This window comes from Cercospora beticola, chromosome 9 (genome assembly GCF_033473495.1).
Source record: "Cercospora beticola chromosome 9, complete sequence".
Classification (NCBI taxonomy): domain Eukaryota; kingdom Fungi; phylum Ascomycota; class Dothideomycetes; order Mycosphaerellales; family Mycosphaerellaceae; genus Cercospora; species Cercospora beticola.
The window spans coordinates 1-241,540 of record NC_088943.1 but is presented as its reverse complement, the minus strand read 5'-3'; the positions used below and the strand labels follow the sequence as shown (position 1 = coordinate 241,540).

The following is a 241,540-nucleotide window of genomic DNA, read 5'->3' as shown; positions in this document are numbered from 1 at the left end:
GAAGATTTACTCCTTGTGCTCTTGATGCAATGGATCCCAATCCGACCAATGCATTATGCGTCTTCTATTGATGCTCGTCCACAATTCTATCGTCATGATAGAGCATAGTCCACGATCCTTAGCAACCTGAATATTTGTCACGATGGCAGATGTGTCCCAGGGTTCTAGAACTTCATCCAGCTCGTCCGAACGCTCCTGAGACTAGCGCAGCGCAATTCAATATCGATTACCCGATATTCCTCCAAGCAACCCATATAAGCATCGTCTCTCATTTCCTGTCTCCGCTTCCCGCCTCAGCGTCTACTGTCCACATCCCAAAAGCATCTCTCCATCCTCCACATAAGCGTCCAAGTGACTTCACTCCTAGGTCTTTACTACATTCCTCTAACAATGCGCCTCTTCACTCTGCTCCTCCTGACTGCTACCACCATCGTCGCCCAAGACCTGCCAGCGAAACCTTGCCACAATACAGTAAGTAAAACTTGTGAACTTCACCCTCCGAACTGCCCAGACTGACCTCTCTCTTTCTCGCAAAAGCAAGCAAAATGCGATGCAATCTGCAAAGTCCCGTGTAAATCGACCGGATATCTACAATGGTGTTGCTTAGAATGAAGACGAGAAATTTATGATCGCAAGAAGTCTGGTGGGGGCGAAGGTTCCAGATCCTGTGGGAGCGGTTCGGCGGATACGAAAGGCTTTAGATTTGCAAAAGGACGGTGTTATCGCCAGTTCGTGCTAGCGGCTATTTCGCGAAACAAGGCTTATTTGATGTCGTGCCATTTCATGCGGACACGAAAACAGCCTTATATAGAATAAGGCCTATTCTATAAAATAAGGCCTTTTCTATACTACGCGCGATACGGAAGTAAAAGAAGCTAATAATATACCTAAGCGACGTAGAGATATATACGGAAGTATAGATAGTATTATATTCGGCTTTATAGTTCGTCGAGGCTTTCTAGAACTTTAGACCTATACGATATTACTTTAAACTTAGATAGATAGTATTATCGTTATTAATAGTATATATTATTCTTAGGACGATATAGAGTAGAGTCTAATTTTCGCAAAGTATATAGCTATACTATATAGGTATAGAGTAAGCGCTAAATAGTTACTAGCTAGAAGGCAATAATTATACGAATACTAAAATAGAGCTTAAAATATAAATAAAGCTTTATTCGTAGATACTAAATATAATATAAAATAAGGCCTATTTAATAGCGCTAACGATACGAATAAGGCCTTATCTATAGAATAGAGCCTAGTATAAACTAGCGTAAACAATAGTAGCTTAAGCTTCTAATCGTATTAACCGAGCTTTTTATAAAACTTATTTTTTATAAAATTATTTTTTATATTTTTCTATATATCGACCTTATTTACGCGTATCGTCGGGCCTCTATATATTTCTTATAAGCTCTAAATACTATCGTAAGCTATAGTCTCTCGATCTATAAAGTTTATATTCCGAGAGAAGCTATATAGTATTCGAATTTCGAAGAAATACTTCAATCGAGTACGACTTTCTCTCGTCGTAAAGTCGACTAAGTTACTACTAAGAAATTAAGAGTCTAATTAAAATTAAGTAAAGCCTAATTAAATTTTAACTAACGATCTAAATCTACTAGATTTTCGAAATTCTACTCGTAGAATATTCTATAGAATATTACTACGAATTTCTATAGAATATTACTACGAATTTCTAAGAATCTTTCCTAAAACCTATTACTCTCCTACTTTCTTAAAGATTATCGCTATTATTAATCTAGTATATTATATATAGTAAATAGTCGCTATAATTCTTCTTATAATATATATAGTTATTAAATTATATTCTAGTAGGTACTCGTCGGATAGATATAATATAGTAGAAGTAGAGATAATAAGTAGGAACTAACCGAGTTAATTATATTAGTTAGTTATAGGTTATATCTTACTCCTAAAATAGGTATTAGCTAGGTTATATAACCTAGTATTATATAACCTATATTACCTAACTCTAATCTCTAAAGTATCTCTTAGAATATCTAACTAGACTATACTTTCTAATACTCCTACTTAGGCTAGATAGTCTTCTGCCTATATTCCTATATTTAAATCTATCTCTAAATTATAATAAGTTATTAGGTACTATAGTTATATAGTTAGAGCTATATACCTAATCTATCTTAGTTTAACTCCTTAGCCTAGTATTATATATTCCGTAGTAACGTTATTACTAGAGTATATACCTTTTGTTTCTCCTCTAGGCTTTTCTCTTTTAGACTATATATAGATTCCTAGATCCTAATTACTTATTATATATAGCAAGCTACTTCTCCTATAGTATAACTCCTAGGCTTAGTTTTATATATCCCGTAATATCTCTAATACTATAGAGTATATCTTTTATTAATTATTCTAAGGTCTAGAGTTTAATCTATAGTTAGAGTATAAATCTTTTGCCTTTCTCTATATAAGCTAGAGTTATCTTATAAACTCCTAAAACTATAGCCTATTCTTTAGTTTAGTTAGGCTATTAGCAACTATCTCTTTTATTAGAATATATTCTACTATAACCTTCCTCTACTACTAGAGATATCTAATATAGTTATATATAATATTAATATATTTAGATCTCTTATAGGTATATATATCCTTAATAAGAGTTAAAGCTACCTAATTGTCTCCTATAATTTATACTAGCTTTAGTTCTCTTACTATATTAGGATATACTTTTATAGTTAGTTAGAATAAGTATTCTCCTACTAACTCTATATAGTCTATCTCTCTTAAGAGTACTACTAGGAACTAAGATTACTTTATATATATATTTATAGCTATATACTTAGCTTCTATTATTAATATTATAATAGACTTTTGCTTTCTGCTTATTTAAGAAACTAGAGCTCTATAAAGGAAGAAGATACTCCTAAGGATTAAGACTCTATCTACTTTGTCTATTATATAGTTAGAGTCTAAATATTCTATTAGGCTTCCTCTATTTCTTCTAAATATTAGTCCTAAGTCTTAGAATAACCTTAGGTATCTTACTAGTTTCTTTAGAGCTTATATATACCTCTTAGTTAAGTCTAAGATATATAAGCTTAACCTTCTAAGAGAGAAAGCAATATCTAGTCTTATTATAACTATAGGCTATATCTAGGTACTAGTTTAGCTTTAGTACTCTATCTTATTCCCTCTCTTATTATATAAGTCTATTAGTTTTAGGCTATTATAGCTATCTATTAGTAAGAGAGTTAGGTTAGCTATCTTCTTAGTTATTCCTAGCTTTATAAGGTTCTTCTAGATAAAGTATTTTTAATTAAGCTTTAAAGTTCTAGCTTATCTATCTCTTATTAACTTTATTCTAAGGATTTTCTCTAGTTCTCTAAGATCTTTAATCTTAAATACCTTGCCTAGCTATTCCTTAAACTAAAGTATATCTTCTAGCTTTAGTACTATAATTAGAATATTATCTATATAGGTTAGGATTAGAATATTCCTTTCCTAGTAGATAAGAAAGTATAGGTCTACTTCTAATTATATAAACCTAATCTATTTTAACTTTAAGATATAGAGTTTGTTCTAGTCTCTTACTACTTACTTTAGTCTATATAAGCTTCTTAGGATTTATAGGACTATATTAGGTAGAATCTTAACTCCTAGTAGTAGAATTATAAAGATTTCTTCTTAAAGTTTGCTCTTAGTAAATATATTATTTATATCTACTTAGTAGAGTTCTAGATCCTTCTTATAAACTATAGCTATAAATACTCTTAAGGTATTATACCTAACTATTAGTATAAAGGTCTCTTAGAAATTAACTCTAAACTTCTAAAAGAAACCTCTTATAACTAGTCTTACCTTAAACTTTTTAATAGCTCTACTAATTAATCTCTTTATATTAAATACCTACTTAGATATAATAAAGTTTGCTCCTTTAGGTAGAATAACCTTTACCTAGATATTATTACTTCTTAATATAGTTAGTTCCTTTTAGACTATATCCTCCTATATATATCTCTATTTAGGATCCTAAATTGCCTCTTTATAGAACTTTAGAATAGGTACTTCTTATTTCTATATAGAGACTTAAGGAGTAATTGCTATAAATATAGACTCCTAAACTTCTAATAGAGCTTCCTAAATCTACTCCTATTCTTAGCCTTAGACTTAGCTTAGGAATATCTTATAATACTTAGTACTAGGCTCCTCCTTCTATCTATATTCTCTCTATCTCTTCTAAAGTACTTATCTTATTACTATACTATAAGCTTTTAGCTCTAGGCCTAGTTCTTTATCTAAAATAGATCTTCTTCTCTTTTAGCTATAGGTTTAGTTTTAGTTCCTCTTCTAATCTCTATTTCCTTATAGGTTCTACTATATAATATTTAATCCTTTTACTTTAGAATATAGTCTTCTACTAGTACTAGGACTAGCTTATCTATTAACTTCCTAGCTTAGCTTAGGTAGTTTAGTAGTTCTTCTTTTCTTCTACTAGAGTTATAGTTCTCTAGAGTTTTCTTCTTCTAGATTCTCTATTCTCTAGTACTCCTTCTTATTCTTTAGTAGAGGTAGTAACTATATAAAGAGTATTTAGCTAGGACCTATAGGTTTAGTTACTATAGCTATAAGTATAGTAGCTATAGAAGGTATAACTACTATTAGCTTCTTTAGAGGTCTACTAACTAGGTTTCTAATAGGTATACTACTTACTTAATTAAGCTTAGGAATATTTAGCTCTATATCTCCTCCTTTCTTATACTTAAACTAAGTAGTAGTATTATAGGCTTTAATAGCTCTTATATTAGGCTCCTAGAAGAGCTATATTTTAGTAGTATTAGGAATATACCTAATAAATATAGTATCTTTGCCTCTATTTATATTATAACTATAAGAACGGGTATATAGATAGAGAGACGAGTAGTTATACGAGATATCTAAGAGAGGCGCGGAGGCGCGAGAGACTAAATACTAGAAATAAGAGCGCTAAGTACTAAGAAGTAAATAGATATCTTAGGTATTAAGTAAACGGGTTACGTTTCGTAATAGTACTTCCTCTTCGAAAGAAGGAGCTCCTACGACGTTTAGAATAGTATACGGCGTAGTCGTAACGTACGTCTATCTATAGTTTATAATAGTAAATATATTAGTATCTATAGAGACGATACTACCGAAGCGTATAGTAACTAAGCTAAGGTTATTATATATACTACCGAGCCTAACCTATATCGTACGTATAGTAGTAACCTTCGTAGTATTACGTAGAGGCTCTTAAAGTAGTATAGACCTATAAAGCAGTTTACTAGGCTACCTTAATATTATTACTAGAGACTTATTATATTAATTTATAGTACTCGGCTTATTAGAGGGACTATATTAGATTATTAGTGCCGCTAGGCTAGTTTCTATCGGACTATTAAGTAATATAGGTAGTCGCGGTTTATTAGGATATCTATTATAAAAAGCCGATACTAACTCCTTACTACTAGGGAGGATCTAACTCTATTTTATCTAAGACGACGTACTATCTATCTATAGTACCTTATAGTTAAGCGTATACTAACGAACTTTCGCGTCGAGTACTTCTTAAACTTCCTATTTCTCTAAACTATCGCTATTACATTCGATAATAACCGGGTATATAGGTAGAGCCTACTATTCTACTATTCCTCTATAAGTAGACTATAATAGGCTTATATAGAACATATTATATATCCTTATTCCTTATATAAGTTTAAGCTCGTATATCTAGTATCTAATCTCCTTAACTACTTTAAATAGGCTAAGCTACTTCGAGTTAAGCTTCTTGCTTAGTTATTTAGTCTTTATATATCGCGTATCGAGCTAGACTTTATCGCCTAGGCAATACTAAAAAGATAGCGATCGGTACGCGTTCGAGTATTCGGTCGTTCGCTATTAAGAGAACTAATAAGTAGCTCGAAGTTCTTCTAAGTCTACTTAGAGGAAGTCGTTAATTATAGTAAGAGTATTAGCGAACTCGTTAGTATTATTAAGCTAAGGCACTTATTATACTATAACCTATAGATAGGGAGCTACTACTATAGTTATATTTAGATACCTACTAGTATTAGTAAAGAAAGGAGTTATACCTATACTTACGTTTACGTAGTTATTTAATACGAACTCGGCGTTAGGTAACTAGTCGACCTAGTCGTCCTACTAGTAGTTAACGTATACGCGAAGGTACTACTCGAGTATCTAGTTAGTACGCTTAGATTAGCTATTAGTCTTAGAATAGAAGATAGTAGAGATATTCTATATAATACTAAGCTATATATAGAGGTAGCGGAAGAACGCGCTAACCTACTATATACTACGGTCCGAAACGATAACCTTAGGTACTCTATATAGTAAAAATACGTAGCGATAGAATAGCTAAGCGGAATAGTCGCTATCTAAGCTATTAGTTAGGATAAAATAGACCTATTTTAAGAGTATATCGGTTACTATTATAATATACTAATAGGTAACCTTATTAATACGGCTTTTAGACTTTAGTAATTCTACGATAAAATCTACTAAAACTTGCTTCTAAACGTCTAGAGGTATATATATTATAGATAGTATTCCTTAGTAGAGGAGTCTCGAAGAGTTACTATATTTATAGGTATAATAACTTCTAAGAAAGGTAGCTATATCTCTTACTATAGTCGGCTAATAGTAATACTATTTCTATAGAAGTTTAAAGGTATAGTAGATACCTTAATAACCGGCCGTAGGACTATTATAATATAGTTTAACTATATATATTCTTAGATTCTTATAGTCGGAGATATATAGGTTGCTACCTATATATAACTTTTCCTATCTTAGATCGTATATTCTAATACTATAATCTTCTATTATTTAATCTATTAGTTAGAGGCGCTAGAGTTTAGGTTACTTCGGAGTTAATTAAGGTATTTCTTAATAGCGTTCGAATTATAAGCTTCCTATAAGAGATTAGACGTAGTAGTCGTTTCTCCTCCGTCTAGAGATAGTATAGTAATTCCTATATCTTCTATTCCTACTACTAAGTAGTCGTCGTCCTTAGCGACTAGGTAATTATCGTTATCGTCGTTCTCTTTAACTACTAGACTATCTATAAGCGGAGTTTCTAGAGGTAGACTATTGCCTAGTATAGGTTCGTTAACTTCGTCGGTCTCTACTTAGGCCTACGCTCGTATACGAGCAGCAAGATCTTCGTAGTCGTTATAGTCCTAGGTAATCGTAATAGCGAACGCTATAACTATATCTTTATTTTCTTCTACTTTCTTAATAATATTAAGATTGCCTAGCTTAAGTACAGTCTAAAACTAGTATTATAGCCTAGAGTCGTTAACGCTCTCTAGCAAATTCTAAGAACGCTATATTAAACTATTAGGCTTCTCGCCTTATTTCCCGAGTCGGTATATAATCTTAAAGTTAAACTATAAAAGGAATTTAGCCTATTACGCTTATCGGCGGTTTAGCTATTTCGTAGTTATAAACTATTCTAGATTCTTATAATCTAAGAGTACTTTAATATAGTCGATACCTATTAATTCCGGCTACTATTCTTTAAACGTCTTAATTACTACTAAGAGCTCCTTATTATAGATATCGTAATTATACTCTTCCGGAGTTATCTTCTTAGAGAAGTAAGCGACTAGTCGAAGAATACTATTAGAGTAGAGTTGCGATAATATACTCGTAGTAATATAATCGGAGGCGTCTATTTCGACCTAAGTTAGAAGGCTTAGAATAAAGTATAATAGAATTAGTATAGAGGCGAACTTAGCTTTTAGTCTATTAAACGTAGTAGCGTAGGTATCTATCTATATCTATAACGCTTCTTTCCTAGTTAACTCTATAAAGTATTTAATAGTACCTATAAAGTTATAGATAAATCTCTAGTAGAAACCTATAAATCCTAGGAATACTAGGATATCTTTAGCGTTCTTTAGTTATTCCTAGTTTAGAATAGCTTCTACTTTAGCTAGGTCTATCTCGATCCCTTCGGTAGTAATAATTAACCCGAGGAACTTAACGCGATATACGTAGAATTCGTATTTATTAATATCGATAGGCAGACCTATATCGCTTAGAGCCTAAAGTACCTTAGATTTATATTACTTATATAATTCCTTATCCTTAGAGTAGATAAGGATATTATCGAGATATACGACGACGAATTCGTCTAGGAACTTCCTTAAGATACTATTTAGATATCGCTAGAAAGTACTAGAGCTATTATATAGGCCGAATAGTAGGACCTTATACTAGTATAGACTATATCGTATAATAAATACTATTATCTATTTATCTCCTTTCTTTATACGGATATTATTAAATACTATAATAATATCGAGCTTAGTAAACTAATATACCTTTGCTAATCGGTCTAGTATCTCGCGGATTAATAGTATCGAGTACCTATCTTTAATCGTTAGAGCGTTAAGAGCTCTATAGTTAACGTATACTCTTAGTTCTCTACCTAGCTTATAGACGATTAGTAGAGGCGACGAAGTACTAGATAATAATTCTTTAATTATTCCTTTAGCTAGCTTATTATTAATATATTTCTTTATAACTACGAGCTATTCTAGGCTTATCGCGTAAGCCTTCTTATACGGCGAGTTAGAACTCTCTTATAATTAAATAGCGTAGTTAGAAGGTCTATATTCTAGTATCTTAAAGTCCTCTTTATAGTAGAAGATATATACGAACTAGTAATACGTAGGTAATAGCTTATCCTTCGGATTAGTTTTGCTACTATTATTTATAAATTTCTCTATATCGTCGGAGTTTATAGTTCTTAACTCCTCTAGTAGTACTACTATTATTACTAAGAGGTATTCTTCTCTCTCTCGAAACTCGTATAGCTATATTATAAAGATATCTTCGTTAGTAGGTACGCGCTTTACTATCTTAAGAAAGGCCTACGCACTAACTTGCTTAATATTACTTATAGATATACTAGAGACGTTAGGCGAGTTATATAGCTTCCTATCTTTAATAAGGAGTTTATAGACTATACCTCCTTAGTTATAGTTAAGGTAATAGTTTAGCGAGTTAAAGGCTATCGTATCCTCGCCGAACTTTAGTTCTAAGTTATAATTACGGAACTATATTATACCTAGGACTATATTATAGGTTCTAAGTTCTATAATATAGTAGTATTCTTCGTCTATATAGATACCGATAGTTAGACTAAGGCGAGCTATATATATTATTATCTTAATATAGCCGTTAGCAAGGCGGAGTCGCTTTAGAGCCTATAGAGCGAATATATCTTTAATTTTATACGCTTTAATAAAAGAGAGTAAGACGAATAAGGATAAAGTACTAGTATTAAGAAGAGTCTTTACTTTTAGTTTCGTTATACTTATTACTATAGCGTTACTAATATAGCTAGTAAGTGTTAGAAAGTATAGTCTAGTTAGATATTCTAAGAGACACTTTAGGGATTAGAGTTAGGTAACATAGGTTATATAATACTAGGTTATATAACCTAGCTAATGCCTATCTTAGGAGTAAGATATAACCTATAACTAACTAATATAATTAACTTAGTTAGTTCCTACTTATTGTCTCTACTTCTACTATATTATACCTATCCGACGAGTGCCTACGAGAATACAATTCGACAAGTTATAAGCCCGAGTTTATAGAGAGGCTCTAAGTAGTAAGAGTTAGCCTTCTTATCCTTAAAGTAATACGTATTACTTCTTATAGGACCTATAGTATTAATTAGATAGAGAAGCAGGAAAAGAGTATAAGGGAGACTAGAGGTATATCCTATCTATACTGCCTAGAAGCTTTAGAAGATCCTAGTTATAAGCTAGAAGTCCCTAAAGAGTAGGTAAGACAGAGAAAAGTCTAGTAAGGTATACTCTACTTTAAAAGAGAGGTATACTAAAGGAGTATAAAGAGGAAAGGATTAGCCTTAGACTATAGTACCTAAGTAGATAAGACTAGGCCTAAGTACTAAGTACTACTAATACCTTAGAACTAGCTAGTAGTACTCTTCTAAGAAGGTAGATCTTTTAGAGGTTCTCTACCTAAGAACCTAACTAACTCCTATAGAAGAGAAGAGTCCTTAGATACCTTAGCTAAGAGAGAAGAGTCTTAGTAACTAGGGAAGGCAGAAATCTAGAAGCTGCTAATTAGATTAAAAGAGCTTATATTTCTAGAGTTTAGATTTATTTATTTAATTTTGTAGAAATAGATTTAATAAGTAAATTAGATAGGAGGAGAATACTAATCCTAATAAGGGAGAACTAGAGACTATAGTTTAAGCTATAGAAGAATATACTTAGAGAAAAAGAAATCTTCTAGACAATCTTAGACTTAAAGGGATTATTAGTACCTACTCTAGCTAAATCTAAAGCATCTAAGGCTTTATTAAGTAAAGGGAAAGGCACTACATTTTTAGAGTTTAGCCTAAAATAGCAGAAGGACAATATAAAGGCAATCTATATTCTAATAGAAAGTCTTTATATAGATAACTAAGATAAGGTAATAGATAAGATAAGAGTATATAATATCTAGATAAAGCTATATAGGAAATATAGCAAAGTCTAATAGGTATATATAATAGCTATTATCTAAGAATTTATAACCTTTAAGATAGAACTAGGGGATATAATTAGGAAATTATAGGTCTACTTTAGCAACCTTAGGAGGAGGATTATAGAGATTAACTAGAGGGAGTTATACTATAAGACTCCTAATATAAGGATTAAGCATCTACTCTTTATACTCCTAGCTAAGTATAAAAGTATAAGGCAGACTATCTAAGCTTAGAAGAACTTAGACCCTAAAGAAATCCTCTAACTCCTTAAAGCAGAGGAGTTAATATAGTATAGGCACTAGTCCTAAGAAATAGCAATATTTGCTAAGAGAAGAGAGACCTAAAGCATAAAGCTAAAATATTACCTATATAACTAGGAATATTTTAGAGGTATTGCTAAGTATCTATATCTTAATAAAGCTAAGAGAACTATTAACTTAAAATAGGCTAGTAGAGTAGAGAAGAGAAGAATACTATCTAGAGAGAGTATATTTAGAAGAAGATCTTTACTAAATAAAGAAGTATTAAAAGAAATAGTAAAGAAACTTAACTTAAAAGTCTAATCTCTTAAGAAGAGATAAACTTTAAGGAAGTTTTCTAAGAAAGTATATACTATCTAAGAAGATATAGAGCCTTCTATAGTATCTAAAGTATCTTAATTTCTATTAGAGAATAATAATATTAATAAAGTTATATACTTAACTATAGAAGTAAAAGGCAAGTATATACTATTAAGATAGCTACTTAACTCCTATACTTTATTATATATAACTAACTAAGAATTACTTTTTAGAGAACTAAAACCTCTTTAGAGGAAAAAGTAGATTAAGGTTAGAGGTAGCTATCTAATAGCTATATATATAGGAGATATAGTAATAGGTAGGAGAAGAGGAAAGCAGATTATTCTTAAAAATGTTCTTTTTATACCTAGTCTAGGAGTAAATCTTGTTTCTTAGAGCTAATTTAGCTAGTAGTATAGTGTTTAACTACTAAAATTTATACTTGTTTTATTATCTAGGAAACTAGTTATCTAGACAAAACTATTAGAAGGAGTACTATTTATTAAGGAGATTAATAATATATTATAGGAGCTTGCAATATTATACGTTAATTAAAAATAAGAGAATAAAGCCTATACCTTTAAAGCCTAAGAAAAGACCTAAGAATAGTAGGAGCTTTAGTATAGGAGACTTATATATTTTAGAGAGAGTCTTCTTAGAAACCTATATAAGGTATCTAACTTAAAGGCTTAGATTCCTATTCTAAAGGAATACTAACTTTATAGAGTATATTCCTTAGCAAAGATAAAGAAATATAGAGAGAAAGAAACTAAAAGGAAACCCTAAAGGTTGTCTCTAGTTTCTATTAATATCTATAGTCCTTTGCCTGTTTTAAGATTAGGATATAAATAGTAGCTTAAGATTGTTAATAACTTCTTAAGAAAGAAATAGACTTTCCTAATAAAGTCTAGAGAAGATATACTAAGTATTCTTAGAGACTAGAAAGTAAAAGCTAAGCTATAATTAGGAAATCCCCTCTAGATTATAAGGAGTAATAGAGCAAGAGAGCTTCTTGCTATACTAAAGCAGTAGGAGAAGGAATATAGAATTTCCTTCTATATAACTAAAGCATATAACTCTATCTAGAATAGAGTAGTTAAGAGGTTAATCTAAACCTCTAAAGACTATATAAGTATAAGGAGTAGAATATAGCAATATATTAAGCGCCTCTAGACTCCCCGTCTAGAGATATTAAGAATAATTCTTGCCTTCTTAGTTTATATACGTTCTGCGTGCTTTTGTCCTACGCTAAGTATAAGCGGTACTAGCCGTTATACCTTAACGCCTAACAAGCTACGCCTCTCGAGCTATATACTACTAGCTCTTATAACTATCTCCTCCCTCTAATAGAGCTGCCTTAGCTCGGAGAGGAGACTATATATCTCCGTCGTCTTAGTATAGTATCCGGTGCGTTCGTACTACTTCTTACGTACGTAAATATTAAGTCGAGCCTTAGTTCGTAGCTAGTTGCTATATAGCAACCCTCCGTAGCAACGGGCTTATTAATAGTATATACTATCGGCGCTCGCGCTATAAGGCGCCGGTATACTATAAATTCGTCGTATGCCCTTCGCGTGTTTTCTCTATTAACTATCTATATTTAGCAAGCTCTGCGTATCCGACTCGTACTATATACTTAACTATCTAGTACTTCCCTCGTACGCGACCCGTAAGCAATATACCTCCTAGGAGAGCTGCCGCTACTCCCGCTACCCCGGCCGCTAACCGCGACCCTTATATAGTAGAAGACCTGCCGAAGGCAGAGGATAACGACTGCTAGCGCTGCCTCCTATACCTCGTAGATCGTAAGTCGCGCGGTTCGTATACGTATCGTATACTTCGAGTCTACTAACTTCTTATACCTAGCCGTCGAGCTGCGCTATAATAGCGATATAAAGCTCGGCTAGTAGCTAAACTATATTCGCTACGCTAGGTCTAACTACAAGTATATCCGTATTACTAATACCGACCTTATAAAGCAGGCGTAGCGCGCGCGCTACTACCGCCGCCTGCTACGTACGAGCACGCGCGCCGTACGCTGCTAGTAGCTCCGCCGACGCCTCGATAACGTAGGCGAGGCTATCGCCGCTATCCTTAAGCGCCTATAGAGCAACTCGGGCAAGTCCGCCGGTATCTTCTCTACGCCGAAGAAGGCTAGCGAGGCGCTAGCTACTAGTATGCCCTCCGCTAACGAGCTCGTAGCGACGAGTATAGGCCTCGCTATCTAGCGCGGTATATTCGAGCTAGAGTAGAAGGTATATCTTATGTCCTACTAGTCGCTTACTTATACCGTACGGTACTAATTCGTATAATAGAAGCTCCGCCTACTTAGCGCCTCTAGCGAGGCTCTAGACCTTGCCGTCGCCTCCGCCTACTCCGGCTAGTCTACTTAGGACGAGGGAGAGCTCTCCGAGCTCGAGGTAGATAATAAGAAGGAGGGTAAGGAGGAGGATAATAATATAGACTTAGGCGTAGGCGGCGAGTAGCCTACGGGCCTCGCGCTCCTCTTCTACTAGGCTCTCGCGGCACTCTTACGTCTCGCCGGCTCTAGGCTATATACTTCTATTGCGCGCAGTATACGCTATACCTATAAGTACTATAAATAAATGCCTTCTCTCCTCTCGTAACGTCTTAGTTTTCTAAATTCTCGTATCTTAGCGATACTTATATCTTAGCGAGGCTTAGCGTTTAGAATTCTTAGAATTCTCTGCTATTCTACTAACTACTAGTATTACTATTTCTTCCGCGGTTTCGCCTTATATACGGGCTGCTTAGTTTCGCGTTACGCCTCGAATACGTTAAGTGCCTCGCAATCCCCGATATATTCTACCGGCTCCTAGGTATCGTATTCCTCTAGCTATCCGCGCTATCGAACTAGGTACTTCCTTACGCCTTTCTCTACGCGGCTTTCTAGTATCCTCTCGACTTCCTATTCGCCTTACTTATCTACGAGTAATAGGCTAGTATTCTGTATATCGCCGCCTCGCTAGAGTTCTAAGAGAGATACGTAGAAGATATTATAAATCCGCGAGCCGGTTAGTAGAGCTAGGCGGTACGCCTACTTTCCGACTACGTTAATAACCTTAAATAGTCTAGCGAATTTATCCGCTAGCTTCTTCGATAGTACCTTTAAGCGGAGGTTCTTTATAGATAATAGGACTAAGTCGCTAACCTTAAATTCTATCGGCTAGTACTTCTAATTAAAGTACTTAGCCTAAGATTCGCTTGCTTATTACTAGCGCTTAGTTAGCTCTTCGTAGTTCCGCTTTAACCTCTCTATAGTATCCTTCGCTACCGGTATCTCTCTCCGAAGAAGCGCGTCCCGAGCTTCGCCTACGTCCCTCTTGCGCGTTTCTATAGAAAGGTCTAGATTAAACCTATATACTACTCGAAATAGCGACATCTTAAGCGTAGCATTCGCGCTATTATTATACGCGAATTCCGCTAACGATAGGATAGACGCCTAGTCGTTCTATCGCTCGCTATAATAGATACGTAGGTACTACTTAAGCGTCTAGTTTGCGCGCTCGGTTTAACCGTTAGTCTATAGGTAGAATATAGTACTTAGCCTACGTTTAATATATATCTCGTAGCAGAAGTCTAACTAGAACTAGCTAGTAAAGACTAAGCCTCTATCGCTTACGATACTAGCTAGTACGCTATATAGTCGTATTACCTTGTTAAGTAGGATGTCCGTAAGCTCTACGCTAGTATAGCGCTTTATCGTTCGGACGAAAGTTACTATCTTTAAGTAACGATCTACGATTACGAGGATCGCGTCGAAGATACGGCCGTTCTACTTACTAGGTAGAAGATCTATAATAAAGTCTATAGATAAATCCTTCTAAGGACAGTTAGGTAATAGGAGCGTAGCTATCTCGCTATAGGGGCGATAGCGCCTCGCTTTTGCCTTCTAATAGCTACTATACTGCTCGACGTACTACCTTACGTCGTTACTAACCTCTAGCTACTAGTACTTCCGCTTAACTAACTCTACCGTCTTATCCTTACTAAAATAGCCCGCTAGAACATCGTCGTAGTATATACGGATTACCTACGTCCGTAATACTAGGTCGTTCGGCAGGTATAGGGCCTCTCTCCGGTATATATAGCCGTCCTTAACGGTATATTTCTCGCTCGCTACGCCTTCGCATTCGGCCTACTTATATAGTACTTTTGCTTTCGGATCGAGCTATACTAATATAGCGGTATACCTAACAATTATGTCCGAGACGTTAGCGTACGGCTGCTCTTACGTAGCAATAGCGCTAGCGACTCGTAAGGGCAGAGCAAAGCTAAACAGACGAACCGAACGGTTAGCCGCCGCCGTAATATACCTACTATTAGGCAACGCTACCCCGCCGCTCTTAGCCGCCGCTATAACTACCTTTAGGGTATCTAACTAAGCCTAGCAAGTAGCTTTTATACGGGCAACAACTAGGCCGCTTACGGGTATAGTGCTCTATACCTAGAGTTTCTGCTATAGTAATAGTAGGAGGTTGCTTATCTCCTTCGCCTCTTATACGTAGTCGCTACGTCTAGATAGCGCATCGGCTAGGTTAAGCTTACTAGCTCGATAGCTAATAGTAAAATTAAAGGAGGCGAGGAATGTCGCCTACCTTACTTATCTACCCGTTAGCTACTTAACGCCTATAAACCCCTTAAGGTTAGCGTAATTAACAAGTACCTTAACCTTATACGTAGCGCCTTCGAGGTATAGTCGCTACGCCTTAAATGCCTTAACTACCGCGAGTAGTTCCTTATTATAAACCTCGTAGTTATATTTAGCGTTAATTATCTTCTATAAGAAGAAGGTAATTAGATGCTATTCCGCTTCGAATAGTTAGCTTAGGATACCGGCTACTACGAAGTCGGAAGCGTCGGTTTCGACTCGTAGGCGTAGCGTAGAGTTAAAGTGTCTTAGTAGCGGTATAGTCTAAAATCGATTCTTTAGCTTATAGAACGCCTACTCCTTAGCTACTTCCTACTTAATTAGCCCTAGCTTCTTTCTATCCTTTGTACCCTTTAATAGCGCTATTAAAGGTACTATAACTCTCGAATATCCGAAGATAAATCGATAGTAGAAGTTCGCAAATCTAAGGAAGGATTATGCCTCTATTAGCGTAGTTAGAGTTAGCTACGAGGCGATTACGGCTACCCTACTTAGGTCTATCGCTACGCTACCGGTAGTTACTACGAATCTAAGGAAGTCGACCTTTTTCTAGAAGAACTTATACTTAGAACGCTATACGTAGAGTCTAAACTTGCGGAGCCTCTTAAGTATAGCGTATACGTCTCGTACGTATTCCTCGCGTATCCTACTATAGATTAGGATGTCGTCTAGGTATACTATATAGCTTATATCGACTAGCTCTGCTAGCGTACGGTTAATATATACTTAGAACGTCGCTAGTGCGTTCGTTAAGCCGAAGGGTATTACCTTATACTAGAAATAGCCGTAGCGCGTACGGAACGTAGTCTTCTAGCGGTTACTTAGCTTAATCCGAATGCAGTAGTACGTATCGGCTAAGTCTAAGGACGTAAACTATACGGCTCCTATAAGCCTGTCTAGCGTCTTACTAATTAGAGATAGTAGATACCGGTTCTTAATAGTAATCTCGTTTAGCCTACGGTAGTCGATATATAACTATAGCTTGCTATTCTTCTTTAGTACGAATAGGATAGGCGCACCTGCCTCGCTATCGGAACGCTCGATCTAATCGTACTCGAGTCCTATCTTTAGGTACTCCTTAAGCTTATCTAATTCTCGCCCTAACTAGTAATATAGTAGGCAGAATAGTAGTATAGTTCTAGGCCGTAGGTTAATCGTATACTCTGCGCTATTAACTAGCTTGCTTCTTATTTCCTCTATCGGATTAAGAATATCGTTAAAACGATAGAACTCCTTAGAGATAGGCTTAACCTTATCGCCTATCTTACTTAGGCTTACCGTAAACACTACTAGTGCCTTCTAAAGATCCTTAAAGAACTTATAGGCTTCTCGGACTTCGAACTTACTAAAACGATCGTTACTATATAGCTATTTATCTATAGCGCTACTAGCTAGTACGCGCTAAGTACGTCGCTATAGACGGCCTAAGATTACGTTAGGAGTTAGTATATTATATATATAGAAGATACTATCTATAGATCGCTCCTTACTACTAGAGTCTGCGATCCGTATACGTATATAGTACGCACCGTAATAGTGCTCTAATTTACCTATAAAGGTAGTAACCGGCGGCAGGGCCGCATTCGGCCTTATTAGTAGGTTATACTATAGTATAAAGGCCCTTAATATTATATTAATATCTATAGTATCGTCGAGAAGGAAAGCAGCCGGCTTACTACCTAACTACGTTTCGACTTCTCCTTCTATACGCGTCGCTAGCACGCTCTAAACCGGCAGAGGGTTATCGCTATCTAGTTTAGCGCCGGTAACTCGCGCGTTATCTCCGGCGCCTTAGCTTTTTTCGCTCTAAACCGCTCCTTTACTACGATTACTCTACGAATAGCTAGCTTATTACCGTCTTTCCTAGAGTTCGGGCAGTTAGGACTAATATAGCTAACCTCGTTATATACGAAGCACGTAGGTTGCTAACTCTTACCCTTGCCTTTGCCTCTGCGTTTACCCTTCGGCTTGCCGCTATAAGTGTCGCGTTAGCCGCTAGTCGAACCGGAGGCTCCTTTATAAGGAGCGTCGCTATCGGTACGCTTGCGCTTAGCCTGCTTGTTCTCGGTATTACTACGATACGGCTTACAAGGCATAGCCTTCTTAGCTTACTCGAGGCGCCTTGCTAGAGCGATAAGGTCGGTACGCTTATTAGGGACGATATAGTTCTTAATAATGTCCTTGCGTAGCGATAGCTTTAGTTTTATAAGGAACTAGCGTACTAGCTACGCCTTAGTATAGTTACCTAACTAAGACTCTAGGTTACTAAGGTCTATTACGAACTATCGCACGCTCTAGCTCTTACTCTAGCGTATGTTCTTATATTCTATAGTTACGAGAAGTATATAGTTCGCTTAATCTCCGACGATATTATATAGGAATTAATAGAACCGAGACTAGGTATATCCTATAGGTAGAACGCCTAGGTATTTATTATACTACGCCTCTTGCGCTTCGCCTACGAGGTATATAATACCCGTAATTACCTTCTAGTAATCTGTCGGAAACCTCTTCGGTATAGCTATAAAGTTTACCTCGAGAGCACGGATAAATTCGCGTGCCTCCTTTATAGTCTTACTCTTAAAGAGCTTAGGCGCACGTAGCTTAATAGACTCGTATAAGCTATGCTCGTCGCTTTCGGAACGTACGCCGCTCGTATAACTTGCGGACGCGTCGCCTTACTAAGGTGTCGGCTGTCCGAGGCCTAGCGCTATCGCGCTTAGCCGTACTAGTAATTTAATTATCTATACCTCTCTTAGTAAGCGTTCGTTCTTAGCCTTAAGGGTATAGATCTCTAGCTATTCGCGTAACGCGTTATTTTTAGCTTAGAGGCGCCTGCGTATTATATACGCGTTACTAGCGTCGTTAGTATTATCTATATTCTCGTCCTATTCCTCTTTAGCTTATACTATTCCGGATTCTAATATCTCTTCGATATAGCCTAATAGCTATCTGTCGTTCGGTACGTCGTCGTCGCGATTAGTCCGCTAGGCGGATACGTTTCGCGTAAGTATAATAGGCCTTAATAGATCGCTACTCTCGATAAGGAAGAAGAATTATAATTATAAGGAGTAGAATATAGCAATATATTAAGCGCCTCTAGACTCCCTATCTAGAGATATTAAGAATAATTCTTGCCTTCTTAGTTTATATACGTTCTGCGTACTTTTGTCCTACGCTAAGTATAAGCGGCACTAGCTGTTATGCCTTAACGCCTAACAAGCTACGCCTCTCGAGCTATATACCGCTAGCTCTTATAATAAGAGCAATACTAGAAGATGCCTATATGCCTATTAAATTCTAGCTAGAAGCCTTAGCAGCCTATATAGTTATTAGAAATTCTCTTCCTAATAGCCTAGAAATTAATAGATTTAAGGTATTACCTAAGGAAGCCTTTTTAGGCATTTAACTCTTAGTATTATACTTTAGAGTTTAGAGTTGCAAAGCAGTAGTCTATATAGATCCTAAGTCCTAGCTAGTAGAGATAAGATTAGACAAACTAATAAATAGAAGCAAAGATACCGTATTTATTAGGTATATTCCTAATACTACTAAAATATAGCTCTTCTAGGAGCCTAATATAAGGGCTATTAAAGCCTATAATACTACTACTTAGTTAAAGTATAAGAAAGAAGAAGATATAGAGCTAAATATTCCTAAGCTTAATTAAGTAAGTAGTATACCTATTAGAAACCTAGTTAGTAGACCTCTAAAGAAGCTAATAGTAGTTATACTTTCTATAGCTACTATACCTATAGCTATAGTAACTAAACCTATAGGTCCTAGCTAAACACTCTTTATATAGTTACTACCTCTACTAAAGGATAAGGAGAAGTACTAGAGGATAGAGGATCTAGAAGAAGAAAACTCTAGGGAACTATAACTCTAGTAGGAGAAAAGTAGAACTACTAAACTACCTAAGCTAAGCTAGGAAGTTAATAGACAAGCTAGTCCTAGCACTAGTAGAAGACTATATTCTAAAGCAAGAGGATTAAATATTATATAGTAGGACCTATAAGGAAATAGGGATTAGGAGGGGAACTAAGACTAAACCTATAGCTAAAAGAGAAGGAGATCTGTCTTAGATAAAGGACTAGGCCTAGAGCTAAAAGCTTATAGTATAGTAATAAGATAGGTACTTTAGAAGAGATAGAGAGAATATAGATAGGAGGAGGAGCCTAGTACTAAGCATTATAAAGCATTCCTAAGCTAAGTCTAAGGCTAAGAATAGGAGTAGATTTAGGAAGCCCTATTAGAGGTTTAGGAGTCTATATTTATAGCAATTGCTCCTTAAGTCTCTATATAGAGACAAGAGGTGCCTATTCTAAAGTCCTATAAAGAGGCAATTTAGGATCCTAAATAGAGATATATATAGGAGGATATAGTCTAAAAGGAACTAACTATATTAAGAAGCAATAATACCTAGATAAAGGTTATCCTACCTAAAAGAGCAAACCTTATTATATCTAAGTAGGTATTTAATATAAAGAGATTAATTAGTAGAGCTATTAAGAAGTTTAAGGCAAGACTAGTTATAAGAGGTTTCTCTTAGAAGTTTAGAGTTAATTTCTAGGAGACCTTTATACTAATAGTTAGGTATAATACCTTAAAGGTATTTATAGCTATAGTTTATAAGAAGGATCTAGAACTCTACTAAGTAGATATAAACAATATATTTACTAAGAGCAAACTTTAAGAAGAAATCTTTATAATTCTACTACTAGGAGTTAAGATTCTACCTAATATAGTCCTATAAATCCTAAGAAGCTTATATAGACTAAAGCAAGTAGCAAGAGACTAGAACAAACTCTATATCTTAAAGTTGAAATAGATTAGGTTTATATAATTAGAAGTAGACCTATACCTTCTTATCTACTAGGAAAGGAACATTCTAATCCTAACCTATATAGATAATATTCTAATTATAGTACTAAAGCTAGAAGATATACTTTAGTTTAAGGAATAGCTAGGCAAGGTATTTAAGATTAAAGATCTTAGAGAACTAGAGAAAATCCTTAGGATAAGGTTAATAAGAGATAGACAAGCTAGAACTCTAAAGCTTAATTAAGAATACTTTATCTAGGAGAACCTTATAAAGCTAGGAATAACTAAAGAGATAGCTAACCTAACTCTCTTACTAATAGATAGTTATAATAGCCTAAAACTAATAGGCTTATATAATAAGAGAGGGAATAAGATAGAGTACTAAAGCTAAACTAGTACCTAGATATAGCCTATAGTTATAATAAGACTAGATATTGCTTTCTCTCTTAGAAGGTTAAGCTTATATATCTTAGACCTAACTAAGAGGCATATATAAGCTCTAAAGAAACTAGCAAGGTACCTAAGGTTATCCTAAGACTTAGGACTAATATTTAGAAGAAATAGAGGAAGCCTAATAGGATATTTAGACTCTAACTATATAATAGACAAAGCAGATAGAGTCTTAATCCTTAGGAGCATCTTCTTCCTTTATAGAGCTCTAGTTTCTTAGATAAGCAGGAAGCAAAAGTCTATTATAATATTAATAATAGAAGCTAAGTATATAGCTATAAATATATATATAAAGCAATCTTAGTTCCTAGTAGCACTCTTAAGGGAGATAGACTATATAGAGTTAGTAGGAGAATACCTATTCTAACTAACTATAAAAGCATATCCTAATATAGTAAGAGAACTAAGGCTAGTACAAATTATAGGAGACAATTAGGCAGCTTTAACTCTTATTAAGGATATATATACCTATAAGAGATCTAAATATATTAATATTATATATAACTATATTAGATATCTCTAGTAGCAGAGGAAGGTTATAGTAGAATATATTCTAACAAAAGAGATAGTTACTAATAGCCTAACTAAACTAAAGAATAGGCTATAGTTTTAGGAGTTTATAAGACAACTCTAGCTTATATAGGGAAAGGCAAAAGATTTATACTCTAACTATAGATTAAACTCTAGACCTTAGGATAATTAACAAAAGATATATACCGCAATATTAGAGATATTATAGTAAATATAAAACTAAGCCTAGGAATTATACTATAGGAGAAGTAGCTTGCTATATATAATAAGTAATTAGGATCTAGGAATCTATATATAGTCTAAAAGGAAAAGCCTAGTAGAGAAGCAAAAACGAAGCTATCCCTCTTATAGTATATACTAGAAGAAGGATTCGTAGATACTAAGCTAAGGAGTTAAACTAAGATAGATTAGGTACATAGCTCTAACTATATAACTATAGCACCTAATAACTTATTATAATTTAGGGATAGATTTAAATATAGGAATATAGGCAGAAGACTATCTAGCCTAAGTAGGAGTATTAGAAAGTGCAGTCTAGTTAGATATTCTAAGAGACACTTTAGGGATTAGAGTTAGGTAATATAGGTTATATAATACTAGGTTATATAACCTAGCTAATACCTATCTTAGGAGTAAGATGCAACCTATAACTAACTAATATAATTAACTCGGTTAGTTCCTACTTATTGTCTCTACTTCTACTATATTATACCTATCCGACAAGTGCCTACGAGAATACAATTCGATAGTAAGTACTATATAGTTACTATACTTTAGGTCCTCGAGAGTATAGAGGTATTTATTATAGATATTTTCCTTATTCGTATATTCTTTATTTATTAAGTTTAGAGCCTTAGATACGCGACTTAGTTCTAAGGCTACCTATTTCCCTATTCTAGCGTAGTAGTAATTATAAGAGGTAGGTTATTAGGTAGTAGTTAAGCCTATTAACTTATTATACTAAGCTAAGTAGCTTAACTACTATTATATAGGAAATTAGCTATTAGAGTATTTCGATTAATAGAGCTAAATAGGAACTTACTCTTCGATTTCTCGAAGATATAATCTTAGAAGTATATATACTATAGGTCGTAGTAGCGAGTATAGAGGTTACTTATAGCGACCTAGGTACGGATAGCTTTATCGAGTTTATAGAGGCCCTTATACTTTATAGGTATAATATAAGTAGCTTCCTCGATAGTTATAGTAGCGAGGTTACTATAGTTATATCGGTTCTAATCGCCGCGATTCGAGTTCAAATTCTAACCGGCGTAGTTATAGTTCTAGTTCCTATTATTAGTATAGCCGTTACTACTCTAGTTCTAACTATTCTTATTATTACTACTATATTAATCTTTATATTAGCCGGTAATCGTATAGCTAGCTTCCTAAGTATCCTACTTATAACGAGCTCTACGAACGAACTCCTTATATAGAGTATCGATAAAGTCTTCGAGTACCTTACAATATTATATAGTAAGTATATTCTATAGCTCGAGAGAAGTATAGTTAAGGACGCTAGTACGGGCGCTTAATCCTAGGTATTTTAGGTAGAAGTCGCTAAAGAGCTAGTTAGAGGCCTATATTAGAGACTTAAGTTCGACCTAGGCTTTAAACTAATCGTTTATATCGGCGTAGGCGCTATCGAGGCCTTACTATAGATCTTTAGTTAACTACTAGGCAATCGGGTTAAGTAGGTTAATATACTAGTTAACGTAGTTCTAAGGCTAGCCTTTAGTATAGCTCTTAACGTACGAGGTAATCTCTCGGAAAGGAGTTTAAAAGCGGAAGCTAGTAGCTAATTTTGCTATTATATCGCTACGCTAGATCTTATAGGTAGAGCCGTCTTTAATAGTATTACCGAAGTTAGTACGACTTTTAAACTTATTAGGATCCTTCTACTTCTTATCGACTTTAGAGTAGAAGTAAATAGAATATTACGAGTAAGTAGTAGAGGTAGCCGATACGCGAGGTACTACGAACTAACCTATTAGTACCTATATACTAGTACCTACTATATACTAATTTATATTATAGTACGCTCCTATAGTAGAGCCGGCGTATCGTAAGTATAGTACTACGTTGCCTTTCTTATTATAACCTAGTTAAGCTATAGGTATTATAGTCGTCTAAGTTTAACGAAGTAAGTTAAGTTATATATTAGTAGTAGAGAGCTATCCTTAGATCTTACTAATCTCGCCTTCTATTTAGTTAAGATCTTTATTAAGCTATATAATACGCGAGTTTAGCTTATTACGAACCTTATCTTTTTCGAGGTTAGCCGTATCGACTTACTATATTATCTTTATAAGTTCCTCGTTAATAGCTTCTTTATTAAGATAGTTAGTATAGACGTTATTATTCTATTTATCCTCTAGCCTTATAAGTTTATTACGAAGCTCCTTAATTTCTGCTTATACTTTCTCGAGATTACTTTCGATACTAGTAGTATACTTAGTCTTCTTACTTAAGCGCTTCTCGGCTTTCTCGATCTCCTTATATAAGCTATTATACTCGTAACGTAAAGCTTTATTAGCTTTAAAGTTCTGCTCGACTATAAGCTAGAAGAGCTTAGGTCTCTTCTTAACGGCTTCCTTAAACTCCTTAGAGCTATAGATATAAAGCTATTAGTCGTCGAAGTCCGTAGTACTAGTATCTTAATTAATATTATCTAACTTAGAAGGAAGTAACGCGAGGTTAATATAGCCTCTAAAGTCGACGATTACGCTATCGTTTTAGGTATATAGGATATTAATCGAGATAAGAGTATTAGCTATTGCCTTTTTAATTAGTTAAGAGGGTAGGTTATCGTATAGCTTAGATAAACTACCTAATAAAGCTTCTAAGATCGAGGCTTTTTGCTTTAGAGATATAGAGATAAACTCCGGCGCCTTCTTTAGAAGCTCGAAGTCGGTAGAGAAGCCTATAGTACGATCGTACTTATATAGTAAGTCGTAGATCGCGTTATTAGAGCTATAGATCGATCTCGGTAGTATATAATACTAACTAAGAAGGCCTATACTAAACGTACTCGGAGGTACTTATAGTATAAAGTGCGCTTCTATACCTAGCGTTAGTAGCTAATTCGTACCGAGATAGTTCTTAGAGAGAGTTATAAACGACTCGAGATTAGCGGCTATAAGTAGTATAGTAGTAACTTTAGGTAGTAGCTATAGCTCCGACTAGGTTCGGCCTTCGGTATACGTCTACGAGTATTACTATAATATACGCTCGTAGCGCTCGCGCTCGCGAGTCTCTTATTCCTACTTACTAGTATCTATTACGTCTTAGGCGTTTTAGACGCGCTAGAGTTTTAATAGGACTTAGTCGGTAATATTATAGTTACTTATAGTAGAATAGAAGAGTAGAGAGGAAAGCGACTATTATTACTTACTATTACGCGTATAGCGTAAATAAACCTTAAGATAATAGATAGCTTCTAGTCGTACCTAGATAGTATATATACTTAGCTCTTATATAGAAAGTAGTATTAGGTAAACTCGAGTGCCTTCTAGTACTAGAGGAACTCGAGTGCCCTTTATTATACTTTTAGTTAGAAATACGCCCTTTGTCGCGCGTATTATTAAGAGCTAATACGCTTATACTACGTATTAAGACTAGTACGACTAACTATTATAACTATAAGAATAGGTATATAGATAGAGAGATAAGTAGTTATACGAGATATCTAAGAGAGGCGTAGAGGCGCGAGAGACTAAATACTAGAAACGAGGGCGCTAAGCGCTAAGAAGTAAATAGATATATTAGGTATTAAGTAAATAGGTTACGTTTTATAATAATTTATTAGTTTATCTAATCTTATCTCTACTAGCTAGAACTTAGGATCTATATAGACTACTACTTTATAACTCTAAACTCTAAAGTATAATACTAAGAGTTAAATACCTAAAAAGGCTTCCTTAGGTAATACTTTAAATCTATTAATTTCTAGGCTATTAGGAAGGGAATTTCTAATAACTATATAGGCTACTAAGGCTTCTAGCTAGAATTTAATAGGTATATAGGCATCTTCTAGTATTACTTTTATATAGTCTTTAGAGGTTTAGATTAACCTCTTAACTACTCTATTCTAGATAGAGTTATATACTTTAGTTATATAGAAGGAAATTCTATATTCCTTCTTCTATTACTTTAGTATAGTAAGAAGCTCTCTTGCTCTATTACTTCTTATAATCTAGAGAGGGTTTCCTAATTATAGCTTAGCTTTTACTTTCTAGTCTTTAAGGATACTTAGTATATCTTCTCTAGACTTTATTAGAAAAGTCTATTTCTTTCTTAAGAAGTTATTAATAATCTTAAGCTACTATTTATATCCTAATCTTAAGATAAGTAAAGAACTATAGATATTAATAGAAACTAGAGACAATCTTTAGAGTTTCCTTTTAGTTTCTTTCCCTCTATATTTCTTTATCTTTACTAAGGAATATACTTTATAAAGTTAGTATTTCTTTAGAATAGGAATCTAAGCCTTTAAGTTAGATACTTTATATAAGTTTCTAAGAAGACTCTCTCTAAAATATATAAGTCTTCTATACTAAAGCTCTTACTATTCTTAGGTCTTTTCTTAGGCTTTAAAAGTATAGGCTTTATTCTTTTATTTTTAATTAAAGTATAATATTATAAGCTCCTATAATATATTATTAATCTTCTTAATAAATAGTACTCCTCCTAATAGTTTTATCTAGATAACTAGTTTCCTAGATAATAAAATAAGTATAAATTTTAGTAGTTAAATACTATACTACTAGCTAAATTAGTTCTAAGAAACAAGATTTACTCCTAGACTAGATATAAAGAGAATATTCTTAAGAATAATCTATTTTCCTCTTTTCCTATTTATTACTATATTTCCTATATATATAGCTATTAGATAGCTACTCCTAACCTTAATCTACTTTTTCCTCTAAAGAGGTTTTAGTTCTCTAAAAAGTAATTCTTAGTTAGTTATATATAATAAAGTATAGGAGTTAAGTAGCTATCTTAATAGTATATACTTGCCTTTTACTTCTATAGTTAAGTATATAACTTTATTAATATTATTATTCTCTAATAGAAATTAAGATACTTTAGATACTATAGAAGGCTCTATATCTTCTTAGATAGTATATACTTTCTTAGAAAACTTCCTTAAAGTTTATCTCTTCTTAAGAGATTAGACTTTTAAGTTAAGTTTCTTTACTATTTCTTTTAATACTTCTTTATTTAGTAAAGATCTTCTTCTAAATATACTCTCTCTAGATAGTATTCTTCTCTTCTCTACTCTACTAGCCTATTTTAAGTTAATAGTTCTCTTAGCTTTATTAAGATATAGATACTTAGTAATACTTCTAAAATACTTCTTCTTATAGAGATAGTATTTTAGCTTTATACTTTAGATCTCTTTTCTTTTAGTAAATATTACTATTTCTTATAACTAGTATCTATACTATATTAACTCCTCTACTTTAAGAAGTTAGAGGATTTCTTTAAAGTCTAAGTCCTTCTAAGCTTAGATAGTCTGCCTTATACTCTTATACTTAGCTAGGAGTATAAAGAGTAGATACTTAATCCTTATATTAGAAGTCTTATAGTATAACTCCCTCTAGTTAATCTCTATAATCCTCTTTCTAAAATTACTAAAGTAGACCTATAATTTCCTAATTATATCCTCTAGTTCTATTTTAAAAGTTATAAATTCTTAGATAATAGCTATTATATATACCTATTAGACTTTACTATATTTCCTATATAGCTTTATCTAGATATTATATACTCTTATCTTATCTATTACCTTATCTTAGTTATCTATATAAAGACTTTCTATTAGAATATAGATTGCCTTTATATTATCCTTCTACTATTTTAGGCTAAACTCTAAAAATATAGTACCTTTCTTTTTATTTAATAAAGCTTTAGATACTTTAGATTTAGCTAAAGTAGATACTAATAATCTCTTTAAGTCTAAGATTATCTCGAAGATTTCTTTTCTTCTAAGTATATTCTTTTATAGCTTAAACTATAGTCTCTAGTTCTCTCTTATTAGAATTAGTATTCTCCTTCTATCTAATTTACTTATTAAATCTATTTCTATAAAATTAAATAAATAAATCTAAACTCTAGAAATATAAGCTCTTTTAATCTAATTAGTAGCTTCTAGATTTCTGCCTTCTCTAGTTACTAAGACTCTTCTCTTTTAGCTAAGATATCTAAGGACTCTTCTTTCTTATAGGAGTTAGTTAGGTTCTTAGATAGAGAATCTCTAAAAGATCTACTTTCTTAGAAGAGTACTACTAGCTAGTTCTAAGGTATTAGTAGTACTTAGTACTTAGGCCTAGTCTTATCTACTTAGGTACTATAGTCTAAGGCTAATCCTTTCCTCTTTATACTCCTTTAGTATACTTCTCTTTTAAAGTAGAGTATACTTTACTAGACTTTTCTCTATTTTACTTACTCTTTAGAGACTTCTAGCTTATAACTAGGATCTTCTAAAGCTTTAAGATAGTATAGATAGAATATACCTCTAGTTTCTCTTATACTCTTTTCCTACTTCTCTATCTAGTTAATACTATAAGTCCTATAAGAGGTAATACGTATTACTTTAAGGATAAGAAAGCTAACTCTTTCTACTTAGAGCCTCTCTATAAACCTAAGCTTATAACCTATTAAATTATATTCTAGTAGGCACTCGTCGGATAGGTATAATATAGTAGAAGTAGAGATAATAAGTAGGAACTAACCGAGTTAATTATATTAGTTAGTTATAGGTTATATCTTACTCCTAAGATAGATATTAGCTAGGTTATATAACCTAGTATTATATAACCTATATTACCTAACTCTAATCTCTAAAGTATCTCTTAGAATATCTAACTAGACTATACTTTCTAATAATAGTAGCTATATAGTAAGTATACTACGATCCTTTTCCTATAGCTATCTTTTACTATATATTTAAACTAGTCCTTAGAATATAAAGTAGTATTATAGATTTCGTTCTTATACTTATTAAATACCTATAGATTCGTCTTCTTAGAAATAAATAATAGACTATCTCTCTATTAAATCTAGGTATTACTATAGGTATAGCTATAGTAGCGCCTAGCTATATTATATTAGTATAGATCTATTATATATAGGTACTATAAGCGCTTTACTTTTAGGCTACTCTTTAAGAGTTTCCTCTATATTAGTAACGTATTATATAAGCCTAGTTATATTACTAGTATAGGTATTCGAGAACTAGACCTTTACTTTTAAAATAGAGAAGAGTATTAAAGTAGTAAGTATAAGAGTATAGAGCTTAATAAGCTTCATTTTTAGCGTTCGGTAAAGTTCGAGTAGTAGGACTTTTACGAATAATAAGAAGACGCGAACGGCATCGTAATACTTATACGCGCCTCAAAAAAAAAAGCTCTTAACATTTAGCATACGTCTCGGCAGGCTTGACTTCGTAGCGGAGTTCGAGGCCGCATATAACTCGACTCGCATCTGGTCCTCCTATCGTTAGACCTTTCTGCCGACCAAATTGTACTGCCTGAGTTGGAAGTCTAGTGAAGCATATTACTACAGGGGCTGATCTGATCCATTCCTGACTCTGCCAGTCACTCTCAGTCAAGCAATACTGGTGCTGGAATACGAACGGTGCGAAGCGACAACCCTCGTCGAAATCCGAATTCAGCTTTTGCCAAGTGTGCAGGCGTACCACGGTACTGGTCCTTTGGAGCTGAACTATACGCGGCCAGCTAGGCGATGTCCATGGAACGGGCACTGGGATCTGTTCCTCTGATTTCTTTCCTAGAAAGACGAAGGCGATGACTTGTGCTGTATGTTGCTCTTGTGGCGAGGCCGCGACAAAGGGCTAAACATCTCTAGCTTAGCTATCCGTAGCTATAGACTAAGCCGGCCAGCAATACGGTGCGCAAGAATGCTCGGTACAGCGATCAGCAACGAGCTCGAAGAGTCGAGGACGAAGCGCAAGAAGAGGAGAGAGCTCGGTCGCACCAATAAAAGGTCCAGATTCGCAACCTACGATGTCAAAGCTATCATACAAAATCATCAAAACTTCATCAACTCATCGTCGCATCTCATCACACATTACCTCTCCCATCATCGCAACTCCTCAAACATCTCACCTCAAACACCCTCAATCAACTTCGGCTTCCCCGGACTGCTGCCAATGGCAGTCATAGTCGCCCCAGATACAATACAATCATAAGTTCTCCTCATCTCCCCAACCTTCTTCGTCACAAGCGTGCCACCCATAGTGCCACGTCTACAGTAGCGACGATAAGGCACCGAGATGCCCCAAGCTCCAGTTGAGAGGCCTTCTTGGCCAAAACCCCACGTAGGGTGGGAGACGGCGGCGCCAGAGACCACGGTGCTCTGAAGTGGACAATCGAAGCTGGTGTCGCCGTTCTTGGCGGTGCGTGTCGTCGCTGGGACGAGGAGGCTTCCGTCGCATTGGCAATAAGTGCTGCTCGAGCCCAGGCCTAGGACTTCGCAGGAGACGGGTTTGGGAGGCGCGGTGGTCTTGGGAGCGGCGGTTGATGAAGGTCGCTTTGAAGTTGTGCTTGGAGCGAAGCTGAACTTGGAACTGGTACTCACAGTCCTGCTCGAAGTGATGGTGCTTGAGAATGTCGACGAAGTGGAGTTTCCCGAAGAGGAGGATGTGCTCCGAGTCGATCTGGTTGAGGTTTCATTCGAGGAAGTCGGCTCATTAGTGTAGGTCCACGCAGTTGCTGCACTGTCGTACGGTACCGTGGTGAAGGGGGAAAGCGGTGGAGCAGCAGCAGTTGCAGCAGTGTTCCATGTCGACACGGGAGGAACAGAACAAGCGCCGTCGCGACGAGACTTTGTGTCCCCAGGTGAGAGGCCATCCTTGTCCCAGGACTCTATGAGATGTGGATAGGGCACATCTGCCCAAACTTTGTATCCTGCAAAGTCGCGATCACACTGTTCGTTGGCCTCGATCATCTTTGGATCCCACTGGATCAGGATCTTTCCATATTCGCGCGTTGCAAAGAGGGCCCATCGACGCTCCTTGGTCATAGGCGATACAACTCTGGCTTGCTGCACGGTACTCCAGAGTTTCGAAGCTCGAAGCGCAACATAGCCTTCCAGAAGGATGTTGGCATTGGGCCAGGTCGCCCTGAGACTACTGATCATCCGCTGCCACTTGCTCGTGTGCCTGTGATCGAGTTCTGCCGGCCAAACTCCTGATTGAAGCTGTTCCAGAGTGCTTGGAAAATCTCGAGGCCCGAGAATCAAGATCTGAACTCCGTTGTCAGGATCCAGTATCCCACCAGGATTCTTGTAGTCATTGAGGCCGACGTAAGTCGCGTCACGGCCGGTCCACATCTACTCTGCTGTCAGTAATAAACATAGGGCAAGTAGAGCGCCGACACCGTCATACCTGTTCCAAGATTTCCTTCTGAAAGAGTTCCTCGTTTTCAAAGTTCTTGTCCTCCCAGAAATGCGAGATCCAAAATCCCTTTCGAGATATTACAATCAGGGAGGTGCAGCCAAACATGTTTTCCAAGACGAAGTTGAAAGCTGGCTTATCCTCGAATGACACGACTCGAGAGCTTGAAAGTCCTCGCATGCCGTGACCGTCGCCCAGATCACCGCCGTCAAGCTGGAGCGACATTGTCGCAAGGCGACACTCCGCGGTCATGAAGTTCGCGTACGATAAGTAGTCTTGCGGCGTCTTGGCTCGGCTGATCCACAGCTGGCGGAGATGCAGAGAGTGGAGCTGATTTGAGAGCCAGGAGACGACAGAAGAGAAGGCTCGCGCGATAATTGCACTTCGAGACGGGCCGGTTATGAGTACGCAAGATTTGGCACAACTCTCCCAGCGACAGAGGTCCAGCTCTGGCTTCTTGGTGCAGGCGGAGGTCTTGTTGCCTGCCTTGCTGAAGTATCTGGAAGTCTTGTTGCCGGGTTTGTTGGAGTACAAAGCCATCGTGTCCGAGTTGTCAGAGTCACTACCCATGTCGCTGTCGGACTCATAGACTTGAAAGTCCAGTGGAGTCCAAACCTTCTCGGCGTATGGCTTGCCGTGGTAGGTAGGGTTCTTGTAGCTGTCGACCTGGTCATGTTGTCAGTACCTATCATGGAGCAAGGCCAAGCATGCACGGCATGGAAAGACTTACCCAAAGCCGATAACCAACCTTGTACTTCTTGCACTCATTGCCATCCTCATCTGTCATCGGTGTGTCTTCGTCCTGGTCGCTGTTGTCTTCTTCGGCTATAGGATTGTACTCGAGATAGTAATGGCCACTCGAAGTCGTCTCCCATAGGTTTTTCAGATCGTCCTTTGAGGCTATACCGATGGCCCAATTTGTTTGTTCATCCGACATGGCGGGTCGTAGGCGGTAATATGCATGCACATCGGGCTCAACGCCAAAGCGACGATTCATCAAGCTCTTCAGCTCCTCGACCTGGAAAAATGTTAGCTCTCCGCAAAGACACTATGATCAGTAGACCCTGTCACCGCATAGACGTACCCGTTCAGGATATTGATAAACCCCATCGCCCCACCATTCTTGCGGAGCGCCACGGCGGCGAGGCGAATCGTCGGGCGTGAAGATGAAAATCTTGAAGTCATCATCGGCTCTGGTAGCGGGATCGAAAATCGAACCAGGTTTAGAAAGGTCGTTGAGTCCCTGAAGATATCTGCCATCGCCGTAAAAGATGGCCGGATCAAGGTCGGTCCAAAAGTCTTCAAGCGTCATCGTGGGCAGCTCAAATATGTGAGACATCCAGGCACCTCGCTTTGACACGATTATGATGCTGGTACATCCATACAAGCCTTGCACGGCGATGTCAACGTACTCGTCGTTGAATGGAACCCAGTCAGCAGAAGAAACTCCATATGGTGCCACTCGCTCGCCATTCTCTGCAGCAGCGTGTCTCGCACGAAGCCAAAAGCGGACATCCTCGCGAGTGGGCTTACTCGGGTCAAGAGGAGGCCACTTCCAGCGCTTGTGGACGGACCTCGCAGGCATAGGCTTGCCATCAATGCCGTTCAGGGTCATCCCATTGCTGACGCGATGACGCACCCTGACCGCAGCTCTATTCCAACTGTTCCCCATGGCTTTATCAAAGTCGGCGAACTCACCCCAAGCGCGCTTCTGGTTTTTGGGCGCCTCGGATAATTGACGCTTCTTGCTCTTGGGCGCCTCGGACGCTGGACATTCGCCAGAGCATGCACCATCAGCGTCACAGAAGGACGATTCCCAAGACGGCGTAGGGGTTGCGGACTTGGTTGTAGTCGTCGCAGTCCCAGTCACTGTACAGCCGCTGAAAGCTGACATCGAGGTTGAACAGCTGAATGATGTTCGAGTGCCAGAGGTCGTTGGTACGCATGTCACAGCCGTATTGGTCACCATGCTGGCTGTGCAGGACGACTCGCTCCGTGATTCAGAGCTCGACTGAGCCTCGCTTGTTGGCTTCGCCGTACTGTTTGGATCGTTCGTTGGCTTGGGATTGGGTGGAGGATTCTTGCCATCGTCAGGGTCGTCGGGGTCCTCCTTAACAGTCTTGGGACTGCCGCAATCTCCCCATATGCGAATGCCAAAGATCCTGAAGCAATCGACCCTAAAAACCGGCAGCTTGGGAAATTGTATGTGGAAGTCGATGTTGATGTTCCGCGGAATGGGCCACAAGTTCCAGATGATGACTCCTCCACCGCATTTCTTGCACCAAATTACCGGCACCACAGTGTGCTTTCCTCCCTTGATGGTCGTGTACCATTGATTCGATGACAGAGATGGCACAATTTCTGTGGTAACGCTAGCTGGAGGCTCTGTGATGGTGCCAGTGGCAGAAGCAACAGGAGGGAATGTGGTTGTGCCGGTGTAGGTGAACATGGTGCCATTCCACCAGAAGAATCTGTCATCTGATGTGCTGGACGTTGTCGAAGTAGATAAACCTGGCGGAAGCGTAATGGGAGACGGTCCAGTAGGCGGCAGGGTGATCCCAGGTGGGCGAATCGTCAATGCGGTGGTGGACGCGGGGACGGGTGAAGGCAGAGTGAGGCCGGACGAAGGCAGGCTGAGTCCAGGAGGGGACAGGCTGAATCCGGGCGGAGGGGCGCTGGAGCCGGGTAGAGACAGACTTAAGCCAGGCGGAGGGGCGCTGGAGCCGGGCGAGGGCAGGCTGAATGGAGGCAGGAGGCTGATGCCGGAAGATGTGGTCGTCCTGCTGAGCGTGAAATTCGGAATGCCAGAGGATGTCTCTGCCGATGGTGCGACAGCAGAGGAGCTGAATGTGGAGGCACTAGTACCGCCGGCTGTTGACTGAGACGGAATCACTGTGGAAGCACTTGAAGACGACTCCGACCGAGTGGGCCTGGATGGAACGCTGGTCAGAGATCCGCGGCTGGAAACACTGGCACCGGCGGCTGAGCTGGCGGATGGCAATCCTGTGAAGGATGACTGAGATGAGGTCACTGTGTCTCTGCTCAATGTGGCGGAAGAACCGATAGGCGGAGCGATTGAGGGCGGCCCGGATTGGCTATTCGTCGCGGAAGGAACACGAGATGAATCGGTGAGTGAACCACGAGACGTGAATGTAGGTCCGCCCGAGGTGCCGGACAGACCAGTGGAGAGCGCGCTTCCAGATGAAGTGAAGGAACCAGTACCGCCCGCAGTCCCGCCTGTTGACGGAGCAGTGGCAACAGATCCAGGGGAAGAAGAGGCCGTGACTCCGCCAGAAGCACTCGGCAATTGACTGGTGCTGTCGCTAGCTGGCAGCTCAGATGTAGAGGAGCTGCGAGAGCTGCCCTTCGACGGCGTGAGCGCCGGAGTACTCGAAGACGGCTGAGTGGAGGGTGACTGAGATGGAATCACTGTGTCTCTGCCCGAGGTTGCGGAAGAAGCGATGATTGTGTTGCTTCCAGGCAGCGGAGTAGCGGCAGAAGTGCTGGAAATAGCGGTATTGCTGATGCTGCTAGGCGCGATGGAGGAGGATGTGAGAGGGGTCCCGTCTACGGTCGAGTGAAGTGAAGCAGTCGAGTGAAGTGAAGTAGTCGAGGACGCGCTGTATGTAGCGGTCTTGCCTGTGGAGCCTGGGCTGTAAGAAGCGACGGACGACGAAGTGCGAAGAAAGCTGGATTGCGGTGATATGATCGACGGAGCGGAGGGAGTAGTGGAAGTCGAAGTTGTCCAGGATGCGCTGGATGTCAACGAAATGCGGATGCTGCTGGCTGTGCCAAGCGCAACGAGCGAAGAAGTGGTGCACGAAGTGGTGGTTGGGATCCATGAGTGGAAAGGAGCGGAAGATGTAGGCGACGTGAGAGTCGAAGTGAGTGTAGTGCTGCACGAGGTGGAGCTCGTCGTGGGGTGCCACAACAGGCCCGTCATGTTGGCCCAGAGCATGGCCATGATGGCGGTGTGGCGGTAGTTGAGGGTGGTATGTTGGGAAGAGAAATCAAGTTGAGCAGGAAGAAGGGCAGGGAAGACATAGTGGTCTTGCCCATATGCAAGCATGTGAGACGCTAATGCGGAGTTGAATGGCTCTTTCAGATGTTCTCCATGTGAACTGGCGGAAAGTGGAATGCTTCATGTGAGAAGGATGGTCTGAAGTCCACATGCAACCGCCTCTGCGCCATATTGTCCTGTGAATCATAGCTACCACTGATGTGAGGGCGCTGACAATTGGTACATAGCAGCATGAGAATAGTCAATTCGGGCGGGGAGGATGATGGTAGCTGGAGCAGGAATGCTTCATGGAGGAAGTTGGACCCTGGGCAAGGCATAGTCTGCAGAAACTCACGATTAATCCAACAACGAACACCTCCGCGCCACCTTGCTGCATCTCACTCTCTTCGTCTCGTGTACATGATCGCTCTCTTCCTGACTTGTTTCTCCTTGGAATCGGCCCACGGTCATTGACACGGACGGTCACGCCGCATGGAATGGCCGACAAACAACATCAGCAGTCGACCTACTGAACCGCGTGTCTTGCTTGCCCGATCTCCACCACGTACAGGCCATCCTCTCTCTTCGCGCTTCGAAGTTCTAGTACCATCAGTTACCAGACCGCTCCGATCGCATGCATCTCAGCCCTCAAAATCCTGCACGCGAGTCCAGATTCCGCAGCATCTCAGGCGAATGCACATCAACACCCTTTCTCCACCGGGGACGGAACTGAACAAAGCCCCTGTCAACCAGCCAATTCTATCCGAGCCAACGCCTGCGACTGACCGTACAGGAGAAGAGATGGACTTGGCGACTTGTGTGAAAAGAGGGAATCATGATCGACAGGACCCATGGCGGATGGGAGCACGGCACAAGTACGAACCTAGGCTCGAGTAACGCGGAGTGTAAGAACAGGCAGGCAGAGATGGCAGAAGGTCAAAAGATGTGGTGCTTGAAGAGAAAGAGGTGGTATGAGTGAACACACAAAGGAGCTTGATAAATTCTCTATTCTGTAGAACAGGTTGATTGTTGGATCCTCGAGCTCCTGTGTGCTGACGTCGAGATCCCACATATTTGTTTGTAAGAGCGCGGGATGAATCGAAGGCAGCGATCGCGATCGTTGTCCGGCCTTGTTTGATACGAGCTGGAGACGGAACAAAGGCAATGGTTTGCCTGTACAAATCGAGCAAAAGAATACACATCTTGTTCAGTAGACATACTACCCATCGCAGAGTCGCACCACACCCACCGAGCTTTGTTGAACACCTTTCGATATCGAGTTCACTTGTCGCTACTGGGATTCCCTATCCTATACGATTTGCGCTCCAATTTTACATTTAGCCACACCGAGCGACATGCCGCAATGCAATTGTAGTTTCACATCAATAGACAGTGACAGTACACTGATCGGCATCCGCCCCAGCATATCTACTTCTAGGCAGTGTCAAACAAGGTCGATATTTCATCCACGCTTCGATTAGCGCGAGTCAGCATTAGATCGATTCCGCGTTGTTTGTCCGCCATCGAGTACTATCCAGATGGAGATCTATCTGATCTTGACCATAGATGTTCTCCTCCTGGGCTGTCCAAGTTCGTCGCTTTATCTTCCACCGCTGCCGCCGACGCCAAGCTTTTCTTCTGCGTACGGCAGTTCGACGACAAACATCAACGCATGCGCTTTTCGCTCGCACACACAGAACAGCACTCGTATTCAGACTCTGCGCCGAAGACACTTAACACTCGCTATATCGTGCTTCTCAATCACCATCAAATTACACAAGCACACGCATATCAGAATGTCCGCCAACAACTCGAACAACGCCACCTCGAGCAACGCCAGCCCAGAATCGCAGCCAACCCCAACTCCATTGGCCGCACCTCCCACAGACCACTCCCAGTTCTCGCCCCAAAGCAACGGCACCTCATCAACAGACGACTTCGCCGCTGAACCATTCGCTGGCTTGGAAGACCCCTTTGCCAGCGATGAAGGCGGAGCTGGAACATTACTACCGAGTGGCTTTGCTTATCAACCCCCACCAAACCCAGCAGTGCCAACTCCGCAGCAAGAGGAGAACTCTGAGGCAATGCGGGCGTTTGTTCAGGAGATGATTGAGACGAGAACGGAAACGAAGGAGTGGGATGAGAGGGTGGAGATTGAGCGGGGGCAGGGAGTTCGCGCGAGGCCGGGGAGTGCGGCGAGGGAGAGGCTCAGAGCGAGAGCGGAGAGACGGAGGGAGAGGATGGGGATTACGGAGCAAGGGGCTGGTGGAAGAGAAATGGAGAGGGTGGATGAGGCGATGGAGGTGGAGAAACAGGGGGAGGAGGTGGTGAGAGAGCCCAAACGGAAGAAGATTAGGCTCAGCGAGGATGTAGTGGTGGATGGCGAGGGGAAAAATCGATGAGTAGAACGTCCCAAAAGCAAAAAAGCAGAGAAGTAGCGGGCCGAAGCAGGGCAAGGGATTCTTCACAGTGTATTCGCCAGACAGTGCAACAGCTGGCCGTTCGAATTGGAGGGAGTGAGCTTCCCGGCGAAGCAAATGCTAGACAGCAGGCGCTGTCAGCATTACTGCTACCGATTGATGAGGTGTATCACAGCGACAGAAAAGGTGTTGAGTCCGAAAACTTTTGCGCTGATTCGGTCGCCGGTTTGACGTTCGAGAGTCTGAGCCTTTGCCAGATGGGCAGCAGCACGCAGCTCGATACGATTTCTCCTGTTACTAAACACTCAATTGAGGCATCGGACCTATCCAACGGACGAGGTCGACGCAAGGCGTCGTACAAGAGATGTTCAGCTGATAATAAGTCAGCGAAGAACTGAAACATTCATCTACCATAGCCTTGCCTAGAAATCTCAACATGACAAGTCTTACGACCTAGCTGCTGGACTTCCAGAAGAGCATCTCACGTCGGCATTCATGTTGGAAGCACTCGAATGCTATTACTGGCCAAATTGATATGGCTTAGGCCATGCGGAGCGATGGAGAGCGAAAGGCCGGTGAGAAGAGCATACAGCATATCATCAATGGCATTCCCGTCGTCTCTTCATACAACGCTTCGTACAACGCTCCCAAATATAACCTTGACCGGCCACTCATCACGTCCATTGCCTCCGAACTACTAATCCTCCTCCTCATTTTCCTCTCTGTCTACTTTTTCCTCTATCCATCTACGAAGCAGTACCCGTAACAATCGGACATCCAAAAGCCGCCGCAGGCGAGAAGCTCGCATTCGTGAACACAGGGTTCAAAGTGTCCCTCATCCAGTTCAATCTCGCAGGTGGCAGATCCGCCTCGCCTCCACCACCAAGCGCAGATGGGATGTTCTCAGTGGCCAACTGGTACAGCAGACATGAGACACCCTCTGGTGAGCCTGGAAGAGTGCCGTTGCTGAAGAAAGGACCGTTGGAGCCGATGCCGACGAAGGTGTTCTATGAAAGAGAATCAGTAAGGGGCAATTGGGCGAGTCGAGGCGTGGAGATGTGGATGGAAACGTACAGGCTTGCCAGTGTTACCACCAAAAGCGACTGGGTTCAAGAAGTACTGGGCTCCAATCTCACGGGCAACATCTGGGATGGTGTAAGGTGTGACACGGGAAAACCATTTCTCGGGAAGCTTTTCTTGGAGGAAGAAAGAGTCCATAGTGGCTTGGTCTGGAGTTCCGAGGTTGCCGCGGTTGGGGAAGAGTTCGTAGAGGAAAGACGAGGCGCCGAAGAGGAGGAGGGACTTGGGGCCGACTGGGGTAAGAGCAGGTCAGTATTGTAGACAGGACTTCAAATTAGAAGGGTCAAATGACATACAGTAGAAGTTTCCATTCTCGTTCAAAGACTGCTGATATCTCTGGAATCGGTATCGACCGATGTTCTCGCGGTTGTGCAGACCGCCAGTTGTTCGGGACATCATGTTGTAGAGAGTTCGGTTGAAGCGGAAGTTGTCTCCGTTGGCTGTGTAGAAGTCGTTCCTGGTCAAGGACGTATCACCCTCGAACTTGTTGTGAGTGTTGAGACCTGGTTCAGGACCAAAGCCTGGTGTCGCTGTGCGAGAAGTGGCGTCGCAGCCGAGCGACAGCTTGCGAGTGATCGGGTCGCCGTCAAGGCCGACACCCAACACAGCGAGCAGGACTGCCAAGTCGTAGCCGACACCGTAGACGTTTTGTTGAGCGTCGGTGAGTTCGGAGAAGGTTGTGATGCCGTCGCGGGACACTGTAAGGTGTGTCAGTAATTGCGGACAACGCATATCAATTGTCGTAAGAACGCACGGAAGCCGTGGTTGGCAGCGGTGTTCACTGTTGCGTGTCGTTAGCATAAGTTGAATGATTGGTGCGACGCGAGATTATAGCTTACGGCCTGGGCAAGGTCCACGAATATCAAGAGGTCCTGGAGCCTGGTATGCGTGTGCAGTGTCGCCCTGATATGATCATCAGCATTGTTTCAATCTTGAGCGTCATACTGTAACATCATACCGGTGCTGGAACTTGGTTGAAGACACAAGCTTGGAAGCCTGGTGCACCATTTTGAGCACCGCAGTATGGGAACTTGATGTTGAACGGGACTGCTCCTCGGTGGTCTGGGTTGTTGGGGCAGACTGTAGAGCCTGGTGTTTGACGAGCAGAGAGGATAGCATCACGGGCAGTCATCTCTTCGGCATCGATGCCAACAGATCTGGCGACCCATGGGAAAGCAGCGGCCTGGCCGGCCAAAGCGACAACTGCACCAATGCGGAGAGACATGGTGGATGCTGAAGGGGTTTGAAGAGGTTGACGAACGAAAGTCGGCACAAGAGGTGTCGTTCACGTTCCTCAAATATGTCGACCAGTGTGCCTACCCCAGTTCCTGCTTACACCGCGGCGTTTTACAGCTGCGGCAGGATGCAATGGCTGGCGGCAATCTCCAGGTCTTCGCATGAAGCTTATTGTGTCTTTTCTGCTGCTTAACACATTTTAGGTAGGTCGATCGTACCCTTCCAGAACCTGATTCGTCAACGACTGGAACTCCCAGCATGACTTTTCGTGGGCGCGGGACAACCAGGATCGAGAACGTGGTAGCTCATGGAGGATGCCGCGTGACTGATTTCGACTTCGCAGTTTCATTGGCCTTGCTTCGCTCAATGCAGGAATTTGAGGAGTCGACGTGGCGTCTGGGGACTTCTGGTGACGATGTAGGCGTCGTCTACCTGTCCTCCAAGTGCCACTGACATGTTGCCGCAGGGAAAAGACTTGCTATGGCATTATGCTACGTTTCAACATGCGTGCTGGGATTGTCTTTCCTTTCGCCGGGCGTATCTCCTCGGAATGAGGCCCGTAGCGCAATGTGCGTAAGCAAGATCTGCTGTAGACTAGAGTTTGGTGGTCTGATCTGGAGACAACAAGCCGAGGAATAGAACAAGAAGTATTGAGGAAGCGCTCACAGTGCAGCTTGATCTACAGCATTAGCACGAAAGCTTGTTCTTGGTGCGGATCTTTGGTTCCAGCCACGTGAAGTCTGCAAGCCGCATCCCGCTCGTGGCGCTTGCTGGTTCGAAGCATGGCAAACGATGGACTCCAATCGGCGAGAATCGATAGTGTCCCTCGCCAAGCAGAAATCGGGGAGTGACTTCCTCATCATGCATGAATAGAGGGAATATGCGATTCAGCTTCGATGCGTCCCCAATGCGATGAGAATGGTGGGGACAGCTCAAGCTAGACTTTTGACAGAAGTGGTTGCCTACTGCGCAGAGGTTGCCGAATGTGGTAAGACAAATCCATCTTGGCCAATTGCAAATCAGCAATTAGCAATGAGGCCTCGGTATCCCTACTTGCCCTACCATAGAGAAGTAAAGTTTGTTCTTACTTCATGCCCATGGTGGTCGTTCCTCCAAGACTGGCGCATTGTGTTTCGAGGGAAGTCTGCGTGCAGGCATGCATTTGTCGTCAAGATCAGCGCAGACGCTGACAAGCCAGCACAGCAAGATCAACCCCAGGAGAAAGAGCAGCATGCTGCATAGAGCGACGCAAGGCAGCGATTCTCAAAGTTTCATTGCTGGAATGCTAGGTCGAATTCCAGTGTGAAAGTTATCGCTCCAAGTTGCCTACGTTCTGCCTTCCAACAGGCTGTGGACTAGAATTTTCTTCTGCGCGAAGTCTCTTGCTCCAGGAACCGTCTCCATAGGTCCTGCAGTAGCCTCTGCCTTGCAGTAGGCCCGCTGGTCGTGGAAGCTCGGTGCCGCGGTAGGCCTTCGAGACTCAGCTTCTTGACTAGTCGCTGTATTCAGTTTTGGACAAGATCAGCATGATTGCGAGCTTCAGAAGGACCTGGACCAGCTTTCCTCATCTCATGTTGGGATTGGGGTCAAGTGGCAGCCGCTTCATTGCTTGTAATCGCTCAGTCCTGCTTCTCGGCTTCGTGTTGGGAATTGATCCTGATCTTGTGATGTCCATTGCCTGCGCTGAGCAGCATCGGACTCACTGCAGGAAGTCTTGTATCCTTCTGGACCGATTCCATCATCTGACCACAACAATGTATTCCAAGCATTCCTCTCTCGTTCTCGATCAAGCGCTGTGCGAGAATCAGCCAGCTTAGTCAACGAACAAAGCGGTCGGCGGGAGTAGTCGCATTGTCCTCCTGGCTGCTTCTTTGTAACCGCTCGGCAGGAGCAAACACTGTCATGGGTATTTGGTGCGCTCCCCGCATACCCTTTCAATGTTATTCAGCCAATAATCAATGTATCATCCCCTGCTGAACATACATATATCCGCATACAATATATCTTGCATATTCTCACTGTCCTTCGGCCCTAGCAGCCACGGCCAAAGCCACGCCAGAGAACCTCGCCGCTTTCTTCAAGAGGTACCGTGCTGAGCAAGCAGTCGAGAATGCGAGGTGAGCAGAGATTGAGTGCCCCGCTGAAGCCGAGTTTTGCTTCAAGTACAGGAAAGTGGAGAGCGAAGAGTGGCCGCTTAAGCCCTGCGGCGGTTGCAAGCTGGCCAAGTACTGCAGTGAGTTTCGCCGTTTGGGAAGGGACGCGTTTCAGGAGCCGTCCGGCTGACTGTAAATGCAGACAAAGTGTGTCAATCGGAGGACTGGAACATGCACAAGACGCTTTGCAAGATTTTTGGTGGCCAGCAGTGAGCGCGAAGGACCACGACCGTTCTGTCAGACGAGTCTTCGGCGTCACAGGGGCTGTACGACACCGATTCCTCCTCCCCTGCGGCAAGGACAAGGTGGAAAGCCTGCCAGTCAAAGTCTGTCTCACTCCGCTCTTTCAGCACCTATGGCCTCCTCCTAGCATCGCGCTCGGGTCTTGACGGCCTTGCCTCGCTCACTAACAACCAATTCTTGCAAGCCGTCGTTGTCGTGTCTGGGCTGGCTTCTTGTAACTCGTCGAGGGGGTTGAGCAATGGACGAACCAGCAAGCTCGGGCTTCCCTGGCGTTGCTCAACGTCTGAACGTGAGACGATGGATTGGCGCTCGAGGTCTGGTCCATAGACATGATGGTTGACCGTACGGATCTTGAGAGGCTCGATTGTTGCGGTCAGCGGCGATCTGTATGTGCACAGCAGGCTGAGCGCCGTCATCGATAGCTCGAAGTCGTTGTGGTGGTTTGGACGTCGATTGACGGCGTCGGCGGTCAAAGGACCGTTGACAAGTGAAAGTTGAAGCATTGTTTGCTCCGCCGCACAAAGCCTTTGTCTGCGAATTTCCTCCCGCCGACAGCCCCAAGACAACAACATCAATCGCGCCGACTCTCGCGTTCTTCAGTACATACAGCCGCCGCTTCGAGTGCCTCTGCATCCATCAAACCATCCAACCCACCTGATATCAACAAGCACAATGGAGGCGACCAAAATGCCCATTATCCCACTTCCATCGATTGCCCGCAGCCCAGCAAAGCGCGGATCTCGCACATATCATCCCCTCCGCAAACTCAAGCACGAGCAGGAAGACCGCGCCACCAGCACGCTACTCGGCACCTTCTCCGCCCACTCAACGATCCTCGGAGTCATCGAGTTCATCGAAACGATCCTCCACCACCACCAACGCCTGGGCACAGACCTCACCACCCAGCAACGAATCCAAAGCGGCATCGCAAGACTGAAGCTCGGCGCAACGTTTGTCATCCCCAGCAGGAAAGGCCCTCCCCGGCTGAGAATCGGCAGCTGGGCCCAGGGGTTGCTCCCAGGCAGGATGGTTCAAGCTCTCATGTTTACGGGGAAAACGTTCTTCGTGATGAGTGGTGGGAGGTTGAATTGGAAGATAGTGGAGCACGCTTGTATGTTGATGAGGATCGACTATGATCCGAATCAGAGGGGGGTGTTCTATTGCGTGACGGAGCACTGCGTGGCGCATGATGCGGTGTTTGAGATGACTCTGGAGTGGAACGAGAGGATGGAGGGAACTGATGCGGTGATCGAGGAGGTCAGTGATGATGAAACGGAGGAGTGAGTGGATGTGTTTGGGAGGAGGATTGGTATGTTAGAGGATGGATGACACCCCGGGTGGCATTTCGGCCGGTACTTTGGCTTTTTCATGATGCATATGAGCGTTTCTCTTTCTTTCGCTCCAGCTCTGAGGTCCTTCATGGACCTTTGTACATCATCGTGGAATGAAGAGCGGTTCTGAGGCAGTGCATCACAAATAACGCTGTGATCGAACTCTCGAATCCAAAGTCGTCGTTGTCCCGAATGCCTCTGCTTGGCTTAACCGCTCCAAGGTATTAAGACAACTGATCAGATTAGTGATGCTATAGACCTGGGTCCAGAGCTCGCTGTGGTACTCGCTGCGAGTGTGAGTCATTCAGTTCCAATTTGCCGCTCTTTATCGAAATTTGGCCCAATGTAAGCATACTTCCTAGCTTTTGTAAACTCCATCCAAGCCTGCCTCTTTTTATCGCAACTGTTCTATAGTACTGCGCAGGACTGAGCAGCCAAGGAAGACATAAGCTTGACTTTGGAGCATTTTGTAATATTTGATGCCGTAGTAGACCTCCCGACTCCAGACATACTCAACGCGCGAGAGTCTCCGCCCAACGTGGGTGCTCCAAGGACTCCATGCAAAATATGGTGCTGGACATGATTAAGTATCTCTTCCAGAGCGAATCTCGATCATCGCAGCGTGTCAAAGTGGTTTCGATCCAAGCCAGTGTTATGATTGGAACTTCTGTCAATAGCAAGTTGTTCCGAGGCACTAGGAATGATGCAGTACCTAGCAGCCCAAAGTTATGGCTTCGGAGGCGACTGCCAACTCCTTCGAAGGCAAATTCTTCGACACCTGGCAGACAGCGGTGTCATCACACAGCAAAACTTTGAGGACCTGCCCAACAAAGGCTTCAACCTGTTCTGTTGGTCGTCCCATCTATGACCCTGGCTGAGCGCGGTGGTGACAAGGGTGACGAGGAAGAACCGAGCAAGCAGCATCGCTTAGTATCATGCCGCAAATTAACAGTGCCAGAATCTGTAGCTTGTACGGTGCTTTGTCGCTTGTCGTTTCAAACGGAACGAGAGAGTCTGAGCTGCCTTATATCAAGTAGGCCTGTCACGGGCTCGTTCTGTCAGTGTCGAGACAGCCGATCCCGATGATATAAACTTTCTTAGTCGACCTAGACCGATGCTGCAGCTTCAGTATCCATTGCTCGGTATGCTGCCACCGAAGCACCTGACCGTCGCCACGAAGCAAAGCTCTTGAAGGAGGAATCGTCAGAGCTGTAGACGAAGAAGAAGGGCGAATAGATGAACAGTCGGCGGAACGATTGATCTGACGACGACTTCACCACTGCCCGCCCGCCGGCGCGCCGTAGTGACTGTATAGTAGCGTTGAAAGCCGTCACCCGTTAAACATATGGCGCGCCAGAGTGAAATCGGTTGTGTTCGCTCCAAAAGTCTTCAATGATGCGAAATCACAGCATACCGATGCCCAAGAGCGTCCAGCATGCTGAGCTCGCGGAACGATGTGGCTGGTTTCTCCTGTCCCCAAAATCCTTCTCTTGTGCGAAAATTACCTGTCTGGAGCTTCGTGGCCTTGGAATCGTTGAATTTGGCGGAGAGGCGAATGCGATTCCAGTTTGACTCCCGGCGTCCACGACAGAATTTCATGGTCAGGGGGACATTCGTTGCCGCTAAGGTCTTTCCATCGTTGAAAGCAATGAAGCCTGGCGACTTTCTTCCATAGCAGCTTACCATTCGTTTTATTGCTGATGTTGACGGCCATGAGTTCGGAAGCATCATTGTGCGCTGAGATCCGGCCATTGCAACGACCGTCGCGATGCTGAATGTGAAGTAAGCGACCATTGAGGGGAGCGCGCTCCTATCTGCGCACTGCGTAGGACGAGCGTGCGTCTCTGCTCATCGATGCGCGTCGGGGGCCCCAGATCTGGCGATCAGCATGCATTCGATCGCATCGATTTTCAGAGACAAGTGGAGGATCTGAAGTGCGAGTCTGCAAATGCCAGCGCCAAGCCATATCGTCTGCCGGACAGGGATAGTTCTGGCTTCACTTTTGTGTTGACAGCTCTGCCTCGCTCGCCAGTTCTCTGCTCGTCCACCCTTTGCCCTGCCCCTGCCCTCGCACCTACCGACGCGAACGAAACCAGACGACACGAATCCGCAGAGATGGCAGCGGCAAAGACGACAGAAGAACTCGTGACCGAGATCCTCGCCGCGCACGCAGCAGCAGGTTGGCCGGCTCCCACACCACCACCACCACCACCACCGACATCTCTGCTGCCGCCGCCTCCTCGGAGGCAACAAATCTTCACAGACGGCTCGTGGGGAAAGCAGAGCACGTTCGGCGGCTGCGCTTTCGTCGCCTTTGTGCGGCAAAGCAACCGATGGCAAGGGATGGCGTTCACCCTCGTAAGTCCATTTCCGTTGCTCACTGACTAACCTCTCAATGTCTCCATTCTTCAAACATAAATCAAAGCCACTGACGCTCCATAAAAGGGCAGAATACCAGATAGCCTGACCGCAGAAATCGCCGGCATCTCCTTCGCCCTGAGCTGGGCAATCGCGAACAAAGACCTCCCTTGCGACGAGTGGATGATCCGCACCGACTGCAAGAAAGCCATCGATGTCATTGGCGAACAACTCCGAGCCGACAGGGAGGGGGAAGACCTGGTTCGCTGCGGCGACGACCTATTGGAAGCAATCGTGTGGAAGGCGAGAACACTGCGAAAGATGGGAAAATCTGTGCGAATGACGTGGATCCCGGGCCACACAGTCGAAGATGATAGCGAAGCCGAAGGCAACCGGATTGCGGACGATTGGGCGTTGAAAATGTCGCTTTTGTCGGAGAAGAGAAATCTTGGGCTCGGACAGCACCAGGAGGAGTTTTGGGAGTATTCGGAGCATTGACCACTTTTTTTCCTGGGCTGCCGTTTCTGTTAATTCTTCTTCTGAACGAAACAACCATTGCAGGGCTTACATATCGACCCAACTGGCCAGTCATGCCGCTTCGAACGCTTCGAAACCACTCTTGATGTCCTCTTCGCCAGCTGCCCTCCGTATAAATCTCGCAGTCTCTGCCGGCAGACTTAGAAAAGGGGAATGGCCAGCCTCCGCCACTTCAACAGAGCCAATCTGGCAGCCCGCAGCCTTTAAACCCTTCACCGTACCCTCTTGCGCCGCCCAGGGAACAGCATTATCCTTGCTGCACATCAAATAACTCACAGGTACACCCTTCAGCCCAGCCACCTGATCAGGCATCTTGCTCGTCAGCACGCCATACGACTGCGGCTTGAGACGCCAGACAGCCTTGAGTGCTTCATTGATCTCGAGATCATTGTACAAGATATGGATAGCACCAGGCCCGGCAAAAGGAAGAGTTGTATCGTTCTCGACATGATATTGCGGCGGAAGCTTGCCAGCCATGGCATCGAGCATTGTGAGTCCAGGTGAGAGCAGAAAGCCAGAAATGATTACAACGCCTGCAACGCCGTTGCTCTGGCCTGAAGCTTTGCGCGCTGGCACGCTGAGTTCGGAAAGAGCTGCGGTCCCGGGGATTGAGCCATAAGAGTGAGTGACGATAAGTACGTCGGTCGTACTGTGAGTATCCAGTTCGGCGAGGACAGCTTTGCGGACGGCTTGTAGGTCATCGGAGATATCAAGAAGGCGGCCATCGATAACTGGATTGAGAGTATTGGCTGGCAGTTCCACGCCTACACAGCGATACCCTGCAGTCTCCAGCTCAACGCGGACTTTATTGAAATGCTCGGGTACATGCTAACTCTGTCAGCTCCCATTCTGCCATCCTTCTCTCTTGATACTGATGAGCTTACCCAGGCACCTGGTACAACGACGATGGTAGGCTTCGACATGTCTCGATAATCGAAGGATCTGTAGTATCAATGAGACAGAAACCAGCAGTGGGCAGGCTTGACCTTTTGATGCTGGATTTGTAAGATATAAATTGTGAATCCTGCAGGATCTCTCAGCCGCAGAGATGGTTTCAATACTTACCGAACGGTCTAGCACTAAGCGGCGCTTCATCGAAGCTGGACCGAAAGGCGTGATCAGAAGTTTGAAGCCCTCAGACACCAAATGTTGCTGATGTTACACGATACAGCATGCTTCACTGCCTGGAAGCTGCGTACGCTTAACGCAAGCTGGAAAGCGCTGGATAATCTCCATGCCAGGAGATATAGCCACCGATTCATCACAGCTTTTCCATGCGAGAGGCATTTGTTCCGCTGATAAGTGCTTTGGACCGAATGGCCATTGCGGCCAGCATGGGAGGAATTCCAAGTACGACAGCAGCAGGAAAGGAGTACGCCGTACTGCTTTTCCGGATGGTGGGTCGCTTTTACGGCCCAGCATCAAAGGCGTGGGATGCGTCTAACAGCATAGCAAGGAGGCTGTGATGGTAGCTTGTCAAGGAGAAAGGAGTGGAAGGTGAAAGGTGAAGTGGAAGAAAGAGCATGGATGTGTCACAGCAGACCGGCTTCCCTAATTCGGACTGCCGCCGGGCGCAATCTCCTCCAAGTTTTTTGTCTGGCTTTCCAACTCCAACATCACTTCTCTTTCAATGCTGTGGAACAATGATACCTCGAATCAACAGCTCTCATTTCGCTCATAGTGTGCCGGAACCTGCAATCTCTTCACTGGAACGATGACCCGGCGACGATCTGGACTGGTTTGAAAGACTTGCAGATGGAATGCCCCAATGTTCAACACAATCTCAACGTGAATGATGGGATACCATGAATCAGATCTCGCACATTATTCATGCAGATGCTTACTACAGGCTCTGTTGGTTCCAGCATGAAGCCAAAGCAAGAAGTGCACTAGTGCTGCCAGGACAGCACGCTCCACGCCATCATGAGTAGAAGCATCATGAACGGTGAGTCCGGCCGCGGGACAAGGACTGGTGCCAATATCGGAAAATGAACACCTCTTGTTGAGCATCAGACAGCGATATGTTTGTGGCAAAGTGTACTTTGTTGTGTCTATGTCCACAGAGCGAGCAAGATCCAACAATTAGCCGCATACCTTTCTTCATACGTTCCGTCGGCGCTGAACTCCATTCATGAGACCGCTTCTTACGGCATCGGACGAACAGTGGGAGCTCCGACGAGCAGGCTGGTTCGCTTCGATGTACGTTGCCACTGCCATGCCGTACATTCGGTTATCCTGTGGCCCCGGGCTCGTGGCAATCTTGACAGCATCACTCTTCGTGGAAGCCGGCAGGTGGCAGCTGTGGCAATTGCGCAGGTCCGAGACACAATAGTCAATATTGCTCGGCAGTTCTTGATCAGAGCTGGATGCAACAATATGCACAAACCCGTACATTCTGGATCGTCTAGCGCTTCTCCGATGACCTGGAGTGCCTTATTGCACTGAACCGACGACAACGACGACACTAATGCGTCCATTGGTCACCTTAATGGTGCTTTCAATTTAACGAGGGCGAGCTCAATGACCCGCAGCAGGCTAATGAGTGCAGAATGGAGATGAAGCCATTCGGCAAAGAGAAGCTCAGCGTTCCATTCCTGCTCCCAACCCGTGTATGCGCAAGTTCGACATTGTCCATTCGTCCTGCCGAAGGGTCTCCGCATTTCAGCCTATGCAAGCGCATTGCGACACTTTACCGAATAGACGAGTTCCCCAGACAAATCCAGACTGATGCTCTCCAAGCCGGATGAATGCAGCAACGGTGCAGCTGTAGCGCCGATCATGCGCATTTTATCCGGGACACAACACATGACAGCCGCTACAGCAGGTACCCGATTGGACCTGCGACCTTCCCGTTTGGGAGGGCATTTTGGCTTCTCCTCACAGAATCGCACTTGGCCTTCGACCACACCACGTGTGGATCGACCGCGGCTAAAGTTGGGGGCGCAAGCGAATGGAGGACACATCTACCATGATGTATACTGGGCGGAGAGTTTATATTGACCTCGACTGCTCTCCGAGATGGATCTCAGCTACAGCCCAACCAGTGTTCAGACTTCTTCCACGCAATGCATATTCAAGAATCTTTCGTGGCCGCTCTGACCTTGGCAGGAACAGCTTCGGCGGCGCCCAAGCCGTACGTATGACTAGTTCTATTGTACTACTCACTGCTAACACTGCCTCAGAAGCAAGAAAGGACTATGGACTGCTATGCGAAGCCGTGGCCGAGAATGGATCGGCACAGCTCTGACCCTCCGTGGCGATGCCGCTGAAGAAGCAGTCGTTGGCAACCCTGCCGACTTCAACAGCATCACACCCGAAAATGCTCAGAAGTGGGAATCGATCGAGCCTTCCCGCAACAACTTCACTTTTGCGGACGCAGATCGCCATGTTGAGTGGGCAATGTCGAGAGGGTACAAGGTCCACTGCCACAATCTCGTCTGGCACAGCCAATTGCCCGCCTGGGTCTCCGAGGGTGGCTTTGACAACGCTACTTTGATCTCCATCATGGAGAACCACATCAACAAGCTGGCTGGCAGATACCGAGGGAAGTGTGCGCAGTGGGATGTCGTCAATGAAGGTAAGCAAGTTCCAAACCTTGCTAATATCGAGCTGATAGCTGACGGCTTTTGGTGACCAGCCCTCAACGAAGACGGCACCTACCGCGAATCCGTTTTCTACAACACCATCGGCGAAGCCTACCTCCCCATGGCCTTCCGCATGGCCCGCAAAGCCGACCCTCACGCCGAACTCTATTACAACGACTACAACCTCGAATACAACAATGCTAAAACCCTCGGTGCTCAACGTATCGTCAAGCTCATCCAATCTTACGGCGTCAAGATCGATGGTGTCGGACTGCAAGCCCACTTGACTGCCGAACCTACTCCTTCTGCTCCTACCGGAACTACACCTAGCCAAGATGTTCTGGAGACTGTTCTGAGAGGTTACACCAAATTGGGCGTTGATGTCGCTTACACTGAGATCGATGTGCGATATTCTACTCCTGGAAACGCTACTAGTGTGGCAAATCAGAAGAAGGCTTATGAAAGGATTGCCGCGAGCTGTTTGGCTGTGAAGAGGTGTGCGGGGATGACTGTCTGGGTGAGTACTTCCCTGCAACATTTCTGTCTTTGAGAAATTGATTGTGCTGACTTTGTTGTGCTATAGGGTGTCAGCGACAAGTACTCTTGGATTCCTGGCGTCTTCCCTGGCGAGGGAGAAGCTAATCTTTGGGATGAGAACTTCCAGAAGAAGCCGGCTTATGATGGGTTCTTGAAGGGTATTCAGACTGGTGGGAAGAAGTAGGGACGCCGTTGGAAGACCTCCTGCTCGGACTTGAGTATTCGATTCCGCAGATCATATACGCAACTACGAAATGACACGGAACGCTTGTGCAAAGCTCGGCCATAGAGCCGGTCCAGTCATTGTCTTCATTGTCTTCGATGCCTGTGTTGATCAACACACTGTACTAACTGCCAGCTGATATCTAAGCCCGATCACACTAATACAAGGAACAAATTGACCGCGGACAGCAGCTCACAGAAAGCAGAAGTCGAAATCACAGCAGAAGTGTGAAAATGTGTGCTCAGTAAGTCTGTTCTCGAACGTTCAAGACAACCTTACTGACTCGTGGGATGAGCAGTCGACAGCAAACTTGCATCGTCTGGCATTGTGCAAACATCTGACCACTGCATGCTATAAAGCGTCGTCTTTGTACATCATACGCGGTGGAATCACGCATGTCTCGATCAGACTATGCTGTCTTTGATGGGCCTGAGACACAGCAATCAAGATGTCCTATGAAAACTTCTCCTTCGCGCTTACCTGCAGATGTTCTATGCATGGTCTAACAATCTATACTTCTGGTCTTCGGGAACTTATACATCATCGTCTTTTCCACTCGCATAACGATACCAAGACTCATTTCTTCTTCAGGACTTCCTGGACGGGCCGTGGATATTGAAGCAGGACCGAGTGAATCGTCGGTAGCCGGCACGTCTCGTTCACTTGTTGGTCACAGCGTTTCGAGATCTAAAGCCCAGCGGCGGCTGCCCTTCTTCAACATGTACACACCACCAGCGACTCCACCACTTTCGACTTCAGCACTTCCGACTCAACGACTATTAGCTCCGCTTCCACCAAAGCCGCCGCTCACATACGCTCAAGTCATTGCTTCATCAACCAGCCACGCCGACAACACAGACGAAATGGCTGCTTTCAACCGAATCGACGCTCTCCTCAACGGCCTCCACTTCACGGACGCGGACGTTCTCGTACAGTTCGGCGAAGCACCTACAGAGCACGCACATGTACACAGCAGCCTGCTCGCAGCTGAGTGCCCAAACTTCGATGTCCTCGGCGCACCAATAAGCTTCGAAGGCATTCGAGTCTTCGCCGTAGCGTTCAAATACGGCACTTGCACACTCGAGCCACTGACGACCTGGAGCGTACTCAGCACAGACGCAATGTGCCACCGCTTTCACGACTCGAGTCTCGCACCAGAAGGCTGGTCGGATGCTCGAGACGACAGTACTTTCAAGGGTCAAACCGCGCGCAATCAGAATTTGTACGCCAAGCGGCAGTATATTACCATCCTGAAGATACTGTACAAGATCCCGGTCTCGCTCGACGACCTCGAGCCATATGCTTCGAGGGATACTCCTGTCGCTCGGCTACACTCTATTAGCACATCAGCTATGGAGACCTGCGCGCGCGCTGAAGCTCTTGGCTGCTTAGAAAAGGTCGCCGATGTACTGATTGGCCTGCTACTCGAGTCTCCTCTTCTTGGCCAGTGTGTCGCCCAAACGCCAGTGAAGTTCATCAAGCTGGCACAGAAAGTCCGATCGAAGAAGCTTTATTTCATCGCCACGCGATATATTGCTCCTGACGCGAAGCTGACGAGGAACTGGTTCGATGAATCGACATATTACGATATCAACAATGCAGACCTGAACACTGCATTGACTGGTATATTTGGCAAAGAGTCTGCTGCGGCGAAGAAGTTGCTGGAGTCTCTGCTGGATATACAACTCTGCCGGCAACACATGTCGAACCACATCGAACCACACCTGCGGCAGTACTCTGGCCCATGTTTCGAGTGTATGGCTCGAACACACTTTGCAGAATGGCTGGCAGAGAGCCTTGACCAACACTCCAGCAATGTCTCCGCCGACCACAGCGGCCAGACAACGCTGGGTGCCCCCACTTTCGAGGCCACACTGAGGCAAGTCCTGCGGTTCGCTGCCACAGCAATGCCCTTCCAGATCTTCGGAGTAACGAGCAATGCACACAAGATGCTCGCTGGTGAACTGGGGCTTCGTGATGATCAGCGTGTCGAGAAAGGCGTCAAGCATTATCTCGACCTATGCATCAAGGAGGCTGCCACTGCGATCGAGCAAGCCTTTGCGTCGTCGAAAACGGAGTTGACGGAGGTCAATTTCCCTGCTCTTGGAGGTGCATCTTCAAAAGCACCTCTACGAACTCAGCCACTGGCCTCCGTCGCCTCAATTGTTGCGAAGCCCATCGCGAAGCAGCCACCGGATCACAACGCCGATGCTACATCGTCGAGCTACGCCCATCAGCAAAGCGACACCACGGCATCCGCTGGCGGTACTTCTGGCCCTACCACATCCTCGCAGCCGACCACAGCACCACCGCAGCCTCCCGTCCTACCAGGTCAGCAGGCGAGAAACATAAGCCCTGCAGCTAGCGACTTGCCACCACCTCTCCACTCCGATCAGCGAAAGGACGAAGTCAAGTGGCGATCTCTACAAGTAGCCCTTGCGGAGGATTCAGACCGCACGGACTACTTGGACGAAGGACGCCTGCCGCAGAGTCTCTTGGATGAGTTCGACGAGCCTAGCGACGAGAGGTGGAACAATGGACCACAACATTATCACCGATGTTGTGGAGCCAAGAAGGCTGCGGATGAGGCTGTTGGTGCACATAAGTGCAGGAAGGTCGACGTGAAGGCGTCTTATCACTGGGGCCTCGGGGGCAATGGAGGTAATGGAGGCATCTGGTAGAATGGCGACGAGGGATTGAGGTAGCTGGCGGTATTTGAGTGAGTGGCTAGATAGTCAACGGATGGAGATGAATCATATGCGGCAGGCTTTGCTGAATTTCAGGAAGAGATCAAGAAATTGGGCATGATCAAGTACGCACGAGTGCGAGGTATGCTCTACATCAAAAGTTATGTCTGACAGTGGCTGACAGCTGCCCTTGTAGATATCATTGGGCCCAATGAGCTCTTCGTGGAACAATCATCAACTCTTCCTCAGCGCTTCCATGACTATCCACCAGAAGAAACAGAGAAGCGAGCATTGATGATGAAGCAGGCCATGCACCAGGCTCTGAGAGTTGAGTGCGGAGCCGATGCCAGCGTAGACCGGATCACACAATACCAAAACCTTGCGGGTCTTGGCTCACACGATCTCTCCGCCATGCGAGAGATTTTGGGTGAGCCAGTTGGTGTCTCTGGAATAGCGCTTGGAAACGACTTCTGGAATGTACTCTTTGGCTACCATGGGTTTACAACGTCCTACGAATCAGGGTTTCACAACATCCCAATCTTTGACGCACATATAGAAGTTTGCGGAGCCGATAAGCTTGTGCGGATGAGTTGGGACACTCCATTCATTCGTGGGCTTCCTGTCACTATCACGACAAAAGAAAATGTCAACGGCGGCTTAGTAGAGACAAATGTCCGCAAGACATTCGAGGACCCCTTCATTCTCGAGCTCGATGAGCTGTATATGATGGTCACGGAGGATAAGGCTCCTAAGACATCTGCGGAAGATGCTGCAAAGGACATCGAACTTTGGCAGATGATCATTCGCGCTGCCGCAAGAGATCATCCGAGCTGATGAAAACTTGGGCAATTCACAAAATACAAAACAAGTGATCGAATATATGGGGCTGACAGTAGCATTTGCCAAAGTCCTTCATCCTTCGGATGGCCATGCCGCTCTACGAACACCAACCATAAGACGGCCGGACTTAGGGCCGCCCACGTAACCCTCCATATGCTCAATTCCATTGTCATCTACCACGAATGTCTCGAAGTTTGAGTATATCAGCAACAGTACATACTTCATCACTGTGATAATTATTAGCATAGAAGTCTCCAAGATACAAAGAATACACTAACCAAGCTGCGCAAAGTGGCTTCCGAGACACATTCGCCCGCCTGAACTGAACGCCCAGAACCATCTCATCTTTTGGTCTGGAACGTTCGGGTCGAGCTTTTCCAGCCACCGCTCAGGATACCAGGCCAAAGGCTCAGGGAAGACTTCGTGATTGAGATGCAGAAACCGAGCGTATGACTGCGCTCTGCAGCCTCCGGGTATGTTGTCATACTCCCCAAGTGTGCTCGTCTTGCCGAACGGTGTCACACGGGCTTGTCCACCTGCTACGATGGGTTGGACTCGCATTGTTTCCATCATGATGGCATGCAGCAATGGTAGCCGATCAATCTCGTTGGCTGTTGGAAGTGGAGTCGCGGAGCTGACATGCACGTTGTTTCCTAGTAGTCGACATTCATGCCGGAGTCTGTCTTGCGTTCCCGTGTTTCGGGACAGTTCCCAAATGGCATAGGTCAATGTGATGGAGAGAGTCTCGTCCGAGGCGTGAATTTGATCGCCCACTTCTGCCGCAATTTCCAGTTGCTGCGGTGAGCACGAGATTGTTCCACTATCGCGAAGCCTAGAAGATGCTCTCAGGGATGGCAGGGTGCTTATGCCTTCCTTATCTAAGGATCTCTTGAACTGTTGATATACTGTTGGGACATCCTCTGCTGTGGCCGTTGCATGAGCGTCGACTAACGCAGCTTCAGCACGATGGCACATCTGGATGCAAAACACATGTAAGGCTTCCAGGCTCTGGTATCGCTCCTTGGAAAGAATACCGACTCGTTCCAGGAAGTCGACTGTCCTTGGAAACTCGTGTAACCAGAACATCATTGGGTAAGGTCTGCCAGTATGGATCCTCTCAATGCATTTCGAGTGCTCTGTACTGTTGTTCAAGAAGTTTGTGGCGTTTCCTACGCCAAATGTGTATCCAAGCACCATATCCAATGCCAACGCGGAAAGAATCTTCATTGTATCAAATGCCTTCTCCTCCCGAGCACAAGCGGTGATCAAGGTGAGAAATCGTTGTCGGACGACTCGGTCGATAAGGGCTACCACTGCTGGCGATGAGTGCAGATAGGACTTCGAATACACATGAGTGATCCTTTTCTTCCGAATCGTGTGAGAGAAAGCATCGAGGCTCGAGGATAGATTCTGCCGTCCGCAATCTTCATATACGCGGTAAAAGTCGTGCCTGTCAAAGTTCCTCCCATAGACTGTTTTGACGCCATCCTCAATGCAATTGATCGACAGTTCGTTCGGTCCTAGACGTACAACTCCGCCATGTTTGTTGTGGGCAGCGAAAACGATTGCATTCTCACAGTCCCAATATCGTACCCATAGCATGTATAGCCCTGAGATCTTGGCCAGAGGGTGTACTGCCGGTATTCGTGCAAGTGGGCTGAGTAACAGCGGATATAAGAGAAACTTGTAAAGTGCCACGAAGCTTACGACTGACAGAATGAGTCCTGTCAGAGCCATCTCGTGTCGAAGGTGAGGTAATGTCCCGCAACAATGCAATAAATTTGTTCAAATCGATCCTGAGCCTGGAATCTCCAACATACACTGTTCGCACTGCCCTAGGGTGGCGGTCAACTCGAACAGATCTCATCACAGAGCTACGACAACAGTGCGGTACTGGTGGCTCCCGCTGATCGAGGCCGAATGACTGCGCATCTACCATTCTATCGTTCTCGTGAACGCTGACAGGTCGATAAAGCTCGATCAGTGCTCTTGCGTGCAGAAGTTGGAACTCTAGGCACGCCTAACAACGCACGCTATCGTGCCATCATTCTCGCTCGCTTAAGTGCGTGCAGCGCTAAACTCTTCTTCTTGTGACAATGTGGGACACGCACGTGTTTCCAGTCTCGCATCGTGCGGAGTAGAAGCTTAGAATGGAGAATGTATTTGCCATGTTGTCGACCTCGGATGTTTCCGGGCGGAGACCCAACGGAGTTCCGGTAGGATTCATTAGCTGTAAATCTCACACTGACGACGAACAATTGGAAAGTACCCTGGTAAGTGCATCGTAGCATCGGGCCCTTTCCTACACACCGCCATCTCCGCCATCATGAGCTGCACTGTCGTGTTCAAGGATGCCCAAGATCTGTTGCGAGCATTTGCGGTACCACACGGGCAATCGAAGCTCCATGGTCTCTGCGGGTGTAAGACTGCGGACTCGAAATCTGCCCAAAAGCCTGGCATTCATGCAGAATGGTGCAGATTTTGATGATGGTCGGTTGGCATTTTTGAGACGTCCGATTCCACACACAGCGAAGTGGCCATGCTTAGACCATCATGAAGCTGTTCATGAAACAAGAGGAGGCTATTGAACCAGAATCTGCTTGCGAGGAGTTGAGGTCGGTTGGAAAGTACAAGATTCGAAGAACCGCAGCTCCAGTACCGAAAGTCGCCATTCACTCAGGTTCCGCTTACGCCAGGATTGTGCACGCACTTGTTTGCTTCAGCTGGCTTGTGCACTACGGTCTTCGACTCTACGATCCTCTTCGAGCTGATGCAGATCTACATTCACGCGGAGAATGGGTTACCTGGCTTTTCTTGGCATGCGAGGCGATTATGGCCGGTCCAGAATTATTCCAGGTCATCGAGCTCAGTCTTTCCATACTACCGGGCAGTCGAGATGCTCCGAGAGCACAGTACCGTCTGGATGGCACAGATGCGCCTCTCGTACATGTCTTCATCACGTATGCTATGGCTTGTCAAATCAAAGCTGGCTCGTGCCTGCTGACGACTGAATAGCACCTGCGGCGAGAGTCCTGCGACTGTGATGAGTACGCTGGCAGGCGCAGTCGCACAAGATTATCCTGCGAAATGCTATAGGGTCTTCGTGCTGGATGATGCTAATGATCCCAAGCTCAAGCTGGAAGTGGAAAATTTCAACAGAAGCATATCCAACAAGCTCAGCGCGCAACCCGTCGTCTATTTGGCCCGACAGAAGGATTTGGCTACACGTCACTATCACAAGGCGGGCAACCTCGACTTCGGCATCAGAACAAGTAAGGAGGATTATGGCGGCTCTGAATTCATTGCAGGACTCGATGTCGACATGATCGTGGAGTCTGACTGGCTTTCACGGGTGGTCCCTCACCTCATACTATCTGCCGATCTAGCCGTCGTGAGCCCTCCACAATCTTTCTACAACGTACCAGACAAGGACATCCTCGCCCAGGACGCGAGTGTCCTGCAACAAGTCTTGGAGCCAGCACGAGACCGCATTGGATGCAGTATGTGCCACGGTTCAGGTTACGTGATGCGGCGTGCAGCATTGGAGAGCATTGGGGGCTGGCCACTCGTCAATATCGGAGAGGACATCCTATGCTCATATCTACTCAATCAGGCGGGCTGGCAGACGGCGTTCATCGAGGACGAGCTACAATTTGGTGTCACTTGTGAGTCGTTTCATGCCTATGTTTCGCAGCGGATGCGCTGGGTAAGAAATTCTCTTATGTATCTACATGGTTCTACCTGCTTACAACGCCGCAGACCGCGGGCAACCTGCTTAGCGCCCATCGCTTCTACTTCTTTTTGCCACACTTCACACACTCGCAGATCACTGTGGTCCAGAGGCTCCACGGAATTATGCAGTCCATCAAGACATATGCCTGGATTGCACTCATCGTGCCTATGGTCGCTCTGCCGCTTGGACTACCGCTCGCGAGGCCTCCCCTCGTGCCCAGGTCGAACATGTCACACAATATGCTGAGATTACTGAAATTTTCATACTTGGCGATGTGGCTCACGACAAAGGCCTGGAAACGCTTGAACTTCGGCCACGTCGGTGTGAGAAACATCTTCAATCTCTCCAACAATCGTTTGTGGATAACGCCATACATTGTCTGTGCCTATTGTCAATCGCTATGGTGCAACCTAGAGGAGATCGATTTTACAATTTCTGGTACTTTTCAATCGCCTCTGAACGAACGATCTGAGGAGAAGCGCCGAAGCCTATGGAAGAGGATGTCAGACCCGCTGATAATGCTGCACACGCTGTATTGGGTTTTTGCTGCTGTTGCCTTAATCACCCAACTCATCGCCATCGTATATCCGGCCGCGTATGGGCAGTCGCAGAACAGCTGTTACCTCACAGGGCTTATAATCCGCTTGTTCGAGATTGTGGTGGCTACTTGGGTGCCTGTCCAATGCTGGGTAAGGTATTCAGTACACAGCATTATCCTATCTAATTACTGACTCGAATATCGCAGACTTCTTCACGACGCTCTTGGTGGGTGGTTGCGTTTGCGTTCCATCTGAGACCGACCGAAAGAATGGTCTTGCAGCATTCGTCGAGAAGTCGCAAGCCAATTGGGCGTTATTGACTCCTGCCGTGGCCGAATTGTTGGATCCCGCGACTGTTCCGAGTCTCAAATATGTCACGTTGGGAGGAGATGCGATCAAGGAATCGACGTTGCGCAAGTGGCGGAAGTCGTCACGAGTCGGGATCAATTATGGATCTGCCGAAGTCGATGTCACTCACGCTCGAGACGTCTCTGATGAGACTGATATTCTGAACGTAGGACATCGCCTGCCGAGCTGCTTGGCCTGCATTGTAGACCCAGACGATCCAGCAGTCATTTTACCTGTAGGGGCTGTGGGAGACCTGGTTATCTCCGGGCCTACAATGGCCAGAGGATATCTCAACGCCCCTGTAAAGACGGCAGAAGTGTTTTTGCCGGTGCCTCAAGCATGGATCTCGCAGGGGTTGATCGAGAAACCTCACACACCATGGACTTCGCGTGCATACCGGATGGGTGATCTTTTCCGCCAGATGTCAGATGGTTCCCTGCAATTCGTCGGGCGAAAAGACTTTCAGGTCAAAGTCAATGGTGAGTATCAGCTTCACACAGGCTCTATTGATTGTTGATCTGATTTCTTGCGATAGGTCAGAAGGTTGAACTGGGAGATATCGAAAGCCAACTTTCCCGGCATCCCGATGTCAGCCACTGTGCTGTCATCTACCCTGCTGACGGGCCATATGCGAACCGACTGGTCGCTATCACACAATCAACGTGTGCGACCTCTCTGGCGAGTCGACATGCTCGTGCTGCCAACAAGACCGCCTTGACTTTGAGTTTGCCGGCTGTCACGGAGTACTTGCAGAATCTCATACCATCTTTCATGCTCCCAAGTGTATTGATCGTGGTTGAGACTATGCCATTCACGCCCACCATGAAAATCGATCGGACCCGTCTCAAAAAATGCCTTTCCGATAATGAAGTCTCAGCAGGCTCGGTGCCGGGCTTCATGCACGTCTCTACTGCTCTCAGTGGCACACGCCTTTTGCCATCCGAGAAGTCAGCCATGAAGGTGTCGAATTTGATTGCAGACATCATCTCTGCAGCAGGGTCGACGATTTGGAAATCCATCAGTGGGCATGATAATCGCTTGACTGACATCGGAATCAACTCAGCGCAAACTATGAGGCTTGTTGCTTTGATCCGGAAGCAGTTCGGTTGTAAGATCCTGTTCGAGACCCTCAGCCAACCTGGCATGACGGTAAGGCAGCTCGCAGTGCTTCTCGAAATCGAAAAGCAAGATTTGATTACAGATATGGCTGGCAATGATGTCGATACGAAGATTGAATTTCTAAAAGTACGAGTCGCAAGGCATACTGAAACAGTGCTGAACCCCAGTGTGGTCCAACCAACTCGTCCGCGGCATGTGTTCCTGACCGGAGCGACTGGATATCTGGGCGTACAGATCCTGTGCCAGCTTTTGTCATCGAGCAGCATTGCATCCATGACAGTACTAGTGCGGACTTCTAGACGAGAGCTGGCGCTGGAGCGGGTTCGTTTGGCCTTGACTGCTGCACATGCAGAATCATCTCATCAAATAAAGCTTAATACTTGGCCCGGAGACTTATCAAAGCCTAGACTGGGACTTTCCGATGCCGACTGGATGAGACTATCTGGAGAAGGCGACAAGATTGATGCTGGCGGCCCTCGCATTGACACAATCATCCATTGTGGTGCTGTCGTGAACTGGACGAAAAGCTACAGCGACCTCGAAGCACCCAACGTGCACTCCACTGAGGAGCTGCTGAAGCTGGTCAGAACGTGTCACCACTTGGAGCGATTTGTGTTTGTATCGGGAGGTCGATATCCCAACCCTGCACAAGACGCCGAGAAAGACCTCGAAGCCTTGTATACCGACGCCGCCAAAGACAACGGTTATGCCCAGACAAAATTTGTAGCAGAACGACTAGTGCACAACGTCCGATCCGCGCTTCCGGACAAGTCGATCAGCGTCGTCTGTCCTGCATACTTGATCGGTGGCCGGCAGCATGGTCTCGCGAATCAAGATGATTACCTGTGGCGGATTGTGTGGGCCACTGCACGAATCGGTGCATTCAACGCCGACGAACGTGACCAGTGGCTTTTTGTCGCGCAATCTGATGCTGTTGCTGAGCGGATTGTCGTCTTGACTTTACTCGACTTCAATTCTTCTTCAAGCACGACTTTGAACGTCCTGGATGGATTGAGCGTCGGTAAATTCTGGAGTATTGTCTCTGAAGTGCTTGCAATCCCGCTCATGGAGGAGACTGGAGATGTGTGGCTCCAAAAGGTGAAGTTCGACATGGAGGATACGAGCGACCACTTGCTTTGGCCGCTTGCAGACTCCCTGGAGTCTGGACGCGGATTGCTCACAAGGCGACGATGCCGCGCCAAGGACGTTGGTGCAGAGTCCGATTCGAAGGATGTCGAGGCGGCTGTTCGGGCGAACGTTGAATACCTGCACAAGGCAGGTTTCTTTACTGGTGTGAAGCCTGAGTAGAAAACAATAATGCCGAGGACCTATTGTTGCTGGCCGCCGTTTGCCATCACCAGTGACTCCCAGATTAGTGTACAAGTCCCTGAGCATCATTAAAGTCCTGGGCCACGGGAATGTGGCTGCATAGAACTTAGCAGGAGGACGCGTGGCAATCGGATGGGGGTGTTCGCAACACTTTCCATCCGTTCCGGATCCAGAGACCGACAGCGACAAAAATTAAACGTTCGATCTCGCTCTGCCGAGCAATAACGACCGATGTTTATCAGACCAGGCTTGTATCCTCAAAACCCTCTCTGTACAGACCTCGAGACAACTCGTCCACTTCCGCCGCTGGGTTGTGTTGTCAGCCCACGCATGGGCGCGACTCCCACTCCAGTGGTGACGATCTGCTTTCGTGCGAGTAAAGTCTTCATGCACGCAGTTGTGTAACTCTCCGTAAAAGCGTAGCAGTCGTCATCCGTTCGATTCTTCGCCCCGGTCAAACATCCTCCTGCTCCATTCTCGCCTGCCCGCTACTTTGAAACGCCAATCCTCCCCTGCCTGAACAGCGTGCAGCACGAGATTCTTTGTCGCCGAGATTTAATCGTTGCTTGAAGTAAGTCACCCCTTCGCGCACTTCTGCCCGGGAGAAGCTGCCTTGCCATCTCGTGAAGATGATAATAAATAGCAGCAAGAGTCCGAATGCATACATGAAGCCCAGTCCCGTCCCAGATCGATGCACCAACAGGAAGTCTTTGGGATCGCTTCCCGAAGTGCAATGCACAGCAAAAGCATCATCGAAGGTCAGGAATTCTTGGACGCAGGAGCTGAATTGAACTTGGGTCAGATGCGTGTGGCAGTAATGAAAACAGCCTATGGAAGTTTTCGCTTCTTTCAACTGGGCACTCTCAGCACAGCATTGCTCCAGTCCGTTGACTGCGTGTCGTTGAACATCGCTGACGCCGCAGAGTAGTCTCATGTCGATGAAAGGATCGGGATAATTGTCGCCGTCGATGTCGTGACCTTGGGACCAAGCCGAACGTGCGACCTCGATGCGGTGCTGTCAAGAAGTCAATGTCAACGATCGCAGTGGTCAAGCATTGTGGAAAAGCCTTGAAGCCGGAAACAAGCATTGTAATTGAGATCTGAAGAAGTCGTGGCGTATGTATTCATCACCTTGGCGCTATACAATAGGGTGGCGTCGACGCTAGTGAAGTCCGACTCGTCAGCAGTGGCTTCCTATCACGGAAAGGCTTCGGCTGACGCGTAATATCCGCCGTCGGCGAATACACGTCCAAATTACCGTCGCTCGTTGTTCAATCAAGCGGTCGATCTATCAAAATCAGTACAGCGAGAAGCAGCGACTCATGGGGTGATGTTGTTGCATGCAAAATGGGAGCTCACTAGTGTCGTAAAGATGCTTCATTTCAAAGTTTCGTAAGATATCGTACCAGCCGATAGTCTCCAAATGCGTACAGATGTCGTATCTTCGTCAGACCATTCTCGAAGCGGCGCGGTTTACTCAAGGCTCTCGGGAGTAACCCTATCCGCTCTGAGATCCATCCCAGTTGCTGAACAAGTTCTTAAATGAGTCCCAGAATCCTGGCTCAGGCATGGCGTCACGCTTGCCGCTGCGAGATCCGTCCCAGTTGCTGAAAAAGTTCTTAATCGTATCCCAGAAAGGTTCAGGCGCAGCGTCACGCTTTCCGCTTCGCGAGCCATCCCAGTTGCTGAAGAGGTTCTTGATTGTGTCCCAGAAAGGGTCAGCCTCGGCCTCACGGGTGATCAGATTGCCATCCTCATCAGTGGAGACACCTAGACTGGCAGGCTGCTAGGGCGTAAGTTCTTGATCACAATACTGAGCCTGCGTAGCTTCAATGCTCACTTACCAGGTTGATAAGGCGCAGAGCATCGGCATAAGCTTCCGCATCAGCGTCGCGCTTGTTCACTTCCTACAGAGGTTTTAGTCTTCGGGCGAGCAAGCAAATGCATCAATTTGCCGGTCACCCACCGAATCAAAATAGGATTTGAAGAACTCATAGTTCGCTTTGGCCTCCGGGTCAAGAGCGTCTACCACCTTGAAGACGTCAGCTTTGCAGATCGAAAAGTAATGCGAGTGATCAATTGTGCTCACCACTGGTCCATCGCTCTCTCCACGCGAGTTCAAAGACTTGGAGAATGACTGGGCGCTGAGGTCCAGGAGACTTGCTCCAATTGGTGCGGCCGAAGCCGTGGTTCCCAGAAGGGTCACTGCTGCAGTGAAGACGACATTGTAAAGCATTTTGAGAGACCTGCTCCCGTGATGAATGGAATTGAAATATGAAAACAGACGGGGAAAAGTAAAGCTTGCAAATCCAGATCTGCAGGATTGTGGGGGATGCGCGAGGGTCTTTGATAAAGGCTGCATTGCTGCATCTCGGCGAATGCGCCTAGTCGTATAGCCCTAGAGCTAAGGGTGGCTATCACAACTGCCAAGAGCTGGTGAGTGAGCTTACTCCAGTCCGACCTGTCAATAGCATGCATTCATGAGATCGGTCTCGCGTGACGTATATACAGCGCCCTATTCTAGCCCTCGTCGAAAGTCTACGCACGAATTTCAAGGCTGAACCAGGAGAACCTTGACGTCAAATCGCCGAGCAGGCAGCGGTGGCAGCGGTCCGGTATGCCGCCAGCCGAGCAGCTGTTGTGCTGTGCTCGCAACAATGGGGACTTCCTCATTCAACGATACTGGAGCAGGGCCGTCTGCGCTTCAGGTTCATCTTCAAAAGAACCGATTCGGTCGTGCAAGGGATGTCATCGGCGTCTACCGGGACTGCGGCGCTCTGTTGTTCGGCGCATACGAGGGCTCGGGATATTCAGCGCAAGGCGGGGCTGGTCACAGTGCCGGAACATCTCCCGCAGAATCCTTATAAGGTCTCCAATTGCGATATGAGCTCGCTGTGACAGGAATGTAAAGAAGTTTCTGGGCGTGGTCAGCGCTGGTTGATGTCGATGAAGTTGTGCATCTGCATCTTCGTCTCGATCTCAGACTGCAGCGGGCGGAGAACGGGCCGTGCCCGCGCGAGCCGTTCCGTGCTTGCTCCAACCTCCGCTCCCAGCTCCGACTCTGCTGCTCCTGTCCTCTTCCCACTCCGCTCCGCTCTCTACCAAGTATTCACTCCCGGAATACACGATGTCCTCTGATCTTGCCCAGTGCAGGCCACAGCCGCCTCTCAGCGAGACCTCCCGTTGAAGCCGATCTTCAGACACGCACGCAACAGAGCGCAGATGAAGCTACATTGACGTCCTGAAAAAAAGGCACGATCACATACAGCAAGCAAGCATTCAAGCGCGTCTTGACAACTGCTAATGAATATGCTACGGTGCTGTAGCGGCCCGCGGGCGGTTCTCAACGACGCATCAGTGAAAAGAACATGAAGTCAGCATTCCACGACGTGAATTCATCAAATCTGAGTCTACACCGCATAGCTCGCAAAATCCGGCAGCCAGGATCATTGGCGCGGTTGCTCTCGCTCCTATCATTTCCCCAGCTCTGTTTTGACGAATCTGCTGGCATTCTTTGGAAAGCCCTTCACTCGCTATCGCCACGCTCCCTGATCTTCTTCGCCATGATGAAGTAGTGTGGCTCAGTCTGGCACCCCGTCTCTGGAGGCGGAACGAAGACATCCGTCGTGGTGTACAGGACCTCGAAACCTGCGTCAACAAGCAACTTCTCCCATCCTGCTCTCGTGAACATGTCGATCGTGATGGGCTTTCCCATAAACTCGAATGGCATCTTTCGAGCACAAGCACCATCCTCATCATACTGAACTTCGAGCTTCTCTGGGTGGACATCCTCTGCGGCGCCAGTGCCGATTGCCAGAATTCCGCCTAGTGGAAGCCAGCAGTTCCAGCGGGTTGCCATCAACTCGACATCCTGTCTGCGGAGAAGGAACAGCGAGAGCATGTTGAAGACAGCATCAAATTTGATGTCCTTGGGCTGGTAGGTGAGCATATCGGCAACTTCAAAGGTACCGGTCGGAACTGCTTTCGAGGCGAGCTCGACCATGACTTCCGAGAGGTCGATTCCGGTGATCTTGTGTCCAGCTTCTGCTGCGGTCGTTGCCACTGGTTTTCCGGTACCGCATCCGACATCAAGGATGTGCGAGTTGGGTTTCAGGTGCTCCAAGACCTTTTGTGTGAACTTCAGAAGACCTTGGTCGTGGCCGAAGGCGGCTTCGTATTGCTCGCCGATGCTGGAGAATAGGTCTGCGTTCTGTGTCTGCGCCATGTTCATTCGAAACTGCGGAAATTGGCCACGAAGAAGCTCGGTGTTTGCTGCAGCGGTTGTCAGTCGCGAGGAATGACCTTTCAAATACTGCAGAGGCACCAACGTAGTGAATGGACCCACTTGCATTGGCCGAATGTGCATGAGCGAATGAATGGATCAGCTGAATGCTGGACGGCTCTGTACCAGTATTCACAAAAGGCCGGCGGAATCCGAGAATCCGGCCCACTCTCCGCAACTTGGAGCTACGGCGAAGAGCAAGCAAGGCGATCTCCAGCCGCATTGCAATATGTGCTAGCCTGGAGCGAGGAATTTGCGTCGTGCTCAGAATCGACGTACTTTCACAACCTCCATTGTACAGCATACGTCGTGCTTGATTTCCTGCTCGTAGCAGCCTCGCGATTTATACCAGCATGCGGAACTATTACTTCAAACTCTGGCCTCAAGCTTCGACTTCAAAGCCCATTCCACGCATCTCATCGAATCTCAAAAATTGCGGTAAACTCGTCCATCGGCAACACTATGGTACGATCAACTCTTGTTCACGTCCTCAGTCTTCTGCAGCGATTGCTCCAGCAGCTCCCTGGCTTTGACAGCATCGACAGCCACATCATAATCCCAGAGCCAGTCGAAACGCCTCTCGTACTCGTCAAGCCACTCCTGCAACGCTTGTCGCTCTAGCTTTTCGTCCACAAAATCGAGAAATCTGCGTCCATTGTCTTTCGAGAGTCTCTGGACCTCTGAGAAACGAGGTTTACGAGCTTGTTCCGTCGCAGTAAGTGCTTCGTGCAGTGGTTCTGCGGACACTGGACCCCATCGTAAAGTAGGGCTTGCAAGCGTCTCCGCCAAGACATATGCATCCTCGATTGCTTGGCTGGCTCCAGCCCCGAGATGTGGAAGCATGCTGTGCGCTGCGTCGCCCATGAGGATCACCAGATTGTCCACAAAACTATCGGGCTGAGCGGAGTGCTGGTGTAAAGCCCAGACTGAGGGATCGGTGAGTTCCATCGCATCTAAGATCTTCTGCACGCCTGGGCCGAAACCTTGAAAGTCTCGCCTTAATTGTTCTCTCTGGCTCGGAATTATCCACTCGGTATGAGGCCATTCTTCGCCTGAGCCGCACTTGTCCATGAAAGCAACACAGTTGACTTGTGTTCCCCCGGACACTGGGTAATTGATTAGGAATTTCTTTGGCCCGAGACGGATCGTGGAGTGTGTGACTGGCACGCCAAAAGCCTCGATGTATCTGTCCATGGAAATTACGGCTCGATAGGCGAGGCACTCGCTGTAAATGGGTTTGCTCAGAGGACTCTGCGCGCCAAACATGCAAGTTCGCACGCTCGAGTGGATCCCGTCCATCGCCACCAGCAGGTTGGCCGACGCTGCTGTGCCATCGGCAAATTTCAGCTCCACACGACCATCTTTGTGCTCGTAACTTGTCAGTCGTTTGTTGAATTGCGCACATCCTGCTTCCGAATCTTTCGCCAGCATGGTCATCAACTCATTCCTATGCACGGTTCTGGCCCCTGTGCGAGACCTTACAACTTGGTGAATCACCTCGCTGTCCTCGTGTCGATGCCGCGAGACTCCATAACGCAGCTCGTTCCGGACTGATAGGCTTGCTGGAGCTGCATCGTTGTTTCCAACCAAGGCATGAAACTTCTCAGCCAACGACGGTTCGCAGAGCTGGAGAGCCCGGACGGCGTGAGCGGCCATGACTATTCCGGCTCCAATCTCACTGAATTCAGCACGAGATTCATAGATCGTGAAGGGGATATTGCGATGCTGTAAGGCGAGACCGAGACAGATACCGCCTAGCCCGCCTCCGACGATGGCTACGTGGAATTCTGCTGTCGTACTCATGTTTGCTGTTTACTGGGAGTGATCGATGTTGACGTGGCGGAGGTCCTTTGGGTCCTGCCCAGTGGCCGTGATTCTGCGGCGTTCTATATTCGATCTACGGATGGATTTGATGGGAATACCATGCGAGCAGTACTGCTCCACCCACACCCTGCTTAGTAAACTCGGATCGACGGACTTAAGCGCTCCTGTTGTTCAGTCGTTCTCACGGAGCCGTGGAGAACGCTCAGTGCCTCACGACAATAGGCGACATGGTCTGGACTATCGTTGCTGCCATGGCAGTCGCCAATCCTGGCATTTGTCTGCGTTGATCTTGCACATTCCGGTCAACGCAATGCTCAGCTAGGCTATCAATTGAACGCTTTCAACAAGAAATCGCGGCCTCATTCCGTCACCACTGCTTTCGTGCATGCGAATCCCTGTCGTGTCCTGGGTGCTGGCATTCCCGCGAACTTTGAGTTCTGGAACTACGTCTTCTCGCTCGGGGTCTTGGTAATGGGAGGAAGACCATAACTCCGCTTCCCCTCGTCAGGCTTCTCGAGCTCTGCGAACAAACATGGCTAAATGCATATAGTGTCAGCTCTGTCAACTTTTCCCCCTTCGTTACAGCGGCAAACTGGTCAACGTCTGCTCTACGGTCGTGCTGCAGAGCTGCTTCCACAGGGGAGTATAGGTCGTTCATAGCTATTCGCTTGGTTTGGCAGACTGATTGCAGCTCAGGACATCTGATATCGGCTGATCCGACGAGCACTCGTTGCGACGGAACGCGCACTGGGAGCTCGAATCCGGCCGTTTTGTTGGCTTCTGGTAGCGCGATGAGCCGCTCTGATAACAGTCTCTACTGCGTTGATTCCGGAGAGCTCCAATGTCTACGGACTCTTTCAGAGGTGGCCGACTGCCGTTCTTGTGATGATCGTGCACAGCACCTTACCAAAGTCTGCAGGCCCGGACCTCCACTTCCCGTGCTTCGTCGACCAAGCCTGCCAGCCTGCTTGTTTGCCGTCTCACTAATCTTTTCTTGAGAGACCGGATGCGCCGGGTTCTCGCAGCTTACACCATGCTCGGCAATCAACGGTCGCTGGTTGTCAATGCCAAGCATGATCTGGTTGAATGAAGGAGCCTCGTCTGCCAGTGAACGTATACTATCATCTGGGCCATAGAGACAGATCAATCCATCGGCCGAGCATCGAAGTCCTGTTCACACGCCCGACCAACATGTATACGAGGCACGCGACCGCTGACCAGGTGTCGTGGTAAACCGGATACCAATTTAGGTATCTGCCAAGATCGCCAACTACTTGGCTTCTGACCAACGTTGACTTCCTCCTATATAGCGATTACTGAATCTCATGTAGCAGACCCTGTCTCCGATGGACCCCATGGAACCAAGCACGATCTGTCTTTACCATCTGACGCTACTTGCTTAGCCCCAGCTCAATGCCTCGAGGCGGACGCTCAGAAAGCCGTAGTGCTGGCTGGGCAGCGAGTACGGTCTTCTGGACCTCGGCCTTACTGATCTTATACTGGCGTCTCCTCGCATTCGTGCACGACATCCAAAAGGTCTACGGGGATTGCAGCGTCTCGGGAAACACTATACTCGCCGAAGCAGTGTGTCGAAATGATCTTGGAAGCAGGCCTCCAAATGAATATAATGTCGTGCACGCACGCGATACGGCTGCCAGATTTCCCAATACAGCAAGATCAACATGCGACCTGGAGCGGTGACTCAAAGCCTGCTGGCCTTGGCAGCATTATGCAGTGCGCAAAACATCACATTTCCCTACCAGAATGCCTCGCTGAGCATCGATGACCGCCTGGACGACCTGGTCTCTCGCATGACACTGGCAGAGAAAGCAGGGCAGCTGTTCCACCCATACATCAACTATGGCCCAAATGGCACTCTTGAGCCACTGCCGCGAGAACAACAGTCGATGGGCGGGAACGACACTCGCACGAAGGTTGGCGAGATGTATCTATCACATTTCATTCTCGGCGACGACATTTCCGATGTGACAGTGGCGGTCAATTGGCACAATGCAATTCAGGAGCTTGCACGCAACAGCACTCGGCTCGGAATCCCCATTACGGTGTCTAGTGATCCTCGAAACCTCTACAGCGAGACCGTGGGCGGCGGAGTGGTGAACAAACTCTCGCAGTGGCCCAACAGTCTTGGGCTGGCCGCGTTGAGGAGCCCAGCACTTGCTCAAAAGTTCGCGGAGGTGGTGCGGGAAGAGTACAAGGCCCTTGGTTTCAGGACTACACTCTCTCCACAAATTGACCTGGCTACGGAGTATCGATGGGCCCGTATCCCAGGCACATTTGGTGAAGATGCCAATCTGACGTCCGACTATGTCGTGGCGACACTACGTGGCTTCCATGGAGAGGAGTTCGGTGTAGATTCAGTGAACACCATGAGCAAGCACTTCCCCGGCGCAGGTCCAGCGGAGAACGGAGAGGACGGCCATTTTGAGTATGGAAAGAATCAGTGAGTTATCTGACCTGCTTTGACAGCAAAGATTGTTCCACCTTTGCATCTCGCTGACAATTCACGTAGGACATACCCAGGAAACAACTTCGACGCACATCTGGTTCCGTTCAAGGCTGCTATTGCTGCTGGCGAGCGCCAGATCATGCCAGTGAGTCATCCAATGAGCTTTGACAAAGCTCGTAGCTCTCCTCAGCCTGAACTATCAACGCTCAGTATGCTGACTCTCGCAGTACTACACTCGACCCATCGGAACAGAATACGAAGAAGTCGCATTTGCCTACAACAAAGGCATCATTACTGATCTCCTGAAAACCGAGCTTGGCTTCACCGGAATCGTGTGTTCCGACTGGGGCATCGTGACCGACACCGAGATCGCTGGACAAACCATTCCTGCCCAAGCATGGGGCCTGGAAAGCCTTGGCGAACTCGAGCGTGTGGCACGTATCTTGAACGCCGGCGTGGACCAGCTTGGTGGCGAGGAGCGACCTGAGCTTATCATTCAGCTCGTCGAAGAGGGTAACATCACAGAAGAGCGTGTCGAACAGAGCGCCCGCCGCCTTCTGCGCGAGAAATTTGTTCTTGGACTTTTCGATAATCCATTCGTTACTGTTGAGCGCGCCAACGAGATTGTCGGCAACGACGAATATGTTCAGCTTGGTCTCGCTGCTCAGCGAGCCTCGCTTACGCTTCTCACCAACGAAGATGAGATTCTGCCACTCAAGGACGAGTGGGCTGGCAAGAAGGTCTACATCGAGGGTTTCCCTGAGGTCTATCTTGAAGGCCGCGGGCTTGAAGTCGTCGAAGACGTCAACGACGCTGACCTGGCCATCCTCCGCCTCATCGCCCCCAGCGAACCACGCGAAGGCGGTTGCTCCCAGCTCTACGCTGCTGGCTCACTGGAATTCAATGCTACAGAACAAGCTCGACAGGCGGCAATCTACGAAGCTGTGCCAACAATTGTGGATATCACTCTCGAACGCCCAGCGGCAATTCCAGAGATCATCGAACAAGCTGCAGCTGTGCTTGGAAGCTACGGATCTGGACCCCAGGCCCTGCTTGATGTGCTCTTCGGCGTCAATGGTGCTGAACCGAGAGGACGCCTGCCATTCGATTTGCCTCGAAGCACGGAGGCAGTCGATGAGAGTGCAGAAGACGTGCCATTCGATACACGCAATCCTGTGTTCACGTTTGGACACGGATTGACGTATGGAAGTGCGATCGATGATGTTTGGACGTACGGCGTGGCATAGAAAAAAAGCCGAGGCGAGGACGAAATCATGCCATTTAGAATTGCGACTCAATCCGCAAGGGCAGCTTGAAAAATTCTCGATAAGACTCAATTTGTCGCTTACCACAACGAGACAAAAGCGGCGTCAAACGCAAGAATGAAACAGTGTTCACATTCTCATCCTCGTCCCCACCCATCCCAACCCCACTCTCCTTCCCATTCTCCCCTCACTGTGGGAACTTCCAATCCTTCTGACTCATCCACTCCTGATTCTGCTCCGCCGCATCACTCGCCGTCTCCGTAAACCCTTTCCCTTTGCCTTTCTCCTCATCCGCATCTCCTAACCCAAAGTCAACATCGTCAATAGAAGCGGGGAATTTCGCGTCGGTGGCGTATTGGATTCGCTGTTCAACACAGAAGACGTCAGTCAGTGGAAGACAAATGAAACGAAAGAAGACATTTTGGGATGCGTGGGGGTGTGGATTCTTCTTACCCAAGTCTGACATCCTCCCTTTCCAAACAATCCCACTTTCTTATGCGCAGCACACATATCATAGAACTGTCCTCGGCAGATGTGCATGGGGACCCATTGGGGTGGGTTGCAGGCGAAGAGTTTCATTGTTCCTACAAATTGTCAACCTCTTCACATTCACAACACCTCTTTCTATTACTCTGTTTTTCTTGGGATTTCTCGAAGCTACGCTTCTACGCGTCTCTTCCCTCGAAGCTTCGCTTCTCGGATCGGGAATCACATACCATCAATCCAGATCCTACTATCCTTTGGTCCCACTTTCCCTGTTTGTGTATAGTACTCTGGTACGACCATGTTTGTTTTTCCCCCGCAGAAGTCTTGGATGAGTTTGAAGATTTTGGGATGTGAGTGTTCGCAGTCGGAGCGGGCGTCTGCTGATACAAGGGCAGCTGTGCCCAGAAGGAATATGAGTGGGGCCGTGAGGAGTTTCATGATGGGTGGCTTTGATTTGTTGGGTGTTGTGGAGGATGGGCGTGGTGATGGTGTAGAGAAGCTTGGAAAAGAGGTTTCATGATCAAGAGTTGCTGTGGTGGAGGGAAGGATTCGTGTATTCTTTGTTTTCCATTTCGATCGTCGAAGCTGTAGTCATCAACAGGTTCGTATTGTACCTACCCCAGTCTCGTGGTAAAGAACAAAGAAAAGCTGGGGAACAAGATCGGTGGCAGTCAGTTCATCAGGACAAAGACGCATCTTCTTGGCACGTTATGGGTCCTTGCGATACGAGACAAGAAGCTCTCACTACATTACCTGTAAATGGTGGACATGAGCAGAGTTCATTCAGGATCGCAACGATTCGCATGTATAGTGATGAGCCTTGGCAGATTCATTATCCACTTCCCGTTGATGATCGCTGTAGATTCGATTGTTCGACGAGATTTCTCTATGTTTTCGACCACAATATTGCTGTATGGTACTGTTTATGATGAGACAATTGCAAGTGAGATGTAGTGAGAATAAAAGTCAATTTGTGAAAAAAGATTGTTTAATGCGAAACTATTTCCGTCATATGCAACGATCGCTGAGATGCTCAGAACTAGCCTACCGAACACCGGCCACCAACTTGCTCCCGTGCGCTCTCCTCCGAAGTCTATCGTACAGGTGAAGGCGAAGACGGCGGAGTGGGATCCGCCTCGTCATCGGTCTCCCAGCCATCCGTCGGCGAACAAGGCGAAGTCAGCGTCGGAGCAGACACTCGCTCCTCCACTCTGAGTAGAAGAGGTCGGGGCACCCAAGCACCGTTATTGTGTTGGCCGGTTCGGACCAGGATGATCTGAGCCCGTCGAGTACGGGCCTGTTGTTCCAGCTGTGTAATTCTCTTTGGTCGAGAATTTGGTGGAATGGCAATTGTGGAACCGTGATAGCCGGCAAAGGCGCTGTAAGGCACCAAGACGCTTGCGATGGCTAATCTCATCAGCTTGCGGACACACTTCTCCCGGTTCAGAGTCGTGCTGAAGTTGATCATATCCGTGCACAGTTGTCGACGGACTTCTTTCTCCTCGCTGGTTCGCTCGTGCGGGTCCTCGGCGAGGTGCTTGACCGCTCCTGCAATCCATGCGAAGATACCGAAGCCAGCATTTCTGTGGCTGTCTACAGTCCGACCTTCGTATTGAGGATTGGCGAGTTTGCGCACTCGCTCAGGATCTCGCAAGGATTGTGCGTGTCGTACGACGCGAATATCGAAGCCCGCGCGGATGATCTCCAGTCGGCGGAGAAAAGGGACATCTGTCGGCTCAACGAACTTGGCGTAGCCCTTGGGTTGTAGGACTTCGCCTCCCACAGCAGGCTGTGGCTCATACCCGTAGCGGCTAAAGCTCTGCCGGTGCATTTCGTTAACCTGGCCATCAGCACTGGATTCCCATTTGGCGAGAGCACGACCTTGCGGCGTGTCTTTCCATGAAGGATAGGTACCAGCCTCTGCCTCGATGAGGTTCCAAGTGTGTTCCTCCCATTTGCTGCCATGGATGTCGTACGTGAGCAGTACTCGAGAGTAATGCAGCCGAGCGAGACGGCGGATGCTGTCGACGAGGAAATCGGGATACTTGAAGACGCCAATACCCCAGCAGAGGATCGCCCACTCGAGAACAATTGCGGAGTTGACGCTTGAGCCTTCGTACTGCGATGCAACGCTGGTGTGAGTGGCGGTCTTGAACCTTTCGAAGTTCACGTAGCCTTCGGGGTCATCTCTCTTCCAGATCGCCTGTCCCTCTTTGAAGTCCCTTGTTTCGCGCTTGATGAGCTCTTGGTTCATGGCAAGGTTCGCTTCGAGATCTGCCCGCTCATCGAGAATCTTGTCCAGCCGCTCCAGGCGTTCTCTTTGGTAACTCAAGATTTCTTCTTCACGTCTGGCCTCCTCTCGTGCCAGGATGTCTCGTTGAGCGACCTGGAAAATCGCGTCGAAACCATCAGTCGGAAGACGTGCGTGCTGTGCTACGTGGATCGTAGTGTCAATAAGCTCTTGAGACTCGTCCGCGACGTCTTCTAGGTCGTCGGCTTCTTGCAGTCTCTCAAAGGCCGCGACGAGGCTTGTGATGCGCCAGTTACCATACATGGTGTGTGCCATGTACGTTGCCGGACCCATTCGTGCAACAGGGATTGAATGTTCTGCCGCTTCTCTCTCGTCGTCGCTTTCATCGCACAGCTCATCGCATTCCGCGCTGGAATCAGAGTCAGCATCACTATCATCAAGATCCTCGTCGCCGAAATATCGTCGGCCGTGCATGCGAACAACCTCAACGGGGTCGGGGTCGCACTCACTCCGCTCAGCGCCTTCACGTCTCATACGTGCGAGCGCTTCTGCACCACTTATGTTCGGATCCGCGCCGAGTGCCCAGTAGTCATCGCCTTCGAATTCGCCCTGTACCTCGTCGATGGATCTCAGGGCTCGTTTACGATCGGCAAGCTCTCCGCGGATGGTCTGGTTCGCTGGTCTTGCCGCATCGTATTCGCGCCAGAAGCTTGCATTGGAGTGCTCGGCCGGGTCGTCCTGTCTGTATGGGTGTGATGTGGCCATTGTTATTTTGATTTTCTTACTTGTTGGTCTTGGATCTTAGTTTTGGAGTTCGAAGTCTGTCCTGCAGATTCGAAGTGTTGAATTTCGAGTTGGAAGGTAAGCAGCAAATGTGTAAACTGTTGGGTTCGTGAGTTTTGAGAACTGTAGTGAGGCCCGACAGAGAACCATACTTGTACATTTTCACAAGAGGCATCTTCCAACAATGGCGCTGTCCAGGATGAAAGAAATCTCAACGCCATTGTCAGTGCACCAAAAATCGATCAAAGAAGTTTTCTGGCGACAATGCTATTACCAGAAGGTCGCGGTCTTTGTGCAAGACAGTGCCTTTGTCGACCCGAGGCCGGGAATGCGCATTGATGGCCATGAAGCAGGATATCTTGGCAGGTCTTCTCTACGATAGCCATGCCACAGCAGAAGCACAACAATGATATTGATATGAGTATAGTATCCTGAGGATGTGTATAGTGGGTAGAGAAAATAGCAGTAGCCTGGTATCAAGATCAGTGAAGAACTCAGGAAAGGAGGAGAGAAGTTGAGGAGGCGAATGCTTTTGCAAAGAGCCTGCCCCTTTCGCGTAGCTCATCAAGCAAGCCCAGACATTGGAATTGAATGTCTGCCACTTCCGAGACAGTGGAGAGATGCTGGCTGGATACTGCTCCTTCGCTTGCCCAACTTCAAAGCGAGGTTTGAAGTTGCTTGTGTTCTCAGTGCTGGAGAGATTGTCGCCGCAAGTGTGTGCAGCTGTTGCTGAGGAGCGTGATCTGGGCGGCCGCATTTGGCGAAGCGTATGCGTAGAACAGAGCTTCTTCCGCGGACTGCGTCGGACCAAGACATGAGCGTTAGATGCTGCACTTTCCACTTTTTCCGTGCGAATTCTACGCTCGCAGCAGATGTGACACAGCTCGTGCGTCTCCTCACCATTCATCTCATCCCATACGGTACTATCACCTTCGATGCGGCCTGAGGAAGCGGATTCAATGGCACAAAGTCCTGCATCAGCGCATCGGCCACGCGGCGCTGACATAATTCTCGCCAGTGTCCTCAGCCAAGCCTTCCTGCACTCCAGCACGCGCAAGCCCGGTCTGACAGCATCGTGACACTGCAGATGTACAGCCAATCAGGCAGATTGGATGGAAGAAGTGCAGAGTTGGTCGGCGCTGGAAGTCCAAACAGTCAAGCAATGGCCAAGCTTCGCCTCTCTGGGGAGTACGCAAGTGCCAGCCTGATGAGGATCGCGATTCTGCAGAGTTGCAGCTGTGACTGCAGAGAGGCCGCGCAACGGGTTCTTGGAGATGCGGTGTGATCACGATGGGGGTCGGAGCGGTGCTATCTTCTCATTGGACGATGAACATCCCGTATGAGGCATCTCGAAGGACTGAGAAGCTGTGAAAGCCATCAGTATCAGTATCATAGACACGTAGCAGTGGATTCGTGGCACTTCGCCAGATCGTGCTCCAGGCGTGGTCGGATGACCTTAGAGGTTCGTGCTGGGGCGCCGTTTCAGAATGGGTCAAGAGCTGCAACGGAGTGTTCGGGAGTGCTCGCCTCCCCGCAAGATGGCGGTGGAAGTCCGAGATGTTGTCAACGACAATGGGAGGCTGTTGGAAAGTCTCCTCGGCGACCGGGTGAGAAAGTCATGGGACGGATAACAGTCTTTGTTCATGCCACTGTCTGGTATGAGGAACAACCTTCACAATATGCATCACTACAACTCCATAAAAGATAACTCAGGAATGGCTCCCATTGACATTGCTATCGGAATCCGATCGCAGAACCTCTCCTCTCCGACCTCATTGCTGGTCCACCGTTTCGGCATATCACGTGCCCCGTCTTGGCACCGGCTCTCCGCCCTCGATTTCCAGCATCCGGGGCGTTGCTGCAGTGGAACCGACTTCAGCTCTCTCCTCTTCCACCACCAACCAACAATTCAGCCTCGCGTCGATCCTCCGCAAATAACGACATGCGCTGGTCGCTGACGGCGGTCATTGTTTGCGCGTCTGCCGGCATGACGCGTATTTTCCGAAACCATGTGAGCAGCAGTAACAACAACAGTAACGCAGGAGGATGCGCGTAGGTCTGTCGTCGTCAACCGCCAACGTCTCCCAGCCTTTTTCTTCACGATCACCGCAGGGATGCTGACATGCTGTGCCATTCTTGGACACAGCTGGGTATATGAAGCTTGACACTTCTCCATTTCCTTGTCTCTTTTGTTTCTTATCTCTCACATCCACACCTCAGCCGGATCTTAACCACAGCAACAACCAAAAGCCTCGCCAGGATGAAACAAACAAGCACCGCCGCTCTCCTCTCCACTCTCTCCACCCTCGCCCTCGCTTCTCCCCAAGGCTTCGGCGGCCGCGGCGCAAACGGCGAAGACGGCTATGGTGCATGGGGTCAATGGGCCAGCGAAAACAGCGTCACAGGTTACCCCACCAACAGCGCCGAATGGGCTAGCTGGGCCAGTTCCAAAGGTCTCCCGACCGAGACATCTGCCTGGTCCTCTTGGGCTTCCGCTCACGCTGGCTACGGCGGAGGAGGCAAATGGGGTGGAGGCGCAGGGCCTTGGCCAACTTCCGCTTACTCGGATTTCGCGTCTTGGACTTCCACTGCGAGTTTGACTGCTGCCCCCACGGACACCGCTGAGTGGGATAGTATTACTTCTGCGCATCCTCTTCCGAGCGATCTTTCGAGTGCGGGCGATTGGTGGAAGAGTAATGGTTTTGTGGGAGGTCAAGCTTGGCCTGATGCGTGGACTACCAATGATGGAGGTGAAGGGTTCTGGAATGGTCCTGTAGGCTGGCACGGGCCTGGTAACGCTGGGGGCTATGGACCTTTTGGACCAGGTCGCGGGAGTGGTGGTTGGGGAAACGGGCCTTGGGCTTCGAGTGGGTCGTGGACGAAAGGTCCTTGGACGCAGTGGTGGGGAACTGATGCTTGTCCCGCGAGTACTTGGTCTGGTGAGTCTTACATTCTGCTTGTCCCCCTTCACATCTGAAGAAAACGTATACTAACCTTGACATCACAGGCTGGACCGACGGCCCTTGGGGCTCCTCCGCACCTTGGACAACCTGGTCAGGCTGCACAGCCGAAACGACCGCCACAGCAACCACAACTGTCACCACAACCGACAGCGCAGGAAGCAGCATCACTTCCCTCAGCACATCTTTCGGCATCCGTGTCGCTGAAGCCACCGGCGTTGCTGTCACGACCGACTCTGATGGCAACACTGTCACCCCGACAAACACCGACTCTGGCGCTATGCCCACTGGTCTCGGACTCATGGGCTCTGCGGCTGGTGTCGTTGGTGTCGCTGCTGCTGCTATCTTGTTGTAAGGATGATGATGGTTGGCTCGATGATGAATGGAAATGAGAATGCGAACAGAGTTATGAATGCGTTGGGAATAGAGGTGCGTGTATCTTGTATGGCATGGAAGACCGCGATACCCTTGGATTTTGAACGGCATGGCATTGGACCACAATCATTATACATAGCTATGAATATAAGCGAGCAAGCCTGACGAAATTATACCAACCATGTCACGAAGACATTCCTTTTGTTTTGCTCAACGAGACTTCTAAGAGCCACTTTGGTTGGATTTGAGCACGACTCCGACTTTCAACAAATAGATTTTGAAGCAGAATCAAGCGGTCTCGCTCTTCATGCCTTTATATGTTACAACCCAATGTAGCAGCAACCTTTCCTCCGTCCAACTTCAGAAATATCACAAAAGGTGCGGGTATATCACACAATGCGATAGTACGTCTCAGGCGCAGCTTGTTCTGAGTCGAGATGAGACGATACTACAACTTGAAGGGGTCATCGTACTGGGCATCATTCTTCATCTTCTCGATCAGTCTTGGGATTTGGGTGTCGTTGTTGGCTGTACGGCGATGGAGGGAATTCTGGGATCTGAATGTCGAGTGGGGATGAATGGTTGGTGGGATTAGAGCTATATGAAGGACTGAGAGGTGACTCTGATCTTTAGTAGCGGTTTTGGATTCTGCTGGGTTGTGCGGAATGGCTCAGCAATTGCTAGGGATAATGGAGCAACAAGTAGTCTCTAGCAGATCTCGAAAGAAGGCCACCGTGCAATGCATTCGACATGTGAGACAACCGCGCAAGTAGACTATGAATTTCATTCCCATTGAAGCTGATCTCGATGCATTGACCAGAAATGATTTTCAGCATGTTCCTGGCACAGATATGGGAACTCTTTCCAGGTACGTCTTGTGTTCTCCTTGTAGCTCTCTATGAGCTAGTGGGCCCGTGCAAAAAAAAAAAGAAAACCAAGTAAGCGTTCGACTTTTCCAATTGCGTCGCAAATCTTCTCACGTACGTCTGCGAGCTCAGGTCTGCGAGCTCAGGTCGACTCAGAAGTTGATCTCCGCGAGAGGAATGACCAATATCTCCTGTTGAGTACTTGACCGGGAAGTTGTTGACAATCACACTGTTGTGTTCATTGTAGTCCAAAACAGTGCCGAGCGGTCTGCATGGACGACGCTTCCGCCCAGAATCTGACGAAAGTTTGGCGTCTGTATAACTTATAGCACGGAAGGACTGTATGAGGCAGAGCTGTATCTAGGACACAGACATAGCTCTAAGTCTCAGCATTGATTTCGAGACCTTGCTTGGGTATATTCGACGGCTCTGTAGACTCTGGGGTGATGAAGCAGCAAGCAGTCTCTGACTATTATCATGTCCACGAGATCTCGACGTCTGTATATCGACTGGCGCAGAGCCACTCGTACGAGTCAGAGGTATACATTGGATGCAGGTATAGCTATGATTCTCAGCGTGGATTCGAAAACTCTTCTGGGATACATTCGACGGCTCTGTGTAGTGCCGTCCAATGGAGGTATGTTTCGCTCTCGGCTGGGTATAGGGGTCGCGGATTCCGGACGTCTGCACCTCGGGTTGCACGGAACCATTTTTGTCAGTCAGAGGTATCGAAAAGATTCAAACATAGCTCTGATTTTCAACATCATTTTCGAAAACGTGCTGGCTTTTACACGATGGCTCAGCAAGCTCTTGTCGAACAGAGAGACGTTCACTCTCCACTGGCTGTCAAAGTCGCAAGTTTCAGGCGTGTGTAGCCAGAGTTGCATAGATCGTTGATCAGAATCGGAGGCACAAGAGCTGGTGTAGCATCGCTCCGATTTTCGACATCGATTTGGAGACTATGCTGGGGCCCATTTGATGGCTCTGTAAGGCCTTGTCCGACAGAGGGACGCTTGCTCTCTGCCAGGTGTGGAGATCGTGAGACTCGGAGGTATTTTACCAGAGTTGCATGGATCGTTGGTCGAAATTGGAGACATCAGAGCTGGCGTGGCGTCGCTCTGCCGGAAGATCCTGCATGAGAATTTATTCGTGGCGATTTCGAATGGCACTGCAAGTTGAGAGATATTAGAGAGACGGTGAGCAGGTCGCATGCTTCTGTTGCACGCATCGATTTGTAATTTTGGCGTGGCGAGACACGGGGGCATGATATCCGTAGAGGTATTTGAAACACAATTCATTAACATTATCATTCTGTCAATCTACAATGCATAAAATCAAACCCATACCCCTCCTCACTCCCTCTGGCCCCTCTCTTTCCCCAGAGACAAAAACACCTCAATCCCACCCCCAAGCAAACCTCCCCATCACCGTAGTCCGAAACCACTCAGTCAACCCATCCTTCACCACAACCCTATACTTCCCACTCCTCTCATAAACCCCCATCAAAATTTCCTCCACCCTCTCCACTTCCAACCCTTTCCAACATTTACTCATCCCCTCGTCATCAAATTTCCCCGGCGCCAACAACAAAACCCCCAAGAAACGATATCGCTCTTCAAGGGCATGGTTCGTCACCAAAAGTCGGAAACCGCGAAGAACGTACTGCAGGAGACCCATTCTCTCAAAAGCATCGTAGATCCATACACTCTCAATGTGCATGAGATCTTGAGCCATCGAGAGGCCCAACTCGTTGTTCACCTCCGGTTTTATGAGGCCGGAGGGAAGGAAGAGAGTTTGGAGAAGGCGAGCACATTCCCCTCGAGTGTCTTCACTCCTCTTGATTTTTGCATGATCGAGATGAAGTAATTCATCCCAACTCTCCGAAGCCAACAGTCTCCAAGCTTCGATTTCTCCGCAAGGCACCTCAGCTCCTTCTCCCTCGAGAAAGAATTTCGCGACGTACTGGAGACGGCAGGAGGGAGAGGTCGCAGTATCTCTGAAGATCTTCAAGCGGCAGATCAGGAGACGAGGTTGACGCGTGTTGGCATCGGGACCGACTCTGGCGCGGAGACGGACTTCCTCTTCTGCGAGAGGAGTCCTTTCTTCTTCTCCTGATTTCTGTGTGGCATCGGGAGATCCCACGCGAGGCTGAGCGCTATCTATGCGCTTTGAACGGCGGACGGAAGCGGAGCGACCAGGACGGCGACGCGAAACAGGACGAGAGACTTCTTCTCCTCCGACCTCTTTATCAGAGTCTTCCGGAACGGCCCATCTACTCCTTTCCTCCTTCGTGGGCTTAGAGTCCGGCTCGGGCTTGGAAGAATAGCAGGAACAGCGAGGTGTGGTTTGAGCACTACGACGCTTGGCGAGGGAGCGAGGAAAAGTCTTCTTCTCTTCTTTCTCTCCCGAAATTTCACTTGCGGCCCTTTTCTTTGATGGGCGGAGATTTGGTGCCGCTGAGGGCGGAGGAACGGCAGAAGCAGCGGCGTGTTCTCTGCTTGCCTTTTTGGCGAGGCGGAGAGATTGGCCGTACATCTTGAAAGCGTTTCTCGAACAAGGAGGCTTGGGTATACTATGCTGTCTGAAGCCTTTGGCAGCGTAATGTGTGGTCGTCTTTTGTGAGAAGGAGCGAAAAGTAGTTGGCTGTTCGTGAGTCTCTGATTCGCGTTCGCTAGTCTGAACGAATGTGATGGGATATGACGAGGGGGCAGTGTAGTACATATAGTTGGAAAGACGCATCAAGGACTGACTTCGTTCGTGGGACGCTCGAATACTCGTACCAATTTCGTGACTCTGAACATGATGTTTCATTGGAGACATCGCGGGTACCCTCGCTGAAATTCTGGTAGAGATTAATTCTGGGGAGAGGATATAGGGTGAGGCCACCGTGATACTTTTCTAAGGACGGGTGGTCTGAGCTTTGGGGAGTGTGTCTGGAAAACGCGGAGATGCTGTCTCTGCCGATGGAGCCTCTCTATTTCATGATATAGTAGCGCAGCTAACAGGAGCGGCTGCGTGTAGAATGCATGCTGGACAGTTGTGGCAGAGTGGCGACCTGCCGAGACACGGGCTTTCTGCTCCTGGTTCAAACTTTCGTGGCCTCAATTTTCGATGGAGAGAGGATGTCGTTCCATCACTTCTCGATCTGCAAAGCCATCGAGAGAAATCCAGCGTGATTTGAATTCCGATGCTTGGAATCAGAGTCATATCGGAATTGTAGGCATAGCTCTGGTTTAGACAATCGTTCGTTGCTATCGTATTGTGGCACGCTCGCCTTTCATGATCTTGAGTCCATATGGAAAGAGATTTCGTGCGACAGTTCGACCTTCGACATCTCGATCAAGGGTGACATCGGTACTGTGGTGCTTGATCTGAGAATTCGAACCGAAGTCATCTGGTGGCACACTCTTGTAGCTCGAGTTTCTGGAATTTCTTCGATTCTGCTTGACCCAGTCACGCCAGCTTCGTGAGACGTGCGTATCTGTATACTCTGGTCTTGAGCATGCTCCGATGCCGTCCGCACGGATAGGAGGCCTCTTATCCTCGTGAACGAAGAATCGGCGCGCTCCGTCGGAACCTTGCTGCTCGTCTTCGTTCTTCCTGTCGTGCCAACAGGTGGACATGCAACATGGCCAATGCGATGGCAAAGAGGATGATTCCGAGTGTCATGGTGAGTTGAGCGAAGAGCGAACGTTGCCAGAGCTGCGATATGTTGATCCTGAGCTCGATATGTGCAGTCATCGGAGGTAGCAGAGTGCTTAGGATTGTGCTGTATCGAACAAAGAATGTTTAGACCACGCTCGAACAGGAATGTCTTTGTTAAGCTCAAGGATGAACTTGGCTCAGCTACGATTATAGGCCATGATGGACCTCATGAGAAGATGGGAAAATCAATACATTGAGAATTGAAGGTAGTCATGATTCATTTGATTGAACGCATATTTGCTGGCAGACGCTGCAACACAGAGTTCTTTCTGCGAGATTACGCTGATGCCTTATCGCGACACCAAATCAATCGTTCAAGCGCCATTTTCAATGCCGAGACTTCTCGAGGAAGTCCGGCTGCTCAGTCCACTAAGCTCCATCGTCTGTCGCTAAGCCGCGTAGGTGGTAGTCCCAGACTGTTTCCAACGCCATCTTACAAGCCCCCATCGAGTTTCAGCACCTCAGAAACAAACCTTGATCTTCGAGAGAACCGCATCGACATAGGAGCAAGCCTGACAGCCCATGATTCGGCAGCCCTCATGGCTGGAGCAGAGCTGACCCAAGCACCACAATCCCGGCTTCATGTTGAGGTCGACCTTAGTCTGGAACCTCGGGTCGACAGTCTGGTCTTCGCCGATGTTGATGGACTTAGCGAAAGCGAAGTGCTTCTGCTCGACAGAGGTAGCGTCGATCTTCTTGGTCTTGATCAGATCCTCAAGCTTGGCGTCGAGCTCTGGCATTGCGTGATCTGGGCCGCCGAAGACTGCTGGCTTGAGGTTGACGGGTGGGTTAAGGAGGACGTCGTGCTCAGTAGCGTCCACGGTGTTGCCATCAATGTTCTCGAATATACGCTCTAGCTCGTTGCGGTAGGGTTCCCAGACTGGAGGGCGGATTTCGAGCAGGGAGCGGATCTGAGCGTTGGAGAAAGGGATGGCGTGGAGGACAGTGCCGTTGGGGGCGTAGAAGCGGAATACGCCATCGTCGGCGAGATGGGCGAAGCCATCGCCTGGGACTTGCACGTTTCGAATGAGAGCGGTGAAGTCTGGGTATGGGTCGCTGATGTCCACAGCCGAGGGAGTGACTTGTGGCTTGCCGATGCTCGACAGGCTCGAGACAGCGACGGCCAACTCAGTCGACGGAGAAGTGGAAGTCGACTGCGCAGAAGTTAGCTCGACGCCATCAGGAACGGTCTGTGACTCATGGTATACCTGAGGGGCTGCAAAAGCCGAGAATGCGAAAGCGCCGACGATGAGCGCGGAGAACTGCATGATGTATTGTGCGCGGGTTGTTGCTGTGCTGTGTTTGCGGCTGTGGCGGTGTTTGGTTGTAGAGGGAGCGGTAACAGCTGTGTTGGTGCTGGAACGGGGGTGGTGTAGGGAGGGAACAAAATCTCGAGAGGCAGTAGCGAAAAGCTGTTTATGAGTCTTGCATCACACAATCTGGCCCGTGCATTCACCGCTGCAAGTGAACGCCAAGCAACGCATGTGACAAACGGTGAACGTCAGCAGCACGACGGGACGCCGGCAAAGGCAAAACTTATTCTCCGAGACTGCGCCTCTGATACATTGTCGGATCGTTGAGGGCTGGCATATTTCTTCAAAATCTGTCATCATATCGCTGAAAGGAAGCACCGTGCGGCTCATGAACTAATCAGGTGGATATCATCGCCCGCTTTTCTCTCCAGTGAACAGAGACCAGTGACGCGAGCGTGGCTGTCTTCGAAACATCCTCTTCGAGCGACGGCGACCCTGAGCTACGCAGCTCACACCCAAGTTCGTGAAGGGCCGATCGATTCTTTCTCCTCAGCTTTGATGTTCACTCTGCACTCTTTGTTCGGATCCACAACAATATCCATTGTCTCTCGACGATAAAGACGGCCCAGCGAGGAACAAATATCGACAATTCCTTGCTCACAAGAACATTCGATTCTACCTGACACGACGCAGTAACCCGATCCAATCTCATCCCAGCAAGAGCGTTCGACTGCCTGGTCCATCATCGCAACAATGTCTCATAACTCGAACATGACAGTACGCCTATCGATCCAGCTCGTCTTGGCGCAGGCCGTCAAAGGAGGGAGATGCAGCGAAGATGCACGAGGCCATGTTCACCGTCTGCTCAAAGAAGCCGCAATCGTACGCTGCAAGTGTTGCCCATTAGGTGCCGTGACATATCAAGTTCCCATCAACGATCTCCGCAGCCACGACTATGACGAAATCGAGTCTGACAAGTGGACCGTCTACTATGATCACAATGCCACTCCAACAGCAGAAGAAGCAGATTCTCTCGACGTCAATGAAGCTCATGTTTCTCTTCGCGGAGTCAAACTTGTCAGTCCTCTGTTTGATCTGAGCGCGGAGAACTCGAGCGAAATTCTTCCAAATCGTGCCCACGACATTGACATGAATACCGAGATTGGAGCTGTACTCCAGCTTTTGCAGGATTCCCAAAAGACCATCTCTGACGGCAGCGATGGCAAGGCGCCGTCTTCTTTCCTATACGCTTCGCCGAATTGTCGCATGACTGTTTCGATCGATTCTACTGACTCGTTTGCAGCGCACACGTACGATCGAGTTGAGCTGTTCATGAATTGCTGTGAGCGGCAGTACGATGTCTTGACTGCCTGCCCAAGTCTGACGAACGTTATGGACATCTTTTCTGTCGAGGCACTCTCGTCCGACGGAGAAGAGAGCGTTGAAGATGGCGATGACACCGAAGAAGAGTTTGGTCGCCATCCTTTTGACTCGGCCATCGACTTTGCGCAGCTGCCTTCTACACTCGACTCCGCTCAGGTCACAGCATGGATCGATGTCGTTGTCAACACCGTAGGTCGTTGCGAGGAGGCTGTCGCGTCCTACTTTGACTGGCAACTCAGCCCTGACGGCGACTTCAGCGCACCAGAGTTCTCTTCAATGCTCATGCTTCGCCATCTCGGGTGCAAGGAAACCACCGTTGACCACTTCCAGTCTCGTCTAGCCGCTCGGCCTATTGAGCTGGATGAAGCCGTAGCTTCGGCGATGAATGCGATCTTCAACGACAACCCTCTTGGAACTCTTGCTCTGCATGTGGTCAAGACCACTGCAGCTGACACAGATCCAGACACCGTCCGCTATCGAATCAAGATGAAGCTGCTCAGTGGAGGGTACGGTATGCATCCACGAGAGTATACAAGAAAGGCTCTGGTGGCGGTTGGCGCAGAAGGAGTACAAGACCATGAGGAATTCGCATGAGTGGCCAATGTACAGTAGACATAGTGTTCTGGCGTGGATCGTGAGCTTGAGTACATTGCCGGAGAGTTGAACAGGTGGGCAAGGACTCGCTTACTCTTGAAGACTGCAACGACCCTCAATAGACAAAGCAAAAGTATCGACTCTCTGAATTACAGCAAGTCAGCTCTACAACTTCTTGCTCGTAATTTCAATTCATACCTTGGTCTTCATTGCAATGTTAATGTTTACAAATCTATGATGTTTCAAAATTATTGATCAAGATGTGACAGTCTGCCCGAAAGCCCATAGAGGTAGGAATGATGAGGTCGCGGCTGCGTTGAGCGAATAAGAGTCGCTCTGAGCGAGAAGATACTCTTGAGTGCACGACTGGGTGAGTCTACTTCTGCCATCATGTTCTACGAGACGACAGATGCCTAGGCCACTGCGTATTGCGATGGTTCTGCGATAGGATTATGTTTAGAGACATATCTGAGACACGGCCGCCTCAGATGATATGCATCGAGATTTCGGGCTTTCTACGCAGAGACGAGTACTTGTCTGCTCGAGAACTTGACTGCACATACTTTAGCACTATCGCTAGCAGTCGGAAATTTGGATGCTTTCGCAACGATGATTCCCGCAATCATGGAGGCAGTGATGCAATCAGATGGTCCCGGATCGGGATAGCGATCGTGGAGGCAGTATCACCAATTATAATGTTGTGATAACTCGAATGCACCAAGTACATACCAGTAGAGCTTCATGAGCATCCTATCCTCCATACAAAGTCCCCGTGTCAACACGATCAGATGTATGCTAATGCACATGATGAGGAATGCCCGCGCACTCCTTGTTGCACGCCGCCTTACAAACCATTTCCAAAACAGTTCCGAATCTGAAGTCCACCTCGACATACACCTATCGGACATCTCGAAGCACATATACCTCATGGAACTATGTCGTTTCGCAAATCCACATCTTGCATGGGACTACCTTTTGGTCTCTTGACTCCATTCGAAAAGTCACATCTCAACTCCGCCTCATAATAAGCTGCCAGCGCGAACCACATATAGTTCTCTGGGCTTAGAAACGCCAAATGATGCTCGGCTTTCTCCAGGGCTGGCGCTGCCACATCATAGAGGGATAGATACATCGCAGACAGGCAGTCGTTGACGAGATGTCTAGGCGATGTTTCCCAGGCGCTTCTGCGTGCCGGAAAGCTACAGTACATCAGTTTCCACGACCAACTTTGACTTCTCAGTGAGTCCGACTTACTTTGGATTGCGCAGGGGCCGGTTTCTCGCTGCTCGACGCACTAATCGTAGCGTCCAGGTGGGATAGAGACCTCGTACAATTTTGCGATACAGTGACAGCGCATTGATACCATACTGCGATAGATGAGCTCCCTCGGGCAGTCTTGGCGGGAATGGCCCTTCACGGAGATCTGTGGGAAATTGAGTGAAGCTTGACGGGCAGAGAATCGTGATCGCAACTTGTCGGTTCCATTCTGGTCTGCCAGGGATCTGCTGAGCGCCCACGGTGTACGATCTCTGTCCAGTCTTCCCGCCACAGAGGTCTTCGGACTCGGTTACGCGTGTGACTCCAGATCCGGAGCGCTTCATGATCGGTGAGTTTGAAGTGCGGAAGGTCGGAAAAGGTGCTGAGCCATCGGGCTTCGGTAGGAACTGGTGCTTTGGGATGCGCACGTATCCAGAGTTGTAGCCGATCCGAGTCCAACCTGCCCAGAACCACCAGTAATCTCCTGCGCACGATCAGTCTACGTTGATGAGCGAGTAGACTGCGGGAAAGTTTACCCATGCCACTGTTGCCTCTGCTTCTCTCATATTGGCGCAAAGTTATGTATCGGCCGTCGGAGCCTCTTCGAAGAACTCCGTTCTCATCGATAGCGATGTCGTCGAGGTCGACATACCAGAGCCACTCGGGCGCGCCGCACACAATAGCAGGTTTGATGTTCTCTGGTTTTGACATCTTCCGCTGGACATTTATGTATGTTCCTGCAACGTTTCAGTATTTCATGCCTGACCACGAGCTCGCAAGAGTGTCATTCACCGTAAGATTGATGCAACACTTCTTCAATTGCCTCGTCTACTGCCTTGTTGTTCGTTTCCCTTATGTCATTGCCCAGGAAGGCACGCATGAGTGAGACTGCTGTCTCAGCCTGCTCCAGACGATCAATGGCTTCCTCGTTCATCAACCAGATCCTGCCCCACTGTGTGACAAGCTCGCCTTCAGCACGATTGCCAGGGCGCGGGGTGAACCATCGGTCGCAGACGTTCTCTCGGTACACCAGATGTGAGCTATGCGCAATGTCAAAGATTTCGTCAATCCTGTGAAGCGGCCCGGTAGGCGATGTCGGGGCGCCACTACTGGTCGATGTGCTGCTAGCTGCTGAGACTGTGGAAGCGTGAGCTGTCAGCATCGCGGCCAACAAGCCCAAGCGCGAGAGAAACATGTTGATGGAGTGCAAGAGGGTAAATGGTATGAGCTCAATTCCGTCCGCTGCGCAATTGCATACGATCTTGAAAAATCGAGGCAGCACGCGAGCTTTAAGCATCCCCAGAGAAAGTCATACTCTACTCATGAGCACAAGGTAGTGATCATCAGTCCGACGTCTACGTGGGAACTTCTCTGTCAGGCGCCCTGTAACCAATCCATTGGCAAGAATCTGTCAGATGTGGCGATGTTAGCAGGTACTGCAAGAGGCCATGCTGGCTCGCTCAATGACCATTGCCCTCAAGGCCCTTATCGGTACGGTAAACTTGATCATGCTCAAAGGTCAGCCTCCTGTTTCCGAATATATGGCAGAATCTCAGCTGCCGGGCTTGGTCATGTGTTGGAATGTGGTCCCAGAAAGGGTCTGGAACACACTATCTTGAATCGATCATAGCGGAGCGTATCCGGCTGGGAGGAGTAGGTCAAAGATTTGCCGAGAGAGGACCGCATCCCGGCGGGAAGGACCGCGGGACAGACGTATTTACGTCGAACGCTATGGACAGAGGAGCCGCCGTCAGATTAAAGAGGGCTCGCTTTCTGGCTGTTCTATTAAGAGGCCTTGACCGAAGGCTGTCGAGCATTGCGTTGGCGCTTTTCTTTGCTACTGGATGATCCGCAGACGAGAAGGTATTGTTTCTCGCAGTACGGAGACTCATAGTAGCAGGCGTTCTATTTCGAAATAGCGATCCCCCCAGACGCTGAAAAGATTTCGTGTCTCTCACGATCTCGAGGTTATCTTGCTAGCGGGTTCTTGAATCCACTCTCGTGATAATCGTGCACGCAGGGATTCGGCTTTCTTATGAAGGATGTAAGCTCCGACGTGTAGAACGAGATAGGGTGTCCATGTCTCAAATGTCAAGTTAAGCCGCAAACAGGTTGTCTGCATGACTGACAAGGTGAAGGGAAAGCCTCGGGAGATGACGGCAGGAACGGAAGTGAAGATCGACAAAGATGCCAAGTCGGATCAACTATTTCGCCGGGCTTCCGAAGATATTCTTTACCGACACCATATGTTGGAGCCACACTTCTGCTTTACGCCAAAGAAAAGTCTTATCAGACCAAGAAGTCCACTACCACATCTAGACACCCGCGGACAAGAACAGTCTTACCCGCCTGCATGGGATTCTTGAGAGCCCTCCTGCAAGCGCCGCCGAGTTCTCGCCACTCTCTCCCGAAGCCAGCACACGTTGACATATTTTCCATACTGAATTAAAGCTGGCCTGTCCAAGTAATCGCATCTTGCGACTACTAATCGCTTGACCCGTGACTTCTCTACCATGATCTCGATTGATTCTCTTCCGACTGAGATAGTTGAGTCGATCCTGCGCCTTTTGCCGACAAAAGATCTTCTACTATCACAAAGGACGTGCAGGTTATGGCAGGAAGTTGTCAAGAGCAGCGAAATGCTGCAGCAAGCACTCTTTGTCAAGCCAGAGAAGGCATGCACAGTAGCACGCTACGTGAACATCTGCCGGGATAGACGATCTGACCAAGAAACGTACAGCCTCGTCCCGGCAACTGAGGCAGATGTCAGTGGACGTTATGCTCGGACAGGCTCAGACAATACGTGTTGGTATCAGGAATCGAGGATGCTCGTAGGACGTTTCAATCCGCTTGCAATCACAAGACTTCATGACCCTAGGTACTTCATCGCTGACACCCCTGCTGTCTACTGGAATCTCGCATGTGGCAGGACCCCAATCATTTTGATATCTCTTCCCCGTCCTTAGGAACTGGAAGCGTTCGCTGTCTGGCGGAAAATGTTGCTCACACAACCTCCGGCATCTGGAGTAGAATATGGTTGGAAATTCCAGGTGCCAAAGCAAGGCTGTGTACGCACTGATGACGATCATTATGTCGAGTCTTCTCCATTAATGAAGTACGGTGTAGTGGAGAACAAGGCAGGAGTGACTATGGGAGAACTTCTGGACAGGATCCAGGTTCTCGAAGAAGAGACTCAAGGACGCTTTGAGTACTCACTCGACAGTAAAACTGTAGTCGTCGGTGTTATAGACTTGACAGCGAATGAGAAACTTGGGTTGCGGAGCAGTACAGGCAAGAATGGTCATATTCCTGCCGATGAGCTTGACATTGATTCATTGTGATCTGCTCGACAGCACAAATTACCACAGTCCCGACTTCAGCACCACACAGCATTGGTCCTTGATTCCCGGCTCTGCCATTCACGGACACGAACACGCAAGCCCAAAGGTCCTAACATCACATGCGCATGGTGCGTATCACAAGGAGCATGGACTTATCGGCATCACAGTTCGCGAGGCTTGCTTGATCTCAACAAAGGTTCCGTGAGGGCATCCCGCACATGTACCGTGGTACGTGTGCTTACCTGACTGGAGCTTATTTTGACTATGGAACTGTCTCTCTTCCAACGCTCTGCACTCTTCGTGCCTAGGAGCCGACTCCGCTATGTGAGAGCCACCGAAGCTGGCCCTCGACCCGATCAGTCGTTGCTATCAACACACTTGGACATGGCCGCAACAGAATCTGTCTGACTCAACAGCAGTGGCGCAGCAGCGCACTCTTAACAGGAGGAGTGAATGAGAGTGGTGTAAAGCGGCTTCAAAACTCACCGAAGAAAATGTCTCTCTCTGAACTTTTAAATGCGATAACAGTCGTCAAGAGCTGCGAATACTTTTGAGCTTTCCATCTACATTTCCCGATTTTACGCCATCCTATTGAACTTTCATGACCTGAGCAGCGCAAATTCGCCAGCTACACTCATCGCCCAAGATGAAGTTCACGAGACTCTACACCTTCATCCTCGCCATCTTGGCCGCCCAATCGTCAGCAATAAAGCCAAAGGTCAGCGTTTGGTCCTCCGATAGCGAAAAAGGGAATGCCACCCAACTAGTACAATGCGTCGCCGATATCGAGAAATTACTGCATGCGCATCCAACCGGTAAGGCTCCCACGACGCGAACCTCGATGAAACCTCTTCTAACCTTTTCCCAAAGTGACCCGCAACTACGGCTACCGCTGCGGCAATTCCTGGTTCCAGTACGGAAGTGATCGAGGCTTCAAACCAGGAAAGACGCATTATCTCATGTTCCAAAAATGTAAGCTTCACCTTGATTATGCTGCCTACGCTGGGAAAGATTGGTTCCTCTGCAAAGTCAAGGTCGGAGGTTGGGGTGATAGGATTGTAGCGTATTCGCCACTGGGCTTCTACGCTTGTGACGATGGCGGTCCGCTTGATCATTCTCCGTGCAGGAAGATGGCTGGCGAGTGTCGAGGACGTCCGAGTGATGATCTATCGTGCCAGAAGTCGCCTGGCGAGTGGCAGTGAAGGTATGCGAGAGGCAGAGGAAAGGAAAGAGCCCTTCGATATTTCGTAGCGAGATGCTGTCGCAAGAAGCACGCATCATCGAGATGGTTGTTATCGAGTGCAACGATTGTCTAAAGCTGTCTCGTATGCCGGTCGATCTAATCAGTTCTTGTAAAAGCTATGATGGAACAATTCTCGGCTTAGACTCCCGAGACTCAGTACACTCTACGGGGATTCTGATAGAGCAGAGACACGATTAGAAGCTCAAGGAATTCACCCTATCTTCCGCATTCGCTTCATATATGCTTTGCGAATTCCAGGTATCCTGCTCTTCTCATCAGTGCGGACCCCAGCCACACGGACGACGACGAGTATAGCATGTATCGGTTAGCGAAGTAGAAATGATGAGGAGGCTGGGGTGGTGGCTTTGGGGTGGGTCATCCGCGCTTATTCCGTGCCTGTCCTTGCTCAGGTTGTCGCACGCGATCTCTACCTTGCTCTTGCCCGGAATAATTATGCTATGCAGCTGAAAATCCTACGCCAGGTAACGTCCTTCCATGCGTGCCGAGACGCACGGTGCGCGGAGACACTTGCGTCCGGATGGATGCACACCTCGACAAGTTGTCATGCCGTGAAACTGAAACAGTGAATTCGAGACAGGGTAAGGTACAGCGACCACTCGGCAAGGCCATGAATGCAGAGAGGCTACACGTGCAGAGCAAACAGGGACGACACAAATGCTATTGACAGTGTCCTTCCAGGCAAGTACACATTGCGGCTGTAAACCGTTGTCGCACGAGGACGAAGCTTTTGGCGACGTCAACACAATGCTAATGCGAGATACCGTGTCATGAACTTATCGCAGCCAACCACAAGAAGCCAAGTGGCCAGATGCAGAGCAGATTGATGAAACCATATGCTTTCAGCCAGGTTCAGACGCGAGCCGCTGCTGCAGCGCCGCTCGCATACGTTTTGCGGAGGTGTTCGAGATGTCCTTGGGAAGGCTGTGGAGGCTGTCAGTCGAAGTTGCACATGCACTCAACACCGAGCTTTGACATCGTTGGCTATATAGCCATGTGGGCGCTCTATCAGAGCGTAATGCAAAACAGCTCCATGGATCCTAACGCAAATCCTGATCGCCCTCACGAACACGTTGATCGGGCCTGTCATGGGCTCCGAGGACTTGCCGAGATAGTGACTCGGCAAGGAGAACGCCTTCAAGCGCTAGAGACCGATGGGCATAGGAGAGGACTGCCAGGGCCAACCGGGCCACCCGGACCACGAGGGGACCAAGGACCAAGAGGAGAGGAGGGAGCTGCTGGTGCAAGAGGGCCTGCGGGAGATCCGGGGCGCGATGGACGGGATGGACGAGATGGACGAGATGGCGAAATGGGCTTGCGTGGAGATCCGGGGCGCGACGGTCGCGACGGTCGCGACGGAGAAGATGGGAGAGATGGCGAGCGAGGTCGAGATGGCATGCATGGTTTGAATGGAGTGCAGGGTCCTCAAGGCCTCCAGGGCCCTGAAGGTCGGCGAGGGGAACAAGGTCCACCCGGGCCGCAAGGCCCGCCCGGGGAGCCGTGTCCGCCGCTAACCATCACGTCGCGTCGTTGGCTGGAATTCTTCGCGTGCCAGCGAAGACTCCGACACACCTGCTGCTGAGCAAATATGAAGTAGAATTGGATGCTGGAACTCATGTCATACGACGGACCGAGAGACCAAAGTCGGCGAAAGAAGACGCCTGGTCTGGGGCCGAGAATGGATCCTTCGCACGCTTCTGATCTCTCCTCGACAACCAGCTCAGCTACTCCTTCGATCTGCTCCAGCCAATGCAATGTTAGCCAAATTGCAGTCAGTGATACGTAGGAGCCATATTCAGAGCAGTGAGTGACGTGCGCATTCTCGAAGCACTTCAACTGTTCATTCCCGGTGCTCTCCCCAGTCGTACACACAGGGACTATATCAGACCAGCTCTTTTGATGCTGGAACATAAAAGTGGATGAAGTATTCAAGTAGCTTCTCCGCACGAAAGCTAATGACGCCTTGCTTCAGGAATCCGAGCCCCGACGTCAAAAGCTGCAGGGGCTCCTAGCATTGCTGAGCTCAATGAGGACTTCCTAAGTTGCTCCACTGCCTTGCCACGTTCAGATACTCTTGCTTTTCCCCATCGTGCGTAGGTATTTTGCAGACGAGATGCCGTCTATCGAAGTTTGTGTGGAGATCGCGATGGATCATAGGATTCGAGCCCAGTTCATTGCTGTTGCGCCTCCCGTCGGTGCGGCTACGCTCAACGAGACCTCCGAACGTTATAGCTTCCACGATATCATGTCTTACGTCGCGAAGAACGTCAGAAGCCTGCCACCGGACGAACAGAATGTCACAACCGGACGAACAGAATGTCACAAGAAGACTCGCTGGGCCGTTTGGCGTCACCATTGCTCTCGATAGATCAATGAGGAACTTAGCAGTTGAAAACGGTGCTTCATGGTCGTGTACATTTCTTGGCACACGCAGCACAGTAGTTAATGAGAGCAAGATGGTCTTGGTAGCAGACCAGGAGACAGTTGATGGTCGGCTTCCCGCAGTGTGACTGACATGGCTGTAGCACACTGACCTTGTATGTGAGATTTGCTGGTTCCTACCCCGCAAGCTTTAAGATGTGGTCATTCGCGACCGAGATATGAAGCGACGGGCCTTCAGGCAAGACAATCCCAAAGTAAGAACACATCGCACTCTCTCGATGTGAGCATCGATTAGGATCAGATTTTCCGTCTTAGCCACGACTGGGCCACATCCTCGCTACCCAGCAGGCGTTGCTGGCCGCCTCGTTTACATCACCATCTCCTATTCTCACCAGTCTCGGCCCGTTCCGCGCTCGCGAAGACGTTCTTCAAGCTTTGTCGTCACAGCTCGGGATAGCGACGTTCGGCGATGATGCCGACCGCCTATACAACGATGCGTAGGACGAAATCTCGGGACCGCTATCGTTGCGAACACCGGTTTCATCGGCCGCGTAAGTATAGTAAATGTAGGAGCGCGACTACCCTCGCCTCTACCGGGGGGCGCAATACCCTCTTTCCGCTCTACCGCGGAAGGCATTCTAGTCTATATAGCTCTATTATAGAGTACCGGCTGTCTCTATACTAATTAAAGAAATTATTAAGACGTACGTAAGATCGCTCTAATAAGAAGGTTAAGATTAACTAATAGTATAAAGCTAGATAAGTATTATTATAAGTAGATAATCTAATAGGCGAGTAGTATATTTAATAATAAGGTATATAAATACTATACTCGACGTACTATATACTAAAGTATATATATCTATAAGAGTCTATAAAGTAGAATTTAAAATTTAAAATTTAGTATAAGAATAATATAAGACTACTAGAAAGTAAAATTAGCTATTAATATCTATTTAAGTATATTAGTATTATAGATATATACTATCTAGTAATAGTTTATAGTAAAGAGTACTTAGTAATAGAAGATCTAAGATATAAGTAATTTAAGCTAAAATAGTTAGTAGATACTACTCTATAATATAAGATATAGTAACTATAATATTAATTAAGAAATAAACTATTAGAGAAATAAGAATCTATATATAAAATTTATAAGTAAATACTAAAAATAGACGACTATCTTAAATACTACTATATATTAAGTTACTCTCTAAATAGCTATTTATAGATATATCTAAATAAACTAATAGTATAAATAGTACTTCTAATTAGCTAGTAGTATAGATAGTACTAGAGATCTCTTTATTTAAGAAATATAAAAAATAATATAAAACTTTTTAGCTAGTTAGAGGCTAAGAAATATCTTTTAATTCTTTAGTACTATATAGCTTTAATATTAAGGCTTATCTACTATTCTTTAATAAACTCTATATAGTTAGTAAAGCTAAGCTATTTAATAAAGGCTTTAAACTTAATCTTATCGAGTATTTTAGTAAAGCTATCTATTTTTTAATAAAGTATAGAAATCTATTTAACTTTAATCTAACTATTCTTAATAGCCTCTTAGATAAAGTAGTAACGAATATTAATATACTTAGTATAAGTATTAGACTTACTATTAGTACTAATACTAATAGCTAGCTTATTATTTTTATATAATATAATAGGCTCTATAGGCTTCTAGTACTTAAAATTATAGAGTAAGTAAGTAATTACTATAGCTTCTTTAGCTACCTATAATATTACTATATATTCTATTTCTATAAATAATATAGTAATAATAGACTACTTACTAGACTTCTAGATAAATAGTATATTTACTAGAAAGAAAATATAGATCCTATTAGAAAGTATAGTCTAGTTAGATATTCTAAGAGATACTTTAGAGATTAGGATTAGGTAATATAGGTTATATAATACTAGGTTATATAACCTAGCTAATATCTATCTTAGAAGTAAGATATAACTTATAACTAATAAATATAATTAACTCGGTTAGTTCCTACTTATTACCTCTACTTCTACTATATATTATACCTATAATATAAGCCTATCCGACGCTCTCGTCTAATAGGTTATAAGCCTAGGTTTATAGAGAGACTCTAAGTAGAAAGAGTTAGCTTTCTTATTCTTAAAGTAATATCTATTATCTCTTATAGAACCTATAGTATTAACTAGATAGAGAAGTAGGAAAAGAGTATAAGAGAGACTAGAGGTATGTTCTATCTATACTACTTAGAAGCTTTAGAAGATCCTAGTTATAAACTAGAAGTTCCTAGAAAGTAAGTAAAATAGAGAAAAGCCTAGTAAAGTATACTCTACTTTAAAAAAGAGATATAATAAAGAAGTATAAAGAGAAAAGAATTAGCCTTAGACTATAGTATCTAAAAGGATAAGACTAGGTCTAAGTACTAAGTACTACTAATATCTTAGAACTAGCTAGTAGTATTCTTCTAAGAAAGTAGATCTTTTAGAGGTTCTCTATCTAAGAACCTAACTAACTTCTTTAAAAGAAAAGAGTTCTTAGATACTTTAGCTAAGAGAGAAGAGTTTTAGTAACTAGAGAAAGCAGAAATCTAGAAGCTACTAATTAGACTAAAAGAGCTTATATTTTCTAGAGTTAGATTTATTTATTTAATTTTATAGAAATAGATTTAGAGAGTAGATATAAAGTAAAGAGAAGAGCTATACTAGTCTTAATAAGAGAAAGCTAGGAGCTATAGTTTAGCCTAATAGAGTTATATCTTATTAGTAAGGACTTATATTAGATTATTACTAAAGAAAAGATACTAATTATAGAAAATAGAATACTAAGTTTATTAAAGTTATTATTACTATTCCCTACTCTTAAGAAGTTAGAGTTTAGCCTAAGATAGATAAAAGTAAATATAGAGGCATATTAAATTATATTCTTATAGGCGCTCGTCGAATAGATATAATATAGTAGAAGTAGAAATAATAAGTAGGAACTAACCGAGTTAATTATATTAGTTAGTTATAGGTTATATCTTACTCCTAAGATAGGTATTAGCTAGGTTATATAATCTAGTATTATATAACCTATATTACCTAATTCTAATCTCTAAAGTATCTCTTAGAATATCTAACTAGACTATACTTTCTAATACTCCTACTTAGGCTAGATAGTCTTCTACCTATATTCCTATATTTAAATCTATCTCTAAATTATAATAAGTTATTAGGTGCTATAGTTATATAGTTAGAGCTATATACCTAATCTATCTTAGTTTAACTCCTTAGCCTAGTATCTACGAATCCTTCTTCTAGTATATACTATAAGGGAGATAGCTTCGTTTTTACTTCTCTACTAGGCTTTTCCTTTTAGACTATATATAGATTCCTAGATCCTAATTACTTATTATATATAGTAAGCTACTTCTCCTATAGTACAACTCCTAGGCTTAGTTTTATATTTACTATAATATCTCTAATATTATAGTATATATCTTTTATTAATTATTCTAAGGTCTAGAGTTTAGTCTATAGTTAGGGTATAAATCTTTTGCCTTTCCCTATATAAGCTAGAGTTATCTTATAAACTCCTAAAACTATAGCCTATTCTTTAGTTTAGTTAGGCTATTAGCAACTATCTCTTTTATTAGAATATATTCTACTATAACCTTCCTCTACTACTAGAGATATCTAATATAGTTATATATAATATTAATATATTTAGATCTCTTATAGGTATATATATTCTTAATAAGAGTTAAAGCTACCTAATTGTCTCCTATAATTTGTACTAGCCTTAGTTCTCTTACTATATTAGGATATACTTTTATAGTTAGTTAGAACAGGCACTCTCCTACTAACTCTATATAGTCTATCTCTTTTAAGAGTACTACTAGGAACTAAGATTACTTTATATATATATTTATAGCTATATACTTAGCTTCTATTATTAATATTATAACAGACTTTTGCTTCCTACTTATCTAAGAAACTAGAGCTCTATAAAGGAAGAAGATACTCCTAAGGATTAAGACTCTGTCTGCTTTGTCTATTATATAGTTAGAGTCTAAATATCCTATTAGGCTTCCTCTATTTCTTCTAAATATTAGTTCTAAGTCTTAGGATAACCTTAGGTACCTTGCTAGTTTCTTTAGAGCTTATATATGCCTCTTAGTTAGGTCTAAGATATATAAGCTTAACCTTCTAAGAGAGAAAGCAATATCTAGTCTTATTATAACTATAGGCTATATCTAGGTACTAGTTTAGCTTTAGTACTCTATCTTATTCCCTCTCTTATTATATAAGCCTATTAGTTTTAGGCTATTATAACTATCTATTAGTAAGAGAGTTAGGTTAGCTATCTCCTTAGTTATTCCTAGCTTTATAAGGTTCTTCTAGATAAAGTGTTCTTAATTAAGCTTTAGAGTTCTAGCTTATCTATTTCTTATTAACCTTATCCTAAGGATTTTCTCTAGTTCTCTAAGATCTTTAATCTTAAATACTTTGCCTAGCTATTCCTTAAACTAAAGTATATCTTCTAGCTTTAGTACTATAATTAGAATATTATCTATATAGGTTAGGATTAGAATATTCCTTTCCTAGTAGATAAAAAGATATAGGTCTACTTCTAATTATATAAACCTAATCTGTTTTAACTTTAAGATATAGAGTTTATTCTAGTCTCTTACTGCTTGCTTTAGTCTATATAAGCTTCTTAGGATTTATAGGACTATATTAGGTAGAATCTTAACTCCTAGTAGTAGAATTATAAAGATTTCTTCTTAAAGTTTGCTCTTAGTAAATATATTGTTTATATCTACTTAGTAGAGTTCTAGATCCTTCTTATAAACTATAGCTATAAATACCCTTAAGGTATTATACCTAACTATTAGTATAAAGGTCTCCTAGAAATTAACTCTAAACTTCTAAGAGAAACCTCTTATAACTAGTCTTACTTTGAACTTCTTAATAGCTCTACTAATTAATCTCTTTATATTAAATACCTACTTAGATATAATAAGGTTTGCTTCTTTAGGTAGGATAACCTTTATCTAAGTATTGTTGCTTCTTAATATAGTTAGTTCCTTTTAGACTATATCCTCCTATATATATCCCTATTTAGGATCCTAAATTGCCTCTTTATAGGACTTTAGAATAGGCACCTCTTGTCTCTATATAGAGACTTAAGGAGCAATTGCTATAAATATAGACTCCTAAACCTCTAATAGAGCTTCCTAAATCTACTCCTATTCTTAGCTTTAGACTTAGCTTAGGAATGCCTTATAATACTTAGTACTAGGCTCCTCCTTCTATCTATATTCTCTCTATCTCTTCTAAAGTACCTATTTTATTACTATACTATAAGCTTTTAGCTCTAGGCCTAGTTCTTTATCTAAGACAGATCTCCTTCTCTTTTAGCTATAGGTTTAGTCTTAGTTCCTCTTCTAATCTCTGTTTCCTTATAGGTCCTACTATATAATATTTAATCCTCTTGCTTTAGAATATAGTCTCCTACTAGTACTAGGACTAGCTTATCTATTAACTTCCTAGCTTAGCTTAGGTAGTTTAGTAGTTCTACTTTTCTCCTACTAGAGTTATAGTTCCCTAGAGTTTTCTTCTTCTAGATCCTCTATCTTCTAGTACTCCTCCTTATCCTTTAGTAGAGGTAGTAACTATATAAAGAGTATTTAGCTAGGACCTATAGGTTTAGTTGCTATAGCTATAAGTATAGTAGCTATAGAAGATACAACTGCTATTAGCTTCTTTAGAGGTCTGCTAACTAGGTTTCTAATAGGTATACTACTTACTTAATTAAGCTTAGGAATATTTAGCTCTATATCTCCTCCTTTCTTATACTTAAACTAAGTAGTAGTATTATAGGCTTTAATAGCTCTTATATTAGGCTTCTAGAAGAGCTATATTTTAGTAGTATTAGGAATATATCTAATAAACATAGTATCTTTGCCTCTATTTATTAGTTTGTCTAATCTTATCCCTACTAGCTAGGACTTAGGATCTATATAGACTACTGCTTTATAACCCTAAACTCTAAAGTATAATACTAAGGGTTAAATGCCTAAAAAGGCTTCCTTAGGTAATACCTTAAATCTATTAATTTCTAGGCTATTAGGAAGGGAATTTCTAATAACTATATAGACTGCTAAGGCTTCTAGCTAGAATTTAATAGGTATATAGGCATCTGCTAGTATTGCTCTTATATAGTCTTTAAAGGTTTAGATTAACCTCTTAACTACTCTATTCTAGATAGAGTTATATACTTTAGTTATATAGAAGGAAATTCTATATTCCTTCTCCTACTACTTTAGTATAGTAAGAAGCTCTCTTACTCTATTACTCCTTATAATCTAGAGGGGATTTCCTAATTATAGCTTAGCTTTTACCTTCTAGTCTCTAAGGATACTTAGTATATCTTCTCTAGACTTTATTAGGAAAGTCTATTTCTTTCTTAAGAAGTTATTAATAATCTTAAGCTACTATTTATATCCTAATCTTAAGATAGGCAAAGAACTATAGATATTAATAGAAACTAGAGATAACTTTTAGGGTTTCCTCTTAGTTTCTTTCTCTCTATATTTCTTTATCTTTACTAAGGAATATACTCTATAAGGTTAGTATTCCTTTAGAATAGGAATCTAAGCCTTTAAGTTAGATACCTTATATAGGTTTCTAAGAAGACTCTCTCTAAAATATATAAGTCTCCTATACTAAAGCTCCTACTATTCTTAGGTCTTTTCTTAGGCTTTAAAGGTATAGGCTTTATTCTTTTGTTTTTAATTAAAGCATAATATTGCAAGCTCCTATAATGTATTATTAATCTCCTTAATAAATAGTACTCCTCCTAATAGTTTTATCTAGATAACTAGTTTCCTAAATAATAAAATAAGTATAAATTTTAGCAGTTAAATACTATACTACTAGCTAAATTAGCTCTAAGAAACAAGATTTACTCCTAGACTAGATATAAAGAGAATATTCTTAAGAATAATCTATTTTTCTCTTCTTCTATCTATTACTATATTTTCTATATATATAGCTATTAGATAGCTATCTCTAACCTTAATCTACTTTTTCCTCTAAAAAGACTTTAGTTCTCTAAAAAGTAATTCTTAGTTAGTTATATATAATAAATTATAGGAGTTAAGTAGCTATCTTAATAGTATATACTTACTTTTTACTTCTATAGTTAAGTATATAACTTTATTAATATTATTATCCTCTAATAGAGATTAAGATACTTTAGATACTATAGAAGGCTCTATATCTTCTTAGATAGTATATACTTTCTTAGAAAACTTCCTTAAAGTTTATCTCTTCTTAAGAGATTAGACTTTTAAGTTAAGTTTCTTTACTATTTCTTTTAATACTTCTTTATTTAGTAAAGATCTCCTTTTAAATATATTCTCTCTAGATAGTATTCTTCTCTTCTCTACTCTACTAGCCTATTTTAAGTTAATAGTTCTCTTAGCTTTATTAAAATATAGATACTTAGTAATATCTCTAAAATACTCCTTCTTATAGAAGTAGTATTTTAGCTTTATACTTTAGATTCCTCTTCTTTTAGTAAATATTACTATTTCTTATAACTAGTATTTATACTATATTAACTCCTCTACTTTAAGAAGTTAGAGGATTTCTTTAGAGTCTAAGTTCTTCTAAGCTTAGATAGTCTACCTTATACTTTTATACTTAGCTAGAAGTATAAAGAGTAGATACTTAATCTTTATATTAGAAGTCTTATAGTATAACTCTCTCTAGTTAATCTCTATAATCCTCCTTCTAAGATTACTAAGATAGACCTATAATTTCCTAATTATATCCTCTAGTTCTATTTTAAAAGTTATAAATTCTTAGATAATAGCTATTATATATATCTATTAGACTTTACTATATTTTATATATAGCTTTATTTAGATATTATATACTCTTATTTTATCTATTACTTTATCTTAGTTATCTATATAAAGACTTTCTATTAGAATATAGATTGCCTTTATATTATTCTTCTACTATTTTAAGCTAAACTCTAAAAATATAGTACCTTTCCTTTTACTTAATAAAGCTTTAGATACTTTAGCTTTAGCTAGAATAGATACTAATAATCTCTTTAAGTCTAAGATTATCTAGAAGATTTCTTTTCCTCTAAGTATATTCTCCTATAGCTTAAACTATAGTCTCTAGTTCTCTTTTATTAGAATTAGTATTCTTCTTCTATTTAATTTACTTATTAAATCTATTTCTATAAAATTAAATAAACAAATCTAAACTCTAGAAATATAAGCTCTTTTAATCTAATTAGTAGCTTCTAGATTTCTACTTTCTCTAGTTACTAAGACTCTTCTCTCTTAGCTAAAGTATCTAAGAACTCTTCTCTTTTATAGAAGTTAGTTAGGTTCTTAGATAGAGAACTTCTAAAAGATCTACTTTCTTAGAAGAGTACTACTAGCTAGTTCTAAAGTATTAGTAGTACTTAGTACTTAGGCCTAGTCTTATTTACTTAGGTACTAGAATCTAAAGCTAATTCTTTCCTCTTTATACTCTTTTAGTATATCTCTTTTTTAAAGTAGAGTATACTTTACTAGACTTTTCTCTATCTTATCTACTCTTTAGAGACTTCTAGCTTATAACTAGGATCTTCTAAAGCTTTAAAGTAGTATAGATAGGATATATCTCTAGTTTCTCTTATACTCTTTTTCTACTTCTCTATCTAGTTAATACTATAGGTCCTATAAGAGGTAATACGTATTACTTTAAGAATAAGAAGGCTAACTCTTACTACTTAGAGCCTCTCTATAAACTCGAGCTTATAATCTATTAAATTATATTCTTATAGGTACTCGTCGGATAGGTATAATATAGTAGAAGTAGAGGTAATAAGTAGGAACTAACCGAGTTAATTATATTAGTTAGTTATAAGTTATATCTTACTTCTAAAATAGGTATTAGCTAGGTTATATAACCTAGTATTATATAATCTATATTATCTAATCCTAATCTCTAAAGTATCTCTTAGAATATCTAACTAGACTATACTTTCTAATAGTACTTAACTTAATTAAATCGCCTCTAATATACTAAATAAAATAAACTTCTTAAGTAGCTAAATCTAGTAATAGAAAAAAAAAGATCTTAAGGCTAGAGTTAATTAGATACTTAACGAGAATAAATATAGTAGGATTAAGTAGATACTAAGCGAGAACGATTATACTAATAATAGATAAGTACTAAACTTAATAAATAAAAACGCTCTAGAATATAGTCTAATACTAACCTTTATACTAAGTAGTAGTATAGTTCGTTATATATAGGCTCTATATACTAGCTTAGCTCTTAATTAAACTAATACTAATACTATAGATAAGAACGACTTTATAGATATATAGTAAAATATAGAGAAAGAGTTTAAGAAGAGTAGTAGTAAAAGTAGAGATAATAACGTAGAGATAGATAGTAGCGATAACTAGAGTTCCTAGCTAATAAGAATAGAGAGAAAGTTAGTAGATTATAGCTATAATTATAGCTAAGTTAGCTATAAATAATATAGTTTAAAAGATATTTAATAGTAATATAAGTTTAATTTTACGAGTTTAATTTTAGTACTACGTTACTACTACTACCTCTACGTAATATTTACTACTAATCGGAAGCGTTACTAGATAGTAATAGCTAATAAGAGTACGTAAAATAGATTAGCGTTCTCTTTATACTATCTAATAAGTAACTTATAGGATATATTATTACTAGCGCTAGCTCGTTAATACTATAGCTATCTACTAGCTTCTTAGTATATATATCTTAGATAATATAAATAGTACGATTCTTCTTATTATAAATAATATATATACTAAGATAGTAATAAAAGTTACTAAGTTTATATATCTTAAACTTATTCTTTAGCTATACTACTATCTTATTAATCTCGCTATAAATAGATATAATAATTAGATTATTATCTATATAGATAATAATCTAGTACTACTTAGTTATATAGTAGAAAATATAGATATTACTATTAATAGAGCTAAAGCTATAGGCTTTAAGCGCTTTATATAGTTCTTAATACTATAATAATAGTAACTACTTAAGACTATATAGAGCTTTATTTAAGAAGTATACTATACCTACTTACTTATAGCTATATAGTAACTCGATATAAATTTTTAAGTCTTTAATAGCTATATTAAGAAACGCTATAATAATATTATACTACTTATATTTAATACTATAATAAGCGAGTATTATATATAGTAGTTATAATAACGATAGCTTAACTATAGTAGTATACGTCTTATTATAATTAAAATTTACTTTCTAAGTAAATCTATAAATAATCTATTAAGCCTTATATTATAATAACTTACTATTAGTATTAAACTTATACTAATAGACCTAATAGCTCTTAATAATATTTATACTATTCTCTACTTTAACTACTATCTATATATTATTCTTAGTTAAAGCTTCTAGTTCTTCGAGTTTAGCTTTTAACTATATAGAGGCTTCTAGTAATAGTATTACTAGCTTATAGCTCTTTAGCTTAGATAGTAGAGTACTAGCTTATAGTTCTTAGACTAAAATAGTAAATATATACTAAGTCGTTTATAGTAACGACTTAATAGTATAACTAGAATTAGCTATAAGCTTATTAATTATAAACTTCGTATATTAATTATATAGATAGCTCGGTATCTTATATATATAGCTAGTATAATAAGGTAGTAGCTATTTAATAGATACTATTTTAGTATCTTAAAACTTATCTTCTAATAACTCTATAGTAGCTACTAGTACTAGTACTAGTATAGATAGTTAAGGCCGTAGTAGATTATTAATAAGTAGTAGTAGATTACGAAGTATACTTAGTACTCTCTTATTAACCTACTTATTAGTTTTATATTCTAGTAGATCGATTACGTAAATAATATACTAATTAATATAGTATAGTAGTTCGATATTCTTATTCTTAAAGTTATAGTATACTATAAATAACTCCTTAAATAGAATTATAGTATTAGAGTTAGTATTAGAGTTAGAGTTAGTATTAGAGTCTAACGAATCGTCGTTAATTTAAGCTTTACTAGTAAGGTCGTTATTAATAAACTTTATATTCTTAGATATATAAACCTTATATTTAGTAGTAATATAGATCTTATATATATTCTTACTATAGTTACTAACTAAATAGCTAACTTTACTATACTACTAGAACTTCTTACTATAAGTAATACTATAGTTATAGAAAATAGTAGTATAGCTATAAGCTTTTAAATAAGCTAACGTTAGCTTAGTTTAAGGCTTCTAAGCCTACTTTATATATACCTAATATAGTAACTTATCTTTTAGTACTTAACTAGATAGAATATTAAGAAAGTAAGTAGCTATCTTTATAGTATATTTCTATATAGCTAGAGATAGTTTACTTTATACTATTAACTTCTAAGCTAACTAATAAATAATATAGTTTAATATCTTAGCCTTACTATTCTATATTAAGCTATAACGTACTATAACTTAAAGAACTATACTTTTAGTCTAAGCGAATTCCTTAAGCTTATTACTATTATATTTACTATTTCTATTAAAGTAGAAGATTTAAATCTTCTTTTTATTTTATATAAGTCTAGTAGTATAATACTTCTTAATATAGAACTTCGTAGTACTCTTATATTAAGCTACTATAAACGTACGTTTAAGTATAGCTAAGTCTATTAATAATATAAAGTACTTAGCTTATCTAAACGATATAGTACGAACTATAATAATATCTACTACTATAATAGTATTTAGCTTAGTAGAACGTATTATTTATATATAATTAAATAGTTTATATACTATTACTATATAGTAGATAAGATACTTATATAGATAATACTTTAATTCTTTACTATATTCTAGCTAAATATTATTTTAAGAAGCTAGTTACTCTATAGTATAGCTAGAGGTATAGCTAAAGCGATTATACTAGATAATTACTATTACTTTAACTAATAGTAGAACCTTTAAGTTTACTAAAGTAACTTCTATTACTATAATAGTTAGTAATAATCTAGTTCTAAGTCTAAGATATAGTAAACTATAGTTACTATAAAGATACGTAATAATACGACGACTATTACTATTTAGCGTCTATAATATCTAATTATAGTTATAGTAATAAACTTTCTTCTAATAAAGTATTTCTATAGAAATAAAGTTAGCTATTAAACTAGATATAAATAAGATATTAGTTAAGTACTTCTTACTAGTATTATAGAAATCTAACTTAATAATACTATAATAAGTAGCTATTAATACTCCTTTACTATAGATAATAGTAATATAGTAAGAATAAGAGTCTACTATATTATCGAGGTTATTAGTTATATAACTAGTAGTACTACTATCTATAATCTACTTATATAACTATATAGTATATATAGCTACTTATATAGCTACTAAAATAGTAATATTAAATATCTTAGTAATATTACTATTTAGTATTATATATTAGTTAAACTTAGTAGTATAGTTAGCCTACTAGCTACTATCTTCTAACTATTAACTATTATTTTAAGACTAAGAACTTTAATTACCTTAATTAGTATAGCTTAGAAATAGTAGGTAACTAGAACGCTTATACTCGTTACTAGACTTATTCTAGTAATTAGCTTCTTTATATATAGTTCTACTATAATATAGATATATTAGATAAGTTTATTATAATAATTACTACTAATTTTATCTACTACTATAGCTTTATTTATTTCTATAGCTATAGCTATTACTATAGCTACGACTTCTATTCTAACTATTTTAATTTAAGTTCGAACTATTACTACTATTCGAACTAGAGTTACTATTATTACTAGTACTAGAGTTAGAGTTAGAGTTAGAGTTATTAGAGTTAGCTCTATAGACTAAAGTATACTAATATTTATCTTTATTACTATATATAAAATCTTTATTAAGAATCTCTATAGTTAATATATTAAGTATTAGAGTATTTTACTTATTATTAGAGATTCTTCTAAACTATTCTTATTTATTATTAACTTATTATAGAAACTCGAGTTCTATCTAGAAAATAAAAATAAAAGTAGTATTTATATCTAAGATTTTTAGTTTAGTTTTATTAAGTATATAGAACTTAGCTTTAAAGTTTTCTATAAACTTCTAAATATTAGAGCGAGATAGATAAGCTAGATAGTAAAACTTTAAGAAAGTAGTATATTCTTTACTAATAGTACTTAATCTATATATAGATTATAGGTATATCTAGAGTATAGTAGTAGTCTTATATTCTAGTATATTCTACTAAACTAACTTATAGAGATTATTAATAATAAATAAGTATACTCTAGTATTACTAGTAGTATAATCGATTTAGTACTATTAGAATATAGCTATAGACTTATTAGAGTTCTTTATAGATACTATTTCTATAGTAATAGAGCTATTATCTATAATATAGAATAGAACGCTATAACTATAAAAGCTTATTTTTATTAGTATTAACTATATTAGCTAGTTAGCTTTACTTTTTAACTTCTTTAAAAGATTAGTAGTAGCTATAACTATTTAATAGATAGCTATTATATTAAAATAATAACTCGCGTCGGCCTCTATAGCTCGCTATTATTAATAAACTTAATATCTTTATAGTAATATCTATTTCTATAGTAGTATAGTAATAATATATTATAATTACTATAAATTAGTATAGTAGATATTACTAGTTAGGTTAACGCGCTATATAGTATAATAGCTTATAACTATATAAAATATAGTAACTATAATATTAATTAAGAAACGAACTATTAAAGGAACGAGATTCTATATATAAGATATATAAGTAAATACTAAGAATAGACGACTATCTTAAATACTACTATATATTAAGTCTATAACTCTCTAAGTTATATAGCAGATACTACTTATATTAACTTTACTTAGTTTATTAGTTTTTACTATTTCTATAGTATATAACCGGCTAAACTATAAGTAGATATTTCGAAGTAAAACGAATTTAAGAGTTAGAGACTAAGCTTTGCGCTTTACTAATATAAATATATATCCTCCTACTAATATAAAGTCCTTCTTCTACTTAAAGAGTATATCTTTTATATATAATATATAAAGAAATTACTATATATTATAGTTTAATAGAACTCGTATACTATATAACTATATCGTAGATAGGAAATAGATAATATTTTAAGGAGGAATATATACTTTATAAAGTTCTAGTACTAGCTACTAAGTTATAGTCTCTTATTAAAAGAAAGTAAGTAGATTTAAAAGTTCTATCTCTTAAAGTTATATAAAACCTAAGTAAGATACTCTACTAGTAACTTTTAATACTATAGCTTTAAGTATAACTAATAGCTACTAAGTCTACGTTTAGCTATAGAACTTTAATAAATAGTATTAGAAATTAAATAGAAGGATAGAAAATAATTAAGTCTACTACTAATAATATATATAGGCCTCGTACTCTACTTTACTAATAAGAATAAATAATAATTCGTCGACTAGGTTATTAGTATTCGTAGCGAGTAGAATTTCGTCCTTCCTAATATTAGCTAGTTAAATTCTATATAAGTAACTTTCTCTAAAAGTATCTTCTATTTTTATACTAGCTTCTCTAAACTTATATTACTATAATTTTACTCTAATAGGAAAGCTCGAAAAGCTAGCAAATATATAAATATATTAGAAAGTATAGTCTAGTTAGATATTCTAAGAGATACTTTAGGGATTAGAGTTAGGTAATATAGGTTATATAATACTAGGTTATATAACCTAGCTAATACCTATCTTAGGAGTAAGATGCAACCTATAACTAACTAATATAATTAACTCGGTTAGTTCCTACTTATTATCTCTACTTCTACTATATTATACCTATCCGACGAGTACCTATAAGAATATAATTCGACAAGTTATAAGCCCGGGTTTATAGAGAGGCCCTAAGTAGTAAGAGTTAGCCTTCTTATTCTTAAAGTAATACGTGTTACCTCTTATAGGACCTATAGTATTAATTAGGTAGAGAAGCAGGAAAAGAGTATAAAGGAGACTAGAAGCATATCCTATCTATACTACCTAGAAGCTTTAGAAGATCCTAGTTATAAGCTAGAAGTCCCTAAAAGGTAGGTAAGATAGAGAAAAGCCTAGTAAGGCATACTCTACTTTAAAAGAGAAGTATACTAAAGAAGTATAAAGAGGAAAGGATTAGCCTTAGACTATAGTACCTAAGTAGATAAGACTAGGCCTAAATACTAAGTACTACTAATACTTTAGAACTAGCTAGTAGTGCTCTTCTAAGAAGGTAGATCTTTTAGAGGTTCTCTACCTAAGAACCTAACTAACTCCTATAGAAGAGAAGAGTCCTTAGATACTTTAGCTAAGAGAGAAGAGTTTTAGTAACTAAGGAAGGCAGAAACCTAGAAGCTACTAATTAGATTAAAAGAGCTTATATTTCTAGAGTTTAGATTTGTTTATTTAATTTTGTAGAAATAGATTTAATAAGTAAATTAGATAGAAGGAGAACACTAATCCTAATAAGAGAGAACTAGAGACTATAGTTTAAGCTATAGGAGAATATACTTAGAGGAAAAGAAATCTTCTAGATAATCTTAGACTTAAAGGGATTATTAGTACCTACTCTAGCTAAATCTAAAGTATCTAAGGCTTTATTAAGCAAAGGGAAAAGTACTACATTTTTAGAGTTTAGCCTAAAATAGCAGAAGGATAATATAAAGGCAATCTATATCCTAATAGATAGTCTTTATATAGATAACTAAGATAAGGTAATAGATAAGATAAGAGTATATAATATCTAGATAAAGCTATATAGGAAATATAGCAAAGTCTAATAGGCATATATAATAGCTATTATCTAAGAATTTATAACCTTTAAGATAGAACTAGAGGATATAATTAGGAAATTATAAGTCTACTTTAGCAATCTTAGAAGAAGGATTGTAGAGATTAACTAGAGGGAGTTATACTATAAGACTCCTAATATAAGGATTAAGTATCTGCTCTTTATACTTCTAGCTAAGTATAAAAGTATAAGGTAGACTATCTAAGCTTAGAAGAACTTAGACTCTAAAGAAATCCTCTAACTCCTTAAAGTAGAGGAGTTAATATAGTATAGGCACTAGTCCTAAGAAATAGTAATATTTACTAAAGAAAGAGGAACCTAAAGTATAAAGCTAAAATATTACCTATATAACTAGGAACATTTTAGAGGTATTACTAAGTATCTATACCTTAATAAAGCTAAGAGAACTATTAACTTAAGATAGGCTAATAGAGTAGAGAAGAGAAGAATACTACCTAGGGAGAGTATCTTTAGAAGGAGATCTTTACTAGATAGAGAAGTATTAAAAGAAATAGTAAAGAAACTTAACCTAAAAGTCTAATCCCTTAAGAAAAGATAAAGCTTAAGGAAGTTTTCTAAGAAGGTATATACTACCTAAGAAGATATAGAACCTTCTATAGTATCTAAAGTATCTTAATCCCTATTAGAGGATAATAATATTAATAAAGTTATATACTTAACTATAGAAGCAAAAGGCAAGTATATACTATTAAGATAGCTACTTAACTCCTATACTTTATTATATATAACTAACTAAGAATTACTTTTTAGAGAACTAAAACCTCTTTAGAGGAAAAAGTAGATTAAGGTTAGAGGTAGCTATCTAATAGCTATATATATAGGAGATATAGTAATAGGTAGGAGAAGAGGAAAGCAGATTATTCTTAAAAATGTTCTCTTTATACCTAGTCTAGGAGTAAATCTTGTTTCTTAGAGCTAATTTAGCTAGTAGTATAGTATTTAACTACTAAAATTTATACTTATTTTATTATCTAGGAAACTAGTTATCTAGATAAAACTATTAGGAGGAGTACTATTTATTAAGGAGATTAATAATGCATTATAGGAGCTTGCAATATTATACTTTAATTAAAAATAAAAGAATAAAGCCTATACCTTTAAAGCCTAAGAAAAGACCTAAGAATAGTAGGAGCTTTAGTATAGGAGACTTATATATTTTAGAGAGAGTCTTCTTAGAAACCTATATAAGGTATCTAACTTAAAGGCTTAGATTCCTATTCTAAAGGAATACTAACCTTATAGAGTATATTCCTTAGTAAAGATAAAGAAATATAGAGAGAAAGAAACTAAGAGGAAACCCTAAAAGTTATCTCTAGTTTCTATTAATATCTATAGTTCTTTGCCTATCTTAAGATTAGGATATAAATAGTAGCTTAAGATTATTAATAACTTCTTAAGAAAGAAATAGACTTTCCTAATAAAGTCTAGAGAAGATATACTAAGTATCCTTAGAGACTAGAAGGTAAAAGCTAAGCTATAATTAGGAAATCCCCTCTAGATTATAAGGAGTAATAGAGTAAGAGAGCTTCTTACTATACTAAAGTAGTAGGAGAAGGAATATAGAATTTCCTTCTATATAACTAAAGTATATAACTCTATCTAGAATAGAGTAGTTAAGAGGTTAATCTAAACCTTTAAAGACTATATAAGAGCAATACTAGCAGATGCCTATATACCTATTAAATTCTAGCTAGAAGCCTTAGCAGTCTATATAGTTATTAGAAATTCCCTTCCTAATAGCCTAGAAATTAATAGATTTAAGGTATTACCTAAGGAAGCCTTTTTAGGCATTTAACCCTTAGTATTATACTTTAGAGTTTAGGGTTATAAAGCAGTAGTCTATATAGATCCTAAGTCCTAGCTAGTAGGGATAAGATTAGACAAACTAATAAATAGAGGCAAAGATACTATGTTTATTAGATATATTCCTAATACTACTAAAATATAGCTCTTCTAGAAGCCTAATATAAGAGCTATTAAAGCCTATAATACTACTACTTAGTTTAAGTATAAGAAAGGAGGAGATATAGAGCTAAATATTCCTAAGCTTAATTAAGTAAGCAGTATACCTATTAGAAACCTAGTTAGCAGACCTCTAAAGAAGCTAATAGCAGTTGTATCTTCTATAGCTACTATACTTATAGCTATAGCAACTAAACCTATAGGTCCTAGCTAAATACTCTTTATATAGTTGCTACCTCTACTAAAGGATAAGGAGGAGTACTAGAAGATAGAGGATCTAGAAGAAGAAAACTCTAGGGAACTATAACTCTAGTAGGAGAAAAGTAGAACTACTAAACTACCTAAGCTAAGCTAGGAAGTTAATAGATAAGCTAGTCCTAGTACTAGTAGGAGACTATATTCTAAAGTAAGAGGATTAAATATTATATAGTAGGACCTATAAGGAAACAGAGATTAGAAGAGGAACTAAGACTAAACCTATAGCTAAAAGAGAAGGAGATCTGTCTTAGATAAAGAACTAGGCCTAGAGCTAAAAGCTTATAGTATAGTAATAAAATAGGTACTTTAGAAGAGATAGAGAGAATATAGATAGAAGGAGGAGCCTAGTACTAAGTATTATAAGGCATTCCTAAGCTAAGTCTAAAGCTAAGAATAGGAGTAGATTTAGGAAGCTCTATTAGAGGTTTAGGAGTCTATATTTATAGCAATTGCTCCTTAAGTCTCTATATAGAGACAAGAGGTGCCTATTCTAAAGTCCTATAAAGAGGCAATTTAGGATCCTAAATAGGGATATATATAGGAGGATATAGTCTAAAAGGAACTAACTATATTAAGAAGCAACAATACTTAGATAAAGGTTATCCTACCTAAAGAAGCAAACCTTATTATATCTAAGTAGGTATTTAATATAAAGAGATTAATTAGTAGAGCTATTAAGAAGTTTAAAGTAAGACTAGTTATAAGAGGTTTCTCTTAGAAGTTTAGAGTTAATTTCTAGGAGACCTTTATACTAATAGTTAGGTATAATACCTTAAGGGTATTTATAGCTATAGTTTATAAGAAGGATCTAGAACTCTACTAAGTAGATATAAACAATATATTTACTAAGAGCAAACTTTAAGAAGAAATCTTTATAATTCTACTACTAGGAGTTAAGATTCTACCTAATATAGTCCTATAAATCCTAAGAAGCTTATATAGACTAAAGCAAGCAGCAAGAGACTAGAATAAACTCTATATCTTAAAGTTAAAACAGATTAGGTTTATATAATTAGAAGTAGACCTATATCTTTTTATCTACTAGGAAAGGAATATTCTAATCCTAACCTATATAGATAATATTCTAATTATAGTACTAAAGCTAGAAGATATACTTTAGTTTAAGGAACAGCTAGGCAAAGTATTTAAGATTAAAGATCTTAGAGAACTAGAGAAAATCCTTAGGATAAGGTTAATAAGAGATAGATAAGCTAGAACTCTAAAGCTTAATTAAGAACACTTTATCTAGAAGAACCTTATAAAGCTAGGAATAACTAAGGAGATAGCTAACCTAACTCTCTTACTAATAGATAGTTATAATAGCCTAAAACTAATAGGCTTATATAATAAGAGAGGGAATAAGACAGAGTACTAAAGCTAAACTAGTACCTAGATATAGCCTATAGTTATAATAAGACTAGATATTGCTTTCTCTCTTAGAAGGTTAAGCTTATATATCTTAGACCTAACTAAGAGGCATATATAAGCTCTAAAGAAACTAGCAAGGTACCTAAGGTTATCCTAAGACTTAGAACTAATATTTAGAAGAAATAGAGGAAGCCTAATAGGATATTTAGACTCTAACTATATAATAGACAAAGCAGACAGAGTCTTAATCCTTAGGAGTATCTTCTTCCTTTATAGAGCTCTAGTTTCTTAGATAAGTAGGAAGCAAAAGTCTGTTATAATATTAATAATAGAAGCTAAGTATATAGCTATAAATATATATATAAAGCAATCTTAGTTCCTAGTAGTACTCTTAAAAGAGATAGACTATATAGAGTTAGTAGGAGAGTGCCTATTCTAACTAACTATAAAAGTATATCCTAATATAGTAAGAGAACTAAGGCTAGTATAAATTATAGGAGACAATTAGGTAGCTTTAACTCTTATTAAGAATATATATACCTATAAGAGATCTAAATATATTAATATTATATATAACTATATTAGATATCTCTAGTAGTAGAGGAAGGTTATAGTAGAATATATTCTAATAAAAGAGATAGTTGCTAATAGCCTAACTAAACTAAAGAATAGGCTATAGTTTTAGGAGTTTATAAGATAACTCTAGCTTATATAGGGAAAGGCAAAAGATTTATACCCTAACTATAGACTAAACTCTAGACCTTAGAATAATTAACAAAAGATATATACTATAATATTAGAGATATTATAGTAAATATAAAACTAAGCCTAGGAGTTATACTATAGGAGAAGTAGCTTGCTATATATAATAAGTAATTAGGATCTAGGAATCTATATATAGTCTAAAAGGAAAAGCCTAGTAGAGAAGTAAAAACGAAGCTATCTCCCTTATAGTATATACTAGAAGAAGGATTCGTAGATACTAGGCTAAGGAGTTAAACTAAGATAGATTAGGTATATAGCTCTAACTATATAACTATAGCACCTAATAACTTATTATAATTTAGAGATAGATTTAAATATAGGAATATAGGCAGAAGACTATCTAGCCTAAGTAGGAGTATTAGAAAGTATAGTCTAGTTAGATATTCTAAGAGACACTTTAGGGATTAGAGTTAGGTAATATAGGTTATATAATACTAGGTTATATAACCTAGCTAATACCTATCTTAGGAGTAAGATACAACCTATAACTAACTAATATAATTAACTCGGTTAGTTCCTACTTATTATCTCTACTTCTACTATATTATACCTATCCGACGAGTGCCTACGAGAATATAATTCGACAAAATATTTTATATTTATTAAAACGTAGACCTTTCTATAAGAATTTCGATCGGAGTTTCCTTAACTAGTTAGTTTAATAGTTTCTCGGTTTTAGATCCTTCTACTATAGACGAATAAACTTACTAGTAGGCCTAATAGATAAAATATCTATTATTAGTAGAGGTAACTACTAGACTAGTAACTTATAATAGTAGTAAAGAGAGCGTTTAATCTTCTAGTTCTATACTACTATAATACTAACTTAAAGAGTTTATTCTTATAGTAATTATAGATATAGACTACAAAGTAAACCGAAACGAATTAAAGTTAATTACGCTCTATAGTAGTAATAGGCGATATAGAAGCTTCTTCTCTTTAGATTTAAAATACTTTCTACTTATATCTACTAAGAGCTATAATAGCGCTAAGTATAAGCGTTTAGCTATTTCTAAGCTATAGTTTTCTAAATTAGAGATTATCTATTATAGAAATACTTAGTAATATACTCTACTATAGTAGAAACGACTATAAGCTTAAATAAATAAATCGTAGAGAAAGTATACTTCTTTCGAAGATTCTAGTATTCTAGATATTAATATAGGTATCTCTAATTCGTAATATACTAAGAATTAAATTTCTATATAAATAAATTACCGAGATTAAATAAGAGATTTTATAGATAGCTTATATATAGAAAAAGGGAGCTATATTCTGCCTATAAATTAAGAAGAAAAGCGCTTAGTATAAGTAGATAGATATCGAGTAATACGCTAATAGTTCGTAACTTTCTATACTTCTTTAACTTCTCTTATATCGAGCTAGGCTATAGATAGACCTAGAGTATAAAAGTAGTCTAGTAATTACGATCTATCTATAGTTAAAAGAAAGGCCTAGCGGATAATATATTATATATTACTAATAACCTCTTCGAAGCTCTTTATTTCTAGTACGTTAAAAGCTACCTCGAAACTAGTAATCTCGTTATTTAGCTCTTCGATATCGGACGTTATATATTACTATATATACTTCGTACTACTCTTGCTAAATAAATTGCGAAGCTTAGTATATAATATATGCCGAATAGAATTCAAGTGCCGAGGGAGCTAAAACCGGGCAGACCCTAATCGTCCTAGGATTCGGTTACAATTAAGCCGACAGATTAAATCAAAAAGCGCTGTCTAATAGCTTTGTCGCGATAGACCTTCGTTATCTTGTAAGCTTTACTAAAGGCCTGCGGAACGTAAGCTAAAGCCATACCTCTCGTCGCGCGTTTTGTAAGCAATTCCATTATTCCATTAAAGCTTCTTCGAACAGCTGGGCATATGCCTTCATTCGCCGCCAGCTTCACTTTCAGCGCAGTTTCACCTACCCTCTGCTCGACGACTGCAGCAGTAACATAACCCACTTAAGGCTGAGATGCCGCGATGAATGCGAAATCATCTGCGAGGCTTCTCTCTAACTCAAACGGGATGGGGTAATTCTCTTCGACATCGGAAGTGGAAGTCTCGGTGTATGATACACGGCCAGCAACATGATGTTTCCTGTACAAAAATTGGATTTGCTGCTCCATACGCTTGCGATCGACGTCCTTCCAAATTGATCTACTTCTGGGTGCAGTATCGGGTTCGTGACGTCCGTTCTCGGTGGTCTTCATAGTCGTGCACAGAAGTACCATGTCAGACCAGCTTCTCTGATCTGGTACACGGCCAAATTATAGCGATTTCATGTATGTCATTGTGGGTTACATCACGCCACGATGCGCACGTTTAAGATTGACTGGGGCTACCGCGCTAACATCCTATGTGCATCCATGGCTTAGACGGGACAACTCTAAAGGTGGTGTGCGGCATACCTAGCGTCATGCACCTGGCACAGCCGTCACGTTGCCAAGGATATTATGTGTACTCCTCATATGCTCGTGGAAGCATTCCCGCACCAGTACGCAGTGTGAAGAGGCGAATGGAGATTATTGGTGGCTACGGAACTCCATTTACGATGCCATGCACACTCGAACGACACCGAAAATAGCCAATTTCAAACCCTGGCATCCGAACACCACAGACAAAAGATACCATCAATTAGAGGGTAGACACGAGCCGATATCTAGCACCCATAACTCACACAGAATGCGGGACAAGATTGTAACTGGAAGCCGCAATCTAAGTATTCGAAGCAGTCCAATTAGCACCGCAAGCGTGGATCGGTCCATGGTCAACAGCGCGGTATAAGATCGAACGTTGATTGATATATCCTGAAGTATCTTCGGCGAGAATCTAGACGACAGCTCACTGGAAAGTCTGGTTCAGAGGCACGGTTTCGGCAGCACCGCGAAGACCCAGCTGCAACGCAATCACAACTTCCCCAACCCAGTCGGCCATGTCAGTCTCATGCGCCCGCGGGATGCACGATTCCAACAGGCCGGGGGCGGAATGATATCCACCAACATGCAGATTTGATGCCCTGCCTGCAGTACAGGCGTGGTTCAGCTTCCCATGTACATATTAAATGAAAGATCACTGGCTTCTAGTCAGCCAAGTGGTTGTGGCAAGCCGTCGGTCGAACCTCGTATGCATAATTTCGGAGCGTCTTGCGAACCACGGGCCAACCTAGGCGCTTCGCTCTTGCCATGCGTCGCCCGCCCGATGCGAAGTGTTTCTTCGGTTGGAAGCCCACCTTGCACCACAGCTCTATATACGACACGCATATGCGACATGCTTGTGTTTGATACGCAGAAGTAGTCCGACACCCGATCACCTTGCTACTACTGCATCGGCAGCGAAGCGAGCGCTCGGATCAGCGACCAATCTCTATGCACCACGTAACACCGATGTGGATGTCCTGCATGCGGACGATGGTAGACCTTCGGGAGCTCGCATCATCACCAGGCATCAACTTTTGTGTATCTAGTGAAGAGAGACTGCTGGAAGAAGTGTGAGTCGCTGTCAGTCATAGTTGCAAGAATCATTACACTGTAGCGGACGGTGCACCTGCAGGAATCTATTTTCCGAGTCGTAGGTCGGCTATAACGAACCCGACAATCGATGAGTTGATCTAGAGGTAACGATGGTGCTTCGCAGGGCGCTGACAGTGAGCTGCAAGTGCAAGGATCAAGTGAGCTCGATATTCTGTCGCCCGACCCTGAGTTTCGTGGTGGGCTGCGGTCCAGCTGTCACCGTCGCCTACTGTGCGTGTTGGCAATTCACAGCCATTCAACTCATTTGCAATATCCAGCATTGTTGCGAGTCAATATGGCAATCGACTTGAGAAGCAATACGAACAATCAGAAGCAGTGGGTACATGAAACCTGGGAGGTTTCAGTACATCGCTAAGCTCGACAGGTTCTAACGGGAATTCCGCACTGTTGAAGTTGGAGCTGGAGACGAGACCCAGCGGTGGACGATATATGAAAAGCTTCTTTTGAAAGACTCAGCCGTTTTCCAGGGCTGCAACAAAAAAAAGGGCCACTCGCGAGGACGGAATGATCGCGAAGCCTGAAGATGACCTGGACGTCTTTGAGATCTATGTACAATGGCTCTATGGAAGTAGACTCCTTATGTAAGCCCACGGTGTGGATCCCAAAAACCCGATAGAGCTGTGACTCCTGGTCAAGAGCTTCATTCTTGGCGAGAAGCTTGAAGACAGAGTCTAGAAACCCGCGACTATCGACAGCTTGATTGCATGCGTAAACGACTATGACCAAGATAGCACAGTATACTTCCCAGCTAGTCATGCAGATCGCGCCTAAGAAGCTACCCCTGAGAGCTCGCCACTCAGAGCCTTCATAGTGGATATGTTTGTTGATCATGGCCATCCTGCTTGGGTCGGATCGAATGCGAACAACGATTTTCTGGGAGATAGTGCGAGGCAATTCCTTGACATTCGAGGTCGGCCAGCTGCGTTGTCACCAATAGCTCTTCTTACCGCAACATTGTACCACTACGAGGAAGAACCGACAGAGAAAAGTTGAGGTTAATAAAGGGAGCCTTCGGAAGTCTTCCACCATGTAAAAATGAGCTCTTTTTTCTACCGGGGCAGACTCTTGCTCCTAGGTACAGCCAAGGCACCGTGGTCGAATCCGATGTGGGAATTAATAAAATCTATCGAATACACGATTTGAGCAGTTCACTGGCACGAAAAGACGAACAACACCCGGGAGGGACGATCAAGCCGTGGGTTTGTGGATGTTGTAGCTTAGCGTATTTACATAGTGCCTGCGCGCAGCAGCTGGAGCGACAAAGCCCACTTGCAGTGGTCGAGTTGTTCTCTATGAATGGAGCGCTGAGTACTGTGAAAAGCGGAGCATACACGCTATTGCACGAGTACCATACCAGGTATAGCGTAGTCGCAGGTCGAGTACTCAAATTTTTCGTTCCATCGGTTGTAGTCCACAATGTGCTCCAACACATGCTATGTGTTTAATTGCTTCGATTGGGAATCAAGCGAAACGCTGCACTACAGCTCAGCACCCGGTCGCTCGAGAGTTCTGTTTACAGTAGCTGAAGAGCTTGCATGGCTATGGCACATGAAAGACGATGTTTATGACTCCGGTGGACGATGGGAAGAAGCTGCAATGGACAAGTGAAGCATGATGCCAGCTGATGAGTAGACATTTTAGAGTAGAAATCAAGAGCTAGGGACAGGAGGTGAGGACGACTGGGCTTGAACCAAATCAACGGAAGATTGGGCATGGCTTTACAGTAAACACAGACCAGGAGACAGACCTCAAAGTACAGGAATATGTTGAGCTGCATGCAAGAAATACCCTTTGCAAAGACAAACTTCCAACTACATCAGCTATACGATACTGCAAGCACTTTTGCCTCTCATTTTCAGACTCTGCGTCGGAGTCATGCAACAAAATATCTGCAAATGGGTATGAGCTCACAAATGAAGTGTCGATCCGCGCAAAGTGTTGAATAGCTGCCGTTCCCTGGTCGGCGTATCAAGGTCCAAGCAGGAAGATCATGACCTACAAGGATGGCGAGAATGCGCCAAAGGAATGATAGTGTCAGAGGCCAAAGAAGCTTTTCCGCGTGAGCATCCTCATGGTCCATCACCTTGTGAGTCCAGTTCTGGTTCGATGTGTTTGCTTGCGGCCTCAAGTTCTGGTACCAAGTTTTATACCTTGGGTAGATTTACTGAGGACAAGCGCCAAGCATCAGGAGCTATTTTCCTCGAGGCAAGTATAAGTACTACTCGATTGCCCACCTTTTCCCATTATATCAAAAAGTGCTTTTGCTCGACCTTCACAACTCGGACCACTTAATATCACCAGCTCAATACACCTACCGCCAAAATGAAGCTCATAAAGCTCTTCGCTATCATGCTCGCCATTCTGGCTCCGCTATCGTCCGCCTGGACAGTGAACGTCTGGTCCTCGGACACCCACACCGCTAACGGAACAGAACTTACGCTATGTATCCGCAGAATGCAAGCCACTTTGGAGAAGCACCCCAACTGTAAGTCACCACTTCCAAGCACACGTTAGAGTTCTGTGCTAATACGTCTTTGTAGCTACCGCCCACGAGGGCTACCGCTGCGGCGATTTCTGGATCCAATGGGGAGAAGCCCTAGGTTACGTCCACGAAAAGACGAACCTGTGGCTGTTCAACCAGTGCAAAGACCAGATTTTCGATGCTGCTCTGCATTCCAAGGACTGGGTCAAGTGCGAGGTCACAGGTGGCTTCAACAAGAGAATGATGGCTTACTCGCCGCACGGAAAGCGCGCTTGCTACAAGAAGGACCTGAATGACCATTCCCCGTGCAAGGAGCGCAAGAAAAAGACCAAGAATCCCGAGAAGACCATCGCAACCACCGCCGTCGAAACCATCACAGCCACAATCGTCCAACCAACCACTTCCTACAGGGAAGAAGTGACGACTACTCAGAAACCTATCGTCAGCACCGGCATCAAAGAGAGCGTCATCACCATGACCACCAAGGTTCCATTCACCACTACGATGTAAACCACGAAGCAGCGAACGAGCGAGGAAGTGACAAGTGCTTGGAAAGAATGCAATGAAGAACAGAGAAGCGAGAGAGCAACAAGGGCTTGGAAGGACTCTCAGGGATTCGCTATGATCGTTCTTGAGGTGAAAGGCTCTTCCAGCTCAGATAGTATCGTACCTGGAGCACAGAAAAGAGATACTTTTGAATCACGAAAGTCTTGAAACAACGCTCAGAACAACGAAAATCATTAATCAACTTGTTCATTTCTCATGGATTCGGTACATAAGGACCACAATGCGCCCACGTTCCATCAGCGTATGGATAACATCCGTTCCCAGGATTAGCGCACGGGTAATTCTGTATTCCAGCAACGTCAGCACCACGCGAGTATAACATAAGCCTTCCATCAGGTCGTTCAATTTTGAAGGACAGAAGACAGAATATCAATCTTTGGACCTTTCTTACGTACCCAAGAGCATTGATTCCTTTTGTCACCCTGCTTCCAGTTGTCCGGAATACAAGCGCCGTTGTCACCGGTGCGATCATCGTTGATACAGTTCTGTCAATTTACAGGTCAGCATGCGTGCAATGCAATACAGCCGGCTGCAACTGCATTGTGCTTGGCGTACCCAGTTCTGTCCCCGTGCGAACGACGAGAACAACGTCACAAGAATGGTAGTGGAGAGCTTCATGTTGATGTAGTATAATGGAGTTTCGATAATGTTGAGTCAAAAGTGGGTGGTGAATACAAAAGATATTCCTGCACGTGCACTATTTATGGTGTTCCACCGTACATATGTACTTCCACGCCCTAGCCTCAAGTCGGCCGCAGAGTTCACAATACGTAAAGCATTCTCAGACCGACAGTCCCCATACGCCGTCTAGGTCTAGAACTATCTAGTATGGCAAGCGCCGAGAGACTAGGCATCGATAACCCCGGCATCAGGGCTATGTCTCACTCTCCCTTCGTATCCCTGAGGTCCGCTTCCCGTGTCGACAGTCTCTTTTCCTTCACAACGTATATCCAGACAATGTGTTGGATGCGCCATAATACAAGCGGGCGTCTGCGGACCTCCCTTACTTTGAGCTTCAAGTGCAGTACGAGTTTACTGCACTACCAAGTCATCTGAATTCGACGATACATGGGACCAAACTCTCGGGAATAGAGCATCAGGCCGGAGTTCTGAGCCGAGCACGTTTAGCCTATTCCTCGGTCGCCTACCTTTTCCGAACTTAGATCTCTAGCACTAATTAGCGGCAGAACCCCTTTTAGTCAATCGCGTATGCCTCTAAAAAGGTAACTCGAATAGTTGAAGGCTAGGCAAGAAGGGAAGTCGACTGAGGACCAAGGAACTTATATTTCATGCACCAGCGTAGCTATAGTCTATCATTACATGACAAGCAAAAAAATAAAACCTCAAAGAATGCAGCACCAAATCCTCCCAAGACGAAGCAGAATGAGGTCCCCTTCCATCCAAGTAAACTCGTGTTTTCATCAACTCCTTTTCTTCATGCGTGTGTGCGTCCGTTTCCATTCCAGCCTTCCGTGTCATCGATCATCGAGACCAAGCTAAATTGACCTCGTCCGTGATGTCGTATCGTGTCACTGGTGTTCGATCGTTTAAGCAGTTGGGGCGGTGCAGATGAGTCCCTGGCCGAGCTGGAGTGCGATGTCAGTCTGAAGGGCTCAAATCAATCTGTGGAGTAGACGCTTACGAGAGGGACGGCACAGCAGCGGGCGCGCTGGCCAAGTGCGGCGCACTGAGCGATGAAGTTGTCACGGGACGTGATTGTCTCCTCGACTGTTGATATGTTAGTCTTTGTTGCAGTTTCATAGCGGCTGGGGTAGAATACCAGGAGCGCAATCCAAGTCGGCCACGCCGAGAACGTCGGTGGAGCAGCACTGGGGAGTGTCGGAGAGGCCAGTGCATGCGTCGAATGGAGTGACAACGGCATCGTCGTCCCCACCGTTGTTGCCATCGTCGCCTCCAATAATGTCATCATCACCGCCAATGGCACCGTCGTCGTTTCCAACGGTATCGTCATCGTTGTTGGTGATGTCGTCGTCGCCGCCGATAGCAATGTTGTTGCCGTTGCCTGAGAACTGTCAGATCATCCATGCACATGGGCACACGAGCATGCCGAAACGAACCATTGCCAGAGTTGTTGCCAGAGTTACCGTTTCCGCTGCCAGAGTTGCCATTGCCATCACCGGAGTTTCCGTTGCCGTTGCCGTTGTAGATGTTGGGGCCCTGGCCCTGTGGGTAGTAGCCACCATAGGCCTCGAATTGGCGAGCTGCGAGGCCAGTGTTGGATTCAGCCTCTGCCTCGCGCTTGAGGGCAACAGGAGTAGCGATGGCCATAGAGGCGACAGCAAGGAGGAAGAACTGCATTTTGGTTGAGTTGTGAGGGTGATGTTTGGTACAAGTGTGATTGTGACGAGTGTGAAGCGGTAAGCGGAAGGAGTGTTGTGAAGACTGTGCTGGTGCTGATGAGAATGAATTCGTGGGCAATGACCGCAGTATATATGCCTTCCGTTGCACAGGGGCAATGTATTGGCGTTCCTATTGTGAGCTCGTACTTGCTTCGCAGCTGGATGATTGTGCATAGCTCGCAGTCCCGTCTCCCGTGCCGGCAAGACGGGTCCATCATTGATTGCATCGATCAGCCACAACGCAGGCTTTGGAAAACGTTCGTCTCTTGCGGTTCAACAAGCGAAAGGATGCGTGGCAGTCGTGTGGCGTCTGTAGAGTCTCAGCCATGACAACGTTTCTGCAAGTTTGGCAACGGGATCATGGTGCCACAATTCAGGAGTCGGCGGCTCGAGCATCTGCACAGTAGCGTGAGCGTTCGGGCAGAGTGCAGCTATCCACACCGGATGTCTTTGATCGTCGACGACATGATCAGCCCTCGTATGTGCCGGACTCGCTGTCATGGCGGCACGCGGAAGTCACGAGCCGAAGCCGCGGAGGGTCTACAGCTTGCTTGGCGAACAGCTTCCATGGACTGCAAGTGACGATCCCACTGATAATAGCACCCACAGATTCGTTGCTGGTGATACTTCTCCTGTGCACCTGGGCAAGCCATGGATCTCCTCTCGCTAGCCAAGGAGTTGCGCGTGCCAGTTCGCGATGAGACATCCTCACCAGGTGATGGCGGCGATCTCCTACCGTTCGAGACGTCAACAGCGGAGCAGTGTCAAAGCGCAGCACGTGAATGCAGTACGATCTTGGCTCATCGGAGTTTTTCGCCACTGTAGAAGAAATCGTGCGTGGTAGGAGGCAAGCAATCACATGGAGCCAACGATTGCCCCAACGTCTGTCTCTGCACGAAATTGACCTGCCATGTGAGCCTCGCATGTCAGCGTCCAGAACAAAAGATGACCGCACGCGTTACATCTCGAAGGTCACGAGGCTGGTCCAGTATCACGTGTTCTGGACAGGCTCGGCCAAGCAAAACGCGTCTGCGGCTTCGCAAGGCAGCGAAGATGCCCTGGCACGGCGGGAGCCCCTCCGGTTCCCTCAGTGATGTCGAAAAGGGCCAAGTCTTGCCCATGATATCCATCGACCCGGCTGGTGCGCGGTGTAGTAGTCTGGAAGCGGCATGCATCGCGCGAACTCGCTGTCTTCTGTTCCGACTGTGCCTCAGACGGGACTGCGAAGCCGGTCTGTCATCTCAAGGCGGAGCACTTCAACCTCGCGAAGTGCCTCGTTCCGGCGGAGATTTGCAGTGTTGTGAGACATGGCGACGTGGTAGCGGATCGCGTGGCTTGGAGGAGATGCGTGGTACGCGGTATCTGGGTGCTGTTGGCACGAGGGAAGAGGAGAGAAGTCGAGAGCGGAGGAGGAAGTCGGGAAGGTGGGTCTCGGAAGCGCGTAGCCGACGAGCCGGGCATTGCGATCTTCCTCTTCTTCAACCCGCAAAGCCGCGCTGTCTTTGCATTCCTCCATCGACTTCAACTCACATGGTCTTTTGTGCCATCGACTCCAACGGGCGTCTGACAGCGACCTGCCATGCTACGTCGCTGCGAAGCGTTAAGTCCAGCACCGGTTGTGAAATCGCTTGATATCTCCAGCTCCCACCGCGACATTGCCAGCCTCGCACGAGTTCGATTCGACAAGGCGAAAGTAGCACCGATGCTGTCGCGACAACTTGCAAGCACATCGCACAAGATGGAGGGAAGGCGTTCAGCGCTCTCTGGCTGCGTCAACAACCCTGGACATGCGGGCTGCCACGACAGGACAACATTCGATGCACTGTTGTGACGGAGAGTGTTAGCTGGCGCATGAGAAGATGGCACGTTGAAATAAGCTCTTGCGAATCCTGGAGTCTATACATGGGCAGCACTGTACCAAGCCGGAGATGGAATGTCCATGACCTAAACCGTGCGTGATTGGTGAGCTGTGGAACTAACTCATCCTCGACATTCGTGGTTGCAGTTGATTGTGATAGTGGAGCGTTCGTCCCTCACTGTGTGGTAACTTCACTCGGTGCGTATCGGCACGGACCGTGAATTGAAATCTACGTGACAGCGACAGCTGGATTTTTTTGTTTCTTTTTGCACGGAACTACCACTCAGTCCTTCCCCCTCTCTGCTTTCACGAAGCAACATCGAGAACAGCACACTGCCAGATATTCTGCTGGTCCGTCTACGGTAACGGGTAACGATGAAATTCTCTATATTATTGGTCGCAGCCACGCTGTCTGTGAATGGCCGAGCCATGGCTGGTGAGTCTCCTCCCGCGGGTGAGAATCCAACGAAGCAGACAATAAGCATTCCCTGCGTCCGATCGAGACGGCACCTAACACAGTAGCAGCCTGGGGACATCAACCGGATCTGCCAGGTGGCAAAGTGGCTCTCAAGCCAAGGCACCATCACAGCACGTTCAAGCAGCTGATCGATCACAAGAATCCAGATCTGGGCACCTTTGACCAGCTCTACTTTTACGATACGACACACTGGAAGGGTCCCGGGTCGCCAGTAGTCTTCTACACGCCGGGCGAGACCAATGCAACGAATAGATGGCTAACCTCCTTTCAGATGACGGGCCACCTGGCGGAGCGCATTGGGGCAGCCACGATTGTGCTTGAACACCGCTATTGGGGCAACAGCAGTCCCTTCACGGATCTGAGCACTGCGAATTTAACATATCTCACGCTGGAGAACAGCATCAAAGACGTCACTCACTTCGCTCGCGAAGTACAATTGCCATTTGCTCCGAAAGGCGGGAGCAATGCTCAAGACGTGCCGTGGGTAATGATGGGCGGCAGTTATGCCGGTGTACTCACGGCAGCTGTTGCACGAGTCGACCCAGGAACTTTCTGGGCATACCTTGCTTCGAGCGCGCCTGTGCAGGCCATCTCAGACTACTGGGCCTACTATCTGCCCATACAGCAAGGCATGCCTCAGAACTGCAGCAAGGATGTATCACTCGTCATCGAACATATGGACGGCATCCTGACGCACGGCTCCAAGGAAGAGCAGCGTGCTCTCAAATCTCGTTTCGGCATGCAGGACGTTGAGCACAACGACGATTTCATGGCTGCCCTAGCTTTGGCCCCATGGTCTTGGCAAGGCAACCAGTTCGGCGATGATACAGGCTTTTGGAAGTGGTGTGATTACATCGAGAATGCTGTCAATGCGAAAAAACGGAAGATCACCATCCCGGGTCCAGAAGGTGTGGGTCTCGAAAAAGCTCTCAATGGCTACGCCGCCTGGTGGAAAGACGTCAAACTTCCTGACTTCTGCTCATCGACGTACAAATATGCCGAATTCAACACCACCAACAACACACGGTGCTACGACACATACAATGCTTCCTCTCCTCTCTTTACTGACACTTCGCCGGCGAATCAGGTCAACCGTCAGTGGATCTGGATGACCTGCAACGAGCCTTTCGGCTACTGGCACAACGGAAGCCCTCCAGGTCGACCTACTTTAGTGTCACGTCTTTTGACAACAGACTACGCCTTGCGGCAATGCGGTCTCATGTTCCCCCCAGGCCCCAATGGAGAGACATATGGCCTCGCAGCAGGCCGCACAGAAGCGGATGTCAATGCATACACGGGTGGCTGGAGCAATATCAATACGAGCCGCCTGATCTTTGTCAACGGCGAATTCGATCCCTGGCGTGAGGCAAGTGTCTCGGCAGACGCTGAAGTCCTGCCTGGAGGACCATTACAGAGTACTCCACAAGTGCCTGTCGAGATTGTCCCGGGTGGCTTCCATTGCAGTGATATGAGTATTTGGAATGGTATCGAAAATAAGCGCGTGAGGAGAGTCCAGAAGAGGATTGTCAAGCAGTTGGAGGTTTGGGTGAAAGAGTGGCCGAAGAAGAGGAAAGATTATCGTGGCTGATCGGACATGGGAGTATATCACTAAATGCTGGCTGCCAGCAGCCTGGGCGAAACGCAAGTTCGATTTTGGAAAAGTGCGCAGGTCCCTGCTGACCAGCTTGCAGTCGGTCAAGGATGGTGGTGAAGTTATTTGGGCGAGACCTCCCATGCTGACTTTGGCACAGGGAACGACATTGGCGAATCTATGGTCTGCGACAGTCCTGTTTCTTGGCACGTTCTCGAAATTTTCTGAGTTCGTGCGTCGCGACTTTGGATTGGAACATTCCCAGCTCAATGAGACTCGGTTTACCCAAGATTCGAGATCGTACAGCTCAGGAGAGTCAGCGCTCAGGAAAATCCACAATTTTGTTCAATGTCTTTAGCAAGCTTGCAGGCACTCTGATAAGATACAAAATCGTTTTTCAAGTGCTGGAGACATTCGAGGGCAATTTCCGAAAGCGTGTCGAGTGAACACAGTCAAAAATTCGCGATAAGCCTGCTCATTGCACGTGTTGGATAATCCAGAGAGTGAGGGGATGCTTTGCCTTTGACAGCAGCGCTCTAATGTTGGACTTCATGTCACTTCCATCGTACGAGAGGTAGATCCGAAGCACGCATGCGACCCGGAGTACTACCATTCTCCACGCGATTGCATGCTTCTCTGCTGCTCAGCTCAAACATGAACACAGTTGTGCCACCTGAATCGGACTGGGATGCGACCACCTTCTCCTGACGATGGGACCGGTCGTTCCTCCGCACAGCGCAAAGCATCTCCACAGCGCAGTCCATAATCTCCAGAACCGCTCGGAATGAGACACAACAGGAACCAAGTTTCTTGGACGACATTCTTCCCCGTTCGCATGGCACAGCCCGCGGGCAGCAGCAAGTGTTTGCAATCACACAGACACGGAAGTCGCGCTGTGCAACCAACTCTGCGACGAAAGAGTAGGACAATGTCCTTGTCTAGACAACTCTTCGTCTCCCACGGTATCTGCGTCGTCATCAGCGCTGTTAAAACAGCAGTGAGAATAGAAGTGAAGGCAACGCGCATGTGGGCTTTAGCGCGACGCTAAAGTGAACCGTGCATGAGAACAAACACTCGCTTGGCTCGTTCAATTCTTCTCGCTCGAGCATGCGGAAATTCCGTTTCTTCGACAACAACAAACCTGCACCTCTTTTCGTTCCGCCTCCGTCGCCGGCTGCGTCGTCTATCCACCCACCCACATCGGGTTCGCAAGCGATACTCGAGGGCAACACCAAGATCATGGAGAAGAAGAAGTTGGGCTCGCTGGTTGCGCGCTGTGTTCAGGTATGTGGCATCGACAGCCTTCTTTCTCCGCGGCCAGTCGCGGTTCTCAGCTCGTTCGTTCGACTTTGGATTCAAGTCGGCGCCAGCGCGCCTGCTGAGACAGCGATACTAATGCGATCGCAGTTCTTCTCCGCGGCCATCGTTCTCGGCCTCTCCATCTCCATCTACAAGCACCTGAAGCACTTCCTGGGCTTGTGTCACGACTATTACGCCAAACGCGACTGCGGCAAAGCGATCGATCCATGGACGCCAGTACACGCTTTCTCTGCTTGCGTTGGGGTAGTCGGGCTGCTGAGTGCTGCGATCGGCATCATTGCCACGGTCACATCGCTCGGAGAAAAGAAGATCGTGGCCTTGGTGACCACCATCCTCGACGTGCTCGCTGCTCTCTTCTTCTTGGCTGGTGGAGTGGTAAGTGAACAACACGTATCATTGTGGAGGACATCTCTGACCAAATGACTAGACCTCTGCCGTCAAATACGCCGGCGACGTGATCCCATGCGACTCGCCACCCAAGGAGCATATCTTGACCTTACCACCATGTTCTCGCGCCAGAGCCGCCACGGCCTTCCTCTTCATTGGGCTACTGGCTACGCTCGTCGCCTCGGCCCTCGCTTTCTTCAGTGGTCGAGCCAGCGGCAAGCGCTCTACTTCTGGCCCAGTCGGACATGAGCTGTAAGGGAGTGACTCCAATGTCAGCGATATCTCAGAGGTGGCGCATGGAACTACGCGGGAGGAATTGTCTTCTCGTGGTGCTTGGAGAAACGAATTATGCGCATTGGTGGGTTCTCGGATTCTTGGGATTGCTTTTGCGTCCGATTGAGAGGCAAGGAGATGCTTGAGGTGGGTCGATGATCGGGCAGTAGCAGTATACTTGATCTGCAAGAGATACACGATGCAGGCACAGCCGCAAAGCTTTTAGACTGTCTAATATATTGCCCGCAAACCATGCCCCGTCCCTCTTCACTCGTGCAGGCATCCGAGCGCGTCCGCGTCGCTTCAGATGGTCACGTGGATCACGATATTTCAGAGGAATATTCGAGGTCCGATGCACAAGAGTCATTGACATGCCGGCGATGCGATTTCCGTAGACAATGCAGAAGTGAACGAAGAAGGGAGGAAGTGACGCATGCGAAAATGACCCCACATCGGAACATCATCGCGCCGGTGCCTGACAGCTTGATTGCAGCCGACGAACTCCAAACACATCCTCCAACCAGACATCCACATCAACTGCACTTCCAACATGGCGCGCAAAGGCAGTGCTCCGGCGAGCGAGCCTGTCGCTGTGGAGATGGGCAATCTGCCTCCGCCGACCTTCGATCTCGAGAACTGGGCCAACAACTACGAAGGTGTGCCACCTGCTGCATTGCAAGACCACATCCACTGACATGCGTGATATAGGCACGCTGCTCGCCTTCCGCCTCGCACATATCGCAATTCGATGTCCCTCGCTCTCGCACCAAGCCCTCACCATGGCCCTCGCCAAAGCTAAAGCCGGCCGAGACGTCCAACTCTACAATCGCCTGACCGAGCTCGCTGGTAACCTTGGCCTGTCAGATCTGGCTGGCGTGGATGTGGATTGGGCATCGCAAAAGGACGAGGAGAATCGACGGGAGCAGAGTCGTTTGGAGAGTGAGCTGAGGGGGTATAAGAATAACCTGATCCGCGAAAGCATTCGCATGGGTCAAGAAGATCTGGCCACACACCTGCTTGAGACCGGAGGGCCGATCCCAGATCCCTCAAATCCGCAGTCAGTGAGCACTTCCGGTTACAATGCGGCGTTTCAGGCATTTGGAAAGATGCGCGACTACTGCACCATGCCCACGCACATGAACAGCATGTACCTGCGATTGATCTACACATCGGTGCTGCAAGCAGTGCAGGCGCAGCTGAACGGCGGCTTGGCCAATACACAATTTGGAGGGCTTCTCGCCAACGCAACGCGGCTAAGGAATAGCGGGAGCAAGGAAGAAGAGATGAAGCAGGTAATACCGATCTACCACGTTGGCACGGGCATCGCACACTTAGGGCACAGTGAGTACTATCAGGCTGCAGCGGCGTTTCTGCAGACGCCCTTCGACTTCCACAACTCAGGAGTGGTACTGGGCCAGAACTTCGAGCGCACCGTGGCCAATGCCAATGATGTTGCGATTTACGGTGGGCTGTGCGCCCTGGCGACCATGACCCGCGATGAGCTTATGGAGCGCGTGCTGGGAGGGCCGTTTCGAGCTTTCCTCGAACTGGAGCCGCACATGCGCAAGGCCATCACACTGTACACGACAGCCAAGTACCAAGCGTGCATCGAGACACTGCGACGATACTACAGTGATTGGAGTATGGACATCTTCCTCGGCGCGAAAGCGAGCAACTACCCTGGCTCGCACGTCGACCAGCTGTTCGCCCACATCCGCGAGTGCAGCATCACTGCATACTTTTCGCCCTTCTCCGAGGTCAGCCTCGCCGCGCTGGCCAACACCTTTCCCCCCATTTCCAATGCACCGAACGCTATGGAGCTCGAAATCCTGGGCATGATCCAGAGCGGAAGGCTCGATGCAAGGCTGGATGTCGTCAACGGTATCCTGATCGCTCCTCGAACGGAGATCCGTGCCGCTACGCACCATGAAGCGAAGAAGACCGCGGAAGAGGTGGAGCGAACACTGCTGTTGCGGCTGCACAAGGTCAACATGGCTCTGGCGGGCTTGGAAATACCAAAGGCTAAGGGTGGATGGTCAGAGTATCGAGGAGGTGGCTTCTAGCCAGCCACATGCTCTGGGCATGGATATGGGTTGTTTGAGTGTGCTTTTGCTTCCATAAGACATAGCGAGGCGTTCGGAGGGTGGGCAATACCGGCAGTGGAGCAGATGAGCTAGACGCTGCGGACCTCTAGATGATATGCGATTACGCGCTCAACGTATGAATAATGAGTGAACGAAGGTCAAACGAGCATCGTCTCTTGGGAGCGCATATAATTCTCGTCGTACCGTGATGCTTCTGTCGCGCTGCATCCACATCTGCTGGAAACGCGAACATCACGCGTCGGGTCGATCAGCCGTACATCCCGGTCAGGCTGAACTTCCACACGCATCTGGATGCGACTTTCGTTGGGACCCCTTCCTCTTCGATTGGCGTAAGCTGCATCATCAGGCAGCCACAATGGAGGAAGCTGGGCAAGATAACAAGACTACAATCGCAGTCGCAGCTCGGACTTCTGATGCCTCGCTTGAACCTCTGACAGCTGCAGCTGCAGTCAGCACAAACTTCACTTTTACTTGCAATGTCCAAGCAACGGTGATATCTACGGCAACGGAAACATCTTCTCAGCTGGAGTCCGCGACCTGTACGACATCAGAAGTGACTGGACCCGATGAGGGCAATGTTCCAGTCGAGCCAGCTACCATCAACCGCCGGCTGAAAATTTGGACTCCGCCTCGCCTGTTGAGCCTGCCAAAGAAGTAACTCCGCCACAACCATGCGGCCAGGAACCCCAGACCGCTGCGGAGCCAGAAGCATCAAAGGCGGCTGCGCCGCCCAGTGAAGACACTGGTCCAAATGAAGTCGACGCGGCGTTGCCGCTGAGGGTACAAGCTGAACCGGAGATCACTGAGCAGGAGCCAGCCACGACAGTCCTCGAGCAGGACGAAGCAGGAGGCTCTCCCAAAATTTGCGATGAAGTAAGCGACTCGGATGTCCCAAATCTGCGAACCGTACAAGAAGCTGCTGAGTACTGGTTCGAGAGCTCCGTATTCGAAGAATATTTCCAAGCACTTCGATTCCGTGTGGGCAAAGGGATACGGGAAAGCGAATTCTGGATTCACACGTCCGTGCTGCGTGAGCGAGCCGATGCCTTTTACGACAAACTGATCGACGAGAACTTGCTGCACAACATTTCCGACGAGGATCAGCGGCAAGAGGCCATCTTGACATCATGTGCGAAGTCCACGTTCCGCCTCTTTGCAAGCTGGCTGTACACGGGCCAAATTATTGCTCTGCCGCTTTCGTGTCGCGATCATCCAGAAGATTTCGAACCAGAAAATATGCGGCGCATGGTAGCGGGCTCGAAGATCTCTGTCGATCAGGTTCACGACATTGACTTGGTGCGACTCTACAAGTTTGCTTGTGACGAGAAAATCCAAGATGTTGCCAACTTAGTTGTGACCACGCTATTCGTGCAGAACGACCAGAACGGCAAAACAGCGTCCAGAGGGGCCATATCTTTCTTGGTGGACAACGTTTCCCGTGGAGATCCGATACATATGCAAATCGTATATGAGTGTTGTCGTCGCATGACTTCCCGCAATGTGGTTGCAAGCCTCGGCGACTTTCCCAGAGAGTATGGGCAGAATGTTCTCAAAGAGATTCTCAAGCAGCGAGAGAAGCCCGAAGGACCAAAGCTTTCAAAGAACCAGCAAAAGAAAGAGCACAGGCGGCAGGTGTGCGAAGCGCACGCCCATCGCACCATGGCAGAAGCTACAGCGTGTCAGAAAGAACTTGTTGATCGGACAGGGCGAAAGATCTTGAACAGCTCGACTCAGTAAGTCTCGCTTCAGCGAGAAGCCACGGAACCAACTGACAATCGCAGTGACCTGTACGGAGGTGTACTCACCGTTACAGTGGGCCCCGAAAGATTACTTTTCACTGTGCACAAAGGCTTGGTCTGCAAACACTCGGATTATTTCGCAGGCGCCTTTCCTATCTCCTGGTCTGTCTTTAAGGAAGCGCAGGAGAGCAAGGTCGACTTACACGAAGAAACCGTTCGAGACTTCTCGTTGTTCATGAACTGGCTGTATGAACAAAAGCTCTGCCTTCCTCGCGCTGGTGACTACAGCGATCTTGATGATTACCAGGATGAGATAGAATTCATTCTCGAGACAGTCTCGCCGAAGGAAAATGCGCCAGCAAGCGCCAGCAAGGACAGCGTCGCCGATGCTTTGAATACTGTGCAAAATCAAGACGCCAAACCGGCCCTTGACTCGCCATCCGAAGCAGGATCCGAGGCGTCTGATGACGAAGACAGTGATGATGACGACGAGGAGTTCGGCGGAGGCCTTGCTCTTCATCCCCGCCAACAGTCGATGCTAGTGGATCTGTTCGCTTTCGCGGACCGCAGAGGCGTCGAGAAACTACGAAACGATATCATGACGCTTCTGGCCAGGACACGCGAAGACGGTTGGCGTCTCTTATCCTTGCATCACGAGCTGGTCGACAAAATCTACAGCTCACTGCCGTCCAGCTCCGCAATGTGTGGCTTTGTGGTTGATGAGGCCGTCTGGTGTTGGTCTACAAACCCGATGGACACAGATGCGCTCGAATCGTACCCCAAGGAGTTCTACGCTGCATTTATCAAGGCTGTGCTCAAGCACGATAGGGACATCACATGTTTGAACACACCATGGCGTACCAATCTCTGCAAATACCACAACCACAAGACCGAGTTCGACAAGGTGAACTGTCGGGAGGCGCTCCAAACGTGGTATACGGCTTTAGAGGTAAGAAGCCAAGATGAGTACATTGCCAAATACGGCGCCTTCGCCAAGAAGTACTTCGAACGGGGATGATCAACGATATCCTCAGCTTCCGAGCAATTGCCAACGAACATCTCTTTCTTTCCCGAGACGTCAATGTCGACACTACTCTCAATCAGAGCTGGGACTGCCGGTACAACTTCTTCCCAAACAGCCGAAGCCTCTGCCGATGAGCTCGACATTTGCAAGATGAAGCTGCAATGACCACTCTGCGAGAACTTCTCGTCGACATATTGACTGCCGCTTGACTGGAACATAATCGCGCACTCTCGCGTTTCTCTTGATCCGAATGTCCGTTCGTGGTGGAGCTGTACATCATTCTTTCACGCGCTGCATTGCTAGCAGCTCGATCGTCGTCGTTGCGATGCCGTGGTGAGCCGGTAAGTGTGATGTCGGAACGCGCGGTCGTACGAAACCGAGCAGCGTATTCGCGAGCATCAATCCTCATACATCAGCATAAAATTCACAGCTGTCACATGCGCTGAGGTCCAGAAATTGCCACTAGCGCACGCGGTCTACAGGTCGTCCGAGGCAGGTTCTACTTTGGAGCTCTTCCGAGGGGCCAGCTTCACAGCCACTGCGGAGAGTGTACGCTGGACGCTTCTGGGCCGGAGAGTACCGGTCTTCGAGACTTCGGAAGTCGCACTTTGAGGTTTCTCCAGTCTGTTCTCAGACACAGTTGTTCTCGAAGCGCAACAACCCACGTCTTGGGCCGAGTTGGTTGTGCTTGTTGGCTTCTTATCGTCCCAGCCAGGCGGGCCGTGTACCAAATCAGACCAGCAACAGCGGTCGCAAAGTCAATTGAGCTCCCATGTCCGATGCATCATCCTTCATCAAACACTGCGACACGCTGTCACCGAGTGGAATTGATTGCACTCGTATATGCCAGCAGGGCGACGCTGCAGTCTACCCTGTCGCTGCATAACTTGAACCACGGAATAGCGACGTTCATCACGCTTTGTTCTGTTTGCAAGGGATGGCATTGGCGTACGAAAGATCCAATCATAACGGCACAGCGAGCATTCCTCGCTCCGGAAGCACAACCAATGATCGCTGGCGCATGATGAGGGGAGTCCCGAAGCAGCTGGCACCAGACCCAATCGATCGGCGTTAGTGAAAGCCTGCTGGGCGGCGATGAGTCTTCTTTGAGCAACAAAGCATCCGCTCGCTCGCGTGATTCGCTGCAGGTCAGGTGTGGAAACGAACGCACTGGCCGAGGCCTGGCTTGACCCTGCACGGTCTCGCTTTAAGCTTTGAGGTTCGTGGGGACTCCAGCGTCGCCAAGCAGCCACTTTTCTGGAGATGCTGCGGCGGCGATGCGACGCGAGCACCGAGGCATCGATCTGGTGTACCTTTGTTTGCTCTATATGATGGCCAGATCATCTCCGCGCCCGGTTGTACTTCTTTGAAGGTCGTTGCCGCAAGCTCTGCCCTTTCTTTGCACCACCTGGATACCGCGACCATGGCGACGTACGACAAACACGCGGAAGCCGGCCACGGCACTGCGGCCAGCAGCAATGGCTCTCAAGACATGGTGGAGGACCTCAACAACAAGTTGGGATATGGCGAGGAGCGCGATGCACACAACCGTGCGGATATCCGCGAAGAGGACAATCCCAATGTCTACCCTCACGTAGGTAACACCCGCGCGTCGTGCGACCGGGAAGAAAGTTGAGCGACAGCTGACCACGCGACCAGATGTGCTGGCAGCTCTTCGTGGCGTTGACTGCCATGTCCTTCCTCTGGGTCGGCTCACAAATTCCTCTCTATCTCTATGGATCCGTCCTGCCTGACATCTACGCCGAAATTGGAGGTGCCGATGGCAAATACCTATGGATGGTCATCGGATACCTGATTCCCAACTCTGCGCTCTGCCCCTTCGTCGGTGCGCTTTCTGATCTCTTCGGTCGTCGCTGGGTCGCAGCATTCGGCCAAGTATGTCTCCTCATCGGTCCCATCATCGTCTCTACCGCACACGACATGAACGTGGCCATTGGCGGTATGGTCATCTGCGGTCTCGGCGCTGGATTCAACGAGCTGATCGCGCTCGCTGGTACTGCTGAGTTGGTCCCTGTCGCCAAGCGTGGAATGTACGTCGGACTGGTCGTCTTCACGATTCTGCCATTCTGTCCTTCACCACTCTGGGCACAGCTTATTACGCAAGCTGCTGGCAACTGGCGATTCGTTGGTATTCTCGTCGGTGTCTGGAATTTCATCGGCCTGATCTTGGTCGTTTTCTTCTACAAGGATCCCGTTCGTCTGGAGGCTGCTCGTCCGGCCAAGGAGATTCTCCGCGAGATCGACTACATCGGTGGTCTTCTCAGCACATTCGGTGTCACTCTGTTCATGATGGGTCTGCAATGGGGTGCTCGTCAGGTGAGTCGAAAATGCATTTCGCGAGGCCGAAGGTGGCAGGCATTGACTTTTTCATAGTACGAGTGGGGCTCTGCTCACGTCCTCGTGCCCTTCATTCTCGGTATCCTCATCATCATCGGCTTCTTCGTGTGGGAAATTAAGCTGGCTCCATACCCTATGGTCCCCGCTGGTGTGTTCAAGAAAGACAAGCGCACCATGATCGCCGCTCTCCTCATCACATTCTTCAGCGGTGGCAACTTCTTCGTGGTCTTGCTCTTCTGGCCCACCCAGGTCTACAACATGTACGGCAATGACCCTCTGCAAATCGGTATCAGGACACTGCCCATTGGTTTCGGTATCATTTTCGGATCCGTGCTCAGCTTGGTCTTGTTCGGTGTCGCCAAAGGACGCACTACTGCACTCATGATCTTCTGGACCGCCCTCATGACGGCTTTCACCGGAGCCATGTCGATTGCCACCACCTCCAACTTGAACCCCACAATCTACGCAATTCTCACACTCTCTGCCATCGGTATCGGTGCGGTCATCATTCCCATCTCGATTATCGCGCAGGTCGTCGCTCCCGTCGAGTACATTGGTGTCGTTACCGCCGTCACCCTCTCGATCCGTTACATTGGTGGTGCCATCGGTTTCACCGCATACTACAACGCCTTCTTCCACAAGTTCGAGACTGAGTACGTTCTACCAGCCGGCTTCAACGTCGCCGTCGCAGGCATCACATCCGATTACCCAACGCTGTTCCGACTCCTCACATTGGGCGCCCAAGCACAATATGCCGACCTTCGCGCATACATTGAGCAGAGCCCTCTTGTCTTCCGCAAGGACGTGGCATACGATATCATTATCGAGAACTTGCAAGAAGCTTTTGCGCTCGCATACCGATGGCCATATTGGATCAGTATTGCATTTGGTGTCATTTCTCTCATTTGCGCGTGCTTCATGCGCGATATTCGACACTACATGTAGAGAGAGCGAAATGGAAAAGAATTTAGGAGGAGGAAATTTGTACAGATGTTAATCATGACGAGGAATGATGATGACGACGGTTTTTGAAGTGGAGATGGGCAAACGGTCCAGAGGTGGATCTGACAAAGATATCCAAGGCTATCGATCTGGAAAGAGAATTCATCTCATGGACATATTTCTAGTATATTGCATATGCAGCATCATGGCGAATGCATTTTTATGAAACTGAACACAACATTTCAACGTCCACATATTCTCCAAGTCCGCAGACCTTGAAGGCACCTCGATCAGATTGACATGTTGAGGTGTCGTCTACAATCAAGTCACTCATCAAAACGACAAGGCACCCAAGCAACAACGCCAGACGCCAGACACGATAAGCTTAAGTGTGCATTGTAGGGAATAGGTGTTGGCTCACTAATCACAAACCTTGGAGGCTAGGAGAGATCTTGTTGTGGAGCATGGGAATTATACTAATCGTGAGATATCCCAGCAGTACGACTGACCTCACCTCATGGATTCAGGCTCGATGGAAGATAGCACGATGGAGGACATTGTGACTTGTTGAGACAGTCTTTGGGGTTTGCTCCGCTCTGTGAATGTTGCTGGCCTACAGTATTGTGGGAGATTTGAAGAGCTCCGGGCCCGCGGATCTTTCGTACGACCCGTTCGTACCCGATGCCATGCTCTTGGTTGTATGGGGGAGGTAAACAGAACATGTTGTGAAACGTGTGCGACGCCGCTGTTTAAGGTCATGAGCTAGCGTGAAGCCGATTTAGGCGAATGGGATGAAAGTGCCGAGACTTGTGATGTTTGAGGAAGGAGCGAGGTTCTTTCCTTCTCGGTCGACACTGAACACTTCTTCCAAGTGCATCTCGACAACAACATATTCATCTTGCTGAACAGATCTTTTTGGACGACTCCATCGCATCGGCATTACGTGAAGGCCTGCATCATGATATCGGAAACCAGAGCAGGATGAAGATGGCCGGATGCACGCGCGGCACTTTTTCAGCAATGACAGAATGGCAACTCCGAACACGCACTTCACGAACTTGTACGAGGACACAGTGCTTGTGAAGAGAGACCGGGGATCGTACGTGGCCTACGAGCACATCTATCAGCGGCAGTTGCATGTGGGTCGGTAAGTGGTCGAACTCGTCATGTCGATCTTCCTTTCAGGGCAGAGAAATTGCGATTCCGGATCTCATCAAGATATGTTTGTGCAATCAGCGCGCATCGACATTGTCAGTGGGAAAAGCAAGGTAATACATCATTGAACGCGCACAGCGGATCTTGTGTACCCGAGCACGCTGGACACACGACTCGTGGGGCTCACAAATAGCGAACGGCGACCAGCAAACGGCATGCAGAATTGCGAATCTAAGCTCCGATTTGTTTCAGATGCCGCCGACTGCATCCTTATACTTCAATCATCTTTGACGTGCAGAGCAGAGAAATGGAATCTCGAGACACTGGCCCTGTCTCAGCAGCCGCATATACACACAGCACCGCCATGTGGTGCTTTGTGCATCGTGGCAAGCTTTTGCGGTCTGGCACATTTGACAGTTGCGAGAGGCCCAAAACGCCAGCAGCTCGACTTCATCGCCTTTGGTGCATATTTTGAATTGACAACGTCGCAATTTGGCCAGCAAAGCCGGCGTCCAGGCTCTGCGAGTCGCGGTGCCAATTGGAATGATGACCTGCAGTTGAGCGCCGAGTCGTCGAGACAGTCCGCCAGATGCATGATCGAGCGATTCCGCACGTGCGAAGCTTTTGCCCTGCACGAAAAGCCGTCCACGGCATTGCTCCCGGAGATGGCTCCACCTGTGCGCGCCCCGCGGTGATGAGATTATCGGCGGGCGCAGAAGCAGCGGCAGCAGCGGACTCCGCCGCGCGTGGTATGCCCAGGTTTCGGGATCAGCAGCACGCAACCTCACGTCGTCGTCGGGCTGCGTATGGCCTGGGATGAGCTCGCAGGAGGTCGTCGCAGAATCTGCAGCTCTCGGCCACCCGAGGCCGTCGCTTCGGTTGCCTCGCGACTTCGCGTGCACACCTCGTCGCATGGCTGCACGCCGGACGCGCGACGGCTGTGACGTTCTGTCGAGAAGTCGAGAACTTCTGGGCCACCCGTTCTGGCGCTGCACCGAAAACTCTACTCGCCACGATGTGCCACAAGCGACGACGTGTGACACGGGAGTGCGCGTGCTGCCAGCGCTCCACTCTGTTCTCGTTGTGCCCGTTGCACGACATGCACCGCTGCCCGTTTGAGACGAACGTGCAACGCGATCACGGAGGCGTAGGGCGGTGACTTTTCCTCCTTCTGCTCCCCATTTGCCGGGTGGCTCTTCTCTCTGTCACACAGCTCTCCCACCATCTTTTCCTTTCTGTATCCTTCTCCGACCCATATGTCGCTGGTGGCAGACATGAGCTCACACGACCGAGGGAGGGCGAATAGTGCCATTCGAGATGTATCTCCGGTGGGCGCATCTCGCTTCGAGAAACCATACAATCCTCCTCCAGAGGTCAGGACAGTGAAGACCAACCACACATCGGCTGCCAGTCCCACGACGCCCAACAGTGCTGGCACCAATTACAGCAGCTTCAGCAAGTTCTCGAGGCACACCGCTGCCGATTCTGTCTTCTCAAACCAGACGATGGAGACCACGGCAACATCAGCGCCCTCGATCGTGTCGGGGGACGCAGGCTCAACAACGAGAGACAAGCAACTGGATGTTGTCTCTCCCGACGATTGGTTCGCTCGATTTCACTCCGATGACGATATTGGTGCAGCGGTCTCAGACGAATGTCCCGATCGAGCGACCCTCGCAGCAGTTCACGATATTCCGATATACAATGCGGAGGGGAAAGGCATGCCCTTCGGCTCGCTCTACGATCCCGCGACAGCTACACATCAACGACAGTTGATCATTTTCGTGCGGCATTTCTACTGTGGAGCTTGTCAAGCATACCTCCAAGCTCTCACAGAATCGATCAGCATGCGAGAATACTTCTCGATCCCAATCCCCACATCAATCATTGTAATCGGATGCGGCAAACCTGATTTGATTGCGCACTACAAAAAGTTCACGAACTGTCCCTTCCCGATGTTCGCGGACCCTTCGAGAATGCTCTTCAGAAAGCTAGGAATGAATATCAGTTTCAATATCGGAAGCTCGCGACCCGAGTACATGCAAGATATCAGCCCTGTCGCGTGGGCGAACGGACAAGTCAAGCAGATCAAACAAAGCTTGGGCGATCCTGAGGGTATTCGGAAGAGGGATGTGATTCGAGGCGGGAATCCCTTCCAGATTGGAGGCGAGTTTTTGTTTGAAGATGGACAAGCGATTTGGTGTCATCGGATGAAGAATTACAGAAATCATGCCGAAGTCAAGGTTTTGAGGAAGTTGTTGGAGCTGGATGAGTGACAATCAACGAGGGCTTCTTCGATTTCGGATGGAGGAGCAAATGATGATCGTGAAGAGCAGGAGCAGGAGGCTGGGTATAGCAGGGTTGCATCGCTGATTGAGGGCTATGGGAGTGCGCCTCCGTCCTCTCGCGGCTCTGATACTGGGTCGACGGAGACTGTGATGCCAGATCGGACAGAAAACCCTGGATGAAGCAGGATCACGTTCCACGCATAGTGAAGCACTAAGATCTGGCCCAAATCAGATCTTGCCCGCCGGTTGGACTGTACGATGTGGCATGACGGCCCCGCAAAGATCTGGCGGATGCATATCCACGCCCGTTGAAAGCAAACAATTTGCAAACAGCACCCCCTAGACAGAGCCTCAGCGCCCACTTCGAGCCATCTTGGGCTCAGGATTGAGGGACAGCATCGTGCGCTGGAGCTCCGCCTGACATACAAGTCTGGCGTACTTAGGTGCAGAACACTTCGCCATGCCATTGGAATACTGAGGAGCAATCTGGGAGACCGAATATTCAAGAAGCTGTCACATTGAACGTGAGCCTATATCGACCTGGCAGTCGAGCGAACTTGATGAGACGGCAGTTGGGAGTGGGACGAGACGGCCACACGGGACAAACGGAGGTCTAGAGTGATAGAACACAGAAAGCAGAAGACAGCAGCTTTGAGATATTGGGGATCAACAGTGTTGTGCACACATACCCAGCAGTATAGCATATTGCACACCGATCTGGATTATCCGCGACCATAGTGCCTTGAAGAATCCATCCATTTCGTTTGGCCGTCGGCGCCATCAGAACTCCGATCATGCTCTTGGTCAATCGTGCTGGTGTCTTGTGCTGCTCATCGACGATATAATCCTTTTAATTCTGCGAGGACACGGAGGAGAAATGCAACGCTACCTGAATCTAACGCTATGAATAATCGTGAAAGATTGCGAATCAGACCGGTCAAGGAAGGGCGGCTGATCACCCATCTTCCGGCCCTGCAAAAGGAAAGCAAGGGGTAGAACCAGACCTCTACTTGACTTCGTGTTCGTGATACAATGGCTCTACAACCGGATGACTTCCACAACCGATTCGAAGAGAGCAACCCGAACGGTACAAGCAGACTTGTCTACGATAGCCTGTTACTGGAGTAGCTGGAATGTGGTTGGCCGAGGCTCAAACTGGTTTTTGGGCCTGACGCCTTACCAGCCGCACACACTCTCGATTCGACGGGTCCGAGAAGAAAATGGGAACTCCTCACGCTTTTCTTGGTTACGTGCTCTCATGGCTGCGAGTTCCTGCCTTCCTCGCCTCTCGCGCACGTGCCTTACAGGTGCCCCGTGCACGTCCCATGCTTGAAGTTCCGTGCGCTCACGTTGTCGCTCAAGCGAGACCTGTCATGGCCTCCGGCCGTGGTTCAGCTTCGGGCAATACTCAACATCCAATGGCCTGCGCCTTTGCTACAGATCGTCACATCTCCTTTCTGTACTTTATTCCTCAGTCGAGCCATATGCAGACGTGCACTCTATCATCGCCATCGTTCTATCGAAAAAATCATCGCTAGACAGTCTCTCTAGGAGCTGCACTATCCTTTCATGACCCTGTGATCTGGCATAATCCAGCGCAGTCTGCCCCTTATGATCTGCTGCTTTGATGTCGGCGTTGCTCCTTGTTAAGAGAAGCTGCACCACCTTGTCGTGGCTTGAACTCGCAGCAGAGATCAATGCGGTTCGGCCGGCATGGTCGGCCGCGTCGACCTCGGCCTTGCCTTTCCCTAGTAGCAATTGCACTACGTGTTCGTGACCCCTCGATGCAGCGCAATGTAATGGAGTCTCGCCGTTGTTGTTCGCTGCATTAACATTGACGTTGCCAGTCTCAAGTAGGAGCCGCACGACCTTATCGTGACCCCAATATATAGCTAGGTAGAATGAAGTCTCGGCATTTTTGTCCGCTGCATTAACATCGACTTTGCCTGTCTCTATGAGGAGCTGTACTACTTTGTCGTGACCAAAACGTGCGGCCCAGTAGAACGGAGTCCGGCCATCTTTGGTCGCTGCATTAACGTCGACTTCGCCTGTATCTAGCAGGAGCTGCACTACCTTGTCGAGACCCCTAAGTGAAGCCCGGTACAATGGAGTCAGGCCATCTTTGTCTGTTGAATTGACAGCGCCTGTCTCTAGGAGTGGCCCCACAATCTCATCGTAGCTATTGTGTGCAGCCCACGACAGTATAGCGTCGTACCATTTATTCTGTTCATCAGAAGCGGCTTTGCTGATGTCTAGGAGCAGCTGCACTATCTTGTCATAACCATTCCGCGCAGCCCACGACAGTAGATCGTAATACCATTCCTTCTCTTCGTCGATGGCGGCTTTGCCAGTGTCCAGCAGAAGCTGCTTGACCTTGTCGTGGCCGTGATAAACGGCCCAGTGGAGCAGAACCTGACAGAATGTCGCTTCTTCGTCAACCTCGAAACCTTCTGCCTCTAGTAAGGCTTTCACAATGTCATCATGGCCAGCCACCATCGCTACAAACAGTGCAGTACGCCCGTCCCGATTGCGGGCGTTCCAATCGAGGTTCATCGAAAGGATGGGCTGGAGGCAGTCCTCCGTTCCATTCTCTGCAATAAAGTGAAGTACATGCTGCCTTCTTGAAGGACACATTGCGTTCACGTTGCATATGTTGACAAGTTCCTCAATGATTGAAGCGAAGCCCTTTTTGGCTGCAACGTGTATGGCTAGCATTTGGCCATGTTGCGCAAGAGGGCTGTCGAAAACTTCTTTAGGCAGACGGCGGCGATGTTTTCGGACAACTTACATAAGTGGCACGTGGTTGTTTGCTACCGCATACGCGAACATTTGTGAAAGGTGTGAGTTTGACGTCCGAGCGGCAGCTTTCCAAGGATGAATGCCATAAAAATCATTGCGTTCGATGGAAATCTCCTCGAAAAATTCTGCTGCCGTGTGTAAGTCGCTCTTTTGGTTTTCTTTGGCAAGCCATGGGAAATTTGCTGTAGCTGATGCGAGATTGGTGTTGCAGACCAACCAGTTTTCAATGGAGTAACGTAGAAAATTGGTGGTAGAAACCCTGGTTTTGTTACGTCCGGGAACGGGCAAAAACGCTGTCATCTCTGCTGATTTCGAGCGAACTCCGATCAGGATCTTCTGGACCCATGCAACAGACTGTAGTACCTTAGGCTGAGGTACGACAAGCCTGGTCGGCGGTGGTCTCGAACCCAGTTCTCGGGAAGTTCTTTGCTTGATGTGAGACAAACAAAGTGATCCTAACGCAGTCCGGAATGTATTCTCGCTCCACTGGCCAGTCTCGACACATAGTGGCCACGATTCCTGGTGACTTGCTTTGGCCGCCAGCGAACGGAAGCGCTCAGAGAATATGAAGTCCCGCACTGTTGAGTGTACAGGTATAACGAGATGCTCGTCGGACTGTGCATTTGGTATGGCGCTTGTGTCCAGGGTAATTAGACCGGCCCCTGATTTTAGCAGCACATCTGCGAAGGGAATCTCGTCGGTGTCCACGTGACCGGTTTCTAAATCCATAGCTATCAGTTCTCCAAGAGCACCAATGCTCAAGGGATTGGGCGCAGCGCAAGTCCAGAGAAACAGATTGGCCTTGATGGGACGCGCGGTGCCTCGCCTGTTTTCCAGACAGAGCGAGTATACAGCTTGAAGATCAGGCGGAATTTCATCGACGGCTTTCCTCACCTGGGCAGGGGTCTCACAGTCTTCCAAGATGATGTTCAGGACTAAATGGATCCAGAGGAACCTGAGCTTGTCAGAAATGCTGCGTATCTTCTTGCAGCATATGGACTCACATCCCGTTAGCTTTCTGATGTAGCGTCACCTTGACTTCATCCCTCAACGACTCGTCGTACAGTACTTGGCCAGCACTGGATTTGCTGGCGATCCGCTCGTTAATATATGTGTCAATGTCGAATTGGTTGTGCAGGTGATCAATTCGGATTCGGTGGAAACCCTTGAAGCGAGGTGAAATATTCGCCTGGTCCTCACTAGTGATCAAGATCCTTGGCTGGACAAGTTTTAGAAGCCTCTCCAGCCAATGCCAGGGCTGCTTCACCTCCGCTGCTCTGCATTCATCAATGCCATCGATCACCAGAGTGATTTGCTGGAGTATTTGACAAAGTGGGACGACAAGATCTTCGAAGACTTGTGCGATGTGAGGTCTGGAAATGTCGTTGCCATATGCCGTTTCGAGAGCTGAAAGGATATCCCGGGAACTCGGCACGTCAATACCAATCAGGGTAGCGATGAGTTGCTTCGTCAGACTCTCGAAGAACGAAAGAGCCGTGTCGTCGTGGCTGTTGAAGAAGAACATTAACACAGCGGAAGATTCGCCGGATTTGAGGTTGGCATGACACTCGTCGATGACGGTAGTCCTATCAAAGTCAGCTGACAACCAAAGGGCGCGTACAATGCATCAGAGGGATTGGACGCACACAAGAGTACTCTTGCCCGAGCCGACTGTGCACCTGAATCAGCATTCTGCCAAATGGCTGGTCATTGCCCGCTCACACCTTTACCCGAGAGCCACAGACGATGTTTCGCGGGATCTTCGGACAGCCAGGATTGAAAGTCTTCATGCTCGACTAACCACCTGGTTGTATTGTCAGCTTTCCTCCCCGATAGCCGCTGATATGTGGCGATCGGATCATCGTTGGATATCCTTTTGTAGATCTTCTCGAATCTGACAGGACTGGAGTCTATACACAAGGCAAATCAGCACTCGATCGATGAAGTTATAAGTGCCACGTGACTGCCGGATGATGAGACCTTACCTGGTACTGTGAGGCTCTGAGAATGGCCGTACGAGCGTGAGATCCACTTTCGTAGAATGATAGAGTTCTCTTCCGAGAATGGTTTATGGTGTCGATGCCTCAGGGATAGTAGAGCCCACTGGTTATCCTCACTCTGTGCTAGGAACACGCGATCAAATCAGCAGTGGCTCTGATTACAGATCGTTTCTGCAAAACAACAGGACGCCCAGAGAAGTACTCGACAGAGTCGTCATTCGCTACGAAAACTGCCTCCTGGACCACGACAACACCGATATTGCTTTCTTTCCGCGAGGCGAGAATCAAGTACCGTGTTCAGGATTCTACTTGAACATACCTCCACCAAAATTGTATGTACCGCCCGATCCGGTGAACTGAAAGCCAGATCCGGAATTGACATTCTTGTCACCATGGAGAGTACCGATATTGTCGCCGTTGACATTGTGCATGTGGGTGGTCGTAGTTTCTGGGCATAATTCTTCCACGAGAGACTTGATGTCTTCAAGCAGAGCAGCGTTGTTGACGATCTTTCTCTGAGCCAGAAAGGTCAGATAGTCCGAGATTTCTTTCAGCAGCGCTTCGGCGGTCTTGCCCTTGCCGCTGAGTACTGTCTTTGCGCCTTTCCACAGCCGTTCTGATCTGCCCGAGTCAGCCTTGGGATAGGCGCTCTGAAGCAGGTCGTGCAGTTCCTGGCAGGCTTGCTTGCACTTTTCGACCTCTCGTTCCGCGCTGGCCCACGTGTCCTTGTCTATATCTTTGAGAGCTCCCGCCTTGTGCTGAGCTTCCGCACTTTTGAGTATCTCCTCCACCGAAGGAAGCTTCTCTGACACCTTCTTGAGCGTTTTTGGAATGCCCGACTTGTCGTTGACAGCCTCATAAATCTCGATAGCTCTGTGGATGATCTCGATGACTCCAACGACTAGCGAGAAGACCGCAGCTCCGCCTTCAAGGCCTGACATGTTGAGAAGCTCCTCGAATCTGGCACATCACTTGTGCGCAATCGAGGTGTCGCAAATGAGGTGAGCCGGCCGTGCGCTGCAGTTTCAGTAGTGAGTCAATGTAGGAGACTCATGGGTCCAGCTTGCGATGCGACAAGGAAACGAGAGATGGCACGACGGGAAGTAGTGATAAAACCACATGTGCCAGCTGTGCGGGATAGTTGGGGCGGAGAGGTAACACCTCCTGGACACAGCCTTGTGGCGCCTGCAGATGCGCAATGAGCTGCAAGGCTCAATAGTCGAGACTCAGCTGGATGTCAATAAGGGTGTGGACTCCCGCTCGCGGCCCTTATGCTCCTCGCAGGTTGCGAGATGGAGTTACTGCCCAGAGTGTCATGGAATTTTGTGCTGTCCTATCTTCATTGATGATATTCAGGCTTCGGGCCCGCAGCATTGCCCAGAAATTCCACGAATCAGCCACAATGCGGGGGCCGCAGCATCGAAACGACATGCACAACGACTGGAAGAGGTAAGCGCAAGGCTGAAAGCAAACCTGCTGATCATTGTGAGCCAATCCTCCGGCGTTCAATGCGTCGAGTGGCAGACCAGAAGCGCGTCTCGTGCCAGCCGTAAATAATGTCGTGCGACGGTGCGAGGCCGCAGAGGTCGCTTTCATGCGTCTCCGACGCGTCACTATCTGTCAGCCTCTGGTGCCATAACAACGGCGCGAGTTGAACTTGGAGTTGATAGGGTCGAGGTCGTTGTTCGTCAGAGGGCGGCCAGGAAGTATTGGGAAGGTGGAGGTTGTGGTGGCGGTGGAAGAAAGAGAAGTTACCCGAATGCCAAGCTAATGATGCCTGAGGCAGCAGACGAAGTACTACAAAGTAAAGTACGATCAAATAGTGTACGTCACATTGGCACAATTCGTCTGTTTCAGAGTCTCTGAGATGGCGATCTGGCCGCTTTGGGGCCTCCTTATTGAAGCTATCGCATAGTGGAAGGCAAACCACTGTATTGCTCAGCCTTCCGTCTCACCCCCGCGCATGTTTCATGGCCTTACAGTGAGTATCGGTTGCCGTCCAGTACGCTATGTTGGGTTGATTCCTTCCAGCACAATGGGGAAGATTCAGAGTACTGGCAATTCTGATGCTTCGCCCACAGTATCCCACTCTTGATCACCCACCGCTTCGCTCATGGAGCACTGTCCTCTGCTCCTGGAGCATGTCGCCGAATATGAGCAGTAACTCACCCTCCCTTTTCAACCAGTAAAGAAAACCTTATGACTCGACCCTCAAGCCCTGCAGTCTGGCCCTCTTCACCCAACAGTGCCCATTGCGACATCCTTCGCACAGATCAATCAGGTGTGGTCTCTCACTGCGGCCTGAGCCCCGACGATCCTCCACATCGACTCCCGACCATTTCGCCAAACGGTACGCCACCCGATCTGCGTACACCCCCACATCCAGCTTGGGGCGACGACGGGAGTGACACTTCTCACAGCGCTGATAGTAAACTCTCACGTTGTACTTCTGCCCCTTGTACATGCGGATGGTGATGGCAACTTGCTTGCTCGTCCATTTGCGAAACCCACAAGCACTGCTGGTGCATACGAATGACCCGATGACAGGCGAGTCGAATTCGCGAACACACTTTCTGGAGTTGTCGCTTGCGAGGAAGCTGAAGGAGATGCCGTAATCTGCGAGGAAGCGCGTTACTTCGTCGTGCAGCGAGGGCCGCATGTCGAATGAGACCTGATTCGGCCTGACGGCTTTGTGATGGGCAGGCGAGGCTCGAATTTGTTGCGGGTGGGCCTCAGCGGAGGCGAAGTTGCGAATGCAGTCACGGCGGGCGACTGGCGCGGAATGGGCTGGAGAATCGCGGGTGTGTTGCTGCAGAGCCTGGTCGGAGGCGAACTGTCGATTGCATGGGACGCACGTCAGTGCCATGGTGAAGCGGATCCACTCGTTTTGGCGTCGTAGCTGAGGCGGCTGGCGGCGGATGGTTCGGTTGTTTGTGTATTGAAGATCGAACTGAAGCAGATTGAGCGTTTGACAACAACAGCAGAAGCGGCACCCGGCTGATTTTCAACGTAACGCAAGCTTGCTCAGCGCGCCTAAGATCAGTCAGGTGCAAACGATGAGGCTGGGCGACGCCCGAAGCGAGCGCCTGCATGCAGCGGAGCGTGACGCATAGAATGACCGAGAACTCGGTCGAACGCAGAGCGAGCGTCCTGCATGTTCGACAAGACCATACAATCGATGCCAGTCTCCTTGCCTTTTGCTGATTATTAACTTTGCCGATGTTTTCTTTCTTCTGTATAATCTCCTGTGCCGACGTTTGCACTTCGAAGGATAGTTTATCCGCTAAGCAAGTGAAGCTGCCTTGCTCCATTTACCCTTACCCACGCTGCTCATACTCGAGTATCTGAAGCTCCAATTCGTCCAGTGTGCTCTATCGCATGTGTCTCTCCTCGACCTGACCTTGTCTCTTCAGCCTCATGGAACAGAATGACAATGGGGGCATCGATTGTAAATCCGTCAGATATCAGCACTTTTCACGATCTCTGCTCATCGACTTCATTAGAGCGCTCTTGTTGTGCCGCTGTTTTCGACATCTTCCCTGATTGCAACTCTCACTTTCCCTATTTCTACTGCTTTCTTTTCCCCGTTGGTCATCTGCCGTACTATTGCTCTATTGTCAATCCGTGCGTTTCTACTTTGTACTTATGTGGTCAGTGCATCACTCTCCAATCCCGACCCATCAGAAACACCTCAATTCTCCGACCTCGGCACATGACATGGCGAATGATCCTTCGTTCCAGAACAAACCTCCATTTCCTAAGGCGAGTGAGCCAAAAACCTAAAACTCCAAATATCCGTCACCTTACACTAAAACAAATACTTAGAACGCGAACTTCTGCCTGCAGCAGAGCGTAATGCAAAACGGTGTTGTCCCCTCCAAAGTACCTTTGATTCCTCTTGTCTATTCATTCTCGTGCTTCTCGTGCTTCTCGTGCTTGCCGTCTGCTCGAAGGCCCGTAGTATTCCGCTCCGCAGCCCACTCCCAGATCTTCTGGAAATCCCGACACTGATGAACAGTTTCCTGTTCCGCGGCATAAGCGTGGAGACTCGGCTCCCAATGTTGCCTAATCGGCGTCAGATCGCCGTGACATATAAGGACTTGTCGCAGATAGTCGATGCAATGGTCGCCGTGCATCAATTGATATTCATTTCTGGCACCTGGAATTACGGCGCCTTCATCAAAGTCGTAGATAAGATCACGGAGGTATTTCTGGTGATGGGAAAGATTTTTGTCAGAAAAGTTTGTCTTTTTTGGAAGGACCAGATGAACTGCTCGGTCGAAACTTACAAGACAATGCAGTTGGTGGAATAGTGAGAGGAGCACAACGCGGTGTTCAGGATCGTTTCGTACCCTTGATGAGCCGCCATTTGGAAGACGCGCGTTCTCTTCTTCCGTGATTGCGATCATGCCCACGTTCAGGATGTGATGCCATGCTGCGTCGTTTTTCTCGTTCGGTCTGCTTTCGAATGCCGTATCTGGGTCGCTTCCATCGTTGCGATGGAAGCCGGCACGATCCAAGGGGTGAGTTTCTAGCGCAGTAGGTGCGTCACTGTAGATGACTTCGTATCGGCCCAGTCAGCTTCATCGCATTGCAGGCTATAGCGGGCCGGAGGTTTACCTTCGTTGCCGAGAAAGAGAACTCCATTTGTCTCGCCTTTGCTTCTCACAGCTTGGATGTACAGCCACAGCAGGATAGTGCACGAGAGCATCAACATGATTTTGCAAGTGCGTCTGGGCCATTTGCGCTGTGGCTTATCGAACCGCAGCTCAGCATCGATCTTGGTCTCATCTGCTGCCAGCAGGTGTGCATTTTCAATGTTCGAATTAAGATCGATTCGTTTTGCAGCAAACGTCTTCAGTGCACTCTCCTGGAGTTTCTGCAATCGAGGGAGCATGTTCATCTTGTCCGTCCACGCGCAATGCAATCGAATTGAGGCAGTTGCATGATGTACGTGACCTTTCTGGAATGCCAAGTGCTGGGGCTAGGAACGTGCACGTCTTCGGCAGATTTGCTCCGGGGAACGGAAAATATTAGCATAAGGGTGAGCATGTCTTTTTCCGAGCTGAGGTCAATGATCTCTAGGATCTGGAAAGCCCAAATCGCTGTTGGATCTATGTTCCGAATCTTGACTCGGATTCGACAATCCTTCGGCTCAAGTTATGTCTTATTCTTAGCTAGGACTGTAGCACACCATTTCGCATGGGAAATAGCCAACATCGTGAAGATTTATTCCGAGTAATGAGATGGCCGGCAGGACATGCCAAAATATTGGAACGAAGACTTATAAAGCTGTTGACCGTAAAGCCCATTGTCACACACCTTTACGCCAAAACAAAAACAAATTCAGTGTTTTCAAAGAAATCAAACCAAGACAAGATGCGCATCAAACATACCTGTGCAATCCTCTCGCTCTCTCTGAGCTCCGTCTTCGCCGCACCAATGCCAAACGGGGACGTTGCGAAGCCCGACTACCAGTACCTTGTGAAGAAAGGCGTCGAAGATGTCGCCAAGCCTGACTACCAGTACTTAGTCAAGAAGCACGAAGAAGATGTAGCAAAACCCGACTACCAATACTTGGTCAAGAAGCACGAAGAGGATGTGGCCAAGCCAGATTACCAGTATCTCGTGAGGAAGGGCGCTGGAGAGGATGTCGCAAAACCGGATTATCAATACCTGGTGTGAAGTAGTTCTGAGCCGCGCGATCGAACCGAATAGCGAGACGATCGAGGCGCACGCATTGAGTGGGCGAGTCGTGCTTCAGAGATAAGTCAGGTTGCAGTAGTTGGCAGATAGTGACCCACAAGCCGACACTTTCGTCATCTTGTAAACAATGGTGCAAAATCGGATCAAACAAGCGTAGGAATTATCCAAACACTTAGTGAGCGGGATGTGAGTGGAGTGATACTGCGCAAAATTGATCTCATTCCCTCCATCATCACGATGTGCCAACGCAGTCTCACACACTGACCATTGTCCTTCTATTGCATATCTCAAGAAGGTTCTGTTCACTGTCTGCCTTTTTACTGTCTGCAATATTCGAGATTTGATGCCCGTGGTGTGCTCTCTTGTTCACTACTTCATCTTTTCCTTTGCCTACATGAGATCTCAATTCTACGCCAGCGAGAATGACCTACACCCGCACAGGATTCAAGAAAGCCGTCTCGTCGCTGAACGGCTGACTGTCCCAGAACACGAGACACCGAAATTCGACGCTCTCCCGCGGGGGACCGGAGTCCGACGGTGCCCGGAAAGCAGAATGTGGCACTGCTCTCGAGTGCTCATCAAGCTTGGTATCGAAGCACTTGATAAGCAAGGCTTCGTTGGTCTGCATCTTACTCGCATAATACCACTTGTGCTTGGGATTGTACATCGGTCTCCAAATCTCCGAAAGCGGCAGGGGTAGCTTGGGATCCCACTGACTGGGATCTGGATGACTCCGCCAGGGTCGAAGGTCTTGTTCATCGACTGTTCGACGGTCGCAGAGAGCCAATGCGTCTCGTGTGACAGGCGACACGGGCTGCCAGACATTGATCACAGCGAAGCGGCAAGTGGTTCCCGATTCCGTGAGCCTCTGAGCAACTTCAGGTATATGCTTGAAATTATTGACAATGTACCTTCCACCACGGTATGATTGATCTAGATGAAGCAGACATTCAGTTTTGGTGTGCACCACACTGGCGAAGACCGATGATACGTACCGACGTGCACAGAGGCAAATGGGCCCATGTATGGAAACATTGCCTCATTTGGCATGTCTGGGGACAAGCCGTTGAGCTTCTCTGGTGGCTCAAACCGTGTAACATGATTGAACATCAGCACATATGATGCCCCGGTACTATGAAGAAACGTAAGCATCGCCGCCGCGCTATCGCCGCCGCGCTATCGCCGCGTGTCACTCACGTTTCTTTCAAGAGCTCCACCGCCTGAGCCGCCATCCGGCTTGCGATGTCTGTATTGTCCTGGTCAAATATTCTACGATCGACAGGCTTCCCTTTGATGATCTGAAAGCCTTGAACATCCAGAAGACATGGTTCTTCTGTACTTCGAATGTCTGTAATCTCCACATGGTGCGGATCGATTTTGAGTCGATGGATGCCCACTGAGCCGGGAATATAGTGTTGGAGCCATTCCTCGCTTTCCTCTGGTGGTTTGACATAATTGAGGCTTGCTTTTACGACAGTGGGAGCCATGGCAGCGGCTAGTTCGCAAATTGTGAGGATTTGATCGACGACCGGGCCAGCAGCTCACCGAGACTTGAGGCCCATTGTCTGTCAGTCCGAGCGGCCAGCTTTGCGCCATGAAATTCCGTGACAGAGACATTGTTCCTACAGTGCTCCCGAAATGGAAGAGTTACAGGCATACCCGGAACAAACTGTGCGCACGGAGAATTTCCAGCCGCAGACATGTTCCATAGTGAGCCGGTATAATTCCGAGCTCGCAAATCCTCGTCGTACGCCAAAGTTCGACGAAGCCGGGGCGCTTTGTCCTTCTTTTTTCTTTTGATATCGTGGCTTCGGAAAGGGCAGATAGCGACTGGGCGCGACACGTCTGGAATTGTTCACCCGACTGTGCCTGCATTTCCTTTTTTCCATTTCCAAGCCCTGCTCATGCCAAGTGGTCACAGTGCTCTCTACACGTGAGGGATCGCGTTCACGAGCCCCTGCCCGCGTGCTGAAGCGTCGCCCTTCGTATCATGAGAAGACGAACTTGGCGTCATGGGGCATACACCACAGTATATCAGTAAATTGCGCGGTCATCGCATTCTAATCATCGGAGGCACGTCCGGTATAGGGCTTTGTGTCGCAGAAGCCGCTCTGGAGCATGGAGCGAGTGTCACCGTCAGCGGCAGCACTGCGAGCAAGCTCCATACCGCCCTACAACATTTAAGCAAGATCGAAAGCCCGCTCCAACAGACACCCCACGCTGGGGAACCAACAGTATCTGGCAGCATATGCGACCTCAGCAATCCATCTTTACAAGAGTCGGCCCTCCTATCATTGCTAGACACAGCAACTGTGCATGGGAGGCACAAGTTGGACCACGTCGTCTTCACAGCCGGTAATAACATCACAATCTCACCACTCGAGCATGTGACCCCGCATGACTTCGAGCTGATGCAGACTGTACGAGTCTTGGCTCCCGTCCTCCTGGCCAAATTGGTTCCTGCCTACATGTCCAAGTCGGCTCACAGCTCGGTGACGCTCACCGGCGGCACGCAAGCAATGAAGCCCTCTCCGGGCTGGAGTGTCATGGCGGGCATCATGTCGAGTATCTCGGGTTTCACACTCGGCTTTGCCGTAGATCTGCAGCCCATCCGCGTAAACACTGTGTTTCCAGGGGCTGTCCACAGCACAGCGAGCAACAAAATGGACCCGACACTACTGGAGGAGAGGCTCGAAGCTTTCCGGAGAACTACGCTGACGAACACGGTTGGGACCCCGGAGGATGTGGCAGAAGCGTATTTGTATTGCATGAAGAGCTCTTATGCAAGTGGTACCACCATCATTGTCGACGGGGGAAGATTGCTCAAGGGCTGAGAAGCGTATACGTACTGGTTGTGGCTATTGCTTTCAGAGTTTCTCAGATCGATGTGTCGAAAGTAGAACTTTTACGCAAAGAATCGTTACCATCTCAGCTATATGCCATGCCTCCAAGTCGTGAGTGTCTCCGGCCGAAAAAGCTAGTCATCGCACCAGCTCTTTATATCGCATGCCGAGTGCGTGATATTCCGAGGCCTATTCCTCCTTGGATGGGCCGGCTCCCCTTTGTAGCTCAGCTGGTATCGACTCGAACGTCATCCAGTCTCCGACAATGCAGTCAATTGAATTCGTGCCAAGTTTTGCATGGGAAGAAGCCCGGCCACCTATGTACGTGACGTTTGCCTCCGCCAGCATATTGGCGCAGTGGAGGGTATGGTACCAGTTCCGAAACTTCGAGTCTAGTGTCATCGGCTTTTTACCCATCTGTCGAAGCTGCTTTGCCCAAATGTAGGAGCAATGGCTGAAATGATACGTCCCCTGTCGATGATTAGCATCCACTTTCTACATTGTGACTTCCTGTGAGGCTGATCACGCACTTGAACCCAATACTCTTCATAGCGACCTTGGAAGAGTTCTTCATGCGGCATGACATCTTTTCCCTCAGGATCGCGGTAGAACGTCCAGTTGGCGGAGTCGCGGTAGAAGAACGAATCGGAAAGCTCTTTGTCGTAGCATTGCGGCTTCAACCAGGCTGTCATCATGACATCGTACACACACCCGTTCGCTTCTGCTTCCTGCCAATTCCGGCCGCACGTCCCGAGATTGATACGCTCACTTGGAACCTCGAACTTTGCGTGGCGTTCATAGATGCCAAAGGACGCGACCAGTGCTAAGATCAGAGCACACAGCGAAAGTAAAATGGCCAGTGCATTGCCCGTGACCACTTTGGTCCAAGCAGGGTCAGGCCTTCGATATGAGTAGCCAACATCATCGAACTCTTCTGACTTTGATCCGGTGCCATGTTTGGCCAGGTTCTCCTCAACGCGTGTGTAACCAGGGCCGGTCGGAGCCATAGTGAAGAATGGGTGCGGATGGGTCACGTATGTAAGGAACGATTTTAGAGGGATAAAAGCTGTGGGACCGTAGTCGGAGGTGCACCATTCTCCATAGTTATCGGATTCTACGAGTGAGCCGGGGCAGGTTCACCCGTGTCATGTGCATCTTGAAGCTCTTGGTTTCGTTTCCGGTCCAAAAGAATTTTCCGATTATGGCACTGGCTCGATAATAATCCTGGCCACGTATTGTTCCAGAGTGCGCACAATTTCCGACCGTGGCCATTCACGAATTCGGCCTATCTGGACAAGCCGATCGAGCTTATCCCCTATCATATTGTCTTCTCTTAATACGGAAGCCTCCAGGTGTCTGCTGCTCCACAATTGGTTGTCACCGCCGATATGGCATTTGCAGAATCTTCGACCCACTCCCTGTGCTCTTTCAACGACGACGACGACGACCTCAAGTATACGTCTAGCATAGATGAAGCCAGCGTTCCGCAAGTCGGATGGCGGCAGTCAGCGGGCTCCAGGGCATCGCGACCGCGCTGGCGAAAGATTCTTCCGCAGACATGCACAGTATCATTTCTGGGCTTGATTATCGCGACGATTTCGCTCAGTGTCGCCATTGCCTCCTTTCCCGCGCGCATTGTGGATACTCATTTCATGCATGAGTTACGGACGCTCGATCTGGGCGACTGCGGATCTTCCTGGCAGGAAGCTGAGTCGAAAGGTAAACCAACGACGGAATTCCGTTGTGGTCCGCTTGCAATGATTGACGACAAAGTGTTCAGGCTGTGTGTTCGACGTCATGGCAACCGATTGGATTCGTGCGGAATGCAAACACAAAGATTTGTCAGACCAGCTCTTTGCGCAAGGGAATTGGACGTTCTATAGGGATGCAGAAGCGACCCAAGTCATTCCGCACGAAGAGCTACTCCAGGGCAGAGTCTCCCCCTACTACACCGAGGTACTAAATCTCTTCCCAAAGCCCCTTGCGCATACATCGATCCCATGCTAACGAGGAGCCGCAACATCTCAGGGCGCATACCATTTCAGTCATTGCGCTTATGTCTGGCACAAACATGTGCGCGCCATGGGGAAAAAGCACATGCTTCTCGACAGCAAATCCCGAAACGTGCAGCACTCTCTGCATTGCCTTCATATGCTAGCCAAGTCGGACATCACTTACATTAGCAACAAGACCTCAAGCAAGACTGTGCTGGGGAAAAGTAGCACCGGAGATTCCGTTTCCTGTGTCGCTGGTGTGTGGCTGCCTCCGAAGGAATCGTTGGCGAAGGGTTTGAAGTCCATGGCCTTCGAGCATTGAAACACAACTTACACCTCTCTCACTGATGTATCAAGGAGACCGCAGAGCTGGTGAGAATGCGAAAATCTTTGTCTATGTCGGCGGTTTAGTTATTAGAAAGGGTTGGGAAAAATATGCTCATTGCTTTGAGCTGCAGACCTGTGACATTGCTCTTTCCTGCACAAGTCGAAAAATGGTGGCAGTCTGATCCAGTGCAAAGTCATCGTCTCGGGCCAGCCGTGCAAAGAAGCCGAGCGCAAACCCCAACTGCCGGAATTGCGCGGTGTGGATCACGATGCTTTCCAATGACCACGCCGAAACACAGAATGCAGTCAATGCTGCCCGGAGGAACGTTCTGCATGTGAAATTTAGCGGCATGAAGACCTGCGTTTCCTCGGTCTCCACTCACGGTTCTCGATGCACAGCGAGCGGGTCTGCGTAGACCAAGGACTCCAGGATCTCGAACGTGAGCGTGCTCACGGCTTTCTCGACCCTCTGCCGCGCTGGCGAAGCTGCCGGCAGTATCAAGGAGCGACGATGAATGTAGAGAAATATCGTGTATAGAGTCCATCGTGTGTTGCAATCCAGCACGTCTTTGACGTCGGATCTTATCTGACCCGCGTCGGTGATCCAGTCGGCCGTAGTAGCAATTGCAGCCTCGACTTGTTCGACAGTGGCCTCTTGGACTGTGCGGCTGTAGAGCTGATCCAGCACTTGTGAGCATGCTTGAGCAAGTCGGATGTGCATCAAGAATTCGTGGCCCCTGTCATGAGTCGGATGGTCTTGGGAACATGGCAGCTCGGGTGTGAAAAAGTTGTCATTCAATGCCTTTCCCAGCGTTAGTCTTGACATGGTCAGAGGGTGCTGGAAGTGCACGCTTGCCGATACGAATCCCGCTTGCATCCGAGCGGGCTTCTCGATGGAGTACAACAACCAGAACGCGCGCCTTAGTTCCTCCACATCTTCATCTTTGTGCAAGCCATCATCCGCGCCTCCGTGAAGGTGAGCTCTCAGGGCTTGAGCGCGCGAGCAGGCCATGTCTAATAGCTGATCGTCATCCCACGGTGACCAGTGACAGGCAGCAACAATCTAGATGGTGGAAAAGATCAGCGATGGCTTGGTAGTGTGAGTCTTGGTGGGGAAGACTACCAACAATACCACGGCCTGCACAACTCAGCATGACAGCCGCGGAAAGTATGATGTTCCGGTACGCTTACTTTGAATGCCAAGGCAGACGCCTTGTAGCACTGCAATAGACCTGCGTGTGCAAACGCCTGGCGATAGTGAGCCAGAGCCGTTCTATTCCGCTCTTCGCTGTCGTCACTTGTATGGGTGAGTGCCATGCTGGTAGCAACCACAGCGTGAATCACGATTACCTTCTCCGCAATGCGGTCGTGGTTCGAAAAGACCTCTTCAGCCATCTTCATAAGCGAAGCGCGGCTAATGCAGCGGGCACCCCTGGCATGGTCAACAGTGGTGGCCCGACGGTTTGGGACAGGGAGCCTGCGGCTTACCGGAAAGGGTCATGACAGAAGTCTGTTATTTTTTGATAAATATCAGCATCAGCTGTTCAGTGCTCTGCATTAGGGTCGATTTTCCCGGTGCTCTCCATACCTTCCAGCGCAAGTTTTGCGCGCTTCAGGTCCAGCAGAGGCGCATTCTGCGGCCCTGTTCCGGTTCTGCTCACTAGTGATGGACATGCCGCCAAGGTTTGTCCAATCGCTGCACTCAATCTATGGTCGATATGTCCCTCTTGTCGCCACGAGTGGATCACAGACTGCATGATGTCAAGGTACGCAAAATTGAACGGCCCGGCATTGGCTGTGGCTTGTCGATTCGTTATCCCGCCGTCGCTCCCGCCGTGTTCTCCAGACGGGACTTCCGAAGGCACTGACGCAATGTTTAGAGTGTTTCGTTCATGAGTCGAAAGCTTCCATACCTGAAACATGCCGAGAGTGACCCGTGCTCTCCATACCCCGTGCAACGGAGATGTTGCTTTCCAACACTTGCACCTGATATGGCAATGTTGCCAGAAGACACTGCCAGTCTCTAGCATCAGCATCATCAGATACGTCGAACTGGTTGGGCTGGGCTACCGAGGGATCGAGATCGTGGCATTCTGAGCTCAAGAAAATGCCATTATCCAATGGGTCATTTCCGTCCGATGTGAAGAGTCGCTCCACATCTTGTGACATCGAACCAGCAGAGACAGTGGAAAGCAGTGTCGATGGGGTCGGTGAGGCAGATGGTGGTACCAACGGCCACCACCATTCGTCGAGGGTATCAAATGTCGCTGGGTCGTCGATCGTTGATGGTGGAGCAAGCTTGCTCCGCCGTCCTCGCTTTTTGCAAGGCCGATAGATGCATTCCTGCTGCGTCGACTGTGATCATGCAGTGTCAGTGCCAATCGTAGGTGGGATACAGGAGTTGCCTCTGGGACTCACCTCGCAGCGTTGGCATCGCGGGAGTCTGCCATCGCCTGAATCAACATTAGAGCATGCTGGACGTCTCGATTGGCCGATACCGGACTTACATCTAAACTTCTTGGCTCGGCAGTACTGGCATGCTCCTGGTCTTCGCTTGTAATCTTTCGTAGTGCTCATGGCTCGTGGATGAGTGGAATCGACGTTGAATTCGGAGGCGGCACCCTCCATTTCCTTTCCTGCATTCGCCATTATGCAGCCGCCGCACTCTCCGCAACTGCAGTTCAAAGGCAATATGTGAGCCAGAAAGTGCCATTCAGATGATGCTAGTAAATGTGAGCTCGCGATGCTATAGCCCATGCGACCTAGCGCGCTTATTTGAATTCCGTTGGTCGCATTTTGAGGTTAGCGGACTTGAAGAACGGAGTCCGGGGTTGCCTTCGGTCTGCAGACACTGTAATACCACGAATGCGATTGCTGAGCCGTCAAACTTTGGATTCAGCTTTTGCAAAAGTGACGCGCCGGGTGTTACAACTTAAAGCAAGCGATGCCCACGGCTGAGGGCGGAAGTTGTGCTTTTTCGACGCCCTCTACACGGCGACGACGACGTGCAACAAGATTAGTTTTGTGTAAGCAAATTTGCCTACATAGTGTTCGGAGGCGTAGACGGTGGTACCAGTTTTGTCTCGAAGAAGTGCCGAGATAGGCCCTCACCAAACCTGGGCGACGATCCGGCACTTAGCCTATCTTGCGAAGCCCCGGGATCACGAATAGTACAATGTGCCAACTGCACATGTGGAATGGATAGCAGGACATATCTCGAATGCGAGGTATTCGCAACCTGTTTGACAGCGTATTCGAGGCAGCTTCTAGGCAGGATAGCCCCGAAAGAAGCTTGAATTTATATTCCTTGGTTCCGCGAATGCAGATGACATATTGTACGAGTAAGACCCGAATACAGTCGCGGGCGACCGGATTGCGTGCAAGCTCAGACCCCAGCCCTTATATGCGGACTTTGAAGTGTAGTTAGGGCTATTTAGTAGCGATCACTTCGAACATTAGTGCCTATGACTGCTATTCGTATGCATGGGTACGATGCGACAACCGCGAATGATTAGCAGTGTGTCTGTGGAGATTCCGCTTCGCTGTTAGCTTTTCCTATAGAGCCTTTTCAAAACTTGGAGTTGGCTTCTAATACAGCGTAGGTGCTCACTCGGACTTGAAGATAAACCATGATTGACACAGTCATGCATACGAATTGTGGTGGTAAAAGATTTGCCCTGTGGATCAGGCTTAGTATCCTTGCGCCGGCGACCCGGAGCCCGCACTATATGTTGCGAGAGGAGGATTTGTGGGGCTTAGGGTTGGTAGCCCTGAGAGACGGCTGGTCTGCGGCAGTATCTGAATTGGGCACTGGCGTGCCAAGAGCCCACCATTGTATAGGCACGCACACTGTAGAATCGGGCAGAGAGATGAGCACTTGCTGTTGAATATACTTTTGATGACCACCGAGTGACTCCGAACGATACCCGTGACCTCCGCGCTAATTAGCGCGACACTATAAGTAAACTCTATTTTGACTTGCCCACGGCCATCTGGCAGCAACTTGGGAAGAAATCTCGTCAGACTGACAACTGTGCATGTCGTTGTGGCTCGATCAGAGTTGGGCGACAGTCCAGGTGTGCTGATTCACGCGATACTGCCTGGCTATCGACCTATGCTGAACCTACCAGCTTCGGAAGCCTTGCGAAGCTTCAATATCGCACGGAATATTCTCAAGCTCAGGGAGAGTCGCACCATTTTGCTCCAGCTGTCTCCTGTCTTCGATCGAGAAGGATTCCGTGTCGATCGTCGTCCACTCTTCCTCTTCGCGGGCCAGCAGGCCCAGGTATTGCAACCTCCACACGTAACGGCTTCCCGGGACAGCAGTACTGGAAATGCTGCTCCCGTCCCAGTGCTATCGCCTCGCTTTCCAATCCGAATGAGTAAGGGTATGCGTGACAATCGCCTGCTGACTGGCAGTGTCAATAATCGAAACACGGGCTTCTCGTGGTACGAGTGGGGGCGTTCCAAATGTCACGACCGGCCAAGCATTAGCGAGGAATCTCGCTGTGTTATCAACGAGGGCCAGCTTGAAGGTAGTGTTGTAAGGACAGTTCACAAGTGCATTCTTGCTTGGTAAATACACCGCCGATCGGACGGTCTTCGGCGTGACGAGAGGAAAATCATCCGGGAGTCGAGCAGCGATGCCACTGTATGGGACTGTCAGGTTCTGTGCGCTGTCAGTGGAGTTGAGCGCGATGTAGCCGCCGTAGAATGGCAGGCGCGACGGATTGAGCCTGGCAGGCGCCATGACAGCCACACGCACTACGGCCGTCTCTCCAGGCACTAGGCGCAGGGCCTCGGGATGTACTTGGACGTCGGCGTATATTGCCATCAACGACCGCGATTGCTCGAGATGTTTGTCATCAGCAGAACGGATGTCCGGAGAAGCCGCCTTCGCATATCCAGATGCCGCACCGATGTGGCCTACATTGAATGTGACAGTCTCGTCGCCCATGTTCGTCAAGGAGAAAGCAAGCGATTTCGGTTGACGTCGAAGATCCAGAAAGTCGAGGGCCGAGACGTTGGCCACGGTCGTGGTGTGAGCAGCACTCCAAGCATCAATCAATCCGCCTCCTTGTTGAATGACGGGCGCCAGGAAGCCGTAGTCATGAGTACTATTGTCCGTGTAGGGCATTGGTCGAGCAGTCGTAGCCAGCACATTGCGTATGTCATCCGGGGTCCAAGAGGGGTGAAGTTGTTTCAGCAATGCAGCGACTCCAGCCACCAGTGGCGCGGCCATCGACGTGCCAGTGAGCTGTCCGAAGCCTCCGTACAGTCGCGGCAGTGTGGAGAGAATCCTGCCCCCCGGGGCAGCAAAGGTCACTCCACCTTCCCCGGATACAGTTGGTCCCCAGCCGCTATTCTCCGTCATCCTTCCACCGGTGCGGGTGTTGACGGCATATGCCACCTGGTCAGCATGGGCATCCTCGCGCGCGAGGGAAATGGTTACCCGCCTGCCTTGCATGATGTCGTGCAGCATCTTCACTGCGGTCGCGTGCTCTATAGTAGCCAAAGCGCTCGTGTCTGGAAGTTCCGACAACGGCCACGATGGAAAGTACATGCCGGGGAAGGCAAGATCGCCGCCTGCGGGATGGTATAGCAGCACATATCGCGGCTTGATGCGGGCAACGATCCGCTCATGATGGATCGCGAAGAAATCCAGTCGAACCATGAACAGAGTCTTATCCATGTCTGGCATTGCCAGGTGCGCAGGAAAAGCATCGGGCTGCCACGGCATGTTCTCTGGTGTGCTCTCAAGGGGTGCCCACACGTCGAGATGCGGCGGGAAGGCGGTTACGGTGTAATTCGTGCGTCCCGGGACCCAGCGAATGCGGCGCTGCACGTCATCCGAGGACAGCGATCCATTCCAAAAATATGCGGCACTGCTGGCACAGTCGACCGATCCGACAGCCGGAATGCCGTGGGTCGCACCAGGAGCGTGGATGGTGAAGGTTCGAGGGCCCGCATTGCCGGCAGTAAACTGCATATACGTGCCATTCTTCATGATCCTGGCGGCGAGAATGGACGTCGCACTTTCGTAGGGGTCGCTCAAGCCCCACGAGCAGTTGATCACGTCCACGCCTCGCTGCCATGCAGCAGTGAGGGCACTGAGCAACGTGTCCTCGTCCGTGTTGTCGTCGCAATCGAAGACTCGGTGCAACTCGATGGTCGCGTCTGGCGCCACGCCCACGACGCCAAAGTCGGTGGGGTTGGCTGCCACGATGCCCAGCACATGGGTGCCATGATGTGAGCATTCGGCATATGGGTCATGGTCGTCGTCGGTGCCGGTGTGGATGCTGGAGCCGTTGATCCATGTGCGGCCATATGTAATTTTGTTGCCAGGCCCAATGGCATACTGGAAGGTCTTCTGTTTGTAGTCAAAGCCCGAATCCAGGATGGCGATGCGGATGCCCTTGCCTCGGACGCCAGCAGCGTTCAGTCGGTCTACGCCGATCTGCGCGTGCGGGGGATGGGACGCGGTCTCCCATCGGGCGGGGCGTGTATGTGGCCTCGATTGCTCAAGTGGCTGTGCCGCAGGACGGGCTGCTGTTGCGGCGCCGATCCAGGCATTGTGCACGGCGTGATGGCGGCGGATGGCGCGGTGGACGGCAGCAATGTCTTCCAGTCCGTTGCGAGACGTGACATCCAGCGAGAAGCCGTGGAAGAGATCCGAGTGCAAGTCGCGACGCTTGCGGACGACGATGCTCGAGCCATGTGCTGCTTCTTGTGCAGCGAGAGCAGCGAGGTCGTGCACGACGTGCTCGGTGCTCTAGGCAATGCGCTCAGCGGGGAGGAGGGGGGAGGGTGGCATGCGAGACTCACCAGCGCCGTCGCGCGGTCCAGCTCGATGATGAGGTATCGGTGTGTGGTGGCGGTGGCAATGCAGAGCCACAGCAGCCATGCGAGTGCGAGTGCGAGTGCGAACATCGGTGAGCGGGTGCGGGTGCTTCCGACCGGTGCGCCGTTGCACTCGCAGGACGGACGACAACGGATCAAATAACCGTGGACACCTCTGACTGCGACTCCCTCTGAGTGCAAGCGCCCAACCAGATTGGCTCTCGATCCATGGACAGCTTGGCTGGTTGACTGAGCGACCTGCGGTTGCATTAGTTGCATTCAGAGGTACTCACGCTTCCACCTGGCGCGTGCAATTTTCCGGCCCATTTCTCCGTGCACCGTCCATAATGTTCCATGGAGCATGCCTCGCAGCCAGGCGCAGCAGTACTTGGTGGAAAGCCGTGCCCGCGAGCCTTCCACTCAGCCTACTCGTGCCGCCATGCGTCCCATCTGCCGCAATGACGCCGCTTGGGGACCGTTCGTGCGCGGCTGCCGCCACGACTGCGACTTCATCGTGACTTTCGAGCACGTGATCGTGCCCGTCCCATTATCGCTGCTGGCCGTTGTGCTCCTATGCTGCAGAGCGCGACAACTCTGGCATCGACCACGCATCGTGACGCTGGGCTGGCCGCATGCGTGCAAGCGGGTCTGCACCACCCCCCCCTTCCCCCTTTTCCTTTGTCCCTCCGCCCCCTCCGCATTCTTGGCTGACACGTACCAGTGCGCCTACCTGCTCCTCGCGGCGTGCCATGTAGGCGCCCTCGCCGTCTGCGCCACCCTGGACACGCCCGAGTCGCACGCGTACATTGCTTCGGGTAGTCTTGCGTCGCTCGTAGCACTGCTGCTGATTCCGATTGCTCATCTCGAAGCGCGCTGCTCTCTGCGCCCGCCCGTCGTCATGCAGACCTATTTGGTCCTCGATGCCAGCTGGCGCGCGGTCCAGGTGCGCACGTCGTGGCTCGTCGCCAGCAGTTCGACTTTCACCCTCTACGCTGCCCTGTCCAGCGCCATCGTGCTCGTGGACCTCATCGCTCTGCTCTTGGAATGTCTGCCGCACCGTGTTGCAACCCTGACCCTACCCCGGAGCCCAGAGGAGGGAGCGGGGCTGTTCAGTCTCGCCTCCTTCGCCTGGCTCCTTCCGCTGCTTCGCACCGGCTACGTGAAGCCCTTACTCCTCTCCGACCTCGACGCCTCGGCCTCGCCGCCGCGGATCAATCTCGTGCGGGCTCGCACGTCCATTCATTCGCTGAGGTCGCTTGGCGCCCCACTGTTGCTGCCACTGTTGGCCACTGTTCTTCCCCGCGCCCTGCTCGCCGTCTTCTCCTTTGCCCAAGTCTTTCTCCTGAACGCCATCCTCCAGCACCTGCGAGGCCCAGCAGATGCCGACACGAGAAAAGTCGGCTGGGCCCTTGTCGGGGCCACATTCCTGGTATATGCCGGATCGGAGACAGCAACGACATGGTACTGGTATTCCCACGAACGTGTACTGTCCTTGGGACGATCAATCCTGATCGAGGCATTGTACACGCACACCCTCACCCGGACTGTCGAGATGGTGTCAGAGGCAGAGGGCTTGACACTGATGGGCACGGAAGTGGAGCGGGTGCGAGTAGGCTTTGCAGGCCTGCATGACCTGTGGTGCTGTCCACTCGAAGCAGCATTTGCGCTCTGGATGCTATACCGACGTCTGGGTCTCGCAGCAGCCGCTCCCTTGGTCCTGGTGTGCTTCGTTACCGCTTGCATTGGACTCCTTGGGCGAGTGATTCCCAGACATCAGCGCGCCTGGATTCACGCGAGGCAACGGCGGACAATGCTCACGGCGAACCTCGTCATCGACATAGAGTCCCTGCAGACCACGCAGTTGGCAGATGCCGCTGAGGCGTGCGTTCAGCTCCTGCGGGAGCATGAGATCGATATCGGACAACGATATCGCCTGCTCCAGCTGCTCATCGTGACGTTGGCTTTCGTTCCTACTCATCTGAGTCCAGCTCTGACATTTGCCTTCACTGGCAGTGACTTGACTGTATCAACCATGTTCCAATCAGTCGCTCTCATGATGCTGATCGCGACGCCACTCGCGCAATTGTTCCAGCGCGCGCCTCCATTCCTCGCGGCGTGTGCTTGTCTTGGGCGCATGCAGGGGTACCTCAGAGCAGAGCAGAAGACTGACCTCCGACACTTTGAACGATATCCTTCCGACTCTTTGGCATCCTGTGCTGCCATCACTATCGCCGGCTTGACATCGGATGGGGAGATGCAGCTCCAGTATTGCACAATCTCCATGCGAGCCTTCCACGGGGACGCCTGACCATAATTTACGGGCCGACTGGCTCGGGGAAATCGACATTGCAGGACCCTGCTTGGTGAATGTGCATATGCAGGTGGCAGGATTGTTATCAGAGGGGAGCCCAGTCAGGCGATGGGCTTCTGCGAACAAGACCCTGCGTTGCTCGGCGGGACGATCATGGACAACATCGTGGAATTCACAGCGTTCGACCAACACCTCTACCATGATATCACCTGTGCTGTTATGCTTAGAGAAGACTTCCGCCAGATGGAGCATGGTGACCAGACTGATATCGGCAGCAACGGCGCCAACTTGAGTGGAGGACAACGGAAGAGAGTTGCTCTGGCTCGTGCACTATATCAGTCAACTTGCATCTACATCCTGGACGAAATTCTTGGTGGCCTAGACTCGAAAACAGCGCAGCACGTTTTTGATAACGTTCTTGGGCCTGAAGGTCTCCTCAAGCGTCGTGGTGCAACAGCCGTCTTCGCTACCAGCTCCAGACAATATTTGCATGCTGCTGATCATGTCATTCATCTCACACGCACACCTGATCCGCCGTGTGATGCGCGCGGCACGCTCAATGATGCGAATATAGCCGAAAGTGTCCCTCGGGATGCACTCTCATCGCAGCAGGCCAGCAGCACACAAGTTCCATGCGACAGTTCTCCGGGTTCTCTTGCTTTCGTGGATGAAGCTCATCGCATCCACGCTGAATGTCGAAGGTCTACTATCGAGAAACCCTCCGACGTGTTGAATGAGAAAGAGGACGATGATTCTCGCTACGCATCGTCCACTCTGTCGGAGGCCGCATCGAAGCAGACATCAGCGGCGGACAACAACTTGCTCTTCTATGCGTACTACCTCAGAGCGAGCGGCAAGGTGCCTCTCGTCCTGTTCATATGCTCGGCACTCGTCTATGCATTCTGCAGCAACTTCTCAACAGCATGGCTCTCATTCTGGCGCAGGACCGCTTCTCGCAGTCGAAGTCTCTTTATCTTGGTATCTTTAGTCTTCTGAAAGCGACCACTTTGATTTTCCTCTTCGCCAGCATGATGACGTGTCTCATGCTGATGATGAAAATTTCCAGTCGAGAGATACATCGCGATACGCTCCAAGCTCTCGTGTAGGCTCCCCTTCGCCTGTTCTCGGGAATGAACCAGGGAGAGATCACCACTTTGTTTTCGCAAGACCTAAATATCATCGACTCGGAATTGCCGCAAGCTGCGATGAATGCCGTCTTGAATACTGTTGTTGCAATTGGCGTGACCGCCGTCCTGGCTATCGCGTCTCCGTATATTTTGATCAGTCTTCCTGTTATCCTCCTCGTGCTCTGGATTGTGCAGCGAGTCTATCTTCATACCGCTCGACGACTTCGTGTTCTGGATCTCGAGGCCAAGGAGCCTCTGTATACACACTTCTTGGCAACAGTCCGAAGCATCAGCACCATCCGAGCGTTTTGCTGGCAAAGGCACTTTGTGAAGCTCAACAGTGGGATGATCGAAACTTCCCAGAGAGCAGCCTACGTACTCGCCATGGTGCAGAGATGGCTCGATTACGTTCTGGGCATGGTCGTGGCGGGAATGGCGACGATACCGGTCGCACTGGCGGTCATTTTGCGATCAGATGCCGCCATCACCGGTGCTTCGTTGCTCTCGTTGTTGAGTCTGGGCGAGGCTCTGTCTGCTGTTGTCGAGTTCAGCAGTAGGATGGACATCGCGATGGGGACAGTCGGAAGGTTGCGGGCCTTTGCATCCGGGGCACAGATCAAGGAGGAAGGCCATGGTGACGAAATCGAATCATGTTGGCCATCGCGAGGCGAAATCGCAGTCCGTTCCGTCAGTGCCAGCTATGATGATGCTGATTCAACAATGAAGAAGCGTCGGCCCTCCGAGCACAGACGCCATTCACATCTCGCACTCCACGACGTGACCTTTTCTGTTCCCGCCGCATGCAAAGTCGCCATCGTCGGACGCAGCGGCAGTGGCAAATCCACGCTGTTCCGACTTCTGCTGCGCCTGTTGGATCCGCTTCCTTCGACTTCTCACCGAGAAAGCACCATCCTCGTTGACAACGTCCCTCTTTCCCTCATTCCCCGTTCACTGGTGCGAGAACGCATCATTGCAATCCCACAGCGATCTGTACCCCTTCCCGACTCCAGTTTTCGCCAAAATATCGATCCGTACAACCAGTGCAGTCAGGAATGTTGCCTCGAAGCACTCGACGTCGTGGGTTTAGCAGATCCCGTTCGCAATCGCGGTGGTCTCGACTCCAAAGTGTCAGCCGACATGCTATCGCACGGTGAGTTGCAGTCGTTGGGGCTTGCCAGAGCTTTGTTGCGGAAGAAGCAAGCTGATGAGCGGCGGGCAAAGGCCGCCGCCCGCTTTCACGCGACGACGGAGAAGCTAGACACAGCAGCAGCAGCAGCGATGGTGGGTCAGGGAGCACGAGCAAGCGGCGGGATCTTACTTGTCGACGAAGTCGGTTCTGCTCTCGACGCGGAAATGTACGATCGACTCTGGAAAATTATCAGGCGGGAGTTTCAATCCTACACTGTGGTGGCGATTTTGCATCGACTCGATCCTGTAGCGCTCGAGTTTTTTGACAGGGTTCTCGTGATGGAACGTGGAGAGCTGGTCGAGGGCGGGGGGGAATGTCCATCGGAGTTTTGAGATGGAAAGTCGTCATCGTGGGGTGAGAAGCTCGCGGCGCTCGTTTGATGTGAGCTTTGCGGTAATGATAGCAGAAAATATTTGGAATCTTTACCAGCAACAGCTCCCAACGTCTATTAATGTACGTATTCCGAGATACATCCAAGGAGTGTCGGTCTTGTCTTTGATGGTGAGCATTGATGACTCACTCATCCGACCCCCACAGAGGACAATCTTCCATCTCAGGGACAAGCTTTTGCCCCTCAGGCATCCATTCAATAAACCTACGACCCATAAAACTCGTCACAACACACTGGTACCAATCCCTCGAACTCTTGGCCGCCTGTCTCATTGTAGGTCCACACTTCTTGAACATATGCAAGCTGTGCTTGATTGGTTGCCACTGGTTTGGGCCTGCATATCTCCACACTCTGTCTGCGCAGCGGTAGCCGTGGAAGCTATTCGCTGAGGAAGGAGAGATCAGTGGGTGAAGGAGAGATGAATGCAAGGGACGGGGAGGCTTACACAGGGGTTTTGCTTCGAGCCTTGTCCGTATATCGTCCATGCATTCGAGGAGGGCAGTGGTGTTGGCGCCTTCGGTTTCTGAGGAACAGGACTCAACTTGTCCACGCAACGCGGCAGCAGTTGTGAGTGTAGCGAGGGTGAGGAGGTTGAGCAGCTTCATGATGTTCCTGTTCGTGCTCGATTCGATTTCGCCTTTGTGTAGTGAGAGATGTGAGAATGAGAGTCTAGATCTGGATTGGATTTTGTCAGAGTGCGAAAAAAAATGTACTGAGGGCTCCAAAGTTTGCTGTATATCCGGGCAAGATCTTGACAGCTGGTTCTACCCCTGAGCCTTTTATTTTCACTTGTCATCTGATAGGTTTGCAGTGCTAACACAAACCCAAAACGCAGATCACGGGAATCATCACCCATACGCCTTCCTTACACGGTGCGTGATTGATCGGTTTCTTGTGAAGGCACGCCTCAAGGCCCAAAGGCGAGTATGCCACAACCCGATATCCGAAAAGGTCTGATGCGTGGCATTGGAACCAGTCCCTACCGGCATATGCAGCGTTCGAGAGGTCTTTTTCGCACTTTCGGAAACCCTTCAAGTTCGTATGAATGGGTTGCCAGTTGGCAGTACTGCCGACCTGCCATGAGTGATTTCCGCATTGGTAAGGCTCGAGGTGGTTCGCTTTTGATTGAGAATCAGCAGTTGTTGTTGCGGCATGTGCTAGCAGAGCTCACCTTTGGGCTTTGCTTCTAACATTGCTTTCATCTCATTCATGCATTGAACGAGTTCTGTTGAGTTGGCATAGGTAGTCTCTGCCTGCCAGTAGTGCTTCCTCAACTCTGCCGAAGCCAGGCTTGCCAGCGTCGCGAGGGTGAAGAGGCTCGTCCACTGCATTGCGACTGGAGATATTGAGTTAGGCAATGTCGACCTTGCCTTGACTTGCACGATGTCGACGATGGACTGTTCGTATTGTGCGACCTTGACAAGTGGCCACTGCCAGCTCTTGGGCCTCCGCCATCTTCCGGCCTGGCAGTACCAGAGGTCATATGAACCCAAATGCAGGAAATTGGCACGCTAGATGCCCCTACAGGATAGTCCCGCTCCTCGTTGGTCCCCATCCTGTCTTCGGCATCGGGTTGAAATTTGAGTCCAGCACATAGTATAGCACGCAGCCCAGACGTCCTACTTAAAAGCCGCAGGCCCCATCATTCCCAATGCCCATAATAACTACAAGGCACCCGATCCGGCTTATAGTTATCATAACAAAACCCATATCCATAGGCCGTGAAATCCAGAATAGATCTATTCTTTCGCCGTATACGCCGCCTAGCTCAAATCTTACTAACATTTCGACACGCATTAATATTGTTCTTCGTTAGTTCCTAGCGAGGTCGCTCGTCGCGACCAAATTGCTACCAGCGGTTGCCGCATTTCATATCCACCGAGGCGGCTGGCTGCACGGTTGGTGGTAGTATTTAGTAGCAGTTCGAGGATATGTAGAAAAGGAAGCGATATCAAAGAACATACTTGTGGGAAAAGTTTCCATCATGGCCTTCGTCTCTTAGACGCATTGGGCGAGTTAGGTTGAATTCGCATTGAAGGCTTCGGAGGACCAGGAGTATGATCCGAGCGTCGATAGTGTGGTGAAACTGACGAGCGTCGTACAATTCATGTTGGAAAGATGTCGATTCGACGATGTCGTGTTGCGCGGTTTGCGAGAGTAGAGTTCTGAGTTGTGAGAGCCAAGCGTAGGCAGACAAAGTTCTTCTTCACGAGAGAAGATTATGACAGATAGATCAAGGCCAGCCTTTGTGCTAATTTGTTGTACTTCTGTGGCCTCGCAGTCCACGTCCGCGGGAGAGGTTTAGGATCTCCTTGGATGAAAGTCTGACCCATCTGCAAGCCGAAAGCTACCTTGATATGTGAGACCATACAATTCAAAGCGGCCGTCTCTTTTACTTGAAGCTATAGCGTAAAGTGGTGCCCAGAAGCTAGTGTACAGATAGTCGTTCGATGTTTCAACTCGAAACCTCCTAAGAGATATAGGACAAAAGAAATTTCGAATTTTGCGCTCGTCGTTCACTCATTCGTTCAATTTTCACAGCGGATTCAATGAATCAATCACTGCACAGAAGAAAGATCAGCTAGAGAAGAGAAAGATAGAGGAGCGAGAATCGAATTGAGTTTCACATACTGGTCCGTAAAGTCTTCGCCGCCTCACTCTCCTCGCCCGGTCCATGTTCCTTCTCTCCACTACTGCTACTCACAGGACTCTTCGGGTGCGTGAAAGGGCGATTGCGCAAGCGATTCACAGTCGTCGTGATCCGATTGCGGCTGAAATGCACGGCTCTAGCCTGTTGCGTTTGGGGCGGTGGCTGCGAAGCTCTGGTTGGTGCTGAGGGAGGAGGCTGTGAAGCTCTCGACGGTGCTGGAGGCGGCGGAGGAGGAGGATCTGGCGCGCGATAAGCTAGCACGTCGATGCCTGACCGACGCAAGTCTAGTTTCGGGTTTGCATGGAAGGTGGAAGCACGGCTGCGGGGTCCAAAGCAGGGTGGCAGAGCACGCTGAAGATCGTGTAGTTCGTTGTATGAAGCTTTATGCGGGATCGGTGGGGCGGTTCGGTAGTGAGCATCTTTGATGGGAGTATGCGGTGGAGTGATATCAGTATCCTCTTCTTCGTCAGCATCGTCTGCCGATGAGATGGAATCGGGACGTGGCGGTGTGATTTTGATCTCCATAGAAGTGACAGCCGAGTCTTTTCTGAAAGATTCTGGGCGCTTCGCTTGCGGAGTGCGCTGAGTCTCTAACAACGATATTGAAGACATATTTGAGCTTGCCTGACTCATGATGCTGACGGGTCTCGGGATAGCTGGCGGAGCACCAGCGGGAGGTATCGTAGGCGCAAATGTTGGTGACATGCTACTGGGGATGTCAGTGGCGGGCGGTGTGGCGACAGGGCGGCGAGCTGGCGATTCCCTGCTCGAAGAGCCGCGTGGAGTTGGGGTGCGCTCAATGCGCCTGCCCGCGACGTTTGGCTGTGCTGCAGCGTAAGATTGGCGTTGGCCGAACTCCTTTCGAATGGGCTCCCAGGTACTGCCCTTTTCTCGCAGCGCTTGTTGCCATTCAGAATTTCTGGCCTTGCACGCGGATGCATCCTCCTCCGTGGCATGGGTATGAAGCTCACAGAGATCAACGCGCCAGCTAGGAACATGCTCTCTGAGTTTTGGGAAGATGCCGCGAGTGAACTGATACTCCAGGAGATCATGCAGGAACTGTGGTGGCAGTAGCTGCGCGTAGCCCGACTTGTCGCGCGGCAGACCTCGGAACGTGAAAGCGGCTTCTTGTATGAGATAGCTGCAAATGAGAGAGTTTGGCGGATTCATTTTGTAGGCCAGGCGAAGGATTTCAGGTGATGAGCTCGCATACGGAATTCCGCTCTCTCGATGTTCGACAAACTTATCCATCACGGCGTTGCGCAGAGCAGGGATCTTCATACGGATGGCGAAAGCGTACAATCGGATCAGATCTTGTTGGTGCTTTCGAACGAGGAAGCGTGCTTCATTGGTTTCGCGATCGGCATCCGGCTCTCGAGCACAACGGGCGGCGGTCGTCTCATCGTCGTCCGCAGAGTCATCGTCGGCCATCTCGCGAATGCTGCGCAGTTTGGCAGCTTCGCAGGCATCAGTCTCGGAGGAGACATCGACGCCCGAATCGTGGTTCGTCTGGTTTCCGTCCTCGTCGGAACGGACCCGATCCTTTCCTTTGGGTGTTTTGGGGCGGGCAGGCAGGCCATCCGTGCCGCGTACCTCTTGCAGTGTCGGAAGACAGATCTCGGCTGAATAAAGCCAGGATGCGAAAAGTGCGAAGTCTCGAGGCTGTTCATGAGGTAGCTGAATGGTGTCGTTTGGCGGTCCATGCCATGCATCGCCGAAAGTGTCCCTGAAGAAGTCGGAGACGTGGCATGCGAGCTCTTTATGTAAGGTGAAAGATACTTGACCACGGCCCACCAAGACGGTGCACACTCCGCGCAGGAGGGTGCTGTAGATAGAGTCAGTGGCGATTACTCATCAATGTAATTCTGCACTTACTGAAATGTCGGGCTGACCACAGGTGAGGGTCGAGGAACCACGTTGGGAGAGTCTGGTAGTGACAATGCATCCCGAGCAGCGCACTTCTTTTGTTCTTCCTTTTCTTCGTGGCAGTGAAAATAGCACGGCTCGTACTCCCAGAACGGCTCCGGCATGTCGTGGTGCCTCTTTTCGATGGCTCTCGGTGACTCGTGGTATCGAGCGTGCAGTGCTCGATTATACGGGGGCGGAAACAGGTGCGTCGTGAGCATGAGGTCTAGCCAGGAGTCTTTGATGTCTCCAAGTCGACGCGCACCTTCAAACAACAGGTAGTCTTGCAAGCGCATCACATACGGCTTCTGATTCGGCCCGGAGCAGCCAAGACTGTCGTCCCATCCAAAGGCACCCGCCGCGAACGCTCTTTCGATGGCGGGTAGTGCGGTGGTCCTGCAGTATTGGTCGTTTTGTTTCCACAGACGCGTGATGGCAAGATTGGCCAGCTCCCATAGCTCGTACCGCGACGCGAACAGGTACAGGTCGATCAGATCCTCGTCTCTCCATGTGCCCGCAGCCTCAATGACTTTGTGTGGTGCCTTGGCCACCAGCCTGGTCGCTTGTGGTGGCTTTGAGGCATATTCCTCTGGTAAAACGAGTTGGCCGGTGTACAGCCAAGTGGCGAAGACGCGGAACAGTGTCACGCGGAGGGTCCGTAGATCCAGTGGACGGTCGGTGGGGCACGGGCTGATATCGCCGAGCAGGCAGGTCTCTCTCTTGCCGGCAGGTGAGGGCTGCACTTGCCCTTCGCGCTGAAGCAGCTCGTCCAGGAAGGTGGGACATCGTTCTCGCAGAAGATTCGTATGCAGCGTGAAGGGCACCGCTTCGGGGCCGACGACGAATGTATGGACTTCTTGATATGCGCCGCTGCGATTGTCAGTATCTTGCAACGTGCCACGGCAGAACTGGACACGCGACGTACAAGCGCCAGAGCTTGAACTCATATTGAATGGTCCATCTTGATTTCTTGTGTTCCTTCTCGCGGAGCGGAGCATTGATCACAAGCGTGAGGCGCTTGTTGATGGCGGTTTGGGTCGCCATGGCGGCGCATGTCGAGAGGTGGAGGGAGCATGAGAGTCGGACAGAGGTGGTTGGCGTTGGCGAGGAGCAACATGATCAAGGAGTATACTGGGCGACAGGAAATTTGATGGGCAAGGATGCATCGTGGAATTGGGGATACTTATGCTTTCGGACCAGCCCAACCACTGCCAGGAACGCGTCGAAGGGCAGGCAACGAACGCGGTCCGTGACAGCCATGGGCGGTATTGGGATCATGCAGGGAGCGGAGGAGGTGGCTCCCGACCACGCGGTTCTGTCGTGAGCAAACTTACATGTCGGCGATGGTCTGTTAGCGGTGGTGGGTGCTGGTCGAAAAGAAGTCGTGAAGTGGAACTGTGGAAGTCGTGCGGATGCGAGGCTTGGCACGGACTCATTTCCGCCGACAGCCCGCGTCGCTCCTCCAGTTCTTGACAACATACGAATACCGGACACCGACATTGCATACATATCGACCGCCCTCCCATCCTGCCACCATGCCGCGACCACCGGCGCCGCTCGACGATCACAAAGACTTCATCATCGACAGCATCGACGTCCTCGGCCTCACCCAAGCCGAAGTCTGCGCCGAACTACGCGACAGCCATGACCTGAACATCGGCCGCAGCACGCTCGTGAAGGCGCTGGCCCGATGGGGCTTCCGCACGCGACGCGTCAACTTCGAGGATACGCCCGCCCTTCGTATGCGCCTTCAGAACTACTTCCACCAGACCACCAAGACGGATGCTGAGATCGCCGCCCTGCTCACTGCCGATGGCATGGACGTCACCTGCGTGCGTGTCCGGAAGCTGCGCAAGGACATGGGCCTTTACAAGCGGGTCGATGCTGACCGCAGGGACGTGGCCGAGAACACAGTGGAGGAGCTGCTGAAGCTCGAGTTCCAGAACGAGGAGATTCGCAACATGGGCCACAAGCAGCTGTATCGCTACATGCGCAAGAAGTACAATGTCGCTGGCAGAGACCGCATGTTTGTCATTGCCAAAAAGCTGGATCCCGAAGGTCCGGACCGGCGTCTGAGAGCGCAGAGGAGGGCCGCGAGGAGGTCAGGCTTGGAGAAAGAGCGAGCCGCCAAGGAGAACCAGACGCAGCAGTCGCCAGAAACTGCAAATGCCGTGTCTGTCGAGCAGCAGCCGCTGCCAGGATACGTGCCTCTCGATCCCGCCATGTACCAGAGCGAATATGCCTCCCAGCGTGGACAGCATGGCAGTGATGCGCCGGCACACTATCCCTCACACGGTGGGTTTTCGCAAAACGGCAGGCTGACTGTGCCCGTAACCGAGGCCAATGCTCCAACGCAGAGCTCCTATGCTCCAATGCATAACTCAACAGGTCTGGCATTCGACTCAAGCCGCGTGCCACCATTCTGAGACAAACACGTGGAATTCCGGCGGCTGTTTCCCTACGATCAGGCAGCATCGTGCCCGGCGTTGTTGCTGTTCGAGCTATTTGCTAGCCTTCAACGACCCTCCGAGTCCCGCGCATCATTCGCTGCATGTGTTGCATCGAATCACACTGCTAAGCGGTATTGTGGGCAGTGTCGCCGGAAACTTTCGGGACTAGAAAGCAGCCTACGCAAGTGGAATTCTGGTGGGAGCGACGATCCGAAGATGGAGGAACGTGCCAACACAGTGGACGAGAGTTTCAAAATCAGCAGGACGACTCAGCAAAGGGAGCGTCCCGTCCGTCTGATGGTGCTGACCGAAGGCTTAACCCTCAAGCTTTCCAAGTCTTACTGCGAAACTGTCTGCGACTTCTTTGACCTTCTCAAAGGCAGATGGAACATTCTCCACGTCGCTAGAGCGGCTTGAGTGGCATTTGGCCGTGGGAACGGGCAACGCCTTTTCAGAGCCTGGGTCTTCTCGATCCTCTGGGAGGCGCAATATGCAATTGCACTACGGCTGTTACCAAGTTTTAGAATATCTGTGAGTCCACTGTCTCTTGCGAGCAGCGCTTGGCACTCGTTGATGTTGTGTATGCTGAAGATACCGTATAGAAGGTACAGTTCAGATCTTTTCAATATTTTCTCGTCCGCCGTGGCGAAGAACAGACCGGTCTCAGTAGTTGGGGTCCACTTTGCTCGATGGACAACATGACATGAGGCTCCAATTGCGCGTTTGACTAGTCATGATGCTGGAATGAAGTTGAAGCATGAAATACGCTGCCGGAATGGCACATTGCAGTCGAATCCATCTACCGAATTCCCATACACCCGAAAACCTGGCGTTGAAGCTCCTCATACGCGGAATCTGAACCAACTATCGAAACGGCGTTGACAAATGCTATGGCAGTTGCGTCTAGTTGTCCAGACAGTCTGGTTGTACCACGCGCCTTGCGCACAGAAGAAGTACGATACGTTGTTACCAGGTAGCGCGACTTGAGGCCTTGCATGCTCAAAGTTGTGATGGAACGAATATCTTCTCAAGCTTTAGAACGGCGGACTGCTCCGACCAACTTCCAAGGAGTTGTGTGCTTTTGCCCACTATGCGACGACGTCCCTCTCAAAACTATGAACATCAAAGGGATCCCGGGCTTAGCAGTCTGTTATTCTCGCCTTCATCGGACTGCCCATCCTTCGCACCAGCTCAATCGCTAACAATTATCATGGATGCCAACGTCCGAACAAAAGCAAGCATCAAAGCGATTTACCTGGCCCCCAGCGTTGTCGCTATAAGCCCGGTACTGGCAGAGCCCATGGCTGTTGACGAAGACTTGAGCCGTGTCTGGTGCTTGTCCGTCGTTGTAATAGACATCTATGCGCTCAACACACTGTGTTGCTTTCCACCCGATGAGAGAAGCGTCGCAGCCGTTCGCTGCGTCGTTGGTGCAAATCGCTCGACGACCTCGGAATTTGCTTGCTGTGACTTGGTTTCCGCCGAGCGAGTTCTCGTGTAGAAGGGAGTACTCGCAGTCGCCTAAGGAGGCACCTCTGTATGCGATGATTGCCATGTCGTGTTTGACGGCGGCTTGTGTGCCGGGTGCGAAAGCGGCTAGCATAATGGCCACTGCCGTGGCAGGGCTAAGGGGAATCTGCATTTTGTGTACTTGGCGGCGGCTGCGAGTGGACCGATCGGATGGAATGAATTTTGAGTAAGTGAGATAGCTGGAGTTGCACCTCCTTACTGAGGAGCTGGCCGCATGTCTGATATAGTCTGCGACCAGAACGTATGCGCCAAGCTCTATGTAGCTTAGGTGAAAGTGATGCAGGGATATTTCTCCCGTTGCCTTAGTTTAGCCCTATGGACAGTTACTATCCGAGGCTCGATCGATAGCGTCCTTCTGCAGCCAATCTGACAATACCTTCTGAATACGAAATTAGCACTAACGTGTTTGATAAGCATGTGAGCTAGATAGGTATATAAGCTAGTTCTATCTCGTATCTACTACTACTACTAAACGCGTTACTTATTCTACTACCTTACGCGATAGTACCTCTAAACGAAGAAGCTATTTAGTATACTATCCGTAGCTACTAATTAGGTCGTTTTCGAAGCGTACGACGCGCTATAACTACGTACGGAGTCGATTATATAACGCTTAGCCGGAGGCTTAAAGGTACGGCTCTAAAGACTAGTATACTTCTACCGAATAGAGCTCTTACTCTAATTAAAGAAGAGGTAGTTTATTAGAAGATTCTAGACCTAGATTCGTATAGTTACTCGCTAATATAAGCTATAATTAGAAGCTAGGCCTCCTTAATAACTAAAGTATAGAATAGATAAGAAGTTAGCTAAAGATAGGCTTATAACTTTATTAAGCGTTATATAGGCTTAGAAATATAGTTATTATAAAGGCTATTAAACTAGAGAGCTAAGAATAAGGATCTAGAAGTTATTATAGAGTAGTTTAGGCTCGTTTAAAACGTAAAAACCTACTATAGAATTATAGAGTATAATACGTATAACTTTAATAAGAGTAGATATAGGCTTAGATACTATTAGAATACTATAGTTATTACTACTATCGAGCGGAAGTAGCGACCTAAGGCCTTAGTTTCTAATTTAACGTAGTAGTAGACTATTATCGCCTATATTAATATAGAAGGCTAGTTAGTATCTCTATATATTATCTTCTTAGGTAAGGAAATAAATAAAGCCTAGTTCTACTACCTACCGCTAATATAGAAGCTTAGAGTTAGTCTAAAAGGCTAGATATTCTATAAGTATATAGTCTAGTAGATTTAGTACTTTAATAAATTTACTAAGTATAGGACTATTAGTTAGAAGAGGATCTTAATTCTAGATAGCTATAATAGCTATATAACTCTAGAGTTTAAGTTATTCTATAAGGAATAAAGTATTATTACTCTCTATATACTACTATATTCCTCTTACCTATTATAGCCTTTAGATATTAACTATTTTAGTCTATTAAAGAAGGTATATTTAGCTAGAATCTAAAGGCTTAGTATAGTTAGATATTACTATCTAATTAAAGAAGACTTCCTTTCTAAGTTCTAGTAAGTATATTAAGCTATATTTACTCTAAATACGATTAAAAGTATCTTTAGAGGCTTAGGCTTATTACTACTAGATCTATAGGCTATATTATCTAAGCTAATACTACGTTATAAAACACTAACTCTACTACTATCTTATTTATTAGATACTTAGAATACCTCTTAGAATCTAAGGCAGATTAAGAGGCAAATAAGTAAGATTAAGGCTAAGGTTATAAACTATTAAAACAGCTTACTAACTTTAATCTTAGATATAGTAGATAGGTTATTAAAAGGGTTCTAAAGGTTATAAGCTATAGCGATATTACTATAGGCTAAACATAAGAATATAAAGACTATAATTAAAGAATTATAGTCTTATAGAGCTCTAAGGAAGAAAATTAAGCTTACTCTTAGAATTAATACTACTAAATTAGCTGCTAGAGACACTGCTTAGGCATAGGCTCGATAGGCAATGCAGTTAGTTAGTTAGATTAAGAAATAGCTAAGGGTTAAACCAACCTGCAGCACGTGTGGTATTTAAGGTCATAACTCAAGAGGTTGTCCATCAGATAGAGTGACTTCTGAGCATTCAATTGATCCAACTTTGGTGTAATTCTGACTTATATAGCCTGAGAAATCAAGAATCAAGGTTATCTACCTCATAAAACTAGCTTACATGCCTATCTGGCTCACATGCTTATCAAACACGTTAATGAAGGGGATTTCATGACCTAGTCATGGAGCCTAAGACTGAACAAAGCACGGCAACACGGTGTCACTGGCTTCGTGCGCGCGCCAAGCCAGCACTATTGCTGCTGAACACCAGTTCGTTCTTCATATTGTCAGCACTAAAACACGAGCTTCGCTGGCGAGGTCTAGACGGCGACCTTGTCAGCGCCTGAAAGCCACGACGAGCCGTTCATAGGGCCAACAGAATCAGAGAATTCGTCGAGTCAGCCAAGTCGCCATAACGACAACATCGCCTGCAGAAGAACCATTCGACATTACTGACGATCCATCCTGCTGTGTGGAAGAAGATTGGAAAGCACCATGTGCACCATGTCTTTTTCGGACCCAAGCTGCCATCGTAGACTTTCGTATGTCTCGAGCCGGCACGGCAGCTTTGACCACGCCTGATGGAACCTTCGTATTCGATGGTCTCTTCGAAAAGCGTCCAGAGCTTTGGAAGATGAGTCGGATAAGGTCTAGATCCGGGTCGATGGAATTTCAATCCACCGAGAGGATAATCGAGCAAAGGCCGAGAAGACATCCAGACCTTGCCAAGATTGTTCCAGAGAGTGCCATACACTTATGTTCATTTGAGCAGACAGCTACTTGATCTTCGTCTTGATGCATCAGGGCTTTCCGAGGTGAACTACGAGTCTCTCGGTTTGCTTGGCGACAACCATGACGGAAATGCGTTGCGGTGAGGCGTTCTCATGCGCCATGACATCGATTGGCCTAGTCCCAGCTGCTCCTCAGGAACTTAGCACGTGAGAGCGCGGGTCGTGGTCGATCATCGACTGGCAGCTATCGAATGCAGAAGGCGGAAGGAGGCATGGTGGCGCACTCAGTTCCCTCCGTCATCCGGCACATACTGTGACCCTCGTGCGACATCGTACATCCGCGACCCGTCTCCCGGAAGGCGGGAACAGTTTTCCAGCCGCATGCCTCGTGATACATGCGCTGAAGAGGAAGCAAAAGCAATGCAAACATTTCGCGGCTGGTATCCTTCCTTCACTGGTGCTCGAGTCGTCCACATGTTGTCAAAGCAAATGGCAAGTCGGTTTCGTTCGCGATGGCCGGGATCAAAGCTCTATGCTGCACTGCCGATCACAAAGAGGCGAAGACTTCTGTTCAGAGCTTCGATAAAGCTTGACTCGTCGTCTCGTGCACTCTCTGCGCGCTCATGGAGAGCAGAGGGGTTTGTGGTGCTTTCACGGGACGCCTAGGGACGCCTCGTCGTCAAAGGCTGCAGTCTTGGCTGCTAAGCTTTTGACTACCGACACTGCATGAAGCTTGTGACACGTAAGCATTGAACCCTCTGCTCTCGACGTTCCTTCGACCTCTCAGCACCTCTGATCCGGACGACACCGATTGGCAGACTGCTCGACACCACTGCAACAGCTGGACAGACGCCAATAGAGCCCCTCAACGCCATGGAGCCCACCACACGAACTCTGTCGGCCCTTGGACCTCTTCAATTTCCCAAACAGCAGCAACCGTTGTCGATCAATGACCTCATGCTCCTGCCGCAGTTTGATGCACGGGAAAAGTTCTTCGCCTCGGATCCGATCGTTACTCTTCGTGGACAATACAGCTCTGGTAGCAGGGCTCATCTTGCGCCTGCAGAGTAACTACAAATGATCAGCCACACGTGCTCAGCACATGGAGGATGAACAGATCAACGCCCCTTCGGGACAAAATGCCTCCGCCATCTACGTCGATCTGGTGAGCTTACCGACCTCATCTGCACTCCTCTCATCTGCGAAGGTCCAGCGTCGAACAGCGGTGACGACTTTTGGGCGCATTGCAATGGCGACACTGACAATATGCTGATACTTAATCCGTCGATTCTGCCATCGGAAACAATGGTCATCAAATTCACCACCACTCATCAGCAGCACAGAAGTCCCAGTCTCTCAGAAGTTCTAGCAGTGCCTTCGATTGGCTAGCTATACTTGCATCGATTCATTTCTTCGCCAGCACTCGCCAGAATGTCCGTGCCGAGCATCTTCACGGCCTGCCTTCTCGCGAGCAACGTTTTTGCGGCGCCGATCCCGCAACTTGCTGGTGAAGGCGCAGCTTGCGATTCGGTCTTTTCTTCTACGGACAATGGAGTTGGATATGTAGGTCGACCGCCCAACAGCTATCTCACTCGCATGAATATAACAACTTTGCTCGTCAATGAAGCTGTGGAGGCAACGACTATCTTCACTCTGCCAGATATCCATACTGATTTCTCCAACTGCAGGGTACTGAGAACGCACTCAACAACCTCGCCAGCATGATCTCAGGCGCCAAAGCCGGCCATCGCCATCGACGCCAACTCGCTGGCGAAGGTGCTGCGTGCAACTCTGTGCTCTCAAGCACCGATAATGGGGTTGGCTATGGCGTCGAGAACCTACTAGACGGTATTGCTGGCGACGATACTCCTGCTTCTGGCGGGAGTGATGGTGGCAATCCTGCTCCTCCCCCACCTCCTCCACCCGGACCACCTCATCGACGACAACTTGATAAGATCGCCAAAGGTGTTCAAACGCTTTCTAGTGCGCTGGGAATGGGTCAAGCGACGGAAAGTACGACCGATGCCCTTGTTGATCTCGACGGCGAAGCGACGGGTGCTGCTGCCAATCTCGGAGCTGAACTCGGTGGAAGTGAAGAGCAGACTTTGGAAGAAGTTGGTTTCCACGTTGGGGAAAGCGGGTGGGAGTGTTCTTAGCGGTGCTGGAGGGTCTCCTTCGCTGCCAGCGCTGCCTGCGATTCCTCATGCAAAGCGTCAGCTTGACAAGATTGCGAAAGGGATGCAGACTTTGGCTGCTTCTAAGGGTCTTGGTGATGCGACGGAGGGATTGACGAGTGTGGCTGTTGATCTTGATGGGACGTTGACGGGTGCTGCGGCAGATCTGGGGCAGGCAGTTGGGAGCGCGGAAGAGGGGGGTTTGGAGGAGATTGGTAGTGGTGTTTGAGATGCTGCGAGGGACTGGGAGACTGGGATTGCTGTACCGTGTTGGGACTAATGGTTTTATGAGTGATGAGATGACGGATCATGACTGGTTCGAGCGTTTGTGTGCATCTAGAGCGAGCGTGCAGGAGTGCATTTATTGTCGGCAAAGTTATATTGTAGGGACTGATTACACGCCCGAGTGAGTGATCAGAGAATCGAGATTACGAAGTGAAAGCAGCAAAGTGTTTTTGTCATTTGCAAGTGTCAAGCCTGTTATGGCTCGTCTCTTCATCTTAGAGCTATATGTAAACTCTGATGGCCGTTGGTATTCCTCTGTCGCCGAGACCGACGCACCGTGGCCAGCTCCCGCGTCCACATTTTCCGAGCTACGCCACTTTCGATGGCCATTATCCAAAGAACTCGTGGAAAGCCTCCCTTGTCTCCAAACCCAATCGAAGGCTCCAAGCTGACCGGCTGCGCCTGGGGCGACAGTGCGTCGCAGCAAATTGTCTAGAAACACCGCCTCCCACCATCGTCTTTAGATCATGCGCCCTTCTTCAACCCTTGAGCCTCATTGCCGTTGAGTCTCGTCCTCTGCAGAGAGCATCATCAGAGTGCTTCACGAAGTCGTCCGTGACATCGACGAAGTTCGTTTCGCCCTCTGACACATCCGCAGGCAGAATCTCGAAGCGATGACCAGCCCAGTGTCCCTTCGCATGCTTGCGTTCCCGAAGGATGCCCCTGCCCCAGCAGATCCTGGTCAGTAGTGCGGCATCGAGACTGACATCTGGATATCCCTTGACAACGGCCTTCGCACAAGTTGTGCTACCATTTGGGTGAGCGACGTCCAGCAGAACCTTCTCTCCTGCTGTGAGGTTTCTAAGAACGAAGGATTTGGGACCTGCGTTCCATAGTCCACTGTCGGCTCGTAGAGCGCGCTTGAGGTCCGCTTCCAACACTTTCCATGGCACGTCCTCTCCAAATCGCGAAGTCCAACTCTCAAGTGCGCTCATCCACTCCTCCTCGACACTTTCTGGCTCCACTTCCACGCTTTCATCCGATTGGCGATAGTTCCACATCCTCGCCGGACAAGGCCCATACCTCGCTCCAACGTGGTGTCCATGCGTACGAGCATTCCAGTCCTTCTGCTCTTCCACGTAGTCAGGAAAGAGCTCCACGATAGAAGTGGGCAAGTCGGACAGCCAGGTTCCAGTACAGATGAGGGATTTGCCGGCCCAGGAGATGCGATTACGCTTGCAGTCGGCAAGGATGTGCGCTTTGACGAAAATCCAGCTCGTGATGGAGCAGCAGCCAAGTGCAATTCTGTCCTTCTTGTCGAGGTCGGGATCATCGAGGACGATATTGAGAAGCTCGACAGGCAGGCGCTCGATGGGAGCGAGTGGTTTGGTCTCCTTGGCGATAGCAGGAATGAGCTGAGATGGCACGCCTCCTACTTGGTCGCAGCTCCCCTCGTCATCGCACGAGAGCTTGGTCGGCACGTTCGTCCTGCGCAGCAACTTCTCGAATGCGCCAAAGCGCCACTTCTTGTTGACAAAGGCTTCGGTGAGCGTGTATTTCTCTTCCCAGCCCGGCGAGAGAGACATTTGGAGTTCATGTTTCAACTCGGGAACATGGATGCTCCAACGCTGTGGAGCGCGCTCTGTTTGGTCGACACCAGGGGCACTGTTTCGAACAAGGTTAGCTAGATGAGCGTATCTGTGAACCGATTCTAGAACAAACCACATTGTGAAGAAGCTTTGCGTCGAGTTTGGACCTGAAAGATGGATGGATGTGAGTGTGTCCGGAGAAGAAGAGGAGGAGGAAGAAGAAGAAGCAGGAAGAGACGGCATATAAGAGTGGAGCTAGCTCGAAATAAGGTTGGCTGCATGTCCTACGCCGCTTCCTGATCGAGACTGCTGCTGCTGCCTGGTCCAGCTCTGACTCCTGCCTCAGGCGATCGTGGCTGCCGGGTGATTTTCATCAATGAAGAGCCACGTCCTAGATGTGTGGACAAGACTCGATGAGATTGGTTGTGCTTCTGGTAGTCGCTCTGCAATCTTGTTTCATCAATTCAATCCGTGGTTCACTCCGAGTTCTGGCCGTGGCTACCTCTGGATGCAACTCCCTCTGAGTACAGCCGCAGGTCGCTGAGGCTGTCAGTGAATTTTTTGTGGAATCCAGGTTCATTCCGGTCAGACCCTTGGGTTGTGTTCAGAGATAGCCACGGTTGTTATCTTGCCTCATTCTAACGACTCGTTTCTGTATTGTCCTCGAGTCTTGAAGTCAGTAATGGCCGCGACAGCTTTGTGTGCTCGAAGAGACTGGAGTGAAACACTTATCGTGATGTCAACGTTCTGGTCGAGACCAATGATCATTATTCATTAGATTCTATCCGAAATTTTGTTCGCGTCATACATCTCGCATGACGATACATTCCATGCATTCATTTACTGCCTGTACAACCAGACCAACATACTCTGGTAATCCCTTTGAGGGAAGTCCAAATTCAACCCTCCATTCATATACGTCTGACCGGAGTACGTTGAGTTGTCATAATCGTTCCAGTACCTCGCTTGTGGGTCGAGACCTTGCAGTCTGAGCGGCGGAGGAGCAGGCTTGATGGCGTTGGTTTGCTGGAAAGCAAAGACGACAGCAGTGGACTCGTTTGCGGAAACAAATTGTACTGCTGGCCAATTGCTCTCTTCTGGAAGGCGAAGGCGGTAGAAGTCGCCAGAGATGACGATCGGGCCAATACGGTTGGCAATCTCCATGATCTCTGGAATGGCGGAAGTCTCCTCAGGAGTGAGCTCGTGTGGGTTGAGTTCGAAACCGAAGGAGCCGCACATGAGGGCGACGTGAGCACGATACTCGATTGAGATGTTGCGGCCGTTCAATCCGTTTGGCACCTTGGACACGTGGCAACCCATGGCGGATGGAGGGTAGGCGAGAGAAGTGCCCATCTGGATCGTCAGGCGGTCAGAGCCGTCGGTGTTGTCCGAAGTCCAGGATTGAGGCCAGTAGTGAAGCAGACCGGCATCAAAACGACCACCACCGGAAGCGCAGCCTTCCCAAAGAACTTGTGGATACTTGGTGGTGAGGGTGTCGATGATGTGGTAGAGGCCGAGAATGTACTTGTGGTCGGTCGATGGGCTTGGCATCTCGTGGATAGCACGGTTGTTGTCCCACTTGATGTATTCGACGTTTGCGTTGTCGATCAGTTCAGACACGAAGTTGATGATGAATTCTTGCACTTCGGGAAGGGCGACGTTCAACACCAGCTGACTTCTGGTCAAGGTCTGCTTGTGTTGTCCAGACTTCATAACCCATTCTGGGTGCTCGCGGTACAAGGTAGAGTTGGGGTTGATCATCTCCGGCTCGACCCAGAGACCAAACTTCATCGGAGAAGCATCAGCTCCCTCAGTGGTGATGTTGTTCACTGCGGCGACATAAGGACCGAGACCGTTGGGGAACTTGGCTGGGTTGGGGGTCCAGTCTCCGAGACCAAGAGTATCGTTGTTACGAGGAAAGTCCGTGCCGAACCATCCATCGTCGTTGACGAAGAGCTTGACACCGAGAGCCTCTGCCTCTCCAGCCAGCCTTACCATGGAGGTGTCGTTGTAGCCGAAGCCCAAGCCCTCCCACGAGTTGAGGAGGATAGGACGTGTCTCGTGAGTGAAGTGTGATCTCGATAGGTGGTTGCGATAGAGGCTGTGGAAGCTCCTGCTCATGCCTCCCAGTCCTTCGGAAGAGTAGACAGCTACGGCTTCTGGAGAGGTGAAGGTCTCGCCTGGGGCCACGGACAAAGTGCTGTGAAGCTCGTTGAGTCCGAGCAGGACACGCACGTAGCCGTGAGAGAATCGCTCAGCGGTGGCGGCGAAACTACCGGTGTAGACCAAGTTGAAGCCCCATGCCTCACCGGTCGATTCCGTGGTAGTTGGGTCGATGAGTGCGAAGAAGGGGTTGTGAAGGTGGGACGAGTAGCCCTCGGTGCTGCGGAAGCCGGTCTCGCCATACTGCACTTTGCGAATGACCTTGTTCATCTCGTGCGACCAGTCACCCTGCAGCTCGACCATGTTTAGATCAAGATTCGGCAGATCAACGCTGAAGGATGCTGCACGCTCAATGACAATGTCCTCGGTGCCATTGTTGTGAATCTGGAAGCTTCGTGCGATGGCATTGTAGCGAGGGAAGACGGAGTACGAGAGCACGGCGGTGACGTCGGAGTAGTTATCGTAGAGAGTCACCTTGACAGTCGAGACGTCGCTGGCATTTCCGAATGTGGCAGGGAGTCCCGGAAGTGCCGGCTTGCCTTCGATGACCTCGTGAGACTGATATGCGAATGCTGTGACAGTGTTGCCATCGGCGTGGCGGATATGGATGGCTGGAAGTCGGACATCGCTGCGTCCAACATCTGGGAATTCTCTCTTTACGAGAGCGAGTCCATCGTGCCAGCCTTGAGTGCTGATGGGCGCCGGAGGTACGAATTCGGTGACAGTGCCTCCGAAGTGATCGCCAACCACTTCGCCCGACTTGGGGTCAACGTGGAAGAGATAGGACATGCCATCACCAGTCAAGGTGAAGTTTGTTCCCTCGGCCTTGAGACCTGCGAAGAGTCAGTATTGTTTCAGGCAAAGTCGTTCGCGAGGAAGCTCACCTGTCTGTGCCAATGCCACGCCACTGAGGGCGGAAAAGGCGAAACCCAGAGCAGAACGCATGTTGAGAGATGAAGCTCTGCAGCGGACAAGTCAGTGCCTGGCGGAATATGTCGAGGGCGCTGGGCGGCAGTCTAATATAGCTCGCATGGCGCCACGAGGTTTTCCTTCTCGGCTCTGAACTCTCGTGGCCTGGCGGGCTCTGCAGGCACTTCGTTCAGCCGAGAGACACGATTGCGGGGAGTGCAGCGCTAGTCGTCCGGGATGTGGAGGACACAACCAGGAACAGGTCTAGCGGCGGTTTTGTTGCTGATGCTGTGCGATGTTCCTGAGGAGCAACTTCTCTTCTTTCGGCACATCTTCGTCCACGGCGCGAGTGATCCAGACATGCCCTTCATAGTTTCTCCCAGCATGTGAGATATTTCAGAAGCGGAAGACGTCGGAAGATCAGACCACCACCAGTCGGCAAAACCACTTTGAAGCCGGAATGGGCGAGGTGACGTCCAGGAAGACCCGTGGGGAGCGGAGAATGCGCCAAGATCTTCGCAAGCTCCACATCAATGGCGCCACTTCGGCGCCTCTGCCGCCGATCCGCACACAAGCACAGCACAAGACGAAGCCAGGCGCGACTTTTGCAAACTCACGGAGCAACCTGCTCGTTTTTTCATCTTCATCCGATGCTTCGATACGCCCCCCACATTGGCACACGACATTGAGGAGAACCGGACGTCTTGGAACTCGGGCGCCCGCCGCGGTGTATCCGACAATGGGACGAGACAGCTACATCTGCACACAGAACTGAAGAGGCCATTGATTGCAAGAAGATGAATCGGCAGGCTGTCCAACCCAACACTGAGAAACCATCAAAGTGTCCGTCTACTTTTGGAACACCAACATGCAGATGGACCAGGTTGACTGCTTTGTAAGCCGGAAATACTAGGGATGATATAATGCAGAGCAGACTTCACCTGCTGCCGCTTCTACCGTGAAGAAAGATAGCATTTGCCCCGCGGTACTGATGCAGATTGTCTGTCGGATGAACCTGTCGGATCTTACCTGGCTATGGACAACAACATGGTTATCCCGATACGCTGACGATTCCAACCTCTCGCGGCATCAATTGTTTGCCTGTCTTGTTTTGGGATACAAAATGGCTCAACTCCGCCGCAGAAGTCAGAGATGCAAGGAAGCGACGAAGACATGCTGGAATCGCTCTTCCAGTAAACGCCGTGTCGAAAGCGTGAGCCCGGAAGCGAGCTTCTATCTTGCTTGTCGCTGGCAGCAGCCAGGTCGACTGCTTGAAAAGCAGGCAAGACGCACTCCCGGGACGTCGTGTTTGGCGCTGCAGACGTACATGTGCTCCGGACCATCGGCATGAGAGGCCATGAGCCCGGGGCAACGTTTTAGCATTTGGTGCCTGTGAGCACGCTGCTTGAAGGCCGCGTGCGTGCTTCTGAGCCTTGCTGACACTTTAGCGACGATCGTCGGAAACTTCCAGGCGATGATGGCGAACCATGTGCGAGGGAGCCAGAATGCTGTCCGGACTTTGTCATTGACAATGATACCGAGGGAAGTGGGAGTGCTTGTGAGTTATGCCAAGAAGCGTCCTCTTCCTCTTCTTCACACGGACCTGCAGCGAGCCGCTCAGATGGTGCGCTTGATGGATATGTTCTCCCAGTCCCCGGTATCGACTTCCGCCATGCACTCGATATTGCTCAAAGGTCAGGTGGACTGAAGCTTTGCGCATCTGTGCGGAGACTCTCTTCATCGATCTTTGGACCAAGGTGAATTAGTAGCTTGCTCCGAAGCCGCTGGTCTTGGAGGCAATCGAGAACAACATGGACGAATATCAATGTGAGGCCTGGGTGCTTATGGGAGATGATGTGCTGACCATATGCAACACATCCTCCGCTATATGGGTGCTTCCTCGCAAGGCAGGTTTCTCTGCCGATCAAATTCATGCGATGATTGTGGTCACTCTTTTAACATACGGCAATCTCGCTTTTCTTCCAATCCAATCTCCAGAACGCTGGCGGCGTCTAGCTCTCGGCAGGCGTGTTTACCCTTCATCACGCGGCGTCGTTGGCCGCGACTCCGGGAGAGGTATCTGCTCTGGCTTTGGTTCTGGCTCTGGCTCTGGCAGTGGCTCTGGCTCTGGCTCTGGCAGTGGCTCTGGCTCTGGCTGCGTTTCTGGCGCCGGAGGTGTATTGCGGGCCAGGCCCTGCTCGGTGGCAGGGCCAGGCTTGTGTCTGACGGAAACACGAAGCCAAATCCTCTGGTCTGCCGCCAGGTTGGAAGACAGAATTCCCTGCCCGTCGTAGTCGAGAAGTTTTGCGCCAGAATGGGCTTGGGATCATCCAGATCCTAATCTTTCCGGCACTCGTATCTCCGGGAGAGCGCTGAAGTCCAATGTCCGGGCTATAGCTATTGATTGCAAGACAACCGGTGCATCCGTACGACGGACCGACGAGACGAGAGATGAGCCTCTTGAACTTAATGTACGGTCACCATGCTAGGCCCGATCGATGGTTTGCTGCACCCTGTTAGCGTGTTCGGGTTCTGATTATATACAGTATGCTTGAGACTGACTAAAGAAGTTGTTACTCACTTCAGCTCCATTCCGACAGACTAGACGACCTGTTCCTGGCTGTGCAGATTTCTCCAAGTGAGACGATAAGACATAAGTGCTTGTAACCGGTTACTGAAAAGGAGTCAAATGCCCAAGGAAATCGATATATTCCGTGCTGTCGGTCCTCTGTATAGATTGTCACTATCTAAGGACCGATCGATAGTATACCGCACCCTGTTAGCGTGCAGAACCCTTGGCCTTCGCAATGCTGTGCGCTAAAGCCTTCGTAAAATGCTGGTCTAGCGATCAAACAGTGCCCTTCACTAGGCCAAAATGGTAGAAACTATCGCTCGGGTACGGTTTAGTGACTGTATAACAGGTCGGACGTTTGATGTGACTAAAAATGAGGTGAGTATCTTGCGAGTAGTCCTTTCACCGATTTACTCCAAGGCCAAGCGGAGGCAATGTGGTCGCAGGCATATATATTTGACTTGCGGCCTCCGCTTTACCACAGAGGTGCAACACTCAGCCATCTATCTTACTTACGCAAGATCGATCCGGGCACCTCGATATATCCATCTCATCCCGACAATCGATTGCTACCACGGGAAACACAGATCATGCACATCCCCCTCAGCGCATCCACGACGGCCCTCCTCACGCTAGTCGCCTTCTTACCCTCCACCCTCGCCCTCTCACCCTACCACGGCCCCAAAGTCAAACACGACTTAGCCATAACCTCCAAAAACGGCCCCTCCCTAGACGACTGCCTCTGGTCCCTCCTCAACGAAGCCAAACTCGGCGGAACCAATGCTCTCCAACCCCCGAAAGTCCAAGGTCGTCGAGCGATTTGCAGCAATAATGCAGCGGGCGGCTGTGATGCTACTCTGATCGGGTGGGAGAAGAGTGATTGTGTTATGAGGGCTGATGTCTATTATGTCGAGGGGAAGGAAGCGGAGTTGTATCAGGTTTGGCCTACGAAGGGGGGGTTGTGTCAGTATGCGCCGTATAGTCATAATGCGGGGGCGAATTGGGGGAAGGTGAATGGGTTTGATTCTTGTTTTTGCGAGGATGTTAGTATGTCGGGTAGTTGTTAGGGGGTTTGGCTGGTGGGGAGGATGGGAGGCATAGATGAATGAGGGGGAGATTCCGCAGATTAATCAATCCGTACTGTGTCATTGCTTTTCGATTTCTTTTCGAATGGCTCTTATCATTATGCGGGTCGTTGGCCGAAGTTACCAGTACCTATTCATCGGAGAGAAAGAATCGTAGATAGCGCCACGAATAAAACGACTTCTTCTACCTGTGCTGCCGTCTGTGTCTCTATACCAAGGGAGTTATTTCTAATCCTCCTGCATCCTAAGCAGATTTGGTCATCGAGTTGTGCATTCGACATACTGGCGAGTTGCGTCTGCGTATACAACAACGCATAGCTCGAAGTCTTTCGTGGACCAGTGATGGGTATCTAGTGAATTGGTTCCGTACCATGTTGCGCTTCTTATGCGTCCTTCAAAACACGCCGGCGGCTTTCGTACGACCAATCACAATTAGCTCTTCACCATCTCCAAAATCGCCCTAACATCCTCCTCCGTCTTCAACGGCCTCGGATTCGTCTCACACCAATGATCCGTCAGAGCATTAGTAGCCAACATCTCCAATTTCTCCTCCCCTTCCACGCCAACATCTTTCAAACTCCTCGGCATGCCCAATGCTGAAATGAAACAGCCCAGCAGAGTTCCCAAATCCGCTTCTTCCTCCTTCAAAGCTTTCTCTTCAAACAACTTCCTCGCCTCTTCGTCTTGCCAGAATATCTCCTTAACCTTCTCTTGCCGTTCTCCGTTGACTGGAGAATTGAATCGACACACAGCAGGCAACAAAACACAACTCGTCTCCCCATGCCCCACTCCCATTGGACCTAATTGATGTCCAATTCCATGTGACGCACCCATCGGAACACCGAATTGGAACACGACTCCCATGGCGTCGATCACACCCATTTGACACTCGTGTCTAGCTACAAGGTCTTGTGGGTCCGCCTTGCATTTCAACAAGCCTTTCACTAGTAATTTCAAACCCCTCGTAGCGGATTCATCACTTTCTGTTGAAACCTTTTCGCTGAGGGAACAGAGTCCTTCAACACAATGATCTACTGCTCGAACGCCGGATTGAAGCCAAATGTGTTCGGGGGTCGTGGTTGTTAGTTTTGCGTCGAGAATCACTAATGCGGGACCTTTGGTTGGGTGGCCGAAACCAAATTTCGTTTGCGAAGTATCGTGGGTTCCGCCGCCGAGGAAAGAGTATTCTCCGCCGGAGAGGGAAGTTGGGACGGAGATTATTGGTACAGTAGGTTCGTTCAAATCTGGTCTCTTCTTCGACCAATCTTTGCCGGAATGGAGGTTTTCGAGATCGGAGAATGTGGAGGCGTTGTTTGCGAGGGCCTATATAATGCTCCGAGAACCAGATCAGCTCATTGGGTTCATCGTCGAATTCATTCGTCTGGAATGATGTGGTAAGGAAAAGAAGACTTACCAAAGCAATGATCTTCGCCCCATCGGTCAAACTCCCCGCTCCGACGGTCACCAGGACATCGGTTTTCTTTTCTCGGGCATCATTCGTAACTTCCAAGATCTCAGACCATAATGTATGTGGTCGCATTCCATATCGTACTCCTACGACCCTATCGCCAAGCTCGTCGAGTAAAGTTCGGATGTGAGATGTGTTCTTGGATAAGCTTGCGGAAGCGATGATGTATACTCTTGACTTGCCTGTGAAAGGCGAAGATGGGGAGGAGGAAGAAAGGTGCTTGGATATAGTTTTGTGGAAGGGGATGTTGTAGGATATGTATGGATATGGTTCGCTTCGAGCAGGGTAGGCGGGACGATGGATTTCGCCGTCAGTGTCGGGTTCGAATTCGAAGTTGGACATGATGGATGCGTACTGCGTTCGCGTTGCAGGAAATACTTTGCTTGGTATCGATGTTTTATAGCTCGAGTGTTGCTATTGCATCGAGGTGAAGTGCCTTGATCCAGTGCCATACATGTCATCATGCATTGGCAATGCTCTCAATGCCAATACTGGACGGGGTGAACCCTACCCCGCATGTTTGGCTGACTGGTGGTGAATTTTGACTTTCCGAGGTTGGAGGTGGTTATTTCCGAGCTTCTAAATGCAAGGACGATTGCAGATCGCTGAAGAGAGCATGTGTGCTTTGATGAGGGCTGCGAAGACACAGTGGTCGAAGTGTCATCTGCCAAGGCGAATGGTGGTGTTGCCAGAAGAACGCGTTCAGGACAGCACATGGCGGGAGGAGCACAGCCACGCCCATTCTACGTGCCAGCTGGTGTGGAGGATGAATGAATGAGATGCTCAGGATGGACCTTTTTTGAATCTTGGAAGCCGGGAGTCTGCTGTTTGTAGTGCTTGATGAATGCGTCTTCTGTCCGTCTCATGCCGGTACTGCGCGCGTAAATTCTCCTTCACAGGCTTGCCTCAAGCTCGATCAGGAAAACGACAATGTACAATCCGTGCCAAGAGCGCAGCCAGATTCACTCTGTCGCGCATTGAGTGTCGTTCCAGATCCACCTGCTTGAATCAGCCTTCTCGAAGGTTTCGGCATCTATCTGCGACTCGTCAATGGGAGAAAATGGCGATGCCCTGAAGCGAGGAATATTCTTGAAACCGCCATGGCATCCTTGTATAGGGTCGAGACTGTAGGTGCGACTCCAACAGCTGTGGCAGAAGGCGTTTGCGTTCGGCCGGGATGAACACCATGGTGAGATCGATGGCGGCAGAATCGGACGTCGTCCAGATTGCAGCATTGTTGCTTGCAGAGGATGTACTCAGCAGCAGGATTGACGTGTGCAGTCAGCAGCACGTGTGAGCAAAGAAGAAGGAAGAGGACGCGGCTAACTAACTAGTGCCACAAATAGCGGCCGGTGCAGATGCCGGCGCAGGGCCGCTGCTCCTCCCCGCTCCACCACCTCACCGCGCGCAGACAGACACCTCCCACGCCCACCACCGCCGCCACCGGGGCATTGACGAGTCAGTGGAGAGATGCGCACCCTTCCACAGCTTCTGGAGTGTCGCACCATGTCGAAGCGAGCGGAGAGCACATCGCAGAGCTCGAGGTTTGCTGCGGCAATGACTTCACCGTCTGCTCGCTAAAACCAGCTCGCATCCCTGCTGCTGCCGCGCGATTGGCCTCGATGGCGACGGTCGCGTGCAAGCGGCCGATCTGACACGATGCAGCAGGCCAGGGAGGGAGGCGATGCACTGATGCAGCGCGCAGCGCAGCACAGCACAGCACAGCGCAGCCTGTCAGCAGGCGGAATTGCAAGAATGCAGACGAATCCATCATCACCGCACATCCACATCCGTCTCCTGTTCCCCCGCCCTCCGCAGCGACACGTCCGGCCGGCAGAGCGACCGCAGCTACAGCGTTGCACAGCAGTAGCGCCGACCTCCTCGCACACCGCATGCACACGGGTTTGCTGCACCCTGCGAACTCCCGTCGCCCGCATCAACGTCTCCCTCCAGCGCCAGCAGAATCTTTCGCCGTCTTATCCTCATGTAGACGGGCGCCATGGCCAGCAACAACTTTGCCCGCGGCCCGCAAAACGGCTTCAACGGCGACAACAACGACCGCGGCCGCCAGTTTAGCGCCTACATGAGCAGCGTCTACGAAGGTGCCATCGCCGCGACCCGCTCCGTCGATGTCGTGACCCAGACCACCACGCTGGACGACTCGCTGTCCACCACCGATCCCGACGACATCGACTCCGACCAAGGCACATTGACCAACGCTCTTTTCTTCCCGACCGCATCCTCGACCAGTGCCGGCACGACGTTGGTGACACAGACCTCGAGTCAGGGGAACAGCAATTTGCAATCCTCTTCGCCCTCCACAGAACAGTCACAAGTACAAAACACTTCACAATCCGACGATGATGGAGGAGGACTCTCGGGAGGAAAGCTTGCTGCTGCAATTGCCGTCCCCATCATCGTCGTCACACTCTCTGCGCTGGCCGCATTCCTGCTCTTCCGCCGGAGGCGCAAGTCTCGCCAAGAGCAGCCCAACACCCCGGAAGTCAGCAGCACACATAGCAGAGGAGGCGCAGCAGGCTTCTTTGGCTGGAGAGAGAAATGGGGCAGTCTGAGGAGCAGTGCTTCATCACACAAGGATCCCACTCCGGAAGTGACCTCTGTCAACAATCAACCTGCCTTCGTGCCGGCCACGACCATATCGCACGAGGAGCAGCCTCCGCCCTATCCGCTTGAAACTGCTCCTCGCCCAACCACTGAGCCCCAGACGAGGCAGCTTCAGCTCGCAACAGATGTACCTCGCGCTGCACCAGAGTCCACATCGCCAGTCTCACCACTGTCGCCCTCGGAGTTCCTGTCGCCCAACCCGTCCTTTATGCGCACTGCTCGACGTGGGTCCACAGCCGCGAGCATCAATTCGGACGCATATTCGGACACTGCTTCGATTCATTCTGCTCGTGCAGCTAGGATGTCAGTCGGAGGCCCGACCATGATTGCGCCTTTGCGTAATGCTTCCCCCAACTCAACCCGACACGACCGAGGGCCTGGAAGTGTCGGTAGTTCTGGGACAGGAGATCCATTTGGTGATGCAAGGAGGGCGAATACTCCATCGCTCGAGGGGTTGAGGATTGCCATCAGTGGTGCCGGCAGTCCCAAGAAGGAGGACCAAGGTTGACCTAACGAGCCACGGCCGCCGCAAGGCACATCATATCGAACGCCAAAGGCATTGAGCATCCTCATCCGATTTGCTCGGCCTTTTACGGCTTTGTGCCGCATAAACTCTTCTGACTCATGACTGCCTGTTGCCAATGACACGCCAGCGCAGTCGGCTCCCGTTTGGACTTCTTGCAAATATGTGTTACTACAACAGCACTTCTCCCGGAACGAGAAGGAAACATTCGAACAGATTCGATCATTGAACAAATCGACAGTCACTCATTCACAGGAGGACGCCGAGGAAGAGGGAGGAAGGAGAGATCTGTGAGAAGGAGTTGCAGTAGGAGAGATTGTGCGAGAAAGTTGTTTTGCATCTGTCTGCACATTGTGCACTTTAGCGGTGGCGTCTCGAGAGATTCAGGGCAGTTCGCCTCCCACTGCGTTGTATGATATGAGATCTACTGGCGAACGAGTTTGGAAGCGCATAGGGCATGCATGGATGAAATGTCTAATGACTTTATGCTGATTTTTCTCACATTGGCTCTTGTTCTTTTCTTTTCTTCTAGTACTCCACCACCATGCATGACATCGACTTGCGAGTGCGATTGCTCCTTGTTGGAACCTCATCGCAGATGTCGAGTTTTTGAGGGGCGCCAGCGTTGAAGGGAATGAAGAACCTGATTCTTCGACAGCATTGCATGAGTTCCTGTAATGCGAGGTGGAGAGTTTCTCATCTGGACAGTTTCTTATCATCCGCAATTCTGACGCTAGCAACGGTAAACACCCATTGTGCAGCACCCGCGACCTGGCTTGAGCTCCAATTCTTTCCACCTCCTACAATATCAAGCTGTGCTTGTGGACAACACTACTTCAGAGGGAACCTGGCAATGGAGAATGCATGCTAGGTCCTACAGCAGTCGTCGAACATAGCGGCGGAGAATGGCTATCAGGAATTTGTCTCGTGCTCGATTGCTTTCTATCTGGAGGATCGTGATCGAAGGCGCTGTCTTATCACGTTGAGGGTGATACAGTATTTCGGAACTGCATGGCATCAATGCTAATATTCATGCTCTTCTTGCGATGAATTTGCATTGATTGAGGGAAAGAGAGAAGGCTATGAGACTGGTTGCTCAAAACGAGATGATAAAAGTTCTGCTCTTTTCTCGTTCTTGTGTCTGTGCCGTTTACGATTGTGCTTGTGGGATGCTGTCTGTCACTGAGCATTCTGCTTGGCTTTGGTACTGCTGGCTGTGTTCATGCTTGTCGTTGATGGACAGATCGAGGACAAGTTTGGCAATTCTCTTTCTGCAGAAGCGTGTCCTGCTTGAGTAGGCAAGGAAGGCTGCAAGGGCATACATATACGTAAGTTCGTAAGGGAGCGATGTCCATTGGATTTATTACGGCGTTAGAACCGGTCAATCGCGACCAACTGCTGTCATTGCCGCAAGCGAGTAGTGAATGCTCTTCCTGTATTCCAGATCTCATCTAGTTGGGAAGAGATATTCAGTGGACGGTTGCTTACTGGCAGGGAATCATAAGAGGTCTCGTAGCATGTGCTGGCCACTTCGTGGTTGTAGGGCCATGTCATCTGATCGTTGATCGTGGGCTCTCCTTCAGGGACGGAACGAGCACTTATTATTCAGATTATCGATGGCATGGATGCACGAAAAAGCTTGCCCGCTTGCACTGCCTTTTGGTTTTGGTTGGGAAATTACTTGCTTACAATTACTCTGCCTACCTGTTTGTTAATATTAATGCTCTAATAAGAACTTCTCTTGTCTTAGCGACCGATTTGATGGGAAAAACTTGAAATTCTTCTCGCGAGGGGAAATCGTGAAACGAGCGCTCTTTCCGCTTCCAGGCCTCTCAAGCACCTTCCCTATGCCTTTACTGAGACACTCCCACTCCCACCCTACTCATCAACGTGTACATACAATCGTCACCACAGCATCATACGCGGATTGAGAATTATAATTGTACCTATACATCTCTCTTGGCGTACTCCCCTTGAATTCCGCTTCGCCCGCTGCACAACTGCATGGCTTCCCCGAGTTTCCCGCAAACTCGTTGGTGGTGTAGTAATGTTGGATGTTGATTCTGTCTTCTCTTGTTGCGAGGCCCGGGCCATTTCCTGGGTCGAAGAGAGCGTCGTGGACGATCCATGTTCGTTGTATCATTTCGTCGACGTTGGCCCAGACTGCAAAGCGGCAGGTTATTGGGGCTTGTAAGAGAGCTGGGTGGTGGTGAGGAGGAGTAGGGCGGAGAGAGTGGTGGTGGTTGAGAGGCGCATGTTTGGTTTGCGTGGTTTGTTTACTGGGTTTTGCTCTTTCAGTTTCCTTTGGCTGGCCAGTCTTGGAATGAGAGTCTGTTGGTAGGTTTGGAGATTCTGGACAAGGTAGAGGGATGGTAGGTAATAGAGGAAGAAGTTTGAGGAAGAGGCTGGAGATCTTATAGCAAGAAGCTCCCTCCTTTGATGTATCCGTCGACTTCCGTCCTGAGAGGTACATGTATTCGGTTTAGTATTGGGTCTATATCGGCAGACGGCTCTTGGGTTCGAACCGATATCGCTATCCGGGGTCCTGTGAGACAAGACTCCCTGAGCTACGAAACTGCTCGCACTGCTCTTCTTGTCTCTCTAGGCACTCACCCGGTGACTACACTCCGTATGACGTTTCTTCATACCAAATGCTACGACAAGAACTTCCACTTTCTGACCGAATCTATGTTCTCGCAACAAACGAAGAATTGTACAATACGCTGTATACTCTCAGGAAGAAAAGGAAAGAAACAGCTCTTCTACATCTCCTTCCACCTGCTGATCACCATCAGCGGCTTCGCTACCCCGAACATAACTACAAACTATCCCTTTTCCCTGCCGCTTCCCTAGAAATCCCTAGCACTTAATCCCTACAGCAGCAGGCAGCACCCCATTCGCCAAATGTCTATACGTCTGCGTCTTCGTGCCAGGCTTGAACTCCGCGGTGCCCGCCGCGCATTGCCACTCCACGTCCCATCGACCACTGTAGTCGGACGTATGGTAGAAATGTGTGATTGTGATCTTTTCTTTCGTGGTTATGGGCCCGGCGAGTAGGGAGTCGTAGGTGACCCAATTTGGTGGGACGGTGGTGAGGTGGTCGGCGCAGACTTCGTACTCGCATATTGGTGCACTTTGACATAATGCGAGGGTGGTGAAGAGGAGGAAGGGGAAGGCTGAGAGGCGCATTTCGTCTGTCCTCGGACTTCTCAGTACTTGGATTAAAGAGGGATGGGTTGGAGTTCGAGGAGTCTTGTCTAAGCCTGGCGTCGGGTGGGCACGATCACTGTCTTTCTTGCTCCTTTATTCGGGTCGCCTTCGTAGCTTTGTCTGTTCGCTTGGCTGAGTCGTGGTATAATGATTCGAATGCGTAACGAGTGGCGGTAATCAAATTGATATACTTCGCGAGATTTTGCTATCCTGGAACATTATGGCACGACCTAGCGACCGGAATTATCAACGGCAGACTGTCTCCGAGCATGCTGTTACATGGTGACTTGAAGCTAGTTGCACAGAAATTTCGGCCTGTTGTCTTGACTAACGGAATTGTTACTCAGATTTCGCATACCAGGAGCAATACTGGTACAGTCACCAACCCAGACCCGATCGATAGTCTTGCCGCACCATGCTAGCGTGTTACCCCTGCAATATCAGCTTCCAATTGAGGCATAGTTTCCGTGTTTCTGACATGGTTTTACAGCCAATTGAGGAGTTAGAATTGTCACATTGCAAGCCTCTATATCACCTGTATTACCCTACAAGATACAATAACCAAACCAGCCAACCACAAGCGAGATATTTGCTGCCAGAACTGCTCAATAATTGAGCCAAACATGGCTGTAAAGCCTCTGTTTGATCAGTACTCAGTGTGCTGGCCTTGCCTTGCTACAACTCGTTGACAACGGGTCCTAAAACTGCTAGTAATCCTTCCTATTTCCTCTGGAGTCAGCTCATTCCAAACCTGCTGGATTTGCTGGCGGTGTAGCATAGCTCTCAATAGGACCAATCACAATATCTTTTGCTGCGTGCCTGCTCGACCCGAACGAGCAGAATAGTTGACAAGCGATTACTGAGCTGAATATGCTTGCTTAGGTCTCATCTGGCATATCTATCTTTCTTCTTCTATTTTGATATGGAAGCTTAAGAAATGAAGGTGGCGGGTTTTGCAACGATTTAACGCATAACCGTGCACACCCTCGCGGCTCTCCAGCTCTCGCGACTGTATTTTCACCGCGGCCGCAAGCTTGTTTTGGTCTGAGAATTTCGGCCGTATATCTTCGCACTGCCTTACAAGATTCAATCATTCGTGCCTGTTGCCGAACACCAACACTTGTGCATGGTATTGTCTATTGTACGATCCGTCATTTTGCGCGAGGTTGTTCTGGATGCCTGCACTACTATTGAAATCATTGTATGAGCCCATCCCGGAATGCATACGTTGCTTTCCCTTGTTCTCACCACTTGAAGGTAGCTGGATATCAGCCATAAATTGTCGCTGTGCAGTGCTGTTGCTGAGTCCGGTCAGCATCTGCGAAGCGTCAAGCATTGCCGTGACACGTACTTGCGATCGGCTTCATATCCAGCGGTGCTTGTGGGCAGCGTGGGGAGGAACTCTGTCGCGGCTCCTTTGCCCACGAAGGTCAGATGGGGTGAAATAGTTCTCAGTGGAAGGACGATGTGCTCGCGCACGAAGACTTTGCGGAGCTGCAAGCTCTCGCGGCCCAGTTGGGAGTTGTTCATACAACTGTCGAAGCAAGCTTTTACCGCCTGTCGAACAGCCTGTCGGACTTGACCATTGACGGAATTCAAAGTTGGCCAATGTTCAGAATTTAGAAGTCTTTTTGCCTGGACGAAATGAATGCTGATAGTCTTCCCTTCGTAACTCAGGTTGGTTTGATTGAAGCATCCTTGACATATCTGTATCATTATCATACCCAAAGCGAGGATTTGGGGGAATCGATGGGGGAGGCCAAATCCGTCCAGAAACTCTTTCTCCTGCTCCGAGTCGAATGTATCGCGATCGATTGTGATATATGGACGTATAGGACGAAACAAGCATTGACTCGAATCTGTCTCTTCGGGAAGAAAGTGGATTCTTTCCGCTATCGATTTCATCTTCACGAAGCTGGAATGGTAGTAACGTAGTGCTGATTCTGCAAGAATGCAGATGAGGGTGACTTTATCGATTGAAGAGAGCTCCATGCTCTGGCATAGTTCAGGCAAGTCTTTGCAGGGGCGTTGAGCAAGCTCCTGATCGCTGATATAAGTGTCCGGCAAGAAAGTCAGCTCTTCTCCATCGACTTGCAATCGATAGACCACGGGCCCATTGTTCTCTTCGCAAGTGTAGACATCGCAAATTGCACTGATCGGTCTTGATCCATGGCTTGTTGCGAGCTCACTCTGTGGCTTTTCGTCGCCGAAGTCGATACGGGTCGAGCGAGATGTGCGACTGTACGATCGTTATGCATTGAATTCGATTGCTCTTCTTCGACTCTAACCTCGGCACTTCGAATCTAAACGCACGCCATGTAGTCGGACATGGATTTGATGATGCGGAAAAGGCATCGAAGTGGACCATACCGCTTCCAACGTGAATATCCTTCGTCAATCGCAGGCCTCCTTGATGCGACCATGGACATGGACCGTAACCACAACGCAGGTGCTTCCGTAGGACGTTGTACAGCATATCGTGTACGTGTGACGCGCACTCACTTGACGGCGAGAGTTTCGCTGCGTGTACTGTCCTGTAGTTTGAGATCGTCTATGCCTGATGTTCCATTAGCTGCGAACTTCAATGAGCCCTCAAGTTTGGCGAATGGCGCTGATTGAGCATCGAAGGTGGCATCAACGAATGCAATCAGAGCATCGGTCACGTATTTCTGATTTGAGTGTCCTGCGATATTGATAAGGGTTGGAATTCTGTCGGGCTCGAGATGATGCCACTGATTGATCAGTGAGTGTCATTTTGTGGGCTATAGCCGTGCTCGTAGTAGCTGACATACTGTACAAAGCTGAAGAAGACTTCCGGTCAAACCTTGCAAGTGTTTGTGAGCAGCACTGCAGTTTGTGCGGAACACGGAAAGGTTGCTGATTAGTATGTACAACTCGCAAATCAGCCCTCTGAGCACCTTATTGGCCTTGCGATGTCTGGCGTGGCGTTGGTACTTGTTATTAAGGAAGACTGCAGCATCGTTCAACGGGTTGATAGTATCTTCTACGAGATCGAGAAGCGCTTCGTTGTCCATGATTTATCTGGGAAGGGTGAAGACGCATCCGGACGTGAGAAGTTACAGTACATGAGCCACATGGCCACGGCACCACGTGGTCTAGATTCTTTCTGGCCCCTTGGCTTGCATTTATGTCTTGTGAAGGATTTCAGGACCTATATGATATAGCAAGTGGATCGCTGATAGTATGACCTCGTGCAGAGCGACCTTTAATGCGGAGAGATGTTCAGATGTCATTGCGAACGCCAGACTCAGCGCATCGATCGATTCGCCATCGATCAGCATAGACGCAGTCCGAACTCGCTAGGCAAGCATAGGCGCCTGCTGCTCGCCTTGCCCTTGCAAAGGGTCTGCTCGAGATCCCGTTAGCCAGGGCTCTACGATTGCAGGTCTCGCGACATTCGTAGCAGTATGCTTAGGTAAAATCCTCTGTAAGGTGGGGTTTTGCCCGAAAGAAGCAATTCCCCTTGGTTGGGCGATACATGACTAGAGTGAAGCCATAACCATACAGCAAGGACTATCTCGATCTGCTCCTCGTCCTCAAGATTGATCAAACCACCCGAGTAGACCTCCACCAATCGCCACTAAGATCGGACACCATGCAATATTCTTCCACGCGCCGCCACCAAACTCTCTCGTCGTGTGAATACCGTCAGCGACAGCCATCAACGCTCCACAGAGATACAACCATCCCAAGACTCTTCCGGCTCCTTCATGCCAAGCTGCAAGAGCGGAAAGCCCAAAGATCACGTCCCGTGACCCAAAGCAGAGCATCATGTTCCAACCGTGTTTGCGGGCTTGAGGTGTTTCAGGTTCGGTGAAACCGAACAATCGGAAGCCGGTCGAGGGCGAGAAGATGCAGATTGTGCCCAAGGTTAATGGAAAGAGGGCACCGACACCGGCAAAATTTAGCAGGTCCGGGTTCTGGGAGATATGAGAAGATGAGGACATCGTTGCCGTTGGCGTTGCACCTGCTAGGCACTGATAGACCAAGGAGAACTTGCAAAGGTGTAGATATTCTCGGAGTTGGACGTTGCGCAGGATAGCTGAGAGTTTCCGACGCGATGACCAAAAATTTCAATAGTCGATATTTTGTCTCAAAGTCTCAATCTCGTTGATTTTCATTGCGTAGTAAGTAGTAAGCTGAGGGCACAGCAAGTACAAGGATGGGGAAAGCCGGCCACGTCACAAACCTACGGTCGGTCAGGTTAAATCGACGACGCCGTCGCAGAATCCTGGGCCCTGGAAGCCGGAGTATCCTTTGCACTAGTCCTTAGAATCTCTGCTGCCACACGAACCTTCTGCTCTATATGGCGCATCTCGACGGCTGCGAGAATCGGCCACATTTCTAGGGCACCCTTCTATATTGACTGAGATCGAGTTTCAACAAACAGTGAACTCTAGGATATATACCAAGTGGTTCCTGCCGTCGCGCACAACTTGAGACTTTGTACAAGTATATATTGAGTCGAGGCAGCTAGCAAGAGTACGCTTGTGAGACAGGGTGAACTTACACACAGCTCACCGGAGTTGAATCCGTGCATGACTAGACTAGACAGAGGAAGTGGTGCGAGGTGATAATAGTATGTCTACGCAACAATAAGGAGCAGCCTCTGAGACCTGTAGCAAAGGGACATGAGAGCCTCGGTGTGATCCTCAACGGATCGCTTTGAGGATCGACACCCAGGCTACGTACGCGAAAATGTTATCAGAAATGGTATAGAAGAGCTGAACTACCCGTATTTACCAATCTAGTCAACTAAAGCATGCTCCACTTTGAAAATGAAGTCCAGAGTGGCTTTGAGCTCGTATCTTGCCAACCGATTGTACGGTCACCGACTAGTGTCCGCTTTCATCTGAATAGCCACTACAACTGCCTCAAAGCCTCGCTCTTTCGTTGTAGAAGACGAGACATCTCAGCTCGATGCTCTCCCTTGGCGGTCCGTGTTGATTCGGCAATTTGATGGCGCTATGAGGCGCCATTCTCGCCACTCCTTGCTCTCGACTGTCAAAGCATTTGATCAACAATGCCTCATCTGGCCGCATATTCGAAGGCCAGTACCACCTATGCTTCGGATTATGCGCCACGTACCACAACTCTACCTCACGCCGCTCAGTACTATGCTCTTCATTGGCTGGAATAATGTATTCAACAGGTCGAAGGTCTGATTCTGGTACCGTGCTAGCATCGCAGACAGCGAGCGGGTCACGATTGACTGTCTTGAGAGGCTTCCAAAGATTGATGATACCCCATCTATGCTTTCGCGCCTTGGCTCGAAGTTCTTCACTTTCTGGTACGCGAAGTTCGTCCAGGAAGCATTGGGCGCCTTTATAGGACACATCCACATGTGCGAGCATAGCGGGACCTTGCGAGTGATCCTGAGCTTCGTCTGGCACTTCTTCTTTGATTTCACTAGCTTCGACATGTGGATCTTTGCGGACGATATGGTTGAAGATGAAGACATCGGTAGCTCCCGCACTGTGATGTATCTTAGCCCCTTGTATCTCTGCGACAGTCTCAGGTACATACACTCTTTTAAGCGTGTCCTTTACGTCGGGATAGACTTTTGCTTTGATCTCCTCGTCGGTAGCAAAACAATCATAATTTGCACCATCCATAGAACGGAAGCTCACGAACTGGAAGCCATTCTCATGGATGGTGAAGTGACTGTCGACAGTTCGCAAGTCCGTCACTCGCATAGGCTGAGTGTTCCATTTCTGTCGTCTGCCCCCAACAGTGCCTACAAACACCGGTGGGGGTCTCTCGCCGGGAGGAGGCTCATTGTAATAGTTGATGTTGGCTTCAATCGCGCAAGACGAGTCTCCGAGTATTTGTGCCATTCTGAGCTCCAATGCTTGGCAGCGGTAACGTCGTTCTGCAGCGACCAGAGGACTTTTATGTTCGGAGTTCACTGTGCATGCCGCCAGATTGATGTCGGATGCTCAGTTTCCGGCGATGGATGATGTTCCTGACTTTCCTCGGATGATGTGTGCTTTACTGGGACTACCCTAGTAGCCTCCACACTCAGCTAAGACCCATGGTCTCCTTATGGCCACGAACTTCGAGTATGGAGAACGAAGCAGCTGTTCTATTCATTCCACTAGTGTCTGAGATTCACCGCTGCGACCCACTGCTTCAGGTCGTATAAAGTTGAGCAGTCTCTAGAGATGAGTGGCATGCGCGATATTGTCAAGGATGTTTGCGCATCGCAAAGTAAGGTTGTTGAACTACGATGCAACAGGAAGCTCGGTCTGTCTGCACTCTGCATTGACTCGACTGTCCTATCGCCGTCATGCGAGGCTGGACTGTGAAGACGAGCAAGACGTGAGCGCAGGCACGAAGCCATGGCAGGGGATGCCGGCGAGTTGCCCGGAGCCTTGAACACGATCGGACAATTCCGAATGTGCGAAAGGCGAGATGGCACGAAAGTACTACCTCCTATCGCAGCCAACAGCACATGGACCACTGAACGCCAAGGTTCTCGACGCAAAGATCGGTGCTTCGCCTTTCCGCGAAGGCCGAGGGCAAAGTAGGCCACGGCGAGTTCTTGGCCAAAACTCTCGCTACGTATACTTCACAAGACTTGCCGTAGATTCTTGAGAGACTTGCTCCAGATGTGGTCCGAAAATGCTGAAGATATACTTCGTCAAAAACCCCCCGACCGCTCTCTTTTCTGTGAGACCGCTGGCAGGATCTCGGTACATGTGGAATAGCCGTTGACCTTGTCCCTCAATCATTTGTCACGACCTCGTAACCAGCACCGGAACGACCCTAAGCATGCCGATGGATGGTGAAGTTGTAGCTAGTCGCACAGGAATTTCGACATCATCCACTGCCTAACGAAGTCGTTACTCAGTGGTCGCACTTGCTTTGCTGTGCCGGTAGTGTAGCTCTCCGCAGGACTCACAGGATGTTCTTTACTGCACCAGCATACTGGTTGGTCTGGTGATTGCCGAGCCAAAAAGGACAGCTGCCCGCATCCGGGAACAATAACAACTACATGCTTGGCTACTGACATCTGATCGAAGGGCACAGAAGCCGGTGAGAGCAACATTGAACAGTCATAATGACCCAGTATACGCAGATCAGCATCATTAAGAGCAGGGTCGACCACCAAATGCTCACTTGCGAATGGATGAGGATCCTCTGATTCTCAAGGTCGAACGAGCATCAGAGACCGCGAGAGAGTGATTCGTTGCCACTCCACCCGACGGAGGGATGCAGTTCCTCGCGATGAGCCATCGTATTGGCGTATCGTGCTTCAGGTGATGAAGAAGAACACAGTCTCGTAGCTTCATTCATCTGGACGCCATGCGGTCTAAGGTTCCCGGGGTCCTTTGATAGAAGGTTTGGTGCAATGGGGGACTCGACAGTGGCAGCGCTCGTCTCTCATTGTTGACGTATGTGAAGTTGAGATCGTTTTCCAAAGGTAGTAGCGCTGTGATTGTGGGTTGAATAAGATATCACTGTCGATTCGAGAATTATTGCCGAACATGCCTCACAAAATCTTAAAGCGGACTGCTTCTCGTCGTGAAGACTTGCGAGATTCTGGAACTTCTGTATTCCTGGCAGCAGACTCGTCAACACATGAACGGAGATGTCAGTTCGCCTCTTCCACTTGGGCTCCTCCACCCGTGATCAGCAAAGTCCCCAACCCTCACTCAATGCGCTGTGGACCATCTGACGCTCGTGAGACCGCGGCTCCTCGCCATCTGACCAGACAAATCATATCCTGAAGTCCTCGATCTGTATGCCAGACAGGCTTGCTCATGTTGGAACGCTTGCCAATCACACCCAAGTAGGCAGGATGCTCGCATGGATCTTCTGAAGCGCCACCTCCTAGTTGGCGGAATGCAATGTGTGGCCTGTCCTTCAACTTAACGGTCGTTTACACCCCTTTGGCGAGGCAGCTCTGCGGGAGCTTCCCAGGAGTCTTTTCTGGTAGTAGGCGTGGGAGAGCGGGCCACCGCTCGCGCAGCTCTTGGAGGAGGAAGCGATCCTCTGTCTCCACTCCCATACGAAAGTCTTGTGGCTTTCCTGGCAACAGCTCTGTGCGGCGGAGATTGGCAGAGTTGCGACGTGTTGTCGCCGTGATCTTGGTGTCGTGAAGGAGGAAGGCAACAACATCTCTGAAAAGGTAGTCGTTCCTTCAAGCTAGGCGTTTTCTTCCCCACGGCACGGCTCTGCAAGAATGGTCAGAAAAAGAACGTTGTGAGTCTTCACTCGCAGCACGAACCTCCCTCTCGTTCGCCGATTTCGAGCCTGCTGTGTGTATGGGCCCCCCATTAAGCTGCATTATGTCGTCTCCACTCTTCGCGCTCGCGCCGAATATATCTCCTCCTACTGGCCCACTCGATCTCGTCACTTCTTGAATGCTACATCCTCTGCGACTTGCCTGGTACTGAAGTACAGAGTCTTGATGCTAGGGGGTACGGAGGTGAGGACGTCTCTCTGGTTGTGCTTTATGGGGTCTGGAAAGGAAAGATGTCTCCCTGCTCCGCTAGCAGCACGAACCTTCCTCTCGCCCGTCATTTCCCTATCAGGTAGCACCGACAGTCTTGCCAATTCAGAAAAACTCGTCAGCGATCTTCTTCTCTGCTTCACCGGCCGATCCCTTGTCCTCGGGTTGTTTTCGCCTGTGCGCTTTGAAAGGGATCTCATACCAGAGAAACCCGTCTTCAAAGTGAAAGCACGGCAACCAAAACACACGACGAGAAGTAAAAGCACAAGAGAACCATATCATCATTTCATTTCAATTCATTCTATCATAATTCATCAATTCCCAAACCACCCTATCGCTCCACCTCCTGCTCTCCCCTCAGAACCCCAGCCCACCCTTTCCCGGCGCCGCCGCCTTCTTCGCTCCCGCAGAAGCATCCGGCATACGATCGAGTAAGCGCGGCAAACTCTCCAGAATCTTCACTTCTCGATCGATGCGGCGGCGCCTGGCACTCTGACTCTCTCCCTCGAACCGGCCGCGGTAGATCAACGATTCGGCGCGGTCATCATCGTGGCGGTGCTGCGTCAGCGAGGGCAGAGACTGTTGCTGTTGCTGCTGCTGGTGCTGGTGGAGTTTCTCACTGTCGAGACTCCATCGCTGCTGCTGACCGCCACGATTGATGGGAGGGAGAATGAGGGAGTAGAGATCGTGGTGCGGGGCTGGTGAGGAGAGGGTGTGCTCTGAGGGAGCGTCGTCGTGGAAGAGCGAGGGAAGGCGGATGCTGTTGGCAGTGGTGGCGGCGGTGTGGGTGGGAGGATCCTCGGCGGGAGGAGTCATCTCCTGGGCTGCGCCCATCATCGGCGAATCGTGGTGGTGGTGATGTCGATCCTGCTTCTCCAGGCTCCCGCCCACCCTCCGTGCCAACATGCGCTCCTTGACCCGAGTCATGTGCTCGAGCAGGCCTTCGGAGTCGTGTTGGAGTGCCTGTGCTCGTTGATTTATCTTGCCTATTTCGACGATGGTGGCGGCAAGTTGGTTGGCCTCAGGCTCGGTGATGTTGCAGACTATTCTGCCCAGAGTCTGCTTGTCTTGGTCGGAGAAGGGCATCGTGAATGATTTGGGCATCTCCAGGATTTGCGAGGGCGGCGTCGGCATTGTGGTTTGCACCTCGGATGGCGGATTGGTATTGGGTGGTAATGAGAGACCGGACTCGGACAGCATATCGACATCGAATCCTCTGCCTTTCGCCTCCTTCCTGCTCTGCTCCACCTCTTCTCGAGTCTTCTGGCTGGCACTGACACTCGATTCGAAGCGCGGGGTATCTGACTTGGGCTTCATCTTCTTCTTCTTGGGCTGCGCATTCAGAGACGGAAAGAGATAGTGCCGCTGAGGCTGCGCGGGCTTGTCCTTGAGGCTGTTCAAGGCCTTGCGCGGCTTCTTGATCACTCTCGTCGCCTCCTCTGCAGCAGACCCCTCTTCTCTCGCTCGCTTCTTGGTATTGCTCGTTCGCGCCTGTGTCTCGGATTGCTCCTCCAGCTGCATCGTCATAGAGTCCTGCTGCTGCTGCTGCACCTTCGGCTTCAAATTCGAAAATCGCGGCACGTTCGCAGTATTCGTGACAGGCGTCTGACTCTTCTGCCTCTCCTTCTCCTTCTTCTCCGACCTCCTCTGCCGATTCGCTTCCGCCTCAATCCATTCCTTGGGCGTATTCTCATCAATCGCATACACTGCTCCGCGCCACGTGTAAACTCCCATACCCCGATCAGCCTTCTTCTCGCCCTTCAACGTCTCTTTCCCATCAATTTGTAGTTCCTTCATCCATTTCGGTTTCTCTCCATTCTCCAGCCCGAGCTCCAAGTCGTCCTCGTCGGGCGCAGCGAGGGAATGGCGCGTGCGAACCATGATTTCGGAGTATGTTCGTTCGTGTCGCGTAATGTGTTGTGTCGCGGTCGCGGTCAGCTCAAGCCGCGTCGCAGTCGGCGTAATATGTTTGTCGCGTCTCCCGGAGAAATGTCGAGCTCCAGCCGGCGGTGTTCAGCGGTGTCCAGGCAGGGGTGTGGTGCGGATGATACGGACAGCGGAGACAAATGTTTGGGCAAGTGAGACAGAAGTGTGTCGAAGGTTCAAGGTGAATAGGCTACGGCAGGGACAATGGTCAATCTCCACAATGGCGTGACGCACGGCCCTTCAGCCACGAGCACGGCGGGCGACAATTCAAACTCTATTCCTCCACACAATACCGACGACGTTCTCTCCTATTCTGCAAACTTCGTGGTATTGTGGTTTGGTATTGTGGAATGATGCTATTGTTGATGAATTGAGAGTCATGCATTCACGGTGGTGAATAGACTGAATAAAATTGATGATGTTATACGGAACTCCTTTCACCGGAACATGATGCGTAAGCAGTAGGAGCGGCACAACAGGCAAGCATCGAGATCATACGGAGCATTCGGAGGGGGGTGTCAAGAGCTTGGCAGACATTTCAGCCACACTTCACTGCTTTTTCGGTGTGATTACTGTTCGGTGCGTGACTGTGAGCAGCAACCTCTTTTGTCAAACGCGCTCGATCACCTCATCCCCTTCTTCGCCTCCTGCACCCATGCCCGAATCCCTTCCACCGCCCTCCTCGGGAGTCCCTCCCACTTCTTCGCATCGTAGGTGGCGTCCAAATTTTTGACGAGCTTCTCTGCCTTGACGACAGTCAATCGCTTTGCTGTTTTGGGACTACTCTCCCTCTCCATAAATGCGGCTACTTCGCCCATCAGTTCTTGTCGTTTGTCTCTGATCTCTTTCCCATCTGTGCGTTCCGCTTCGCATAAGGCGCATTGGCATTCGAAGCCCCATGTTGTTTGCAGGACTGCAGCACGAGAGTCATAGTCAGGGACATCGCTGTATGTGTGTGTGATTTCTTCTCCCTCCTTGATGTCTCTCGTTGCCCTTAAGATCATCAAGTCGCCGACATACTCCTTCGCAGCATTGGATACGCATGAGTGATTGACATATGCTGCTGTGATCCAGAGTCCCGTGCTTGCTGTCCGGACATCTTCCTGACCATAGTTGCCGCCCGATGATATGGCACCTGGGCCGAACGCGTTGCGGCAGACAATGTCGTGTATCTGGAATGTATCGACCACAGGTCCATCTTCGGTGGAGATGACCTCGTTGCCGATGCTCTTGTAATCGCCGAAGAGGCTCATGAGACGCTCGATCTGTGATGGATTGTTGAGCAGTTTTTGCACGAGTACTTGTGTCATGCCGGCTGGGAAAACACGAATCTTGTCGTCTCGTGCGTCGTAAGTCATCGCTGACCAGGCTTCTGCTTCGTGCGACCATACTACACAGAACGCCTTCTCGCAGAGAGCGATTTCGCCAGCTTCGATGTCCTTCGTTGCGAAGAGTCCTCGGCCACCAAGGGAGCTGTCTCGTGCACTGGTGTTGTTTGAGAAAGAGGCGGCATCTACTCTTGACTTGGCTGGCGATATTCTCGACCGAATCTTCGCAAAGTCATACCCACCTGCCTGTTGCTCCTGGAGTCTTATATCGATGTTGCGTAGATATATCTTGGCTTCCTTGTCCTCCGGAGCGAGACTTAAGGCAGTCTCGAATAACTTCTTCGCCTCGTCAAATTGTCCAAGTGCATAAGCAGCACTGCCCGCACGAAAGTTGGCCTTGCTGTCCAGTGATTTTGATTTGTCGTCTGTCCGCCCTGTGATGGCCGCAATCCCGTCCGCTTTCGCTTCGTCCCATCGATTCAAGATCAAGCTGACATGAGCTCGATTTCGATGAAGATCGTAGCTGAACTGTTCCGTCGCCTCCGCATCCTCCTCACATAACCGCAAACCTTCAGCATAATGATCGGCTGCCTCCACGAATTCCTTCCTTTTCAACGCTGCATTCCCCTTGTCTTTGCACTTCTCTGCAGTCTTCGCAAATTCGGTGTCCTTGACACGCACAAAGTCCGAAGGATGTTGCACACGAATCGTCGCCTCACCTTGCTCGTTGATCGTGAAATAAGGCTCCTTGATCCGAAACTCTCGCGTGGACTCCAGCAAATCCTCGCCTCGTTTTGACTTGTGAAGATACACTTCCAGCCGCTCCACATGTCCTGCATCATCTTCAACAACGGTCCATGAATATGCCACCAGTGGCACAACAGGCCCAGTACGCTTGACATTCAATACTCGGCCGCGATGATGCGTATCGATCTGCAACTCCGCCAACGGCATAGGCTTCAACTCCGAAAGTGGAGTTGTACAAGGAGGAAACGGCGATCCAACAGCCAATGCGACAATGTTCTCTCGTCCTGAATATACTGACATGCCTGGCTCGACAGTCCCGGACATATCTGCCATGAGACCTGCTTGCTTTGCTTCGCTGACGGCAGCTTTTGCTTCTCGAGGAGTTCGTGGTTGGCCATGAAGATCTTTGCATTTCTTTAATCTTGTCTGGACTGTTTCCCGGATTTTATCGGATTCTGCTTGAGTCATGTGGATTGTGTGGCCATGGTTGGCGGTGGCCATGGCGGGCAACCTTGTGAGTTTGGAGCGTCACCGAAGATCTCTGCCCAGTAGATTGAGACTTTGTACTGTTGCACGGCGTTCTGTCTGTACCTCAAAGTGCAATGCTGATGTGAAGCTGTGTGGTTGGAGCTTGGACGAGAATTTCGAGCTTTGGTAATTGGCGGGCGGCGCTAGGCACGTTCCGTACCTTACCAGATCCAAGCTGGGTAAGGGGAGGCAGCGACGATGCATCAACGGTAACGAATCGGTGGATAGATAGCTGAAGATGCTCCACCAGAGACCTGTGCAATGAACGCGGCAACGAAGGTGCTGCCATCTATCTATATCTTGTACCCCCTCACCACATGCACCACATGCACTCAATTGACGGAATGCAGTTCAAGTTGGCATGGTGTGCGAGTCTGCACTGTTCCAATGGCGGCCTCCCCGGGCAGAGGGGAACGGATCCTCATCATGGTAGCGACATTGATGATCTTGGTCGCTCTGGCTTTCGCTCGGCTCAACCGACACGTACTTTGTTCCACAATGTGTGGTGAGGACCTGATCGACTCTTCCGAGGAATTTGTTCCAGATATCATGCCATGCGCCGCTCCATGCAAACCAGGATACATATTTCCGGCGACTGGGTCCATGGACCAGCAGTCGGGCACAGAGGCAAGGCGTTCTGCAAGCGAAATTCCTCATGCAAACGCTGAGAAAGCGAAATAGATTTCGGCCACCAGTCCTTCACATTCAGCCCGAAGATTTTGAAAAGGTGAAAGCCAGAATGCCCTTGCTCTGACCTCCAACAAACAACTCGGCCGCAGCACTCAACCGTTCTCCACACTCGGCGTCTGCCGTTGGACCTGACAACGACATGACTTGCTTTCCAGCATACAGCAGCAGCGATCGCGCCTTCGCTGGTGTCATCTTCCGCGCCGCGAAGACATCAAAGTCATTCAATGCACCCCACACTGCTACCAAGTCAAGCACACAACAGCTACGACCCGTCTCACCTTTTCCCAGTCCCCAAGGCGCGGCCATGAGGACATTAGCGCCCATTCTGGAGATCTGCGATTCTAGCTTCTCTTTGGACCACATGTCCCGTGCCTGGTACTTGCTTGCGAACAGTCGACTCATTCGCCAGCACAATCGGAACAGGAACATGCGAGTGGACCAATAATGCATGGCTGCTTCGAACTCCGGCATCGTGTTGAACTTCATCAGATACGTCATCGTTTCGACTCCCTCTGCCTCTTCTGTCTTTTGAACAGTGACATGGTGGAGCAACTCCGTCTCTGCGTCCTCGTCCTGCAGGTCCAGAAGTTCCTTCGCGAGATTAAGCGCAGGCTCAATGTTCATTAGCTTCTGCTCTACTTGTACGCCCTTCATCAGAGTGATCAAGCGCGGCAGTCGGATAAAGTGCTGGTTGCCCAACTTCCTCAATCGCGCGACCACGTGCGAGGGACACGACATGCGGTCCTTGGCAAACAGCACCGGTTCCATGTCCAAGTACCGCGGGATCTCCAGGGGAGACGGGATGCCCATCACGCAGGGTCCGATGAAGCCTACTGCCCAGAATACGTATACCAGCGTGCGTGTCAACTCTGAAGGTGGCTTTTGTTGGGACCCTTTGGCCTGGGCCATGAAGATTGCCATGATGCCATGCATGTGCGATCTCATCGGCGCGGAGGTCCAGCCGGAGAACAAACGCTCGAAGTTGACCAGTAATGCAACAGCACACAGGAGGTCGTCGCCGGAGGACGACTTGATCATGCCATCGCGTACCGCAGCGAGAGCACGATTGTAGCTACTCAGGCAGCTCTCTTCGGTGACATTGGTGCGCTTCTGAGCAAAGTCTGAGGCCTTGACCAGCGCTTTGGCGGCGGAATCGATAGCATCGCTGTGGCCGATGCGTGCGGGCACCAAATCGTACCAGATCTCGCTGCGATGCGTCCGGACCATCATGTCGACGAGCTCCGTCCGCAAGCGCGTCGTGGAAGAAGTCGGTTTGTACACCAACAGCCCGACATCGCTGCCGCTGTCTGGAGTCAAGGGAGGCTGTTGTCGGAGGTTGCGCCTTTGCCGTCGCACGATTTGCTTGTCTTTCCACGCAGCAGCGGCCACATGCTTGGAGGATTCGAGGTGGCGCCGTTGCTTGCGTCCGGCACGAACCCACTCGTCGCTGTCGTCATCGGCATCCTCCCGCCGCACCTCCCAGTCGCTGTCGGGAGGAGTCTGCATGCCGCCGGCGCTTCCGGTCATTGCATGTCCATGGCGGAGCGCTCATCGCGCGGAGGAGGCAGATGTCGCGGAGGAGATGCGCGACGAGAATCTCGTCACCGGACATGGCCCTTACTCAGCCCTGGATGTGGCGCGCTAGGCGACGTGCGCCGACCCTTCACGCCGCCGACGTGCAGCGAGTGGATACACGCCCTCACCGGTGGAAAGATGGACGTCCGTTGCTGATGGACGTCGCGTCGGTCGTCAGCCTCAGGACATGGCGGACAGAGCGCGACACGCGAGGGCAGATCTTGCCAAATGGGAGGCCTGATTCGCGGCTGCTGCACAAATGATCCTTCTGCGAGCAGATCTGGGGCGGCGGAAGGGAGGCACGCTCGAGGCACGTTCTGGCGAAGGATGCAGAGAGTTGCTCGCTTGGAGCTGCCTCGGCTAACTAAAATTATCCATCGGCGAAAGTCATGCCGAGAACGACAACCACAACCACACTTCTTGCTGGCGATCTCCCATCACCTTCTCATTTCGAAATTACACATGGAGTTCACCTCTACTCGCTGGTCCGCACATGCTCATCATCAGACGGATGAGTGCCATTTCCGATCTGCCGGGAACACTCTCGGCGGCTCGCTTCTCGCCCCAGCTCCTACATGCGCTTCCTTGCAGCTCTCCACGCCGCGATCGCGAAGTGCTGCACGTTTGCATCGCGACGTCTTTCGTCGGACAAGTCTGTTTGAGCTTCAGGTGCTTGGACGAGACAGTTCCGAAGCTGCTTGTATGGTTCGAGCCAAGATGAGCGCTCGAGTGCCATCCGCTCCAGATGCTGCTGTTCCATGCGCGAAAGAAGCAACACTCAGCATCGCGATACCGGCTCGGAATCAGACCCCACCGTGTAGCAGTCGAGACCTCTGATCAATAATCCGAACCAGCCTGGACTGGTGCTAGGTTCAGAATTGTGGCCTGTGATGCTGACTCAAGATGAGCAGCAATTCCAATGTGATTGGCCAAGCCAGCTTCCGTGGACAGGGTGTCCGATGAGCCTCAACTTCCAAGATCTGGCTCTGCGCCGAGCAACATAGCTGTCCACGTTTCGGCCTCTGCGCTGGCGGTCGAGACCGCTGGCGGGGCAACCTTCTGCTGCCTCAGCGGAACCGACATGCGACAGCATCCGAAAAGTTAAGACCTGGCCTCTGGCTTCTATTACTGTCTGCGTCGTTGCCGTCTCACTTCTTCTCCAACGTCTCTTCCGAAATGACTACTCACGAGCTGCATTCAGACCATCTTCGAGCACTCCAGCGCGAACGATTTCAATCAATGCCTATCCGTTTCGAGCCGGCGGACAGTATCGACTCCACCGAATACCCGATCAAACGTCGCCGAACAAAAGAAGCGTCGAGGGCGATGCGCGCGGATGTCAGTCAGCACTAGACCAGATCCTCAGAATGTTTCTGATAGTGAGCTTTTAGGCACACAGACTCTGCGCTTTTGCGATTGCTGCGGACATTGACCTCTTTGGTCACCTGGCCAGGACCCATCATGCTCTTACATCGGAACTTGCGGCGGTCACAGGCGTGGAAGCCAATCTACTTGGTATTGACCTCGACGTCTCAATGGCACTTTATGGAGCTAACATCCGATCAGACAGCATCATGCAAACGCTGGCCGCTGATGGCTGGCTTGATGAGATTGGAGCAGAGCACTTCGCTGCAAACAAAGTCACACATGCCATGACCGATCCGGACTTCCAAAGTCTCGTGGCTCACTGGTGAGCGTGAACTGCCAAGCAAGAAAGAATAAGCCGTGCTGATTTTTATACAAGTTACGAGATGGGCCTTCCTGCCGCGCTCGCCACTCCGAGGTTTCTGAACAGCATCAATTTCAAAGAACCCCAGGACGCTTCGCTCATGGCCTGGCACGTCTCCAAGGCACGGATATCAGGCTTTTTTGATTACTTCAATGGAGTCGACGCTTGAAACTCTGGGTTCTTCCGGGACGCAATCGCTCACTCGCGGCTTGCACAAAACCACGGCCTCGACCAACATTCGTGTCTGGCGAAGATTGCGATGTCGTAAGGCCGGCATGGCTTCGCTACAGTTCCCGCATGCCTTCCACGCTGTACGCAAAATGCAATAGCACCAATGATTGGGAAAGAACCAACATTGAACCGATCAATAGCGCTCTGGGCATTGAACAGCTTGGGGACCATGTCTCTATTTGAGATCTGCGTTGACGATCCGCCAACACCCACCTGCTACCGGAACTGAGGACAGCTTGATGGGCATACGCCATAATACGAAGACGGAGCTCTCGATACTGTGACTCAGCTCACCAAGCATAAAAGCTTCACGAAAGAACGACCGGCTGGCGATCAAGTCGAGCTAGCAGGACGACGAACAATGGACGCTGTGAAGCGCGCCAATGCTACTCTTAAGCAGCTCGGGAACGCCACTCAGATATTCTCGGCTCAGGCCAACCGCCAGACTGACGCTCTCCGCTGTTGGACGCTTGCCATCTGTGGCTTCCGGTTCAGCAGTCACGGGCTTGCTGAAAAGCATTCCGGCGATTTTGCCCTCTTCAAGAATTTGCTGTCGATCTTCGACATCAGAAACTGGAACTCCGGCTAATGCGACCCAGCCAGTTGCGCAGTGGCAGTCTGGCACTGGCCTTGTCTGCACCGAATGTTCTGTCCATCTCGGAGCCAGAGCGAGGTCTACAAAACATCGCGGTCACTTTCAATGTGTTCCCAAAGCTCTGGACTGGATCATGCAAGGCTGTCGTCGAATGCACCATTGACATTTTTGTCGTTCGACATCTGCTGTTGTACACGACTAATGCACACATTTCGAAAAAGGAACTCGGGAATACAACTTGCTTGTCACAAGCTCGACACCAACTGCCAAAACACTTCCTTCCTCCATCCTCCTCCCCATGGAAGCAAACCTCTTACTTCGAGTGCTCAATCGACCACTTAATCGTCACCTGCCTCGCACCCGAAGCTGAAGCGCTATCGCAAGGCACATTGGCCTCCACACCAACCTGCTGCGTAATCGTTCCCTGGTATGATGTCGGACCCGCACTTCCATCCTGCAGCGCCTGCGTCCAAGAGTGAACAGCAGTACCAATGAGATCCTTCACATCGCTCACACCAACGAACGCTTTGTCGCCGCCTGTCACGGTTGTCACGACGAAGCGGCACGTGCCGAATTTTCCGAGTTCGGCTGGGCCGGTGATTGTCCAGGATTCTTCTTTGTTTTGGATTTGGTCGCGCATTTTGTTGCAGTCGTCGAGAACGGGGACGGGACCGCTGCCGCGGACGGCCTTTGGTTCGGAGGTTACGTCGCAGCTGTTGGAGCGGGTGTTGCCGCCGCTGCCGGCGTTTTGGGGGAGGGCCAATGGGCTGGCGGCTGCGAGGGCCACGAAGGCTGTGAGGGCGGAGAAGTGCATTTTGGTGGTGGTGGTGTTGTTGTTGCAGTTGTATTTGTTGTTAGGATAGGAAGAGTGAATGTCGAAAGCAACCAGTGCTAAATGAGTGTGTGTTGTGTTGGATTTGTTCTTTGTGGAAGAGAGTCCCAAAGCTACCGTTCAACGACCTTCCTTTATATCGTTCTCGATCCATTCCCTTTCTTCCCTCTAGACCACAAGCCAAGCTAGTCCGCCACCCTGCTCCACGGCAGAACGCCGGATTTCTTCACGTGTGAATTACGGTCCGTGGATCGAAGTAAGCACTACACTCTCCCTAGGCCGTTAAATCTCTCAGCGTCAAGCAAGTTGCAGGGCTTGTACACTATAGTGAGCTTACAAGCTCATGACTAATACAAACAGGTCCTTGACTTTGCCCTAATGTCGCATCGAGGACAAGTTGCAGGCGAGCTAGTTTTTGTCGGACACTCGTAGCGTGCGAGTTGGTTTGTGGAAGGAAATGGCTGTTTCTCCTGGAATAGTAGGATACGAAGGATAAGCTCTCTTAGGTGCTTCTGCAGGTCTCAAGTTAGTGTAAGGCGTTGTAGTCAGTCGCAGTGAAAACGATGCTGAGGGATTGGAGTGGCGATGAAAAGGATGCTAAGATGATGCCTATGAGCTGGCTGGGCAAGAAGAATTTGTCGCCTCTCTGCTCGCCAACCGCAAGGTGAATGGAGTGATACATGGTTAATTGATCGGACTGTTCGAATCGATTCTTCTACTCTATGCCCAGGCCCCAGTAGTGAGTCCCGGGAGGGCGCGGATATTGCAGGCAGCAAACGCGGACGCCAGTGGAATGTAGTCCGATGCTAGTGTCGATATACCTGTCCAACGTCTGCTGCTGCCAAGTCAGATGCGATATCCTCACGCGGCGCGATGTTCCCTTCCGTCCCGTTTCCTGAGTCTTCTTACGCTGGTGCCTTTCATTGCTGTGTCATCGTCGTCATGGCTGCTGTTCCAGCTTGCGCAAGCTGCACCTGCCATACCATTGCCAATGATATCCCAAATTCGCATGTGGTAGTTGTTGTTTCGTTGTTATGATTGTCTGACAGGCATCTCCGTAAGCAAGGATGATGTATCAGGCCTTGCAGGCAGCCGGCACTCACTCAAGTACCGATCAGCTTCACTTCTCCCATGTAGTACTGCCGTACAATCTCCCTTGGTATTGATATCCTTCTTCGATCTTCTTGAACTGCGTCTGCTGCTGGACATTTGGTATATGCAGACACTCGTCACGGCTGCGCTGGCCTGGGCGACGACGAAGCTCGAACGCGAGGTAACGGCCGCCGTGTTTGTTGTATCGAAAGAAACTGCCCTTGACATCGTATAGTCCATCGTGGCGAACGCCACATACCGGCCTGGAGCTTCTGGCTTCAGATGTACGGAGGACGCGAACGGGTTGACCGGATGCGATGGAAGCTTCGAGCGCTTGAGTGCCGTCCGCTTCAATGATCTTCTCTGGATCTTTGTTCTCGTGGCTGCCAGTGCCGCAGTAGAAGACGACATCCCATCTGTCGTCGTTAACTTCGAGGTACTCGGGGCCAGAAATGACCACTGAGTAGGCGGGATCTTCTGCACTAGGATAGTGTATGCCTTTCTGATTGTGGCCATGAGCTCCTGCCACGAATGCTGCCATCAGAGATGGGAACCATTGCCCCACGGTGAGGTTGTTGTCTCCGTACACCTTGGCGGAGCGAGCTGAACCAGGTATTGCAAGAATGGACAATTTTCCACTCGGAAGCTTGTGATAGGCGAGCCCTGTCATGATGCCTTTGTCGCCCCAGATTTGATGATCTCGAGGCGGCATGAGGATCTGCGGCTCAGAAGGCGCGCTCGCATTCGAGGCATCCGCATCGTTGGCTGCGACACCGCCCCAGTGCATAGCCTCGAATCTGTCGAACAATGCCTTGGCGCGGGCCTTGTAGTGATCTGGAAAGTAGTACTCTCCGCACGCGAAGAGGACTTCCAGTGCTCGAGGGATGTTCGTGTTGTCCCTAAGGTCGAGATTCATGTCGATCTGATCCAGGCAGTCAAATAGAGCATCGACGGCGCCGTAGGCTTTCACTGCGGCCGCATCGGTCGTGGGATGGATCACGTCGCCCGCTTTCTTGGACCTGAAGGCCAGAGAACTGACAGAGCGGATCAGTGGTTTGATGTGAGCCGTCGTGTCTGCGAGACCCCTGGGTGTGTTGGTGTTCCACGTCATCTTGGTTTCGGTTTTGGAGGTTTCTGTTGACAAAGCTCGGCCTGCACGCAGAGAAGAGCGTCCATCTTGTAGCCAACGCGCGCTTCAGGTCCGCTGCTGTGAGTGATTGAGTGTGCGTAGTCACGCTGGGTTGCTTTCGGGAGTAACGCGCCATTGTAGTGGCCCTCGAAGGCCGAAATTCCGGCTTATGGCAGTCGCCAGAAAGCACTTTGTTCTCCAGTGTTCTCCAGAGACCCACGTTGTTTTCAGCCTACACAGGGCTGCGCAGTCGAGACTTGTCTGAGACAGAATCGCCTCCCGTCGTCGACGCCAGATCCAATGAGAAGAGCGCACTGCTTCAGTCGCTTCGGACTTCTGCCATGGAAATCGCTGCCCGTGTATTCACCGTTGTCCGGAATCGATGTGTGCAATCAGCGGACGTGAACAAGCCTTCGTGGTGATGTACGCTGGCCAGCATCGCGAACAAGAACCAGCACCAAGTTTCAATATTTCGTAGGGAAACAGCGAGGCGGCTCGGCGTGCTATTGAACTGTGCATGGTCGAGGGCACGGCCATCTCCATGGTTGTGCGAGCTTCTCACACGACCGCTTCACTGGACTCCTTCTTCTCACCAAAGGTGTGAAATTGCACGAAGATGACCGCATCCTCGAACATGGTACCAAGCGAGCCGAGAAGCCAGGGCAGGTTCTTGATGATGTACTTCTTCTCGATGGAGTGGAACAGGATCTGGAAATGGTTAGTACGAACAGCTTGAGATAGAAAGTAGCTGGGATACTCACTCCCGCACCATATGAGAAGTTACCAAGCAGACTAAGCATGAAGAAGAGGAGACTGAGTCCCTCACAGCTTCGCTCGCGCTGGTTCTTGATGATCTGAGGAATGCGTGCGCCCAAGTATGCCACCGCGCTGATGTAGCCTAGGATCTCCGCGCCAATGGGAGTATGTTCGTCGCTTCCTTCTTCGCCGAGTGGTGTGGGTTGCCATACACCTGCTCTCCAAGCGATGGCCCAGCCTCCTGCGCCGGCAGCAAGGATGAGCACAATAGATAAGCTATTCTTCAACCACGTCTTTCCCGTTGTTGGCTCCTCCAGAATCTTGGACAGACCGTCCAGGCGCTCATTGGTATTCGTCCGCTGTCGCTGCATAGCACTGCTCGACCTCCGTGAGCCTGGGAGACCCAAATTCTCATCCGTCACATCCGTCAACCTCCTCCTCGTTGTCGGCGAGCTCTGCAGGCTCTTGTTGCCATTCGCAGCAGCCACATTGTTCCCGTTCAGCAGCGGCGTGGTCTCACTGCTCTCAGCCCGCTGCATGACTGCATTGCCTCCAGCGACAAGTTTGTCCCCATTTTCTTTCGCCCTCCTCTTCTTCATGCCCAGGTAGTATAAACATTGCGAAATGAGGATCAGGTCGAGGAAGCAGAAGTACACGGCCAGCGCAATGACGGTCGGCACGAGTCCGGCCCAGATTGCACCGGCGAAGTTGGTGATGTCGCCGAAGAACCAGATGAAGAGGAAGGTCAGCGAGACGCCGTCGGCGTGTCCGTTGTTGTAGTTCTCCGCTAGCTGCGGTACGAGCAGGAAGATCCAGGCGGCGAGCGAGACGCTGCCTGAGATGCCGCTGAGGGCTTCGTTCCACGTGAGCGGGATGTTGGTCATTTTGGCGGATGCTTGTGGTATTCGGTGGAGGGGAAGTTCCTCCTCTGTTTCTGGTCACGACCTCGCTGTCCTCGTGCGCTCGCTCCGCTTTTTGAGCTCGAGGACGGGATGACGGTGGGAAAAAGTCAATTGTTGCTCTGTGTTGAGCGTGCCAATGGATGTCGCGAGATCAACCAATCATGTGTCGTTGATTAGCGGAGGCTCTTCAGCGACGGCTCCACATCCTCTCACCCTTTCGACTACGCATCGCGATTGCCGTACAGCGTCGTCTCTCGGCATCATGACCTTGCAATACTTCCATATCATCTCACCGTTCGATGCCGTCTCCCTTCAATTTGAGTGTCAAGAACTGGCTTTCGGACTTAGGACTTATCGCCCGCTCGCAACATCTCGACCACTTGGCAAACGGGTTTTATGCAAACCTTGCAGGAAAGCTTGAGTTACAGTTTGGCCATCGATGGTCTATGCTCGTAGAGGCGTGGAAAGCATCCATCTACCACTCCGCAGCCTTCCCAATTTATCTCTCATTGCGCTCTTATGCACGAGCGGACACGGCCATCGGGCAGCTCACCTACGCCGTGCACCCATCGCCACCAAGTTTGCAACCCTGATCTAGTTCATATGGCAAGTTTCACCGCACGGCTTGTATATAGTGCTACTTGATCGCAGACTTCTCGGTGCGGACTCTCGTATCTCCTCTCCTCCAGTTAAAATACTACCAGTAGCCATGCCACAACAAAAAGGGACAATTCTCCTCACTGGCGCCAGCGGCGGGTTGAGTCGTGGCTTCATACAGCAACTCTTCAACTCTACCCACTGCAAGCAATCATTCGGCCTCTACACGACTCGCGACCCCTCATCCTGCCCAGATCTAGTCCAACTGCTGGACTCTGCTCCAGCTGCACACCAGTACGCGCTCGAACAGTTGGATTTATCCTCGCTCGATAACGTCCGCAAATTCGCCGAATCTGTCAAGTCGCGCGTCGCTTCGGGCGCTTTGCCTCCAATCCGCGCCATCCTCATCAATGCAACCGTATGGCAGGCAACTGGACAGAAATTCTCCGTCGATGGTTTCGAGATGAACTTCGGCGCAAACTACCTGGCTCATTTCCTTCTCGTTCTACTACTCCTGGGTTCAATGGACAAAGATTCTGGACGCATGGTTGTGACTTCGAGCGCCGCTCATGATCCCTACAGTGCGTATGGCAAGAGTTATGTGTCCAAAGAGGACCATAAGACTGTGTTCAGGAATACCGAGATCCTTGCGCACCCAGAGCCAGATACGCCGGGCGATGAGGCGACTGCGGGCGTGAGGCGCTATTCGATGAGTAAGATGCTATTGGTCATGTTGATGTAGGTTGACTTCGGGGAGAGAGTGCCGCTTCCAAGGTAACGCAATCGGAGAAATGTTCTAATGCATGGCATCTAGGTACGAACTGCAGCGACGACTTGATCAAGATCCCAAGCTCTCTGGCATCTCAATCTTAGCTCTCGATCCGGGAACAATGGGCGGCACAGGCCTTGTGCGAAGCGGAAGCCTCTTGATTCGAGTGATGATGAACTACCTCGTGCCGCCCATCACTCAGGTCGTCAATTGGTTCAGTCCGAATGGAATGCTTCGCTCGCCGTACAAATCTGGAGGCGATCTTCTTCGTGCGGCTTTCGACGAGGCGGAGATTGGAAGACATCCGAAAGCGCTGTATCTGGATGGCTCTGCTGTCAGCCAGCCTGCTGATAAAGCGAGAGATGAAGAGAAACAGAGGCGATTGTGGGAAGGGAGTGTGAGATTGGCGGGATTGAAGGAGGAGGAGATAGCTTTGAGTGCTCTTAGTTGAGCTCTTCTGGTTCTCCAATTTGCTTCGGCGCTTATGCGGCGAGCGACACTGACTGTCTCCAGTCCTTTGGGATATAAGCTAGGAACTGGCCACCCAACTTCCCGCCTTGCAAGCTTAATTGCGATTGCCATTCTTCGCTCAAGTACATGCATGAGGCAAGGACGGCGGTTGCCAGCCCTGGACAGATCGTTCAAACTCCTAACACAGCAACACGATTGTCATGTTGAACAACAAATCTTTCACTCGCGCAAAGTACGGCAGGATCTCGGCACACCAGTGACTTTGCAGTTATCAGTGATTTCGTGTCATGTCAGTGAGCATGTTCAAGCGGAGCGTGCAGGTCCTGGGATTCAGTCACCCCTGCTTGCCACCAAACCATTTGTGTAAGATCCGAGCGAGCATGCAAACACTGCCATATCGTTCTTGCATTCGCGGTCGATTGTTCTTGAACATCAGTATACAAACCACCGAGACGCGAGTCGCGTGTCGAGGGCAAGCCTTGCCTTATTGGTCAATCTGGTCCCGTCTATGCATAGTGGCGGGAGAGGCGTAAGGCTCGGGGCTGGACTCCAGCCTCGTGAAAGCCGCACCTCAGCTCTTCAACCTGTCTCATCCTCAAGATATGATTCCCGTGAAAGCGGCCAGTCGCCATGCGGCTTCTGAATGTACATACTCTGGAACTGGAAGAGTTCACGGACGAAGACTTGCCGCCGTATGCGATCACCTCTCACCGCTGGGGCAAGACCAGCCATGAGACAACGTACGACGATGTCGCCCACGCCCGACAGCAGCAGAAGCCTGGGTATCAGAAGGTCCTGAGCTTTTGCAAGTTTGTGAGAGAATGTCAGCTAGATCTAGACTGGATATGGATCGACACCTGCTGCATTGACAAGCGCAACCTGGTCGAGCTGTCTGAAGCCATCAATTCCATGTACAGGTGGTACGCAGAGTCGGCTATCTGTATCGCATTGCTCCATGATGTATATCAGGAGGTCTACGTTGGCCCCGAACCACTCCAATTATCGAATAGCGAATGGTTCAAACGTGGGTGGACGCTCCAGGAATTGCTCGCGCCAACCACCGTCGTCTTTGCCGATTCTGCTTGGCGATACATCGGAGCCAAAATTACCACTGGCACGCCGCTTTGGTTACGTCTGGTACACTCGAGCTCGATCATGCAAGGCTATGTGTTCGAGCTTAGCAAGGCATCTGGTATCCCGCACGAGATTCTGGCAGGCGACTTGAAATTGTCATCAGTCGACGTGGAAACGAAGATGTCCTGGATGCGGGACAGGAACACCACGCGAGCTGAGGACAGAGCATATTGTTTGCTCGGTATTTTCAATGTATATTTACCGCCAATCTATGGTGAAAGAGAGAATGCAATGATGCGACTCAAACGAGAAATTGCCGCAGCATCGGGATCAGGCGACTTTGCGCAACTTCGAGAGCCGCGGGTTCCAGTCTCCTGGGCGACAAAGTATGAGAAGCAAATCGGGACCCGCAGTGCGGCAGGGAGAGCGGTTCAGCCGCCGAATGACATCGCAACAGGTGTGCCCCGGTTCAGAATTGAAAACGAGAGGCCGCCGGATCCCAAAGAGCTATCCGAAGCCCTACGCAAACACCAGGACGCCGGAAAGCAGCCCCGGCGTACTTCAGACGAAGCAGTGGCTGAGAAGCCAAAAGCTGACCCAATGTCCACTAGTGGAATGACAGCCGAAGAGCTTCTTCAGTATAACGCGATCATGAAGCTGGTACCAAATCGACACGCGCAAGCACGAGAAAAACGAGACGGTCAGACGAAGACTGCTGCCAAACCGCGACAACAGGGCGCAGCGACCTCGCCTGAAAGTAATCATAAGTACAGCAAGTCGCAGGATAATAGATTCTCGGCCGAATCAAAAGCTCAACCGTTGCGTAGGGAAGAACCAAAGGCCACCGGGAGTCCGCCACACGAGGACTTCCCGCCACTCTTTGACGGCGATCATCAATTGTACGTTGCTCAGGAGGCTCGGGTGAGGAACAGGTCCGGAGTAGCTGTCGGAAAAGTCGTGTTGACGACAAGTAACTCGAGAAACCTTCTGGGTCAGGAAGTTGCCAGCAACGGATTGATCTGGGTCGGTGAAATACTTGTCGGTTTTGCTTCGCCATATGTCCCTGGGGTCGACGGAGAGGCTACTCATGAAATTGCTGCTTCTACAAAAAAATTTTTGGCCAGTCATGGTGTGGAGATGCGTACGGAAGATGAACAGCGACCCACTCCGTCCAGGAAAAGCGCCACTCCTCGCCCTATCGGGCTGCACAATTGCTACGTGGTCCATGAAGGGCGCGTCCGCGATGAACGTGGCCATGCTGTTGGCAAAGTTGTTCTGACGAACAGCAACGTCGAATCTCTCGTCGGACGTGGGGTTGACAGAGATGGCGGGATCCGCACTGATGACGGCCGGCTGGTTGCGATAGCCGCACCATTCTTACCGGGTGCGACCAAGGGAACCTATACGGAGATCACACAGGGAATACCACTTGCACTGCGAGCGGAACTCCGAGAAAATGGACCCGCTCTGTCTCCCTCTGTCGCAACCGTAACCATAGAGGGAGCTGAAAAGACAATAGCGGTCCCCCTAGCATTATCATCTAAACAGACGGGGTACTCATTCAGTTCCTTGAGTGGTCTACGTGTAGTTGACGAGGGGCGTGTCAGGGACAGTGACGGCATCGCAGTCGGTCGTATCGTGACGACAGCCGGAGAGAGTAGAGACGACCTAGTCGGCTGCAAAGTCGATGCAAGAGGAAGAGTGCTGAGAGACGGAGGTTTGGTGGCTTTAGCAGCCACATACATCTCAGCCGACAGTGAGCGAACTGGAGGAGTGGATGAGGACCTGCAACTTGAGCTCTCGAGGGTTCGTGCACAAAGATTGACGGAGAATGCGGCTCTTCGTACCCAGAGAGCACTGGCGGCCGAGACGAGTGAAGTGCCCAAAAAGAGCTGGAAAAAGGCAGGCCTCAACGTGCTCCGCGACGCCCTTCAGTCGCAGTGACAGGGGCCAGCAATGCTCAAAGTAAGCCTCAAGTCACCACACAGTCCCAACCCGCCTCCTCAGCAGATGCTGCGGGCTCCGGCGAGGGGCGCGAGTACATTGGCTACGGGGTCAACAAAGATGGCAAGAGAGTTCTTCCGCCTATACAATTAAGTCTGCGACAAAGGCTGAAGAATACGTTGTTTGGACCGTAGGTGCGGGCTTCATCGACATATATATAGGTGTAACACAAGTGAAGGCATTCCGGACTCCCAGCCCATACTTCCACATTGGATTTTATGCAAGTCGGTCGCGTTTGGGCTCGCGATTTCGGAGTGTGCACGCTGCGCCTGTCTTTGGATATCATGATCGCATGCAGCCCAGTGTCGACCAGCTTTGATGTCGCTGCTGCTTGTAGCTCGATAACAACGCGAGGAAAGGTTCTGAGTTGCGGTCTTGAACATCTATGATTGGTGGAATTCCGATGCATATATCCATTCCGGCAGCATCCTTCACATGCACTACCCTCGTACAGCTGCAGCAGCTCTTGGCCGTAATCATTCTTCCACGTCGATCAAGGTGTTCAATGAAGTTGCTGAAGCTCTATTCTCTTCTCGCACTGCACTTCTGGAGTCACTCAGCTCAATACCGCATACCATGCGCCAAGAAACAATGCAAGACACAATCGCACCGCCACCCCAAGCAACCATAACTTCCCCCACCATCCCTCATCTCTCAACAACAGGGAATTGTCAGCAACTCATCATCCATAACAAACCCTTCCTCGTCCTCGGCGGCGAAGTGCAAAATTCTCAATTCTCATCAGCGAGCTATATGAAACCTATCTGGCCAAAGCTCAAAGCAGCGAATATCAACACCGTGTTTGGAGCTGTGACTTGGGAACAGATCGAGCCGACTGAGGGAGGTTCTGTGTTTGATGAGCTGGATCGGATCGTGTATGATGCGAGAGAGGAGGGATTGAAATTGGTGCTGCTTTGGTTTGGGGGTTTTAAGAATGGTTTGTTCTGTGTTCGATGCTGACGTCGATGTGAGTAATTGCTGATGACCATACGTAGCACTTTCGACGTATGCTCCATCATGGGTGAAGCGTGATGCGAAACGGTTCCCGCGAGCTGAATTACGGACGGCTGATGGACAGATGCTTGCTGATGCGGTTTCGATTTTTCATCCTGCTGCTAGGGAGGCAGATGCGAAAGCTTTCAAGGCCTTGATGCAGCATATCAAGGAAATTGACGAAGGACATTCGACCATTGTGATGGTACAAGTCGAAAACGAAGTCGGTCTGCTCGGCGATTCGGTCGATCGATCAGCACCTGCCGTGGAAGCTTGGAAACAACCTCTGCCTGCGGACTTTCTGCGGATTATACATCAGCAATGGTCACAGCTTAACGAGCCCTTTTGGAAGAATTTCCATCATCTACAGTTCGTCAACGCGGCAAAAAACAAGACGTGGAAAGATCTTTCGAACGGCGATGAAGAAGGCCTGACAGTCCACGAACTCTTCATGGCATATCATTTCTCTCAATACGTCGAAACTGTTGCCGCAGCAGGGAAAGCAGTGTATCCACTTCCGTTATTCACATATGTATGGCAGAACTATGCTGAAGAGACACAAGACTCGACCGAAGATTCTCCAGCTATGGTGGCGGGTGGTGGTCAGCCTGGCGATTATCCTTCAGGCGGCGGCGTCAGCAACGTCCTCGACATTTGGAAGCTCTTCGCTCCGTCGCTGGACTTGATCGCGCCAGATATCTATCTGAATGATTATGAGGCTTCATGTAAGGCATATCGTCACCGAGGTCAGGGTCTGTTGATACCTGAGCAGAGAAGGGATGATTATGGCGCGAGGAGGATTTGGCAGGCTTTTGGTTCGCATCGATGTATTGGGACTGCGCCGTTTGGGGTTGATAGTTTGGAAGTTGAGGAGCTGGAGAAAGTGTGGGGAAAGCATTATGGTCTGTTGAGCAAGGTCTCGAAGTATGTGCTAGCAGCGCAGATCAGGAAGGACGCTTGTGCGGGATTCTTCTTTGATGAGTTGAGAGAAGATGGAAGTGATCCTTCTTCCCCGAAAGAGATGGAGTTTGAGGATTGGAATCTGCGGGTGGAACGAGCACATGTTTTTGGAAGGCCTTCTGCTGGTTCGGGAATGGCCGTTCATCTGGATCAGAATGAGTTTCTGTTGATTGGATGGGGATTCCAAGTTTCGTTCACTGCGAAGAACGGCAAAGCGAAGTTCAACGGGATTTCGAGATTTGAGGAGAAAGAGGTCGATGTAAAGACAGGCGAGCTGCGGACGTTGAGATTGCTGAACGGAGACGAGACGAGAAGTGGGAAATTCGCTGTTATGCCTAGTGAGAGTCCGGACTATGGCGGCTTTCCGATCGCTATCACTATCCCTGCGAATACTGGGATCGCTGTGGTTGAGCCTTATGCACTTGAATAGGCTACTTATTCCGGCATCACGAAGATGATCGAGAGACTGCTGGAGAACTGAACAATGATCGATTGCAAGAGCTCATGCATGGTGGTCTGCAATCTCGGTAGCATCTCAATGTGGCAATGCTCACATGTGAACAGAACCATTTGCCGTCAGGAAGTCAAAGTCTGCTCCTTGCTCCGGCTGATTTACTGTGTTTTCATAAAGTACTCGGTAGCCACGTCTCTTCTCCCCCAAGATGCGTCCGCGGGTAACAAGCTTGCTTTTCGCAGAGAACACCTCTTTCCGTGCAGCAATCCGAGCTTGCAGCTCCTCGTCAGAAAGCCGGATGTGAAGCCGTCGCTCTTTCACGCTGCATTCAATGACATCGCCATCACGAACGACACCAAACGGCGACTCCAAGATACCACATTCCGGAGAGATGTGCAAGACGATTGTGCCGCCTGCTGTCCCTGACATGCGACCATCAGAAAGACGTAGCATGTCTTTGACGCCCTTCAATTTCCTCGGGATGGGTATTACGCCCGCCTCGGGCATTCCAGGATTTCCGATAGGACCGACATTTTGCAGGACCAGGACAGAGTCCGGAGTCACGTTCAAGTCGTCGCTATCGATGCGTTCCGAGAGATCTGCCGTGTCGGTAAATACGACTGCGGGCCCGGAGAATTCTAGCAATCGAGGATCTTTGGATGCAGACGCTTTCATTATAGCTCCGTTGGGAGCCAGGTTGCCTCTCAAAACCACGAGCGCGGAGTGCTCGTATAGCGGATCGCTCAACGGCCGGATCAATCTCGAAGAGTATGGAAACGTAGTAAAGGGTTGGGCGTCCAGGCGTTCACCACGTGTCTCACCAGAAATAGTTCGAGCGTTAAGCTTCAGTAATGGTCGAAGAGTGTGTAGCAGCGCATTCATACCGCCTGCATTGTGGAAATCAGTCATATAATTGTCGCCGCTCGGCTTTAGATCGACCAGAAGTGCTGTGTTCCGGCCAATCTCATCGATCGTCTGCAGTGTAATTGTGCCAGTCAATGCGGGGTGTCTGTTGATTATGGCCATCATGTGCACTATTGCATTTGTCGAACCACCAATGGCCTGCAGCACAGTAAGGGCGTTGACAAACGAGTCCCGTGTAAGTAAGCTTTGTGGATTTCTTGATGGATAGTCAACTGCCATCACAGCTGCTGAGCCAGTCTGCTCAGCAACCCGAAGTCTGGCAGCGGACACTGCAGGCGCCGAAGCTCCCTCAAATGGCATGAGACCAAGCGCGGCCGTGATACAAGCCGTTGTGCTGGCAGTTCCCATGACGCCGCACGTTCCAGCCTGGAAGGGAAAAGGTCAGATTGTGGCTGCAGAAGAAGCAATTTGACTGAGTTTGACATACTGTAGGAGCAAGCTCATCGTTGATTCCTGCAATGTCCTCGATGTCCATCTCGCCAGCACGATATGATGCCCAATGATTTCTACAATCAGTGCAAGCTCCAATGCGCGTGCCCTTGAACGATCCGGGCATCATTGGTCCCACGACCAGAGGCAGAACGATCTTTTTGGCGGAGATACCACCCATGAGTTGAGCGGGCACAGTTTTGTCGCAGCCACCGATCATGACGCATGCGTCGATAGGCTGCGCCTTGATCATTTCTTCTGTGTCCATTGACATCAGGTTTCGGAGATACATGCTGGTGGGCGAGGAGAACGATTCATGCAAGCTGATGGTGGGAAAATCGATCGCGAGGCCACCTGCGAGATGGATGCCTCGCTTTGTCGCTTCCACCAATTGAGGGACCTGAGCATGGCAAGGATTGAATCCGGGGTGCGTGTTGATAATGCCAATGATCGGCCGAGACAGGGCATCTTCGCTGTAGCCAGCGGCCTTGATGAAGACCTTTCGCAAGAACAGGGAGAAGTGTGCGTCGCCATATGCTGTGAGTCCTTGTCGAAGGCCAGTCGTTTGCCCGCTTACTGGCATGTCCAAATCGTAATCTTGCAAATTCTTGGCCATCTCGAAGTTTCTTGATATTGAGATGCGGCGTTCGAACGAGCGAGTATTGATTGATGCCGCGTTCAAGGCCAGGACCAGGGAGACGGAGATGCCGACGGGCGTTCGGACTTTCCGTCGACAGCTTCGGACATTCTTCGCGGCGGCCGGAAATGACCTATGAAAGACAGCGTCAGATTGGAGGCACATTTGCCATTGTGTTTTCCGTTTTGCTTGAATATGCACGACCTCCAACGAAAAGTGGCATTGGTGACCGGCCTGGGCCAAAGCGAGGGAGAGGGTTGGGGCATCGGAGCTGCGTGTGCAGTTGTTCTCGCCAGACAAGGTGCGAAAGTGTTTGGCGGCAATCGTACTCTCGATTCTGCTATTCGTACACAGAAGCGTATCCAGGAAGATGGCGGCATTTGCGACGTTGTCCAAGCCGATGTGACCAGCTCAACCTCTGTGCAAGCGCTCGTGCAGGCTTGCCTCGACAAACACGGCCGAATCGACATACTCCTCAACAATGTCGGACGATCCGAGCCTGGCGATCCTGTTTCCATGTCTGAGGACACTTGGGATGCACAGATGGACATTAATCTGAGGAGTGTCTACCTGACGTGTCACTTTGTGTTGCCTGTTATGGAATCGCAGGGCTCAGGATGTGTCGTCAATATCGGCAGCATTGCAGGACTGCGATACATTGGGAAACCTCAGATCGCCTACAACGTGACGAAGGCCGCTCTGTTGCAGTTTGCGAAGGCTACTGCTGTGATCTATGCGAAGAAGGGAGTACGCTTGAACACGGTGGTTGCTGGCTTAATGGAGACTCCATGCACATTTCAGATGGCGACACGATATGCAGATGGCGATTATGAGAAGTTCAAGAATACGAGAAATGCGAAGGTGCCGATGGGTCGCATGGGAGATGCTTGGGATGTTGCATATGCTGCACTGTTTCTTGCATCGGACGAGGCGAGGTACATTACGGGGCAGGAGATCGCTGTAGATGGAGGCATCACTTGTTCGACTGGGCCTGTATAATTGTGAGCTGGTGATAGACCTGGTCGCTTTATCTTAACACTGTAACACAAGATAATCTCCACTGCTGCACTCGCAATACACACGCGGGGAGCCGCGGCCATAAGATCGACCCTCTACGTCAAACTTACATAGATCAAGTGCCCTGTCCATCGATATAAAAGGGAGGAAACAAGTGAAATATAGCTATGCTACAGTGCTCCTCGAGCATCTTGCCTCAGGCAGGAATGTATTCTTGGCATTCACTCGCCTATCTCGTTTTGCCCACCTCGTTCCGATACATCAATCAACATTGCAGTGAGATCCCATCACTCGATACGGCAATACGACGATAAGGGCTTCCTTCCGCTGTCCCGATGTACACGGCGAGAGCACGCGGCGGTAGACATAGCCTTGCGACACGTGCACCTCGAGCCACACCTCGTTTATGCAAGACATCGCCAGCTTCTACGGGACCCCCGCGCAGATGTTGTAGAACCCATAATGGTGTACAACAGGGTCACTCGAGCAGCGATGCGCGAGGCGCGGGGCCTTCAAAGGCCACGGGGTCACCGACGGGGTTCTTTTCAAGGGTACTCGCCCAACTCTGAGCACCGCTGGCAAGGGAAAGCAACGACGGCGTAATTTTCGCGACCGAAGTTACGAAGTGACATTCCTGCTCACGTATGCGAACGGGTCCGAAATTGCGTGCTTGAATCTGCACGGGCTGAGAAAGAAACATCAGCTGATGGTACGCCATTCCTTCTCTAGAAATGACCTACATGCGAATGAAGCTGTATGGCGCCAAGCGATGCAGCGAGACTCCTTCCGATGTGTGCAACTCCATTAGGGCTATTTGTAGGTGGGGGGTACAACCTCAATCCTATAAAGCTAAGGCATACCTGCAATCTGCTACCCCTTAGCATTTCTTAAAAAGAGACTCTACCTATACGTAGCTGCAATCTAGATTATCGACCCTTTTGCGAAATTATAACTAATAGTCTATCGGGAAACCGGAACTCCGTAGCTAGTACTAAATATTAGGATCCTCGTTATTTAAGTAAAGACCTCGCTACGTAGTTCTACGGAGATTGCGACAGCATCCTATAGGATCAGTGCTGGAATTTCCAAGTTGCACACGACGCTGGCAAGGTCGCGAGAGATGGCAAAGCGCACGAACGAGCTGCGCTTCCGATAGTACAACTGTACAAGAAGATTCTGACGAATCCGCTGTCTCGCACCGAGCTCCAGGATTTGCATCGGAAGGACGCAGAGTCCTTGTGGTTCGGAGTTGACAAGGGCCCAAATAATTTCCTGTACCTGAATGATCGGGGACAGTACTCTTCTCTGATGTCAGATACTAGTGTTGCAGAGAACACCGTGAAGTTTCCTCAGCTGGTGTCATTCATCGGCGATACAAGTACGTCACCCCGAATTCAGTCTGCAGGCTGCTACTCATCATGATAGATGCTGGCAAAAGTACTTTGATCAAGATTCTGATCCGCAGGCAACACCACAATGGTATCTCAACATCTGAGAGTGACTTTCCGTCTCCAATATCAGGGTCGACGGCTCATCCTAATACGCCAACCACTGGTGATGTGCACCTTTACAGTGATCCAAGTACTTCAAATACACCGCTACCGATGCTTTTCGCCGATTGCGAAGGCCTACGTGGAGGAGCTTTTGAGCCCTCTGCGATCCAATATCGGAAGCAAGCCGAGTCGAGACCGGACGTTATCTTGCCTGGCGTAGCTAAGCGCGCAAAGCTACGCCGCAATCTGTGGTTGCGTAACCCACGTCTCATTAAATGGGCCACGAGTGAAGACAGGCGAACCCGAGAATATGTAGTGACAGAACTATATCCCAGGCTGCTCTACACCTTCTCCGATGTTGTCGTATACGTTCTGCACAATCCCAAGTAAGTTCGATCATTCTCTGTTTGCGCTGCATGGATAGTACTGATGGAAAGTTTGTTCAGAGTGTTCCAGAACGTGTTGAAGAAATTAGTAGCGTGGGGCGCAGCATCTCTCGAAAAGTCTTTGAACTCGCCACGACTCCCACATGCAATCTTAGTACTAAACATGTGCAGCGCTGATTGCAGCGAATGGGAGGACGATGCTACAACACAGTCTGTACTCAACGACTGTGGCGCCAACTCCGGGCTGTGTGGCATACCTCATTTTCAAGCTTTGGCCAATGCCTGGAGAGACAGCGCCGGCGAGGACATACAGACCGCCCACGAACTTCTGTTGAAGTATTACTCGTCGTTCACAGTTGTCCGTATACCAAAGGGCGAAGGACGATTCAATCTGCTTGACCAGCAAGCAGCACTCCTGCAACGAGTCATCTCGCATAGATGCGCTGAGTCGTTCTTCGCAAAGCAGAAATGGCACATGCCTATTACTGCCGACGGCATGAACCGGTACCTGCAAGCCGGGTTCGACCATTTTGCCCGAACACTGACGGAGCCCTTTGATTTCATCAAAATTGAGCTGGAGAACAATCCACCGCCGGAAGACTTCGCTGATCATATGTACGCTGTAGTCTTGCTGACGCGTCAAGAGCAACCAGATCGACCTCCTGAAGCATTTTTGTCTGACATAGGACGTGTTATAGCATGTTGCGTTTTACTAGATGCGGAACAACGAGATGACGGTATGGTCTTCGACGCTTCCCAACAATTTAAGCTAAGTATGTACAGGACCAGTGGCAGATCTCTTGCGTGGATACAAACCGTCCTTGAAAGCCGTCTTCACTGAGTTCTGCGATCGCTACTGGCCTTGTTCATTTCAAAACAGGCACTCACAGCAGTGCAGGAACAGCCGAGCAGGACACGAAGCCAAAGGGCATCAAAATGCGGCGGGAAAGCCAATCGGCACAGGGTCCCACGTCTTCGGCATCGATATCACGGACTTTGAGAATAAGTGGTTTTCTGCTATTGAACAGCGCGTTCTAGATATGCACGACGCCCTGCAATCTCCCGACGATGACAACAGCATTCAGGCCAAATCTCGGACTATACGATCCTTCCTCAGCGAAGCGTATGCCAACATGAATCCAAAGCGCACCACGGAAGGCTTACCGGCCAGCTACGCAAGCAACACAACCTGTCTGTCTTGCTTGCGGGCGACACCAGAACATGCGTTGTTGTGTGGCCACGTGCTCTGCTCGGGCTGTGTTGCGATTCATGGTAACGCGCAAAGCGACTGTATAACCAGTCTCGATCAATGCCCTCTCCACTGTGACGATGCTTTTCCACGGCCCTGGCGCATCACTATGAAACCCTTGTTTGCTGGCGTCCGAGTACTCAGCCTCGATGGGTATGTAAGCTTCGGAATGTGCAGCAGGTTCAAGGCGTTTTGGACTGACAATCATAGTGGTGGTGTTCGCGGGATTGTTGAGCTAGAGGTTCTCCATGCTATCGAAAGAGAGTTGGACGGTTCGTTGCCAGTGCAAGCGTTTTTCGACCTCATCGTGGGTACAAGGTATGTCGAGCAGACAACCAGAGTATGGCAGGCTCGGCTAATATACTACAAGCACCGGCGGTATTGTGGCCCTGGCATTGGCATCTAAACAGTGGAACCTCAAGCGATGCACTGATGCATTCATCATGCTGTGCAGCCAGGCCTTCACGCGCAGGGATCCAGAACAGGTGCCACGATGGCTGACACTTGCTGCACGTCAGAGCTTATACAAGACGAAACCTTTGTACCAAGCCTTGCAGGTCAGCCTTGGAGACGAGCCGATGTTTGGGGGCAGACGAAAAGAGCAACCTGAGTTCCCAATAAAAGTCGCAGTGACCACGCACTCTGACATTGGGAAAGGGCCAGCAATCATTGCAAATTACAATCGCGCTGAAATTGAGCAGGAAGAGTACGACTTCATCCGTTCGAATGTTCCGTCGCGTGAGATGAAGGTGTACGAAGCAGCTGCGGCCACGTCAGCGGCACCGAAGTACTTCAAGACATTTATACACGCCGAGACAAGTCGGTGCTTCGTTGATGGTGCCCTCTACTGGAACAACCCTGCTGCTGTCGCGGAGCGAGAGAGACAGTTGCTCTGGCCGGACAAAGCTGGAGCAGAGCCTGACATCCTGCTCTCCATCGGGACAGGACAGAACAAGACAGCCATTACCACCAAACTTCGCGACATACAGACACAGGCGGGCGACCTTGCTATCCGGTATGTTTCCTCGGATCTAGATAATCGTGACCGTACTGAAACGCCCACAGAATTCAAGACCAACAGGTCCTGAGCAAGCTAACACGAAAGCGTGCGAAGCCAAGAAAGAGATTCCGCAAAGCAATTCACATTTTGGTCAGTTACTTTCAGAGAATCTAGCCCTTTATTTGCTAATGCGGCGGTCAGGCCAAGCGTTTCGACAATATGCTTGACACTGAGAGGTCCTGGATGGCTTTCGAAAGACAAGTGGAACGGACGCGCTCTACCTGGCCAGATCGCAGCCCGTTGCCCTACTTCCGTTGGAATGTCGACCTCAAAGGTCGACCACCAAAACTTGACGCTGTTCAGGAATTATTCAATCTGCGAAAGACCGTTCAGAAAGAGCTGAAGACTCATGAGTCTAGGGCGATGGCCCAACGCATTGCCCACCAGCTCGTGGCTTCTACCTTTTACTTCTGCAAAGAGGCAACTACGTCGGCGGCGGTACAAAGCCAACAGACGTGTTCCGGCAGAATACTTTGCCGCTTTGAAAATGGCTCAAGACACCTGCGAAGCCTCGGGCAGTATCTCGCGCGGCAGAACGAGCTTTGCATCTTGATTAGCGAGGAGAACTCGGATAATATTCAGAAGGTCAGTGGTCTTGAGGAAAGAACTGGTTTTGTGCTAATGAACTGCATCACAGATCTCGTTTAAACCTGCACAGATCGACGATATGATGGCAGAGACACCTGTGTTCCAACCAGTTCTACTAAACATCCCCATTCACAATTCAATGGCGAAGGTTTTTGTCGCTATCAGACTTGCAGGCAGCCATCTCAAGAAGCTTGACTATCCCATCAGTGGCTTTCCTCGATGTTTGCTTCTCGAAGATTCGCAGAGCCGTGAGTTGTTCAATGTACTGTATCCTGTCGCTTGCTGATTCAGATCAGGGTCCGGTTCACGGCGTTCCACGTCGCAAAGCGACAAGCCCAAGCTTCTCGATCGTTGGAACCATCGGCGGTTGGACGAATTGCAACCGGATGTCACGCTAGGCGCATTCGCTTCCGATAACAACATGCTGGCTAGACTTGCAGCTATGCGTCTCCATGCCGCTACGGGCTTTCCAGATTTGTCCCCTTCAGCATCAATCCAATCGGAGAGTCCTTTTTTCGTGCAGCCAGCTGAGAAGTATTGGGAAGAGAAGGATGATGCCTCGGGTGGGGCTGAGGACAGTGATAGTGAAGAGGAAGATGATTATGCTTGATCATGGGACGGCCTGCTAAGAATCTTTGTGTTGCACTCGTTATATAGATGCAATCTGATATTTTCTTGACGAACAACGTACAATCGGACTGGCTTGCTTCACGCTTTTGGTGCATGGCGCTCAGCCAATTTGTCCCGGAATGGCTCTTTCATGGCATCACTGGATTGCCCCCTGTCCTCGCTCTGTCATTGCCGACACTGCTGCTTCACACATGTACTCGTCCTCCGGCGCAACTTCGAAGTCAAATCGCATCAAATCCTCCTTGTAAGGAAACATTAATGTTGAAGTTACTCTGCCAATGCACATCAGCCGTCGCCGCAACCCAGCCTCTACGATTTCTGTCACTCACTCGTGATGCTCCTTAGACGCTTGATACGCTTCCAGAGCTGCTCGGTCCTGATGACAGCTGAGCAGTGCATAGTGAAATCCTTTGCTGCGCTCGGTCGGGTCTGTGATTGATGGTCCGCCGACGATGAGACGGTGATCTTTCACGCAAGGAAGTGTTTTGAGGGCTTTTAGGCTCTTGACGAAGAGGTCTTTGTGTTGTTGGGTTACTCCGCTGCGGAATTTGAACAGGACTTTGATGAAGTTAAAACGAGTTGGTGAATGGGCATGTTGATGGGAGTTTTTTCATACCAATATGTATAATGGTCATCTTGAGACGCTGCAATTCGAGGGAGATCGCTAAGTGGCGGCCGAGCTGTCAACGGCGGACTTGAAGATGTGCGTTGCGATGGTAGCCAGGTAGGCAGAATCGAGGGAAGACTGTTCCAAGACATCACGGGTAGACCTGGCTTAGGTGTGAAGCCAGATGTGTGCCTTCGGAGAAGTCAACGGCATTTCCGAGGACTGGCTCGGTCATTTTTTGCGGAACTCGGCGCGACTGCATTTGGCAGACTGGCCGACTCGAACCTAGGCATACAGATGTAATTTGCTTGCAGCAATCTAGAGCATGGTTCATGAAACCAGTGGCGGTAATTGCTGACGATATTTAGGACGCCAGCGCAGATCTGATCTGGCCGACATTGCTTTGATAGCTTTCTATCAAGCACAAGCACCAATTTAAACATCGGTGGTGAGTACAGGCACAATTTCGACGCAGATGGGCAGCATATTGCATGCAAGCAGAGCAGAGCATGGATTGTGGTGTATCACTAATGCAAGGCGGAAGTACCTTGAAGTTCTGCCTCTCTGTTTAGAGCATCGATTTCTGCTTGTGCAAACGGGATGCCCGTCTTGCGCCTTTTCGCTTCATTGATCTGTTCGATCTCGCCGGGGAAGTAAATTCTGTCCACGCCCTCCATTCTTTTCGAGCCCACCACTCTGTCATAAAAGTACTTCATTCGTGACTTGAACTCTGTAAGGTCCATGAAGAGGTCTGGCTTGATTGCTGCCAGGAAACGCCCGACGTTAGCAGTCTTGGAGAAGTCGTAGGGTCCTGTGACGTCTTCAGCAAAGGCAGAGCCAGAAAGCACACCCGAGAAGACGTCCATCATGATAGCGAGTGCGGAGCCTTTTGGTCCTCCCATAGGCAGCATGACTCCTTCAAGAGCTGCAGCTGGGTCGTCAGTGCTCCGGCCTTCCGCGTCTAATGCCCAGTCGCGAGGGATCTTCTCTCCTCGCCGCTTAGCTTTGTAGATTTTACCACGAGCCGCGACCGAAGGTGCCATGTCCAAGATGAAGGGTGGTTCTCCAGGTGCACCACAGGCGATTGGAGAGACGCCCATGAGTTTCTCGCGACCGCCCCATACGGGTAGAGCAGGGGAAGAATTTGTGAATACGAGACTCATCATGTTTGCGTCTATGGCTTGTTGCACTAGCCAGGCTGACATGCCGAAATGATTTGAGTGCTTGATGCTGACCATGGCGATGCCGTAAGTCTCAGCCATTTCAATAGCTTTGGCCATGCCGAGTTTGGCGCTAATAAACCCGAATGCATTCTTGCCGTCTACGGCCGCTACTACCGGGGTGATGGATGACAGGACTGGCTCGGCCGTGGGGTCATTGAGGCCTTTTCGGATTCTTTCCACGTATGATGGTAGGCGATTGATCCCGTGCGTGTCGACTCCTCGCAGGTCTGCTGCAACAAGGCACTCTGCCACGATTTGCGCATCGTGGAGTGACATTCCATGGCTGCGAAGCAAGGCCGTTGCGAAGTCGAGAGCCTTTTCTGGGTGGACGTGGATACACTGAGGCTTCTCATCCGAGTCGTGGTCCGCCATGTTGTTGAGAGTGAGGAATCTCAGTGTTGCAGTTTCGTCGTTTCACTTTACGCGATCGTGCTCGAGGTGGCTTTGAGCATAAAAGCTGTATTTACCGTGCAGAGCTCATGGTCCGCTTTCGGCGCTTGTCCTCGGAGCTCACGTTCGGCAATTCCGTTGCTCCGCCGGCGGCTTCTGGTGCAAACAATACAGCATCGCCGAACGTCCGTTGAGAAGGGATCGCTATACATCGCAGGTGGGCCCATGTCACGAGTGTTCGCATCGGTTTTTGTGAGATGACTTTATTGTCATGCGACCCGGATTCGCGTATTTGTCCTTGCAGTCAAGGTTTGCGTCCACATTCTGCAATGAGTTCTGAAAGGTACAGCCTGCCTTTTGCCTCGCAAGGCAACAGTTGAGGTCGCATCAGGCTCCAGTGGAGCCGGTCGGAGCTGTGAAGTTCATGTCGTTAGTGAACAATGCACTCATGTCAAAGTCAGTAGCAAACAAGTCGGCAAAGGGATTCCACGATCCCAGTTGCTCGGATGTATCTTGCGTCCAAAACTCCTGTGACAGCATGTCTGGCAAGGATTGCTTTGCACGTTCTGGTGATGCTTCATGGACGTTGCGGTGCCCATCCGGCTGCTGCAAGCCATTGCTTTGGCTGTACACTTCAGTCCTGGCTTCGCGTGAATTTGTCAATGCGGTCAAAACTTTGCCTGCAAGATCGTCTAGTATGACACGTGTGCGCTTTGCGCCAACCCAGTATTCGCCTGCCGCACTGAGGATGCTCGACGCGGCTCGCAAGTTTGCCATGACGCTGCCAAGCTGCATTTCAGAGGCGATCGCAGGGACGGCAAGAGCGAAATATGTGATGCAGAATGAGTGGAGAATGATAGCATGGCAAGTGCTCCAGTCGTGTACGAGGACGTCGTTGGCGTGAAGTGCACTGAATGTTTTGATGGCCTGCGAAGAGCTCCGATACCAGACGCGTTGACTGTTCAGCAGTGGCTGCGGTATGCCCGGGCTGGGCATGAATAGGGATGTCCGTATGGTGTGGAAGTGAAGCTTGCAGAGTGCGACGCCATATTCGAGGCGCTCACTGGCGTTTGCGTCCGGGATCTGGGAATACCATTCGTCTAGTCGTGTATTCATGGTGTCTTGCCATTCGTAGATGTCGAGAATGGCCGGGAAGGCGTGTGAAGGAGTGTCGCGGCGTACGCTGGGGAGGACATACTTGATCTCTGATATCATGGTGGACAGCCGGAAGAGGTGGATTGCGTAGGTCATGTGCGTTGTACTGTGGGTAACAGCTTGCGTGGCAGGGTTGCTCAAATGGTAGTCGTCGATGTCCGCGGGCATCTGCATGTCATGTCAGTATCGGCCATGAGATATCTGAGCTGCACTGACTCTCAGATCGCAAGCTTCGTCACGAATTCCAATGGGACGACCCATCATGGTGCTGAGCTTGCGATCAATGCAATAGACGGCCCAGAAGACGCGAGTGCGCATCTCTTTGGTGTATTGAGACATGTATGGGTTGTTGCCCAGGTCTCTCTGCAAGCCGAGATCGAGGACCATAGCGATGCACTGGTAGTTGATATGCCAGGCGTTCAATTTGGAAGCTGGGCTGTGCATCACGTAGATTACGAGCAGTAGGAGGCATTGCAAGCCTTCGAGAGAGCTTTCGAGCTGGAGTTCGACGAATGCCTGCGTTGCCTCGGCGCACCAGCTGTTTGCGGGCAGCTCAACGCGCGTGCGTCGGGAGAGGATCGTGCTGGAGATGGCCAGAACCATGCGAATTTGGAATCGCTGCGTGGAGGAGATGTGCTGGTTGCTATACATGCGTTCGATGTGCTGGCGGTGGGTAGCCTCGTTAAGGAAGGGGTACTGGAGGTGGACTGTCTGGAAGTAAGACTCTGATAGCTGTATCATGTCATCTGCTGTGCGAGGTTGCGGTGGGTGGACGTCTTCGAAGACTTTGGTGGCGACGTCGTGCTGTCTTTGGCGGCGGATGCTGTTCTCAGCAGGATTGGTGGCATTTGGGCGGCGAGCACCCAGGACTTGGGCGAAGAAGAAGCCACTGGATGGGCCGATGTACTTGGGGTCGGTTCCGGCGAGGAGCGAGACGAGGCCTACTTGGTGGGAGAGATTGCCATCGCGGGGAGGTCCTGGGCGTGGCGGTGGGGAGAGTTCGTTGGATGCTTGAGTATCCTCTGGGGCATTGAAGGCGGAGGCTGGAGATGCTGTCGGCGGAGCAGCGGAATGTTCGGCGTTGCTGGCGGCGGTCAGTCGAGGTGGTCAAGGATCGGCGGAGATGCAGACGAGTGGCGTTGGCGTCGGCCTTCAGGCAGTACGTCGTCGTACTCGCAGGCTGTGTGTGCTCGGCGACATGTCGCGCACGCGGGAATGGCGCCGTCGCATCGGACTTTCCGCTGGTGGCACCGGGCGCATGCAACGCGGAGGCGGCGGGATGCGCGGGAGGTGCGTCGTGGGTTGCGGTAAGGTAAGGAAGAGGTAGGCATAGAGGAGACGACAAGGTCGGCGGAATTGGTGTTAGTGCTCTTGTTCGAGCAGAATGTGTTGCTATTTCGATAAACGGTGGATGGCAACGTGAATGCCTGAGGCATAACATCGACGGCAAAGCCGAAAATTCGAGTGTTATTAAAAGGTATAGTTCGCTTTATAAGTTCGTAGAGGAACTCCTTAGGAGTTTAATATTCGAGATACTATTAAATTATATTCTCGTAGGTACTTATCGGATAGATATAATAGGGTTAGGGTTAGGGTTAGGGTTAGGGTTAGGGTTAGGGTTAGGGTTAGGGTTAGGGTTAGGGTTAGGGTTAGGGTTAGGGTTAGGGTTAGGGTTAGGGTTAGGGTTAGGGTTAGGGTTAGGGTTAGGGTTAGGGTTAGGGTTAGGGTTAGGGTTAGGGTTAGGGTTAGGGT

The 241,540-nt window shown here is 48.2% G+C and overlaps 71 protein-coding genes across 71 annotated transcripts; 35 read left to right on the top strand and 36 right to left on the bottom strand.

Moving 5' to 3' along the window:
• Positions 1–29,713: 29,713 nt before the first annotated feature.
• Positions 29,714–34,965, bottom strand: RHO25_012344 (uncharacterized protein; the record flags this gene model as incomplete). The annotated part of the gene is made up of 4 exons (XM_023604926.1): positions 29,714–30,937; positions 30,993–31,667; positions 31,732–32,019; positions 32,086–34,965. 4 exons carry the CDS (start codon positions 34,963–34,965, stop codon positions 29,714–29,716), a joined length of 5,067 nt encoding a protein of 1,688 aa, XP_023448432.1.
• A 1,832-nt stretch (positions 34,966–36,797) lies between these two features.
• On the top strand, positions 36,798–37,403 carry RHO25_012343 (uncharacterized protein; the record flags this gene model as incomplete). Its single annotated transcript, XM_065603528.1, has 1 exon — positions 36,798–37,403. The coding sequence occupies one exon, from the start codon at positions 36,798–36,800 to the stop codon at positions 37,401–37,403; it is 606 nt and encodes a 201-aa protein (XP_065459600.1).
• A 764-nt stretch (positions 37,404–38,167) lies between these two features.
• RHO25_012342 (uncharacterized protein) lies at positions 38,168–39,726 on the bottom strand (the record flags this gene model as incomplete). Its single annotated transcript, XM_023604925.1, has 6 exons — positions 38,168–38,428; positions 38,496–38,734; positions 38,798–39,199; positions 39,256–39,282; positions 39,341–39,404; positions 39,460–39,726. 6 exons carry the CDS (start codon positions 39,724–39,726, stop codon positions 38,168–38,170), a joined length of 1,260 nt encoding a protein of 419 aa, XP_023448431.1.
• Positions 39,727–42,805: 3,079 nt separating this feature from the next.
• On the top strand, positions 42,806–43,417 carry RHO25_012341 (uncharacterized protein; the record flags this gene model as incomplete). The annotated part of the gene is made up of 1 exon (XM_065603527.1): positions 42,806–43,417. The coding sequence occupies one exon, from the start codon at positions 42,806–42,808 to the stop codon at positions 43,415–43,417; it is 612 nt and encodes a 203-aa protein (XP_065459599.1).
• A 1,901-nt stretch (positions 43,418–45,318) lies between these two features.
• On the top strand, positions 45,319–46,320 carry RHO25_012340 (uncharacterized protein; the record flags this gene model as incomplete). The annotated part of the gene is made up of 2 exons (XM_023604924.1): positions 45,319–45,822; positions 45,910–46,320. 2 exons carry the CDS (start codon positions 45,319–45,321, stop codon positions 46,318–46,320), a joined length of 915 nt encoding a protein of 304 aa, XP_023448428.1.
• A 90-nt stretch (positions 46,321–46,410) lies between these two features.
• On the bottom strand, positions 46,411–47,282 carry RHO25_012339 (uncharacterized protein; the record flags this gene model as incomplete). Its single annotated transcript, XM_065603526.1, has 2 exons — positions 46,411–47,187; positions 47,244–47,282. 2 exons carry the CDS (start codon positions 47,280–47,282, stop codon positions 46,411–46,413), a joined length of 816 nt encoding a protein of 271 aa, XP_065459598.1.
• Positions 47,283–49,424: 2,142 nt separating this feature from the next.
• Positions 49,425–50,664, top strand: RHO25_012338 (uncharacterized protein; the record flags this gene model as incomplete). The annotated part of the gene is made up of 4 exons (XM_023604923.2): positions 49,425–49,492; positions 49,542–49,936; positions 49,997–50,460; positions 50,527–50,664. 4 exons carry the CDS (start codon positions 49,425–49,427, stop codon positions 50,662–50,664), a joined length of 1,065 nt encoding a protein of 354 aa, XP_023448424.2.
• Positions 50,665–51,422: 758 nt separating this feature from the next.
• Positions 51,423–53,384, top strand: RHO25_012337 (uncharacterized protein; the record flags this gene model as incomplete). Its single annotated transcript, XM_065603525.1, has 1 exon — positions 51,423–53,384. The coding sequence occupies one exon, from the start codon at positions 51,423–51,425 to the stop codon at positions 53,382–53,384; it is 1,962 nt and encodes a 653-aa protein (XP_065459597.1).
• Positions 53,385–53,507: 123 nt separating this feature from the next.
• On the top strand, positions 53,508–54,224 carry RHO25_012336 (uncharacterized protein; the record flags this gene model as incomplete). The annotated part of the gene is made up of 2 exons (XM_023604922.2): positions 53,508–53,532; positions 53,587–54,224. The coding sequence occupies 2 exons, from the start codon at positions 53,508–53,510 to the stop codon at positions 54,222–54,224; spliced, it is 663 nt and encodes a 220-aa protein (XP_023448430.2).
• Positions 54,225–54,503: 279 nt separating this feature from the next.
• RHO25_012335 (uncharacterized protein) lies at positions 54,504–55,967 on the bottom strand (the record flags this gene model as incomplete). Its single annotated transcript, XM_065603524.1, has 1 exon — positions 54,504–55,967. One exon carries the CDS (start codon positions 55,965–55,967, stop codon positions 54,504–54,506), a length of 1,464 nt encoding a protein of 487 aa, XP_065459596.1.
• Positions 55,968–56,783: 816 nt separating this feature from the next.
• RHO25_012334 (uncharacterized protein) lies at positions 56,784–61,277 on the top strand (the record flags this gene model as incomplete). The annotated part of the gene is made up of 5 exons (XM_023604921.1): positions 56,784–57,190; positions 57,246–57,936; positions 57,990–58,401; positions 58,709–59,329; positions 59,386–61,277. 5 exons carry the CDS (start codon positions 56,784–56,786, stop codon positions 61,275–61,277), a joined length of 4,023 nt encoding a protein of 1,340 aa, XP_023448427.1.
• Positions 61,278–62,796: 1,519 nt separating this feature from the next.
• Positions 62,797–63,534, bottom strand: RHO25_012333 (uncharacterized protein; the record flags this gene model as incomplete). The annotated part of the gene is made up of 4 exons (XM_023604920.2): positions 62,797–63,081; positions 63,143–63,205; positions 63,265–63,330; positions 63,388–63,534. The coding sequence occupies 4 exons, from the start codon at positions 63,532–63,534 to the stop codon at positions 62,797–62,799; spliced, it is 561 nt and encodes a 186-aa protein (XP_023448407.1).
• A 1,290-nt stretch (positions 63,535–64,824) lies between these two features.
• On the bottom strand, positions 64,825–65,529 carry RHO25_012332 (uncharacterized protein; the record flags this gene model as incomplete). Its single annotated transcript, XM_023604919.2, has 1 exon — positions 64,825–65,529. The coding sequence occupies one exon, from the start codon at positions 65,527–65,529 to the stop codon at positions 64,825–64,827; it is 705 nt and encodes a 234-aa protein (XP_023448426.2).
• A 522-nt stretch (positions 65,530–66,051) lies between these two features.
• RHO25_012331 (uncharacterized protein) lies at positions 66,052–67,383 on the bottom strand (the record flags this gene model as incomplete). The annotated part of the gene is made up of 1 exon (XM_023604918.2): positions 66,052–67,383. One exon carries the CDS (start codon positions 67,381–67,383, stop codon positions 66,052–66,054), a length of 1,332 nt encoding a protein of 443 aa, XP_023448404.1.
• A 1,703-nt stretch (positions 67,384–69,086) lies between these two features.
• Positions 69,087–71,118, top strand: RHO25_012330 (uncharacterized protein; the record flags this gene model as incomplete). Its single annotated transcript, XM_023604917.1, has 3 exons — positions 69,087–69,865; positions 69,935–70,016; positions 70,099–71,118. 3 exons carry the CDS (start codon positions 69,087–69,089, stop codon positions 71,116–71,118), a joined length of 1,881 nt encoding a protein of 626 aa, XP_023448425.1.
• A 205-nt stretch (positions 71,119–71,323) lies between these two features.
• On the bottom strand, positions 71,324–71,715 carry RHO25_012329 (uncharacterized protein; the record flags this gene model as incomplete). Its single annotated transcript, XM_065603523.1, has 2 exons — positions 71,324–71,500; positions 71,590–71,715. The coding sequence occupies 2 exons, from the start codon at positions 71,713–71,715 to the stop codon at positions 71,324–71,326; spliced, it is 303 nt and encodes a 100-aa protein (XP_065459595.1).
• Positions 71,716–72,715: 1,000 nt separating this feature from the next.
• Positions 72,716–74,638, bottom strand: RHO25_012328 (uncharacterized protein; the record flags this gene model as incomplete). The annotated part of the gene is made up of 1 exon (XM_065603522.1): positions 72,716–74,638. One exon carries the CDS (start codon positions 74,636–74,638, stop codon positions 72,716–72,718), a length of 1,923 nt encoding a protein of 640 aa, XP_065459594.1.
• Positions 74,639–76,916: 2,278 nt separating this feature from the next.
• RHO25_012327 (uncharacterized protein) lies at positions 76,917–77,971 on the top strand (the record flags this gene model as incomplete). Its single annotated transcript, XM_023604915.2, has 2 exons — positions 76,917–77,595; positions 77,664–77,971. 2 exons carry the CDS (start codon positions 76,917–76,919, stop codon positions 77,969–77,971), a joined length of 987 nt encoding a protein of 328 aa, XP_023448406.1.
• Positions 77,972–80,480: 2,509 nt separating this feature from the next.
• RHO25_012326 (uncharacterized protein) lies at positions 80,481–80,972 on the top strand (the record flags this gene model as incomplete). Its single annotated transcript, XM_065603521.1, has 2 exons — positions 80,481–80,719; positions 80,777–80,972. 2 exons carry the CDS (start codon positions 80,481–80,483, stop codon positions 80,970–80,972), a joined length of 435 nt encoding a protein of 144 aa, XP_065459593.1.
• Positions 80,973–83,023: 2,051 nt separating this feature from the next.
• On the bottom strand, positions 83,024–83,830 carry RHO25_012325 (uncharacterized protein; the record flags this gene model as incomplete). Its single annotated transcript, XM_023604914.1, has 2 exons — positions 83,024–83,716; positions 83,771–83,830. 2 exons carry the CDS (start codon positions 83,828–83,830, stop codon positions 83,024–83,026), a joined length of 753 nt encoding a protein of 250 aa, XP_023448401.1.
• Positions 83,831–84,586: 756 nt separating this feature from the next.
• RHO25_012324 (uncharacterized protein) lies at positions 84,587–85,792 on the top strand (the record flags this gene model as incomplete). The annotated part of the gene is made up of 1 exon (XM_023604913.1): positions 84,587–85,792. One exon carries the CDS (start codon positions 84,587–84,589, stop codon positions 85,790–85,792), a length of 1,206 nt encoding a protein of 401 aa, XP_023448402.1.
• Positions 85,793–86,717: 925 nt separating this feature from the next.
• RHO25_012323 (uncharacterized protein) lies at positions 86,718–88,244 on the bottom strand (the record flags this gene model as incomplete). The annotated part of the gene is made up of 4 exons (XM_023604912.1): positions 86,718–86,991; positions 87,047–87,533; positions 87,586–87,786; positions 87,842–88,244. 4 exons carry the CDS (start codon positions 88,242–88,244, stop codon positions 86,718–86,720), a joined length of 1,365 nt encoding a protein of 454 aa, XP_023448403.1.
• Positions 88,245–90,045: 1,801 nt separating this feature from the next.
• Positions 90,046–90,390, top strand: RHO25_012322 (uncharacterized protein; the record flags this gene model as incomplete). Its single annotated transcript, XM_065603520.1, has 1 exon — positions 90,046–90,390. One exon carries the CDS (start codon positions 90,046–90,048, stop codon positions 90,388–90,390), a length of 345 nt encoding a protein of 114 aa, XP_065459592.1.
• Positions 90,391–92,805: 2,415 nt separating this feature from the next.
• Positions 92,806–93,060, top strand: RHO25_012321 (uncharacterized protein; the record flags this gene model as incomplete). The annotated part of the gene is made up of 1 exon (XM_065603519.1): positions 92,806–93,060. The coding sequence occupies one exon, from the start codon at positions 92,806–92,808 to the stop codon at positions 93,058–93,060; it is 255 nt and encodes an 84-aa protein (XP_065459591.1).
• A 27,066-nt stretch (positions 93,061–120,126) lies between these two features.
• On the top strand, positions 120,127–120,796 carry RHO25_012320 (uncharacterized protein; the record flags this gene model as incomplete). Its single annotated transcript, XM_023604969.1, has 2 exons — positions 120,127–120,289; positions 120,345–120,796. 2 exons carry the CDS (start codon positions 120,127–120,129, stop codon positions 120,794–120,796), a joined length of 615 nt encoding a protein of 204 aa, XP_023448449.1.
• Positions 120,797–122,400: 1,604 nt separating this feature from the next.
• On the bottom strand, positions 122,401–123,172 carry RHO25_012319 (uncharacterized protein; the record flags this gene model as incomplete). The annotated part of the gene is made up of 4 exons (XM_023604968.2): positions 122,401–122,439; positions 122,496–122,581; positions 122,634–122,876; positions 122,932–123,172. The coding sequence occupies 4 exons, from the start codon at positions 123,170–123,172 to the stop codon at positions 122,401–122,403; spliced, it is 609 nt and encodes a 202-aa protein (XP_023448452.2).
• A 2,274-nt stretch (positions 123,173–125,446) lies between these two features.
• RHO25_012318 (uncharacterized protein) lies at positions 125,447–127,137 on the top strand (the record flags this gene model as incomplete). Its single annotated transcript, XM_023604967.1, has 2 exons — positions 125,447–125,507; positions 125,597–127,137. 2 exons carry the CDS (start codon positions 125,447–125,449, stop codon positions 127,135–127,137), a joined length of 1,602 nt encoding a protein of 533 aa, XP_023448451.1.
• A 1,110-nt stretch (positions 127,138–128,247) lies between these two features.
• On the top strand, positions 128,248–129,103 carry RHO25_012317 (uncharacterized protein; the record flags this gene model as incomplete). The annotated part of the gene is made up of 3 exons (XM_023604966.2): positions 128,248–128,424; positions 128,548–128,835; positions 128,888–129,103. 3 exons carry the CDS (start codon positions 128,248–128,250, stop codon positions 129,101–129,103), a joined length of 681 nt encoding a protein of 226 aa, XP_023448457.1.
• Positions 129,104–129,670: 567 nt separating this feature from the next.
• Positions 129,671–131,183, top strand: RHO25_012316 (uncharacterized protein; the record flags this gene model as incomplete). The annotated part of the gene is made up of 2 exons (XM_023604965.2): positions 129,671–129,776; positions 129,829–131,183. The coding sequence occupies 2 exons, from the start codon at positions 129,671–129,673 to the stop codon at positions 131,181–131,183; spliced, it is 1,461 nt and encodes a 486-aa protein (XP_023448450.1).
• Positions 131,184–131,580: 397 nt separating this feature from the next.
• RHO25_012315 (uncharacterized protein) lies at positions 131,581–133,982 on the top strand (the record flags this gene model as incomplete). Its single annotated transcript, XM_023604964.1, has 3 exons — positions 131,581–131,764; positions 131,815–132,958; positions 133,007–133,982. 3 exons carry the CDS (start codon positions 131,581–131,583, stop codon positions 133,980–133,982), a joined length of 2,304 nt encoding a protein of 767 aa, XP_023448456.1.
• A 1,429-nt stretch (positions 133,983–135,411) lies between these two features.
• Positions 135,412–137,291, top strand: RHO25_012314 (uncharacterized protein; the record flags this gene model as incomplete). Its single annotated transcript, XM_065603518.1, has 3 exons — positions 135,412–135,582; positions 135,648–136,325; positions 136,383–137,291. 3 exons carry the CDS (start codon positions 135,412–135,414, stop codon positions 137,289–137,291), a joined length of 1,758 nt encoding a protein of 585 aa, XP_065459590.1.
• A 2,426-nt stretch (positions 137,292–139,717) lies between these two features.
• RHO25_012313 (uncharacterized protein) lies at positions 139,718–140,719 on the top strand (the record flags this gene model as incomplete). Its single annotated transcript, XM_023604962.2, has 1 exon — positions 139,718–140,719. One exon carries the CDS (start codon positions 139,718–139,720, stop codon positions 140,717–140,719), a length of 1,002 nt encoding a protein of 333 aa, XP_023448454.2.
• Positions 140,720–142,195: 1,476 nt separating this feature from the next.
• Positions 142,196–146,471, bottom strand: RHO25_012312 (uncharacterized protein; the record flags this gene model as incomplete). The annotated part of the gene is made up of 7 exons (XM_065603517.1): positions 142,196–143,468; positions 143,520–144,485; positions 144,535–145,116; positions 145,177–145,201; positions 145,255–145,440; positions 145,516–145,653; positions 145,850–146,471. The coding sequence occupies 7 exons, from the start codon at positions 146,469–146,471 to the stop codon at positions 142,196–142,198; spliced, it is 3,792 nt and encodes a 1,263-aa protein (XP_065459589.1).
• A 1,256-nt stretch (positions 146,472–147,727) lies between these two features.
• Positions 147,728–148,396, bottom strand: RHO25_012311 (uncharacterized protein; the record flags this gene model as incomplete). Its single annotated transcript, XM_023604960.1, has 1 exon — positions 147,728–148,396. The coding sequence occupies one exon, from the start codon at positions 148,394–148,396 to the stop codon at positions 147,728–147,730; it is 669 nt and encodes a 222-aa protein (XP_023448414.1).
• A 1,036-nt stretch (positions 148,397–149,432) lies between these two features.
• RHO25_012310 (uncharacterized protein) lies at positions 149,433–150,433 on the bottom strand (the record flags this gene model as incomplete). The annotated part of the gene is made up of 3 exons (XM_065603516.1): positions 149,433–149,741; positions 149,820–150,091; positions 150,151–150,433. The coding sequence occupies 3 exons, from the start codon at positions 150,431–150,433 to the stop codon at positions 149,433–149,435; spliced, it is 864 nt and encodes a 287-aa protein (XP_065459588.1).
• Positions 150,434–150,909: 476 nt separating this feature from the next.
• RHO25_012309 (uncharacterized protein) lies at positions 150,910–151,215 on the top strand (the record flags this gene model as incomplete). Its single annotated transcript, XM_023604959.1, has 1 exon — positions 150,910–151,215. One exon carries the CDS (start codon positions 150,910–150,912, stop codon positions 151,213–151,215), a length of 306 nt encoding a protein of 101 aa, XP_023448415.1.
• A 448-nt stretch (positions 151,216–151,663) lies between these two features.
• Positions 151,664–152,723, bottom strand: RHO25_012308 (uncharacterized protein; the record flags this gene model as incomplete). Its single annotated transcript, XM_023604958.1, has 3 exons — positions 151,664–152,169; positions 152,232–152,368; positions 152,434–152,723. The coding sequence occupies 3 exons, from the start codon at positions 152,721–152,723 to the stop codon at positions 151,664–151,666; spliced, it is 933 nt and encodes a 310-aa protein (XP_023448416.1).
• Positions 152,724–153,248: 525 nt separating this feature from the next.
• RHO25_012307 (uncharacterized protein) lies at positions 153,249–154,070 on the top strand (the record flags this gene model as incomplete). The annotated part of the gene is made up of 1 exon (XM_023604957.1): positions 153,249–154,070. The coding sequence occupies one exon, from the start codon at positions 153,249–153,251 to the stop codon at positions 154,068–154,070; it is 822 nt and encodes a 273-aa protein (XP_023448417.1).
• A 198-nt stretch (positions 154,071–154,268) lies between these two features.
• Positions 154,269–155,086, bottom strand: RHO25_012306 (uncharacterized protein; the record flags this gene model as incomplete). The annotated part of the gene is made up of 2 exons (XM_023604956.1): positions 154,269–154,550; positions 154,610–155,086. 2 exons carry the CDS (start codon positions 155,084–155,086, stop codon positions 154,269–154,271), a joined length of 759 nt encoding a protein of 252 aa, XP_023448418.1.
• Positions 155,087–156,512: 1,426 nt separating this feature from the next.
• On the bottom strand, positions 156,513–159,049 carry RHO25_012305 (uncharacterized protein; the record flags this gene model as incomplete). Its single annotated transcript, XM_023604955.2, has 8 exons — positions 156,513–156,729; positions 156,784–157,463; positions 157,592–157,832; positions 157,889–157,940; positions 157,989–158,264; positions 158,314–158,755; positions 158,819–158,853; positions 158,908–159,049. The coding sequence occupies 8 exons, from the start codon at positions 159,047–159,049 to the stop codon at positions 156,513–156,515; spliced, it is 2,085 nt and encodes a 694-aa protein (XP_023448419.2).
• A 1,705-nt stretch (positions 159,050–160,754) lies between these two features.
• Positions 160,755–163,330, bottom strand: RHO25_012304 (uncharacterized protein; the record flags this gene model as incomplete). Its single annotated transcript, XM_023604954.1, has 2 exons — positions 160,755–163,172; positions 163,226–163,330. 2 exons carry the CDS (start codon positions 163,328–163,330, stop codon positions 160,755–160,757), a joined length of 2,523 nt encoding a protein of 840 aa, XP_023448420.1.
• Positions 163,331–163,679: 349 nt separating this feature from the next.
• RHO25_012303 (uncharacterized protein) lies at positions 163,680–165,548 on the top strand (the record flags this gene model as incomplete). Its single annotated transcript, XM_065603515.1, has 2 exons — positions 163,680–163,886; positions 163,962–165,548. 2 exons carry the CDS (start codon positions 163,680–163,682, stop codon positions 165,546–165,548), a joined length of 1,794 nt encoding a protein of 597 aa, XP_065459587.1.
• Positions 165,549–165,704: 156 nt separating this feature from the next.
• On the top strand, positions 165,705–166,547 carry RHO25_012302 (uncharacterized protein; the record flags this gene model as incomplete). The annotated part of the gene is made up of 1 exon (XM_065603514.1): positions 165,705–166,547. The coding sequence occupies one exon, from the start codon at positions 165,705–165,707 to the stop codon at positions 166,545–166,547; it is 843 nt and encodes a 280-aa protein (XP_065459586.1).
• Positions 166,548–166,681: 134 nt separating this feature from the next.
• Positions 166,682–168,199, top strand: RHO25_012301 (uncharacterized protein; the record flags this gene model as incomplete). Its single annotated transcript, XM_023604953.2, has 1 exon — positions 166,682–168,199. The coding sequence occupies one exon, from the start codon at positions 166,682–166,684 to the stop codon at positions 168,197–168,199; it is 1,518 nt and encodes a 505-aa protein (XP_023448421.2).
• Positions 168,200–170,793: 2,594 nt separating this feature from the next.
• RHO25_012300 (uncharacterized protein) lies at positions 170,794–173,857 on the bottom strand (the record flags this gene model as incomplete). The annotated part of the gene is made up of 4 exons (XM_023604952.2): positions 170,794–170,819; positions 170,890–172,733; positions 172,784–173,683; positions 173,739–173,857. The coding sequence occupies 4 exons, from the start codon at positions 173,855–173,857 to the stop codon at positions 170,794–170,796; spliced, it is 2,889 nt and encodes a 962-aa protein (XP_023448422.1).
• A 491-nt stretch (positions 173,858–174,348) lies between these two features.
• Positions 174,349–175,239, top strand: RHO25_012299 (uncharacterized protein; the record flags this gene model as incomplete). Its single annotated transcript, XM_023604951.2, has 1 exon — positions 174,349–175,239. One exon carries the CDS (start codon positions 174,349–174,351, stop codon positions 175,237–175,239), a length of 891 nt encoding a protein of 296 aa, XP_023448423.1.
• Positions 175,240–176,461: 1,222 nt separating this feature from the next.
• On the bottom strand, positions 176,462–176,905 carry RHO25_012298 (uncharacterized protein; the record flags this gene model as incomplete). The annotated part of the gene is made up of 1 exon (XM_023604950.2): positions 176,462–176,905. The coding sequence occupies one exon, from the start codon at positions 176,903–176,905 to the stop codon at positions 176,462–176,464; it is 444 nt and encodes a 147-aa protein (XP_023448439.1).
• A 3,564-nt stretch (positions 176,906–180,469) lies between these two features.
• RHO25_012297 (uncharacterized protein) lies at positions 180,470–180,667 on the top strand (the record flags this gene model as incomplete). The annotated part of the gene is made up of 1 exon (XM_065603513.1): positions 180,470–180,667. One exon carries the CDS (start codon positions 180,470–180,472, stop codon positions 180,665–180,667), a length of 198 nt encoding a protein of 65 aa, XP_065459585.1.
• Positions 180,668–181,027: 360 nt separating this feature from the next.
• On the top strand, positions 181,028–181,752 carry RHO25_012296 (uncharacterized protein; the record flags this gene model as incomplete). The annotated part of the gene is made up of 2 exons (XM_023604949.2): positions 181,028–181,159; positions 181,285–181,752. 2 exons carry the CDS (start codon positions 181,028–181,030, stop codon positions 181,750–181,752), a joined length of 600 nt encoding a protein of 199 aa, XP_023448438.2.
• Positions 181,753–182,534: 782 nt separating this feature from the next.
• RHO25_012295 (uncharacterized protein) lies at positions 182,535–183,722 on the bottom strand (the record flags this gene model as incomplete). Its single annotated transcript, XM_023604948.2, has 1 exon — positions 182,535–183,722. The coding sequence occupies one exon, from the start codon at positions 183,720–183,722 to the stop codon at positions 182,535–182,537; it is 1,188 nt and encodes a 395-aa protein (XP_023448408.2).
• Positions 183,723–184,424: 702 nt separating this feature from the next.
• RHO25_012294 (uncharacterized protein) lies at positions 184,425–186,692 on the bottom strand (the record flags this gene model as incomplete). The annotated part of the gene is made up of 2 exons (XM_023604947.1): positions 184,425–186,580; positions 186,632–186,692. The coding sequence occupies 2 exons, from the start codon at positions 186,690–186,692 to the stop codon at positions 184,425–184,427; spliced, it is 2,217 nt and encodes a 738-aa protein (XP_023448444.1).
• A 4,053-nt stretch (positions 186,693–190,745) lies between these two features.
• Positions 190,746–192,123, bottom strand: RHO25_012293 (uncharacterized protein; the record flags this gene model as incomplete). The annotated part of the gene is made up of 2 exons (XM_023604946.2): positions 190,746–191,636; positions 191,728–192,123. The coding sequence occupies 2 exons, from the start codon at positions 192,121–192,123 to the stop codon at positions 190,746–190,748; spliced, it is 1,287 nt and encodes a 428-aa protein (XP_023448446.1).
• A 1,657-nt stretch (positions 192,124–193,780) lies between these two features.
• Positions 193,781–194,914, top strand: RHO25_012292 (uncharacterized protein; the record flags this gene model as incomplete). The annotated part of the gene is made up of 1 exon (XM_023604945.2): positions 193,781–194,914. The coding sequence occupies one exon, from the start codon at positions 193,781–193,783 to the stop codon at positions 194,912–194,914; it is 1,134 nt and encodes a 377-aa protein (XP_023448445.1).
• Positions 194,915–197,788: 2,874 nt separating this feature from the next.
• RHO25_012291 (uncharacterized protein) lies at positions 197,789–198,118 on the bottom strand (the record flags this gene model as incomplete). The annotated part of the gene is made up of 1 exon (XM_023604944.2): positions 197,789–198,118. The coding sequence occupies one exon, from the start codon at positions 198,116–198,118 to the stop codon at positions 197,789–197,791; it is 330 nt and encodes a 109-aa protein (XP_023448441.1).
• Positions 198,119–199,229: 1,111 nt separating this feature from the next.
• On the bottom strand, positions 199,230–201,174 carry RHO25_012290 (uncharacterized protein; the record flags this gene model as incomplete). Its single annotated transcript, XM_023604943.1, has 4 exons — positions 199,230–199,440; positions 199,491–200,378; positions 200,642–200,871; positions 200,932–201,174. 4 exons carry the CDS (start codon positions 201,172–201,174, stop codon positions 199,230–199,232), a joined length of 1,572 nt encoding a protein of 523 aa, XP_023448440.1.
• Positions 201,175–203,034: 1,860 nt separating this feature from the next.
• On the bottom strand, positions 203,035–203,997 carry RHO25_012289 (uncharacterized protein; the record flags this gene model as incomplete). Its single annotated transcript, XM_023604942.1, has 2 exons — positions 203,035–203,635; positions 203,687–203,997. 2 exons carry the CDS (start codon positions 203,995–203,997, stop codon positions 203,035–203,037), a joined length of 912 nt encoding a protein of 303 aa, XP_023448443.1.
• A 2,978-nt stretch (positions 203,998–206,975) lies between these two features.
• Positions 206,976–208,499, bottom strand: RHO25_012288 (uncharacterized protein; the record flags this gene model as incomplete). The annotated part of the gene is made up of 1 exon (XM_023604941.2): positions 206,976–208,499. The coding sequence occupies one exon, from the start codon at positions 208,497–208,499 to the stop codon at positions 206,976–206,978; it is 1,524 nt and encodes a 507-aa protein (XP_023448442.1).
• A 668-nt stretch (positions 208,500–209,167) lies between these two features.
• Positions 209,168–211,120, bottom strand: RHO25_012287 (uncharacterized protein; the record flags this gene model as incomplete). The annotated part of the gene is made up of 1 exon (XM_023604940.2): positions 209,168–211,120. One exon carries the CDS (start codon positions 211,118–211,120, stop codon positions 209,168–209,170), a length of 1,953 nt encoding a protein of 650 aa, XP_023448437.1.
• Positions 211,121–211,852: 732 nt separating this feature from the next.
• On the bottom strand, positions 211,853–213,343 carry RHO25_012286 (uncharacterized protein; the record flags this gene model as incomplete). The annotated part of the gene is made up of 1 exon (XM_023604939.2): positions 211,853–213,343. One exon carries the CDS (start codon positions 213,341–213,343, stop codon positions 211,853–211,855), a length of 1,491 nt encoding a protein of 496 aa, XP_023448448.2.
• A 1,308-nt stretch (positions 213,344–214,651) lies between these two features.
• On the top strand, positions 214,652–215,310 carry RHO25_012285 (uncharacterized protein; the record flags this gene model as incomplete). The annotated part of the gene is made up of 3 exons (XM_065603512.1): positions 214,652–214,750; positions 214,804–215,102; positions 215,157–215,310. 3 exons carry the CDS (start codon positions 214,652–214,654, stop codon positions 215,308–215,310), a joined length of 552 nt encoding a protein of 183 aa, XP_065459584.1.
• Positions 215,311–216,280: 970 nt separating this feature from the next.
• Positions 216,281–216,781, bottom strand: RHO25_012284 (uncharacterized protein; the record flags this gene model as incomplete). Its single annotated transcript, XM_023604938.2, has 1 exon — positions 216,281–216,781. The coding sequence occupies one exon, from the start codon at positions 216,779–216,781 to the stop codon at positions 216,281–216,283; it is 501 nt and encodes a 166-aa protein (XP_023448410.1).
• Positions 216,782–217,919: 1,138 nt separating this feature from the next.
• Positions 217,920–219,002, bottom strand: RHO25_012283 (uncharacterized protein; the record flags this gene model as incomplete). Its single annotated transcript, XM_023604937.2, has 1 exon — positions 217,920–219,002. The coding sequence occupies one exon, from the start codon at positions 219,000–219,002 to the stop codon at positions 217,920–217,922; it is 1,083 nt and encodes a 360-aa protein (XP_023448411.1).
• A 576-nt stretch (positions 219,003–219,578) lies between these two features.
• On the bottom strand, positions 219,579–220,660 carry RHO25_012282 (uncharacterized protein; the record flags this gene model as incomplete). Its single annotated transcript, XM_023604936.2, has 2 exons — positions 219,579–219,728; positions 219,782–220,660. 2 exons carry the CDS (start codon positions 220,658–220,660, stop codon positions 219,579–219,581), a joined length of 1,029 nt encoding a protein of 342 aa, XP_023448409.1.
• Positions 220,661–221,387: 727 nt separating this feature from the next.
• Positions 221,388–222,495, top strand: RHO25_012281 (uncharacterized protein; the record flags this gene model as incomplete). Its single annotated transcript, XM_023604935.2, has 2 exons — positions 221,388–222,013; positions 222,090–222,495. 2 exons carry the CDS (start codon positions 221,388–221,390, stop codon positions 222,493–222,495), a joined length of 1,032 nt encoding a protein of 343 aa, XP_023448429.1.
• A 650-nt stretch (positions 222,496–223,145) lies between these two features.
• RHO25_012280 (uncharacterized protein) lies at positions 223,146–225,533 on the top strand (the record flags this gene model as incomplete). The annotated part of the gene is made up of 1 exon (XM_023604934.1): positions 223,146–225,533. The coding sequence occupies one exon, from the start codon at positions 223,146–223,148 to the stop codon at positions 225,531–225,533; it is 2,388 nt and encodes a 795-aa protein (XP_023448413.1).
• Positions 225,534–226,028: 495 nt separating this feature from the next.
• Positions 226,029–227,976, top strand: RHO25_012279 (uncharacterized protein; the record flags this gene model as incomplete). The annotated part of the gene is made up of 2 exons (XM_023604933.1): positions 226,029–226,530; positions 226,589–227,976. The coding sequence occupies 2 exons, from the start codon at positions 226,029–226,031 to the stop codon at positions 227,974–227,976; spliced, it is 1,890 nt and encodes a 629-aa protein (XP_023448447.1).
• Positions 227,977–228,096: 120 nt separating this feature from the next.
• RHO25_012278 (uncharacterized protein) lies at positions 228,097–229,969 on the bottom strand (the record flags this gene model as incomplete). The annotated part of the gene is made up of 2 exons (XM_023604932.2): positions 228,097–229,290; positions 229,352–229,969. The coding sequence occupies 2 exons, from the start codon at positions 229,967–229,969 to the stop codon at positions 228,097–228,099; spliced, it is 1,812 nt and encodes a 603-aa protein (XP_023448412.1).
• Positions 229,970–230,185: 216 nt separating this feature from the next.
• On the top strand, positions 230,186–230,989 carry RHO25_012277 (uncharacterized protein; the record flags this gene model as incomplete). Its single annotated transcript, XM_023604931.2, has 1 exon — positions 230,186–230,989. The coding sequence occupies one exon, from the start codon at positions 230,186–230,188 to the stop codon at positions 230,987–230,989; it is 804 nt and encodes a 267-aa protein (XP_023448458.1).
• Positions 230,990–231,738: 749 nt separating this feature from the next.
• RHO25_012276 (uncharacterized protein) lies at positions 231,739–236,393 on the top strand (the record flags this gene model as incomplete). The annotated part of the gene is made up of 11 exons (XM_023604930.2): positions 231,739–231,823; positions 232,098–232,385; positions 232,433–232,886; positions 232,947–233,623; positions 233,670–234,288; positions 234,346–234,453; positions 234,506–235,150; positions 235,201–235,285; positions 235,337–235,780; positions 235,833–236,031; positions 236,080–236,393. The coding sequence occupies 11 exons, from the start codon at positions 231,739–231,741 to the stop codon at positions 236,391–236,393; spliced, it is 3,918 nt and encodes a 1,305-aa protein (XP_023448436.2).
• Positions 236,394–237,547: 1,154 nt separating this feature from the next.
• Positions 237,548–238,615, bottom strand: RHO25_012275 (uncharacterized protein; the record flags this gene model as incomplete). Its single annotated transcript, XM_023604928.2, has 1 exon — positions 237,548–238,615. One exon carries the CDS (start codon positions 238,613–238,615, stop codon positions 237,548–237,550), a length of 1,068 nt encoding a protein of 355 aa, XP_023448434.1.
• Positions 238,616–239,020: 405 nt separating this feature from the next.
• On the bottom strand, positions 239,021–241,224 carry RHO25_012274 (uncharacterized protein; the record flags this gene model as incomplete). The annotated part of the gene is made up of 3 exons (XM_023604927.2): positions 239,021–239,956; positions 240,005–240,872; positions 240,998–241,224. 3 exons carry the CDS (start codon positions 241,222–241,224, stop codon positions 239,021–239,023), a joined length of 2,031 nt encoding a protein of 676 aa, XP_023448433.2.
• Positions 241,225–241,540: the final 316 nt, after the last annotated feature.